Source organism: Pelophylax lessonae, assembly GCF_965119305.1.
Source record: "Pelophylax lessonae genome assembly, chromosome: 2".
Taxonomy (NCBI): Eukaryota; Metazoa; Chordata; class Amphibia; order Anura; family Ranidae; genus Pelophylax; species Pelophylax lessonae.
In genome coordinates, this window is record NC_138769.1 from 717,963,834 (window position 1) to 718,251,572 (window position 287,739).

Consider the following 287,739-nt stretch of genomic DNA (forward strand, 5'->3'; position numbering starts at 1 on the left):
CCTCCAGATCCTCCATTTCCATTGCTCCCCTTTATTTAAATCCTATAGATCCCCTGTTTTCATTGCTCCCTTTTATTTAAATCATCCAGATCTCATATTTAATTGCTCCCTTTTTGGAATACCCCAGATCCCCCATTTTTATTGCTCCCTTTTATTTAAATCCTCCAGATCCGCTGTTAGTATTTATTTAAATCCTATAGATCCCATGTTTTCATTGCTCCTTTTTATTTAAATCCCCCAGATCCCCCATTTTTATTGCTCCCTTTTATTTAAATCCTCCAGATCCGCTGTTAATATTTATTTAAATCCTATAGATCCCATGTTTTCATTGCTCCCTTTTATTTAAATCCTCCAGATCCGCTGTTAATATTTATTTAAATCCTATAGATCCCATGTTTTCATTGCTCCCTTTCATTTAAATCCTCCAGATCCCCTGATTTCATTGCTCCTTTTTATTTAAGTCCATCCACTAGATCCCTCTTTTTCAGGGGTATAACTTTAAAATGTAGTTATGTAAAGAAATAAAACTATGTTATTTTATATAAAACCTTTTGTGTCTGTTCCTTTTTTTTGTTTTTTTGGTGAAGAAAGAGAATTTGTTGGCCTCTCTTTTTTTTTTTAATTTGGGCTGTGCTTGTATTCATCCAGTGCCAAGACAAGGTCATCTAGAACCCATGGTGAACATGTCAAATTTGTCAAATTGCCCCCCCCCCCCCCCCCAAGATGTATAAGCATTATGTGTCAGTAAAATTACCCCCCCGCCAAAAAAAACATTCCCCCTTCCTAAAACAAATCCTCTACCCCTCAAATTTCCCCTCCAAGCACAAATGCCCCCCCCATTCCAAATCCACCTTTCCAGCACAATTCTCCCTCCTCCAATCCCCCATTGGAGCACAAATTCCCCCCCCCCCCCAGCACACATACCCTCCAATCATCCCCCCTAGCACAAACCCCCCCAAATCCCCACCCTAGCACAAATCATCTTCCCCCATTTCCCCTCCTAGAACAATTCTTACCTCCTGCCACACCCCCAAATTCCCCCTCCCAACACAAATCCTCTCCCCTTAATCTCCTTGTGGTACCCCCAAACCTCACATGATACCACAGTGCCCGGGGCAGCCGTCCCTTCGGCCCACCCCATGTCTCGGCCCTGTGTTCATCCGTTCAGTAGGAAGAACTGACATCAGACTTGCTCGAGGAAGGGAGTTTATGTCATACATTTCCAGTGAATTGGCGGGCTGCTTTCTCTCCACCGGGGACTAATTATTTTTTATTTTAATTGAAAGCACATCATCAAAAATATGTAAACTAAGTTGATCCCTACCTCCTTTCCAAAGAAACTTGCTTAGACCCTTGTCATTGCCATACAATCTACTTATACCATATACACCGATCAGCCATGACTTTATGACCACTGACAGGTAAAGTTAATAACATTGATTAGCTTATTATAGCCAGTATTTGAAAGTCAGTGGAATATATTAGGCAGCAAATAAACATGTTGTCCTTGAAGTTGATTTGTTGAAAGCAGAAACAAGGGGGATCATAGTTTGTTGTGTATGGGACTGCGTAGACACAGAACCGTCAGGGTGCACATGCTGACTCGTGGCCACAGCCAAAAGCGCCTACAATGGGCACAGGAACATCAAACCTGGAATCACAGAGCAATGGAAGGTGGCCTGGTCTGATTAGTGGTTTGAGGAACACAATCATGAGTTTGAAGTGTTGATATGGCCTCTTAACCACTTGCTGACCAGCCGCCGCAGTTATACGGCGGCAGGTTCCCGCGAATCGCCGTACCTGTACAGCGGTCCACGGGAGCGATCCTGGGGGCGCACACGCGTGCCCCTCTCGCCAGCGCAGAACTTGATCTATGGGGCTGGCAGCCGCGATTGCACTGGGCACCCCGTGAAGAGAGAACGGCGATCTGCTGTACTCTCAGGAAATTAATACAGAGCGCCTGTGATCCTCCTATTTAGAAACACAGGTCTCTGTATTGATTTCACAAGCCTATCCCACCACAGTTAGAAAACACCCCCTGTGCTCACACTTAACCCTTTGATCGCCCCTGGGCTAACACCTTCCCTACCAGTGTCATTATTACAGTAACAGTGCATATGTTTAGCACTGATTACTGTAGTAATGTCACTGGTCCCTCCAAAAGGGTCAAAAATGTCAGTTAGGGTTCCGATCTGTCCGCCGCAAAGTCAAAGTCCAGCTAGAAATCCCAGATCGCCGCCATTACTAGTAAAAAAAAAAAAAATGACATAAATCTTTCCCTAGTTTGTAGATTCGATAACTTTTGCGCAAACCAATCAAAATACACTTATTGGGGATTTTTTTTTTTTTTTTTACCAGAAATATGTAGCGGAATATAAATTGGCCTAAAACGATGAAAAAAATTAGATTTTTTAATTGTTTTATTTATTGGGAATGTTATATAGCAGAAGGTGAAAAATGTTGTTTCTTTTTTACAATTGTCGCTCTTTTTTTGTTTATAGCGCAAGAAATAAAAATCGCACAGGTGATCAAATACCACCAAAAGAAAGCTCTGTTTGTGGGGAAAAAAATGACGCGCAATTGTCTGTTAAAGTAACTCAGTGCCGAATCGCAAAAAATGGCCTGGTCATTAAGGGGGGAAATCCTTCTGGTCCAGAAGTGGTTAATTCTTCACATCTCAACCTATTTGAGCATCTGTGGGATGTGCTGACAAAACAAGTCCGATCAATAGAGGCCCCACCTCACAACTTACAGGACTTAAAGGATCTCCTACTGACGGCTTGGTGCCAGATTCCACAGCATACTTTCAGAGGTCTAGTGGCATCCATGTCAGTCAAGGGTCCGATCTGTCCGCCGCAATGTCACAGTCCCGCAAAAAATATCGCAGATCGCCGCCATTACTCGTTAAAAAAAACTCCAAAAATGAAAAAAATCGTTCCCTTAGTTAGTAAACGCAATAACTTTTGCGCAAACCAATCAAAATACGCTTATTGCAATTTTTTTTACCAAAAATATGTAGCAAAAAACAAATTGGCCTAAAATGATAAAAAATTTAGATTTTTACATTTTTTTTTGGGGGGGGGGGGGGATTTCATATAAAAAAAATTTGAAAAATATTGTTATTTTTTCAAAATTGTCCCTTTTTTTTGTTTATAGCGCAAAAAGTAAAAATCGCACAGGTGATCAAATACCACCAAAAGAAAGCTCTGTTTGTGGGAAAAAAAGGACATAAATTTTGTTTGGGTACGGTGTTGCATGACCGCGCAATTGTCAGTTAAAGTCGCACAGTGCCGAATCACAAAAAGTGGCCCAGACGTAAGACAGCAAAATCCTCCGGTGGTAAAGTGGTTAACCACTTTACCACCGGAGGATTTTGCTGTCTTCCGTCCAGGCCACTTTTTGCGATTCGGCGCTGTGCGACTTCAACTGACAATTGCGCGGTCGTGCGACGCCGTACCCAAACGAAATTTACGTCCTTTTTTTCCCACAAACAGAGCTTTCTTTTGGTGGTATTTGATCACCTGTGCGATTTTTACTTTTTGCGCTATAAACAAAAAAAGAGCGTTTATTTTGAAAAAATAACAATATTTTTCACATTTTTTTATATGAAATTCCCCCCAAAAAAGATGTAAAAACCAATTTTTTTAAAAGTTTTTGGCCAATTTGTTTTATGCTACATATGTTTGGTAAAAAAAATCGCAATAAGCGTATTTTGATTGGTTTGCGCAAAAGTTATTGCGTTTACTAACAAAGGGAAAGATTTCTGTCATTTTTGGTGTTTTTTTTTTAACGCGTAATGGCGGCGATCTGCGATTTTTTTTGCGGGACTGCGACATTGCGGCGGACAGACCGGACCCCTGACTGACATTTTTGACACTTTTGGGGGTACCAGTGACATTACTGCAGTAATCAGTGCTGTATATATGCACTGTTACTGTAAAAATGACACTGGCAGGGAAGGGGTTAATTTTATTGGAGAGGGAGGGGTTAATGTATGCCTGGTGCTTACTGACGTGTAGGGGGGGAGGTGACTATGTGATTCATGGACAGATCGGATGTCCAGCTATGCTGAACACTCCGATCTGTCACTCCCTGTCACTATGGAGATCCGCCCGCTGTGTTTACACACAGCGGGCGGATCTCCAGACTCGATCCCCGACGATCGGGTAAGAGCAGCGGCGATCGCCGCTGCTCCTCCCCTGGCCCGACTCCCGCTGTGAATGAAAACAGCGGGAGCGAGCCTCCGGCGGCGCGCAAGCGCCGCCCAGAAGGGGAGGAGTCCAGTCACGTTAATACTACGTGACTGGACGGGAACGAGCCACTCTGCCGCAGTAGTATTACTGTGAGCGGTACTAGAGTGGTTAAAGCATGATCCCATCACAAGCAAGAGAGTGCAACGTTTCAGTCAGGCAGGACCCCTTCGTCAGGCATGTGATGATGACATGCCTGACGAGGAGGTCCTGCGTGACTCTGAAACTTTAGACTCTCCTATTTGTGATGTGATTATGCTTTAATAAAAAAACGTTTGGACTGAAAATTCGTGGTGGGTTGGCAAATGTATTATTTGTAACTTTCATTATCTAGTCTCCAGCTGGTGGTTGCTACAGCACTCAGTATGCTAGAGCTTTCCCTAGGAATGTGTGCAATGGGAATATGGACTATTAATGTTGCCCATGCTGACCCGTGTTCACAGCCAAAAGCGACTACAATGGGCATGTGAGCATCAGAACTGGACCAATGGAAGAAGGTGGATGAATTCAAGAATGGTTTCAAGAAGTGAACAATGAGTTTGAAGTGTTGACTTGGCCTCCAAATGCTCCAGATCTCAATCCAATCAAGCATCTGTGTGATGTGCTGGAAAAACAAGTCTGATCCATCTTGCAACTTACAGGACTTAAAGAAAATGCTTCTAATAACTTGGTGGCAGATACCACAGCAGACCTTCAGAGGTCTAGATGGTCATAATGTTATGGCGGATCAGTATATGTTTACGCGCAAAAGAAACCTAGTTAATGTCCTGTGCTTATGTGAAGCCACAAGCTCAATTAATTGCCTAACCCTTATAAACACACTGGCATTCTGGCAGGACCATTCGATAAATGGCTGCACAAATATTGTGTTAAAGAAAAAAAGTTGCAGCAGCCACCATTTTATTCTCCAGGGCTTCTGATTCTAGAAAAAATATAATGTTTGGGAGTTCTAAGTAATCTTCTAGAAAAAAATGCTGGTTTTAACTTAAGTGTGCAAAAAAAATGTATAATTTGATCTGGGCATCAAGTGGTTAAAATGTCCTGCCCCAGATTTTGGGATCTTAGCTCCTAATCCTGCTTCACAGCCAACACCCTTCTAACAACCAATGATGCTGACAGTGGGCGGGGCCTGATAGAGAAGCTGAGACACTAGTTCCCCACTAGGTCCACAATTGTGATTGACAGAAAGTACTGGACTGATTTTAGCAGGCCGTCTCTTGGCCATGGATCCACCCACTGCCTGCTCTCAATTTTAAGGGGGTGGACCTAATGTCTGTGTATCCGCCCCCACCACACATCTGTTCAACCACTATATCCCAACCACACATCTGTTCCATCACTGTACTCCCCTTGATCTACCAGATGCAGCCTTTTACTTGTCTTTATCCGACCCCTGGGGCGCTATTCCACTCACTGACGCAAGGTGCCATTCCTCCCACTGACACCAACAATGGGGTACTATTCCTTCAATTGACACCAATGATGAAGAACTATTCCTCCCACTGACACCAACAATGGGGCACTATTCCTCCCACTGACACCAACAATGGGGCACTAGTCCTCCCACTGACACCAACAATGGGGCACTATTTCTTCCACTGACACCAATAATGAGGAATTATTTCTTCCACAAATACCAAATATGAGGCAATATTCCTCCGACTGTCTATAATGACTATAATGATGGGGCACTCTTCCTTCCGGTGATACCAATCATTGTGGCACTGTTCCTTCCACTACTGATACCAATAATGGGGCAATATTCCCCCCACTGTCACCATTGATGGAGAACTATTCCTTCCACTGGTACCAATGATGAGGTACCATTCCCCACGCTGACACCAATGATGACTTATTATTTCTTACACAGATACCAATCCGAGGCAGTATTCCTCCCACTGACATTAATGATGGGGCACTATTCCTTCCAGGGAAAAAAATGCTGGGGAAGTGTTCCTCCCACTGACACCAATGATGGGAAACTATCGCTTCCAGTGATACCAATGATGGGAAACTGTTTCTTCCACTGATACCAATGATGGGGCACTATTCCTCCCACTGACAGCAATGGTGGGGCACTATTCCTCCCACTGATACCAATGATGGGGCATCTATTCCTTCCACTGACACCAATGATGGAGAACTATTCTCCTCCTACTGACCACAGGCGCACCATATTTTTTTTAAATCCCACTGACCAGCAACCCGGAGACATTGTGTACTCCCACTGATGTTGGAGCATTTTCTACTTCCAATGATCACAATCCAGGTCCCCTTAAAGTCTGAAGTACAGTAAACTGGACTTTTTTTTTTAAAGTTTTGTGACCCCTGAATTAGAAAATGTAAACTCTTTGGATTTCAATATTATGTGAATATGGGGATGAAATTTAAGCTTATCAGAAACAGGGCAGTCTGGACATCATATAGACCACATGTGTCGAACAAGGCCCGTGCACCGAATCCGGCCTGCCAGGCCATTTCATTTGGCCCTCACGCCTCTTGCAGCTGTGGCTCCCTCCTCGTCTCTGCCCCCTCCTTGTCTTAGCAGTCAGCACCAGAGAGGACAGAATCCCTCACTTCTCTGTGCAGTTTCAGAGAGGCTCATCTCTGCCCCCCTTCCCCGTCTCAGTAGTCGGCAGCAGAGAGGAAGACAGAACTCCTCCTCCAGATCCTGCATTTCTCTGCGCAGTCATAGAGAGGCTCAAATCTTCCCTCCCTTCCCTGTCTCAGAAGTCAGCAGCAGAAAGGAGGACATAACTCCTCCTACAGATCCTTCTCCTCTCTGTATAGCCGAAGCACCCCCTTGTCTCTGCGTCCCCTGGTTTCAGTATTCAGCAGACTCCGGCAACTGACTCCAGCCTTCCAATGGTCCTCCTCCACACCCTGCACTTTCTGCTTACCAGCTCCATTTCCAGCTTCTATCTGGCATCAGCACAAGGTAAGGGGGTGCACTGTGATACAACAAAAAAAAGAAAAGGGCGCACCGACCTAGTGCAAGGTGGCTCTGATGAAGAGGGTTCTCCCTTGAAACATGTCAACCCTACCAGTACGGACGCAATCCTGTTCTTCTGCAGTACTGGAAGAATCCATGTCCTGGAGGTCAGCTGACTGTATTAGGTTTTTATATGCATATTTACAGCATGAGTTTGTGAGTATGATGTATGGAACTCTTTTTTACTCTCCAATAAATGTTTTATGATATTGCACTAGGTTGGTGCGCCCTTCTATTGTTTTTGTTGTTTCCCAGTTCATATGGATGCCCATGGTCCTGAGAGGGCAGCAAAAACCTAGACACCATCAACACAGCCTTTCCCTATAGCACAGCACCTAAGCACAGGAGAATTACTTGTTTATCGGGTGCGCTGTGATGTAAGGGGGGGTGGGGGACTATTGACTTCTGATGGTGGGGAAGGGGGCTCTTGACATCTGATGTAAGCGGGGTTGGGTCCTCTGGACATCTAATCTAGTCTTACTGATACAACCATCCCATTGAGGGCAACCATAATGCTAACGAGGCCCCCGATGACATTGAGTTTGACACTCCTTCTATAGACCATGTTTATGTAACCTCCTCTAGAATTTCTAGTATTGCTTTTTCCTCTAGTGTCATGTTGGAATCACATACTGCCTTTGCAAAACCTCTGCATGCAACAATAAGAACATCCCTCATTCAGAAACATTTCTGTTGTCTTGGAAAGCTATGATTATCACAACTGTTGCTCAAATTATTTAAATTACTTTTGGACTGTATATGGCTCATTTGATACCAACCCCTCCTGTGTACAGTAGATGAATTAATTGGAGAACTAATATGGCTTAACTATCAAAGTGTCCCCCCATGCCAAGGTCCTAGGTGTAATCCTGGACTCTCCTTTCGGCCACACATCCAGCTGTCCAAGGCTTGCTGCCTCAACCTCCACAATATCTCCAAGATACGTTCCTTCCTAACCAACGACACCACCAAGCTTCTAATCCACTCCCCGGTCATCTCTCGTCCCGATTACTGCAACTCCCTTCTCATTGGCTTACCTTTAAATAGGCTATCCCCCCTTCAGTCCATCATGAAAGCTGCTGCCAGGCTCATCCACCTTGCAAACCGCTCTGTGTCTGCTACCCCTCTCTGCCAATCCCTCCATTGGCTTCCAATCAACCTACGAATTAAATTCAAGGTACTAACAATAGCTTACAAAGCCATCCATAACTTGGCACCCAGCTACATTACTAACCTGATCTCAAAATACCAACCAACCCGTTCTCTTCATTCCTCGCAGGACCTCCTCCTCTCTAGCTCCCTTGTCACCTTTTCCATGCTTCTCCTGAGCCTCTCCCATCCTCTGGAATGCTCTACCCCAATCCGTCCGACTATCTCCTACTTTGTCCACTTTCAGAAGATCCCTGAAAACACATCTCTTCAGAGAAGCCTATCTGGCAACCACCTAACAACTGTACTTTTATTTTCTCCATCAGCCCATCCACCACAGTTATTACCTCTTGTATCTCTTGACCCTCGTTTATAGATTGTAAGCTCTAATGAGCAGGGCCCTCCAATTCCTACTGTATTAAAGTGTATTTGTACTGTATACCCTCATGTTGTAAAGCACTGCGTAAACTGTCGGCGATATATAAATACTATATAATAATAATACATGGAGTGCAGAATTATTAAGCAAATGAGTATTTTGACCACATCATCCTCTTTATGCATGTTGTTTTACTCCAAGCTGTATAGGCTCGAAAGCCTACTACCAATTAAGCATATTAGGTGATGTGCATCTCTGTAATGAGAAGGGGTGTGGTCTAATGACATCAACACCCTATATCAGGTGTGCATAATTATTAGGCAACTTCCTTTCCTTGGGCAAAATGGGTGAAAAGAAGGACTTGACAGGCTCAGAAAAGTCAAAACTAGTGAGATATCTTGCAGAGGGATGCAGCACTCTTAAAATTGCAAAGCTTCTGAAGCGTGATCATCGAACAATCAAGCATTTCATTCAAAATAGTCAACAGGGTCGCAAGAAGCGTGTGGAAAAACCAAGACGCAAAATAACAGCCCATGAACTGAGAAAAGTCAAGCGTGCAGCTGCCAAGATGCCACTTGCCACCAGTTTGGCCATATTTCAGAGCTGCAACATCACTGGAGTGCCCAAAAGCACAAGGTATGCAATACTCAGAGACATGGCCAAGGTAAGAAAGGCTGAAAGACGACCACCACTGAACAAGACACACAAGCTGAAACGTCAAGACTGGGCCAAGAAATATCTCAAGACTGATTTTTCAAAGGTTTTATGGACTGATGAAATGAGAGTGAGTCTTGATGGGCCAGATGGATGGGCCCGTGGCTGGATTGGTAAAGGGCAGAGAGCTCCAGTCCGACTCAGACGCCAGCAAGGTGGAGGTGGAGTACTGGTTTGGGCTGGTATCATCAAAGATGAGCTTGTGGGGCCTTTTCGGGTTGAGGATGGAGTCAAGCTCAACTCCCAGTCCTACTGCCAGTTTCTGGAAGACACCTTCTTCAAGCAGTGGTACAGGAAGAAGTCTGCATCCTTCAAGAAAAACATGATTTTCATGCAGGACAATGCTCCATCACACGCGTCCAAGTACTCCACAGCGTGGCTGGCAAGAAAGGGTATAAAAGAAGAAAAGCTAATGACATGGCCTCCTTGTTCACCTGATCTGAACCCCATTGAGAACCTGTGGTCCATCATCAAATGTGAGATTTACAAGGAGGGAAAACAGTACACCTCTCTGAACAGTGTCTGGGAGGCTGTGGTTGCTGCTGCACGCAATGTTGATGGTGAACAGATCAAAACACTGACAGAATCCATGGATGGCAGGCTTTTGAGTGTCCTTGCAAAGAAAGGTGGCTATATTGGTCACTGATTTGTTTTTGAATGTCAGAAATGTATATTTGTGAATGTTGAGATGTTATATTGGTTTCACTGGTAAAAATAAATAATTGAAATGGGTATACTGTATATTTGATTTTTGTTAAGTTGCCTAATAATTATGCACAGTAATAGTCACCTGCACACACAGATATCCCCCTAAAATAGCTAAAACTAAAAACAAACTAAAAACTACTTCCAAAAATAGTCAGCTTTGATATTAATGAGTTTTTTGGGTTCATTGAGAACATGGTTGTTGTTCAATAATAAAATTAATCCTCAAAAATACTCATTTGCCTAATAATTCTGCACTCCCTGTAATACCTCTACTTATGGAAATATGACAATTTGTTTTTACATTTGGTACTGTGCACATTATATAGCACCAGGGCTTTTTTTCACAGAGAGTAGGTGCAGGAACTCCTCCCTTCTGAGTCACCCCTTGACTCCGTCCCCTACCCCCACCTCCGAGCATTGTTCCTTGGTTTCACCTCTTACCCACCTCCCAGTACCACCCCATTTAGAGCATTAATGATAATAAGAAAGGCAATATAATAGATCTAGAAACAATGGACACCCCAGCGACAATAGAGCCACCCCTGTAACAATGGACTTCCAACATCCAGCATCAATAGACTCTCCAGCAGCCAGCAGCATTAGACCCATCCCTCAACATTAGATCCCTTCCAGCAATGATTGATTCCCTGCAACATGATACCCCACCAGCAACAACAGACTTCCCCAGCAACAATAGACCCTCTGCGCAAATTGATCCCCTCCAGCAGCAAATAGATCCCCTCCAGCAACACTAGATTAGTAGCCAGCATCAATAGACCCTCCAGCAGCCAGCAACATAGACCTCTACCTTAATAATAAATCCCTCCCAGCAACAACTGATCCACCAGCAACATGAGACCCACCCCAGCATCAATAAATCCCCCATGAGCAACAATAGACCCCCTTCCTCTGCAAAAATAGATTCCCTATTAGCCAGCATCAATAGACCCTCCAGCACACCCCAGCACCCCTAGCCATTACATACATTCAGTTCCGGAGGTGCCGGAACTGCGTTCCCCCGCGTTCCCGCTGAAAAAAAGCCCTGTATAGCACACAGCAAATGCAATGGCATTACATAAGGAGTAGGGGTTAGCAAAGCCACTCTAATATGCCCACCAAAGAGAAGAAACATGTCTGGGCCACAGGAGAATGAACCCACAGAAGGACAATGTTTCTTCATTCCTTAGCTATGTACATACTGTCAGAACCCGTTGGCGAGTTGCAGTGATCTCTTCCACCAAAATTTACCCAACCCATGACAAAACTAACATGGCGATATTGCAAAATGCAGGGCCAGATTTACATCTCAGATGCCCATAGGCATTAAAAATGTTGTGCCTTATGCCTTACTCATAAACAGGCCTCGATCCCTACGTCACACTCAGCAGGCAACCAATGCAGTCGGAATGTATCGTGGTGAAAGCCATGGTCTATGTCGGCGGTCACTAAATGGCGGCCCGCGGTCCATTGGCGGCCCGCGCGATGCTTCTGCCCGGACCGCGAGCCCGCTACCTAGGTTGAGTCCTTCCCCTCCTCGCTGCGACTCCCGGCTCCCGGCTCCCTCGCAGCCGGTGTCCTGTCGGGCCGCCGCGCGAGTAGGGGGCGTGACGTCACGTGCGCGTCCCGCCCCCTGCTCCTGACTGCGGCTCCCTCACACTCGGGCAGCGAGCTAGGGCGTGACACTATGTGCACGCCCCGCCCCCCTGTTCGCGGCTTTTGGCTCCTGGCTGCAGTTCAGGACTTCAGGTATGTGGAGCACATTTTAGGGGCATATTTTGCCATATTTTGTTCTGCTCATTAGAGTGCCCCATAAAAAAAAAAAATGTGCCCAACAGAGTGCTCCCTTGACATAAAATGTGCCCATCAGCGTGCCCCTTATTTTATGCTAAGGGACATGCTGATGGGCATATTTTATGTTAAGGGGCACTTTGATGGGCATATTTTATGTTAAGGGGCACGCTAATGGGCATATTTTATGCTAAGGGGCACACTGATGGGCATGTTTTATGTTAAGGGGCACTCTGATGGGCATATTTTATGTTAAGGGGCACTCTGATGGGCATATTTTATGTTAAGAGCAACACTGATTTAAATGTTTTGTTTTGCCCACCAGAGTGCCCCCTAACATATAATGTGCCCATCACCGTGCCCCCTAACATAAAATGTGCCCATCAGCGTGCCCCCTAACATAAAATATGCCCATCAGCGTGCCTCTTATTTTATGTTAAGGGTCACACTGATGGGTATATTTTATGCTAAGGGGCACGCTGATGGGCATATTTTATGTTAAGGGGCACACTGATGGGCATGTTTTATGTTAAGGGGCACTCTGATGGGCATATTTTATGTTAAGAGCAACGCTGATTTAAATGTTTTGTTTTGCCCACCAGAGTGCCCCCTAACATATAATGTGCCCATCACCGTGCCCCCTAACATAAAATGTGCCCATCAGCGTGCCCCCTAACATAAAATATGCCCATCAGCGTGCCTCTTATTTTATGTTAAGGGTCACACTGATGGGTATATTTTATGCTAAGGGGCACGCTGATGGGCATATTTTATGTTAAGGGGCACACTGATGGGCATGTTTTATGTTAAGGGGCACTCTGATGGGCATATTTTATGTTAAGAGCAACGCTGATTTAAATGTTTTGTTTTGCCCACCAGAGTGCCCCCTAACATAAAATGTGCCCATCAGCGTGCCCCCTAACATAAAATATGCCCATCAGCGTGCCTCTTATTTTATGTTAAGGGTCACACTGATGGGTATATTTTATGCTAAGGGGCACGCTGATGGGCATATTTTATGTTAAGGGGCACTCTAATGGGCATATTTTATGTTAAGAGCAATGCTGATTTACACGTTTTTTTTTGCCCATCAGAGTGCCCCCTTAACATAAAATGTGCCCCTCAGAGTGCCCCCTAACATAAAATGTGCCCATCAGAGTGCCCCCTAACATGAAATATGTCCATCAGAGTGCCCCCCTAACATAAAATATGCCCATCAGCGTGCCCCTTATTTTATGTTAATGGTAACGCTGATGGGAATATTTTATGTTAAGGGGCATGCTGATGTGCATATTTATGCTGTGGTACACACTGATGGGCATATTTTATGTTAAGGGGCACTCTGATCGACATATTTACGCTATGGGGCACACTGATTTGATAAGACATACGGTGACTACAATCTTTCTGAGTCAGCACCGACTTGAGATTCGGACCTCGGCCCAATGAAAATTTTAGCGACCGGACCTCCTTGAATTTTAATTCATTACCCCTGGTCTATGTTAAAGGCAATGTGATACATATGTTTTGGTAAAGATTGGAAATAATGTGTGCAGAATAAACCTGCTGTCCGAAAAAAATTAGGTTTTTCATTACTGTAACTGACTGTATATACAATGCATCTGGAAAGTATTGACAGCGCTTCACTTTTTCCACATTTTGTTATGTTACAGCCTTATTCCAAAATGATTTAAATTAATTTTTTTCTCCAAATTCTACAAGCAATGACAACGTGAAAGAAGTTTGTATGAAATCTTTGCAAATGTATTAAAAATAAAAAATAAAATAAAAAATCCCATGTACATACTGTAAGTATTCACAGCCTTTGCCATGACACTCAAAATTGAGCTCAAGTGCACCCTGTTTCCACTGATCATCCTTGAGGTGTTTCTACAACTTGATTGGAGTCCACCTGTGGTAAACTCAGTCGATCGGACAATATTTGAAAAGGCACACACCTGTCTATTTAAGGTCCCACAATTCACGTCAGAGCACAAACCAAGCCATGAAGTCCAAGGAATTGTCTGTAGACCTCCAAGACAGGATTGAATGGAGACACAGATCTGGGGAAGGGTACAAAAAAATGTCTGCAGCATTGAAGGTCCCAATGAGCACAGTGTCTTCCATCATCCCTAAATAGAAGACGTTTGAAACCACCAGGACTCTTCCTAGAGCGGGCCACCCGACCAAACTGAGCGATCGGAGAGAAGTTCCTTAGACAGGGAGGTGACCAAGAATCCGATGGTCACTCTGACAGAGCTCCAGCGTTTTTCTGTTGAGAGAGGAGAACTTTCCAGAAGAACAACCATCTTTGCAGTACTCCACCAATCAGGCCTGTATGGCAGAGTGGCCAGATGGAAGCCGCTTCCTAGTAAAATGCACATGACAGCCTGCCTGGAATTTGCCAAAAGGCATCTAAAGGACTCTCCGACCATGAGAAACAAAATTCTCTGGTCTGATGAAACAAAGATTGAAATCTTTGGCCTGAATGGCAAGCGTCATGTCTGGAGGAAATCAGGCACCTCTTGTCACGTGGCCAATACCATCCCTACAGTGAGGCATGGTGGTGGCAGCATCATGCTGTTGGGATGTTTTTCAGCGGCAGGGACTGGGAGACTAGTCAGGATTGAGGGAAAGATGAATGCGGCAATGTACGGAGACATCTTTAAAAACCTGCTCCAGAGCACTTCGGATCTTAGAATGGGGCAAAGGTTCATCTTTCAACAGGACAACGACCCTAACCACGCAGCCAAGATAACAAACGAGTGGCTAGAGGACAACTCTGTGAATGTCCTTGAGTGGCCCAGCCACAGCCCAAGCTTGAACTTGACTGAACATCTCTGCAGAGATCTGAAAATGGCTGTGCACCGACGCTCCCCATCCAACCTGGTAGAGCTTGAGAGGTCCTGCAAAGAAGAATGGGAGAAACTGCCCAAAAATATGTGTGCCAAACTTGTAGCATCATTTTCAAAAATACTTGAGGCTGTAATTGGTGCCAAAGGTGCTTCACCAAAGTATTGAGCAAAGACTGTGATACTTTGTAGAGTCTGTAGAATTTTTAAGAAAATAATGAATTTAATCAATTTTGGAATAAGGCTGCAACATAACAAAATGTGGAAACAGTGAATCGCTGCGAATACTTTTAAGATGCACTGTATAGAAAATATATTTTAAGACATAAATCTAGTTAAAACATAGTATATAATCAGCAAATAGACACTGTGACAGATTTCACTCTTAGCCTTGCCCTACGCAGAGATTTTCCAACATACGGGACAACAATCCAAGCACCTGCAGACTGAGAATAAACCGCACTGGGGCAGGTTACCTCCGCAGTTAACCCTTTACACTAGCAAGTGATGGCCTCTACCACATGTGTTAAGTAAAATATGCACCGTACACAGCATCTGCTATAACAATACTGACCTTAAGGAAACGTCTGTGACACTCGCTGTCACACTCCGACAGCAATGTAACAGAGTTTTAAAATTTTGTGACCTTTACAAAAACAAGGATTCTTAAATTTTTGTACTTGAAGCAATAAGAAAGATTCAGCTTAATGATTTAAAATATAATTTTAATGAATAATAAAGAAAAATAAAGATTTACTGAAAAGATATTACAAAACAGACAATAGTGAAAAAAGTAAAGGTGAATAATACTTAAATTAGGGGGGGGGGGTGTAATGTAGGATTTGTGAAATGTTTTTATTATGCTTTAGCAGACACTCCTATAATGCTAATTCTTCTAATTATATCTACATTATGTCACAAAAGTGAGTACTCCCCTCACATTTTTGTAAATATTTTATTATATCTTTTCATGTGACAACACTGAAGAAATTACACTTTGCTACAATGTAAAGTAGTGAGTGTACAGCTTGTATAACAGTGTAAATTTGCTGTACCCTCAAAATAACTCAACACACAGCCATTAATGTCTAAACTACTGGCAACAAAAGTGAGTACACCCCTAAGTGAAAATGTCCAAATTGGGCCCATAGTGTCAAGATTTTGTGTGGCCACCATTATTTTCCAGCACTTCCCTAACCCTCTTGGGCATGGAGTTCACCAGAGCTTTACAGGTTGCCACTGGAGTCCTCTTCCACTCCTCCATGACAACATCTTGTTGCTGGTGGATGTTAGAGACCTTGCGCTCCTCCACCTTCTGTTTGAGGATGCCCCACAGATGCTCAATAAGGTTTAGGTCTGGAGACATGCTTGGCCAGTCCATCCCTTTACCCTCAGCTTGCTTAGCAAGGCAGTGGTCATCTTGGAGGTGTGTTTAGGGTCATTATCTTGTTGGAATACTGCCCTGCGACCCAATCTCCGAAGGGAGGGGATCATGCTCTGCTTTAGTATGTGACAGTACATGTTGGTATTCATGGTTTCCCTAATGAACTGTAGCTCCCCAGTGCTTGCAGCACTCATGCAGCCCCAGACCATAACACTCCCATCACCATGCTAGACTGTAGGCACGACACACTTGTCTTAGTACTCCTCACCTGGTTGCCGCCACAGACACTTGACACCCTTTGAACCAAATAAGCTTATCTTGGTCTCACCAGACCACAGGGAATGGTTCCAGTAATACATGTCTTTAATCTGCTTGTCTTCAGCAAACTGTTTGCTTTCTTGTGCAGCATCTTCCTTCTGGGACGATAGCCATGCAGACCAATTTAATGCAGTGTATGGCGTATGGTCTGAGCACTGACAGGCTGACCCCCCCACCCCTTAAACCTCTGCAGCAATGCTGGCAGCACTCATGCGTCTATTCCCCAAAGACAACCTCTGGATATGATGCTGAGCACGTGCACTCAACTTCAACCATTGTGAGGCCTGTTCTGAATGGAACCTGTCCTGTTAAACCGCTGTATGGTCTTGGCCACCGTACTGCAGCTCAGTTTCAGGGTTTGGCAATCTTCTTATAGCCTAGGCCATCTTTATGTAAGGCAACAATTCTTTTTTTCAGGTCCTCAGAGAGTTTTTTTCCATGAGGTGCCATGTTGAACTTCCAGTGACCAGTATGAGAGAGTGAGAGCAATAACACCAAATTTAACACACCTGCTCCCCATTCACACCTGAGACCTTGTAACACTAAGAAGTCACATGACACCAGAGGGAAAATGATAAGTGGGTCCAATTTGGACATTTTCACTTTGGGGTGTACTCACTTTTGTTGCCAGCGGTTTAGACATTAATGGCTGTGTGTTGAGTTATTTTGAGGGGACAGCAAATTTACACTGTTATACAAGCTGTACACTCACTACTTTACATTGTAGCAAAGTGTCATTTCTTCAGTGTTGTCACATGAAAAGATAGAATAAAATATTTACAAAAATGTAAGGGGTGTACTCACTTTTGTGAGATACTGTATACTTGTAGACAAGAAGGTTTTACAATCTGTGATAGTAATGTTAGGTGATGGCGCCCTTGATGTGCAATAGGTGTGAATAGCTGCCTGTTTAAATAAGGTGATGAATCACCCTAAATGTAAAATCTGTAGTGAATGAAGATGTGGCGCTACACCAAATAATCAATGTATTATCCATCAATTGGCCTGTATGGATTTAAGTCTGCATGACTCATGCATTGGACTAATCCATAAATTAATAAAACAAATAACAGATGATGCGATTCCGTGACACATAAATGCAAATATAAATCCAATGTGACTGTGCCCAACACTAAATGTACAGAGTGATTCTGTGAAGGGGATATCTTCTAGAAGCTTCACCACGGGTGCTCTGGGGATAGATGGCAACTCACCAAAGGTGTTTGACCCCTTTTTACAGGAAGTCAAAAAAATGCTGTATAGAGGACCATAAAATACAGCTTGGAGTTGGACAATATGCATAAAACGTATGATTTGGTCAAAATATACACTTGACTAATAATTGTGTGCACAGTGTAGACATGTGCGGTTCGTTTCATTCCAAAATGAAATTTGGACAAATTTTTCGTTACGAAAATACATACATCTGAATAGATACATCAAAATGTCTGAATTACAATAGTAACAAATTTAAACAAATCCGAAAAAAACAAAACAAAATTGTGGACGAAATTCTAATTTCAATAGTTTCCTATTCAAATCCGAATAGTTTTTGAATCTAATTTGAATTTCCAAAGAGAATAAAATAGAATAGGAAATAAAGGAAAAGAATAGAAAAGAATCTGATAGAATAGAAGAAAATAGAAAATAAAAGAAAACAATATAACAGAGTAAAACAGAACCGGATAGAAAATAGTAGAAAATAATTAAATTAAATTGAATAAAAAATAAAGGGATAGACTAGAAACTAAAAGAACAGAATAGCAAAGAATAGAGTAAAACAGAACAAAATAGAACAGAAAATAAAATAACAGAATAAATTAGAATAGAAAATAAAGGAATAGAAAAAAATCTAATAGAATAGAAAAAAATAGAAAATAAAAGAAAAGAATATAACAGAGTAAAACAGAACCAAATAGAAAATAAAAGAAAATAATTAAATTGAATAGAAAATAAAGGGATAGACTAGAAACTAAAAGAACAGAATAGCAAAGAATAGAGTAAAACAGAACAAAATAGAATAGAAAATAACGGAATAGAATAGAATAAAATAAGATAGAATAGAATAAAAAACTGAATAAAATAATAAGAATGTAACCATCTTCTGAAATTCGAATTTTAAATAGAATAAATTCAAATTCAAATACAATAGAAAAGAATAGAATAGAAAGAAAAAAGAATAGAGTATAAAAGAATAGAGTAGAAAAAAAAGAACAGAACAAAACTTAATAAAATAGATAGAATATGCCCTTCTTCTGAAATTCAAATTTCAAATAGAATAAATTCAAAAAGAATTGAAAAGAATAAAAAATAAAATAATAGAATAGAAAAAAATGGAATAGGTTAAACAATAGAAACTAATAGAATATAATAGAAAAGAAAGAATACAACCATTTTCCGAAGTTTTAATAGAATACATTTAATTTTGAATAGAAAAGAAAAGAATAGAATATATTATAAAAGAAAAGAATAGAACAGAAAATAAAATAATAAAATAGAAAAAAAAAAACAATAAAATAGAACGGAATGATAAGGATATAACCATCTTCCAAGATTCTCATTTTGAATGGATTAAATTTGATTCGAATTCCATTAAATTTCAAATGGAATTCGAATAAACCAAACAAATTTTGAAAATGATTAAACAAATTAAACTAATTTAACTAAAAAAATGTATGTAAATACCAAACTGAAATGAAACAAAACTAATTTTTTCGTTCTGCACAATTCAACAACTTATGATACATTATGTGACATTGTGACTGGAAAGAATGCTCCTTACATTTTCAGTCACTGAGAAAAATCCTTCCTTACAGATAGCTAAAAAAGATCAATGCTCTTAGTAGTTACTTGTGTAGCGCTCACTCCCCCGAGGGGCCGCTGTCTGAGAATGTGCCCAAGTCTCCCATGCTAGTACAGAGGCTAACAGTCACAAGCACAGTTCCATGCTCACCAACAATATAGGCCCAGTCCAGGGGTTGTCTATTTAGAATTTATTGCTGAAGGAAAGTTCAGGATACTCCAAAACAAAAACAAGAGGACAAACTTCCAACACAAATCCCAAACACAGGTCTAACTCCCAATGTCCTAGAAGCTGTCAGCCAATCATAGAAACATAGAAACATAGAATGTGTCGGCAGATAAGAACCATTTGGCCCATCTAGTCTGCCCAATATATCTGAATCCTATGAATAGTCCCTGGCCCTATCTTATATGAAGGATAGCCTTATGCCTATCCCATGCATCCTTAAACTCCTTCACTGTATTTGCAGCTACCACTTCTGCAGGAAGGTTATTCCATGCATCCACTACTCTCTCAGTAAAGTAATACTTCCTCATATTACTTTTAAACCTTTGCCCCTCTAATTTAAAACTGTGTCCTCTTGTGGTAGTTTTTCTTCTTTTAAATATGCTCTCCTCCTTTACCGAGTTGATTCCCTTTATGTATTTAAAAGTTTCTATCATATCCCCTCTGTCTCTTCTTTCTTCCAAGCTATACATGTTAAGGTCCTTTAACCTTTCCTGGTAAGTTATTTCCTGCAAGCCATGTACTAGTTTAGTAGCTCTTCTCTGAACTCTCTCTAGAGTATCTATATCCTTCTGGAGATATGGCCTCCAGTACTGCGCACAATACTCCAAGTGAGGTTTCACCAGTGTTCTGTACAGCGGCATAAACACTTCTCTCTTTCTACTGCTTATACCTCTCCCTATACATCCAAGCATTCTGCTGGCATTTCGTGCTGCTCTATTACATTGTCTTCCCACCTTTAAGTCTTCTGAAATAATTACTCCTAAATCCCTTTCCTCAGATACTGAGGTCAGGACTGTGTCAAATATTCTATATTCTGCCCTTGGGTTTTTACGCCCCAGGTGCATTATCTTGCACTTGTCCACATTAAATTTCAGTTGCCAGAGTTCTGACCATTCTTCTAGTTTTCCTAAATCCTCAGGTAGATCCTCAGTGAGGGAGACAAAACATCCTTCCCGAGACCAGAACTGCAGAACAATGTGCTATAGAGATAATCCATCAGCAATCTTCCCTAGGCAGTCAGCTCAGCACCTGCTGAGGTCCAGACTACAATCCTAGTCTCAGTATAGCTGCCTCTAGGGGCAGCAGCCCTAGGAGAACTGAAGAGGAACGAATCCTCTGGAAAGGCCTCCCAAACATTTATCATCTCCCCAGCCACCTTCTGGACACCTCCTCCCAGTGATTGGCAGGAACATGATAACTATTCATACCAAAAAACACCAGAAAAGCAGTAAATTAAATCTCTAGTGGAAATTGCGAGTAACCGCTGTGAACACTGAAAACAGGTGTGGTGGTGCCAAAGATATTAAAACCAAGAAAAGGTTTATTAAAAACAAATTATAAGAACAATAAGTCATTAATTGCAGGACTTTCCTCAGACAGATGGAAGGGCATGTCAGTGTGAAAACATCACTGTGTAAGATACCTCCAGTGTGCTATTGGTTGTGGCTTAGCCATGCTGGACGGTGCTGCGGTGGTTATAGCGGTGTCCGATGGAGGGAGATGTGGATCAGGTGAGGAGATCCCCGTTGTTGGGTGGAAGAGAGCCCTGAGGGAAGGCTGAAGAACACAGAGTACAAATGGCAGCCCTGGTTTTATTAAATTTGACACCTCCAGACCTGTTTTCAGTGTTCACAGCGGTTACACGCAATTTCCACTAGAGATTCCATTTTTCATTGGCGTTTGCTTTTGGTTTGTTTTCCAGCACCGCTCCTGGTGCTCCTGATGCATGGTTTCCAGCAAGATACCACACACCACCATGGAGGGATTCCATGTCCTGGTCCTTTAGTGCCAGACTTGTGGTCATGTTGATAAATATTGTTGTGAAAATGTTATTATTATTTGTGTGGACATTTTTAAGGAAGTGTTTTATTTAAATTGCCATGTCTCCCAGTGTCATTTTACCGGTAATCACTATGTACAGCGAATATGGCTTTAACTGGCATTAAGACTTAAGACTGTTAGTTGTGGAAACCTTCCATTAAATGGAGACTGCATACCAATCGCCTGATCTCCCAAACGGAGGGCGCTCTGAGCGGCTAGCGAACGCCGGTCCGGATCTACAGCAGTGTGATGTGAACTCTGCCACCCAAATGTATATCAGCCAGCCGGGGCCCCGGTACTCACTGACGGAGATATGTTTGTGATGTGGAATTATTATCGTTTTGATAAGTATCTGCCCTTTAGCGGGAATAATGGCTGGTAACGTTCTGTGGTGCTCGATCCGCATGACTAAAACACTGCTGCTGCTTCCTTTGCAGATATAGTCTCATTTACTAGCACAGTAACATAATCACTATCAAATATGGTTTTAATGAACTATATTATATAGGATTTACTCTAACAGGTTATGACGGGCGTGCATGCGTATGTACTGGCATGGCCGCGTTCATGAGAATCCACGCTAGTTTCATTGTATAGTGTTTGGCAATAGTGCATGGTTCCTTTTGCACAGAACAGCTGGAGACTCCTGCACACGGCTCAGTTGGTCCATTAACATATACTCCCATTTCTATGGTACTTTTGAAAATATACATGTCTGTGATTGGTTGTATAAGTCGCCACCTCCCATTGTTTCCTGACTATATATAAACAAGCGTCCTGTGTTGGAACAGGACTCATTCTGTTGACATCGACCGTGACACAGCTTTTTGCCTGTTTTCTGTCTTTGTCGTCGAGCGTCGAGACGTGTGTCACTGATAGGCACAGACTGGTGTCACTGATAGGCACAGATTGACATCACTGATGGTCACTTATGGGCAATGATAGGTGGCACTGATGGGCAGCACTGATGGGCAGCACTGATGGGCACTAATGGGAATTGAAAGGCAGCAATGATTGGCATAACTGATAGGCACAGATTGGCCTCACCGATGGGCACAGACTGGTGTAATTGATGGGCACAGACTGGTGTCACTGATGTGCAAAGATTGGCATCACTGATGGACACTTATAAGCAATGATAGGTGGCACTGATGGGCAGAACTGATGGACACTGATGTGAACTGATGGGCAGCACTGATGGGCAGTGCTGAAGGGAAACTGATGGGCACTTATGGGCAGCACTGATGGGCACTGAAAGGCCACACTGATTGGCATAACTGATGGGAACAGATTGGCCTCACTGATGGGCACAGACTGGTGTCTCTGATGGGCACAGAGTGGCTTTACTGATGGGCACAGATATGTCTCACTGATGGGCATAGACTTGTGTCACTGGTGGGCACAGATTAGCCTCACTGATGGGCACAGACTGGTGTCACTGATGGGAACACACTGGTGTCACTGATAGGCACAGATTGGCATCACTGATGGTCACTTATGGGCAATGATAGGTGGCACTGATGTGCAGCACTGATGGGCTGTACTGATGGGAACTGACGGGCACTGATGGGCATTGAAAGGCAACACTGATTGGCATAACTGATGGGCACAGATTGGCCTCACTGATGGGCACAGACTGGTGTTACTGATAGGCACAGAGTGTCATCACTGATGGACACTTATAAGCAATGATAGGTGGCACTGATGCGCAGAACTGATGGGCACTGATGTGAACTGATGGACAGCACTGATAGGCAGTGCTGAAGGAAAAATAATGGACACTTATGGGCAGCACTGATGGGCACTGAAAGGCAGCACTGATTGGCATAACTGATGGGAACAGATTGGCCTCACTGATGGGCACAGACTGGTGTCTCTGATGGGCACAGAGTGGCATCACTGATGGGCACAGATAGGCCTCACTGATGGGCATAGAATTGCATCACTGATGGGCACAGATTGGCCTCACTGATGGGCACAGACTGGTGTCACTGATGGGCACAGACTGGTGTCACTGATAGGCACAGATTGGCATCACTGATGGTCACTTATGGGCAATTATAGATGGCACTGATGGGCAGCACTGATGGGCTGTACTGATGGAAACTGATGGGCACTGATGGGCATTGAAAGGCAGCACTGATTGGCATAACATATGGGCACAGATTGGCCTCACTGATGGGCACAGACTGGTGTCACTGATGGGCACAGACTGGTGTTACTGATGGGCACAGAGTGGCATCACTGATGGACACTTATAAGCAAAGATAGGTGGCACTGATGGGCAGAACTGATGGGCACTGATGTGAACTGGTGGGCAGCACTGATGGGCAGTGCTGAAGGGAAACTAATGGGCACTGATAGGCAGCACTAATGGGCACTGAAAGGCAGCACTGATTGGCATAACTGATGGGAACAGATTGGCCTCACTGATGGGCACAGACTGGTGTCTCTGATGGGCACAGAGTGGCATCACTGATGGGCACTGCTGGGGCTACATTGTTTTTAGGGCACTGATGATCACTGCCCTGATTACATTTACACGTATTCCCTGTGAGGAGATGCCACTTATCAGCGCTCCTCACCTCACACTCTGTCAATATGAGAGAGAAAAAGCCAATAAACTTCCTAGTTTACATGTGATCAGCTGTGATTGGTTACAGCCAATCACATGGGTAAAGAGCCGCGGCCAGGGCTCTTTGCTGAGATTGGGGTTGCGCCGTCTCTCAGGAACGCGGCTTAACTGGGCGCTGTCCCAGAACGAGAGCCGCACTATTAGACGGCGGCCAGGCGGGCGACAAGTGGTTAAACATAAATTATCAGCCACCCTGCTGGGATACAGCATGCCAAAGAGAGCAATGGGCATGACCAGATTGCGTCTAATAGTGGGAGTGACCTAAAACAGGATGATTACCCAGAACCGTTCCCTGAGCATCTACCTGTAAATGAACATCGCAGCTGCTTGGGTGAGTACACATTGCCATGGCCTCACTGGTTAGCTTCACAGTGTGGCAATTTTAACTTGAGATGTCAGATTTCACAGGCATCATCCCCTGTCAAACTTGCCCGTTGATCTCAGTGTTGCTGCGCAGCAGCCACAAGCCAAATGCTTGTCTTGAGGCTGTGACACAGTATTTCAATGCAAAATTCCAATTCGGCTAGGGAAAAAAACTTTCAGAAGGCAGCAGTATCACCTCCTTAGCTAACAGTGGGAGGGTCTTAAAGGGACATTAAATACCAGGAGTGTGAGTTAGGTGAGAGTGCAGGGTTCAGGTGTGTGCTATGTAAAGTGTTCAAGTGCACATTACATACAGAGTGCATGGTTCAAGTGTGCACTACACACAGAGTGCAGGGTTCAAGGGTGCATTGTGTTCAGAGTGCAGGGTTCAAGGGTGCATTGCATAGAGAGTGCAGGGTTCAGGGGCGCACTGCATTCAGGGTGCAGGGTTCAAGGGTGCATTGCGTACAGAGTGCAGGGTTCAGGTGTGCGCTGCTTACACAGTGCAGGGTTCAGGGGTGCACTGCATACAGGGTGCAGGGTTCAAGGGTGTGTTGCGTACAGAGTGAAGAGTTCAGGGGTGCACTGTGTACATAGTGCAGTGTTCAGGGGTGCACTGCATACAGAGTTCAGGGTTCAAGGGTGCACTGTGTACAGAGTGCAGAGTTCAGGGGTGCACTGCATACAGAGTGTAGTGTTCAGGGGTGTGCTGCGTAAAGAGTGCATGTTTCAGGGGTGCCTGCAAACAAAATGCAGGGTTCCCCCAAATCATACAGTGCTCTACTCCCACCCCCAAATCCTGCTCCTTGACAGTACCTAATAAAAGCAGCTGCAGAAGAGCAGGATAGGTCACTCAGGAGGAGATTGTAGTTTAGCTGGGGGGCACAGTGGGCCATGGGCACAGGCTTCAGGAGCTGTTGCCACCAAACAAGCACCAAATTCCAACTACCTATCTATGCAGAGAAGCGGTAGATGGAGCACAGTTGAGATCTTTCCACAGCCAGAACTAGAGGAGTAGGATCTGTAAATGCAGCCGACTGCTCCTTCTCCCACCGGCTGCAGCCTGCCTCTATTTAAAAATAATTCCAACTGGCTCCAAACTCTGCCTGGATAAGTGGCTGCTGGTGCCGCATCAAACTGTCAAGGGGTTCTTTCTTACACTTTCTGAGCCAACACTAACCTTCTTGAAAAAAATAACAGATTTTTACTGACATAAAATGTATCTAATTGACATTTACTGACAGCTGTAGAAATCACAGATTTTTACAAACTGTCAGTAAATTTACTGATGGCTGGTAACCCTGCTGCCTGGGTGCAAGCCACCTGGGCTTTCACCATTGCTGCCTCAATTTTTGGTAATGAATCTCTACTGTGTGCTTACATATAACATATGAGTCCATATGGCTTGAAGTAAACTGTTAGCACAGTAGGGTGACAGTTGATCCCAGTCTTTTAGTCATCAGTTCTGGGTCAAGGGCCGTTGCAAAGGGTGGGCAGGAAAGGTGGCTGCCCTGGGTTGTGTGGTATCATGTGAGGTGGGGCGGGTGCCACAAGGAGATTGCGGGGGTTTGTAATATAAGGAGGAATTTGGGGGGGGGCGGCAGGTGCTAAGTATTGTTCTAGTTGGGAAGATTTGGGGAGGGAGGGTGCAAAGAGTGATGATTTAGGGGGATTTGTGTTGGGAGGGGGAGAAAAGATTTGTGCTAGCAAGGGGGATTTGGGGGAACTTTTTGCTAGGAGGTGGGATTTGAAGTGGGGGGGGGGGGGAGAAGATGTGTACTAGGAGGGGAAATTTTAAGGGTAGAGGATTTGTGCTAGGAGGAGTGATATTTCTTTTTTTGGGGGGGGCATTTTGGGGATGGGCAGGCAAACATTTGTGCTCAGAGGGGGGGGGGGTTTCAGCGGGGGGTGGATCTGTACTGGGAGGAGGGGGAATTTAAGCTTAGGGAATAAGCTTGCAGATTAATGCGCAGTGTTATTGTGGGGGGGGGGGGGTTTGCTGATACATAATGCTAATACATCCGGGGGGGGCAGTTTGCCATGTTCACCCTGAGCACTAGATGACCTTGTCCCGGCGCTGTCTGGATGAACTGACATGGTGACCTGTCTCTTTCAGCCTTCTTGACTACCAATCTTCCTATGGCTCTTGGGGCTATGGAGTCTAAAGTGAGTGTGACACTAATGTTAGACTGAAGATTAAGAGGTGTGGCACAAGACTGTTGGCTTAGTTGGACATAAAATATAAATCTGACTGACCCCAACCCATAATACTCCCCCTGTTGTACCCGGTCCTGACTACAGTTGGTTCCCATGTGGGGTAGTCGGAGCCCGGTGTACCTTAATGTTTGATCCTCATAGGGCGGAAGCTCAACACACTCATATGTCACCGGCAAGGTTCACCTGTAGTGCCTTGACTCGACCTGTTATTATGTTCATGTTTCTTGTTTCAAATCTGTGACCATTGTGATCATTTTTCTCTGCCTTATTATGCTAATACAATGTTTGTATCTAACCTTCTAGCAAAAGTTCAATAAAAATTTGGTTATAAAAAAAATATATAAATCTGGCCTTAATATTTATTATTATGGAACAAAATGCATTTCATCTGTATCTCAGAACCCAAGACATGCAGGTCATGATCTAACATCTTTCATGTTGCTAAGCTTGGGACAATTTTGGAAGCACTGCAGACAAAATATTTCTTTATGTAGCCAAAGAACAGTTCATCCCGTGCGCCGTAGATAAATATACTGAGGAATCTTGGAAGGCACATGAAAAAACAAAAATTAATGATGGGTAAAAGAGCTAAATTATCCTTGACGACCACTTCTACGATGGTGTAGCCAAAGGATGACATGCACAGCATAAGCTGAACAGCATGAAGCATCATGGTTTTCGCTGCCTTGGAGGCTGATTCCTTTCTTGAGAAGATCCTCAACGCAAGCAGGGTGATTCTGATGTAGGTAAAGAGGATTGTCAGCCCCGCGAGGGAAAACGTCAAGGCATGGACAAAAATCTTAATTTCTTCCTGTATGGGGCTGAAGGTAAAAGTTGACCGGATGCATTTCACATAAAGTAAAAAAAAACTTTTGTCAACAGAGAAGCACAGAATAATGAAATCAACAACGTTGGGAATCAGACCAATCGCCCATACCAACGCAATGGCAAGGAACGTTCTTCGAACGGTACAAAGCTCTCCGTGTCTTAGGGGGAAGCATATGGCAACATATCTTTCTAAGGACATCACCGCCAGATTGTAAGGAGTGACCTTCAGGGTGGTCGAGGATAGAGTGACGATAAGGTAACAGGCGGGGACAGGCAAAGAAACTTGATAAACATACAAGACAAAAAGAAGAAGAGCCAAGCCTAGGTAGGCCGCATCGTTAATGAGCATGTGGATAAAAAGAATGTATCGAGCTGTTTCTCGGGCAACTGAGTTGGTGAAGAAGATGGTTAACATGGCTCCCATAATGAGGAGGAAAAAGAAGAAGCAGATAAATATGGAAATTGTTATTGTCGTTCTTATGACCTCTATGTTCATGTTACCCACTTTGGTTACATTGGGTAGATTGTTGTTGAAAATCAGCATGCTTTAAAGATGCCGGCAGATTCAAACTGTGCCAAAAACAAAAGGTTTATTATTAGAAGTACAAATAATAGATCAAATTACTGAAGTCTAATTCTCGTAAATGTTCAATGCAAAATATTCCTATTATCAGCCTACATCCCAATGTACCAATATACAATTTTTATTTACTTAAGCCTCGTACACACGCAAAGAATTTCCGCCGACCGGTCGTCCGTCTTTTGTCCAGAGTGGTGTCTGTTGGTTGGAATGTGCTCTAGACTGCACACAAATTTTCCCGCACAACAGAATTCTACTTCAGAAGTGATGTCATGTGTTGGATTGCTTTGTATGTGTTCTTTCATCTCTGAGCATGCCCAGTCTTGCTCATAAGATTTTTCCCCATCGAAATCTGTACTAATGAGACGAAAATCGGCCGTGTTTGACTGTCGACAAAAACTTTATAGCCTGCACACCAGGATTTTTTTGGCCGAAAAGTCGGAGTCGGTTGTCGGAAGCATCATACTAACAAGCCGAAAATCGGCAGATCGGTCGTCGGACGAAAATTCCCGGCCGAATTTCGACTCGTGTGTACGGGGCTTTACAGTTATAGTTATAGATGCAGCAAGACACAGTTACACATGCAAGCGCTTTTCAGAGGCATTTGACATTCGGTGAGGAGACGACCGGTCACCTCCTCACCGCCTGTTTTAACCCTGTAAATGCGGCACCGCAAAAGCATGTTGCAGTTTGGTTGTAGCACAGCCCCATTAAATGGGTTGCATTTGGGAGCAGTAATGCCTGTCAACTGCGACAGTCAAGCTCCTGTGTTCAGAAGGCAGTAAGGTAGCCACTCGGCACCTGACTCAGAAGCAAGTGGAGATTACTGGAGTAGCAGTATCTGCAGGGCCGTCTTTAATATTGATTGGACCCTGGGCAAGTATTTTCTTAGGCCCTCCCAAAACCACTTATTAACTATTTGCAGGCGGTGTGGGCTCAAGGGCCAGCTGCTTTGGGCCTCACAACAATGACTGGACCCAGGGCAGCTGCCCCTTTTGCCCTGTGTTAAAGACGGTTTTAAGTATCTGCTGCAGTGATTTCTGGCTTCTAAAAGGATCCTACAGGTATGATATATACATAGTAACATTGGTCCAGCTGGATCAATGTAACTATGCAAAAGTAGCGATACCTGGAATCCATCTTTAACCACTTAAGGACTGCCCCACGTATATATATACTGCGGCACACTTAAGCACAAAATCCCGTACATATAAGTGATTTTGTTTTAAGGCTCTAGGGGGCGCGTTCCGCCGCCCGAGCTGCAATCCCGTTGTGATTGGACACAGATTTACAGGAGCCAGTCTGTAAATCCGGTGGCCGCGATCGCCGCCGGCCTCCCACAATTGTCAAGGAGACTGACAGAATGGCCATTTGCCTATTTAAACATGTCAGACAGCTGTTCAGACAGGAGGGGAGAGATCTTGTGTTCCTAGTAATCAGAGAGAGCCGCAGTTGGAATCTCTGATTCCTGCCGGTACTATTTGCACCACTGTGAATGTAGCCTAAATCTAAGCCTTCTTTTATCCTCAAAAAGAACCCCCTCAGCAACCCCAACAGTAACTCTTACACCAACCCTCCTTGTAACCCTAGCCTTCCATATTACTCTCACACTAACCCCCCGGTGTAACCCCAACACTAACTTCCACACTAATCCTAACTCTCGCAGTAACCCTCCTTGTAACCAAAAAACGAATCCCCTCAGCAACCCTAACACTAACTCTCACACTAACCCTCCTTGTAACCCTAACACTAACTCTCACACTAACCCTCTTTGTAACCCTAACACTAACTCTCACACTAACCCTCTTTGTAACTCTAACACTAACTTTCACAGTAACCCTCCTAGTAACCCTAACACTAACTCTCACACTAACCCTCTTTGTAACCCTAACACTAACTCTCACACTAACCCTCTTTGTAACCCTAACACTAACTCTCACACTAACCCTCCTTGTAACCCTAACACTAACTCTCACACTAACCCTCTTTGTAACCCAAACTCTCACACTAACCCTTTTTGTAACCCTAACACTAACTCTCACACTAACCCTCTTTGTAACCCTAACACTAACTCTCACACTAGCCCTCTTTGTAACCCTAACAATAACTCTCACACTAACCCTCTTTGTAACCCTAACACTAACTCTCACACTAACCCTCTTTGTAACCCTAGCCTTTGCTATTACTCTCAAACTAACCCTCCCTGTAACCACCAACACTAACCCTCTTTGTAACCCTAACACTAACTCTCACACTAATGTTCCTTGTAGCTCTTACTCTAACCCTCTCTGTAGCCCTTACTCTGACACCAACCTTTTCTTGAACTCTAAAACAAACCCCCACCCCACCCTCCGTAACTCTAACATTAGCCCCCCTTGTAATTCTAATTCAAACTTTCACAGTAACCCTCCTTGTAACCTTAAAACGAACCCACTCAGCAACCCTAACACTAACCCACCTTGTAACCTTAACATTAATCTCCCCTGTAGCTCTAACACTAAACCTTCCTGTAAATCTAACACTAACCCTCCCTGTAACTCTAAAACTAAACCTTCCTATAAATCTAAAACGAACCCAATTTTTAACTAACACCAAACCTTCCTGTAAATCTAACACTAATCCTTCCTGTAACTCTAACACTAAACCTTCTTTTAAACCTAAAACAAACCCCCCATGTATCTCTCCTTGTAACCCTAACACTAACTCTCACACTAACTCTCCTTGTAACCTTAACGTTAACCATCTTTAACCGGTTGCCAACCGACGCACGACTATATACTGCGGCGGTCAGCCCCGGCCAGGCAGAGTGACGTATCGATACGTCACTCGCCTGTCACTGACTTGCGAGCCTATTGCGGGCGGGCGCGCGCCCGCCGAGGCGCGCGCCCGCCGCGGCTCGTTCACAGACAAGTCAGTGCGTGTGACCGGCGGACTCGATGTCCGCCAGTCACACTACGATCGCTCCTGTGAAGGGAGAAAGACAGAGCGGCTTGTGTAAACAAGCTGCCTGTCAGTTCTCCCTGTGTAAAAGTGAAGATCTGACCGTTCTACTATGTAGAACTGTTGATCTTTGCTTTTACACCAATAGCAATGTCCCTGCACAGTTAGAATCATGCCCCTAGGACACACTTAACCCCTCCCTGTCCAATAAAGTTAACCCCTTCCCTGCCAGTGTCATTTTTGCAGTAACAGTGCATATGTATAGCACTGATTACTGCAGTAATGTCACTGGTACCCCCAAAAGTGTCAAAAATGTTAGTCAAGGGTCCGATCTGTCCGCCGCAATGTCGCAGTACCGAAAAAAAATCGCAGATCGCCGCCATTACGCGTTAAAAAAAAAAACACCAAAAATGACAAAAATCTTTCCCTTTGTTAGTAAACGCGATAACTTTTGCGCAAACCAATCAAAATACGCTTTTTGCGATTTTTTTTACCAAACATAGGTATCATAAAACAAATTGGCCGAAAAATGTTAAAAAATTTAGATTTTTACATTTTTTTGGGGAATTTCATATAAAAAAATGTGAAAAATATTGTTATTTTTGCAAAATTTACGCTCTTTTTTTGTTTATAGCGCGTGATCAAAAAATCGCACAGGTGATCAAATACCACCAAAAGAAAGCTCTGTTTGTGGGAAAAAAAGGACGTCGAATTAGTTTAGGTACAGCGTTGCACGACCGCGCAATTGTCCGTTAAATTCACGCAGTAAAAAATCGCAAAAAAAACCCTGGTCCTTTAGCAGCCAAATCCTCCGGGGCTTAAGTGGTTAACTCTAGCACTAAACCTTCCTGCAAATCTAACACTAACCCTCCCTGTAACTTTAACACTAAACCTTCCTGTAAATCTAACACTAATCCTTCCTGTAACTCTAACACTAAACCTTCTTTTAAACCTAAAACGAACCCCCCATGTATCTCTCCTTGTAACCCTAACACTAACTCTCGCAGTACCTCTCCTTGTAACCTTAAAACTAACCCTCCCAGCAATCCTTACACTAACTCTCACACTAACCCTCCTTGTAACCTTAACGTTAACCATCTTTAACTCTAGCACTAATCCTTCCTGTAAATCTAACACTAACCATTCTTGTAACCCTTACACTAACTTTCACACTAATGCTAACCCTAACACTATCCCTCCTTGTAACAACACTGAAGAAATGACACTTTGCTACAATGTAAAGTAGTGAGTGTACAGCTTGTATAACAGTGCAAATTTGCTGTCCCCTCAAAATAACTCAACACACAGCCATTAATGTCTAAACAGCTGGCAACAAAGGTGAGTACAGTTAAAATGTCCAAATTGGGCCCAATTAGCCATTTTCCCTCCTCAGAATCATGTAACTCATTAGTGTTACAAGGTCTCAGGTGTGAATGGGGAGCAGGTGTGTTCAATTTGGTGTTATCGCTCTCACTCTCTCATACTGGTCACTGGAAGTTCAACATGGCACCTCTCTGAGGATCTGAAAAAAAGAATTGTTGCTCCTACATATAGTAGATGGCCTAGGCTATAGGGAGATTGCCAAGACCCTGAAACTGGGCTGCAGCATGGTGGCCAAGACCATACAGCGGTTTAACAGATCAGGTTCCACTCAGAACAGGCCTCACCATGGTCGACCAAAGAAGTTGAGTGCATGTGCTCAGCGTCATATCCAGAGATTGTCTTTGGGAAATAGACGTATGAGTGCTGCCAGCATTGCTGCAGAGGTTGAAGGGGTGGGGGGTCAGCCTGTCAGTGCTCAGACCATACACCGCACACTGCATCAAATTGGTCTGCATGGCTGTCCTCCCATCCTCTTCTAAAGATGATGCACAAGAAAGCCTGCAAACAGTTTGCTGAAGACAAGCAGACTAAGGACATGGATTACTGGAACCATGTCCTGTGGTCTGATGAGACCAAGATAAACGTATTTGGTTCAGATGGTGTCAAGCGTGTGTGGTGGCAACCAGGTGAGGAGTACAAAGACAAGTGGGCCTTGCCTACAGTCAAGCATGGTGGTGGGAGTGTCATGGTCTGGGACTGCATGAGTGCTGCTGGCACTGGGGAGCTACAGTTCATTGAGGGAACCATGAATGCCAACATGTACTGTGACATACTGAAGCACAGCATGATCCCCTCCCTTCAGAGACTGGGCCGCAGGGCAGTATTCCAACATAGTAATGACCCCAAACACACCTCCAGGATGACCACTGCCTTGCTAAAGAAGCTGAGGGTAAAGGTGATGGACTGGCCAACCATGTCTCCAGACCTAAACCCTGTTGAGCATCTGTGGGGAATCCTCAAACGGAAGGTGGAGGAGCGCAAGGTCTCTAACATCCACCAGCTCTGTGATGTCGTCATGGAGGAGTGGAAGAGAACTCCAGTAGCAACCTGTGAAGCTCTGGTGAACTCCATGTCCAACAGGGTTAAGGCAGTGCTGGAAAATAATGGTGGCCACACAAAATATTGACACTTTGGGCCCAATTTGGACATTTTCACTTAGGGGTGTACTCACTTTTGTTGCCAGCAGTTTAGACATTAATGGCTGTGTGTTGAGTTATTTTGAGGGGACAGCAAATTTACACTGTTATACAAGCTGTACACTCACTACTTTACATTGTAGCAAAGTGACATTTCTTCAGTGTTGTCACATGAAAAGATAGAATAAAATATTTACAAAAATGTGAGGGGTGTACTGACTTTTGTGAGATACTGTATATTTTTTCATGATATGTGCAGCATGCAGAGTAATGTGTCAGTGTAACACTTCTACATATTTATTACTTCCCACAGATCACAGTACTCCCCCTGACAATACCTTCATCTGATTGATTCTCCAAAAGGACAACACCATCCTTAATCAGACATCATCAAGGGTCACCGTCTGCTTCCTGGACTGAGATGTTGGCTCAAAAATTATACAATCACGTAAATCTCATGCCTGTTCAGCTCTTCCTGTGTTCACAAATATTTAAAACAGAATGGCCCCTGCTGCAGCCTCTTACCTTGTGACTTGCTACAAAGTTACAATGTACGGTCTGATCCCTGGGGGGGGGGGGGACATGCTTTCATCATCTCAGTGCAGGCAAAGCCATGGATTGAAGCTGGAGAATGGCTTTTCAAGGATAAAGGGGTGTCTTTTCAAGGATAAGCTATTCAGAAAAATTTTACTGAATTTTGTCAGGAATTTAGATATTCGGACTGAGAGGTCCACTTTTAATTTCTCAGTATTAAAGGGAGTTGATGAGGTCTAGTCCCGGCCTTATAATCTGCTTTTGGGGGTTCATTCTTCATATGTGGTATTGCACAGGGATCCAAGCATGCAAGATAACGGTGATGGGAATATTCTTCCAGCTCTCACTTTACTCGGTATTTATACTTTCCTGCCTTGTCCCGGGCTGTAGGCTTTCCTTCCTCTGCTTAGACCTCGTCTCCCCGATGACCCGTTACCGTCTTCAGTCTCTCCAGGGTCATTTAACGAGGTGCACGTGTGATTATAGACTTATTATAGACGTCTTCACTTATCACCATAAACATTACCAGAATATACAGTCAGTAAGAATTGATAACCTTTCCCTTTAAGGCCTCATGCACACAAGGCATTAGAAAAAACGAGCTGCAAAGCCGCTACCAACGCCAGGAAAAAGCTTTTCCCATTGGCGTCAATGCGCATTTAGCTGCGTTAGCTTTAGCACCGTTTCTCTGCCTCTATTCAAAATCAATGCTTCCCTATGAGAGCCGTCTTTGATCCAACTTTCAGCCCATTGATTTGAATAGAAGTCGGATCCAAGTCGGATCATGATAGTTCGACTTGTGGTGCAACTTGTGCTCGGAGGATCTTCAAGGGGAACCCCAAAATATACGTGGGGTCCCCTCCAAAGATCCATACCAGGCTCTTAGAGTCTGGTATGGATCTTGAAAAGGGAACCCCACGCCAAAATGGTAGTTTTTGTTTTAGTAGTTTTTTCCATTGGCGTTAATGCACGCTTAGCCGCGTTAGCTTTTAGCAGCGTTCCTCTGCCTCTATTCAAAATCAATGCTTCCCTATGAGCAGAGGCGTCACTAGGGTTGGTGTCACCTGGTGTGGTAAAACATGGTGTTACCTCTCCCCCCTGGGGGATGACAGCATGTTGTCCTGTCACTACTCTTAGCACAAATCCCCCCAATGCCCTCTCCTAGCACAAATCCCCCCCCCTTTCCCCCAATACCCTCTCCTAGCAGCCTTTCTCTGGCTCTATTCAAAATCAATGCTTCCCTATGAATAGTGGTGTCACTGGGGTTGGTGTCACCTGGTGCGGTAAAACATGGTGTTACCTCTCCCCCCTGGGAGATGACACCATGTTGTTCTGCTGCTACTCCTAGCACAAATCCCCCCAATGCCCTCTCCTAGCACAAATCCCCCCCCCCCCTTTCCCCCAATACCCTCTCCTAGCAGCCTTTCTCTGGCTCTATTCAAAATCAATGCTTCCCTATGAATAGTGGTGTCACTAGGGTTGGTGTCACCTGGTGCAGTAAAACATGGTGTTACCTCTCCCCCCTGGGAGATGACACCATGTTGTTCTGCTGCTACTCCTAGCACAAATCCCCCCTCCAAGCACAAATCCCCCCAATACCCTCTTCTAGCAAAAATCCCCCCTCCTAGCACAAATCCCCCCCCCCCCCATACCCTCTCCTAGCAGCGTTTCTCTGGCACTATTCAAAATCAATGCTTCCCTATAAGCAGTGGCGTCACTAGGGTTGGTGTCACCTGGTGCGGTAAAACATGGTGTTTCCCCTCCCCCCTGGGGGATGACACCATGTTGTCCTGCCGCTACTCCTAGCACAAATACCCCCCCCCCCCCCAATACCCTCTCCTAGTAGCGTTTCTCTGGCTCTATTAAAAATCAATGCTTCCCTATGAGAGCCGTCTTTGTTCCAACTTTTAGCCGAATTATTTGAATAGAAGTCGGATCCAAGTCGGATCATGATGATTCGACTTGTGGTGCAAGTTGTGCTCTGAGGATCTTGAAGGGAAACCCCACGCCCAAATAGAAAAAAAAAAAAGAAAACTGTGTGGGCTCCCCTCCCAAGATCCATACCAGGCTCTTTGAGTCTGGTATGGATCTTAAAAAGGGAACCACACACCAAAATGGTAGTTTTTGTTTTAGTAGCTTTTCCCATTGGCATTAATGCGCGTTTAGCCGCGTTAGCTTTTAGCACTGTTTCTCTGCCTCTATTCAAAATCAATGCTTCCCTATAAGAGCCGTCTTTGATCCAACTTTCAGTCGAATGATTTGAATAGAAGTTGGATCCAAGTCGGATCGTGATGATTTGACTTGTGGTGCAAGTTGTGCTCTGAGGATCTTGAAGGGGAACCCCACGCCAAAATGTAAAAAAAAGAAAAATGTGTGGGGTCCTCTCCCAAGATCCATACCAGGCTCCTTGGTCCTGGTATGGATCTTAAAAAGGGAACCCCACGCCAAAATGGTAGTTTTTGTTTTAGTAGCTTTTCCCATTGGCGTTAATGCGCGTTTAGCTGCGTTAGCTTTTAGCAACGTTTCTCTGCCTCTATTCGATATCAATGCTTCCCTATAAGAGCCGTCTTTGATCCAACTTTCAGCCCATTAATTTGAATAGAAGTTGGATCCAAGTCGGATCATGATGGTCCGACTAGTGGTGCCACTTGTGCTCTGAGGATCTTGAAGGGAAACCCCACGCCAAAATAAAAAAAAAAAAAAGAAAACTGCGTGGGCTCCCCTCCCAAGATCCATACCAGGTTCTTTGAGCCTGGTAGGGATCTTACACAGGGAACCCCATGCCAAAATGGTAGTTTTTGTTTTAGTAGCTTTTCCCATTGGCGTTAATGCGCACTTAGCAGCGTTAGCTTTTAGCACTGTTTCTCTGCCTCTATTCAAAATCAGTGCTTCCCTATAAGAGCCGTCTTTAATCCAACTTTCAGCCGAATGATTTGAATAGAAGTCGGATCCAAGTCGAATCATGATGATTCGACTTGTGGTGCAAGTTGTGCTCTGCCGAAAGCACCTATAGGTGAGCCTTAATATAGGCTTACCTATAGGTAAATGTAAAAAAAGTGGGTTTACAACCTCTTTAAATATAGTCTTTAGAAAAGTGAGGAGAGAGAGTCGGGGAGTAGCCCAGCATCATGTATTCCAAGGCAGGGGATGTGCGTAATCCCAAAAACCCTGCACCTTACCTCCCCTGCCTTCCCTCTTAAGGGGAACTGCACACAGATTGAGCCTTGCAACCTATGGTAGCCTGGTTCTCTGACACTTCCCATAATGAACCCCTGGCAGCGCCCTGCCAAAACTACTTATACTCCAGCCTTCTACCCGGGGCTGCTGTTGGAAATCATGGGGCCACCTACAGCCTACCTGCCCCCCTCAGGCTAAAAGTGACTGAGGACATACATTATCTCACAAAAGTAAGTACACCCTCACATTTTTGTAAATATTTTATTCTATCTTTTCATGTGACAACACTGAAGAAATGACACTTTCCTACAATGTAAAGTAGTGAGTGTACAGCTTGTATAACAGTGTAAATTTGCTGTCCCCTTAAAATAACTCAACACACAGCCATTAATGTCTAAACTGCTGGCAACAAAAGTGAGTACACCCCTAAGTGAAAATGTCCACATTGGGCCCAATTAGCCATTTTCCCTCCCTGGTGTCAAGTGACTCATTAGTGTTACAAGGTCTCAGGTGTTAATGGGGGGCAGGAGTGTTAAATTTGGTGTTATCGCTCTCACTCTCACAAACTGGTCACTGGAAGTTCAACATGGCGCCTCATTACAAAGAACTCTGAAGATGTGAAAAAAAGAATTGTTGCTCTACATAAAAATGGTCTAGGCTCTAAGATGATTTCCAAGACCCTGAAACTGAGCTGCAGCACGGTGGCCAAGAGCATACAGAGGTTTAACAGGACAGGTTCCACTCAGAACAGACCTCGCCATGGTCTTCCAAAGAAGTTGAGTGCACGTGTTCAGCGTCATATCCAGAGGTTGTCTTTGGGAAATAGACGTATGAGTGCTGCCAGCATTGCTGCAGAGGTTGAAGGGGTTGGGGGGGGGTCAGCCTGTCAGTGCTCAGGCCATATGCCGCACTACATAGCTACATATCTACATGGCTCCCCCCCTGGCTGGAAATCGAAAAGAGTATCCTTAAGGTAGACTCCCTAAGCTCCTTACTATATGCAGACACTTGGCAACCCCTTGCGCTATCCAAACTTCTCCCGACAACTATGGCATCAATTATGGCTTGGAGAAAAATAGCTCTACTACCCCCATCCACACAAGACAAGCTTATTGACATTCCCCTGAATACCGTAGAACACATCTTACCTGACATCAAAGTACGCAACTTGGAAAAAAAGGGCTTAACTCTAGTACAACACCTCTGGAATGGGCAGTGTCGGCTGGTGCTCAAAATTTTTGGGGGGGCGCAAAAAGAAAAATTTGTGGAAAAAAACGCGGTAAAAAATTGCATGACTTTGACCAACTTGGGAACCATCTTATACCAGGCCGCTGTGTGCCATTTACTATTAATAAATATATAGTGCCAGCCAAGCCAGCAGCCTGCTTAGCAGTGTATACAATATAAGACAGCGCAGGCCAGGCCAATTACATTGTACAGAGGTAAAGTGCTATGCTAAGTTAGCATAGCACTTTACCTGATTTACAATGTAATTGGCCTGGCCTGCGCTGTCTTATATTGTGTACACTCACTGCTAAGCAGGCTGCTGGCCTGGCACTATATATTTATTAATAGTAAATGGCACACAGCGACCTGGTATAAGATGGCATAAAACTCAGTAAAATTATTAAAACAGAAAGTTAATATTCTGAAGAGGAGTAATTGTCCTATGAAAAGCAATGCCATTTAAAAAGTAAAATAATTTAGAGCCTGCACACTGAATTCTCATAAAATAGTAAAGGTCTGCACATGAAGTAACTCCAACACAGATATATACTGTACACAGGCTGCAGTGACCAGCTTGCATGCCCCCATCAATGCAGTGACCAGCTTGCATGCCCCCAGCAATGCAGTGACCAGCATGCCGTGCCCCCATCAATGCAGTGACCAGCTTGCATGCCCCCATCAATGCAGTGACCAGCATGCCGTGCCCCCATCAATGCAGTGACCAGTTTGCATGCCCCCATCAATACAGTGACCAGCTTGCCTGCCCCCATCAATGCAGTGACCAGCTTGCCATGCCCCAATCAATGCAGTGACCAGCTTGCATGCCCCTATCAATGCAGTGACCAGCTTGCATGCCCCCATCAATGCAGTGACCAGCGTGCCGTGCCCCCATCAATGCAGTGACCAGCTTGAATGCCCACATCAATGCAGTGACCAGCTTGCATGCCCCCATCAATGCAGTGACCAGCTTGCCTGCCCCCATCAATGCAGTGACCAGCTTGCCGTGCCCCCATCAATGCAGTGACCAGCTTGCATGCCCCCATTAATGCAGTGACCAGCTTGCATGCCCCCATCAATGCAGTGACCAGCGTGCCGTGCCCCCATCAATGCAGTGACCAGCTTGCATGCCCTCATCTATGCAGTGACCAGCTTGCATGCCCCAATCAATGCAGTGACCAGCTTGCCTGCCCCCATCAATGCAGTGACCAGCTTGCCGTGCCCCCATCAATGCAGTGACCAGCTTGCCGTGCCCCCATCAATGCAGTGGCCAGCTTGCCGTGCCCCCATCAATGCAGTGACCAGCTTGCCGTGCCCCCATCAATGCAGTGACCAGCTTGCCTGCCCCCATCAATGCAGTGACCAGCGTGCCGTGCCCCCATCAATGCAGGCAGAGACCAGCGTGCGTGCGTGTCCCCTTCAAAGCAGTGTGGGCCCCCCCCTGAGGCATCACTTCACTTACCTCCCACTGGTGCCGTCACCGTGCCTGGCGTGCTGCTGCTGACGGGAGTCGGGACTACTGAGACGAGACGACCTCTTCTGTCTTCTTCCAGTTCCTCTTCGATCACGCGCCGGCCCTCCTCTCTGGTCTGACGGCAGGTGGGAAGGTGATGACGTGACGCCGGGATGGTGAGTGACTGATGCACGCACCACCCCCACGCGTCACGTCACCCGGGATGTCCTCCTCTATGATTGGTCCAGGCTGGAGTCTGGACAAATCACAGCCAGGACAGCACTAAAGTGGGGAGTGTCGGACGCAAACCCCCGCCCCCCATAGCCAGTAGTAGGTCCGGTGCCCCTAGTGGGCTGCAAATGTTAATTTTTTTTTCTTTTTTTTTCTTTGGCACAGATTGGGGGTCGGCGCCCCTGCGCCCCTATAGACCGGCCGCCACTGGGAATGGCGATACCCTACATACCCCCAACTCTCTCATCCAACAATTTGCCCTACCCCACTCATTGCACTTCACCCTACTGCGCATACTACACTTTGAGACATCCACTCCACCCCCCAAGATCACACTCCGCTCTAAGATATGGCAAGTTTTTCTTGGCCATCCAAAAAAGACAAAGGGCACCTCGATTCTCTATAACACACTGCAAGAGAAGAATGTATTCACGAAAACCAAACCAATGCTACAATGGGAGGCAGACCTTAACACATCCTTCTCTGACTCCCAATGGACCCAAGCCATCACTCATTCTCACTCTGCCTCTCACTGTGCAAATCACTGGGAACTAACCATTAAGATCTATCTCTGATGGTACCTCACCCCACATAGGCGGGCGAAAATATATACAGTGCCTTGCGAAAGTATTCGCCCCCCTTGAACTTTTCGACCTTTGGCCACATTTCAGGCTTCAAACATAAAGATATACAGTAGAACTGTAATTTTTGGTGAAGAATCAACAACAAGTGGGACACAATCATGAAGTGGAACGAAATTTATTGGATATTTCAAACTTTTTTAACAAATAAAAAACTGAAAAATTCGGCGTGCAAAATTATTCAGCCCCCTTAAGGTAATACTTTGTAGCGCCACCTTTTGCTGCGATTACAGCTGTGTAAGTTGCTTGGGGTATGTCTCTATCAGTTTTGCACATCGAGAGACTGAAATTTTTGCCCATTCCTCCTTGCAAAACAGCTCGAGCTCAGTGAGGTTGGATGGAGAGCGTTTGTGAACAGCAGTTTTCAGTTCTTTCCACAGATTCTCGATTGGATTCATTTCTGGACTTTGACTTGGCCATTCTAACACCTGGATATGTTTATTTGTGAACCATTCCATTGTAGATTTTGCTTTATGTTTTAGATCATTGTCTTGTTGGAAGACAAATCTGTCCCAGTCTCAGGTCTTTTGCAGACTCCATCAGGTTTTCTTCCATAATGGTTCTGTATTTGGCTCCATCCATCTTCCCATCAATTTTAACCATCTTCCCTGTCCCTGCTGAAGAAAAGCAGGCCCAAACCATGATGCTGCCACCACCATGTTTGACAGTGGGGATGGTGTGTTCAGGATGATAAGCTGTGTTGCTTTTACGCCAAACATAACGTTTTGCATTGTTGCCAAAAAGTTTGATTTTGGTTTCATCTGACCAGAGCACCTTCTTCCACATGTTTGGTGTGTCACCCAGGTGGCTTGTGGTAAACTTTAAACAACACTTTTTATGGATATCTTTAAGAAATGGCTTTCTTCTTGCCACTCTTCCATAAAGGCCAGATTTGTGCAGTATACGACTGATTGTTGTCCTATGGACTTAAAAAAAAAAGTCTGGGTCCGTGTCCCGTACTTTTTCCGAACTTTACCCGGACACCGAACCCCATTGAAGTCGATGGGGACCCGAACTTTCAGGCACTAAAATGGCTCTAAAAAACCAATGGAAAGGGCTAGAGTGCTGCAAATGGCAGCAAAATGGAGTTAAGAGCATGGCAAGTGCTCTGCAAACAAATGTGGATAGGGAAATAACTTAAAACAACAAAAAAAGTAGAAAAATAAAACAATTTTCTTCATCTGTGAAGAACGAGGCCCATATGGAGTAGGAGGGAGGTTGAGGTGGCGGTGGATGTGGCGGTGTAGGTGGAAGCGGCGGTGGAGGGGGACGAGGTAGCCAACACTGCTTTTTTTTAGTCATTTTAAATTAGGGTACACCCCAAAAGAGTGAGAAAGATCAAAAATATAACAATGGCTGGGTAAGGTCGGTATCCATCTCTATTCTGCACAACATAGAAACATAGAAACATAGAATGTGTCGGCAGATAAGAACCATTTGGCCCATCTAGTCTGCCCAATATATCTGAATCCTATGAATAGTCCCTGGCCCTATCTTATATGAAGGATAGCCTTATGGCTATCCCATGCATGCTTAAACTCCTTCACTGTATTTGCAGCTACCACTTCTGCAGGAAGGTTATTCCATGCATCCACTACTCTCTCAGTAAAGTAATACTTCCTCATATTACTTTTAAACCTTTGCCCCTCTAATTTAAAACTGTGTCCTCTTGTGGTAGTTTTTCTCCTTTTAAATATGCTCTCCTCATTTACCGAGTTGATTCCCTTTATGTATTTAAAAGTTTCTATCATATCCCCTCTGTCTTTTCTTTCTTCCAAGCTATACATGTTAAGGTCCTTTAACCTTTCCTGGTAAGTTACGGAAAAGTCCTCTGGGATCCATGCCTGGTTCATTTTAATGAACGTGAGCTTGTCCACATTGTCTCTGGACAGGCGGCTGTGCTTGTCTGTGATAACGCCCCCAGCCGTGCTAAATACACGTTCAGATAATACACTGGCTGCAGGGCACACCAGCACTTCCAAGGCGTAAAGGGCAAGCTCAGGCCATGTGCCCAATTTGGAGACCCAGAAGTTGAAGGGGGCAGACCCGTCATTCACTACATGTAGGCATGTGCCCACATACTGCTCCACCATGTTGGTAAAATGCTGCCTCCTGCTAAGACGTTCCATATGAGCTGCTGGTGCTGCTGTTTGTTGTGGCATGCTGACAAAGCTTTTCCACATTTCGGCCATGCTAACCCTGCCTTCTGAGGTGCTGGCGGTGCCCTGGTTGCGTTGGCGACCTCTTCCTCCTCCTCCTCCTCTGCCTTGGCCTTGTGCTTCCACTGTGGCCCCACTGTCAGGTGGGAATGCCAGCAGCATCGCGTCTACCAGCGTGCGCTTGTACTCGCGCATCTTGCGATCAAACTCCAGTGAGTGAATTAAGGACGGTACGTTGTCCTTGTAACGGGGATCCAGCAGCGTGGCCACCCAGTAATCAGCACAAGTTAGAATGTGGGCAACTCGGCGGTCGTTGTGGAGACACTGCAGCATGTAATCGCTCATGTGTGCCAGGCTGCCCAGAGGCAACGAAAGGCTGTCCTCTGTGGGAGGTGTATCGTCTGTGTCCTCTGTATCCCCCCAGCCACGCACCAGTGATGGCCATGAGCTGGCCTGGGTGCCACCCTGCTGTGAACATGGTTCCATCTCCTCCTCCATCTCCTCATCCTCCTCATCCTCCAGAACTGTGCCCCTGCTGGACAATTGTGTACCTGGCGTTTGGGGGTGCAGGAACCCACCCTCGGAGCCACTTGTGAATGACTGCCCTGAAAGCCTTGGAAATGATCCCTCTTCCTCCTCCTCCTCCTGTGCCACATCCTCTTCCATCATCGCCCGAATCGTTTTTTCAAGGAGGCATAGAAGTGGGATAGTTAAGCTGACAACGGCGTCATCGGCACTGGCCATGTTGGTGGAGTACTCAAAACAGCGCAACAAGGCACACAGGTCTCGCATGGAGGCCCAGTTATTGGTGGTGAAGTGGTGCTGTTCCGCAGAGCGACTCACGTGTGCGTGCTGCAGCTGAAACTCCACTATGGCCTGCTGCTGCTCTCACAGTCTTTCCATTATGTGCAAGGTGGAGTTCCACCTTGTGGGCACGTCACATATAAGGCGGTGAGCGGGAAGGCCGAAGTTACGCTGCAGCACTGACAGGCGAGCAGCAGCAGGGTGAGAACGCTGAAAGTGCGCACAGACGGCCCGCACTTTCTGCAGCAGCTCTGACATATCGGGGTAATTTTTAAGGAACCTCTGCACCACCAAATTCAGCACATGCGCCAGGCAAGGGATGTGCGTCAAACCGGCTAGGTCCAGAGCTGCTATGAGATTTCGCCCGTTATCGCACACCACCAGGCCGGGCTTGAGGCTCGCTGGCAGCAACCACTCATCGGTCTACTGTTCCATGCTCCTCCACAACTCCTGCGCGGTGTGTGTTTTTTTCCCCCAAACAGGCAAGTTTTAAAACTGCCTGCTGTCGTTTACCCCTGGCTGTGCTGAAGTTGGTGGTGAAGGTGTTACGCTGACGGGATGAGGAGGCGGTAGAGGATGAGGAAGTGGAGTAGGAGGAGTTAGGAACAGGAGGCAAACTGAAGCGCCCTGCAATCCTCGGTGGTGGAAGGACATGCGCCAAATTGCTATCCGCCTCAGGCCCATCCGCCACTGCATTTACCCAGTGTGCCGTTAGGGAGATATAACGCCCCTGACCGTGCTTACTGGTCCACGTATCGGTAGTTAGGTGGACCTTGCCACAGATGGCGTTGCGCAGTGCACACCTGATTTTTTCCCCCACTTGGTTGTGCAGGGAAGGGATGGCTTGCCTGGAAAAGTAGTGGCGGCTGGGCACGACGTACTGTGGAACAGCCACCGACATAAGGCTTTTAAAACTGTGCGTCTCCACCAGACAGAATGACAGCATTTCAAAGGCCAAGAATTTTGAAATGCTGGCATTCAGGGCCAGGGATCGCGGGAGGGTAGGGGGATACTTCCTCTTCCTCTGAAGTGTTTGGGAGATGGAAAGCTGAACACTTCCACGGGACATTGTGGCGATGGTTGGTGACCCAGGTGGTGGTGTTGCTGACAGATCCTCTGTTTGCAGGGTGGCAGGTGCCGGTATCACTACAGAGGTGGATGAAGAGGCCGAGACTGCAGCAGAAGAGGAAGCAGGAGGAGCCAGAGACCTTTCTTGGTTTTGAAGGTGTCTACTCCACTGCAGCTCGTGCTTTGCACTTAGATGCCTGATCATGCAGGTTGTGCTCAGGTTGAGAAGGTTTATGCCTCGCTTCAGGCTCTGATTGCACAGGGTGCAAACCACTCGTGTCCTGTCATCAGCACATTTTCTGAAGAACTTTCACGCTAGAGAACTCCTTTGAGCTGGCTTTGGTGCGCTCGGTCCCTTGCTGCGTTGGGCAGTAGCAGGCGTAGTGTCTAGGGCACGGCCGCTCCGCTTCTGTACCCTTCTCCCTATTCTGCTGTGCTGGTGGCTCTGTGCGACCACCGCCTCTTCCTCCAAACTACTCAGGTCACCTGCATGACCTTCATTCCATGTGGGGTCGAGGACCTCATCGTCCTTCACATCATCTTCCACCCAGTCTTCACCCCTGCCCTCCTTGTCGGTCTCCACAATTCTGAGTGCCGCAGCAGTTGGCACCTGCGTTTCGTCATCATCGGAGACGTGCTGCGATGGTCCTTCCATGTACTCATCTTGAGAAATAAGTGGTTGGGCATCGCTGCACTCAATCTCTTCCACTTCAGAGTCATCAAAAAGAAGAAGAGACTGCTGCATGACTTGGGGCTCAGACTGCTTGCCTGATTTGCAAAGGGGGTGAGGTGAAAGACGGTTGGACATCGGCTGCAGGTGCCAACTCTGACCTTTCTGCAGTAGACTGGGTGGGAGACAATGTGAAGGAACTGGAGGCACTGTTAGCAGCAAACCAATCTACTATCGCCTCTACTTGTTCTTGCCTCAACACTTGTAGAGGCGCATGATGCCCTACCAAATACTGCTGCAGGTTCTGTCGCCTACTCACAATTGAGGAAGGTGTTTCACTTGTGCGTGTAGCTGGCACAGATCGACCACGTCCTCTCCTTGCAACAGGAGCTCTACCAGCAGCACCACGACCCAGGCCACAGCCCCTATTTGACGTTCTCCTCATATTTCTGTAATTTATGATCTTGCCCTAGAAAGGTGTTTATTGAATAGCGGAACAAAACAACAACAGTATCGCATGGGTGTATCTCACAGTCAAATATGCAAACTATGCCGCAATTTAATTTTTTTTACCCCAAAAGGGTGTTTATTAAATAACGGAATAGAAAAACAGTATACAAATACAACGGGTGTATCTCACAGTCAAATATGCAAAGTATGCCGCAATTTAATTTTTTTCACCCCAAAAGGGTGTATATTAAATAGCAGAATAGAAAAAAGGATATAAAACGGTGTATCTCACACGTAAAAACACAGACTAGGCCCCGATTACAATTTTTTGTACCCTAAAAGGAGGATGAGGAAGAGGAGTTGGAGGAGTTCGAAACAGGAGGCAAACTGAAGCACCCTGCAATCCTTGGCGGTGGAAGGAGATGCGCCAAACAAATTTAAAAGGTGTATCTCACACGTACCGATACAGACTATGCCGTAATTTAATTTTTTTCACTCCAAAAGGGTGTATATTGAATAGCGGAATAGAAAAAAATTTATAAAACGGTGTATCTCACACGTACAAACACAGACTAGGCCCGATTACAATTTTTTGTACCCTAAAGGCAGGATGAGGATGAGGAGTAGGAGGAGTTCGGAACAGGAGGCAAACTGAAGCAACCTGCAATCCTCGGCGGGGTAAGATGCGCCCAAAAATTTGAAAGGTGTATCTCACACGTACCGATACAGACTATGCCGCAATTTAATTCTTTTTACCCCAAAAGGGTGTAGATTGAATAGCGGAATAGAAAATATGATACAAAAAGGTGTATCTCACACGTACAAACCCAGACTAGGCCCCGATTGCAATTTTTTGTACCCTAAAGGCAGGATGAGGATGAGGAGTAGGAGGAGTTCGGAACAGGAGGCAAACTGAAGCACCCTGCAATCCTTGGCGGTGGAAGGAGATGCGCCAAACAAATTTAAAAGGTGTATCTCACACGTACCGATACAGACTATGCCGTAATTTAATTTTTTTCACTCCAAAAGGGTGTATATTGAATAGCGGAATAGAAAAAATTTTATAAAACGGTGTATCTCACACGTACAAACACAGACTAGGCCCCGATTACAATTTTTTGTACCCTAAAGGCAGGATGAGGATGAGGAGTAGGAGGAGTTCGGAACAGGAGGCAAACTGAAGCACCCTGCAATCCTCGGCGGTGGAAGATGCGCCCCAAACATTTGGAAGGTGTATCTCACACGTACTGATACAGACTATGCCGCAATTTAATTTTTTTTACCCCAAACGGGTGTATATTGAATAGCGGAAAATATGATATAAAAAGGTGTATCTCACACGTACAAACCCAGACTAGGCCCCGATTACAATTTTTTGTACCCTAAAGGCAGGATGAGGATGAGGAGTAGGAGGAGTTCGGAACAGGAGGCAAACTGAAGCACCCTGCAATCCTTGGCGGTGTAAGATGCGCCCAAAAATTTGAAAGGTGTATCTCACACGTACTGATAAAGACTATGCCGCAATTTAATTCTTTTTACCCCAAAAGGGTGTAGATTGAATAGCGGAATAGAAAATATGATATAAAAAGGTGTATCTCACAAGTACAAACCCAGACTAGGCCCCGATTACAATTTTTTGTACCCTAAAGGCAGGATGAGGAGTAGAAGGAGTTCGAAACAGGAGGCAAACTGAAGCACCCTGCAATCCTCGGCGGTGTAAGATGCGCCCAAAAAATTGGAAAGGTGTATCTCACACGCACCAATACAGACTATGCCGCAATTTAATTTTTTTTACCTCAAAAGGGTGTAGATTGAATAGCGGAATAGAAAAAAGTATATAAAATTGGTAATTTTTCAATAGCACATGTGAACACAGCAGTGTCTTATGTTTTATGTCACGGTCAGCAGCAGGCTATGAAGGGAAAAAAATAAAAATCCCCCTTTAAATTTGTAATTTTTAAATAGCAGATTAGTACAGTCTATGCCACAATTTAATTTTTTTTAACCCAAAAGGGTGTATATTGAATAGTGGAATAGAAAAATGTATATAAAATTGGTGATTTTTCAATAGCACATGTGAACACAGCAGTGTCTTATGTTTTATGTCCCCGTCAGCAGCAGGCTATGAAGGGAAAAAAGAAAAAAAATTCCCCTTTAACTTTGTAATTTTTAAATAGCAGATTAGAACAGCAATCTGTAGTAAAATATAGCTTAACACTGCACACAACAGACTGATAAAAATATATTTTTTTTCTCCCTCCTCCTCCTCCTCAGTGGGCTCAAGTGAGGGCAAAAAGAACGTTCACTGCACCACCCCCCACACAGCAAAATCGATGTAGATCGCTAACGGACGATTGTTCTGTCCTGTGTCTCCTATCTGACCCTGCCTAATCTCTCCAGCCTGTCCATAAAATGCTCAAATATCTTTCCCTGCCTACACTCCGACCTGTCCCTGAATTCTTTTCGGGCACAATGTTGTTTTTCCCTGTCTGTCCCTAATCAGCAGCAGCCAGCACGTATGATGTGTGCTCTATCCCTACACTACAGCAGACTGACGCACCGCGCTGTGTCTCTCGAGCTTATAAAGACATGGGTCACATGCTTCAGATGGCCAATCACAGCTACTAATACATTAGTAGGCATGGCTGGGATGGCTTAAGGCACACCAGTTAAACGCTTGTTGATTGGCTGTTGAAAGCCCACCATTAAAAGCGTGCCATTACATACAAAACAGGTAATAAAATTCCGGAACACTGATTTTAAACCCGAACATACATTAAAGTTTTCGCGTCTGTGTCCGGGTAGCAAAAATCCAATTATCCGGTACCCGAATAATACAGTCCGTGTTCGCTCAACACTATTCTCCACAACAGTATCTCGGACCTGCCTGGTGTGTTCCTTGTTCTTCATGATGCTCTCTGCGCTTTAAACGGACCTCTGAGACTATCACAGCGCAGGTGCATTTATACGGAGACTTGATTACACACAGGTGGATTCTATTTATCATCATTAGTCATTTAGGTCAACATTGGATCATTCAGAGATCCTCACTGAACTTCTGGAGAGAGTTTGCTGCACTGAAAGTAAGGGGGCTGAATAATTTTGCACGCCCAATTTTTCAGTTTTTTTATTTGTTAACAAAGTTTGAAATATCCAATAAATTTCGTTCCACTTCATGATTGTGTCCCACTTGTTGATTCTTCACAAAAAAATACAGTTTTATATCTTTATGTTTGAAGCCTGAAATGTGGCAAAAGGTCACAAAGTTCAAGGTGGGCCGAATACTTTCGCAAGGCACTGTAATACATCTTCGCCACTATGCTAGCGAGGAGGATGTGATTCAACTGGAACTCTATTCCACATACTGTGGACATGTAACAGTATCCGCAGTTACTGGCGGAAAATATTCAGTATAATTTCAGAAATAACTGGCATAATCACCTCACCAGACCCCGCTCTTGCCTTGCTCAATATTGACAAATTTCCCACAATATACCGCGGCATAGTAACCAATATTCTTATCTCAGTGAAACTATCAATTACTAGACGCTGGAAACAAACTGCACCCCCCAATCATTTGCAGGTCCTTACAGCTACCAACCAACATTATATATGGGAAAAATCTATAGCACTCCAAACCCGAAATCTACATAAATTTGAAATAATCTGGAAACCATGGTCTGAATGGTACAAGGTATAACTGGATATATGCATTGTTAGACCGCACACTTGACACTTCCTGTCTTTACAAAGTATCCCTGCTTATTTCTATATCACCCCCTTTTTAACCTTCCCCTTCCCTTTCTCTCTCTCTCTTTCTACTTCTTCTCCTTCTCCTTTTCCCCCTCCCCCCCCCATCCTTTCTCTTCCCTTCTATATCTGCCCATCCCCACTTCTTCTTTTCCACACCTCCTTTAACCACTTTACCACCGGAGGATTTTGCTGTCTTCCGTCCAGGCCACTTTTTGCGATTCGGCGCTGTTGCGACTTTAACTGACAATTGCGCGGTCGTGCGACGCTGTACCCAAACAAAATTTACGTCCTTTTTTTCCCACAAACAGAGCTTTCTTTTGGTGGTATTTGATCACCTGTGCGCTTTTTACTTTTTGCGCTATAAACAAAAAAAGAGCGTTTATTTTGAAAAAATAACAATATTTTTCACATTTTTTTATATGAAATTCCCCCCCAAAAAAAATGTAAAAATCAAATTTTTTTAAAATTTTTGGCCAATTTGTTTTCTGCTACCTATGTTTAGTAAAAAAAATCGCAATAAGCGTATTTTGATTGGTTTGCGCAAAAGTTATTGCGTTTACTAACTAAGGGAAAGATTTCTGTCATTTTTGGTGGTTTTTTTTAACGCGTAATGGCGGTGATCTGCGATTTTTTTTGCGGGACTGCGACATTGCGGCAGACAGATCGGACCCTTGACTGACATTTTTGACACTTTTGGGGGTACCAGTGACATTACTACAGTAATCAGTGCTATACATATGCACTGTTACTGTAAAAATGACACTGGCAGGGAAGGGGTTAATTTTATTGGAGAGGGAGGGGTTAATGTATGCCTGGTGCTTACTGACGTGTGGGGGGGGAGGTGACTGTGTGACAGAAGGACAGATCGGATGTCCAGCTATGCTGAACACTCCGATCTGTCAGTCCCTGTCACTATGGAGATCCGCCCGCTGTGTTTACACACAGCGGGCGGATCTCCAGACTCGATCCCCGACGATCGGGGCAGAGCAGCGGCGATCGCCGCTGCTCCTCCCCTGGCCCGACTCCCGCTGTGAATGAACACAGCGGGAGCGAGCGCCCACAAGGGGCGGAGTCCAGCGACGTAGGTCTATGTCGCTGGATGGGAACGTGGCACTTTGCCACAGTAGCCTCCATGTGGTTAATGGAAAGCTACAGAGATAGTACCGTTTATAATACTTATCTTATGCCTAGCTTTGAATTGTTGTACTGTTTATTACTCCACGTATTTAGCGGCTGCGTCCGCATTTCCTTGTTATCTATTTTGTTTTTGAAATACCAATAAAAATTAATTGAAAGAAAAATGTAAAATAAAATAAAAAATTCAGACTATCCAAAAAAAATGGTCTACATGGCTGTCGTCCCAGAAGGAAGCCTCTTCTATATATGATGCACAAGAAAGCCTGAAAACAGTTTGCTGAAGAAAAGCAGACTAAGGAGATGGATTACTGGAACCATGTCCTGTGGTCTGATGAGACCAAGATAAACTTATTTGGTTCAGATGGTGTCAATCGTGTGTGGTGGCAACCAGGTGAGGAGTACAAAGCCAAGTGTGTCTTGTCTACAGTCAAGCATGATGGTGGGAGTGTCATGGTCTGGGGCTGCATGAGTGCTGCCGGCACCGGGGAGCTACAGTTCATTGAGGGAACCATGAATGCCAACATGCGCATGAGCAGAGCATGATCCCCTCCCTTCAGAGACTGGGCCACAGGGCAGTATTCCAACATGATAACGACCCCAAACACCTCCAAGATGACCACTGCCTTGCTAAATAAGCTGAGGGTAAAGGTGATGGACTGGCCAAGCATGTCTCCAGACCTAAACCCTATTGAGCATCTGTGGGGCATCCTCCAACAGAAGGTGGAGGAGCGCAAGGTCTCTAACATCCACCAGCTCTGTGATGTCGTCATGGAGGAGTGGAAGAGGACTCCAGTGGCAACCTGTGAAGCTCTGGTGAACTCCATGCCCAAGAGGGTTAAGGCAGTGCTGGAAAATAATGGTGGCCACACAAAATATTGACACTTTGGGCCCAATTTGGACATTGTCACTTAGGGGTGTACTCACTTTTGTTGCCAGCAGTTTAGACATTAATGGCTGTGTGTTGAGTTATTTTGAGGGGACAGCAAATTTACACTGTTATACAAGCTGTACACTACTTTACATCATAGCAAAGTGTCATTTCTTCAGTGTTGTCATACGAAAAGATATAATAAAATATTTACAAAAATGAGAGGGGTGTACTCACTTTTGTGAGATACTGTAGATTTATCTGTCCCTTTCTCTTCATCAGCTGCACAGATGAAAGAATAGGAAGCGCTCTGAGGCTTCCCGCTCATTCACAAACTGAAGCATAGTAAGTACAATGTTCTATGCTTCTGTGATGAATGGACACAGAAGTGATTGGTACTGATCGCTCACTGTGTTCATTCAGGAAAGGAAGGGGCCAGAAAATGACATTTATGGGCCCCTTCCCCCCACTCTCCATCCTGAAAACATCCATCTGTGTCCCTGCAGCAACTGCTGGCGGGAGAGGAGGGAAGCCAGCAGCGCTGCGGGGGAAAGGGTCACACGGGGCCCGGACAGCAGATGGAAGTGGTTGCATGTACTAGAACCAATCCCCTTGCAGTGCAGCTGGAGGGAGAAAGAGGAGAAGAGGCTGGCAGCGCTGCAGGGGGATAGAAGAGAATCAGTGTCTGCAATAAGATAGTACAGCTGGCCCTCCTTCTCAGCAGATGCCCAGGCCCCCCTTTTAACTGATGGTGCCCGGGCCCAGTACAGGAGGGCTGGCTGTACTGCCTTATCAGCGGCCCTGCTTCTACCCAAGGTTTCCCACTGCTGGCAGGGGCAGTGCTGCCATTAACTCTAAGTGCCCTCTACCTATCACTAGTAATCTTCATACAGTAACCTCTAGTGCAGTGTTTCTCAACTCCGGTCCCCAGGGCACACTAACAGGCCATATTTTAATTATCACCTTGGGGAAATGCCAACTAGAATACTGCAATCACTGAGCAGCGAATGAGATCACCTTTGATGTATTTCAGTTATCTTGCAAACCTGGCCTGTTAGTGGGTACTGAGGACCGGAGTTGAGAACCACTGCTATAGTGGCTCCCATGGTCCGTGCCTATTAGCCCAAGTGATGACTCTAGCACCATCTTGTGGTCAGAAAGGAGAAATACTGTGCTCTTATATACAGTGTGTTTAATGTTATTATTATTATTATTATTATTATTATACAGGATTTAAATAGCGCTAACAGTTTGAGCAGAGAATATATATATATATATATATATATATATATATATATATATACATATACATATATATTTCATATATTTTTGATGAAAATTCTCAATTTACAAGCCTCAAATATTTTTTTATTAGATTTTAAATTTTATATGCACAAAACTTTTAACAGCATTAAGGTATACAATGACATCATTGGGACAGGAGTCCCATTATTTGCTCTTTCTATTTGTTTGTTACAATTAACGTGTGTGACAAATGAAAAAAAAACTCTTGCGGTGAAAGGGTTAACACTGAAGCTTGGCAGTAAACTTCAAAATCCTTTATTGTTAACCACCTCAATACTGGAAACTTTTACCCCCTTCCTGCCCAGGCCAATTTTCAGCTTTCAGTGCTCTCACACTTTAAAAGACAATTACTCAGTCATGCAACACTGTACCCATAGGTCATTTTTTTGCACACAAATGGAGCTTTGTTTTGGTGGTATTTAACCACTTCCCGTCAGCGCACTGCCTATTTACGTCAGCAGTGTGGCAGCTGCAGGCAAAATCACATTAATAGGCCTCATCTCTCCTGGGAGGAGCCAGGGGGGAGTGCGCGCCGCCGGCGGCACGCTCCCGCCCCCGATCTTCAGCGGGGAAGCCAGTGCGGGTGTCAGGCAGCTCTGATCTCTCTCCCCCCTGACAGAGAGGGACGAAAGGCTGATGTAAACACCGCCCGTCCTCCCTGCAATGATCACAGAGACCATGTGATCCTGCTATATAGGATGGCATGTCTCTGTGATCATTTCAAAAGCCCAACCCCCCCACAGTTAGAATCACTCCCCTAGGCTCACATTTAACCCCTTGATCACCAATAGTGTTAGCCCCTTCCCTGCCAGTGTCATTATTACAGTAACAGTGCATATTTTTAGCACTGATTACTGTAGTAATGTCACTGGTCCCCCCAAAAGTGTCAAAAATGTCAGTGAGGGGTCTGATCTGTCGCAGTCCCGCAAAAAATTGCAGACCGCCGCCATTACTAGTAATAAAAAAACCAATAAAAATGACATAAATCTTTCCCGTAGTTTGTAGACGCAATAACCTTTGCGCAAACCAATCAAAATACACTTATTGCGATTTTTTTTTTACCAAAAATATGTAGCAGAAAACAAATTGGCCTAAAAGGATAAAAAATTTTGATTTTTTTTTTTTTTTTTTCTTTTTGGGAATGTTATATAGCAGAATGAGAAAAATATTGTTTTTTTTTTTTAATTGTCGCTCTTTTTTTGTTTATAGCGCAAAAAATAAAAATAGCAGAGGTGATCAAATACCACCACATCAATTGAGGACATCAATTTAATTTGGGTACAGCGTCGCACAACCGTGCAATTGTCCATTAAAGTCACACAGTGCCGAAACGCAAAATAGGGCCTGGTCATTGAGCAGCCAAATCCTCCAGGGCTTAAGTGGTTAAAATGAACAGACACACCAAGAGCAGTTTTTGCTGGTCCAGAAGCGGTTAATCACCACTGGGGTTTTTTTATGCACTATAAAGGAAAAAAAGATCAAAAAAAATTGGGGGAAGAAAAAACACATTTTCTTAGTTTCGATTATAAAATTAATAATTTTTCTTCATAAATTTAGACCAAAATGTATACCGCTACATGATTTCTGGATTGGTAAAAATAACCCAAATCTGTGTATATTATTTGGTCTGCGTGAAAGATAGAGTCTTAAAAATGGATCACAACGGATGTACTCATTTCTTGGGCCCCTAACATGCCAAGACAGTACAAATACAAATCCACCCCACACCCCCCCCCCCCCCCTTCCATGACACCTTTTTGGAAATTAGACAGTTCAAGGTATTTAGTAAGGGGCATGGTGAGTTTTTTGAAGTTGTCATTTTTTCCACAACTATTTGAAAAATAAACAAATTAAATATAATGTGTTTTTTTTTCACATAAATGTCATATTAAGCTATTTCTCACACACAGCATAGGCATACTTGCAAACATGATATATTCTCACAATGTATTTGCGCATCAGTTTTTCTAAAGCAATTCTTTGGGAAAAATACACTTTGATTAATTCTAATGCACACAAACACAACATAATACCCAGTTTTTTGGTAAAAAATAAAACATGGTAAATAGATACCAAACATATCATGCTTTAAAACTGGGCACGCTTGTGGAATGGCGCCACACTACGGTATTTAAAAATCTCCATAGGCAATGCTTTATAAGCCTTTACAGGTTACCAGTTTATAGGAGGTCTCTGGTGCTAGAATTATTGCTCACGCTTTGATGTTTGCAGCAATACCTCACATGTGTGGTGGGATTACTTATGCGTATGGGACAAACATGTGCGTTCACTTTTGCAAATGAGCACAGGGGGGCGCTTTAAATTTATTTATTTTTTTTACACTGTTTCTTCAACCACTTCAATACTGGGCTTTTGGATCCCTTTCCTGCCCAGACCAATTTTCAGCTTTCAGCGCTCTCACACTTTGAATGACAATTAAGGCCGGTACACACGTACCGATTGTCGGCCGTAAATATTCGGCCAACGTCCGATCGGCCGATTGTCGGCTTGTTAGTATGATGCTTCCGACAACCGACTGCGACTTTTCGGCCAAACAAAATCTGGTGTGCAGGCTATAAAATATTTGTAGGCCAACAAAGAACGGCCGATTGTTCATCAGTCAGTACAGATTTCGGCCGACAAAAAGCAGATGAGCAAGACTGGGCATGCTCAGAAAAGAAAAAACACACGGAAAGTTAACCATCACATGACATCACTTCTGCAGTCGGTTGTTGTTGGCCGACAAAATTCATGTGCAGTCTTTAGCACTTTTCAACCAACACGACAGCACTGGACAAAAGATGGCCGAACGTTCGGCTGACAATCGGTGCGTGTGTACGGGGCTTTACACTGTACCCAAACAAAATTTTTATCATTTTTTTTTTCACACAAATAGAGCTTTATTTTGGTGGCATTTAACCACCACTGGGTTTTTATTTTTTGTGATATAAGTGGAAAAAAATGAAAAATTTTGAAAAAAAATACTTTTTTTTAATTTCTATTATAAAAAATGTGCAAATAAGTAACTTTTGTTCATAAATTTGGGCCAAAATTTATACCGCTACATGTCTTTGGTAAAAAATAACCCAAATTAGTGGACATTATTTAGTCTGTGTGAAGGTTATAGAGTCTACACGCTATGGTGCAAATTATTAAAAATTGATCACAGCTGATGTGCTGATCTCATTTCTTGAGACACTATGAAACCCTTTTTGAAAAGTAGACAGTCCAATGTATTTAGTAAGAGCCTTGGTGAAATTCTTGGGAAAATTTTACAAATATATTTTTTTTTTTTTTACTCAAAATTGTTAAATAATAAGTTATTTCTCACACGCAGCATATGCATACTTGCAATTACACCCCAAAACACATTCTGCTGCTCCTCCTGAGTATGGCGATACCACATGTGTAAGGCTTTTACACAACCTGGCCTTAAGTTTTCTTTGGGGATCCTATCATATGGGTTATATCTTTTTCAGTGTGATACAATGTCATATACCAGGGATTCCCAAACTACGGCCTTACAGCTGTTGAAGAACTACACATCCCATGAGGCATCTATACGACTAGGCATGATGGGAATTGTAGTTCCTGAACAACTGGAGGGCCATAGTTTTGGGAATCCCTGTCATATACTGTTCTTATACTTTGTGCTAAGTCTCCATCGTTTGGAGCTTTTTTACTTTTATATAATAAAGTGAGATTTTTTACAAATATATGTGTAATTTTAGTAGTACCTCGGGGGGGGGGGGGGGGGTTCAAAACCTACAAAGTCCTGCTTTCTCTTTTTCTGTTTTTTTATATTCTTTTTGGGATGTGGTGTAATACCATCTTAACAAAAAGGGATTAAAAGGGATTTTGAAGTTTATAGTCCAGCATCTCTAACATTTGTAAGTTTTATAAGGATGAGCAGGAGCCCAGCCGTATAGTTGGACATCCATGGGCTATGTAGAGGTAGAGCTTTGTCTCTTTCTTCTGTGTTTTTTAATGTTTGCCTGGAGTTTAGCTTTGGAATAAAGAGTACACATTCCCTCAAATAAATAATGATCACACATTTTATAGTATATTTATATATTTATGAATTTATGTTATACATTCTATTTTATAATATACTCTGCCACTCTTGAAAAGCCATCTTGACACACCAATTAGGACACACAAGGGACCCGGCAGCTGAATCAGCCTTTAACCTTACAGTAGACATGTTTGTTTCTCACCTAATTGACTGCTAGCACAGTATTCTCATCTCATTAAGGCAATTATATCCAAGCCGATCATCTGCTAATTAATCCTGTAAACAGATCAACAACTCCTTTTGCCAAGCTGTGCAGGGAGCGCTAAGATGCAAGAGAAGTCATGTAGGGGGTCTATAGGGAGATGTCATGTAATTTTCATCACTCACCGAACACTAACATACATATGGCATGTCAAATATTGCTGTTCATTACATGGTGACTTGTGTGTGCAATGAACTGTATGCTATAAGTTTATACTAAAAAAAGAAAAGGCCTTAACAGGGCTTTATATATGTAAAAAAAAAAAAGAATTGCTAATAGAATGTCACAAGCATTTGCCCAGCTGTAACAAATTTTGGCTGTATTTTGATGAATATGTATATTCCTATGATCAGCAACTCCATCTAGTGGCCATAATGTGGTATTTTCCTGATTCAGGAAGATGTTGCATTATGGCCACTAGATGGAGCTAATGATCATAAGAATAATCATATTTGATAAATAAAAATAATATGCAGTGCTTAATAAAGTAAAAATAAATAATAAGTGCAGCGCTGAAAATAATAAGTCAGCCTTAAGCATTCACAGTATTAGTGTATGATGAATGTTCATGACAACATATCATAAAATAAGTGAAAAAAGTCCCATATATCAAAAAAAGGTGTGTCTAGAACACACAAAGTCCCAAAAGTGAAGTATTAAATCCAGCAATGGTGAAATTGGTCAAAGTGGCAATCAGATCCCGTCACCAGATGGAACAAATATTAAAATATGCGCTCACCGAACAGCATGGACCTATACTGCCATATAGCATACAGGTCATAAAGGTTTCACAGATTGGATCCTGGATTCCTCTTAAATAGATGTTAACCTCGGATGTTCCAAAAAGGCCTACAGTAGATGGCGAAGAGGAAAGATGGATTCCTCATTCACCATGTAGCCTGTAGAAATAAGCCAAAGGAAAATACGTAAAACTGCTATAAAAAGTTTATTGTAGAAGGAGAAATTCACTTACAAGCATCCACACAGGTATAAACAGCAATAATGCAGTCAAGACAGGCTTTCTGTAAGTTGATCCTGATGCGTTTCGTCGTACCAGACATCATCTTTTAACGTTCCCCCTGGAACGTTAAATGAGGTGAACACATGAGGCCAATATATATATATATATATATATATATATATATATATATATATATATATATATATATAAGTAAACATGGTTTTTAAATGTTTTAAAGGTAAATAACAATCACCATACAAAAAATGCATGGAAATAAATGCCAAAACGATTTGATAAATACATGATACATTGATGCTTGAAACATTTTGTATAATGTTGGATACAGGATAATACACAGGCATCTTTAAAACGCAACAGGTTTCACAATCTACTGATCGCTTCATCAGGAGTGGATGTGTATACAATGTGTCTATAAGATAAAATACCAGTTTAAGAATATACATCATAATGGTAAATATAATCTAGCAAATAATAGGGGGCCCAGGTATGGGGGCCCCATACTTACAAATCGGCTAAGCCAAAGCACCAAAAGCTGATTTCACCGAAGGTAGAGGCGAAGCACGTCTGGCCCGGGAGCTGAAGGGGCGGAACCGCCAGAGACCCCCGGGAGAAACAAATGGGGGGTAGGAATGATGTGGTTGATAGGGATATGTCCCTCTGTGACCTTTAATGTCTATCAATGTAAGTAATGGCTGTAACAAAAATGAAGGCCCATTGACCCTCTTTTAGGGAAAGGAAGCCTTGACTGCTGGAAGCATGGTATCACCAACACTGTATCTTGGCCTAGGCCAACAAGGCCCAGGCCTAGGGCGACACTTTGCAGGGGGGGGCGACAAAAAAGCCGCCCTGCATGAAAAAAACAGCCTCCTTCTGACTCCTGCATGAAAGAGTCCCCACTGCTTGCGCTACAATTTTAGTGTAGTGCCAATCTTATGGGCCAGACTGGGCCGGGTGGCAGGGCCTACAAGGCAAATCGGTCTGGCATCCCCATAAAGCGGATGCACTGTTGACAGTATGATAATACTGGCCCGGCGGCCAATGACTGGCCTGACGTTTGGAAAGACCAGCGGCCGCATTTAATACAACTGGCAGCCGCCAATACTAGTAAGTGTGGCCTTCCCTCCTCTGCGACTTTTGTAGTCTTCTGGATGAGAAGTAAAGCTGGAACATATACTTTGCAAGCTCAAGGTTTTTGCAAAATGTATTGTAATTAAACATATACAGGTAAAAGATCTTTCAGTCTGTGTGTTGACATATTTTGGGGTCATTTTTGGCCTGATTGAGTCCTAATGCTTTCACTATTAAACGGGTTTGTGAATGTCACATGACCACCTTCAAATGGAACTGTAGTTGGGTAGGTCCCCATCCCCGTGTTCCTCCTTGGATAAGTGGCACTGACAGCCAAGAGCAGTACCTGTGTTTTTAGATCAGCATTGTATGTCCAATAATCTACAAATATGTGTAGCACCCTCCAAGGTAGGTGCTAGGCAACCTATAGGGGAAACCTTGTCTGCTTATCAGCAGGGTATAATTGTTCAGCTAGGCTGTCATGTGTTCTCAGGTGTGCCTGTTGTGTTAGGGAGTCTCCCCACTGCATCCAATGAGGGCTCTCATTGGACAGTGGAAGAAACCTGACCAATAGCACACCAGGGCTTGTATCTATCCCAGTGAGGGCAGAATTCATCCTGGGAGGGGGTATAAGCAGTGGCGGCCGGCCAATAGGGGGCGCAGGGGTGCCGCCCCTTCCAAAAAAAGAAAGAAGAAAAATTTTTAAAAAAATTTACAATTTTCGCCCACTAGGGGCGCCGGACTGTGTCCTGGGTATGGGGGGTGGGGTTTTTGACCCCACCCTCGGCCAGCAGGGGCGCCGATTGGCTCTCTTCAGGGGGGTAATCGGGGCGCAGAGCAATGCGCCCCGATACTCCCCACTTTTCTGATGTCCGGGCTGTGATTGGTCCAGACTCCAGCCTGGACCAATCACAGTAGGACATCATCTGGTGACGTGACGCGTGGGGCGGTGCACCGCCCCGGCGTCACGATCACCGCTTCCACCTTCCGACTTCCGTAACTTCCTTACCGCCCGAGCACAGTGTGTCGCGCAGCAGCAGTGGAGAGAAGACGTTGCGTCCGCACTCCGCACTGTCTGTTCAAGTCTGCCAGCCGACTCGAGTCACCAGGAGGACCAGTCCAGGAGGAGCAGGAGGAGACGGACGGAGACCAGGACTCGGCGAGTCGGATCGGGCGGCGGGCCTTCTTCTTCGTGGACGGACAGGACGCGGCGGCACTGCAGAGAGAACGCATCCGGATCCAGACCAGGCCGCAGGCGCAGCCGCGCAGAAATTCCGCAGGCCGCGCAGCATGAGGTGAGGAGGTCATCTGGAACCAGTCAGTCACGGTCGGGTCTCGGAAGAGAGACGAGACTAGTGAGTCCAGCCCTGTGCAGCAGCAGCAGCCCGGTAAGTGAGTCCTCCTGTCAGTCCTCCTCCTCCTCAGGCCTCCATGACCGTCCACAAAAAAAATGCATGCCAGCAGAGCAGCCATTGCCAAATTCCAATCCAATGCCATTGCCATGCCATCCATGATGATGAAGCACAGCAGCACTAGTCTGGTGGCCTGGGCCCAGCCTGGGTAACTTAATAAATATTGCACCGTGACCTGCCTGTACCTACCTGTTCTGGCCTGGCCTGGATCCATCCATCCATCATGGATGGATGGACCCAGGCCAGGCCAGAACAGGTAGGTACAGGCAGGTCACTGTGCAAGATTTATCAAGTTACCCAGGCCGGGCCCAGACCAGAGTGTGCAGATATCATTATATATATCATCATGGATGGATGGATCATGCATCCATCCATCCATGTTGATATATATAATGATATCTGCACACTCTGGTCTGGGCCCGGCCTGGGTAACTTGATATTATTCTTGCACCGTGACCTGATCTGCCTGTACCTACCTGTTCTCCCCTGGCCTGGGTCCATCCATCCATGATGATAATGATATCTGCACTCTGGTCTGGGCCCGGCTTGGGTAACTTGATAAATCTTGCACCGTGACCTGCCTGTACCTACCTGTTCTGGCCTGGCCTGGGTCCATCCATCCATCATGGATGGATGGACCCAGGCCAGGCTACAACAGGTAGGTACAGGCAGGTCACGGTGCAAGAATAATATCAAGTTACCCAGGCCGGGCCCAGACCAGAGTGTGCAGATATCATTATATATATCATCATGAATGGATGAAAGGGGCATGTACGCTGGTCACTACATTGAAAGGGGGCCTGTACGCTTGTCACTGCATTGAAAGGGGGCCTGTACGCTTGTCACTACATTGAAAGGGGGCATGCACGCTGGTCACTACATTGAAAGGGGGCCTGTATGCTTGTCCCTGCATTTAAAGGGGGCATGTACGCTGGTCACTACATTGAAAAGGGGCCTGTACGCTGGTCACTACATTGTAAGGGGGCCTGTACGCTGGTCACTATATTGAAAGGGGGCCTGTACGCTTGTCACTGCATTAAAAGGGGGCATGTACGCTGGTCACTACATTGAAAAGGGGCCTGTACGCTTATCACTGCATTAAAAGGGGGCCTGTACGCTTGTCACTGCATTGAAAGGGGGCCTGTACGCTTGTCACTGCATTGAAAGGGGGCATGTACGCTGGTCACTACATTGAAAGGGGGCATGTACGCTGGTCAATGCATTGAAAGGGGGCATGTACGCTGGTCACTGCATTGAAAGGGTGCCTGTACTGTGGGATTAGTGCTAGGGGGTCTGTACTGTGGTGTTTGTGCTAGGGGGCCTGTACTGTGGGGTTTGTGCTAGGGGGGTCTGTACTGTGGAGTTTGTGCTAGGGGGTCTGTACTGTGGGGTTTGTGCTAGGGGGTCTGTACTGTGGGGTTTGTGCCACTCTCAGTCAGTGTATCCCATAAAAGGGTGTCTCTCACAGTATATATGGGACTGTTCCTTGTCTCAGTGCTCACACTTGGAGAACAGACTTAAATGTGCCGTTGTTGTTGGCAGTAACCCTGGCAGACCCACTTCCAGCAAAACGGCTGGGAATCCTGCTACATATGGATTTAGCCCAACCCTATCTGCTGGCCCAATGTGATGTCATTTATGGGTATTTTAGCAGGTGAATATGAGCACTTCCACCATAGGAACTGCTTTTGTTATCTCTTAGCACTGGCATTTGTTCTGACATCCGTTTGGGATGTTTCAGTGATCATTCAGAATTCATTGACAGGTGCACTTGACCTCCTTCTGACTTGCATTAACCTGTGCTTAATGCAGATTTTGCATTCCAATAGACTTGCACAGGTATGGAAAACCTACTTGAAGCAAGCAAAAGCCTCTCAACGTAGCTTAGGGTCCATTCACACCAGGTGAAGCCTAAAGAGGAAGGGGTGTGGTTTGCAGATGCCAGGGGGGTCTTAAACAGGAAGGGGTGTGGCCTTGGCAGGAAGGGGTGGGTCATATTCTAATTTGGGGGTGCAGGAGTTTAGTCAGGCCTAGGTCAGTACAAAACCTAAATACACCATTGGGCATCACTGTGAGTCTAGTGTCTGTCTGGCACTGATGGTAAGGACAAGCCTTTTATACTATGCGAGTTTATGCTTTATGGGTGCTCACAGTATAACCTACAGGACCCGTTCTAATAGGAGCGACAACTTAGAAAAAGGGTCCTGTACTACATCGGGCGACCTCGGAGCGACTTGCATAGACATTCATTACATGAAGTCTGTGCAAGTCGCACCGAAGTCACGTGCACAGCGGTGCACGCGACTTCACAGGTCGCCCCCCACAAAGTCGTGCCGCTTCAGTGTGAACCGGCACTAACCGTGACTGCCATTGTTGTTTGACACATTTGGAAAGTTGTTACTTTTGCAAAGTTCAATAAAGCTTTGGCCTTGCCCTATTTCCAACTTAATCAGCTTCCGTGTCTTTTTGGGGGGGGGGGGGGGCAAGGTATTGCTTTATTAGTTAGTCATAAATGAGCCTATGCTTCCCGGCAGTCAGGAAGGCCCCTTGAACCTCCTTTAGGGAAAGGGAGCCTTGACTGCTGGAAGCATGGCGTCACTGTGGGTGTAAACCTAAAAGAGAAGTTAAGTAGCTCCCTTGGGATTGGCTACAAAGACCTGAGGTGACTGGGTAGAGCCTGAACTCTAGGAAAAGACAACGCTGGGGCACATCCAACTGCTCTGAGGACATTCAGCTGTCACAAGAGTTGCCCACCCTCCCATCCGTTGTGATGTTTTGTCACAGCATTATTGGCGGTTTTGGCCTTGCCAGCAATTGATATGGGCTATGCCCTCAAGTTAAATTCTGGGGTAAGGATGAGCTTCGTGTTCGAGTCGAACGTGAGTTCGACTCAAACAGAACAGATGGGCTTCTTTGTGGGAAATTTGAGCGCCCACATCCAATCATCACAGCATTGAGGACGGGATCAGTAGTTCGATATCAGTTTTTGCAGATGACACAAAATTGGCCAGGGCAATAACTGCATGGCATGAAGCAGATATCCTACAGAATGACCTGGACAAAATAACGGAGTGGGCAAAGACTTGGCAAATGAGGTTTAACGTGGAGAAGTGTAAGGTTTTGCACTTGGGGACTAAAAACATAAAAGCACAATACACTTTAGGGGGGGAACCATTGGGGGAATCAAAAATGGAGAAGGATCTGGGAGTCTTGGTTGATGATAGATTAGGCAACAGCTTGCAATGTCAAGCGGCGGCTACCAAGGCTAGCAGAATATTAGCATGCATAAAGAAAGGGATGTTTTCCAGAGATAAAACTATAATCCTTCCACTTTATAAAACTCTGGTCCGACCGCATCTGGAGTATTCTGTCCAGTTCTGGTCGCCAGTCCTCAGGAGGGATGTGTTGGAGCTGGAGAGAGTCCAGAGAAGGGCAACTAAACTAATTAGGGGATTGGAGGACCTTGATTATGAAGAGCGTCTCCAATCACTTAATTTATTCTTCCTGGAGAAGAGACGCCTGAGGGGGGATATGATAGCAATTTTTAAATATCTCAATGGGGATCTCAGCTTAGAAAAAAAGCTGTTCAGTCGAAGGGATTTTATGAGGACTCGAGGGCACACAATGCGATTAGAGGAGAAGCGTTTTAAGCTCAAGCAACAAGGAGGGGTTCTTTACTGTTAGGGCTACAAGACTGTGGAATTCTCTACCACAAGAAGTGGTTTCTGCGGGTAGTATGGTGGCTTTCAAAAGACTATTAGACGTACATCTCAAGGATCAGAACATTCAGGGGTATGTGAGATGATTACAGCCACACACACCTACACAGGTTGAACTGGATGGACTATTGTCTTTATTCAACCTCACCTACTATGTAACTATGTAACTATATAATGCACTGTGTGCTTGCAGTGCATTATGTGATTGGCCAAAGCATGCACCCTGACCTCCATGCTTTGGCCAATCAAATCATTTCTGCCATGATTGGACAAAGGCAAGCTGCCTTTAGCCAATCATGACTCAGGGCCTAAGTACACGCCCCACACTATATAGGGCTGCTCACACACTGTGATGCACTGTGATGCACTGTGATGCTCACACACAGCAGCAGCATATAGATTGTGAGGGCGAGATAGGAAGTGGTTGAGGCAGGGAGAGGAGCGTGATTTACACTCTTATCAGACAGTGCAGTGCAGTCTAGTTAAGACATTGCTAGTTGTCAGTTAGGCAGGGAGAGAGATTTGAGCTTTTTACTATTTAAAAGATCAAATAGTGAAGTATATTCAGCAGGGCTGTATAAACCATAAAGTACTATATATATATATATATATATATATATATATATATATATATATATACTGTGACAGGAAGTCAGCTAAATCTGGGAATGTAGTCACAGGAAGGAGATACATTTCCACCTGATTTAGAAAGTCCATTAATTAATTTAGGGTGTTGGCTACAGAGCTAGCCAGCAGGAAGTTGAAAGGCCTTCACCTGTTCAGAATGAGGGAGTTAAGGCTCTATAATTTGTTCAGAGAAAGTCCTATTGTTTGCTGCCTCCAGAAGCTGCATCCTGAAGCCATGTGGGCTGGGAGCAGGAGGACAGTCAGCGTGTGCCTCCCGACAGGATGTGTGGGCCTGGGAGAAGACCCCCCGGAGTGATGTGTGCCCGGGACGGTAACCAAGGGTGAATACGTCTCAAAGGTGAGAAGACGAACTGTTGATGTGAAAGAAACAAAAGGACTGTGTTGCCCTGTGAAGCTATTATAAAAGGACTATTGAGTGTCCGCTGTAGGACAAGGAAGTCTGCCCGACGGTAGGTTGGAGACAGACACTTAGGCAGGTTCCAGTTGTGAGAAGGTAGCCGCCCACAGAGGCAAGGATTTATTTTCTTATTCCCAGATGCTAGCCAATGAGGTGAAGGCTCTTATGCAGGGAAAAGGAGATTGTGAACATAAGAGGGAAAAAGTAGAGGCACAGCTTCTGGAATCGCAAGTCAAGGTGTCAGAAGGTGACCGATTGTGTGCTAAGCTGTCAGAGAAGGCAAACCGATTGCAGGTTGAGTTGGACAGTGTCACAAATCGGCTTTCTCAAGCAGACAGCAAATCTAGAGAAATTGCGGAAGATTTTTCTATCTTGGAATCGCAGCTGCAAGACACGCAGGAACTCTTACAGGAAGAGAGGTGTCAAAGGCTGAGTTTTAGCACAAAGCTCAAACAAATGGAAGATGAGAAAAATGGCTTCCTGGAACAATTAAAAGAGGAGGCGGAAGCAAAGAAAAACCTATCAGAGCAAGTTGCAACATTGCAAGCTCAGATAGCGGATATGAAAAAACGCATGGAAGAAAGCGTTGGTTCATTACAGTGTGTTGAAGATGTGAAAAAGAAGTTTGATCAGATGCTTGGTGAAGAGAAGACTGTGTCTGCAAAATATGCAGAAGAACGCGACCGCGCAGAAGCGGAGGTGCGTGATAATGAGAGCAAAGCCCTGTTCTTGGCTCGCTCTTTGGAGGAAGCTCTAGAGTGTAAGGTTGAACTAGAAAGAGTTAACCAACAGCTGCGTACAGAAATGGAAGAATTGGTCAGCTCCAAGGATGATGTTGTGAAAAGCGTTCAGGAGCTAGAAAAGTCTAAGCGAGCCTTAGAACAGCAAGTAGAAGAGATGAAGATTCCGTTGCAGGAACTGGAAGAGGAATTCCAGGCAACAGAGGATCTGTCCCAAAGAGGGGATAGTGTGCCTGATGCAGTTTTTAAAAGGATCAGAGTTTTGGGGTCTGTCCTGAGTGAGCCTCAGAAATGTGATGACATGTGGCTTGAATCACCCCTTTGGAATAAACCGTTCCTTCAAAAACTTCAAGCATTGGAAAATGTATCATTAGAACTTCAGCAAACAAAGGAGCTGAGTAAGAAATGTGATGATTTCTCAGTTCAGGCTGAAAACCTAGTGGGGAAAACTAAGGCTGTTGGTGAAAACGTGAAGCAAATGAATAAGTGCCTTTCAGGGAGTGTTTCCAAAATGGAACTGGTGAAAGACGGGTGGCAGAAGTTTGATCGTGATCTTGAGATGCATTCCATGTGGAATTCAGATAGAGAAAAAGAACTAGGTGACCTTGAGCGGTCAAATAGTTCAGCAGAAAGTGCATTGAAGAAACCTGTAAAAGAATGTGTTGCAGTTCCATGCTTCTTCACTGATGCAGAGAGGAGGTCTATAATGGATACCACCCAGATCGCTGGGTTCAACTGTGTTGTTGCCTTTGACCCCTATGTTGGTGGAAGGAAAGTTGATGATGTTCTGGTTGGCTTCTTCTGTGAAGAGTTTGGCAAGAAATATAAACTGAATATCAAATCAAATAGTAGGCCTTTACTGCGACTCGCTCAGGAGGGCGAAAAGTTTAAGAAGTTGATGAGTGCAAATGCTTCAGATCTGCCTATGAATATGAAATGTTTGGTGAATGATATTGATATCTCTGGGAAAAGGAACAGGGGTCACTTTGAAGAAATGTGTGACAGCCTGTTGTCTCAATTGGAAAATCCTCTGCACAGCATCTTAGAGCAAGCAAAGCTCAAGAAGGAAGATCATTCCCTTTTACAACAAAAAGTCAATGATTGTGTACAGATGTATGGAGAGGCGTCTTAAGAATGTTGAAGACATTAAGACTAGCCCAATTGAGTTGCCTATGGATCACGGTCCTCCATGGTGGATTGGACAGACGGTTATGAGGGACAAGCTGTCTGACATTTATGAGAAAGCTGTCAATGAAGATGACAGAAACGAGAAGGAGCAAAATGATGCCAAAAATGCAGTTGAAGAATGTGTATATGAGATGAGAGACAAACTGTGTGGCATTTATGAGAAATCCGTCAATGAAGATGACAAAACAGTTTCATCCGGAAGCTTGAGGATAATAGGAGGCTTATCAGTGAGTCAGCAGTGCCTGACACATGCGTGCCTGGAAATATGTGTCCCAACCCTAGGGTTGAAACAAGAGGGGGGGGTATGTGACAGGAAGTCAGCTAAATCTGGGAATGTAGTCACAGGAAGGAGATACATTTCCACCTGATTTAGAAAGTCCATTAATTAATTTAGGGTGTTGGCTACAGAGCTAGCCAGCAGGAAGTTGAAAGGCCTTCACCTGTTCAGAATGAGGGAGTTAAGGCTCTATAATTTGTTCAGAGAAAGTCCTATTGTTTGCTGCCTCCAGAAGCTGCATCCTGAAGCCATGTGGGCTGGGAGCAGGAGGACAGTCAGCGTGTGCCTCCCGACAGGATGTGTGGGCCTGGGAGAAGACCCCCCGGAGTGATGTGTGCCCGGGACGGTAACCAAGGGTGAATACGTCTCAAAGGTGAGAAGACGAACTGTTGATGTGAAAGAAACAAAAGGACTGTGTTGCCCTGTGAAGCTATTATAAAAGGACTATTGAGTGTCCGCTGTAGGACAAGGAAGTCTGCCCGACGGTAGGTTGGAGACAGACACTTAGGCAGGTTCCAGTTGTGAGAAGGTAGCCGCCCACAGAGGCAAGGATTTATTTTCTGTTTTATTTTATTTTGGATGTTTTGCTGCATACAGCCTGGTGAAGAAAACACCATTTAATAAACCACACTCTTTGTTTGCAAGCACTTGTCGGCTACCTCTCTGGGAAAACGCACCCCCCAAGGGGTCATCCACACCCGCCACCGAGCTAATCCCTCACAATACATATACACTTCAGTTTATATCAGGCAATTCAGTATTTATCGCTAGGTCCGTTCTCACCCGATCCCATCCGATCCGCTGGACGGATGGAAAATAGGGTTTCCATCCGTCCAGATTTGATGGATTGGATTGGATCGGATGTCAGCGGACATGTCTCCGCTGACATCCGATGCCCCATAGGGATGCAACAGTCCCCCCATGCATCCCTGTGCATCCTATGCATCCCCATGCATCCCTATGGGGCATCGGATGTCAGCGGAGACATGTCCGCTGACATCCGATCCGATCCATCAAATCTGGACGGATGGAAACCCTATTTTCCATCCGTCCAGCGGATCGGATGGGATCAGATGAGAACGGAGCGACGGTCCGTTCCCATCCGATTTCCCCATAGAGATGTATGGGGAACTGACAGCTGACAGCGCGTGCGGAGAACAGCTGTCATTCTCCTGCTCAGCGGGGGATCGGCGGATCGATCCCCTGCTGAGATAAACGGAGTCCGTCCGACGGACTCCATGTGTGAAAGAGCTACAAACAATCTTATTGGTTAGGTATCTGTTGAATCAATGATACCTCGTCATTGGAAGTCCACATATATTCCCACAATTAAAGAGTGGCTTTGTACTGTTGAGAATAACACAGAAAAATTCCATAAAATATGGAGAGCATGGTATGTTTTCAGCTACTCAGATCTTTATGATCGCCTGTGTATTGGGTGGAGAATATTGATTAGTAAGTACACAGTCATCTCGGTCATAGATTGGGTAAGTTTTGGAGTTGGGACATCATGCAGTCTACTATCTCGCAATTACCTTTGTTTCTTTTTTTTTTTTTTCTCTATACTTGACTTTCTTCTCTTTTTTATAAGATAATAATATAAACGGAGCACAATAGTTTTCTGTTATAATACTGTTTATTGATGATTCCAGAACATGTAATTTCATAAGAATATATACTTATACATAGAAATAAAATCTTAAATACTAAAGATGTCTTGTAAACTGATTTATTATCTAAACTCTGTTCGTACTTTTTTATGTATACCAACTTTCAGCGCATTCATGTTTCTGTAACCGAACTGTTTTATGACTTTTTGCTATTCTTAAATAAAATTTATATTGGGAAAAAACAGCTGCTTTTCACCACAGCCCATGTCATGATCTGACAGCTAGTACCATACAGCCTGAATACACAGCCTTGGCTTGACTTTCCGTCACGCCTAGCGTGAGGATGTCACCAGCACTCCCATCTGATGAGTTCCATCCCTATTCGAATCTGTAACATACTGCATTATGGCCACTAGATGGCACAGATTAGTATGCTTTTTTCCTATGATAGCCAGCACCATCTTGTGGCTATACTGCATTAAAGCCCAGCTAAGAGCTTTTTTTTTTTTTAGGTTGGTCCCCTAAGAGTTCATAAAAACAAAAACAAAGCTTTTCTGCAATGCTCACCTGCAGTTTTTCTACATAGTACTCTTTTCAACCACAAAATATCCTCAGACCTCCAAATTGAATGACCCCCACCATCATAAAACCCAGAGAACTGGGGAGATATTCTTTAAAGAAATCAGTGATGTGGCATTGGTAACAGTGTCTTTATTGTAAGTGCTATGGTCCCTATTACATATAAGCATACATTATACATACAGTGGGTACGGAAAGTATTCAGACCCCCTTAAATTTTTCACTCTTTGTTATATTGCAGCCATTTGCTAAAATCATTTAAGTTCATTCTTCTTCCTCATGAATGTACACATAGCACCCCATACTGACAGAAAAACACAGAATTGTTGACATTGTTGCAGATTTATTAAAAAAGAAAAACTGAAATATCACATGGTCCTAAGTATTCAGACCCTTTGCTCAGTATTTAGTAGAAGCCCCCTTTTGATCTAATACAGCCAGGAGTCTTTTTGGGAAAGATGCAACAAGTCTTTCACACCTGGATTTGGGGATCCTCTGCCATTCCTCCTTGCAGATCCTCTCCAGTTCTGTCAGGTTGGATGGTAAACGTTGGTGGACAGCCATTTTTAGGTCTCTCCAGAGATGCTCAATTGAGTTTAAGTCAGGGCTCTGGCTGGGCCATTCAAGAACAGTCACGGAGTTGTTGTGAAGCCACTCCTTTGTTATTTTAGCTGTGTGCTTAGGGTCATTGTCTTGTTGGAAGGTAAACCTTCGGCCCAGTCTGAGGTCCAGAGCACTCTGGAGAAGGTTTTTGTCCAGGATATCCCTGTACTTGGCCGCATTCATCTTTCCCTCGATTGCAACCAGTCGTCCTGTCCCTGCAGCTGAAAAACACCCCCACAGCATGATGCTGCCACCACCATGCTTCACTGTTGGGACTGTATTGGACAGGTGATGAGCAGTGCCTGGTTTTCTCCACACATACCGCTTAGAATTAAGGCCAAAAAGTTCTATTTTGGTCTCATCAGACCAGAGAATCTTATTTCTCACCATCTTGGAGTCCTTCAGGTGTTTTTTAGCAAACCCCATGCGGGCTTTCATGTGTCTTACACTGAGGAGAGGCTTCCGTCGGGCCACTCTGCCATAAAGCCCCGACTGGTGGAGGGCTGCAGTGATGGTTGACTTTCTACAACTTTCTCCCATCTCCTGACTGCATCTCTGGAGCTCAGCCACAGTGATCTTTGGGTTCTTCTTTACCTCTCTCTCCAAGGCTCTTCTTCCCCTATAGCTCAGTTTGGCCGGAAGGCCAGCTCTAGGAAGGGTTCTGGTCGCCCCAAACGTCTTCCATTTGAGGATTATGGAGGCCACTGTGCTCTTAGGAACCTTAAGTGCAGCAGAAATCTTTTTGTAACCTTGGCCAGATCTGTGCCTTGCCACAATTCTGTCTCTGAGCTCTTCACGCAGTTCCTTTGACCTCATGATTCTCATTTGCTCTGACATGCATTGTGATCTGGAAGGTCTTATATAGACAGGTGTGTGGCTTTCCTAATCAAGTCCAATCAGTATAATCAAACACAGCTGGACTCAAATGAAGGTGTAGAACCATCTCAAGGATGATCAGAAGAAATGAAAAGCACCTGAGTTAAATATATGAGTGTCACAGCAAAGGGTCTGAATACTTAGGACCATGTGATATTTCAGTTTTTCTTTTTTAATAAATCTGCAACAATGTCAACAATTCTGTGTTTTTCTGTCAGTATGGGGTGCTATGTGTACATTCATGAGGAAGAAGAATGAACTTAAATGATTTTAGCAAATGGCTGCAATATAACAAAGAGTGAAAAATTTAAGGGGGTCTGAATACTTTCCGTACCCACTATATATATATATATATATATATATATATATATATATATATATATATATATATATATATATATATATTTATATTACATATTATAGGCCTGAGAGAGACCCATTGGGGAGGGAGGATTTTGGAGGGGAATTCAGGCAAGCCTCTTGCCTACTGACTATGGGCCCTGGCTTTTAAGGGAAAGCTACTCTTTGTGAGTTGTATGCTGGGGGGGACCCTTGAAGTAATGATACTTTGGATACATGTTTTCCTAACACACACAGACTCTGGGACTCTAGGCCCAGGGTCCCTTTTTAGGACCTAGCTGCCCTATTACCAATAAGGACTGCTCCACACAGTCAGACCCATAGCAGATGTTAATTACATCAGCTCAACCACCTGTCTTCCACACATTGTTAGTTGTGCTAATTAACACACCTATTGTCTCTGATAAAAAATTATTGGGGGATGTGTTTACAATTGTAATCATGTGTATTGTACTTTGTGAGCTTGATGCCAGCAAGTCTGACCTGGAATGAGATCCCTGATTGTCCATGTGGGTAATTGTTTAATTACCTTATTGTTTATAGTGGTAATTATATTTCTGTATACAGTTGGGTTTGCATTTGATAATGTGATCAGCCCCACCTGAGTGTGTAGTGTATAAGAAGCCTGTAATCTTGTTCAATAAAGAGTACCAGTTCTGCATCTAAACTAGTCCCGTCTAGTCCTTGGTTGCAATATGCGGTTATATTATCCGATATCTATGTTCAGACTGGAGGAAACGGTATACTGATGGAAGCACTCAAGTGGAGTGTGGGATGGTTCCATCACAAGGCCTATAAAGTCCCATAGTGGGTTACTTTTTCTTTTTGTATTGTTCAGAATACTTTATTAATCCCAAAGGGAAATTGGGACAATTGTTGTTCGTATATATTGGGATGTTGCCCTATACTCTTCTCACTGGGCCTGATCAACTTTCTTTCTAAGTCTCCTTCATCATATATATGTTCATGGAAAAAAACAAGGTTTTATGTACAGCAAAATAAAATAAAAAAATGTGTATTTAGTAGTACATATTTAAGGTCTTTAATTCACGTGAATAGAAATATATACCTTTTACTATGTATACAGTGATTCCCTTTAACAAAGCACATTTTTTTCACTTGCCGTCTTTCTCTTACTTTCTTCAAGGTGTTGTGATTAGAAAGCACCAGGGACATGACACCAAAATAAATGTTTAACCTTAGAGGGAGAAAAATTAATTCCCCCCAATGGACCGAATTATAATCACAGCCATCTTACTGAGGACAATATTGTCATCTCATTAGGACAATTCGTTTTACATTGATTAGCAACTAATTATTCCTGTTCAACAGATTGCCAGACAGTAAACAACTCTTTGTGGAACTGTACGAGGGACTCTGGCCCTCTGAGGGGCGCTTAGAGAAGAAGATTGGCCCCTGGGATTTCTTCACATTCATTGCTCTGAACACCATGAAACAAACATATGGAGATCAGACTAAATATTGCTAATTATAACAAGGATGCTTTTGTGCAATTAATTGTCATCCATAATTTCACTGTTCATAGTGGAAACAACATAATCACTCATTAGTATAACCAAAAATATATATTTATTATAATATATTATTTTAATGTATTATCTATTTCTATTTATTATTTATATACATATACTGTAAATAAGATATAAAATAATTTAATTTATTTTTTATTTATAATATTATTATTTAATACATATAAATAAACACACACACGCACATATATATATATATATATATATATATATATATATATATATATATATATATATATATTTTTTTTTTTTTTTATCCAGTATATCCATATGCCAAAAGTATTGGAACGCCTGCCTTTTCCCCCAGTTGTTCTCACCTGCTGTCCACAGGACTCACTAACAGGCCAAGTTTGGTTTCAGGTGACATAATTTGCTTCTCAGCGATTTCAGTTTTCTAGTCTGCATCTCCCCAGGGTCATACTTAAAATCTGGCCTGTTAATGGGTCCTGAGGACAGGAGTTGGGAACCACTGCTTTAAATGCACAAGAACTTTATTGGCATCCCGGTCTTAGTCCGTAGGGTTCAATACTGAGTTGGCCCACCCTTTGCAGCTATAACAGCTTCAACTCTTCTGGGAAGGCTGTCCACAAGGTTTAGGAGTGTCTATGGGAATGTTTGGCCATTCTTCCAGAAGCGCATTTGTGAGGTTAGGGACTGATGTTGGATGAGAAGGCCTGGTTCACAGTCTCCACTCTTGAGGGTTGAGGTCAGGACTCTGTGCAGGCCAGTCAAGTTCCTCGCCCCAAACTCACTCATCCATGTCTTTATAGGCCTTGCTTTGTGCACTGGTGTACAGCCATGTTGGAACAGGAAGGGGCCATCACCAAACTGTTCCCACAAAGTTGGAAACATGAAAGTGTCCAAAATGTCTTGGTATTCTGACGCTTTAGGAGTTCCCTTCACTGGAACTAAGGGGCCAAGCCCAACCCCTGAAAAACAACCCCACACCATAATCCCCCCTCCACCAAATGATTTGGACCAGAGCACAAAGCAAGGTCCATAAAGACATGGATGAGAGAGTTTGGGGTGGAGGAACTTGACTGTCCCGACCTCAACCCGATAGAGCACCGATGGGATGAATTAAAGCGGAGACTGCAAGCCAGGCCTTCTCTCCAACTTCAGTGCCTGACCTCAGAAATGCGTTTCTGGAAGAATGGTGAAACATTCCTATAGACACACTCCTAAACCTTGTGGACAGCCTTCCCAGAAGAGTTGAAGCTGTTATAGCAAAGGGTGGGCCAACTCAATATTAAACCCTACGGACTAAGACTGGGATGCCATTAAAGTTTATGTGCGTGTAAAGGCAGGCGTCCCAATACTTTTGGTAATTAATATATTATTGGTATAATATATACTATTGGTAATATATATATATTTATTTATTTATTTACACACACATGCATACATACACACACAGTATATATATATATTTGTGGGGGGGTCTTTTTGTGGATATAGAGCCCACTTGGTATTTTGAGGGGTAGGACGCTGAATCATCAAATCAATTTGCACATGAAAAATTCAGATAATCACAACTTTTTTGTTTTTTTTTTAAGATTAAGCTTAGTTAAAAATGTTATTTAAAAAAATCAGAACGAGGGATGGTACTATATTATAAAGTGTCCTATGTGGTTGTGGTTCCTGTTCTAGTTAAAATCTTCCATCCACTCTTCCAGTGCTGTGGAGGTACTACAAGCTGCTGGACCTGTCACGCAATCGTCGAGTGTTGCATCTATACCTGCCCTTTCCGCCCCCATTCATAGAAGATGTACTATCACTTCCAGCAATAAGAAGTGCTCTGTGAATGGAGGACCTCCTCCATTCATAGAACGCTTTTCATTGCTGGAAGCTATAGTAGAAGAGGGGGGCTGACAGGGAGAGCATCCAGCAGCTACTGTACATTAATCCTTTAACTTTAGATTGAATAAAGGGTTCTTTACTGTTAGCGCAGTAAAAATGTCAAACTCCCTTCCCCACATTTTTGATTATACCAATGAAATTCATTGATATATTTTATCATAATGTGTAAAAAACAAAATTCTGATCACTTCCCCAGAGTAGTACAATGTTTTTATGGTAACACTGTTTTTCTCTGGTCACAGTGTGTTAGAAAATAAAATAGTTAAAAAATAATAAAAAATAAAAAAAATGATATAAAAAAAATAAAAAATAAATGATTAAAAAAATGATTTATTTTATTTACACACTGTCACCAGTCAGTGTCCCTAATCACTGCCATACCAGTTATATGATAATGCTGTACTTCTCTGTGACAGTATATAAAAATAAAAATAATTGTAAAAATGTTTTATAATTTATTTCTTCTTTTTCCAAATAATTGTGACAAAACATTACAAATTCAAAAAACTCACCATGCCACTAAATACCTTGCACTGTCTTCTTTCCAAAAAGGGGTAATTTGGTGGGTATTTGTACTGGCCTCAAGAAATTAGATTTCGTCAGTACATCAGGATCGATCGATTTTCTGATATACAGTATATACACCATAGTTTGTGGACTCTAACTTTCCTACAGACTAAAAAATAAACACTGATTTGGTTTATTTTCACCAAAGAAATGTAGCAGAATACATTTTGACCTAAATATATGAAGAAAGATTATTTATTAGCAAAAAAAAACAGAAACAAATAAAAAAAAAACTTTGTAGCGATTAACCAATTTACCACCGGAGGATTTTGCTGTCTTACGTCCAGGCCACTTTTTGCGATTCGGCACTGTGCAACTTTAACTGACAATTGTGCAGTCGTGCGACGCTGTACCCAAACGAAATTTACATCCTTTTTTTCTCACAAACAGAGCTTTCTTTTGGTGGTATTTGATCACCTGTGCGATTTTTACTTTTTGCGCTATAAACAAAAAAAGCGTAAATTTTGGAAAAATAACAATATTTTTCACATTTTTTATATGAAATAACCCCCCCCCCCCCCCCAAAAAAAATGTGAAAATCAAAATTTATTTTAATTTTTGGCCAATTTGTTTTCTGCTACCTATGTTTGGTAGAAAAAAATCACAGTAAGCGTATTTTGATTGGTTTGCACAAAAGTAATTGCGTTTACTAACTAAGGGAAAGATTTCTGTCATTTTTGGTGTTTTTTTTTAACGAGTAATGGCGGCGATCTGCGATTTTTTTTGCGGGACTGTGACATTACAGCGGACAGATCGGACCCTTGACTGACATTTTTGACACTTTTGGGGTTACCAGTGACATTACTACAGTAATCAGTGCTATACATATGCACTGTTACTGTAAAAATGACACTGGCAGGGAAGGGGTTAATTTTATTGGCGAGGGAGGGGTTATCGTATGCCTGGTGCTTACTGACGTGTGTGGGGGGAGGTGACTGAGTGACACAGGGACAGATCGCATGTTCAGCTATGCTGAACCCTGCAATCTGTCACTGTCTGTCACTTAGGAGATCCGCCCGCTTTGTTTACACAAGCGGGCGGATCTCCAGACTCGATTCCCCGACGATCGGGGAAGAGCGGCGGTGATCACCGCCGCTCCTCCCCTGGCCCGACTCCCGCTGTGACTGAATACAGCGGGAGCGAGCCTCCGGCGGCACACGCGCGCTGCCCACAAGGGGAGGAGTCCAGCAACGTAATTCTACGTCGCTGGACGGGAACGAGCTACTTTGCCGCAGTACAGTCCCAGTGACTGGTCGGCAAGTGGTTAAATACCACCAAAAGAAATCTCTGTTTGTGTGAAAAAATTATAAAAATGTCATATTGGTACAGTGTTGCATGACATTGCAATTGTCATTCAAAGTGTGACATCACTGAATGCTTAAAATTGGCCTGGGCAGGAAGGGGGTGAAAGTGGCCAGTATTTAAGTGGTTAAAGACACCTATCTTCTGATTCTACAGCACGGTCCTTGCAGCAAATGATGGGACTTGTGACTTGTGACTTCTCCAGACCAGATCCCAAAAAGAAGTCTTTCAGTCAGCTCCAGCAAGTTCAGTAGAATGAGCCCCCCAGCTAGCATAGCTAAGACCTTGATGGACAGCAGAAACACCACAGCTGGATCCCCCAGAAATGCAGCAGCCCTTCAGGCTGGGATCTCCTCCTCCTGGACAAGATCCTTCAGGCCAAAAACCATTTATGCTCCCTCCCAGCCACCATCTGGACAGCCTCCCCAAGGGATTGCATAAATATTTAGATGCTGATTTTACTCTCCCAACTCAATGCTTTCCAGAACCCTCCAGAAGGCAGGGGAAGCAGTCAATCCTGCAACCTGTCATCATGCCTTGGCCGGGAATCAATCTGGTGATCAGGTTTGCTCGGGGTCATCTCCCTGCTGCCTGGGCCACTGGGTGATTCCAATTCTAGGCAAGCTTCTCATTATCATCTAACTTATTGGTATGAGACTCTTGCTCCACCTAGTGGTCAGCTGTAGTCAGTTACCTGATCTTATGACCTATAAATACCCTCTTCCACTTCCTGCTGGTGCCTTAGTATAGGTTTTGCTTCCTGTTTGACTGCTGCTAATATTCTATTTTGTTGCTGACCCTGGCTTTCCTTGACCATTCTTCGGATCAACCCATTGCATTGTATCCACACTAGTTATCGAACTCGGCTTGCTCTTGACCATTCTTCGGATCACCCCTTTGCATTGCATTGTCTCCTGTTTTCACCTCAGCTCGCTACTGACCACTCTTCTGGACTTTGTTGTTGTTCCCTGAGTTTGCTTGTTGCACTTTCTTTGTGGTCCCGATATTTCGGCTGCAGGACCCTATCCGCTCCTCCACCTGATACCGGGATAACAAGACTACTGGTCAGGAAACCGGAGGGGCGGTTGGCGTCTCTGGCAGGCCTAACAGTATACTAAGGTCAGATGAACCACAACGAGTTGGTGCAGGCAGTCTCTCTTCAGGGACATCTATTGGATGTGCAGGCTAACCAGGTGAAGTCATTGGAGGAGAAACTAGTGGCCATCATGACTATGTTGTCCTCCATGTCTACTGCGAATGGTCCCAGTCCTGCGGCTCCTATCATTCAAGGGGCTGTGGCTGATATTTTGGCTGCAGGACCCTATCTGCTCCTCCACCTGAAAGTGGGATAACAAGACTACTGGTCAGGAAACCAGAGGGGCGGTTGGCATCTCTGGCAGGCCTAACACCTGTGAGACACAGAACTGCCCAAAATAATCACAAGCAACTCAACTGATTACAGTGAGCCAATTACTACATTCACCTAACCTAGCACTTATCTAGAAGGGTGCTACAAAAGTAAAGGTAAATGCCCTTTTAGACCGGTGTCCGCTTTGGAAGATTTCTCTATTCTTTGTCAGGAGACAACTCAAATAATAGATCTCCCCTCACTTTCTGTCCCAGTTATCATGGCCTCTCAAACAGAGAGGGAGAATCACTATAATGGGGGATGCAGGCAGCAATAAATATCTGACAGGGGTACTAACCCTTCACCACCTTGAAAATTTGAAAAAAGAGGTTTGGCTTAGATCCACTTTAAATGCAAATTTGTAATTTTGTATAAAACTTTTAGGATTAAATCCAAATTTTTTAAACAGCACAAGGGACAGTACTTAAAATTAATGAGAAGTGTCCTTTGTTCTGATGCCACCTGTCCTAGTTTAAATCTTTAGTCTTCTACCCCCTCTAACAATTCCCATTGCCCTGAATGTTCTACTTCCTGTGGCAGACCTCTAGAAGTTGTTGACACTCGGCTAGTAGCCGTACTGCCCCCTGAAGAGAGTGTATTGGTGTAGGAGGCTACGTGAGCATGGAGTTCCCCTTGAAATCTATACCAGACCCTAAGTGCCTGGTATAGATTTGGGTGGGGGCATGACGTTTTTTTTTTTTTTTTTTATTCTGTCATAGGGTTCCCCTTAACCACTTTAATATAGGGCACTTTGACCCCCTTCCTGCCTAGACCAATTTTCAGCACTCATTGCTCATTGACATCTATGGGAAATGTAGGTCAGCTTGGCATGGCCATGCTCTCCATCTTTAACATTGGCGTCTATGGGAAATGTTGGTCGGCTTGGCATGGCACTGCTCACGAACTATAAGTGACAGGGACACAAAACTTGGGGAGCACTGAGAGGGGACCCAGGACTACAACATATCCATACATTATAAAAGTGGGGTAAAACCTGAACACTACACTGACTGCACTAAACTAACTGAACACACTATCCACTAACTATCTGCCTAACCTCTAGTATCATACACTATACACGGCTGCCGTGTAAGCAGCAGGCTTATATAGTGTGGGGCACCCTGCCTTTGGCCAATCATGGCTCTGACAGGACATTGTGCTGCGATTGGCCAAAGCATACAGGTCAGGTGCATGCTTTGGCCAATCATCAGCAATCAATGCACTGCAACAGAGCAGAGCATTATGGGATGTTCATCAGTGGGCGAACTTCCCACCGAGCCCCCCATTTGTTTGTGTGTTTAGCGAACACACGAACAGCTAGTGTTCGAGTCTAACTTAAGTTCGACTCGAACATAGAGCCCATCCATATCCACATGCACCGCTGTCCTGATGTTAATGACTAAGATTACCACCACACTTGAAAGTAAAAGTGTACTTCTCTTCTCTAAGACCTGGAGTTTCTCTTGATTAGGGGTCCACCATGGGATCAAACAGAAACCAACCTCGAGCTGCTGCAACTGGAAGTCATTCATTTATTGGTGGTATCACTGTGGCCATTAAATGACAACTTCCCACCTGCTGGTTGATAGGAGGCTGGCGGTGGGGCTGAACGGTGTCATTGGTTGCTAAGACACAGGTAGCCGGCTGCGCTCTAACAACCAATGACGCTGTGTCCATCTCTAGGTGGACTGTATGCCTAATAAATTTATTTGGTAGTGTGATTTTTGTCGCTAAAGTATAATTCTGAAAAATGTCTAACCTGTAAAGAAAATAGCAAATAATAAAGAAGATAGTAAATACCTCTCCCGCTGCCTGCACCTCCCTGCTTAAGGCCCGTTCAGAAAGTTTAGTTATCTAACCGTGTTCCAGAAAACCACAAGAACTCAGAGAGAGGACCTGGGAGACACATTGGGGTTGATTTACCGAAACTGGAGAGTGAAAAACCTGGTGAAACTCTGCATGGAAATCATTTATCTTCCATTTTTTGTCAAAGCTTATGTCACGGTTCTCACCATGGTTTACAGACAGCCAGACCGTTAAGTACCTGGCCTGGGATTTGAACCTGTGTATTTTGACATTCTGTCCTGTTATCCTACCTCTGAGCCACACTCCAGCGCATATGGATCCAGTCTTGTTAATCTGGTATTGCCTGCAGCACTAGGGGGCTGGACTTCACCTGAGTATGCTCTTGTCTCTCATTGTCCACCTGAAGCTAATTGCTCAATTAAGCAAGCTATGAAACACTGCCTCTCGGTTAGAGCAGTGTCAGTTCATTGATGATCCTTGTTCCTGATCTTTGTTCCTGTGTTCCTGATCATTGTTCCTGTTTCACAGACTTTGTTCCTGTGTTCCTGTTTCCTAAGCGTGTGTTCCAGACTGACCCCGGCTTCCATATTTACCTTCGCTCCTTGTTGTTCCTGCGATCCTTATCCGGACTCCTGTCATCCAGTGACTACAGTTATTCCTGGACTTCCCTTCCCATTGTATTCCTGCCAGTCCTGCTTAATGGAGCACCTTACCTGCCAAGTCCCCGTGCACAGATTCACAGCCCAGGTTGCTTTCTTACCTGGTCACCTTGGACTGTGGATATCTGCAAAGGTGAGCGTACATCTCTGCGTTACAGACACCAACAAAGGTTAGCCCCGTGACAGCTTAGTTGAAGAAGCTTAAGTTAGAAGCTAATTGGCTACCATCCACAGCTGCACCAGATTTTGCACTCTCTAGTTTTAGTAAATGAACCCCATTGTCTTTGAGGAGCTCTGGTCTTCCATCTTGCACTACTTCCTAGAAGCCAAATCTCGATTGAATACATCAAGAACAAGCTTACTCCACCCTTTCTGCTTGAAAGAAAATATACTGTAGGTTTGGAGAACCAAGTCTACTCATTCTTAAAACTTCAGGTAATGGCTTCAGTAGTGGTAATAAAAATTATTCTTTCAAACCCCGACATGTGAGCCTTAAGAGGGGAATCGGAGTATCGGCTTACTTTAATGTACAGGAGAAATGTGGACATGGAAAGTAGAGCGCCCTGTGTTTGTGTTGGGGATAGCTGGCCTCTGTCCTCAATAAAGCGGCCATGTTGACCAACATTTCAACTTGGAGACACAGTATAAGACTAGCGTGTCATCTGATGTGGGCTCCTGGCTCCATCTTGGGGAAATGTTGAGATATCAAGTGCTGATATCCAGCAAATGCAGGTGTGAGATTGGGTAAGGCTGGGTCAAGCAGAAGGAACAAGGAACAGTGGGGGGAGGTAGGTCAAGAAGGGGAGGCAGAGTGGGGATCAGATAGAGGTAGGGGAGCAGGGGAATAGGTTCAAAGCAGAAAATGTCAGGGTAGCAGGTACAGAAGCTGGATCACGGGTTCATGGGCAGCAGGATCAGGATGTTTGGCACATGGGGCAGAACACTAAAGTACTTAAGAAAGAGGAACTACAGTAAATATGCTCCCGGGGGATGACTAACTTCTGGGATCTGCACGCTGCTCAGAGACACCCACTGGTAGATACAGGTACTACACCCTTGAGATCCAGAAACAACAGAGCCACCAGTAAATGGTCCAGTTCCTGACAGGGAACCTGTGCTAAATTTGGACACAGAGCTCCCACTAGATTTTTGGCAGCCATCTCTGGGTGCAGGAGGGATAAATACTGTATACTTTTCATTAAATGACTCCAGAGTTATAAAGTGTAAATAGTGAGAGGAACCAGCCTGGTAGGGACAGGCAAACACTGCAAGCTCGCTAGTTGGCATTGGGTTGAAGTCCAGAAGATTCTGAGAAGTCCAGTTGCTGGGATGTTTTGTCTGTAAAGTGGAAGCCAGAAGAACTGTCCAGTGATTGTTGAGGTTCCACTAATAAGAAACCCAATACCTTACAGAGCTTGAGGAAACATAATTTACTCGATCGTCTTTATGTAATAAGGGAAAACTTTTAATCTGAACTTGTGTCTGCTGGTAATCTTCATTTTTCGTAAGTGGAATTGAAGAACCATAAAGTTTCGCTGTATCTTCTGTTTTTTGGAATAAAAGCTACCTTAAAGGAACAGTTGTGTTTCGTTCTTTCCTTAATACCTTGGAGATGTATTAGCTATAATAAATATTACAAAGTATCTGTGCATATGTAAAACTGCTAAAATAAAAATAAAATTGACGTGATAAATAAAAATCACAAATAAAGCACATAAATAAACTAATAAACAACAAATAAATAATGTATAATATCCCAGTGAAACAAATGCAATATATATATAAGGTGCTGGTGGGAAAAATTCAAATAAAGACTCCGTATTCCAATTGATGTGCAAAAGTGCAAAAGTAACAGTATGTGACAGTATAATATATATTATCCCAGTAAAACAGATGCAATATATAAATCTATGAGGTGGTGGTGGGAAAAAATCAAACATAAAATCCGTAATTCAATTGATGTGCAAAAGTGCAAAAGCAGCAACAAATGACGGTGATAAATAATACGTTAAAAGTCCACATTCCAATTCTTGTGCAAAAACAGCAGCAAGTGGCAGCGATCTGAGTGACGTAATCTGCACTCAATTCCAAAGATATCACCGATGTGAAAAATATCCCGCAGTGAATACAACACTGTGTGAAATGGCCGCTCACCCAGTGGTGTATTTAGGTTTTGTGCTGCCCTAGGCCTGACTAAACTTGTGCACCCCCTAATTTACATATGACCCACCCCTACCTGTAAAGGCCACACCCCTTACTGTTTATGATCCGCCCTGTCATCTGTGAACCACAGACCACAAGTCTATCAGTGCCCATCAGTGTAGCCTTATCGGTGCAGCCTCATCACTGACCTCTTTATGGGATTGCCAGACTGATTTGCCTCCTGGACTCTGCCCTCTGGCCCAATTCACCCCATAAGATTCGCACTATACTAAAAGTGTAGCCCAAGCCGGTGTGGATGCTTTTCATGCGGGACTCGGGAGGAGGCTGTTTTTTTTTTGTGTAGGGTGCTGCTTTTTTGCTGCCCCCCTGCAAAGTGCCGCCCTAGGCCTGGGCCTTGTTGGCCTAGGCCAAGATACAGCACTGAGCTCACCTTAAAACAGTAATATGAAGAGACCAAATCTCCTATAAAACCTCAATCAGGAAAACGAATTGTGAAGATTGGCCAAAGGATCCGCTCGTCACTCTCCCTCACAGGAATAAAACAAGTGTCCCTTGATAAAGTCACGAGGTGGTGTGACGCAATGCATTGGGAGGAGCCGGGTGACGTTACTTCCTGGTCTACAGCCGTGACCGGAAGTTCATCTTTTATCTGTGTCCTGCGATTGCGGAAGAGCTACATCTTTATTGTATATGTGAGTTACTATATTTTTTTCAAATAAATCTTTTAAGTTACTTCACTGTGAGGCCCCTTCTGGTTTTATTCCTGCGAGGGAGAGTGACGAGCGGATCCTTTGGCCAATCTTCACCATTAGTTTTCCTGATTGAGGTTTTATAGGAGATTTGGTCTCCATACAACGCTTCATATTACTGGTTTCAAGGTGAGCGTCCATTTCACACAGTGTTGGATTCACTGCGGGATACTTTTCACATCGGTAATATCTTTGGAATTGAGTGCAGATTACGTCACTCAGATCGCTGCCACTTGCTGCTGTTTTTGCACAAAAATTGGAATGTGGACTTTTTACGTATTATTTATCACCGTCATTTGTTGCTGCTTTTGCACTTTTGCACATCAATTGAATTCAGAGATGTGTAGTAACTAAGTAGAACTACTTCACTACTGTACTTAAGTACGGAAAGGCGGTATCTGTACTTTCCTAGAGTAGAATTTTTTTCTCCTACTTCCACTTTTACTTCACTACATTTTTTCAATGATTTCAATACTTCTACTCCGATATTTTTTTTTGTGCTGCATAGTTACTCGTTACAATTATAAAAATTACCACTGCCAGAACAGTAGATGGCAGGTTTCATGAAGCTCAAAACATTGTGTATTATCAGCGCATACGAAAATAAATGCTACTGTATGTATAAATAAAAGCTTTAGAAATACATGGGTATGCTCTCCCAAATTTTTTGCCTGTTTATTATGTATTCGGTCTGACCAGACTATCGAGGTTGAGCAACCCTCCCCACCCCCCCCCCCCCCCCCACACACACACCTGTACTCAATCAGTGTCCACCATCAAGTGGATATAGGAGGAGTCCCCTGTAGTGCATTTGCACATCCTTCCCAGCAAGGAGTATTATCTCCAAGGGTTAGAAAGGCTGGATTCATCTCTTTTTCATGGATAGTGTAGGACCCACTGATAATGGGGTACTTTGACGCAGTAGTGGGCTTGAGCACGATATGGCCATATGGTGGGACCAGACCCCCATTTTTATTTATGGATTGTCTTCAGATTTGGTAGTTATTTCTTTTGCATTTGCGCGCTATTCTTTTTTAATATACATGTCTTTTGGTTCATAGCTGCAGCAGCTTTAGAAATACATGGGTATGCTCCCCCAAATTTTTTGCCTGTTTATAATGTATTCGGTCTGACCAGACTATCGAGGTTGAGCAACCCCCCCCCCCCACACACCTGTACTCAATCAGTGTCCACCATCAAGTGGATATAGGAGGAGTCCCCTGTAGTGCATTTGCATATCCTTCCCAGCAAGGAGTATTATCTCCATGGGTTAGAAAGGCTGGATTCATCTCTTTTTCATGGATAGTGTAGGACCCACTGATAATGGGGTACTTTGACGCAGTAGTGGGCTTGAGCACGATATGGCCATATGGTGGGACCAAACCCCCATTTTTATTTATGGATTGTCTTCAGATTTGGTAGTTATTTCTTTTGCATTTGCGCGCTATTCTTTTTTAATATACATGTCTTTTGGTTCATAGCTGCAGCAGCTTTAGAAATACATGGGTATGCTCCCCCAAATTTTTTGCCTGTTTATTATGTATTCGGTCTGACCAGACTATCGAGGTTGAGCAACCCTCCCCGCCCCCCCCCCCCCCCACACACACACACCTGTACTCAATCAGTGTCCACCATCAAGTGGATATAGGAGGAGTCCCCTGTAGTGCATTTGCACATCCTTCCCAGCAAGGAGTATTATCTCCAAGGGTTAGAAAGGCTGGATTCATCTCTTTTTCATGGATAGTGTAGTACCCACTGATAATGGGGTACTTTGACGCAGTAGTGGGCTTGAGCACGATATGGCCATATGGTGGGACCAAACCTCCATTTTTATTTATGGATTGTCTTCAGATTTGGTAGTTATTTCTTTTTGCATTTGCGCGCTATTCTTTTTTAATATACATGTCTTTTGGTTCATAGCTGCAGCAGCTTTAGAAATACATGGGTATGCTCCCCCAAATTTTTTGCCTGTTTATTATGTATTCGGTCTGACCAGACTATCGAGGTTGAGCAACCCTCCCCACCCCCCCCCCCCCCCCACACACCTGTACTCAATCAGTGTCCACCATCAAGTGGATATAGGAGGAGTCCCCTGTAGTGCATTTGCACATCCTTCCCAGCAAGGAGTATTATCTCCAAGGGTTAGAAAGGCTGGATTCATCTCTTTTTCATGGATAGTGTAGGACCCACTGATAATGGGGTACTTTGACGCAGTAGTGGGCTTGAGCACAATATGGCCATATGGTGGGACCAAACCCCCATTTTTATTTATGGATTGTCTTCAGATTTGGTAGTTATTTCTTTTGCATTTGCGCGCTATTCTTTTTTAATATAAATAAAAGCTGCATTTGAAATAATAAAAAACAATATGATGTTCAAACTTTTGACTTCATTCTTTAATAACTACATAACACAGTACTTGTACTTTTACTTTCAGTACTTGAGTAGCAAAATTTAAAAAACAACTACTTGCAATACTTAAGTACAAAAAATGTTGAATACTTTAGTACTTCTACTCAAGTCACTTTTTAATTGAGCACTTCCACTTCTACTCAAGTCACTTTTTGATCGAGCACTTCCACTTCTACTCAAGTCACTTTTTGATCGAGCACTTGTACTTTTACTCAAGTATGGGTTTCGAGTACTTTATACAACTCTGATTGAATTAAGTATTTTATGTTTGAATTTTTCCCACCAGCACCTTATAGATTTATATATTGCATCTGTTTTACTGGGATATTATATATTATACTGTCACATACTTTTACTTTTGCACTTTTGCACATTAATTGGAATACGGACTCTTTATTTGAATTTTTTCCCCCCAGCACCTTATAGATATATATTGCATTTGTTTCCCTGGGATATTATACATTATTTATTTATATAACACTTGATGGATGCGCTTTATTTGTGATTTTTATTTATCACGTCATTTTTATTTTTATTTTAGCAATTTTACATATGCGCAGATACTTTGGAATATTTATTATATATTTTATTTTGTGATACGCTCTTCATGAAATATTTTGAATTTAGCGCTGATTAATTTATATTTATTCACATCTATTTATGTACGCGGTGACGCTACTATAATTGGCAGCTTTATTTCCACCATCATTACTTTGGTTTCCTTGTAGATTTTACCCCCTTTTCTAGATACTCCATATCCTCTTTTCAATCATATTCCCGGTATCATTACTTCAGTGGTAGCGCATTGGGCCCATCTTTCTACAAGGTTACAATGCAGCAGCTTCTGAAGAGACAGCCAGCCGATGATGTTTATGGTGTCAGCAATATATTGGGTGAACATTCTGGTGCAGCTGTGCATGGGAGCCAATCAGCTTCTAACTCCAGCTTGTTCAGTTAAACAATAAAACCTGGAAGCTGATTAGTTTCTATGCAGAGCTGCACCAGATTTTGCACTCTCCAGTTTTAGTAAAGCCTAGTACACACGCAACGATTATCGGCCGACCGATCATCCGTCTTTTGTCCAGAGTGGTGTTTTGTTGGTTGGAATGTGCCTAGACTGCACACAAATTTTCTCGCCCGATAAAATTCTACTTCAGAAGTGATGTCATGTGTTGGTTTGCTTTCTTTGTGTTCTTTCTTCTCTGAGCATGCCCAGACTTGCTCATTAGATTTTTCCCTGTCGAAATGTGTACTGACTGCATGAAAATCGGCCGTGTTTTGACGGCGGACAAAAATTTTATAGCCTGCACACCAGATGTTTTCAGCCGAAAAGTCTGAATCGGTTGTCAGAAGCATCATACTAACAAGCCGAAAATCAGCAGATCGGTCATTGAACGAAAATTCCCTGCCAAATTTCGACGTGTGTGTACGAGGCTTTAGTCAACCTTATTGTCTTTCCAAGTAAGTAGCCTATTGCTAAAGGTGATGACCCGGAGGTGTTTTTGACCACTTCTCAACAACTGTTGAAAGAGAAAGTTGACTAAAGAATAGTAATCCAGAATGGTGGTCACTTTATTATCTGGAAAGTCCAAAAAGGCCTACTATGACAAGGAACCTGCAGAAGCAAGGGGCTATCTTTATGTTATGGTAGAAATATTGGCACATCTGGGTGTAATCCTGGATGTCCAGGCTCAGCTTCTTCACAAATGGACTCATAGGCTAGGAAAACCACCCTGATCACATATATACTGCATGACCTCATCCAATACAGGATGCTTATTGTGCCTAATACAAAGTCTACATGTTCCTAGTCAGATAAAACAAATGTATTTATTTACAGACCAAGTAATGTTCTCCTATTTATATAAATATACATTTTTCATTTGTATTCATATTCCAGGCATAAGTAAGTTCTCTATCCCATTAGGTGACAATATCGTATATTAACTTAGGTGACCTTATGGTATATTAATCCTCCACAGAGAACTGTGGACTTGGATGTAGAAGATGATCAACAGCGAAATGAACGACATCAAAGTCAATGGCACATTCTATCCCTCCTCATTCATCCTGGTTGGCATTCCTGGACTAGAAGGAGTTTATAACTGGGTAGGTGCCATTGTTTTCTCATGTTATGTCCTGGCATTGCTGGGAAATGTGATGCTCCTGGCTGTCATCTCAGCCTCTTCTGGCCTTCACAAGCCTATGTTTATTTTCCTTTCTCTGTTGGCCTCCACTGATGCCCTTTTGTCTACAAGCATTGCTCCAAAAATGCTGTCTGTCTGCTGGTTCCAGAAGAGACACATTGGTTTTGAGTCATGTCTCCTCCAGATGTTCTTCCTTCATTCCTTCACCAGCCTGGAGTCGGGACTTTTGCTTGGTATGGCGTTTGACCGTTATATCGCCATCTGCCAACCGCTCAGGTATGGGTCTATAATGACCAACACCATCATTGTCAAACTGGTCATCTTCTTACTGTTCAGAGCGGTCACTTTGATGTGTCCCTGCATAATTTTGATCAAGAGATTTCCTGCTTTTAAAACCAACATTGTGCCACATTCATACTGTGAGCACATGGCGATTGTGAAACTTGCTGCTGCCGACATCAGAATAAACAGTGCTCTGGGGTTGGCTGTGGCATTCACAATCTCAGGACTAGACATGCTTTTTATCCTGGTATCCTACTGCGCCATCTTCCATGTGGTCTTCAGTCTTCCATCCAAAGACGCCCGGCTGAAGACCTTTAACACCTGCATACCCCATCTGTGCATCTTTCTAAGTTTTTATGGTCTGGCCCTCTTCACTTTCCTTTCCCACCGATATGGCAGTAAAAGGATTCCACCTTATGTTCATATAATTCTAGCAGATACGTACACTCTCGTTCCTCCCATGCTAAATCCAATTATTTATGGAGTGAAGACCAAACTGATTCGGGAGCAAGTCTGGAAAGCTTTATCTACATATCAAAGTCTTCATGTGAAGTGACTGAATCTGTAGAGCTGACGTGTTGTCATCCTGCATTCTTCAGATTCCAATAAACAAAAATACAATAAATAAATATTTGCAGGGGTCTGATGGGTTCACCTAAAATTTACTCCAAGTATGTATGACTGTGGAGAGATATTCGAGTGCAAGCTCCTCTGGTGCAGAGACTAATATGACTGGCTTAGTGTTCTCTGTACAGTACTGTGATATGTCAGAGAAAATGGTAATTTATTATACTTTGAGGTGCGTTTCAGAGTGTAAGCTCTTCTGTTGCAGAGACTAATGTCGATTGTTTTTTGTGCAGCACTGTGTTATAGGGGAGCTATATATAAATCCCTCATAATTAAACAGTCATTGCCACAGAGTAACAGAAGCAAAAGAGTGCACAACATAGGGTGAACTTAAAGCGGAGTTCCGGTCTCTAAAACAAAAAAAATCGATTTTGGGCCATCCGCTTGCTGAGGGCCACCTGAAAAAGAAATGGATGCTCCTGGTTTTTTTTTTTGGTCACTTACCTTGATATTGAAGAAAATATACTCACCTTCCTTCCACTTCCTCCCTCTGCGGCCACGGCCCGTGCCGTCTCTTCCGGATTGTGATGGGCATGCACAGAAGCTGTGCAGGGATGCCGCGCCTGCACCGGAAGTGACAAGCGGGGCCGGTGCAGTGCATCGTGGGACTCTGACGTCACCGAAGAGGCCGCAGAAGAGGACGCGCTGGCTTCAGCTGCCCACACCTGAGGTGGCATCGCTGGAGAAGAACTTTTCAAGGTAAATATTTCTTCTTACAGGTAAGTGCGACCCGGGACAGTTCAGAGGCTATCCATTGTGGAATACCGGGGGTATTTTTATCTAAATTTGACCCCCGAGGCCAGAACTCCGCTTTAAGAGAGAAGTATGGCCAGATCTACCTGGTTGCCTGATTGACAGCTAACTCCACCTCTCAGTGTCTAGCTGAGAGTCAGAGCCAGATGCACCTGCCCCTTCTAAAACCTGGCACTCCAGTGAGCCCCAAAGGAACAGACCAGGAACTTAGTGATCAGAGGTCATGTGATCACTTATCAACAAATATCTGTGAAAAAGATGGCCAGCATCCCAATTATGGACAACAACCAAAGCAAAAAAGAAGAAAAGTGGGATTTTGGAGGCCAGTCAAGGAGGGATGATCACAAATAAAACAAAGTAGAATTTTTATAAAAACATATTTATTAAATCATAAAGATAAAAAAGGACGATTACGTATGCATACATATACATATAAAAATACATGTTCCCTCAGGAAACATTGATACAAAATTGGCAACAATAATGTCTCTATAGGGCATAGTCTGTAGGTCCTCAAAGAGCCGACGCGTTTCACCAGAGGCTTCTTCAGGGCCAAAGAGACCTTCAAGACAATTATTCCCATAAAATCTTGAACAGGGCATAACGTTTCCCCGGGCAGGCATCGGGACCATATGAAGTGTGAGGCAGTCACAGTGATATATTACAGACCATATATAGAACAGTCTGGATTATTAGACAACATATAACAGCCCAGATGGAATATACGGATAATACAAATGGTCATATAGTGGGATTACCAAGACCAACCAGTAAATGCGGCATCCATAGGGGGAGACTACCTCCACACAGATACAGGGCATGTGTATGTGACCTAATATTATAGTTGTAATGGGTCAAGTCCTTCCAAAGGACCTACAGTAATCAACCTCACAATATGGACCAGCAATATCCGGTCCCAGAGCACCCTAGCGCAAGATGTTTCCCTGTATGGCCGTACCTCCAGTAGTGGCCGCTCCCCTGTACAGTACAGGGGATACTGTTATACTGTGAGGTGTGTTTGAGACATTAGAGTGTAAGCTCTTCTGTTGCAGAGACTGATGTCGATTGTTGAGTTGTTTTTTGTGCAGCACTGTGGTATACGTGAGCTATATATAAATCCCTCATAATTAAACAGTCCTATTTCATTCCTGTTTTGCCACGGGGTAACAGAAGCAAGGGAGTGCACAACATAGGGTGAACTTAGGAGAGAAGTATGGCCAGATCTACCTGATTGACAGCTGACTCCACCTCTCAGTGTGCAGCTGAGAGTCAGAGCCAGATGCACCTGCCCCCTCCACAATCCAGAACTCCAGTGAGCCCCGGAAGGAACAGACCAGGAACTAAGTAATAAGAGGTCATGTGATCTCAGGCTTAGAGCTAACATGAGACAGCTGCAGGCCTTACACCGAAGGAGCTAAATATATATATATATATTTTTTATTATTTGTTTATCATACTTCTCCTTTATACAGGACGATGCTCAGGAATTAATTGTATCTGAGATTTGAAGAAAGGAGTTCCAGGAACATATAGAAGTAGCGATGGGCCGAACACCCCCCTGTTCGGTTCGCACCAAAACATCTCGAACAGGGAAAAAGTTCCAGCAAACATGAAAACTCTATTAAAGTCTATGGAACACGAACATGGAAAATTAAAGGTTTTTATTTAAAAGGCTTATATGCAATTTATTGCAATAAAAAGTGTATAGGGGTCTGGGTAGTGCCCTGGGGGACATGTATTAATGCAAAAAAATATTTTTTAAACAATCATTTTTACAGGAGCAGTGATTTTAATGATGCTTAAAATGAAACAATAAAAATGAAAAAATCCTTTAAATATTGTGCCTGGAGGGTCCCCTTAATGTGCCTGTAAAGTGAGGCATCTGTACCATGTATTGAGCCTGCTGCAGCAATATTGACATTGCTAAAGCAGAAAATGTAATTTAAACTTGCTTGTGGCTGTAATCTATTGTCAACTCCCGGCAATACAGATGTAAAAACAATGGAAAAAATGGCATGGAGTCCCGGAGTCCCCCCCCCCCCCCCCAGTCCATACCAGGTCCTTCAGGTCTGGTATGGGTTTTAAGGGGAACCAGTAGAAATTAGAGAAAAAACAGCGTGGGGCCCCCCAAAAACCCATGCAAGACCCTTATCCGAGCACGCAGTCTGGCAGGTCAGGAAAGGGGAGGGGACGAGCGAGCAGCCCGCCCCTCCTGAACCATACCAGGCCACATGCCCTCAACATGTGGGTTGGGTGCTTTGGGGCAGGGGGGCTCTGCACCCCCCCACCCCAAAGCACTTTGTCCCCATGTTGATGGGGACAAGGGCCTCTTCCCGACAACCCTGGGCTTTGGTTGTTGGGGGTCTGCGGGTGGGGGGCTTATCAGAATCTGGAAGCCCCCTTCAACCTGTGCATGTGCATTAGGTGCACACGTCATGGGCTGCACTACCCGCAGGAAACACCAAGCCGCATGGTGCTGAAGTAACATGCCGTTTGGTGCACATGAAAATGCACAATGGTACCAACATGATATTTGGACCTCTGCTAGAAGAAAATTTTACTGACCTGACCTCAGTCAATTGTAATTCAATTCCCCCACCCTAGATAATCCTGCACCATATGATGAAGACGCTGCTGATGGTTGCCTAAACCTAACAGCCCTGGGCGCAGAGGACTAAACAATCGTTTAAAGGCATTGGTCAGCCGGCCGCCTTCTCAACCGTTCCTCCTTTGACCTAACGAAGCCTCAGAAACACGTTGCTTTTTGCAGCAACAGAACCTGATGCTGCAAAAAAAAAAAAATTAATGAAAAATGGGATCACACCAACACTTCAGTGGCCCCACTACACTGTTACACCCCATCCCCGTTAATATTTAATTTCCGCACCAATTTTTGCACATCCATATAAGTTTGAAATTTGTTCAAACATTTTTGGGGGGGGGGGGTGAAGTTCAAACCTTTATGAAGAATACGTTTTTCAGAGTCCCTTAAAACCATTCGGCTCAGATTGAAAATACCAACAGCGGTTATGTCTTTTTTCTTGTTAGATTGTATTCTCCTCCCTCTCTTTGGGAAAACCCCACCCAGGGTATGTTTGTTGTTCTGTACCGTGGCTAGTAGGATGCCTATCTTCAATATCGTTATTGATGTAATTGGAACTGTTGCTAGGTCCTGTATTTTCAGAATAATTAGGCCTATACGGACCTTGCCCATAGTTGTCCCTAGGTCCCTCTATATCCCATAACCATACTGTGTATTGCGGCCATGTGAAGGGTACTGTGTGTGGGGGGGTGGTTTCCCTCTACCTCGTCCCTGTCCTCTGAAAGGTGATCTGTAGGACAGATTTCAATACAAGAGATACAATCAGCTTGTCACCCATTCCACCAGACTTCTATAACTGGAAGATTACATTTTTGGGTGGATGTGTTGTAGAAGAACCCAGACCACAGTATTGTGAGGTGAAAATAAAATCCAACTTTATTAATCATATATATGTGACACTTTACCAATAGAAGAAAAGAGATAGATTGTTTACATTTCAAGGATATATTTATACCATTTATATCATCTATGCTAAGAAACTGATTACCATATGACACACCCCTCATTAATACCAGCCCCACCCACTTATGTAACCCTCTAAACATCCAAATCCCTGTAAATTCCCAGAAGACACTTTCATCTTTTATCCATAACAAGCTCATTGGGTACAAGATAACCCCGAGCCCCTCCTGCTCATTCCCACACAACAAGTCCATGTCACCATCTACAAGGTTAGAGGACCTGAAGGAGAACAAGACCATGACCACCAGGACCATCGCCTGACTGAAGCCATGCTCACATTTCTTTCTAATGCTGCTTTTATGGTCTCCTCAGATACAGATTTGGCAGATGTACATTAGTGTAACCCTTTCACTCCGGCCAATGGAAGGTTTACATCAGCAGCAGTACGGGCTTATACTTATAGCACCAGGGAGCTTGTTTATACCAACTGTGGTTTTTTTTTTTTGGTGGAAGTGATTTGACTGCATTGATAATACTCCCCCCCCCCCCCCCCCGCCATGTATACCAGGCTCAGCTGTCCCTCCTGCAAGCCCGAGACAGGCATGGCACGTGTCAGCTGTGAGAGCAGAAGGAGATCAGAAAACATCCAATCTCTGATCTCCCCTTCACCGTATGCATGTGGAAGGGGCAAGATTCTGTCATTTCTGGGTTCCGTGCTGTCAGCGCCCGGTTGCTGTGACCAGGGAAGGAGCTGACCAAGTATGATGTGTGCTTGACCATCTTTTTTGGGGTTCAAATGTGAAGTTAGGGGACTAAGTATACCTCTTATATATCTTTAAAGAGAACATGTGACCAGCAATGTGATATCATATTAGGGCTGAACGATAGTCTATATGATATCGACTATCGTTCTGCGGGCGATATTCATATAGCCGAAGACACGATATTTAGCATTAGGCAAGGGGCGTGGCCGGAAGACGTGTGGGACGGACGCGGCTTGTGAGAGCTACGATACCGCCGTACAGAATCCTCAGCAATCCTCCTAAATCTCCCCTATTCAGGGAGAAAAAACAGCTTGGGGGAGACCCATCAAGGCACCAGAGACCAATACTGCCCGGTAAGACTCCGTTCTGAGGAGCGCAGAGTTGAGGCCTACACAGGCACAGAAGCTGCGGCCTTGCCTTGATCAGAGCGCGATCGCGCGCTCGTGGTTCCCGACAAGGCCTACTTACTCCGCACTCATTCGGGACTTGCCTCCATCCCCTAGGTGCCCCCAAAGCCATACACAAACCTCCTAATCTTCACAAAAAGGACCCCAGTGTACTCATATCCCTCAGCAAGCTGTGTCGACCGCTATCTTGGCTGCACAGGGGGACACAGATCCACAGCAGACTGCAACTCTCTCACCTTGTTCAGCAATCCCCCCTTGCATAGAACTCTTTTAGCAGCTGCTCTACAGCATTAGGCTGGGAGAAGTCGGGACTCGGGGATTCTTCTACCTCCTACCACCACTGTGAGTCCCGACTCTGCCTAATCCACACTGTCAGTGTTTTCTGCATTCCCCCTATTTAAATATTGCGATATATATTGTTAAAAAATGAATATCGCAATGTACTTTTTTTCCCCAATATCGTGCAGCCCTATATCATATGGGGGCCACCAACCCCCTGTGTAATAGAAATAAAGTTAAGTAAAAAAAAAGTTTAAAATAAACAAAGTAACACACTGTAAATAAAAAAAACACAAACAAATTTGTAAACCCCCAGTTCCCGCGTACATCTGCAAAGGCCAGTTTTGGGTGCAGTTTTGTAGGAAAACAACAATCACACGACAGACTTTACATATCGCTGCTCACACCAGAGTGAGAGGAATAACTCTAGGGACATCATTCATGGATAACTATTTAAACTGATGACCTGTAAAGTCTTTTAAAGCGTCACCTATGGGCAGTTTTTGGTACTGAAGTTTGTCACCATTTCATGCAATGTGTAAAGCTTGACATGTTTGGTATCTATATACAAGACAAAAACCTCATATTTTATATTTCACCAAAGAAATTGGGTAATAAATTGTGTTTGTGTGCACTAAAATTATCTGCAGTGTTTTTTTTTACGGAACATTTGCATTTGACAAAAAGCTGCATATAAAAAATAAAACTACCAACATTTTATTCTCCAGGGACTTTACTTTGGGAAAAAAAAATGTTTGGGGTTTTAAAAAATCACCTGGCCTAAAAATGTAAATTTAACCATGTGCATAAAAAAGGAAATGAACTCTGTAGTGAAAGAAAGAACCACAGCAATGTCTAAAATTATTATCACAACTATAGTAACAACTAATGGCTTAGGAAGCAAACCCCCCATATTACTCAACCAAGTTCCAACTAAACCCATCCAAGACAATGGATCCCACTTCCTCCCACCCAGGTGCCTGTTGGAACTCCTTTACTTTGTGTAGATATCCCCTTCTGAGATCCTCATGATATAAAATAAATGTACAACACTCTCTATGTGACACCAGATTGTAGACTCCACCTTGAGCTTCCGAGAGATAGTCAGCAGCCATGCAGTTCTGTGACACCACCTTAAGTGATGGAGACACTTCTGCTGTCAGCTCTGCTATAACATCAATGGTCTCATTGGTTATCTGATCCATGACTCCAGTACACGGGTTCATCCTAATTATCTTAGATTACTTAGATTCCCCATCCCGTCTATGAAGGGATCACTGCATAAAACATTTCCACTCCAGAGAAAATGTTTCTTCTCACTGAAAGGACGGGGGAGTATTGGGAAAAATTGAGGCTTTCCCTTACAGATATGGGGGGGGGGGGAACATCACCTAAAGTACAGCTATGGGTGGAAGTGAAGGGAAGCCATTTTAGGGAGCTCCTTCCACACAAGAAGTAAATGTTATCTGGAAGGACTAGGACTCCATTGGACCAATGGGGATTAAACATTCTGCAATTACATTGAGAAACCCTGAAATTTTACTGGCCTGTGATTGGCTCTCCTATTGTTAGTGAAGCGAGACTCTCCTTGGCGGTTTCAATAATGGAATAAAGAAAAGCATGTAATTTTTTTTCTCCCAGATCCAAAAGGTGAACCCCTTGGGTACCCATCCTAATATTCCTAATAGGAGATTGTAGTCCCGGCTACTACAGGAAAGATGTGGGCAGTCATTTACACCTTTTACAGCAGGATAGTAAATATCAGAACACATTTCATACATAAGACCAATAGCAGGAAGTTTAGTTCTTTTTTTATTAGAGTTTCACATAAACAAAACATGAGAAAAACAGTGGAGCATAGGTGAAAACTCACGGACGCAGCCGTGGAGCAACTTTGATAACAAAGATATGCAGGAGAAGAAAAAAAAAAAACAAGGAATTGCAAACATTAGAACTGCAACATGTGCAAAATGGTCATGCCATACAGGACAACATCAAATGAGGAACTTAGTGAGTCATCAACAGGGATAAGACAACATTAGTATCACTAAGGACGGGAACGGGCGGGATAGCCCAACTCAACTGTCTGAACGATGGGAGGGGGGGATGAGGGGGACAAGGGGGAGGAGGAGGAGTTCTCTGCTTGGGATGTAGAGGGCAGGGAAGTCTGGAGGGGACTGAGGCCAGAAGCCTGTGGAGATACTTTAAGGGGAAGCGGCCGGGCGGCCGAACCCTCATACCATTTACGCCACAGGTCCCAGTTGGATACGAATTTAGTGTAGGAGGTGGATCTCAGGGCCTGTAGTCTCTCATAATGATAGTCCAACTGTACCTGAGAGATCACCTCAGATGGGTTAGGGGGGGAAGGAGTGCGCCAGTGCCTTGCTATAGCCAAGGTGGAAGCCAACAGGACGTGTGAGATCAGGGTGCGTAGAGCTAGCGGGTAGGCGTCAATTCCCAGGAGTAGTAGAGCTAGGGCAGGCCCAGGAGAAATGATCATGCCAGTGATTTGGGAGAGTATAGTGAACATCTGCTTCCAGTAGCTGGTGAGCGATTTGCACGACCAGAAGATATGGAGGATAGTCCCCTTTTGTCCACACTCTCTCCAGCAAAGCGGGGATGCTAAAGGGTTGAATTTAGCGAGTAATTGCGGGGTCCTATACCATCTAGTCAGCAATTTCTGAAACGTCTCCCAGTGGTTTATGCAATGGGAGGAGGAGTACGCGCATGCAAACGAGCGCGCCCATTGGATGAGGGAGAATTCTGTGGCCAAATCGGTTTCCCATGTGAGCATCTGGGGGGTTTTACGTATCTGGGACTTTTGGTGGAGCAATGAGTAGAAAAGGGATATGCCCCTGGTGCGTGCGTTGGGTTTTGTAAAATGGTTCCATCCCTGATAGTCTACGTTTAGGGATGGTGGTGGGTGTTTGAGTAGGAAGGACATGATACGAGTGTAAGAGAAGCGGGCCTTAACTGGGAGGTTAAATGTAGAGGAGAGCACAGCAAATGGGAGCAGTTGTGTGCCTTGGTATAGTTGGTCCACCCAGAGAATGTCCGCTTCTGTAAAGAGTCTGAGGGATAGGTGAGGGATCTGAACCTCTAGTGTCTGTAGAGGGAGTCTAATCTTCGTGGTGTTGGGATTGCGGTGGGAGTGGGAGAGGAGAGATCTCCATGCCAGGATGGTAGTTTTCGTCGGGGGGGAAGGTTAGAAAGGTTAAGTGGTATCCAGGAGTCCGCCAAGAGGAGCAGGGAAAGATTGGGGGTGGAAGAGCAGGCGGCCTCTAGAGAGGTCCAACAAGAGTCTCTGTGTCCCGTAAACCAATGAGGCACTTGGGCAAGAACAGAGGCCGTGTAGTAATCACTGAAATCCGGTAGGCCCAGACCCCCAGCTCTCCTGTGCAAAGTAAGAAATTTTGTAGCACATCTGGCCCTCTTTCCCTGCCACAGGAAGCGTCTCATACAGGTGGACAGTTTATTGATTTGAAGGGCCGAAAGGGGGATAGGGAGGGTACGGAAGAGGTAAAGAATTTTGGGTAGCAGGAGCATTTTAAAGGAGGCCACTCTGCCCATCCACGAAATCTCATGTTTGGACAAAGCAGCCACGTCTTTACTAAGCTGGGACAACAGGGCGGTTAGATTTAAGGAGGACATTTGGGCTATCGATGGGGCGAGGGAAATACCCAAGTACGGTATGCTCTGACTAGTCCAGAGGTAGGGGAGTAAGGTTACGAGGTGTGACTTGGCAGGGGCACTGACTCCAAGGTCAAAGATCATAGATTTAGTAAAGTTCACCTTATAGAAGGAGACATCACTAAATCTTTGGAGGAGTTCGTGGGCGAAAGGGAGGGATACTGTGGGATTCGTAAGGGAAAGGATAATGTCGTCCGCAAAGAGGTTGATGGTATGGGAGCGTCGATTTATCAATAGCAGGAAGTTTAAACCACCAAAATGAATGAAAAACTGACAGTTGTAAGCACCCCCGGCAGTTTTATATTGTGTTTACCAACCCCTCCAACTGCCATTGTTTCCAAATATCCTTCTACAGGAAGAAGAACAAAAAACATCTGCTGGGAGGATCAACAGGTTAAAAAAATGTTACAAAGGAGACTCAGAAAAACAAAAACTTCTATGCTAATGACAGATTGTACCATTTATATAATTATTGATTTTGCCCATAGGTACACTTTAGTGCATTTCCAGAGATAAGAAGTGCTCTTTGCAAACTTTACCTTAAAAAGAGATCTTTCCATTCAGAGTCATTAAAGTGAACCCCAATTGGATGAATTTCTGTCCTCCAGAAGAATGGATATGACCACACACTTAGCACTTGGTAAGTTTTGATATCTTGCAGTTGTGCTGTGTGAATAGTCTATGGAGATAAGTAATAGCTGGACAGAGGAAGAAGATATCAAGGACACCCATTCTTCACCTGATGAGATCCTGAAGATTTTCAGCAGAGCTAAATGGAATACATATAGCCATCTGCCATTGGACCCCATACTAATCTCCACTACTGAGGCATTATTATTAATGTATTAGCTTTGGCAATGAAGAAAACACAGCTCAGTTATTGAATGATGAAAATACATGTTTAGTTAAAGCTCCATAAAAAAAGATAAAGATAAGAATCATGAGGAAAACAGTTCAGTCATTGCTGAGCATCTAAAAAAATTGTGAAAAGGTAAAATATTCACAGGCCTTCTAGGTGTTTTTCTGATGGACATAAGCACTAAACGTAATGCATCTGATCATTACATTCCAGTTTGTTCACAGATTTGAGTTTATTTTTATAAGTAGCATTTTATCTTTTCACTTTTTTCCTAGCTTGTGAAATGACATTGGGCTGATTAAACTGGCTTCTCTCCAGTGTGAACCCTCTGGTGTATGATAAGACTTGACTTCTGCCTAAAAGCTTGGTCACATTCAGAACACTGATACGGCTTCTCTCCAGTGTGAATCCTCTGGTGTATGATAAGATTTGACTTATGCCGAAAAGCTTTGCCACATTCTGAACACTGATATGGCTTCTCCCCAGTGTGAACCCTCTGGTGTATGATAAGCTCTGACTCTTGCCTAAAAGCTTTGCCACATTCAGAACACTGATATGGCTTCTCTTCAGTGTGAACCCTCTGGTGTATGATAAGACTTGACTTCTGCCTAAAAGCTTGGTCACATTCAGAACACTGATACGGCTTCTCTCCAGTGTGAATCCTCTGGTGTGTGATAAGATGTGACTTCTGTGTAAAAACATTGCCACATTCAGAACACTGATATGGCTTCTCTTCAGTGTGAACCCTCTGGTGTATGATAAGACTTGACTTCTGCCTAAAAGCTTGGTCACATTCAGAACACTGACACGGCTTCTCTCCAGTGTGAATCCTCTGGTGTGTGATAAGATGTGACTTCTGTGTAAAAACGTTGTCACATTCAGAACACGGATATGACTTTTCTCCAGTGTGGATCCTCTGGTGTCTGATAAGATGTGACTTCTGTGTAAAAATGTTGTCACATTCAGAACACTGAAATGGCTTCTCTCCAGTGTGAATACTCTGGTGTGTGTTAAGATTTGACTTCTGTGTAAAAACTTTGTCACATACAGAACACTGATATGGCTTCTCTCCAGTGTGAATCCTCTGGTGTATGATAAGATATTTCTTAGTTGTAAAAACTTTATCACATTCAGAACATTGATATGACTTCTCTCCAGTGTGAACCTTCTGATGTGTGATATGTTTTGTCTCCATTGTAAAACCTTTATCACATTCCAAACAAGAAATATCTTTTGAAATGACTCCTCTTAGGTATTCATGGGTTGGACTTTACTGTAAAGCCGTTGTCACTTCCAGAACACTGAAATGACTTCTCTCCTGTTGTCCTCTGAGGCTGGATCAATGTTGAAGAGGATCCAAAACATTTATGTCTTTAGAACACCGATATGTCTTGTGTCCTGTGTGAATCCTCCCATGAATTGTGATAAAGACTTTCAGTCACATAGGACACCCATATAGCTCATTTCTCATGTGACTTTGTTGTATTGATAAAGTCCAAAATGACAGAAAACTTGGTTTATAAATCCACCTGTGCAAAAAAAAAAAAAAAAAACATAAAAGTCAGAGTTCTATTAAAAAGGCTGAATAAATTTGCTTTTTTTAAAATCATTATTAAATGTATCTAATACATAGAATCAATACAGTATATACAATGTTATTTTACTGCAGACACTATATTATTCCCATTGACTGATAAAATTGACAGTTTATTACAATTTCCAGCAGGAGAATCTCATTCTTTGTTCTCATTCACAGAAATGTGCTTCATAGTAATGGGGGAGGTGCTTGAGTTTTATTTGCAGGTGAATTCAGCAAGTGCGTCTAAAATTTCAAAAATTGCAGACATAAATGCAAACCCCATTGAAATCAATAGGAGGCAAATCTTGAAAATCAATTCTCTCCATTTCAAAGCTAATTATTTCTAATTATTTTCCCCGAACTTCAGAGATGTGGTAAGATCTTCCTTTCCTTAGATCTCATTAACCCTAGAAATCCACAGACATGTTGTAGGGGATCCGTGCATCTCCATTTCAGTGGGGTAAAAGGTCTCACCATGTTTATAAGGCGAATGAGCAGTCATTTTTTATATTGGGTCTTAGAAAGGAGGGTCATTTGTAGAAGAAAAGATGAAGGGTCATCCCCAGGGCTATTCTGGTTAGATGTTTGGCAAATCTTTGGATTTCTCTCCAAAATACGTAACAGCAGATGTTCCCAGAATATATGTAATAGAGTTCTCCTGGCATTATTTCATCTCTAACAGGTAGGAGAGGTTGTGGGGAAAATTTTGAGTAAAAGAGTGGGGACTGTATACCATCTGGTCAGAATGTTATATCCGGACTCCTGGACACTGCCGGAAAAGGAGGATTTGTGAGCAAAGAATAGGATATGAGATCTTTCTGTCTGGGTGAATGTATGATCCCAAATCTATTTCGAATTTCAGAAGGAATGGGAGTGTCATGTGTTTGTTTGGATTGGTAAGGAAGTGATGGGATATGTAAAGGGTGTCACATGCTGGCTGACTTCATCTTTGTTCAGGCATCATGCAGGAATGACGGACACTCACCACAGGCCACACCCCCTGACGACGTCAGTAGCTGACGAAACGCGTAGGAGGAGCCTGCGGTGCGTCACGATGTGTCCACGAGGGAGACGCGGCGGCCATTTTCTCGGCAGGAAACAATCTTCAGGGACGCTCCGGTCCATGCAAACCTTATATGCCTGATATTTTACCACTAAACGTGAGTTGCCACTTGTCATGTTGTGTCTAATAAAGCTGATTATACAGTATTACGCTATGGGAGTTGTCCCCTTCCTTTACATGTGATACCATCTATTTGGGAGTGAAGCGGTCAGTGAATGTGTTGACACTGGACTAACAAGTGGATGTTATACAGGCTGAATTTGATCTCTGTCATGGGGGTCAAATTATTGTGGTAAGAGGCCAATATATTCCTTGGTGGTGGTTCTCCTTACACATGGTGATCGGAGTTTTGGAGTATCCTTAGGAGCACCCTGTCCTTTCCTACCTGGAATCTTTATAATATACAGATTTGGACTGTCTGTTTATAAGGACTTTTTAGTTCTCCTATTGTACTCAGTGCTAGCGCTACACCTGTTTGTTTTTAACTTTTTAAGAGGATCTACTGTTCTAATTCATAGATCAAGTGTTGGCAGCTCATCTATTTATTTATTTGATTTGTATTTTAACCCTAATCTCTGATGTGTGCAGCATATTCCACAATTTATCATGCAGGAATACATTGTCACCTGACCTGGCTGTAGATCTCATTAATAAACGTCTCTTCAATAAATGATTGGCTGATGAGAGGCTGCCCAACTGAAGTGGTGAGGGGGGCACCTGGATGTGGAATCTGCATTGAACCATACCAGGCCATGTGCCCTCCACATGAGAAGGGTACCCTGACAGAGGCCCCCTGGTAAGGCACCATGTCCCCATGTGAATAAGGAAAACGTATCTCTCCTACAACTATGTCCCAGTGGTTGGGAGGGTCTGCAGCGGGGAATTATCAGAATCTGGAAGCCCCCTATAAAAAAAAGGTGCCCTCAGATATCTTGTTCCCCTACATGAATGAGAAAGGGGTACATAGTATGTCTGGTTACTCGTTTACAACAAAAACACAATGCAACACAAGTCCAAACAGCAAACCATCTCCCCATAAAAAAAACATAAATCCATAATAATGGCATCAAGATCCCTCCAATAAGCCACAGAAAAACATGAAGACCAACCAGACTATCTGCTCCCCCAGAATCTCACTGCAAATTACATTTCCCAAGCTGGCAGCTGAAAGTAGAGTAAGGGGCTCCCATGTGATGTTATTCACTAAATTGACTAAATTTCATTAATTCATCCCTAAATCACATATTCCTGGCCACCTGTGTCCTAGAACCCAGTGACACTGTGCAGTGCAGTGTTTTCGTTTTCTTGGATGCAGGCATTTACTTTGCAGCCACCTACATCCCAGCAACCAATGAGATAATTGGTTGTTAAAATGCAGGTGGCCAGTCTACACAGCATCATTGGTTACTAGGATGGTGATGGCTGCCAGCATCCTACCCACCAAACTAGAAGCTGTCATTTAGCCACAATAGAGATACCACCACTAAATGACTGAGTTCTGTCTGCAGCAGAGGTTTCATGGGTGGGTGACCAGAATGGACAAACTGCTCAATGCATCAACCTTGTAAAACTTAGAAAATGTAAAAGGAAGACCGGGGCTTACAGATCTGAGACACAGAAATCTGAGGATAAAAAGTCCAAGAAGTGATCACTACTCTGGTGGTGTGGGCTGTAATGGGAAAAGGAGGCATTGTATCACAACACATAAACCTGCAAAATTATTTACTGAATTCACTTAGAACCTTTCATATCTACTTAGTAATAGCGGATCTGGAATATGGAGAACCTCTTCTTAGCCTCTGGAATATCAAACAGGGAATCTATCTGCATAAAAAAGCATTGGCTGAGAGGTGATCCCCGACTGTCCCCACCACATCCAGACAATGGGGAGTGATCTACTCGGGGGGAACTAGTGCCAGACACAGGCAGGGTAATGCAATCTGTCCGTTAAGGTGAAAAGCAGAGAGCAGTTTGGGTAAAAAAGGAGATCCTTGGTCTCAAAACATCCTTGTGACCTTTTAGTCAAAGTGATGGCCACAAGTAAGGTCACCTTATTGGATAACAACGTCATGAATATGTCCCAAATAGGTGCAGAATGCGGGTCTTTGTAACACCAACAATACTAACTCTGAAAATAACACAGAATACGGGAAGAGAGCTGAAACCTTCTCTGAGCCGACCATAAAGAAGACCTTCATTAATGAGAAACTACCACCACTGTGGGGACAACAAACACTCTGGTCTGGACTATGTAATGTACAACACAATATATAGAGTAGAGCGGTCAGCACAATATTATAGTCATAGTGCCCCTTATACTGCTGGTCGGGGAGGGGGACAAATGATTTGTGGTCAGCAGGATGAAAACAATGTTCAGCCATAGGGAAGTGAGGAAAAAATACCCGCTATCTGTTATTAATGACTATGGTATCGGGGTACAGGGATGTGGGAGGTCAGACAACACACGGGGTATCGCCTTCTGTTGCATATCCACAGAAATCACCCAGCATGCTGGCAGATTGTAGTGAGAACCCTAAGTTTCCAGTCCAGACAGGGGTAAGAGCTGTATAACAGCACACACACTCTATTATCCCACCACTGCCACACACATGACAAGGATGGAAGCCCACGGGAACTGGAAAACGAGGAGAGGACCTTGTAGGGTGTAGAAGGGAAGGAGAGGAGATCATTGTTAGCCAATAAAACCAGCTGTGATAGACTTGGCACAGCCTGCAATACCTCTGACCACCACTAGAGGGACACTCCACACAAACCTAGCTGGCTTACCAGTCTCAGGTAGATACAGATATTACATACAATCTGGGAAACTCTAAGGCTGGACATACATTATACAATTGTTTTGTACAACTTTCCTTCAGATTTACCAAAACCATATAATATGAGGTCATACTCAAACACTTTCAGTTTGTATGCAGTCAGGCCGGTCCTTACACCACATAGGTAAAGGTTATCTACAGGAGATTGAACAGGAAAATTGTATAATGTGTGGCCAGTCTAACGGTTGGGGAGCAGTCTAGTAATCAGCACACACTTCTGGGTTTCCTCCATCTACTCTACAAGCTAGAATCCTTGTGTTACTCCCTCTTCCCACTATCCATGTACACCCCCACACCACACACAGGACATGGGGACAGTGAGGGGACAGGGAAGTCGGTGTGGGTGTGTGGGGGGGGGGTTGGCAGTGAGAGGAAAAAAATGCCCGTTATCTGTGGTCAGTGTGGGGGAGGGAAGCCTGCTATTGTTATCAGTTAATGAAAAATAAATTGGTGATCACTGAGGGGAAATGTTGGGCATTAGTGATTAGTAGGAAAAAGGGGGAACAGAGCCTCTGGTTTATAGACCGGATACATCCTAAATATAGAACCATTTATACAACTGTCCATCCAGAGCCTCTGGTTTATAGACCGGATACATCCTAAATATAGAACCATTTATCCAACTGTCTATCCAGAGCCTCTGGTTTATAGACCAGAATGATGTCCCTAGAGTTATTCCTCTCACTCTGGTGTGTGCAGCGATATGTAAGATGTGTCATGTGATTGTTGTTTTTCTACATAACCGCACCCAACACTGGGGTTTCCTATCTGTACACAGGAAGTGGGGGGGGGGGGGGGGTTACATTTTTTTGGGGGTTTTAATTTACAGTGTGATACTTTAACCGCTTGCCGACCGCCAACAGTAATATTACTGCAGCAGGTCGGCTCCCCTGGGTCCAGCGATGTAGACCAACGTCACTGAACTCCTAGTGATCCCGCCAGCGCATGCCGCTGGAGCCGTGCTCCTGCTGTGTTTAGACACAGCGGGAGTCGGGCTGGAGGAGGAGAGGCGGCAATTGCCACCTTCCTCCCCCGATCATTGGGGAAACCTTGAGAAGACCCGCCTGCTTATGTAACAAAGCAGGCGGGTCTTCTCAGTGACAGACAGGAAGAGATCACTAAATCCAGCATAGCTGAACCTGCGATCTCTGTGTCTGTCACAGAACCCCCTCCCCCACACACGTCAGTAAGCATGAGGCATACATTTAACCCTTTGATCACCAACAGTGTTAGCCCCTCTGTGTGTAATTCTGTTGTTATAATACACCTGGTAGGCACAGGTACAGCGTCCACCCTGCAGCCTGTCAAAAGTCTACACTACAGCTGGACTGGGCTAAATGCTGCACTACGTTTACCCCATGTTTAGGGCACTCTGCGTTCAGGGAGAAATGCCCGTCATCCTGATCAGACAAAGCATAAAGCAGATGTAGGCAGGTGCAGTCTTCTTCTTCCACTGTAGGTGGCGCCCAACCAGAGTGGGATCACAGCCTGGAGAGGAAGTCAGGGGAAACGTGGTCTCTCTGTGGCTTCCTGGACTCAGTGTGTAATAAAGGGTCCACTTGTGTCCTGGAGCCATTTTTATTTTTTTTTTATTACTATTATTTTTATTTTTTTTGTTTACATGTTTTAAAAATCATTTTATGGTCTGAAGATTACTTAAGACCCCGTTCACACTGGGGCGACCTGACTTTGCCAGGCGACCTGTGAAATTGCGGTGCGCAGCTCGCACCGCGACCTCGAAGCAGCCGGCACGGACTTCATATCATTGAAGTCAATGCAGGTCGCTCCAGGTCACCCCAAAGAAGCTTCGGACCCTTTTTGTGTCGCTCCTATTAGAACGGGTCCTGTGCTGCTCTATGGCAGGCGACCCACGGCAACTTGTCAGGCGACCAGGTCACCTGACAGGTCGCCCCAGTGTGAACGGGATCTAAAACCCCCAATATATTATATATCTATTGACAGCGACAACCTTGAGAATAAAATGTTGGTAGTTCTAATTTATTTATGTTACATGAATTTAGAGCAATGCTTTATAAAAGGCAAAATTTTAGTAAAAATATACATTAAAGTTATTTCTTGGCACATAAATGCAATTTAACCTCTTAAGCTTCAGAAGGTCCCCCCCCCCTCCACCCCCTTCATGACCAGGGCATTTTTTACTATTCTGCACTGCGCTACTTTAACTGTCAATTGCACGGTCATGCAGCGCTGTACCCAAATTAAGTTTATATAATGCTTTTCACAAACACAAAGATTTCATTTGGTGATATTTGCTAACGTTGGGGTTTCTATTTTTTATTATATAAATGATACATTTGGAGAAAAAAAAAAACATTTTCTACTTTCTATTATAAAAAAAATCCAATAAAATCAAATTTTTTCATTCATTTAAGAATTTTTTTTTTTTTTTTTTTACCAAAGACATGTAGCAGAATACAATACATTCTACAAACTATGGGATATATACTGGAATTTACGCAGCTTTTACTTTCTGACTGCCTATCACATTTCTTGAAGTACTAAAATGCCACGGCAGTACATAAACCCCCAAAATGACCCCTTTTTGGAATGTAGACGCCCCAGAGATATTTGCTGAGAGGCATGGTGAGTGCATGGAAGATTTTATTTATCACAAAAAGGTTTTTGAATATGACAAAAAAAATATTTTTCTTTTTTGTATACAAAGTTGTCAATTTAATGAGATATTTCTCACACAAGCCATGGATATATGTGGCATTACACCCCAAAACACATTCTGCTACTTCTCCTGAGTATGGGGATCCCACATGTGAGAGACTTTTCAGCACCCTAACCACATACAGGTCCCCAAAATCCAATGACCACCTTCAGGCTTTCAAAGGGTGTATTTCTCTTCCTCACTACCTATCACAGTTTTGGAGGTCCTGAAATGCCAGGATAGAACAAACACCCCCCAAATCACCCCTTTTTGGAAAGTAGACACCCCAAAGTATTGGATAAGAGGCATGGTGAGTATTTTGCAGATCTAATTTTTATCACAAGGTTTTTAAAAATGAAAAAAGAAAATAAAAAGTCCATGCGGCGGCCTGCCTGTGTGATATAGCGGCAGCAGCTGCTGCTCTCCCTGTCAGGCTTCACCAGTCCAGCACTGTGCAGAGGGATCATCCCATCCAAAGAGGGATCTCCATCCAGGTGGATGATAAACACTGACATGTGGTTTGGATGAGTCTTTAAGTATCTGATTTTGTGAGTACATAAATGCATGTACATGGGAGTAAACACAACGCAATGTGACTCTGGGGACAAAACACAAGTTTATCTCCTTTGATCCCCTGTCCTTCCCAATGCTAAAAAACGCACTGAGAACGCATGTAAACGCACATGTGGAAATTCATGAGAAACGTGCAGTTCCTGGTGTGACCGGACCCTTACAGGGAAAACTTTTATTTGGGGGTGACGTTTGGTGACAATGCGATCAGTTACACCCACTTATGTTTTATTTCACCATTACTTTTCTTTTATATCAGTGTTTTCACTTCAGTACATGAAATAATCTGATATCTGAGGGAAATCTGAGAGCGATATGAAGACTTTGTGGCGTTATATTGTATGTTCATATGTCTGTGTGTACATCAGACCGAAAAGAGGGACAGAGAAATATGGAGTCCTACAAGGGAGAGTGATGGGAGATATGATAAAATACAATCTCATTACCTCCGCTGATACTTCCAGCAATGTCTCCTCTATATTTCCTCTCACATTTAGCTTCCTGTCTGTACCTCACTTCACTTCCTGTCTGTACCTCACTTCACTTCCTGTCTGTACCTCACTTCCTGTCTTTACCTCACTTCACTTCCTGTCTGTACCTCACATCACTTCCTGTCTGTACCTTACATCACTTCCTGTCTTCCAGAGAAACTTCCTGTCTCTGTATAAGTGAGATCACCACCTTGTGGAGCTCAGAAGAACTGCAGCCATAAGAAGTATTATTATTATTATACAGGATTTATATAGCGCCAACAGTTTGCGCAGCGCTTTACAATGTGAAGGAAGACAATACAGTTACAATACAGTTCAAAACAGGAGGAACTAGAGGGCCCTGCTCGTTAGAGCTTACAATCTAGAAGGGAGGGTCAAGTGAAACAAAAGGCAATAACCGTGGGGGATGGGTTGATGGAGAAAAAGGAGGTACATTTGCTAGGGGTTGGTAGGATAGGCTTCTCTGAAAAGGAGGGTTTTCAGAGATCGCCTAAAAGCTAATAGAGTGGGGGATAATCGGACAGATAAGGGTAAGGAGTTCCATAGGATTGGAGAGGCTCTGGAAAAGTCCTGGAGGCGAGCATGGGAGGAGGTGATGAGTGAGCTAGAGAGCAGGAGGTTTTGAGAGGAACGAAGAGAGCGATTAGGTTGGTATTTTGAGATGAGGCTGGTGATGTAGCTGGGGGCTAGGCTGTGGATTGCTTTGTAAGATGTTGTGAGTATTTTGAATTTAATTCGTTGGGTGAGCGGAAGCCAGTGGAGGGCTTGACAGAGAGGAGCAGCGGACACTGAGCGATTGGTGAGGTGGATGAGTCTGGCGGCAGCATTCATGATGGATTGAAGGGGGGATAGCCTGTGTAAAGGTAAGCCAATGAGAAGGGAATTGCAGTAGTCGAGGCGCGAGATGACCAGGGAGTGAACTAGGAGTTTTGTTGTGTCTTTGGTTAGAAAGGGGCGTATTTTGGAGATGTTGCGGAGGCTGAGGCGGCAAGATTTGGACAGTGATTGGATGTGGGGTTTGAAGGAGAGTTCAGAGTCCAGGACAACACCTAAGACCTTGGCATGAGGGGATGGGCTGATGGTAATGCCATTGATATTGACGGAGAAATCAGGGGAAGGTGCACAAGGTGGAGGAAAAATTATAAGCTCGGTTTTGGATGGATTGAGTTTGAGGAAGTGGTGAGACATCCAGACCGATATATCTGATAGTAAATTAGTGATACGTGAGGAGACTGAGGGAGAGAGCTGAGGAGTGGATAGGTAGATTTGGGTATCGTCAGCGTAGAGGTGGTATTGGAAGCCGTGGGAGGCTATCAACTGACCTAGAGAGGAGGTGTAGATTGAAAATAGGAGGGGTTCAAGAACAGAGCCTTGGGGAACTCCAACAGAGAAGGGAAGAGGGGAGGAGGAAGTAGAATTGTAGGTAACGCTAAAGGTGCGGTTAGATAAGTAGGAAGATAACCAGTTAAGAGTACAGTCACGGAGACCAAAGGCATGGAGTTTTTTGAGGAGGAGGGGATGGTCAACCGTATCAAAGGCAGCAGAAAGGTCCAGAAGTAGGAGTACAGAATATTGTCCATTGGTTTTGGCCGTTAGCAGATCGTTTGTCAGCTTTAGGAGTGCAGTTTCAGTGGAGTGTTGAGGCCGAAATCCAGACTGAAGGGGATCAAGGAGGCTATTCTCGGCAAGGTGGTCGCACAGTCGGTTGTAGACTAGACGTTCGAGGAGTTTGGATGAAAAGGGGAGCAAGGAAATAGGGCGTAGGTTGTTCAGATCGGTTGGGTCCAGTGAGGGCTTTTTAAGTATGGGGCTGACTAGTGCATGTTTTAGAGAGTTGGGGAAGATGCCAGAAGAGAGAGAGAGATTGAAGATGTGGGTTAGAGAGTGTAGAATAGGGCTAGAAGGTGAACGTAGCATTTGCGAGGGAACAGGATCCAGAGGGCAGGTTGTTAAGTGGACGTTAGCAAGTAGTTTAGCAACCTCGTCTGTAGTGGCGGGGTTGAATGAGGGAAGTAATGATCGCACTTGTGGGCGTGAAGCATAAGGCATGGAGGAAGGTATCTGAACAGCAACGATCTCCTTACGAATTGTGTCAATCTTCTGTTTGAAGTGGTTGGCAATCTCCTGGGCAGTGAGTGAGTCGGTGGGAGGGGGTAGTGGAGGACGGAGTATAGAGTTAAAGGTAGCGAAGAGTTGCCGGGGGCGTGATGACAGGCTGTTAATGAGAGTGATAAAATAGGTCTGTTTGGCAGTGTGGAGACTGGAATTGTATTTTTGGAGGGCGGATTTATATTGGTTGAAATCATTCTGAGACCGAGTCTTACGCCATAGGCGCTCAAGAGCACGGCTATGTTTTTTCAGACTTCTAGTGTTATCGGTTTGCCAAGGTTGAAGGGGTCTGGGCCTGATTCGGTGTGTGGTGAGGGGGGCCAATGTGTCCAGGGAGGCTAAGAGTGAAGTGTTGTAGACAGAAGTGGCTAGGTTGGTGCAGGACAGGGGTGCGATTTTGTCATAGAGGTGGTCGGTAGCAGAGTAGAGAAGAGAAGGGTTGAGATGGCGTAGGTTTCTGCAGGTAACTGTACGGTAGCTGGAGGGAGAGGTGGTGGAGTAGAGGGAAAGAGTGAAACTAATAAGGTAGTGATCAGAGAGAGGGAAAGGATTGTTGGAAAAGTTGTGCGGGGTGCATAGGTGGGAGAAAACAAGGTCAAGGATATTGCCTTCAGAGTGAGTAGAAGCATGTATCCATTGCTTCAGGTCAAAGGAGGAGGTTAGATTAAGAAGTTTGGAAGTGGTAGGAGTGTTAGTATTAATAGGGATGTTGAAGTCGCCAAGAATGATTGTGGGGATTTCAGAAGAGAGAAAGTAGGGTAGCCAGGCAGAGAAGTCATCAAGAAAGGTTGATACTGGTCCAGGGGGGCGGTAGATCACAGCTATCCTTAGAGAGACAGGGGAGAAAAGACGAATGCAGTGTACCTCAAATGAGGAGAGTGACAGAGAGGGAGGCGGCTGAAGTACCTGAAAGGAGCTATGTGGGGCTAGAAGGATCCCGACACCCCCTCCCTTGCGTCCGTTGGGTCTAGGGGAGTGAGTCCATAGAAGACCACCTTGGGATAGGGCAGCAGAAGACGCAGTGTCGGATTTGTGAAGCCAGGTTTCGGTGATGGCGAGTAGATTAAATGAATTAGCGATGAAAAGGTCATGGAGAGAGGTGAGTTTGTTACAGACAGAGCGGGCGTTCCAAAGGGCGCAAGTGAAAGGGAGTCCAGTCTTGGGAAGAAGAGAGATAGGAACTAGATTGTGCTGACTGCGACTGCAGCCAGAGGGTGTAGGGTAGGTGGTGTATTGAGCATGGGTAGATGGAGGCCCAGGGTTTGGGGATATGTCTCCAGAGGCCAGGAGAAGCAGAAAGGTGAGGGTGGCAATATGAGAGTGTGATTTATATGAAGGGACATGCCTCAGTGTCCTTGAAGATTTGTGTGCATGTGGATTTAGAAATAGCAGGAGATGGTGAGTGCAGTAATAAGGTGAGGACAGAAGTGAGGATGATATATATAAGCTGTGGGGTGGAGAAGAGGGGTGAAGTAGAGAGAATTTAAGGATGGAGGATAGGGCAGTCAGAAGAAGTGGCAGAGAGTGCATTTTACCAGGATAGAGCTGAAGAGGTGAGAAAAAAAAAAAAAAAAAAAAAATGATGGAGATCACCTGCAGTATATGTGGTATATATCTCAGCCTTTCCTGTGTTCAATCACTTTGTGCATTCTCTGAAGTGCAGAATCAGAAGTGCATGCCACTTGTAGAAATTGCCCCCCCCCCCCACTTAGAGAAGAGAGCCCCCCAAAAGCAAATGTGCCCCCCTGCAAATGTGCTGTCCCCAAGTGATGCTGCACTTATATACTTTTAGACCTGGGGTGGGGGCTTATCCAATTAAGCAATCAGGAATTGATAAATTAGGGCTGGTTAGCTGGCACTGGGTTTCACTTCAGAAAGATCTACAGATAACCGGGGGATACCTCTAAAGGTTAAAGGCTGTAATGGTTATAAATTTAAGGTAAGAAAGCATATAGCAGCACCAGTTTACAGCTGGATAAACAAATAAACATACCCCATTAAAACAAAGCCTAGAAAACGCAGGTACACGCTTTCAATGTTGGATGGTTGCAAGCAAAGTTGGACACATACCACATTAAAAAGTATCACAGGAAACTAAAACCAAACTGTGTATAATTAAAGCAAGATTTATTAACCTCTTGATCTCAGGAAGGTTTTACCCCCTTCATGTCCAGGGCTTGTTTTGCAATTCAGTACTGTGCTACTTTAACCAGTTCAGTACGTGGAACTTTTACCTCCTTTCTGCCCAGGCTAGATTTCAGCTTTCAGTACTGTCACAATTTGAATGACAATTCCGCAGTCATGCAACACTGTACCCATTAGAAATTTTTATCATTTTTCCCACACAAATAGAGCGTTGTTTTGATGGTATTTAATCACCACTGGGTTTTTTATTGTTTGCTAAATAAATGAAAAACTACAGAAAATATTGAAAAAAAAAGTTTTTCTTTTCTGTTACTGTTAAAAAATTTGGAAATTAATAATCTTCCTTCAGAAGTTTAGGCCAAAATGTATTCTGCTACATTTTTGATGAAAATAACCCAAATCAGTGTATATTATTTAGTCTGTAGGATTGCTATAGAGTCCACAAACTACTGTATGAGTAACTATTGAAAATCGATCAATCCTGATGTACTGACGGCCGATCTCAGTTCTTCAGGCCTGAAAATGCCAGGACAGTACAAATACTCCCCTCCCCCCCACCCAAATTATCCCTTTTAGAAAGTCCAAGGTATTTAGTAAGAGGCATGGCAAGTTTTTTGAAGTTGTAATATTTTGTCACAATTTTTGTGAAAATTTAAAAAAAAAAAGTCACATTTTCTTTTAACATACTGTCACCAGTGCAATACAGCATTGTCATATAATGGGTGTGATGGTGATCAGGGACACTAACTGGTGACAGTATGTAAAAAAAGATAATAATATGAAAATAATATTTTTTTTCCATTTTATTACTTTTTTTTACAATTTTTTTTTTTAAACACTGTACTGCTCTGGGTAAGTGATCTTGTTTTTTTTGGGTTTTTTTTTTTTTTACAAATTTTGATTGTTTATACCAGTACATTATACTAACCTGATCAACCATTTATACTGACTGAAACAGATTAATTTGGTCTGTTTTGTTGTGATTAGCCATAATTTGTTACATTGAATCACATGGTATAGATGGGCTTTGATTGGCCCAGTCTGTACTATGTGATCAGTGTGATCAATCACAGCTAGCTACACAATTGTACACAATGGATGACATGAAAGTAAGCCATCCATTGTTTACAAATGTCATGTGATCTGCTGTGATTGGTCACAGTGATCACATGGTACAGGCAACGAGCCGGTAAACTGATCAGTCATGGATGGATGCAGCAGAGAACACGGGCATATGATGATTCGGGTCTCATGATTCAGGTCACATTTCTTGAGGCACTAAAATTTCAAGACAGTACAAACATCCCGCAAAGGACCCCTTTTTGGAAGATGTTTGCTCAGAGACATGCTGAATCCATAGAAGATTTTTTATTTTTTTTTGCCAATAAGTTGTTGGAAAAATATATATTTTTTTTTAACACAAAGTTGTATTTTTAATGAGATATTTCTCACACATGCCATGGGTATATGTGGAATTACACCCCAAAACACATTCTGCTATTTCTCCTGAATATGAGGATACCACATGTGAGAGACTTTTTGGCAGCCTAGCCACATACAGGCCCCCAAAATCCAATGACCACCTTCAGGCTTTCAAGGCACATTGGGTTTCCTGACTACCTATCACATTTTCGGAGGCTCCTAAATGCCAGGTCAGTTAAACACCCCCTAAATGACCCCTTTTTGGAAAGTATACACCCAAGGTATTTGCTGAGAGGCATGTTAAGTCCATGGAAGATCTTTTTTTTGCTGCAAATATATTGTCATTGAAGTACATGAAACACATTATTTTCTCCTATCTATGTCTGGCCATTGCAGCAGAGAACACGGGCATATGATGAATCGGGTCTGTGGACCAATATGACTGCAATTTATTTGTTTTTTGTAATGCCCATATTAAGGGTGAGGTCCAAAAGAGTCTTACAGGAGGGGGCAGGGTGGTGACCAATCTGAATTCCTTATACAGTGCAGAGAAAAGTGAGGTCACAACCTGGCTCTGCTGTCTAGCAGGGGGACATAAATAACATAACTGGCTGAACAGAATAACATTCATACAAATAGGTAGAAAAGTTTACACAGATTTATTTATAAGTAAAATGTCTCCATGGAGTCCGGTCTTGGGAAGAAGAGAGATAGGAACTAGATTGTGCTGACTGCGACTGCAGCCAGAGGGTGTAGGGTAGGTGGTGTATTGAAAGCATATAAGGTGGTTTTTTTTAGGAGTAATTGTGTCAATCTATGTTTGTGCCTGTATGTAATAATGCATGTGCTGACTTAACCAAAAGAAGCATATGAACAAGGTATTTCTGTGTAGACCACAGAGGAAAGGAGGTTAATTAGTCAGCAAAATAACATATCAGGCTCTATGTAAAGTAAACATAGATGTTTTATTAATAAATTTATAGGGTATATTAACAACCGTGCAATAAAATCATTGGATAGATACGATCAGTGCAAATACGAGAAACAAGACAGACAAGACATATATATAAACAAAAAGTGACAAAAAACCGGCCGGCATGAGCTTATTATACTTCAATTAGTATTAATATACGATCAATCGTTTTATCAATAGGATTTCTTGAAGGGACTCCTCACAGTACAATCGTACGCCAATCTGGATTGGTAGCTGTGTGTGGGTAGTTAATGTTATCTGATTTGCTCCAGGGAGGCCACTAACCGTGGTAAATATAAATAAGGCGGTTATGGAAGGTGTGCTGCTGTGGAAGATATGACAAAAATTTGTAATTTCCTTATATGGTGATATATCATTCCATATGGTTATGTGGCTTAGTTGGGGATTTTTTCAGTGATCATGTATTATTGCCTTGATCACTGATGGTTGTAATACCGTTGTTTCACCCCTAGGTGGTCGGATGTTGCTCCACAGATATTAAATGAAAGTTAGTTTATAACCAAACACAGATTTCCTTTAATCTATTAAGAGCAGCAATATATCTACCTCTCCGGGGACTACACAATGGTATGACAATATTGTCTAACTCATTGACGGTTAATCACCGTGTCTTCACCCCTATTTGATAGATTTGCTCTTGTATAAAGGATATTCAGTAGTGCTGGGGACTAGGCAGAGCTTTCTCAATGTTTACCGCTGACCGCGCTTGTGTATCGGTTCAGTACGGTTCGCATGGAGGGTGTTCGCTCTGACGGCGTGAAGCCGTTTCTTCACCCCTATATAATAAGTGTTTGGTTTACCTTTGCTGATAGTCTGTGGAGCAGTGCATCCGCCTCCGTTGTTTGTCGCCACCGTTTTCCATGTGCTGTCCTTAATTTGCGCTCTCCTGGTCGCTCAGGGCGTCTGATGTGTGGTTGGAGTGGTGAAGGGTGTGCCGCCGGGCAATGACGTCGACGCGTTTCGCCTTTCTTGCGTAGCTTCGTCTGGACGTAGTTTGAGCCAGTCAGCTGATCCCTTTTATCACGGTCTTTTCAGCTGTTCTGACTCCGGGTTGATTTATGGTAAGGGAGTTTCTTTGCGTTAGGTTCTCACACCTGTTGTGGTGGGGGCATGGTTAGATGATGTAATTAAGATTGGATTGCCGATTTGCATTGTACATGTATTCTCTTCGGCACAACATCGTTATTATTCTTGGGGTACAGAGATCTGGAATTTTCATTAATTAGGATATGGCAGGCATATTCATTTAAGAATTACATTTATTGTAGTGTCACTCTGCGAGAAAAAACTTTTTTTATAAAAATCTTTTATATATGTTGTTAGATCGAAAGACAAAAGTTAGTTACTACAGATATTGCAATTTTAGTTCCTTCTTTGTTCCAGTGAATTTAGGATAAATGATATCTTAGTTATTGTTCACTAATATTAGTCTGATAATTACTAATATTAGTCTGATAATTATCGATCGGTGATGGGCTGTTTTAATTGGCAGTGCTTAATTTTGCAGGGTTAATTAAATTAAAAATTAAACCATTAGATGCCGCTATATATTATATATACGTTAATTGTATATAGGTATGCAGCTATAGCCCCTTACGAATATTCACTGGTAGAGGTTTCTAAAATTGCATTACTGCATTTTGCACAAATAGTTAACTGAACAGGGTGATGACATACACATGACATTTAAGGTCATTTGGACTGATTGTATTTATCATTGTACTATTGTACATGCTCTGGGTGTTAATTTCATCAGTTGTCGGTGTACTATAATAGTCTTTCTGTTATCATGTGTGGTGGTTGAGGGTTAAGTGTATTTGTGGATGGTGTTTGTTTACTGAAACATGTAGGTCGGGATGTGGGGAAGATTGTATCCCATTGTTCAATTTCGGGAGTCTTGATATCCAGTGGGTTCTTGTTGACAGATGGGAAAAAGGGGGTATATATTGTTTTCCATTCATTTACATTTAATGTTAAAGAAAAACTTGAAGGTTCATTTCGGTGTTTAGTCCCTTGGGTGTCAAGCTATCCAGGTTATAAATCCACCATTTTTCTTTCTGTAACAAAATGCGGTCGAAATCGCCGCGTCTTGCCGATATTTTCAGTTCATATATTCCTTTTATTTTTGTGTTTTTCATACTGCCATTATGGTATTGGGCGAAGTGTCTCGATAGGGGTTTATCTGGGTTCTTGTCCTTTATTTCACGCATGTGTTCCCCTATTCTGATCTTCAGTTGACGTTTTGTTTTCCCTATGTAGTTTTTATTACATGGACATGTTATCATGTAGATGACCTTGGTTGAAGAACAGTTAATGAGGTTGTGTATTCTGAATTCTTTTCCGTTTTTATTTTTGAATGTGTCCGTTCTGTCCACGTATGGGCACATTTGGCATCTTCCACATGAAAACATGCCCTTGCTTCTGGGTGTGTCCATAAGCCAGGTGCTGTCGTGGTCCCTTGTGTATTCTGATTGGGTAAGTATATCTCTAAGGTTTTTGGCACGTCTGGCCACCATGATGGGACTAGGCCCAACTATTTCTTTTAAAGATGGAGTATTATGGAGTATGCCCCAGTGTTTTTGGAGAACGTGTCGTACGGATTCCCATTGGGCTCCATATTGGGTAATTATCCGTGTTACCCCTATCGCATCGGTCTTTGGTTTTGGTTTGCGTTGGAGAAGGTCTTCTCTTGTTCTCATACTGGCTTTTTGTTTAGCCTTTCGTAATTGTCTGTGGGAATAGCCTCTTTCCCTAAATCTGTCATACAGTTCTTTGCTCTCTTGTTGGTAATCTCTTTTTTCTGAGCAGTTCCGTTTGATCCGCATGAATTGTCCTGTAGGTATACCGTCTTTTAGCCATTTTGGATGATAGCTGTCAGCCATTAAAAGGGTGTTTGCTGCTGTTACTTTACGGAATGTTTTCGTCGTAAGTCTGTTGTCACTCATTTTTATCATTATGTCCAGGAAGGATATTTCCTTTTTATCAAACGTGTGGGTTAGGCGTATATTTCTTTCATTTGCATTCAGCTCTCTCATGAATTTTTCAAGTGTTGGCATGTCCCCTTTCCATATCATCAGCACGTCATCTATATACCTAAGCCATGTATGCACATGGTTTCTATATGTTTCACTGGGATAGACTTCCTCCTCTTCCCATAGGCCGAGGTGGAGGCATGCATATGCTGGTGCCCATGCTGCTCCCATGGACGTACCCTGGGTCTGTTGATAGTACTGGGAGAGGAATTGAAAATAGTTGTTATTTAGGATAAATGCCAGTAGGTCTACTATGTACTCATTTTGATGACTTAGATTAGGGTAGTGTCTGTCAAGGAATATTTCAACGGCTTTTAATCCCCAGTTATGGGGTATTGAGGTGTAAAGTGATTCTACGTCGATTCCCACGAGCCATGTCTCGTTTTCTGTATGCATATTGTTTATTTTTTCCAGTACATCCCTTGTGTCTTGTACGTAGGATTTCAATTGAGTTACCATATCTTTCAGGAGGGCATCAATGTATTTTCCTGTTTTCTCAAGGGGGCCATTAATGGCCGACACTATGGGTCGTCCTGGGGGGTCAGTTAGTGACTTGTGTACCTTCGGGATTATGTAGAATGTTGGTGTATTATAATCTTTTACCGTTATATGTTCTGCTTCTTGTTTTGTCATTAGGCCTTCTTCTTTGGCCAGTTTAATTTTCCAGTTTAATTCCTTGATTAGTTTTGGAAATGGATTGTTGTCCAGTTTTATATAAGTTTTGTCGTCATTGAGGAGTCTGTTTACTTCTTTTTCATATTGTGTTGCATTCATCAGGACAACATTGCCCCCCTTGTCACTTCTTTTTATGACAATATTTTTGGTTTCATTCAGCTCTCTGATTGCTTTACGTTCCTCTTTGGTGATATTGTCAATACCTTTGTTTGTCCAATCAATTTGGTGGAGGTCAGTTTGTATCTGGTTTAGGAATACGTTCATCCATTTGTTCTTATTTATCTGTGGCATGTTGAGTGATTTTATTCGTATGCCTGATTTTCTGAAGTTCTCCGGGCTATCAGGGGATGATGGTTCTTCATTTTCCTGTAATAGGGAATTCAGGATTTCTAGTATTTTTTTATCATTTTCATCTTGAACCGTATCTGGTTCCGTACTTTCGGTCTGATTTGCATATAGTGATCTTAGATATATCTTTCTTATAAACAGTACAATGTCTTTGTATACTGTAAATTCATCCATTGTGTTTTTAGGTGAAAATGAGAGTCCTCTTTTGAGCAATTTTGTGTGATGTTCTTGTAATTGAAATTCCGATAGATTAATGACTTTTGAACCTTCAAGTTTTTCTTTAACATTAAATGTAAATGAATGGAAAACAATATATACCCCCTTTTTCCCATCTGTCAACAAGAACCCACTGGATATCAAGACTCCCGAAATTGAACAATGGGATACAATCTTCCCCACATCCCGACCTACATGTTTCAGTAAACAAACACCATCCACAAATACACTTAACCCTCAACCACCACACATGATAACAGAAAGACTATTATAGTACACCGACAACTGATGAAATTAACACCCAGAGCATGTACAATAGTACAATGATAAATACAATCAGTCCAAATGACCTTAAATGTCATGTGTATGTCATCACCCTGTTCAGTTAACTATTTGTGCAAAATGCAGTAATGCAATTTTAGAAACCTCTACCAGTGAATATTCGTAAGGGGCTATAGCTGCATACCTATATACAATTAACGTATATATAATATATAGCGGCATCTAATGGTTTAATTTTTAATTTAATTAACCCTGCAAAATTAAGCACTGCCAATTAAAACAGCCCATCACCGATCGATAATTATCAGACTAATATTAGTAATTATCAGACTAATATTAGTGAACAATAACTAAGATATCATTTATCCTAAATTCACTGGAACAAAGAAGGAACTAAAATTGCAATATCTGTAGTAACTAACTTTTGTCTTTCGATCTAACAACATATATAAAAGATTTTTATAAAAAAAGTTTTTTCTCGCAGAGTGACACTACAATAAATGTAATTCTTAAATGAATATGCCTGCCATATCCTAATTAATGAAAATTCCAGATCTCTGTACCCCAAGAATAATAACGATGTTGTGCCGAAGAGAATACATGTACAATGCAAATCGGCAATCCAATCTTAATTACATCATCTAACCATGCCCCCACCACAACAGGTGTGAGAACCTAACGCAAAGAAACTCCCTTACCATAAATCAACCCGGAGTCAGAACAGCTGAAAAGACCGTGATAAAAGGGATCAGCTGACTGGCTCAAACTACGTCCAGACGAAGCTACGCAAGAAAGGCGAAACGCGTCGACGTCATTGCCCGGCGGCACACCCTTCACCACTCCAACCACACATCAGACGCCCTGAGCGACCAGGAGAGCGCAAATTAAGGACAGCACATGGAAAACGGTGGCGACAAACAACGGAGGCGGATGCACTGCTCCACAGACTATCAGCAAAGGTAAACCAAACACTTATTATATAGGGGTGAAGAAACGGCTTCACGCCGTCAGAGCGAACACCCTCCATGCGAACCGTACTGAACCGATACACAAGCGCGGTCAGCGGTAAACATTGAGAAAGCTCTGCCTAGTCCCCAGCACTACTGAATATCCTTTATACAAGAGCAAATCTATCAAATAGGGGTGAAGACACGGTGATTAACCGTCAATGAGTTAGACAATATTGTCATACCATTGTGTAGTCCCCGGAGAGGTAGATATATTGCTGCTCTTAATAGATTAAAGGAAATCTGTGTTTGGTTATAAACTAACTTTCATTTAATATCTGTGGAGCAACATCCGACCACCTAGGGGTGAAACAACGGTATTACAACCATCAGTGATCAAGGCAATAATACATGATCACTGAAAAAATCCCCAACTAAGCCACATAACCATATGGAATGATATATCACCATATAAGGAAATTACAAATTTTTGTCATATCTTCCACAGCAGCACACCTTCCATAACCGCCTTATTTATATTTACCACGGTTAGTGGCCTCCCTGGAGCAAATCAGATAACATTAACTACCCACACACAGCTACCAATCCAGATTGGCGTACGATTGTACTGTGAGGAGTCCCTTCAAGAAATCCTATTGATAAAACGATTGATCGTATATTAATACTAATTGAAGTATAATAAGCTCATGCCGGCCGGTTTTTTGTCACTTTTTGTTTATATATATGTCTTGTCTGTCTTGTTTCTCGTATTTGCACTGATCGTATCTATCCAATGATTTTATTGCACGGTTGTTAATATACCCTATAAATTTATTAATAAAACATCTATGTTTACTTTACATAGAGCCTGATATGTTATTTTGCTGACTAATTAACCTCCTTTCCTCTGTGGTCTACACAGAAATACCTTGTTCATAGGTGGTGTATTGAGCATGGGTAGATGGAGGCCCAGGGTTTGGGGATATGTCTCCAGAGGCCAGGAGAAGCAGAAAGGTGAGGGTGGCAATATGAGAGTGTGATTTATATGAAGGGACATGCCTCAGTGTCCTTGAAGATTTGTGTGCATGTGGATTTAGAAATAGCAGGAGATGGTGAGTGCAGTAATAAGGTGAGGACAGAAGTGAGGATGATATATATAAGCTGTGGGGTGGAGAAGAGGGGTGAAGTAGAGAGAATTTAAGGATGGAGGATAGGGCAGTCAGAAGAAGTGGCAGAGAGTGCATTTTACCAGGATAGAGCTGAAGAGGTGAGAAAAAAAAAAAAAAAAAAAAAATGATGGAGATCACCTGCAGTATATGTGGTATATATCTCAGCCTTTCCTGTGTTCAATCACTTTGTGCATTCTCTGAAGTGCAGAATCAGAAGTGCATGCCACTTGTAGAAATTGCCCCCCCCCCCCACTTAGAGAAGAGAGCCCCCCAAAAGCAAATGTGCCCCCCTTCAAATGTGCTGTCCCCAAGTGATGCTGCACTTATATACTTTTAGACCTGGGGTGGGGGCTTATCCAATTAAGCAATCAGGAATTGATAAATTAGGGCTGGTTAGCTGGCACTGGGTTTCACTTCAGAAAGATCTACAGATAACCGGGGGATACCTCTAAAGGTTAAAGGCTGTAATGGTTATAAATTTAAGGTAAGAAAGCATATAGCAGCACCAGTTTACAGCTGGATAAACAAATAAACATACCCCATTAAAACAAAGCCTAGAAAACGCAGGTACACGCTTTCAATGTTGGATGGTTGCAAGCAAAGTTGGACACATACCACATTAAAAAGTATCACAGGAAACTAAAACCAAACTGTGTATAATTAAAGCAAGATTTATTAACCTCTTGATCTCAGGAAGGTTTTACCCCCTTCATGTCCAGGGCTTGTTTTGCAATTCAGTACTGTGCTACTTTAACCAGTTCAGTACGTGGAACTTTTACCTCCTTTCTGCCCAGGCTAGATTTCAGCTTTCAGTACTGTCACAATTTGAATGACAATTCCGCAGTCATGCAACACTGTACCCATTAGAAATTTTTATCATTTTTCCCACACAAATAGAGCGTTGTTTTGATGGTATTTAATCACCACTGGGTTTTTTATTGTTTGCTAAATAAATGAAAAACTACAGAAAATATTGAAAAAAAAAGTTTTTCTTTTCTGTTACTGTTAAAAAATTTGGAAATTAATAATCTTCCTTCAGAAGTTTAGGCCAAAATGTATTCTGCTACATTTTTGATGAAAATAACCCAAATCAGTGTATATTATTTAGTCTGTAGGATTGCTATAGAGTCCACAAACTACTGTATGAGTAACTATTGAAAATCGATCAATCCTGATGTACTGACGGCCGATCTCAGTTCTTCAGGCCTGAAAATGCCAGGACAGTACAAATACTCCCCTCCCCCCCACCCAAATTATCCCTTTTAGAAAGTCCAAGGTATTTAGTAAGAGGCATGGCAAGTTTTTTGAAGTTGTAATATTTTGTCACAATTTTTGTGAAAATTTAAAAAAAAAAAGTCACATTTTCTTTTAACATACTGTCACCAGTGCAATACAGCATTGTCATATAATGGGTGTGATGGTGATCAGGGACACTAACTGGTGACAGTATGTAAAAAAAGATAATAATATGAAAATAATATTTTTTTTCCATTTTATTACTTTTTTTTACAATTTTTTTTTTTAAACACTGTACTGCTCTGGGTAAGTGATCTTGTTTTTTTGGGGTTTTTTTTTTTTTACAAATTTTGATTGTTTATACCAGTACATTATACTAACCTGATCAACCATTTATACTGACTGAAACAGATTAATTTGGTCTGTTTTGTTGTGATTAGCCATAATTTGTTACATTGAATCACATGGTATAGATGGGCTTTGATTGGCCCAGTCTGTACTATGTGATCAGTGTGATCAATCACAGCTAGCTACACAATTGTACACAATGGATGACATGAAAGTAAGCCATCCATTGTTTACAAATGTCATGTGATCTGCTGTGATTGGTCACAGTGATCACATGGTACAGGCAACGAGCCGGTAAACTGATCAGTCATGGATGGATGCAGCAGAGAACACGGGCATATGATGATTCGGGTCTCATGATTCAGGTCACATTTCTTGAGGCACTAAAATTTCAAGACAGTACAAACATCCCGCAAAGGACCCCTTTTTGGAAGATGTTTGCTCAGAGACATGCTGAATCCATAGAAGATTTTTTATTTTTTTTTGCCAATAAGTTGTTGGAAAAATATATATTTTTTTTTAACACAAAGTTGTAATTTTAATGAGATTTTTCTCACACATGCCATGGGTATATGTGGAATTACACCCCAAAACACATTCTGCTATTTCTCCTGAATATGAGGATACCACATGTGAGAGACTTTTTGGCAGCCTAGCCACATACAGGCCCCCAAAATCCAATGACCACCTTCAGGCTTTCAAGGCACATTGGGTTTCCTGACTACCTATCACATTTTCGGAGGCTCCTAAATGCCAGGTCAGTTAAACACCCCCTAAATGACCCCTTTTTGGAAAGTATACACCCAAGGTATTTGCTGAGAGGCATGTTAAGTCCATGGAAGATCTTTTTTTTGCTGCAAATATATTGTCATTGAAGTACATGAAACACATTATTTTCTCCTATCTATGTCTGGCCATTGCAGCAGAGAACACGGGCATATGATGAATCGGGTCTGTGGACCAATATGACTGCAATTTATTTGTTTTTTGTAATGCCCATATTAAGGGTGAGGTCCAAAAGAGTCTTACAGGAGGGGGCAGGGTGGTGACCAATCTGAATTCCTTATACAGTGCAGAGAAAAGTGAGGTCACAACCTGGCTCTGCTGTCTAGCAGGGGGACATAAATAACATAACTGGCTGAACAGAATAACATTCATACAAATAGGTAGAAAAGTTTACACAGATTTATTTATAAGTAAAATGTCTCCATGGAGTCTGTCCGCGTCTGCCTTGAGGTTACAAGGTAGGAGGAAATTCAGAACAGGATTAGAATCGGCAACTAGAGCGAAGAAATACTGCCAATGAATTCCTTAAAGTGAACTGAAAAGACGGGTCCTCTTATTTAACCACTTGCTGACCGTATACTGTATATATATATGGCGGCAGAGTGGCTCTCCAAGGCAAAACCACGTATCGGTATGTCCTTTGCCTAGGAGGAGGTAGGGGGCGAGCGTGCACCGGCATCGGCACGCTCCCACCCCCGATCGTCAGCAGGGAAGCTGGTGCGTGTGTCAGGCGGCTCCGATTGTCACCTGACACCGGCGATCGCCCCCCGCTGAGAGAGAAGGACGATCAGATGTTGTAAACACAGCCGCCCGTCCTTCTCCCTGCAATGATCACAGAGCTCATGTGATCCTTCTATATAGGATTGCATGTCTCTGATCATTTCACAAGCCCAACCCCCCCACAGTTAGAATCACTACCCTAGGCTTACTATTTAACCCCTTGATCACCAACAGTGTTAACCCCTCCCCTGCCAATGGCATTATTAAACTAACAGTGCATATTTATAGCACTGATTACTGTAGTAATGTCACTGGTACCCCCAAAAGTGTCAAAAATGTCAGAAAGGGGTCCGATCTGTCCGCTGCAATGTCGCAGTCCCACAAAAAAAAAAAAAATAGCAAATTGCCGCCATTACTAGTAAAAAAAAAAACAATAAAAATGACATAAATCTTTCCCGTAGTTAGTAGACACAATAACTTTTGCGCAAACCAATCAAAATATGCTTATTGTGATTGTTTTTACAAAAAATATGTAGCAGAAAATAAATTGGCCTAAAATGTAAAAAGATTTTGATTTTTACATTTTTTTGGGGAATGTTATATATCAGAATGTCAAAAATATTGTTTTTTTTTTTTTCAAAATGGTCGCTCTTTTTTTTGTAGCGCAAAAAATAAAAAAAAATAAAAATCGCACAGGTGATCAAATACACCAAAAGAAAGCTCTGTTTGTGGGGAAAAAAAGGACGTCAATTTTATTTGGTTACAGTGTCGCACGTGCAATTGTCTGTTAAAATAACGCTGCGCCAAATCACAAAATAGGGTCTGGCCATTAAAGGGGGAAAAATCTTCCAGTCCAGAAGTGGTTAAACAGGGCCCATCCCATCCCTAGGACAAAAAAAAACTGCAATAAAATGTATAAAAACTATGGAAAAAAAAGTACCATAAATCTACTCATCTTATCCCTAGCGGAACCCTATAGCTGGTATCCCCCACCCTGCACAGCCAGACACCCCGAATCTTCCCTATATATAACACTGATATCTGTACACTGAGTGGCACTCCGTATAAAGATGTTAGTGTTATATATGCAGGTAGGTACCAGCACTCAGTGTACACATATCAGTCTTATACAGTATATAGGGAATAGCACTCACTATGTATATAGAAATCAGGGTTATTATATATGGGATAGGGAATAGCACCTGGGGGATGGGCAATGGGCAGGAACACTCAGCCTTGCTGGTATAAATTAAAGCAGAGTGACACTAAACTGCTGGGCTGGCGATCACACACTGACCTGCTGCACACAAGGCGGGTTGCTAGCTCTGAGACGACTCCGCTCTGCAGTGCCTTCTGCCACCTCCAGCTCTCTAAGTTTAGCACTGGCTGTCCCCCATGGTGGGGATGTGGATGGTAGCCCCACCCCTCTGCTGAATTCCACAGAGGGAGAGGTGGCCGGAGTGGCTGCCGCTGCTACCATCCCCATGGCTCCACCATCGCTCTCTCATTCCGGCCAGCACCAGAGTCCTCTCCCAGCACTGCAGAAACCGTCATAAAGAATGCCATGCCTCCTTCAGGCTTAAACCTCTCTTCTGCATATTAAGCTGTGGGCACCTCCAGGAGCGGACTGAGCCTCTTTCAGGGGCCCCCTACTGACCACGGGCCCTCAGACAGTGCCATAGTGCCCAAATGGGCAATCCGCCCCTAGACCTAAGAGATACAATCAGTTTGTCACCCATTCCACCAGACTTCTATAACTGGAAGATTACATTTTTGTGTGGATGTGTTGTAGAAGAACCCAGACCACAGTATTGTGAGGTGAAAATAAAATCCAACTTTATTAATCATATATATGTGACACTTTACCAACAGAAGAAAAGAGATAGATAGTTTACATTTCAAGGATTTATTTATACCATTTATATCATCTATGCTAAGAAACTGATTACCATATGACACACCCCTCATTAATACCAGCCCCGCCCACTTATGTAACCCTCTAACCATCCAAATCCCTGTAAATTCCCAGAAGACACTTTCATCTTTTATCCATAACAAGCTCATTGGGTAGAAGATAACCCCGAGCCCCTCCTGCTCATTCCCACACAACAAGTCCATGTCACCATCTACAAGGTTAGAGGACCTGAAGGAGAACAACTAAACTAAAGTTTCAAAAATTAAAGTAAAACACTGCAAATAAAAACAAACAAACCACAAAACAAATTTTATACCCCCAGTTCCCATATACATATGCAAATGTCAGTGTTGGGTGCGGTTATGTAGGAAAACAACAATCACACGACACATCTTACATATCGCTGCACACACCGCCAACTAATCTTCCATCAGCTCATTCCCTACTGTTACAACCTCTTGTAACACCTGCCCCACCCCATTAGATTGTAAGCTCTTCTGAGCAAGGCCCTCTTAATCCTCTTGTATTTTATTGTATTGTAACTGTATTGTCTCCCTCTAACATTGTAAAGCGCTGCGTAAACTGCTGGCGCTATAGAAATCCTGAACAATAATAGTAATATTTGTGTGCCCTAAAATTACCCTTACTGTATTTTTACAGAAAATATGCATTTGATAAACAGCTGTGCTAATATTGTGTGACATAAAAAATTAAAACTACCCCCATTTTATTCTCCGGGGTCTCTGATTTCAGAAAATATATAATGTTTGGGGTTTTAGCTAATCCTCAGGCCTATAATGTGAATTTAACCATGTGAGTAAAAAAGAAAAATCAAGAAACAACAACAGCAATGTATAAAATTATTATCAAAACTATAATAGTAACTAAAGGCTTAAGAAGCAAACCCCCCATATTACTCAACCAAGTTCCAACTAAACCCATCCAAGACAATGGATTCCACTTCCTCCCATCCAGGTGACAGTTGGATCTCCTTTACCTTGTGTAGATGTCTCCTTCTGAGATCCTCATGATATAAAATAAATGTATAGTGAGATACAGATTGCTGTTAGGAGGGGATAGATAGCAATGCCCACATCCCCTGTAACTGAACTGTATAGAAATAACCCTCTAGGGGGATTTTTAGATCATTAATTACAACATAATTAAAAGTTACTACAAAAGGCTTTATTAGTACGATGCATGTAAAATAAACATTTGTGCTCAGATCAAATACCAAAGCGGACAGAGAAAGACTCTCACACCAGTCCTTAGGACAGATAAATGTGGTTATTTCTCTACATTCATCCATATTACTACTTGCAACCGCTTTGGTATTTTATCTGAGCACAAATGTTTCTTTTACATGCATTGTACTAATAAAGCTTTTTGTAGTAACTTTTAATTATGTTGTAATTAATGATCTAAAAATCCCACTAGAAGTTTGAGGCTATACAGTTAATATAAATGTACAACACTCTCTATGTGACACCAGATTGTAGACTCCACCTTGGGCTTCCCAGAGATAGTCAGCAGCCATGCAGTTCTGTGACACCACCTTAGGTGATGGAGACACTTCTGCTGTCAGCTCTGCTATAACATCAATGGTCTCATTGGTTATCTGATCCATGACTCCAGTACACGGGTTCATCCTAATTATCTTAGATTTTTTTAGATTCCCCAACTCATCTATGAAGGGATCACCGCATAAAACATTTCCACTCCATAGAAAATATTTCTTCTCACTGGAAGGCCAGGGGAGTATTGGGAGAAATTGAGGCTTTCCCTTACAGATATGGGAGGGGCAACATAACCTAAAGTACAGCTATGGATGGAATTGAAGAGAAGACATTTTAGGGTGCTCCTTCCATGCAAGAAGCAAATGTTATCTGCAGGGACAAGAAATCCATTGGATAAATGCATATTAAACATTCTGCAATTACATTGATAAACCATGAAACGTTACTGGCCTGTGATTGGCTCTCCTATTGTTAGTGAAGTGAGACTCCCCTTGGCAGTGTCATTAATGACATTTAAGAAACCATGTAAAAATGTTTCTCCCAAATCCAAAAAAAATGAACCCCTTGGGTAGGTACCCATCCTAACATTTCTAATATGAGTTTGTAGTCCCGGCTACTACAGGAAAGATGTGGGCAATCATTTACACCTTATACAGCAGGACAGTAAATATCAGAACACAATTCACACATAAGACCAACAGCAGGAAGTCTGCTAACTTAATGTGTAATGCAATCTGTCATTATCATTCCCAGAGTTCCCTCTGCAACATAGTTTTATCACCTGTTATGTCTATAGATTTGTTATTTTCAGTCAAAAAAAAAAGATGAAGATGAGAATCATGAGGAAAACAGTTCAATCAATGGTGCTTATTAAAAAAATGTCCAACTGTGAAATATTCACAGGCCTTTTAGGTGTGTTTCTGATGGACATAAGCACTGAACTCAATGCATCCATCCATTACATTCCTGTTTGCTCACAGATGTTAGTTTGTATTTTTTAAAGTAGCATTTTATCTTTTCAATTCTTCCCTAGATTGTTGGAGGAGATCGGGGTTGTGAAACTAATGGGGCATTTGCCAGTCATTTAATATCCCCCCTTTTCCCAAAGTTTCATCTCTGCAACTAAAGCTTGTGAACCCTCTGGTGATAGATTAGCCCAACATTAGCTTTGTCACATTCAGAGCACTAATAGGTCTTTCCCCCCAGTGTGAATCCTCTGATGTGTGATAAGAGTTAACTTCTGTGTAAAAGCTTTGCCACATTCAGAACACTGATATGGCTTCTCCCCAGTGTGAATCCTCTGGTGTTTGATAAGATCACCCTTTGTTGTAAAAGATTTGCCACACTCAGAACAATAATATGGCTTCTCTCCACTGTGAACCCTCTGGTGTGTGATAAGATCTTGCTTGGTTGTAAACGCTTTGCCACATTCAGAACATTGATATGGCTTCTCTCCAGTGTGAACCCTCTGGTGATTGATAAGATGACCCTTTGTTGTAAAAGATTTGCCACATTCAGAACAATAATATGGCTTCTCTCCACTGTGAACCCTCTGGTGTTTGATAAGTTCTTGCTTGGTTGTAAACACTTTGCCACATTCAGAACACTGATATGGCTTCTCTCCAGTGTGAATCCTCTGGTGTATGATAAGATAACCCTTTGTTGTAAAAGATTTGCCACATTCAGAACAATAATATGGCTTCTCTCCACTGTGAACCCTCTGGTGTGTGATAAGATCTTGCTTGATTGTAAACGCTTTGCCACATTCAGAACACTGATATGGCTTCTCTCCAGTGTGAAACCTCTGGTGTATGATAAGATAACCCTTTGTTGTAAAAGATTTTCCACATTCAGAACAATAATATGGCTTCTCTCCACTGTGAACCCTCTGGTGTGTGATAAGATCTTTCTTGGTTGTAAAAGCTTTGCCACATTCAGAACAATGATATGACTTCTCTCCAGTGTGAAACTTCTGGTGTTTGATAAGATGACCCTTTGTTGTAAAAGATTTGCCACATTCAGAACAATAATATGGCTTCTCTCCACTGTGAATCATTTGGTGTGTGATAAGATGTGTCTTCTGTGTAAAAGCTTTGTCACATTCAAAACATTGATATGGCTTCTCTCCAGTGTGAACCCTCTGGTGTGAGATAAGTTCTTGCTTGGTTTTAAACGCTTTGTCACATTCAAAACATTAATATGGCTTCTCTGCAGTGTGATCTCTCTGGTGTGTGATAAGCTTTAACTCTGATTTAAAAATTTTGTCACATTCAGAACATTGATATGACTTCTCTCCATTGTAAACCTCCTGGTGTGTGACATGTTTTGCTTCCATTGTAAAAGTTTTATCACATTCCAAACAAGAAATATCTTCTGAAATGACTCCTCCTATGTATACATGGGTTGGACTCAGGGCCGGACTGGGTATGAAAACCAGCCCTGGAAAAAATGACATACCAGCCCCATAGCATTGCGTCATTATACCAGCGCAACATCATTTTCAGCGCAACGTTCCTCCCCCTAATTCAATGCTGACCCTCCCTCCCCCTAATACAATGCTGACCCTCCCTCCCCCTAATACAATGCTGACCCTCCCTCCCCCTAATACAATGCTGTTCCCCCGGCCCCTCCCCCTTATAAAATGCTGACCCCCCCTCCCCCTAATACAATGCTGTTTCCCCCCTATCCCTAATACAATACAGACCCATCAGCAAGACCCCCCTCCCAGTACAGACCCCCCAGCAAGCCCCCCTCCCAGTACAGACCCCCCAGCAAGCCCCCCTCCCAGTACAGACCCCCCAGTAAGCCCCCTACCAGTAAAGACCCCTCAGTAAGCCTCCCTCCCAGTACAGACCCCTCAGTAAGCCTCCCTCCCAGTACAGACCCCTCAGCAAGTCCCCCTCCCAGTACAGACCCCTCAGTAAGCCCCCCTCCCAGTACAGACCCCTCAGTAAGCCCCCCTCCCAGTAAAGACCCCTCAGTAAGCCCCCCGCCCAGTACAGACCCCCCAGCAAGCCCCCCTCTCAGTACAGACACCCCAGCAAGCCCCCCTCTCAGTACAGACCCCCCAGCAAGCCCCCCTCCCAGTACAGACCCCTCAGAAAGCCCCCCTCCCACTACAAACCCCTCAGTAAACCCCCCTCCCAGTACAGACCCCTCAGTAAACCCCCCTCCCAGTACAGACCCCTCAGTAAACCCCCCTCCCTGTACAGACCCCCCAGTAAGCCCCTTACCAGTACAGACCCCCCAGTAAGCCCCCTACCAGTACAGACCCCTTAGTAAGCCTCCCTCCCAGTATAGACCCCTCAGTAAGCCTCCCTCCCAGTACAGACCCCTCAGTAAACCCCCCTCAAAGTACAGACCCCCCAGTAAGCCCCTTACCAGTACAGACCCCTCAGTAAGCCCCCTACCAGTACAGACCCCTCAGTAAGCCCCCCTCCCACTACAGACCCCTCAGTAAACCCCCCTCCCAGTACAGACCCCCCAGTAAGCCCCTTACCAGTACAGACCCCTCAGTAAGCCCCCTACCAGTACAGACCCCTCAGTAAACCCCCCTCCCAGTACAGACCCCTCAGTAAGCCTCCCTCCCAGTACAGACCCCTCAGCAAGCCCCCCTCCCAGTACAGACCCCTCAGCAAGCCCCCCTCCCAGTAAGCCCCCCTACCAGTACAGACCCCTTAGTAAGCCCCCCTCCCAGTACAGACCCCTTAGTAAGCCCCCCCCCAGTACAGACCCCTTAGTAAGCCCCCCTATCAGTACAGACCCCTCAGTAAGCCCCCCTACCAGTACAGACCCCTTAGTAAGCCCCCCTTCCCAGTACAGACCCCTCAGTAAACCCCCCTCCCTGTACAGACCCCCCAGTAAGCCCCTTACCACTACAGACCCCCCAGTAAGCCCCCTACCAGTACAGACCCCTCAGTAAGCCTCCCTCCCATTATAGACCCCTCAGTAAGCCTCCCTCCCAGTACAGACCCCTCAGTAAACCCCCCTCAAAGTACAGACCCACCAGTAAGCCCCTTACCAGTACAGACCCCTCAGTAAGCCCCCTACCAGTACAGACCCCTCAGTAAGCCCCCCTCCCACTACAGACCCCTCAGTAAACCCCCCTCCCAGTACAGACCCCCCAGTAAGCCCCTTACCAGTACAGACCCCTCAGTAAGCCCCCTACCAGTACAGACCCCTCAGTAAACCCCCCTCCCAGTACAGACCCCTCAGTAAGCCTCCCTCCCAGTACAGACCCCTCAGCAAGCCCCCCTCCCAGTACAGACCCCTCAGCAAGCCCCCCTCCCAGTAAGCCCCCCTACCAGTACAGACCCCTTAGTAAGCCCCCCTCCCAGTACAGACCCCTTAGTAAGCCCCCCCCAGTACAGACCCCTTAGTAAGCCCCCCTATCAGTACAGACCCCTCAGTAAGCCCCCCTACCAGTACAGACCCCTTAGTAAGCCCCCCTTCCCAGTACAGACCCCTCAGTAAACCCCCCTCCCTGTACAGACCCCCCAGTAAGCCCCTTACCAGTACAGACCCCCCAGTAAGCCCCCTACCAGTACAGACCCCTCAGTAAGCCTCCCTCCCAGTATAGACCCCTCAGTAAGCCTCCCTCCCAGTACAGACCCCTCAGTAAACCCCCCTCAAAGTACAGACCCACCAGTAAGCCCCTTACCAGTACAGACCCCTCAGTAAGCCCCCTACCAGTACAGACCCCTCAGTAAGCCCCCCTCCCACTACAGACCCCTCAGTAAACCCCCCTCCCAGTACAGACCCCCCAGTAAGCCCCTTACCAGTACAGACCCCTCAGTAAGCCCCCTACCAGTACAGACCCCTCAGTAAACCCCCCTCCCAGTACAGACCCCTCAGTAAGCCTCCCTCCCAGTACAGACCCCTCAGCAAGCCCCCCTCCTAGTACAGACCCCTCAGCAAGCCCCCCTCCCAGTAAGCCCCCCTACCAGTACAGACCCCTTAGTAAGCCCCCCTCCCAGTACAGACCCCTTAGTAAGCCCCCCCCCCCAGTACAGACCCCTTAGTAAGCCCCCCTATCAGTACAGACCCCTCAGTAAGCCCCCCTACCAGTACAGACCCCTCAGTAAGCCCCCCTTCCCAGTACAGACCCCTCAGTAAGCCCCCCTTCCCACTACAGACCCCTTAGTAAGCCCCTCCCACTACAGACCCCTTAGTAAGCCCCCTTCCACTACAGACAGACCCCTTAGTAAGCCCCCCTCCCAGTACAGACCCCTTAGTAAACCCCCCTCCCAGTACAGACCCCTTAGTAAGCCCCCCTACCAGTACAGACCCCCCAGTAAGCCCCCCTCCACTACAGACCCCTTAGTAAGCCCCTCCACTACAGACCCCTTAGTAAGCCCCCCTACCAGTACAGACCCCCCAGTAAGCCCCCCTCCGCCTACAGACCCCTTAGTAATCCCCTCCACTACAGACCCCTTAGTAAGCCCCTCCACTACAGACCCCTTAGTAAGCCCCCCTCCCAGTACAGACCTCTTAGTAAGCCCCCCTCCCAGTACAGACCCCCCAGTAAGCCCCCCTCCCAGTACAGACCCCCCAGTAAGCCCCCCTCCCACTACAGACCCCTTAGTAAGCCCCTCCCACTACAGACCCCTTAGTAAGCCCCCCTCCCAGTACAGAGTACAGACAGACCCCTCAGTAAGCCCCCTCACCTGCGATCACATCACATGTGGAGCATGACGTCTCGTCTGTGTCACAGGAGGAGGGACCATCCTTGTCGGCGCCGTGACAGACATTCTTCAGCAGCCGCGCCAGCCACAGCTCGCCTCAGCTCATGCACCGCCGCCGATCCGCCGCGCAGGGGCAGCCGCCTCGTGACGTCACGCCGCTCACAGCGGCTGACGTAGGAGAGACGGAGCCCAGCGGGGGGCGGGGCAGTGCAGGCCTGCAGTGGCCAACCATTATCAGCGGCCCCAATCAATGCAGCGGCCGCCAATACTTAAAGCGGCGCTGCGGGCGGCCTGGTCTTAAAGCAGCGCTGCGGGCGGCCTGGTCTTAAAGCGGCGCTGCGGGCGGCCGGGTCTTAATGCGGCCCCAGGGCCGGCGGCCCATCGGGAAATTTCCCGGTATCCCGATAGGCCAGTCCGGCCCTGGTTGGACTTGTTACTGTAAAGCCATTGTAACTTCCAGAACACTGAAATTACTTCTCTCCTGTTGTCCTCTGAGGCTGGATCAATGTTGAAGATCCAAAGCATTTGTTCCTTTAGAACACGGATATGACTTGTGTCCTGTGTGAATCCTCCAGTGAATTATGATTAAGACTTTCAGTCACATAAGACACCCATGTGGCTCATTTCCCATGTGACTCAGCTGAATTGATGAAGTCCAAAATGATCGAAAACTTGGTTCATAAATCCACCTGTACAAAAACAAATAAAAGTCAGAATTATTTACAAAAACGACTGAATAAAGTTTCTTTCTTTATGAACATTCATTATTAAATATATCTAATATATAGAAACAATATGTACAATATTATACAAGTTTAAATATTTGTATTATATTAGACTGCGGACACTATATTATTCCCATTGGCTGATAAAATAGACAGTTTATTACAATTTCCAGCAGGAGAATCTCATTCTTTGTTCTCATTCAGAGAAATGTGCTTCATAGTGATGGGGGAATGTGGTTGGGTTTTATTTGCAGGTGGATTCAGCAAGTGTGTCTAAAAATCCAAAAATTGCAGACTTAAATGCAAACCTCTTTAAAATCAACAGGAGGCGAATCTTGAAAATCAATTCTAGTTTTCAAAGCAAATTATTCCTAATTATCTTCCTTGCACTTCAGGAATGTGGTGAGATCTTACTAACCCTGGAAATCCACAGACACACTGTAGGGGATCCATGCATCTCCATTTCAGTGGGATAGAAGATCTGACCACACCTATAAGGTGAATGAGCAGTCATTCTTTTATATCGGGTCTTAGAAAGGGGGGTCATATTCTGGTTAGATGTTTGTTATCTTTGAATTTCTCTCCAAAATGCGTATCAGAGGACATTCCCAGAATATATGTAATAGAGTTCTCCTGACATTATTTCACCTCTAACAGGTAGGAGAGGTTGTGGGGAAAATTTTGAGTAAAAGAGTGGGGACTGTATACCATCTGGTCAGAATGTTATATCCGGACTCCTGGACACTGCTGGGAAAGGAGGATTTGTGAGTAAAGAATAGGATATGATATCTTTCTGTCTGGGTGAATGTATGACCCAAATCTCTTCCCATTTCAGAAGGAATGGGGTGTGATATCTTTGTATAAATTGGTAAAGAAGTGATGGGATATGTAAAGGGTGTGACATGCTGACCGACTTCATCTTTATTCAGGCATCATGCAGGAATACATTGTCACCAGACCTGGCTGTAGATCTCATTAATAAACGTCTCATCAATAAATGTTTGGCCGATGAGTGGATGTCCAACTGAAGTGGTGGAGGGACACCATGATGTGGAATCTGCACTGGACCATACCAGGCCACAAGCCCTCCACATGAGAAGGGTACCCTGACAGAGGCACCCTAGCAAAGCACCATGTCCTCATGTTAGTAGGGACAGGGCCTCTCCCCCACAACTCTGGCCAAGTGGTTGTGAGTGTCCACAGTGAAAAATTATCAGAATCTGGAAGCCCCCTATAAAAAAGGAGGCCCCCAGATATCCTGCTACTCCTACATGAATGAATAATGGGTATATAGTATGTCTAGTTACTCATTTACAATAAAAACACAACACAGCACAATGACAAAGTCTAAACAGCAACCCCTCCCCCCCCCCAAAAAAAATAAAAAATAAAAAATAAGTCTATAATAATGGCATCCAGGAAAGTAGATTCCTCCAGAAAAACATGAAGACTATCTGCTACCCACAGAATCTCACTGCAAATGACATTTCCCAAGCTGGCAGCTGAAAGTAGAGTAAGGGGCTCCCAGGTGATGTTATTCATTAAATTGACCAAATTTCACTACTTCATCCCTAAATCACATATTCCTGGCCACCTGTGTCCTAAAACCCAGTGACACTGTGCAGTGAAATTTTATTGGTTGCTCAGATGCAGGTGGTCAGTCTGCACAGCGTCATTCATTGCTAGGATGGTGATGGCTTCCAGCATCCCACCCACCAAACTGGAAGCTGTCATTTAGCCGCAGTAGAGATACCGCCACTAAATGACTGAGTTTTGGCTGCAGCAAAGATTTAATGGGTGGGTGACCAGAATGGATGAACTGGGGACACAAACCAATGCAAAACATGCAAACATTTTTTTGAAAAAAAAATAGTTTTTAAAGGAGCCATGATTTTAATGATGCTTAAAGTGAAACATTAAAATTAAAAATTCCTTTAAATATAGTGCCTGGTGTCCTGTTCGCCCTCACGCTGGAACCTATAGCTATAGCGTTGCTCAGCTCCCCGGCCGTCAGTGCAATCAGGGTGGGCTCCATTAAAGAATGCCTTGCCTTATACGCAGACGACATGTTATTATTCCTGGACGATCTGGGCCCCTCTCTTCGAGCGGCCCTGACTGTGTTGGATGACTTTGGCAAGTGCTCTGGCCTTCGGGTCAATTGGGGGAAGTCCGCTATCCTGTCTGTGGATGATGGTGCCCGCTCTGCTGCGGCTGGGGACCTGCCCCTCTGCTGGGTTGATAGCTTTACCTACCTAGGGGTCAAAGTAACAAGTAGCCCTCAGGACTATTACCATCTTAACCTCCTACCCTTATTGTCTAGCCTACAGCAACATGTGCAGACTTGGAGGAAGCTCCCGCTGTTCCTCTTGGGTCATATTAGTGTCTTTAAAATGAAATTTTTACCAGTTGTATTGTACTTCCTCCGTAATTCCCCCTTATGGGTTCCTATGTCATTTTACAAAAAACTGGACAGTATCATCAGTTCCTTCCTCTGGTCACCGGGGGCTCCCAGGATTGGCCTGCGGGCCCTCAGGGAGCCCTGGGGCAGTGGTGGTCTGGCACTTCCTGACTGGCGTAAGTATTACCTGGCGGGTCAGATGGTGTTTGCAAGACGCTGGCTACGGGCGGATGACGGGGATTCGGCCACGATCCTGGAGGCAGCTCATCTGGGCTCCTTTGAGACCCTCCGGTTGGCCCTGTTTAGGGGACTTGGCTCGGATCTCCCGTTAACGTCGACCATGAAAGCCACGGTTAGAGCTTGGGCGCAATCCTTGCGCTTGACCTGTCCTAGCTATGTTGGCTTCTCTCCATCTACCCCCCTGTGGATGAATCCTACCCTCCCCCACTTCCATAAGTTTCCTGATCCGGTGGTATGGGCGGTGAAAGGGGTTAAGACCTTGGGGGACATCACGGCAGCGGGGGATCTTCTTCCTTTTGACCGTTTGAAAGAAAACTTTGACCTGCCCAATAATCATTACTTTCGATATCTCCAACTGCGACATGCTTTCCGAAGCCAGTTTGCCACATTTCACATGGAAATGTGCCGTTCGGATCTTGAGTGTGTGTTGTCTTGTGACACCTCGCTCAAGATCCTTTCGACTGTGTATAAGGATATGTTTAGACTAACCCCCCCCCTAGCATTACTAGATGTAGAGACAGGTGGACGTTGGAGGTGCCCGACCTGCAAGGTGACGACTGGGATGAGGTCTGGACTGAACCCTTTAAATATCTGGTGTCCGCTAGGGACCGGCTCATACAATTCAAATTCCTGCACAGGATCTACTACACTCCGGCCCGCCTGGCCAGGATTTATCCGACCTCGTCCGCTGAGTGCTGGCGTTGTTCTGCTTCTCCGGCTGACGCGACTCACATCTTTTCGGACTGCAGCCAGATCCAGATGTTTTGGAGAACTGTGACTGACTGTCTTAACGAGGTGTTGCTGACCCCGATCCCACTAACCCCGAGGGTATGTCTCTTGGGTTTGGTGGAGGAGGTGGTCCCTTCGGTGGCCCACAGAACGTTGCTAAGTATACTACTGTTTTATGCCAAGAAGGCGATCCTGCTCCATTGGAAGAAGGAGGCTCCTCCCTCGCTTTCTTTCTGGAGGGGCTTGGTCAATGCTGGCCTACCGCACTATAAGGCGACATACATATCTAGGGGTTGTCCCAAAAAAATCGAGAAAGTCTGGAAGGCGTGGGTTGAATCATCCTCAACAGTTGGTTAACTTTGCACCCTTTGGGGGAGGAGGCTTGACGCTGGCCCTGCGTCCTGTTATTATGTTATGCCATTTGAGTGTTGGTTTGCTAGATTTATGTACTTTATTCTGTATTGCTGCCTAGCCTGAACTATATTACATGACAGCTGTGTTTTGGGTATGCACTGAGGGGGGTTTGATTGGGTACTACTGAGGGGTGCTCTTCTCTGTGGGTCAGAGCCGGCCTGCGTTTGTTTCTGGCGTGGGCCGGTGCCGACCCTGCTGGCCTCGGTCATCCGGGATGATGTTGGGGTGCTGGTGTCTGTTTTGGGAGGGAGGGGGGGGGGATTTCTGGGGTTGGGTGGATGTTCTTGTTTGATGTCTGCCTTGTCTTATTGTAACCGTTGTTACTGTTTTCTTTTTGTATGTTTTTGAAAACTGAATAAAAACAATTTTCCAAAAAAAAAATATAGTGCCTGGTGGGACCCCTTAGACTGCCTGTAAAGTAGCACATCCGTACCATGTATAGAACCTGCTGCAGCAAAACTAACATTTCTAAAAAAAAAAAAAAATGACAATTCAATGTACTTTGTGGATGCAAGCTATTGCCGGCACCTGGTAATAAAAAAAAATGATGTGGGGCCAAAATAAAAATAAAAAAACACCCTTTTTGGGGGTCTCTACCAAATCCATACCAGATTCTTTCCTGAGCACGCTGCCTGGCAGGACCCCCTCCCCTGTACCATACCATGCCACATGCGTTCAACACGGGAGGTGGGTGCTTTGGGGCAGGGGGGCTCTGCCCCAGATCCCAGCCCCCCTATGTGAATAAGTATGGGGTACCCCCTACTCATTCACAAAAATAAATAAAATAAATAAATAAAAACAGTACACAGGTTTTTGACAAGTCAGTTTTTTTTCTTAAATAATTCATTTTAAATTGAATTTAATTACAAAAAAACAATGTCCCCTGATGCAGATTCATCGTCAATCATGACGCCTGCAGCACCGCCGGACCCGAAAAAAGAAAAAAACACTCCGCCTGCGAGGAAGGATGACCACCGAATGCCTGCTCCTCCGATTGACAGTTCCTAAATAGGTAAGGAGCGTGTGACCTCACCGACCCAGCATGCCCCAGCAGGCGTTCCGCAGGCAGCCGTTAGTGACGAACCTGAAATCTGTGTACTGTTTTTATTTATTTCTGACACTTTTTTGATAAATTAGCCATTCATTCTGATAAGCCCCCTGCCCAGGTTTGTCAGGAAAAGACCCTTGTCCCCATTAAGGAGGGCAGAACCCCCCCCCTTCCCCAAACAACCCACCCCACCTTTTCAGTGTATGTGGCCTGCTATGGTTCAGGGCAGGGGGGAGGGGCAGGCAGCTGATGACTCATTCGTTGTTAACCACCTCCTGCCCAAGCCTATTCTGACACTTCGCTCCTACATGTAAAAATCTACTTTTTTTGCAAGAAAATTACTTAGAGCCCCCAAACATTATATATATATATATATATATATATATATATATATTTTTTTTTTTTTTTATTTAGCAGAGACCCTAGAGAGTAAAGCCCCGTACACACGTACCGATTGTCGGCCGACCGTTTGGCCGTCTTTTGTCCGGTGCTGTTTTGTTGGTTGAAAAGTGCTCTAGACTGCACACAAATTTTGTCGGCCAACAACAACCAACTGCAGAAGTGATGTCATGTTCTGGTCCACTTTTCGTGTGTTTTTTCTTCACTGAGCATGCCCAGTCTTGATCATCACATTTTTGTCGGCCGAAATCTGTACTGACTGACCAACAATCGGCCGTTCTTTGTTGGCCAACAAAAATTTTAAAGCCTGCACACCAGATTTTGTTCGGCCGAAAAGTCGCAGTCGGTTGTCAGAAGCATCATACTAACAAGCCGACAATCGGCCGATCGGACGTTGGCCAAACATTTACGGCCGACAATCGGTTTGTGTGTATGGGCCATAAAATGGTGTGTCTTGGAATTTTTTTATGTCACACGGTATTTGCAAAGCAGTTTTTCAACTGCAATTTTTTGGGGAAAAAAACACATTCATTAATAAAATAAATAAATAAATAAATCTTTAAAGAAAAAAATGTAAAGTTAGCCCAATTTTTTGTATAATGTGAAAGATGATGTTACGTCAAGTAAATAGATACCTAACATGTCACGCTTTAAAATTGCGTCTGCCTGCGGAATGGCGGCAAACTATGGTGCTTACAATTCTCTATAGGCGATGCTATAAGCCACATTACAGGTTACTAGTTTAGAGTGGCACAGGAGGTCTGGTGATAGAATTATTGCTCTCGCTCTGACATTCGCAAAAATATCTCACATGTGTGGTGAGATCACTGTTTACGTATGCGTGCGGGAGTAAGGCATGCATTCGCATTTGCACGTAAGCATGGTGGGACGGTGGCACTTTGATTTTTTTATTTTTATTTTAAACATTTTTTTGCACAAACTTTATTGCTATCACAAGGGATGAACAACATTCCTTGTGCTAGTATGGGCCATGACAGGTCCTCTTTATGGAGAGATTTGGGGGTTTATTAGACCGCAAATCCTTCATCTAGCCCCAAATGCAGCCAATCAGACTGAGATCGGTTCGATCGGCTGCTGCTCTGGCTGCTGGTGGCCAGGTAAACAAAGGGGGAGAACTGGAAGTGAAGAATACTCGTCACTCCCGGATTCCAGGGTTACAGAAAGAGGGGAACGACGTCAGTTCCTCTCTCTGTCCCAGGAAGCCATCGCTGCTGGCTGCATTGCTCCCGGCCTTCACGATGGGACTGGAGAGCCCTGGAGAGGCACCCGCAGAAGTGATCGAGTGGCCAATTCTTCACTCAGATCACTTCTTCTTTGTAAGGAATCACTGGCTGATAATAATGGTACTGAACCACTGAAACCCGAGGATGTAACGGAACGTCCTTGGGTGGAAAGTGGTTAAGGGCGTGGCAGCCAGCTTCCCAGCCCTGCTCTTTAACAACAAATTGACTGTGTGCTCGGGGGGGGGGCGAACATCCTGCTGAGTGCACAGAAAATTTGGATGTTCACCGGGTGGGCAAACAGGCGCTGTTTGGGCTGAACCTTTGCTCGGCCAGAACCAATCGCCCAACACTAGAGCAGAGACACAGTAACCTGATGATGAAAAGTCCAAGAAGTTCTCCCTACTCTAGTAGAGGGGGCTGTAATGGGAAAAGGAGGCACTTTATCACACAGCTCATAGACCTGCAAAACAATTCATTGAATTCACTTAGAACCTATAAAATACACTTGATTAGGGTATTCCTGAGGCTTACTCCCTGTTAGCCAAACCATATGCTTAACCTAAACAAAATACAAGTGACACCAGTTTTGGAGAAAATTGGCCCGGTGGGCCATTTATTAACAAATAACCAAAATAACCAAAACACATTTTTTTACATAACCATAAATATTCCAGTATACCATGAAATAAGTTGTTGGTCTTGGGAGGCACACGATTCCAATTAACCTGGTATCAGCGTCATCCGTTAAACGGTCCCCAGCCACGTAACACCAGCTCGGGGACAACCCACTTGACCACTGATACCTCCTGTTACCACTTCCCGTTAATATCCACTATTACCGGGATACACCAGAGGGCTCCATACCTAGATGGGTCACCCTAAACACTTTGTTACCAACACTGTTTTTTACCGCCTCCAAAGACCCCCAACCGCCAACACCAAGTATGCAAACAAAAACAAAACCCATCAACCCCAAAGAGTCCCCAAAACATTCACGGCAACCAATCCTAACCAAACAGGGCGGGAGGGTGGGGATCCTTTCTTCTTTGCTGCCATGAGGAATGTGCTGGAAAAACCGTAAGTCCCCCCCACTTACATTACTAAAGACCCCACCTACTTGTAACTGCCCAATCCTTGGCCTTGACCTAACCTAGCCTATTGACATTAACCCCAGACTGCCCGTGGCCCAGTAAACCCCCTCATGAGGCCCTACGCTTATTTATTTATTTTTTGCTTCGGGCCTTACTTGATTACTCCCTGTTAGCCAAACCATATGCTTAACCTAAACAAAATACCAGTGACACCAGTTTTGGAGAAAATTGGCCCGGTGGACCATTTATTAACAAATAACCAAAATAACCAAAACACATTATTTTTTAACATAACCATAAATATTCCAGTATACCATGAAATAAGTTGTTGGTCTTGGGAGGCACACGATTCCAATTAACCTGGTATCAGCGTCATCCGTTAAACGGTCCCCAGCCGCGCAACACCAGCTCGGGGACAACCCACTTGACCACTGATACCTCCTGTTACCACTTCCCGTTAATATCCACTATTACCGGGATACACCAGTAATACGCCTCCAAAAACCCCCAACCGCCACAGCTCGCAGGCGTGAAACCTTACAACTGCGAGCCCCTCCACAAATGCAAGGCCCGCTGAACGCCCTCCTGAATGCCGAGGAACCACAAATCTGTGCCCACCGCATTCAGGTGAACCCCATCACCACGCAGATACCGCCAGGTGTCCACCTCCAACTCCGATGCCTGACCACCAACCCCCCGTTCCTAATGACAAAACGGCTAACCGCCGAATTGACCTTAATGCGGGCCTTGTTCAATTTGGCGACCGACCTGGCAAAACGCCAAGACGTGCGGCCGACGATCTCCGACCAGATCACCACCGTGCCAGGAAAGGCCATGCGCAACCGGAGAAAATCATATTTAATGTCCCGGATAAGGTGGCGCATGGACCGGACCCCCAAGTCATTGCCCCCGCATGCAACACCAAGATACCCGGGGCTCTATCCAAATGTACAAAATGATTGATCTCCGGCAGGACCCTGCACCAAAGCAACCCTGGGATGCCAATCCACCAGCCTCCTCCTTAGTAAAACCCAACTGCCGCCCGTCATGCCTCACTTCTGCCCTCCTGGCCCCCCAATACACATACGAGTGTCCTAAGATCCACACGAGGCATGCAGCTCCCCCTGTAAAGAAAAAACAGCACCACGGCAATGAAGACATCAAAACAACCAGCCACCCCCCGAACCACACAAGCATCTAAACCAAATGAGGACGAACATACAAACGAAAACGAGAAGATTCCCACCTGCCTATCCGCCTCAACGTCGCTTCATCCACACCCCACCTGGCCGCCTCTGTAGCCGCCCCGATGCGGAAGGAGTGAGAAGCGTAACTACCTGCATCATAACCCAGCTCGGACAAGCACCTCCGGAACACAGCCACAAATTGAAACTTAGACAGGGCCGAACCATCCCTGTGCATCAGAAAGGAGCCCGCCAACGACGGATGCACCCGCCTAAACCCCTCCACCACAGCAACTGGGCAAAGAGAGGAACCCCCCACCCGGTACAGGCGCACATACACACCTCTGCCTTCCCGATCCGTCTTGGATCGTCTCAGAAAGATCACCACAGCCGAGTCAGAACAACTCACCTCCCCGTCTTGTATTCCGCCATGCACATTCCTGGAAGGGCTGACCAATTCCCCAATGCAAAACGCCCCATAGAAGGCCAAAACGAAAGCTGCTGTAAACAAAAGCGACTCATACACCGATGAGCAGGTGCACCTCAATCTACCCACCAACTCCTCCAGCAGGTGAATGGAGACCGGCCTACGCCCATCCGGGCGCCTCACACCGCTCCTGTACCCCTTCAAAGCCTGCCGTACCACGAAATCCTTGGTAAAATCCTCCAACCCGGACATTTTGAACAAGAACGCCAAGCCAGCCAACTTCCGAGCGATGGGCACCGCCGACACCCCTTGTTCAAAATTCAAGCAGACGAAGTATAATAAAAGAGAACGAGAGCCCATACTCACCCCGTCCACACCAGTTCGAGTCAACAAGGCCCGCCATTCCCCCCATACCTTTGAATACGCCGCCCAAGTGCCGGCGCTCAATGACCGTCTGATCAAGTCGGTGGCGATCCCAAAGCAATCGTCCAGAGCTCCGATGGACAAGGCTCCCCCCGTTGCTCCGCAGCCGGCGCCAACTCCCGAAACCTGTCCATCTGAAAACGAGACAAAGAATCCGCCACCGAGTTGGTCACACCTGGCACATGTACGGCATACAAGTAAACATTTAACTGCAAACAACCTAAAACCAAATGGCGCAACAGCCGAATCACCGGCGGAGACGCACCCGACAACTTGTTGATGACCTGCACCACCCCCATATTATCGCAGTGCAAACGCACCTTTCTGTCGCTGAAGACCACCCCCCACAATTCCACTGCGACTATCACGGGGAACAGCTCCAACAGAACCAAGTTCCGCAAGAAACCTTCCGCCCGCCATGTCGACGGCCAGCGCTCGGCGCTCCAACGGCCCCCCAAGTAAGCACCATACCCTGTGGAACCCGCAGCATCCGTGAACAAGTCAATGTCCCAATTGCTGACCGGACCCCGCAGCCAAAGCGAACAACCGTTGTAGGCTGACAGAAATATACGTGCCAGACCCGCAAGTCGTCAATCAGGTCTGCCGACAGCGTGACAAAATGATGCGGAGAGTGGATCCCCGCCGTAGCAGCCGACAAGCGGCGGCTGAAAACCCGACCCATCGGCATGATCCGACATGCAAACGCCAACTTGCCAAGAAGCGACTGCAACCACAAAAGTTGCACCTTGCGTTTACCCACCAACAGGCAGATCTCAGCTTTCATGTCCCGCAACTTGTCATCCGGCAAGCGACATTCCATCGCTTCCGAGTCAATGACTATGCCCAAAAAACTGATCGTGGTCTTCGGACCTTCCGTTTTATCAGCCGCCAAGGGAATATTTGAAACGCTCCACCACATATTGCATGGAAGCCAGCAAGACACCACACAAGGGAGAAGACGAGGGGCCAATAAACGGAAAATCATCCAGGTAATGGATTACCGAATTGACCCCCGACACCTCCCGGACCACCCACTCCACGAACGAGCTGAAGGTCTCAAAAAACGCACAGGAGATGGAGCAGCCCATGGGCAGGCAGCGATCGACATAGAAAGCATCCAACCACTTACAACCCAACAATCGAAAGCTGCTCGGATGCACCGGCAACAAACGAAACGCGGCTTCCACATCCGTTTTGGCCAGCAACGCACCCTGCCCATAATGGCGAACCCAACAAATGGCAGCATCAAAAGACGTGTACGACACCGCACAGGCACCCGGATCAATGCCGTCATTGACCGAACCCCCCTTTGGAAAGGACAGATGGTGGATCATGCGAAACTTGTTCGGCTCCTTCTTCGGAACCAAACCCAACGGGGAAACCACCAAATCAGCCAAGGGTGGTGCATCAAAAGGACCCACCATGCGGCCCAACGCCACCTCCTTCGCCAATTTGTCGGACACCACCCCGGGGTTCAGCCTCGTTGAACGCAAATTATCCGCCAAAGGGGGGACACAATCAAGAGAACAGGGAATGCGGAAACCGACCGAGAACCCCTCCTCCAACAAGCGGGCCGCTGCCCGATCCGGATACCTACTTAGGAAAGGCTGCATCCTTTCCACCATCACTGGCGTCGTCCCTCTTGTGCTGAGCGTCCCCGGCACGGGGCTTACCCTGCTTGAAAAAACGGGAGAAGGGGTGAGAGCCCCCACAACCGGAGCACTCATGCTTGAACTTGCAGGCAGTCCCGAAGCGGCACGTCCCTTCGTTGAACTGCCAACAGAAACCCAGACGCTTCGCGGCCGGCTGTCCTGGGGTAGAGGGACCGCCGACCCTGCTCGGAAAGGAAGACGGTGCCGCCCGGGCCGACGTCATGAGGCTGTAATGTTCTGGTACCTCTGGTACCCTTGTTTCCATATTTCTCCTCTGCTAACTGCGTCCCATCTTGTGTAACAAGAGACGCATATACCTTTAAGACCGGATTGACATCATTGCCGAGCGCCGCTATGAGCGGCTATTTCAATCGCCGGCTTGCTCTCACTCATCGCTCGTTCAAACCACATGTTCACCGCACCTACTCCTGTGAAGTCGGAGCTGCTGACATTTCCCTTGCTGAACTGAAGCCGGAACCTCGCTGGTGATCCGTATCTCGCTACGGGATCACCTCTCTCTAATGGACACTGTTACTACTAACCTATCTAAGTGATAAGTACCCCACAGGGGATTCTTACTAACCAATCTCCTACTGTCATCTACTGCAATTACCAAGACTATCTGTATCTATCTATTCACTATCATCTGCATAGACTGTTAGCTCTTGGGACTACCTTCTACTATCCTTGCACTAGGTTACTCTGTCTAAGTATACTCCATCTGTGTCCTCTTACCATCTGCACTATACTTGACATCAGAACCTATCTGCTTTACCATCACCTGCAACTCTCCTAATACTATTTCTAGTGCTCACCATACAATAGCCTGTCTCTCATCTATACATCCTCATATATTCTATCCCTCCATTAAACATCTAATTAAGTATATATATGGTACATAACAGGCTGTACACGGTGATGAAGTCCTGAGAGTTGGATATGTTTGTTCAACAGATTCTCTACAAGGCTACTGAGTGTAATAATTCTGCAGCTGTAAATCCATCCACTAACAAAAACGCATGAACGTTACAGATTGAACGAGCCATTAAAAAAAAATATGGATTCAGCAGAATTATCCACTCATGTACTACAATTAAAACAGCAAGTAGATGCATTGATCCTTGCGCTTACAGAGGTACAAAATGAAAATCAGACCTTGAGACAGCAGCTTGGCCGTCTCACACAGCCTCCTGCTGCTCAGCCCCGTGAGCCTAAGATAAACCCTCCTATAGTGTTTTCTGGTGATCGGAGCAAATTTCGAGAATTTAAAAACGCATGTCGATTGTTTTTTTTGTTAAAACCTCTAACCTACACCACTGACCAAATTAAGGTTTGTACCGTCATCTCCTATTTAACGGGTGAACCCCGGGCCTGGGCAGACGCTCTCTTTGAAAAGGATGATCCACTCCTTAATTCTTATCCCTTATTCCTAGCACAACTCGCTAGTTTATATGAAGACCCCAACAAACAGAGTACCGCTGATACCCAATTACGGGCCTTAAAACAAGGAATGAGACCTGTTGAAGATTTCGTGGCGAATTTTAAAAGATGGTCCCCTAAATCAGGGTGGAACGACACATCTTTGCGAACGCAGTTTAGACTCGGCCTATCTGAGGCCGTTAAAGACGAGCTCGCCCGAGCGGATTTACCTGGCACTCTAGAGGGACTGATACAGACCAGTATCAATATTGACAGACGATTACGAGAAAGAAAGGCTGAGAAGATGGGCTCACCATTTTCCAGTCCTTCTCGGATGTTGCCTGCTGACCCTACTCCTATGGAAGTAGGAATGATACGCCCACCTCTGACCCTTTCTGAAAGTGCCAGGAGGAAAACCGAACATCTTTGCATGTACTGCGCATCCCCGAATCATTTGATAAACGGCTGTCCCCTTGTCCGCAGAAAAGAGGGTGAGTGTTCAAATGTCTCGCTAGGGGGACTCACAACTTCCTTTTCTAATCCTTATCTTTTTGTTCATTTAACATTGCAGTGGGACCAAACTAGGATCACCACCAAGGCTATGATTGACACAGGATCTTGTGGAAACTACATTGACATTTGTTTTGTCTCCCTTAATAAAATACCTATTGTTTCAAAACCCAAACCTGTCTCCGTTAGTTTTATTAACGGTACCCCTTTATCCTCTGGTCCTATCACCAGTCAGACACAGGCACTCCTTGTAACTGCTGACGAGTCTCATGTGGAGACCACCACCTTTGATGTATTAACTTCACCACATTTTCCAATCATTTTGGGACTTCCCTGGTTACACATACATCAACCAATCATCGATTGGAAAACAAGAACGTTAGCCTTCTCTTCTCACTATTGTGAGACGACGTGTAATCTCCCCACACATGATAGGATCCTGTCTGTAGTTCCGGATGACATTATTCCCAAGTGTTATCAGGATTTATCGGAGGTTTTCCTTGAGAAAAACGCTCAAATGCTACCTCCCCATAGGGACTATGATTGTTGTATCGATCTACTCCCTAATAGCAAGTTGCCTTTCGGACATGTTTATCCTCTCTCACAGGATGAACTCTCTCATCTTAAGGAGTATCTGGATGAGAACTTGGCAAAAGGATTCATTCGACCTTCTACTTCCTCCACTGCTGCTGGACTCTTCTTTGTCCGCAATAAGGATTCTAGCCTTAGGCCTATCATTGATTTCAGACAATTAAATGCCATTACAATAAAGGATCGTTATCCTTTACCTCTTATTCCTGAACTTATCGAACAGGTGCGTGGGGCTTCTTTCTTTTCAAAATTGGACCTAAAAGGGGCATACAATTTAATTTGAATCCGTAAAGGGGATGAATGGAAGACGGCATTCAGAACCAGATACGGACTGTTTGAGTACCTTGTAATGCCATTTGGGCTATGTAATGCTCCCGCAGCCTTCCAACGGTTTATAAATGAGATATTCAGAGACTTGCTTGATGTTTGTGTTGTAGTATATTTGGACGATATACTTATCTATTCTCATTCCTTACCTGAGCACATAAAACATGTGAGACTTGTGTTGTCAAGACTACTTGCACATAACTTATATGTTAAATCAAAAAAATGTTTGTTTCATAAAGAGGAAGTACTATTCCTAGGATATATTATATCTAAAAATGGAATCAAAATGGACATGAGCAAAATATCCTGCATTCTGGATTGGCCTGTGCCAACCACTCGCAAAGCATTACAAAGGTTCCTAGGATTCTCTAACTACTATAGGAAATTCATTAAGAACTTCTCTGTGATTGTGAACCCTCTCACACAACTTACAAGCACGAAGAAACCATTTAATTGGTCAAAAGAAGCAAATGGAGCATTCTGTCTGCTGAAATCAAGCTTTACTACTGCCCCCATACTATGCCATCCAGACCCATCCCTTCAATACATCTTGGAGGTAGATGCGTCAAATATGGCAGTAGGAGCAGTTCTCTCACAACGACCAACAAACACCTCACCTCTTCACCCAGTTGCTTTCTTCTCAAAGTCATTAAGCAGCCCCGAGGTGAACTACCCAGTAGGTGAGAAGGAGTTATTAGCCATAAAACTGGCGTTAGAGAATTGGCGACATCTACTTGAGGGCACTCAATTGCCAATTCTGATATATACTGATCACAAAAACCTTCAATACCTTCAAACTAATAGAACTCTTTCCCACCGGCAGGTACGGTGGTCGTTATTCTTTCTGAGATTTAATTTTTTAGTGACTTACACGCCCGCAGACAAAAATAAAAAAGCGGATGCACTTTCACGACTAGCCGAGAAAGATTCTACCGAGGTTCCCTCAGTTCCTATAATACCACTTGAACGTATTATCGGTGTCGTTCGCTCCCTGAAGGAGGAGATTTTGCACAGCATAGGATTGGACTCACCTCCACCACAACTAACTACTGACGCAGAAGGCTTCCTCTACTACAACGATAAATTATACATACCCCCTACTATGCGAACCAAGATCTTAGAATTGTCGCATGATGTACCTATGGCAGGACATATGGGTATGACTAAAACTCTCAATCTACTCACTAGGCAGTTTTGGTGGCCAGACATGAAGACAACCGTAAAAAAGTTCGTTTCATCTTGTGATATCTGTGCAAGGTCTAAAATTGACAACACGAAACCATCGGGGTTACTTTGTAGTTTACCGATACCCCAGGTTCCGTGGGAAGTGGTATCCTTAGACTTCATAGTGGAACTACCACCTTCCAAAGGATTCAACACCATCTTGGTGTCAGTGGACCATCTGACCAAGATGGCACATTTCACTCCTATCCGAAAACTACCTTCCAAACAAACAGCGGAATTACTTGTGAAACATGTCTTTAAGTTACATGGTATTCCAAAAACACTGCTGTCTGACCGTGGTTCACAATTCATCTCAAAGTTTTGGCTAGCTCTATGTCAGATACTGCGAATAGAGCGTAACCTTACTTCTCCCTACCACCCTCAGACCAACGGACAGACAGAGAGAGTTAACCAGTGCATTGAACAGTATCTGCGTTGCTATACTTCGTATCTACAGGACGATTGGGCGGATCTCCTCCCGCTAGCGGAGTTCGCCTATAACAACGCGACTCATAGCACTACTAAACAAAGTCCGTTTTACCTAAATTATGGGTTTCATCCCACACTCCTTCCTCCACGTATCTTACCATCAAGTAATCCAGTGGCATCTGATTATCTTGCCCAGATAAAGGATTCTCTGGGATTACTCAACAATACCATATCCCATGCTCATAGCCAACAAAAGAAGTACTACGACCTCCGTAGGAAACCCTCTCCCCAATATGCCATTGGGGATCTTGTTTGGCTTTCTACAAAAAATCTGAGACTAAAAATCCCTAGTAAAAAACTTGGACCTCTATTTCTGGGACCTTTTCCAATAGAGAAGCTTATTGGAAAAGCTGCAGTACAACTCACTTTGCCAGCAGACCTCAAGATACATCCTGTCTTCCATGTGTCTCTACTGAAGCCCCATGTTCCTAACCAAGGAATAAGACCTACTATCTCACCTCCACCTCCTGTACAAGTGGAAGGTGGAGAAGAATTTGAGATAAAAGAAATTTTGGATTCCCGTTTCAATAGAAGAAGACTCCAGTATCTTGTACGATGGAAGAACTATGGGCCCCAAGATGACACCTGGCTGGATACCTCCGATATACATGCCCCTAGACTGATTCGCAATTTCCACTCGAAATATCCAGAAAAAACAGTTCTAGAGGCCTTCCGGAGCCGGCCTTAAGGGGGGGGTACTGTAATGTTCTGGTATCTCTGGTACCCTTGTTTCCATATTTCTCCTCTGCTAACTGCGTCCCATCTTGTGTAACAAGAGACGCATATACCTTTAAGACCGGATGACATCATTGCCGAGCGCCGCTATGAGTGGCTATTTCAATCGCCGGCTTGCTCTCACTCATCGCTCGTTCAAACCACATGTTCACCGCACCTACTCCTGTGAAGTCGGAGCTGCTGACATTTCCCTTGCTGAACTGAAGCCGGAACCTCGCTGGTGATCCGTATCTCGCTACGGGATCACATCTCTCTAATGGACACTGTTACTACTAACCTATCTAAGTGATAAGTACCCCACAGGGGATTCTTACTAACCAATCTCCTACTGTCATCTACTGCAATTACCAAGACTATCTGTATCTATCTATTCACTATCATCTGCATAGACTGTTAGCTCTTGGGACTACCTTCTACTATCCTTGCACTAGGTTACTCTGTCTAAGTATACTCCATCTGTGTCCTCTTACCATCTGCACTATACTTGACATCAGAACCTATCTGCTTTACCATCACCTGCAACTCTCCTAATACTATTTCTAGTGCTCACCATACAATAGCCTGTCTCTCATCTATACATTCTCATATATTCTATCCCTCCATTAAACATCTAATTAAGTATATATATGGTACATAACAGGCTGTACACGGTGATGAAGTCCTGAGAGTTGGATATGTTTGTTCAACAGATTCTCTACAAGGCTACTGAGTGTAATAATTCTGCAGCTGTAAATCCATCCACTAACAAAAACGCATGAACGTTACAGAGGCGCATCCACAAGCTGATGTCCTTATGATCCCACCTCAAAGACGGGCGAACCGCCTTGCGCTGACGGAATTGCTCGTCGTAACGGCACCCCCCCATATACCCTGTGGGCCTCCCCGATCGCATCCAGATAACAAAACAAAGCGGAGCAATGCTCAGGATGCTTCTCCCCCACCACACTCGCAAAGATAGCAAAAGCTTGGAGCCAATTGCTAAACGTGCGCGGAATCAAACGGAAACGCCGCCGTTCCTCATCCTCCTTCTTCGATTCTTCCGGCTTCACTCTACTCAGGTTAAACTTCTCCAACGGAAGTAAAGTAAATATCTAAACGTACTCGTCCTTCCAGATCTTCTCCCGGACTTCCGCCTTGAGGTGCGCTCCTAAGGGGCCCTCAAAACAGACGTACACCTCACACTTCGCGGAATCCGCCAAACGAATCGCATCACCCTTACCTGTTGCCTTGGGCTCCGCAACCTTGTCCACCGCAGGCGCCGCAGGAGGCGATTTCATCGGCGTCACCACCATGTCCCCCGAAGTAGCCGGGGCCGATCCAATCCCCGCAGGCACCGTGCCAGATGCCGCCGCGGCTGGAACCCCCACCGGACCCACCACACTCCCATCAAAACGCTGGACCAAGGACCGCAGGCCCGCCAGCAAGTCCCCCAGGCCCTGGGACCCTCCCCTCCGCGACCTGCGGAGAGCCCATCTCCCCCGGAGCCCCCACCACCACAGCGGGCCCCCCCCCCGGTTCTGCTCCACCCCCAACGCCCCCACCAACGCAGACAAAGCAGACCGGACAGACAAAGGGTGCAAAGACAAAGGCTCACCTGACTGAGACCCCGCGGCCGCGGGTCCTGCAGCCACAGCAGACGATGGTCCCGGAGCACTCCCCTCCTCGGAACTGGACAGCTCCCCCTCCGACCGGACCTCCGAATCTTCGTCCACACCGACCGACCTGGAACCAGGAAGCACAGGGGGGCACTCCGCTCCGCCTCCCCCCCCCCGCCGATGACCGGAACTGGTGTCCCCAACCGACTTCCGCTGACGCTTCCTGCCGTGCCCGGCCTCCTCATCCTCTTCCGGGGCCACCGCCGCACCGGACATGCGCGGGCAGCCGCCATTCTTCTGCCATCCTGACGAGCGGGCGGGGCTGGAGGCCCAGCACGAGTATGGCCCCGCCCACTGGAGCTCCGCCGACGCCGAGGATTCCTCCCAGAGGCCCCGCAGGCGAACGCTGGGACGGCGGCCCTGGAGGGTCCCCACCGGGGCTCCCATCGTGGCGCTGAGCTCCGGGGGATAAATCAGGGCTATAACGCTCCGGCGGCCGTGATCGCCGAGTGCGGGAATGCCGCTCCCCCGTCTCCGAAACATCCTCCGCCATGGCCGCCTCCAGGTGCTGTTCCAGCCACAGGGTCCCACGAGAAGCAGCTGCCTCCCGCAGACGAGAGATGACAGCCTCCAGATCCCCCATCACAGAATCGATCCCAGCAGCGGAGCACAGGGAGAAAACACGGAGGATCCTTTCTTCTTTGCTGCCACGAGGAATGTGCTGGAAAAACCGTAAGTCCCCCCCACTTACATTACTAAAGACCCCACCTACTTGTAACTGCCCAATCCTTGACCTTGACCTTGACCTTGACCTAACCTAGCCTATTGACATTAACCCCAGACTGCCCGTGGCCCAGTAAACCCCCTCATGAGGCCCTACGCTTATTTTTTTTTTTTTTGCTTCGGGCCTTACTTAGTAATAGAGGATCTGGAATATGGAGAAACTCTTTTAGGACCTTCTGGAATAACAAACAGGGAATCTATCTGCATAAAAAAGCATTTTCCAAGAGGTGAATCCCCGACCGTCCCCACCACATCCAGACAATGGGGAGAGATCTACTGGGGGTGAACTAGTGCCAGACACAGGGAGGGTAATGCAATCTGTCCATTAAGGTGAAAAGCAGAGAGCAGTTCGGGTAAAAAAGGAGATCCTTGGTCTCAAAACATCCTTGTGACCTTTTAGTCAAAGTGATGGCCAAACATAAGTTCACCTTATTGGATAATAACACCATGAATATGTCCTAAATAGGTGCAGAATGCTTTGTAACACCAACAATACTAACTCTGAAAATAACACAGAATACGGGAATATGTCATACCCTCCACACTCCTCTCCTGTACATACCGCTCACTGTCATACCCTCCACACTCCTCTCCTGTACATACCGCTCACTGTCATATCCTCCACACTCCTCTCCTGTACATACCGCTCACTGTCATACCCTCCACACTCCTCTCCTGTTCATACCGCTTACTGTCATACCCTCCACACTCCTCTCCTGTACATACCGCTCACTGTCATATCCTCCACACTCCTCTCCTGTACATACCGCCCACTGTCATATCCTCCACACTCCTCTCCTGTACTTACCGCTCACTGTCATACCCTCCACACTCCTCTCCTTTAAATACTGCCCACTGTCATACCCTCCACACTCCTCTCCTGTACATACCACCCACTGTCATACCCTCCACACTCCTCTCCTGTACATACTGCCCACTGTCATACCCTCGACACTCCTCTCCTGTACATACTGCCCACTGTCATACCCTCTACACTCCTCTCCTGTACATACCACCCACTGTCATACCCTTCACACTCCTCTCCTGTACATACTGCCCACTGTCATACCCTCCACACTCCTCTCCTGTACATACTGCTCACTGTCATACCCTCCACACTCCTCTCCTGTACATACCGCCCACTGTCAAACCCTCCACACTCCTCTCCTGTACATACCGCTCACTGTCATACCCTCCACACTCCTCTCCTGTACATACCGCTCACTGTCATACCCTCCACACTCCTCTCCTGTACATACCGTTCACTGTCATATCCTCCACACTCCTCTCCTGTACATACCGCCCACTGTCATACCCTCCACACTCCTCTCCTGTACATACCGCTCACTGTCATACCCTCCACACTCCTCTCCTGTACATACCACCCACTGTCATACCCTCCACACTCCTCTCCTGTACATACTGCCCACTGTCATACCCTCCACACTCCTCTCCTGTACATACCGCTCACTGTCATACCCTCCACACTCCTCTCCTGTACATACCGCCCACTGTTATACCCTCCACACTCCTCTCCTGTACATACCGCTCACTGTCATACCCTCCACACTCCTCTCCTGTACATACCGCCCACTGTTATACCCTCCACACTCCTCTCCTGTACATACCGCCCACTGTCATACCCTCCACACTCCTCTCCTGTACATACTGCTCACTGTCATATCCTCCACACTCCTCTCCTGTACATACCGCCCACTGTTATACCCTCCACACTCCTCTCCTGTACATACCACCCACTGTCATACCCTCCACACTCCTCTCCTGTACATACCGCCCACTGTCAAACCCTCCACACTCCTCTCCTGTACATACCGCTCACTGTCATACCCTCCACACTCCTCTCCTGTACATACCGCTCACTGTCATACCCTCCACACTCCTCTCCTGTACATACCGTTCACTGTCATATCCTCCACACTCCTCTCCTGTACATACCGCCCACTGTCATACCCTCCACACTCCTCTCCTGTACATACCGCTCACTGTCATACCCTCCACACTCCTCTCCTGTACATACCACCCACTGTCATACCCTCCACACTCCTCTCCTGTACATACTGCCCACTGTCATACCCTCCACACTCCTCTCCTGTACATACCGCTCACTGTCATACCCTCCACACTCCTCTCCTGTACATACCGCCCACTGTTATACCCTCCACACTCCTCTCCTGTACATACCGCTCACTGTCATACCCTCCACACTCCTCTCCTGTACATACCGCCCACTGTTATACCCTCCACACTCCTCTCCTGTACATACCGCCCACTGTCATACCCTCCACACTCCTCTCCTGTACATACTGCTCACTGTCATATCCTCCACACTCCTCTCCTGTACATACCGCCCACTGTCATACCCTCCACACTCCTCTCCTGTACATACCGCCCACTGTCATATCCTCCACACTCCTCTCCTGTACATACTGCCCACTGTCATACCCTCCACACTCCTCTCCTGTACATATCTCCCACTGTCATACCCTCCACACTCCTCTCCTGTACATACTGCTCACTGTCATACCCCCCACACTCCTCTCCTGTACATACTGCCCACTGTCATACCATACTGCCCACTGTCATACCCTCCACACTCCTCTCCTGTACATACCGCTCGCTGTCATACCCTCCACACTCCTCTCCTGTACATACCGCTCACTGTCATACCCTACACACTCCTCTCCTGTACATACCGCCCACTGTCATACCCTCCATACTCTTCTCCTGTACATACCGCCCACTGTCATACCCTCCACACTCCTCTCCTGTACATACCGCTCACTGTCATACCCTCCACACTCCTCTCCTGTACTTACCGCCCACTGTCATATCCTCCACACTCCTCTCCTGTACATACTGCCCACTGTTATACCCTCCACACTCCTCTCCTGTACATACTGCTCACTGTCATACCCTCCACACTCCTCTCCTGTACATACCGCTCACTGTCATACCCTCCACACTCCTCTCCTGTACATACCGCTCACTGTCATATCCTCCACACTCCTCTCCTGTACATACCGCCCACTGTCATACCCTCCACACTCCTCTCCTGTACATACCGCTCACTGTCATACCCTCCACACTCCTCTCCTGTACATACCACCCACTGTCATACCCTCCACACTCCTCTCCTGTACATACTGCCCACTGTCATACCCTCCACACTCCTCTCCTGTACATACCGCTCACTGTCATACCCTCCACACTCCTCTCCTGTACATACCGCCCACTGTTATACCCTCCACACTCCTCTCCTGTACATACCGCTCACTGTCATACCCTCCACACTCCTCTCCTGTACATACCGCCCACTGTTATACCCTCCACACTCCTCTCCTGTACATACCGCCCACTGTCATACCCTCCACACTCCTCTCCTGTACATACTGCTCACTGTCATATCCTCCACACTCCTCTCCTGTACATACCGCCCACTGTCATACCCTCCACACTCCTCTCCTGTACATACCGCCCACTGTCATATCCTCCACACTCCTCTCCTGTACATACTGCCCACTGTCATACCCTCCACACTCCTCTCCTGTACATATCTCCCACTGTCATACCCTCCACACTCCTCTCCTGTACATACTGCTCACTGTCATACCCCCCACACTCCTCTCCTGTACATACTGCCCACTGTCATACCATACTGCCCACTGTCATACCCTCCACACTCCTCTCCTGTACATACCGCTCGCTGTCATACCCTCCACACTCCTCTCCTGTACATACCGCTCACTGTCATACCCTCCACACTCCTCTCCTGTACATACCGCCCACTGTCATACCCTCCATACTCTTCTCCTGTACATACCGCCCACTGTCATACCCTCCACACTCCTCTCCTGTACATACCGCTCACTTTCATACCCTCCACACTCCTCTCCTGTACTTACCGCCCACTGTCATATCCTCCACACTCCTCTCCTGTACATACTGCCCACTGTTATACCCTCCACACTCCTCTCCTGTACATACTGCTCACTGTCATACCCTCCACACTCCTCTCCTGTACATACCGCTCACTGTCATACACTCCACACTCCTCTCCTGTACATACCGCTCACTGTCATATCCTCCACACTCCTCTCATGTACATACTGCCCACTGTCATACCCTCCACACTCCTCTCCTGTACATGCCGCTCACTGTCATACCCTCCACACTCCTCTCCTGTACATACCGCTCACTGTCATAACCTCCACACTCCTCTCCTGTACATACCGCCCACTGTCATACCCTCCACACTCCTCTCCTGTACATACCGCTCACTGTCATATCCTCCACACTCCTCTCCTGTACATACCGCTCACTGTCATATCCCCCACACTCCTCTCCTGTACATACCGCTCACTGTCATATCCCCCACACTCCTCTCCTGTACATACCGCTCACTGTCATATCCTCCACACTCCTCTCCTGTACATACCGCCCACTGTCATATCCCCCACACTCCTCTCCTGTACATACCGCTCACTGTCATACCGTCCACACTCCTCTCCTGTACATACCACCCACTGTCATACCCTCCACACTCCTCTCCTGTACATACCGCTCACTGTCATATCCTCCACACTCCTCTCCTGTACATACCGCCCACTGTCATACCCTCCACACTCCTCTCCTGTACATACCTCCCACTGTCATACCCTCCACACTCCTCTCCTGTACATACTGCTCACTGTCATACCCTCCACACTCCTCTCCTGTACCACCTCCATACACTCCACACTATGCATTCCCTATTTAACATTACCACATTCTGCACTATTTATGTAATCTCAGACTGTATTTATCCACACCCCCTTTACTGACTAACGCACTTCAATATACTGCCATAAAAGTGCACTAATGCAATTCATTATACTGCAGTAAAACTGCACTAACGCACTTCAATATACTGAAGTAAATGTGCACTAACCCAGTTCATTGTACTGCAGCAAACGTGCACTAACGCACGCTAATATACTGCCCCAACACACTTCAATATACTGCAGTAAACGTGCACTAACGCACGCTAATATACTGCGGTAAATGTGCACTAACCCAGTTCAATATACAGCAGCAAACATGCACTAATGCATGCCAATATATTGCCGTAAAAGTGCACCAAGGCACTTCAATATACTGCAGTAAACGTGCACTAACGCAGTTCAATATACTGCAGTAAACGTCACGAACACTAGGCAATATACAGCAGTAAAAGTGCACTAACGCACCTCAATATTCTGCAGTAAATGTGCACTAAAGCAGTTCAATATCCTGCAGTAAACGTGCACCAACGCACATTAATATGTTGCAGTAAACCTGCTCTGAAACGCTAAACTGATACTAAAGTAAAAATGAATGGTCGCCCTACACTCACGCTGCACTATCACTACACCTACACTCTACACTGACAAAATAATCAGAATCGCACACTATAGCACACTCACTCTCTATATCCAAACAACTTAGCACCCAATCGCTCACTCCAATGGGAATTACAGGCGTGCTGCTCTCCTCCTGTGGTGTCATTCCATGCGATATATGTTCTTCTTGTCTGTGAGTATGTTTTTGGCTTTTTAATAAAAGTTTTAAGGTGTTCAAGGGTAATACACTAACTCTCTAGCAGCACTGAACAGAGCCCTGTTCTATCTCTCTCCACTGATATCACACTACAAATGGCACCTCTGGGAAGGATCCTTTTTACAGTGTGGGGTGGGTCTATGAGCAATGAGCCATGATTGGGCACAGTCATCATTGCTATCTCAAATCATGGCTCTGACAGTGCTCTGTGCCCTGATTGGGCAAATCCTTCATTGCTTCAGCCAATCAGGGCTTCCAATGCACTGTGTGGCAGCCCAGTGCATTGTGGGGCGCTTGGTTGGCCAAACAAATGGTTGAATGCCCTGTGGAACACGCAAACAGCCAATGTTCGGCCCAAATTCATGCTAGGGCTGAACTGTTTGCCCAACACTAGTGTACACGTGTTGCACCTGCAACAGGAGTTATACGCCCTTTCATGGTTGGTGGGTGTGGCACCTGCCAAGCATGACCCATTCAAGTGAATGAGGCCACTCTGCAAATGTCCTTATACCTTGTGAGAACAGAAAACAAGGGGTTAAAGCAGGCAGCGTTGTTTTACTTTCTTACCGCCGGCTTTAACCCCTTGGACCCCACAGAAGCATGTAGTTATGGGGCACTTGCAGAGTGGCCCCATTTACTTAAATGGGTTGCGATTGGCAGTTGGTAGCACCCACCAAATCATCAGGAAGAGTCCCCAAGCCTGGGCTGGACTATTTTTTTTTTTAAAGCTGAACTCCAGGTATGATTTAATTGCAGTTACATTTGTCCAGCTTGGCACGATATTGCCATGTATTTCTCATATCTGAGGCCCAGCAGTGAAATTTCTCATGATCCAGTAACCCAGTGAATCGTCATCTGGAAAGCTCTCCATCTCTGCTTTCGTCCCTAGATTATCTTCCACCATATGATGCAGATGCTGCCGATGGGATGTTGAAGGTGACAGCCCTGGGATAAAAAAAAACTGTGAAATGGATCACTTATGCCTCGTACACACGCATCGATAGTTGGCCGTGAATTTTCGGCCAACGTCCGATCAGCCGCTTTTCGGCTGGTTAGTATGATGCTTTCGACAACCGACCCCGACTTTTCGGCCGAACAAAATCTGGTGTCCAGGCTATAAAATTTTTGTTGGCCGCCAACAGAACGGCCGATTTTCCGTCAGTCAGTACAGATTTCGGCAGACAAAAATCTGATGAGCAAGACTGGGCATGCTCAGAGAAGAAAAAACACACGGAAAGTAAACTAGCACATGACATCACTTCTGAAGTTGGTTTTTGTTGGCTGAGCAAATTCGTGTGCAGTCTAGAGCACATTTCAACCAACACTGGACAAAAGACGGCCGATCGGTCGGCCGATAATCGTTGCGTGTGTACGAGGCATTCGACGGCCCCCTTCTCTACTGCTCCTCTCTTGACCAACAGAAACCTCAAAAATACGTTTTCCACAAGACTCTAACCTACCAGAGTCGGTAAACGCATTATAAAAACTCCTCTTTAAGGTGTCCTCAAGAGATTTCCTCCTCTGCTCCCTCTGTAGGGATGGGATGAGTTCTGAGACTTCCCCCCTTGTAACGGTGGCCAAGAAAGGTTGCCAACCAATAGTGATACTTCTCCTTGATGCCACATATTCTTGGATCCTTTAACGTTTAACGTTTAACAGCTGCTTTTTCCCGGCGTCAGAACTAGCTTTGCAGCACGTTTTTTCTAACATCCCGTGTACATGGAGCCTAAGCTGTGACATAAGCATAGCATACGATAAAGAATGAGTAAAGGAGATCCAGCAGGCCCATATCTTGTAAGCTTTGTCAGATTGATTCCTGTATTCTAGAGTCATATCCTCCATGTGGTATAAATGGTCAACAGTTTGGAGCCATAGTTGTATCGAGGGGATGACCGGGCTCTTCCAGTATCGGGGGGGATGAGGGATTTGGCTGCGTTCAATAAATGTGGAGTGATGGATCGGTGATATGGGCCTGTTGGTTTCTCTGTACAGTGAAATAATACTTCCCATGATCTCTCTTAATTGGATAACCCTGAATTTCCTCAATCAACTGTAAAACAGCAGACCAGTATGGACTGATAAGTGGGTACGACCACCAGATGTGGGCATGAGTAGCTACACCCCCACAACCTCTCCAGCAGGGAGCGGAGCAGCTGGGGAACATCTTATGCAACTTGGCAGGGGTATGATGCCACCTGGTCAACAGTTTGTAGTTTGTTTCAGCCGCTTTGGAGGAGACAGAAGAGGTGTGAGCTAGTTGCAGTATTTTTGAGATCTGGAAAGTTCATCAGAAAGTTGTTTATGCAAATCCTGTTCCCACTGGCGTATAAAAGGAGGGGTAGTAGTTGCGTCCATAGATTGCAGCGCTTTGTAGAACAAAGATATAAGCCTCTTAGGGGGTTGATCCGATTTCAAAGTGTCCTCTATCGGTGCACGTAAAGGGTGGGGTAAGGATATCACAAACTGCTTTATCTGAGCATAGCACTAAAGGTCCATAAAGGTTGGTGGGAGGGTGCAAATGAGTTTGTCCAGTGGTAAAACGCCGTGAGACGAGATGACATGGTGCAGACGAGTAGAAGGAGAGAAGAACCACGTGTTGAAGGAACAGTCTTGTTGGCCAGGTGGAAAATAGGAGTGCCCTAGCAGTGGTAGAAGAGGTGAGTTGTATTTCCATCTGTATTTCTTATGCAGGTAGTCCCAGATGTTAAGAGTTGATTTGGTCAAAGGGGATGCTGTTTGCGAGAGTGGACGAAGCTTGGGTGGAATCCATATCTGAGTAAAAAGATCCAGCGCACTCAGTGCATACTCTAGCTGAACACAAGATTTAGAAGAAGAGTGGTATTTCCATGCAGAATAAACCATGATAGTACTTCTTAAAGTCTGCGAAGGCAAGGCCACCCACCAATTTAGCTCTGGTGAGAGTGGAAAGGGTCGTGAGCGAGACCAAACATATCTGAGAGTTAGGGATCTAAGGGTGAACATTAAAGGGAACCATTTGGAAAAGGAAGAGCACCCTGGGCAAAATGTTCATCTTAAGAACATTGATCCTGTCTAACCCTGAAGTAGCAAGGTAGGTCCATTTGTTCAGGTCCTGTCTGATGGATGTAAGTAGCGGAAGATAGTCATGCCGAAAGAGTTTAGACGGGTCTGCTGATAACCGTATACCCAAGTACTTCAGGGTAGTTGGTTGCCAAGAGAACGGGAGAGGGATCGTAGGTTATTAACCGCATGTTGGGGCACCGAAAAGAATTTCAGATTTAGAATAATTAATCTTAAAGTTGGAGATTTTGCCATATGCTTCAAAGGCGGATAGTAGATTGGGCAGGGTGATTAGGGGCTGTTGGACACAGAAAAGAATATCATCCACGTAGGCGGTCTATTTGTGTTCAATGCCACCAAAGCGGACACCATGTATGTTAGGGTTTGAGCGGACGTGTGCCTAAAAAGGTTTGAGGGAGAGGGCGAAGAGTTGAGGGGGCACCCTTGTCTGATGCCATTATGCAAAGTGAAAGGATCACTCAAGGTGCCATTGATGCGTAATTTTGCAGTGGGGGTGTCGTAAAGGGCAGCTATCATGCTCATCATTTTAGGTCCTATACCCAAGTGGGAGAGAGTTGACATTAGGAACTCCCAGTCCACTCTGTCAAAAGCTTTTTCAGCATCAGTAGATAATAAGAGAGTGAACTGGGAGGATTTCCTGGCGTGGGAGATAAGTGAGATTGTACGACTGGCATTCTCCTTTGCCTCTCTGCCAGGGATAAATCCCTTGTGGAAGCAGAGGTAGTAATCTGGTTGCAACACTTTGGCATACAACTTAGCATTGATATTGAGTAGGGAAATTGGCTTGTAACTGCCACACAGGCTGGGATCCTTACCCGGCTTGGGGAGGATCGTAATGTGAGCATGCATGGTTTCTGGTCTAAGCTTGCCCCCTGAAGAGAGTGTATTGGTGTAAGTGGCTACGTGAGAGAGTACTTCACAGGTGGGCTGTGATTGGCCTGTGAGTACCATGTGATCACTGTGACCAATCACAGCTAGCAACACAAATGTATACAATGGATGGCATGAAATGAAGCCATCCATCGTTTACAATTGTTGTCATGTGATCTGCTGTGATTGGTCACAGAGATCACATGATACTGGCATCAGGCCAGTGCAGTAATCAGCCATCGGCTGTGTCTGGTGGAAACAGCTGGTGACAGATCGCGCGGCCGTGCGACAGGCGCATTCTAGCATGATGTCATATCCCAGAACAACAGTGCTCCCGTCTGGCCCTCATTTTACTATAGGCCAGGCGGGAAAGTGTTAAAGTAGAACTATGGGCAAAACTTTTTTTTTCATTTTTAATAGAGTAAGGGAGGGATATAACCCCTGTTGGTTTTTTTTTTGCCATCTGTATCCCATTATGGAGATTTCCCTTTACTTCCTCTCCCATAGCCAAACAGGAAGTGAGAGGAAATCCCTCCAAATTAAGGAAATTCCTTAGGGACCCCTGGATCCCCAGAACTAGTGTCCACATTTGAAGATTTCCACTCTATTACTTTTCTGGGGGCAACACAAAATTTTTGATTTTCTATTACTTTCAATGATCATAGCAAACAGGACAAATAGAGAGGATGAATCTCCCTAACAGGGGCACAGACAGCAATGAAAACTGAAAGGGGTTCCAATCCATCTCTATTCTATCCAAAACTAAAAGAAAAAAAAAAAAAATTATGTCTTTAGTTATACTTTAAGTTACTACTTGGACCAAAAAATAACCCTATGCGTGTTGGGATTTTATAGGCAATATAAAGTAGGACTGTGTGAATGTATAAAATAAAATACTTTATTGAACAAAATTCAATAAAAATATTCTTTTAAAAGGAAAATGAATTTAGCATTGCACAATCGAAATACATCACAGTACAAGGATAACAAGTTGTGTAGAACCCAAAGTCCTCTTTGTATCCTCCAACCAATGATATGCCGCTGGTGGAGTAACTAACGCGTTTCAGAAAATGTATTTCTTTCTACAGGGGTGCAAATTAAGAGAGGTATGATCCAAAATCTACAATAAGGCCATGTATGTCAGAAAACATGATCATTTCCCATAACAATTTAACCAGCCTAATTAAATTTTCACTTATTTGACTTCTTTGATGCAAATAATAGGCATTAGGCTCGTCCCCCACTACTTCTTCACTGCATTTGATTGACAGCAGCAAGAGGAAGTAAAGGGAGAATATGGAAGAAAAATATATTTCCAATATATTTAGGGAAATTTTTTTTAGAAATATATTGAATATGGCCAAAATTGTAGCATTTTAAATATATTTCCAATATATTTGGGAAAAAAATTAGAAATATATTGTATATGGCCAAAATTGTAGCATTTCAAATATATTTCCAATATATTTCGGAAAAATAAAAATGTTTTTTTAAATATATTTTAAATATATTTTTCTTCCATGTGGGTAGATGCAGCCATGTACAGCGCTGATCTCTTCTCCCTTCTCCTCCTCATACAGGGGAAGGGGGGCACTGGGAAATTGAAAACTTTTTTACCTTAAAACAAACAATGCATTAAGGTAAAAAAACATTTTTAGGTTTAGTAACATGTATTTATGTACACTAAATAGTTACAATGTAGCACAGTATTACTCAGGTATATTTTCTTAAAGTGTAAGTATATATATTTATACAGTATATAGTGTTATCATGTACAAGGCTCTATAGCTCTCCTGAGGAAGCCAGAGTTGTGGTGAAACATGTTGAGCGGAAACCTCTGTACAATGACCGGGTGAATCTGTCATGTTGGTTTTTTAATGCTTGTTTTTTAACTTTGGATATTTGAAATAAAAAGCTGTTTTTAGCTATAATGTTTTATTCTTTGTTGATGAGAACCTTAACCACTTTACCACCGGAGGATTTTGCTGTCTTACGTCCAGGCCACTTTTTGCGCGGTCGTGCGACGCTGTACCCAAACGAAATTTACGTAATTTTTTTCCCACAAACAGAGCTTTCTTATGGTGGTATTTGATCACCTGTGCGATTTTTACTTTTTGCGCTATAAACAAAAAAAGAGCGTACATTTTGAAAAAATAACAATATTTTTCACATTTTTTTATATGAAATTCCCCCCAAAAAAATGTAAAAATCAAAATTTTTTAAAATTATTGGCCAATTTGTTTTCTGCTACCTATGTTTGGTAAAAAAAAATCACAATAAGCGTATGTTGATTGGTTTGCGCAAAAGTTATTGCGTTTACTAACTAAGGGAAAGATTTCTGTCATTTTTGGTAGTTTTTTTTTTTAACGAGTAATGGCGGCGATCTGCAATTTTTTTTGCGGGACTGCGACATTGCGGCGGACAGATCGGACCCTTGACTGACATTTTTGACACTTTTGGGGGTACCAGTGACATTTCTATAGTAATCAGTGCTATAAATATGCACTGTTACTGTAAAAATGACACTGGCAGGGAAGGGGTTAATTTTATTGGAGAGGGAGGGGTTAATGTATGCCTGGTGCTTACTAACGTGTGGGGGGGGGAGGGGACTGAGTGACACAGGGACAGATCGCAAGGAACACCTCCTAATCAGAGTGTACACAAGCGGGCGCATCTCCAGACTCGATTCCCCGAAGATCGCGGCTGCTCCTCCCCTGGCCCGACTCCCGCTGTGACTGAACACAGCGGGAGAGAGCCTCCGGCAGCGCGCGAGCGCCGCCCAGAAAGGGAGGAGTCCAGCGACGTAGGTCTACGTCGCTGGACGGAATCGAGCCACTTTGCCGCAGTACAGTCCCAGTGACTGGTCGGCAAGTGGTTAAAAATCCCATTATGTATTCTTCAAAAAAAAAGTTTAGTAACATGTATTTATGTGCACTAAATAGTTACAAAGTAGCACAGTATTACTCAGGTATATTTTCTTAAAGCGTAAGTATATATATTTATACAGTATATATAATGTTATCATGTACAAGGCTCCATAAGTCTACTGAGGAAGCCAGAGTTGTGGTGAAACATGTTGAGCCGAAACCTCTTTACAATGACCGTATGAATCTGTTATGTTGGTATTTTATGGCTTGTTTTTTTAACTTTGGATATTTGAAATAAAAAGCTGTTTTTAGCTATATGTTTTATTCTTTGTTGATGAGCACCTCAAAATCCCATTATGTATTCTTCAAAAAAAAAAATGTTTAGTAACATGTGTTTATGTGCACTAAATAGTTACAAAGTAGCACAGTGTTACTCAGGTAGAGTTTCTTACAGCATAAGAATATATATATATATATATATACACACACACAGTATATATACACTACTCAAAAAAAATTAAAGGAACACCTCCTAATCAGAGTGTAGCATCAAGTCAATTAAACTCCTGGCGTATTGGTCTGGTCAGTTAAGTGCCGGAGGGGGTTGTCATTCAGCTTCAGCTGTTTGGCATTAATGAAATTAACAGGTGCACTAGATGGGCAACAATGAGACGACCTCCAAAACAGGAATGGATTTACAGGTGGAGGCCACTGACATTTTTTTCCCTACTCATCTTTACTGACTGTTTTTTACTAGTTTTGCATCTGGCTAGGGTCAGTGTCACTACTGGTAGGATGAGACCATACCTGAACCCTATAGAGGCTGCACAGGCAGTCCAACTCTTCCAGGACGGCACATGAATGGGTGTCACTGCTGTAAGGTTTGCTGTGTCTCCCAGCACAGTCTCAGGAGCATGGAGGAGATTCCAGGAGACAGGCAGTTACTCTAGGAGAGCTGGACAGGGTGCACTGATGGGCACTGTCAGGCAATAATAGGCTGGACTGGTGGGTACTGATAGGCGGCACTGATGGGCAGTGATAGGCTGCACTGATGGGAATGTCGGACACTAATGGACGGTACTGATGGGTACTGATCGGGTGCACTGATGGGCACTGTCGGGTAATAATAGGCTGGAATGGTGGGTACTGATAGGCGGCACTGATGGGCAGTGATGGGCCGCACTGATGGGAATGTCGGACACTAATGGACGGTACTGATGGATACTGATCGGGTGCACTGATGGGCACTGTCGGGCAATCATAGGCTGGACTGGTGGGTACTGATAGGCGGCACTGATGGACAGTGATAGGCCGCACTGATGGGAATGTCGGACACTAATGGGTGGTACTGATGGGTACTGATCGGGTGCACTGATGGGCACTGTCGGGCAATAATAGGCTGGACTGGTGGGTACTGATAGACGGCACTGATGGGCAGTGATAGGCCGCACTGATGGGAATGTCGGGCACTAATGGACGGTACTGATGGGTACTGATCGGGTGCACTGATAGGCACTGTCGGGCAATAATAGGCTGGACTGGTGGGTACTGATAGGCAGCACTGATGGGCAGTGATAGGCCGCACTTATGGGAATGTCGGACACTAATGGACGGTACTGATGGGTACTGATCGGGTGCACTGATGGGCACTGTCGGGCAATAATAGGCTGGACTGGTGGGTACTGATAGGCGGCACTGATGGGCAGTGATAGGCCGCACTGATGGGAATGTTGGACACTAATGGGTGGTACTGATGGGTACTGATTGGGTGCACTGATGGGCACTGTCAGGCAATAATAGGCTGGACTGGTGGGTACTGATAGGCGGCACTGATGGGCAGTGATAGGCCGCACTGATGGGAATGTCGGACACTAATGGGTGGTACTGATGGGTACTGATTGGGTGCACTGATGGGCACTGTCAGGCAATAATAGGCTGGACTGGTGGGTACTGATAGGCGGCACTGATGGGCAGTGATAGGCCGCACTGATGGGAATGTCGGGCACTAATGGACGGTACTGATGGGTACTGATCGGGTGCACTGATGGGCACTGCCGGGCACTAATAGGCGGCACTGGTGGGTACTGATAGGCAGCACTGATGGGCAGTGATAGGCCGCACTGATGGGAATGTCGGACACTAATGGACGGTACTGATGGGTATTGATCGGGTGCACTGATAGGCACTGTCGGGCAATAATAGGCTGGACTGGTGGGTACTGATAGGCGGCACTGATGGACAGTGATAGGCTGCACTGATGGGAATGTCGGACACTAATGGACAGTACCGATGGGTACTGATCGGGTGCACTGATGGGCACTGTCGGGCAATAATAGGCTGGACTGGTGGGTACTGATAGGCGGCACTGATGGGCAGTGATAGGACGCACTGATGGGAATGTTGGACACTAATGGGTGGTACTGATGGGTACTGATTGGGTGCACTGATGGGCACTGTCGGGCAATAATAGACTGGACTGGTGGGTACTGATAGGCGGCACTGATGGGCAGTGATAGGCCGCACTGATGGGAATGTCGGACACTAATGGGTGGTACTGATGGGTACTGATTGGGTGCACTGATGGGCACTGTCGGGCAATAATAGGCTGGACTGGTGGGTACTGATAGGCGGCACTGATGGACAGTGAACTGGCTAGGCACACATTTAACCCTCTGATCACCCTAGATGTTTAACCCCTTCCCAGCCAGTGTCATTAGAACAGCGACAGTGCATTTTTTTTTAGCACTGATCATTGTGTTAGGGTCACTGGTTCCCATAAAGCATCAAAAGTGTCAGTTAGTGTCCGATTGTCCCTTGCAATATCACAGTTCCGCTATAAGCTGCTGATCTCAACCATTACTAGTATAAAAATAAATAAATACAAATTCCAGTATATATTCCCTAGTTTGTAGACGTTATAACTTTTGCACAAACCAATCAATATACACTTATTGGGATTTTTTTTTTTCAAACAAAAATATGTAGCACAATACATATTGGCCTAAATTTATGAAATTAGATTTTTTTTATTTCTTTTTTATTGTTATTGGATGTATTTTATAGCAGAAAGCAAAAAAAAATATATATTTTTTTTTTTCAAAATTGTTAGTCATTTTTGTTTAAAGTTAAAAAAAAATAAAAAATAAAACGCCGAGGTGATAAAATACCACCTAAGCAAAGCTCTATTTGTGGGGGGGGAAACTACATACATTTTTATTTATATACAGCGTTGCATGACCACGCAATTTTCAGTTAAAGAAATGCAGTGCTGTATCACAAAAAATGACCTGGTCATGGAGGGGGGGTAAATCTTTTAGAGGTCAAGTGGTTAAAATAATATAAATCTTACTATAAGGAGATTTTACGGTCATGGCATAGAAAGCATTATAAAAAAAATGTGACTTTTCATTTCAAACTAAAATCCAGATCATTGACAGAAATAAAAGAAGTCCCTCTAGTGAATAATGTTGTTAATTACCCTTAAAATACTTCTCCCTGGGAGGAGAGAAAAATGTAGGCACTCTACTGAGAGGAAATACACTGGGGAACATCTAAGAACTTAGCCGAGCAAAGGTCACCCAATGGGATACATTAAACAGGTTGTTTAAAATATTGTAATCTCGCAGGTCATTCAACTAACAGGTAGAGTGATTACCGGGATGTAACCAGATGGAACGAACAGATTTCTCAATGGAGCATGTCAGGTACAATTAGCTACACCACTTCGAGATCACAACCTACAGAGACCAAACTGTTCTGTGTAATGACTTGTCTTCTCATATAGACGGAAATTATCAAGTATTAACAGCAAATGTGGAACTAATAGGCAAGAAACAGTTTTTTATATTCAATATAATTTTTAATGCTTTTTGTGGGGTTACAAGCTAATTTCTGTATATTAATAAATATATATATATATATATATATGTGTAATCTGTATTTTACCAGCAAACATGTGTTACGTCACTGAGTCTGCAAAGCTCAAGCAGTGCTGTTTAGGAATAGGGATGATCGAACTTTTGAAAAGTTCGGTTCGACCAGAACACCCGAACTTCACGAAAGTTCGGTTCGGATTTCAGAACCCCATTGAAATCAATGGGACCCGAACTTCTGTAATCAAAAAACACCATTTTTAAGCCCTAAAACCCAATAAATGCCCCTAAAAAGTGCCTAGGGTTCTGGGTCATGCCCCATTAACTATTAATCACACAAAAAAAAGTTCTTAAAAATTGTCATTTTTGATAAAAAAGCCAATTATTGAAAAATTAAAAAAAAAAAAAAGAGCTTTTTTGATTTTTACTTTGGATTTAGTATCTGGGGGGTCTAAAAGGTGTGCATGTGAAGTTTCAGCTCTGTAGCATGTCCAGAACCATGAAAAAAAAAAGATAATTTTTCAGTAGAACAGGGATGTGGGTCGGGACCCTCCTTTAACTTTAACACCTATATGATCTTTTTTTCTGGTTCTGGACATGCTACAGAGCTGAAACTTCACAGGTACACCTTTTAGACCCCCCAGACACAAAATCACACAAAAAAAAGTTCTTAAAAATTGTCATTTTTGATAAAAAAGCCAATGATTGAAAAATTATTAAAAAAAAAAGAGATTTTTTTATTTTTACTTTGAATTTAGTATCTGGGGGGTCTAAAAAGTGTACATGTGAAGTTTCAGCTCTGTAGCATGTCCAGAACCCCCCAAAAATTAGCATTTTCTTATAATTTTTATTAGAACAGGTATACGGCTTCTCTACGGCGCTTTTTCTTGCATTTATCGGGCATTTTTGGAGGCAGGCATGACTTTTTTTGGATTTAGTGTCTGGGGGGTCTAAAAAGTGTACCTGTGAAGTTTCAGCTCTGTAGCATGTCCAGAACCAGAAAAAAGATCATTTTTCAGTAGAGCAGGGATGGTGGGACCCCTCTTTTACACTTATATGATCTTTTTTTGGGGTTCTGGACATGCTACAGAGCTGAAACTTCACAGGTACACCTTTTAGCCCCCCAGACACAAAATCACACAAAAAAAGTTCTTAAAAATTGTCATTTTTGATAAAAAAGCCAATGATTTAAAAATTATAAAAAAAAAAAAAAAAAAAGAGATTTTTTTATTTTTACTTTGGATTTCAGATCTGGGGGGTCTAAAAAGTGTACATGTGAAGTTTCAGGTCTGTAGCATGTCCAGAACCATAAAAAAAAAGATAGTTTGTATTAGAAAACTTTAAGCACAGGAATATGGCTTCTCTGCTGTAACACCTTGCCGGTTTAATAGCAGGCATTTTTTTGGGTTCTTTGCAGTCAGGAAAAACATCTGAACTTGTGTATAGTGGTACTGTGCACAAGTTCTGATGTTTTGCCTGCCTCCAAAACCCCCCAAAAAATGCCAGCAAAAACACACCTGGGCATTTTTTTTTTGACGCTAGCGTTTTTTTTGGCATTTTTTGGGGTTCTTTTGAGGCAGGCAAAACATCTGAACTTGTGTATAGTGGTACTGTGCACAAGTTCTGATGTTTTGCCTGCCTCCAAAACCCCCCAAAAAATGCCAGCAAAAACACACCTGGGCATTTTTTTTTTTTGACGCTAGCGTTTTTTTGGCATTTTTTGGGGTTCTTTTGAGGCAGGCAAAACATCTGAACATGTGTATAGGGGGTATATATAGGCATATATGTCTGAATATATACCCCTAGACATATATAGGTGTGATAGTAGCAGAAATATATTACTGTAAATGATTTCATTAGCGCAAGCATTTATTTCTGCTACTATCACACCTATATATGTCTAGGGGTATATATTCAGACATATATGTCTATATATACCCCCTATACACATGTTCAGATGTCATGTCTGACATCAAACATGTCCTCAAAAAAGCACTGGCAGTGGCAACCCCTGCAGCATAAAAAATGCTTGCTGGTGAGAAGCCACATACCTGTCCCGAAGCAACTCAGAGAAATGATCATTTCTCTATAGCGGTCACCCTGCTATGGAAGGGTTTTGTCACCCTGCCATAGCAGTCACTGTCAGTTAACCCTACACTACACTACGGTCCCCTGACACTTAACACTTTCCCTACAGAAACTAAATTTTTGAAGCTAACTTAAGTGTAAAGGAGCACTCTAACTACACTAGATATCCCTTTCCTCACACTAAAAATAGCTAAATGACACTTTTAAAGTAAAATTAACAGAACTGCTTCCACTCTCTTCCATGTCCAGTATAACAATGCTGGGAATATGGCGGGGGCGATCTTATATACTGGGGGGCGTATTCACTAATGATTGGTCTAGGGACCCCCTAGTCACTCCAATCACATTCCTAGCATTCTCCTGCCCCCTCAATTGGCTTTTGCTAATGGTTCTGGTCCAATCACGGGCTTTTAAAGCCCATTTCCTGAAGCATTGCATTTTGGGCGGTTCTGGTTGCCGAATTCCGAACTTTTTGGGCAAAAAGTTCTAAATTCGGCCGAACCTCGAACACCCAATGTTCGGGCCTAACCGATGGTGGACCCGAACCGTTCGATCATCCCTATTTAGGAAAGCCCAGCTTGAAAAGCCCAGCAGTGCTGGGTAGGAAAGCCTAGCACTACCAGCATAAATTTGAAAGACTTCAGTGCTCAGGTGGGGCACTTCATCCTAAGCCAAGGCTCTATATATGGTCTTAAAGTGTAACTCCGCTTTTGTTACAGTTACAGCTATGTCACTGAGTCTGCAAAGCCCAGCAGTGCTTGGTTGGAAAGCCAAGTTTGCAAAGCTCAGCAGTGCTGGGTAGGAAAGCCCAGCTTGAAAAGTCTGGCAGTGTTGGGTAGGAAAGCCCAGTTTGCAAAGCCCAGCAGTGCTGGGTAGGAAAGCCTAGCATTACCAGCATAAATTTGAAAGACTTCAGTGCTCAGGTGGGGCACTTCATCCTAAGCCAAGGCTCTATATAGGCCCTCAAAGTGTAACTCCACTTTTGTTACAGTTATGTCATTGAGTCTGCAAAGCCCAGCAGTGCTGGGTAGGAAAGCCCATCTTGCAAAGCCCAACAGTGCTGGGAAGGAAAGTCCAGTTTGCAAAGCCCAGCAGTGCTGGGTAGGAAAGCCCAGTTTGCAAAGCCCAGCAGCACTGGGTAGGAAAGCCCAGCTTGCAAAGTCTAGCAGTGCTAGGTTTGGAAAGCCTAGCACTACCAGCATAAATTTGAAAGACTTCAGTCCTCAGGTAGAGCACTTCATCCTAAGCCACGGCTCTATATAGGGCCCTAAAGTGTAACTCTACTTTTGTTACAGCTACTGTAAAGTTTGCAAAGGCTAGCAGTGTTGGGTAGGAAAGCCCAGTTTGCAAAGCCCATCGATGCTGGGTAGGAAAGCCCAGTTTGCACTTTTGTTACAGTTACAGCTATGTTACTGAGTCTGCAAAGCCCAGCAGTACTGGGTAGGAAAGCCCAGTTTTCAAAGCCCAGCAGCACTAGGTAGGAAAGCCCAGCTTGCAAAGTCTAGCAGTGCTAGGTAGGAAAGCCTAGTACTACCAGCATGAATGTGAAAGACTTCAGTGCTCAGGTAGGGCACTTCATCTTAAGCCAAGGCTCTATACAGGGCCCTAAAGTGTAACTCCATTTTTGTTACAATTAAAGCTATGTCACGGGGAGTAGAATTTATAAACACTGCAGCTTCAGACTCCTTTGGCTTGTTTAAGTCTCGACGCTTTCAAATCAATTAACTAGCGCACTGGCGAATTGCACAGCAACAATGAATTCCGCCGTCAGCGGTATTCAGTTACGATCGCGGCTTCGCAAATTCTCATACTTATGTCTTTGTGCACAGAGTAGTTTCACATAGCAATGTGGTCTAGTGGGTTCGTGCACACATCGTCTGTAATTCATCTCCCTCTGATGTAGGTTCGAGGCTCACCATCTCCACCTAACTTCTTTTCTTATTTATTTTTTATTTTTAAAAAATATCACGGATTGGATCATATATATTGCTAAATAATGTTACACCCAGAAGCGCTTACAAACTTACATCATCTTAAGTGATTTGATGATGTCGTCTGTTTGTAGAATTGATCTTATGATTCCACGTTGCAAAGCCAAGTCATCAAACCACTACACCACTTCAGGTCAACATTAAACCTCACAATTTTTCTATGGTCTTCTTCCTAGATTCCATACAATGTTTAGTACTTTAGCTATATGTTCTTTTTAGCTTTAACACACTCCTTTATTTTCACCAAACAGCTCTATTCTGCACAAAAGCTAAGTGTTTTGCAACTTCACTGCAGTTAACAACGTCATGGTTTCAAATCCCAACAATCACTACACTTGGGATCTCTTTTCACTCTCATTTATTTTATGTATACAGTGCAGCAGTCAGGCCTCTATAGTGTACACAGTGCAGTGGTCAGGCCTCTATAGTGTATACAGTACAGCGGTCAGGCCTCTATAATGTATACAGTGAAGTGGTCAGGCCTCTATAATGTATACAGTGAAGTGGTCAGGCCTCTATAGTGTATACAGTGCAGTAGTCCGGCCTCTATAGTGTATACAGTGCAGTGGTCAGACCTCTATAGTGTATACAGTACAGCGGTCAGGCCTCTATAGTGTATACAGTGCAGTGGTCAGACCTCTATAGTGTATACAGTACAGCGGTCAGGCCTCTATAGTGTATACAGTGCAGTGGTCAGGCCTCTATAGTGTATACAGTGCAGCGGTCAGGCCTCTATAGTGTATACAGTGCAGTGGTCAGGCCTCTATAGTGTATACAGTACAGCGGTCAGGCCTCTATAGTGTATACAGTGCAGTGGTCAGACCTCTATAGTGTATACAGTACAGCGGTCAGGCCTCTATAGTGTATACAGTGCAGTGGTCAGGCCTCTATAGTGTATACAGTGCAGCGGTCAGGCCTCTATAGTGTATACAGTGCAGCAGTCAGGCCTCTAAAGTGTACACAGTACAGCAGTCAGGCCTCTATAGTGTATACAGTGCAGTGGTCAGGCCTCTATAGTGTATACAGTGCAGTGGTCAGGCCTCTATAGTGTACACAGTGCAGCAGTCAGGCCTCTAAAGTGTACACAGTACAGCAGTCAGGCCTCTATAGTGTATACAGTACAGTGGTCAGGCCTCTATAGTGTATACAGTACAGTGGTCAGGCCTCTATAGTGTATACAGTACAGTGGTAAGGTCTCTATAATGTATACAGTGAAGTGGTCAGGCCTCTATAGTGTATACAGTACAGCGGTCAGGCCTCTATAGTGTATACAGTGCAGTAGTCCGGCCTCTATAGTGTATACAGTGCAGTGGTCAGACCTCTATAGTGTATACAGTACAGCGGTCAGGCCTCTATAGTGTATACAGTGCAGTGGTCAGACCTCTATAGTGTATACAGTACAGCGGTCAGGCCTCTATAGTGTATACAGTGCAGTGGTCAGACCTCTATAGTGTATATAGTACAGCGGTCAGGCCTCTATAGTGTATACAGTACAGCAGTTAGGCCTCTATAGTGTATATAGTACAGCGGTCAGGCCTCTATAGTGTATACAGTGCAGTGGTCAGACCTCTATAGTGTATACAGTACAGCGGTCAGGCCTCTATAGTGTATACAGTGCAGTGGTCAGGCCTCTATAGTGTATACAGTGCAGCGGTCAGGCCTCTATAGTGTATACAGTGCAGCAGTCAGGCCTCTAAAGTGTACACAGTACAGCAGTCAGGCCTCTATAGTGTATACAGTGCAGTGGTCAGGCCTCTATAGTGTATACAGTGCAGTGGTCAGGCCTCTATAGTGTACACAGTGCAGCAGTCAGGCCTCTAAAGTGTACACAGTACAGCAGTCAGGCCTCTATAGTGTATACAGTACAGTGGTCAGGCCTCTATAGTGTATACAGTACAGTGGTCAGGCCTCTATAGTGTATACAGTACAGTGGTAAGGTCTCTATAATGTATACAGTGAAGTGGTCAGGCCTCTATAGTGTATACAGTACAGCGGTCAGGCCTCTATAGTGTATACAGTGCAGTAGTCCGGCCTCTATAGTGTATACAGTGCAGTGGTCAGACCTCTATAGTGTATACAGTACAGCGGTCAGGCCTCTATAGTGTATACAGTGCAGTGGTCAGACCTCTATAGTGTATATAGTACAGCGGTCAGGCCTCTATAGTGTATACAGTACAGCAGTTAGGCCTCTATAGTGTATATAGTACAGCGGTCAGGCCTCTATAGTGTATACAGTGCAGTGGTCAGACCTCTATAGTGTATACAGTACAGCGGTCAGGCCTCTATAGTGTATACAGTGCAGTGGTCAGACCTCTATAGTGTATACAGTACAGCGGTCAGGCCTCTATAGTGTATACAGTGCAGTGGTCAGGCCTCTATAGTGTATACAGTGCAGCGGTCAGGCCTCTATAGTGTATACAGTGCAGTGGTCAGGCCTCTATAGTGTATACAGTACAGCGGTCAGGCCTCTATAGTGTATACAGTGCAGTGGTCAGACCTCTATAGTGTATACAGTACAGCGGTCAGGCCTCTGTAGTGTATACAGTGCAGTGGTCAGGCCTCTATAGTGTATACAGTGCAGTGGTCAGGCCTCTATAGTGTATACAGTACAGCGGTCAGGCCTCTATAGTGTATACAGTACAGTGGTCAGACCTCTATAGTGTATACAGTACAGCGGTCAGGCCTCTGTAGTGTATACAGTGCAGTGGTCAGGCCTCTATAGTGTATACAGTGCAGTGGTCAGGCCTCTATAGTGTACACAGTGCAGCAGTCAGGCCTCTAAAGTGTACACAGTACAGCAGTCAGGCCTCTATAGTGTATACAGTACAGTGGTCAGGCCTCTATAGTGTATACAGTACAGTGGTCAGGCCTCTATAGTGTATACAGTACAGTGGTAAGGTCTCTATAATGTATACAGTGAAGTGGTCAGGCCTCTATAGTGTATACAGTACAGTGGTCAGGCCTCTATAGTGTATACAGTACAGTGGTAAGGTCTCTATAATGTATACAGTGAAGTGGCCAGGCCTCTATAGTGTATACAGTACAGTGGTCAGGCCTCTATAGTGTATACAGTACAGCGGTCAGGCCTCTATAGTGTATACAGTGCAGTGGTCAGACCTCTATAGTGTATACAGAGCAGCGGTAAGGCCTCTATAGTGTATACAGTGCAGTGGTCAGACCTCTGTAGTGTATACCCGGGGTCCTCAATAGGCGGACTCCGGGCCGCCTCCGGACCCACACGGACTTAAATCTGGACCGCCGAAGCTGTCTGCTTCCTTCTGTCATCAGCGGGGGGCAGAATTGAGAGGATCGGGAGTATCGGAGTGGCTGTGTCTTACACTTACAGCGCTGCATGATTACAAAAAGCCGAGTTCTTCTGCGGCGGAGAGGATGTCCTACAAAGTCCCGCCTCCTGGGCCGGCTCTTACCTATGATAGACAGAACACTGGTGACATCTATCATAGGAGCCGGTGTCCAGGAGGCGGGACTTTGTAGGACATCCTCTCCGCCAGGTAAGCAGAAGAACTCGGCTTTTTGTAATCATGCAGCGCTGCCAGTGTAAAACAGCCACTCCGATCCTCTGAATTCTAACCCCCCCGCTGATGACAGAAGGAAGCAGACCGCTTCGGCAGTCCAGATTAATGGGGGCACGCACACTGGTCACTCTGCATTATTGGGGGCACGCACATGGTCAATCTGCATTAATGGGGGCATGCACATGGTTGCTCTGCATTAATGGGGGCACGCACATGGTCGCTCTGCATTAATGGGGGCACGCACACTGGTCACTCTGCATTATTGGGGGCACACACACTGGTCAATCTGCATTAATGGGGGCACGCACATGGTCGCTCTGCATTAATGGGGGCACGCACAATGGTCGCTCTGCATTAATGGGGGCACGCACACTGGTCAATCTGCATTAATGGGGGCACGCACATGGTCGCTCTGCATTAATGGGGGCACGCACAATGGTCGCTCTGCATTAATGGGGGCACACACACTGGTCAATCTGCATTAATGGGGGCACGCACATGGTCGCTCTGCATTAATGGGGGCACGCACACTGGTCAATCTGCATTAATGGGGGCACGAACATGGTCGCTCTGCATTAATGGGGACACGCTCTGCATTAATAGGGGCACGCACATGGTCACTCTGCATTAATGGGGGCACGCACACTGGTCGCTCTGCATTAATGGGGGCACGCACATGGTCACTCTGCATTAATGGGGGCATGCACATGGTCACTCTTCATTAATGTGGGCACGCACATGGTCACTCTGCATTAATGGGGCACGCACACTGGTCGCTCTGCATTAATGGGGGCACGCACATGGTCACTCTGCATTAATGTGGGCACGCACAATGGTCGCTCTGCATTGGATGGGGGCAAGTTTTGGGGAATGCCTTTTTTTGTTGTTGGCGTTCTGTATTTGAAATTTGACTGTCACTTTTCTGGACCTCGGACTGAATGGAAAATTTGTAAGTGGACCTTTCAAGTTTACATTTGAGTACCCCTGGTGTATACAGTGCAGTGGTCAGGCCTCTATAGTGTATACAGTGCAGTGGTCAGCCCTCTGTAGTGTATAAAGCTCTCTGTTCTGGCCTCCATATTGTATACATAGCAATTATATGAAAACTTTTTTTTACATTAGAATTCATTGATTTTCTGTAGCACTTGTGTAAAAGGTAAAGCAGTACAATTTGTTCATTTTTTAAATTTTTTTATTACGTTTCAACATGCCAATTAAATGTGAAGTTTATCTTTATCAGGTAGCGTTTCTGGGCTCTTTCAATCTTGCTTTCGATACACCGGTGTTGGGATGATGGATTCTCATGCCTTGAATGGAGATTTGGATGGATTTCTCCCTCTCCTTTTCTGTGGCAAATTATTTTTGCCGGTCCAGTAAGTAAAAGTAGTTGGAGGGTTTTGCAGCAGGACGGCTGATGTTCTTATGGTGCTCCCCTCATACGGAGATGATTAGCCGCGGGCACTGAACATAGAAGCGCTGCCGTTCAGTTTAGCTCTCATGTGAGAGTTGAGATCACCCAACCTTAAAAGACAAGTGGAGATTTCTTCTTGAATGACCAGAGATGTATAGTAACTAAGTAGAACTACTTCACTACTGTACCTAAGTACCGAAAGGCGGTATCTGTACTTTCCTGGAGTAGAATTTTTTTCTCCTACTTCCACTTTTACTTCACTACATTTTTTCGATGATTTCAATTCTTCTACTCCAATATTTTTTTTTTGTGCTGCATAGTTACTCGTTACTATTATAAAAATTACCACTGCCAGAACAGTAGATGGCAGGTTTCATGAAGCTCAAAACATGTGTATTATCAGCACATACGAAAATAAATGCTACTGTATGTAGAAATAAAAACTGCATTTGAAATAATAAAAAACAATATGATGTTCAAACTTTTGACTTCTTTCTTTAATAACTACATAACACAGTACTTGTACTTTTACTTTCAGTACTTGAGTAGCAACATTTTTTTTAAAAACTACTCGCAATACTTAAGCACAAAAAATGTTGAATACTTTAGTACTTCTACTCAAGTCACTTTTTGATCGAGCACTTGTAATTTTACTCAAGTATGGGTTTCGAGTACTTTATACAACTCTGTGAATGACACATCTGTACTTCTTTCTCCTCACCAGGTTCCCCAGCTGGTTGAAGTGATCTGAAAAGGTTTTTGAAAGAAGGTGCTTGTCATCTCCTTGTTTGCAACGTTTGAGAGACTGACATCCTTCATGCAGAAGTCCCATCATCTTCCTCCACTTCTCCCGTTTATTGCGGGGCTGTCAGTGGTACAGGGGAAGATACTTGTAATAATGGTGAAGAAATGTGTGGACTTGGTTGGAAATTTCAAATGCAGCAACAGCCAACTCAGAGTCGTTCATATATCAGACAGAGTTCTTTGCTGCCCTCTGCTGTTGTCGTGCAGTCATTGCGGCTCACACATGGACTTATTAGCAACGTTGAGCATGCTGCGACTACGATCCAAGAGAGGCAGAGTTTGTTCATATCTTATGTCAGAGCAGCAGCACCAAACGATACCCAGGCTGAACACATCCATGTTAATAGTCCTTTTTAGTTCGGTGCTGCCAGCAGAGAAGGGATCCATACCCAAGAAGTTCCCGGTAAAGTTTTGCACCATCCGCGGCATCGCTGGGAGGTGAACTCGCAACTTCACACATGGAAGCTTGCAGCTCTAACCATTGTGCTATGGAGGACGCCATATCAGATCTGCTCAGAGTTCATCCCCGGCAGATAAAACTGAACACTACAACCGCACTCCATTCACACCTAGGCCTGCACCCCTCTCCTCCAATGAACGTAAAGGGGAACTCTAGACTTTTCTCCTGGGATAGATTTTTTCACTGAATTTGGACACATTTTTTATCTTTCCTGCAAAAACATATTTTATAATTCAGTCATTTTTGCTTTTTAATATGTTTTTATTTTTTTTCATTTGTAAATATTTTCATCAAGTTTTCCATCATAAATATTATTTTAGTGTCATGATGATCTGGACCAGAGGTCTCCAAAGTACATCCCACAGGACACGTGTGAGAGCCTTGGTGGGGACAAGTGTGGGGGGGCCCTGATGGGGACAGGTGTGGTGGGGCCCTAATAGGGACACATGTAGGGGGCTCTGATGGCGACACAGGTGGGGGAGGCCTGATAGGGACACGTGTGGGGGGGCCCCTAATGGGGACACATGTGGGGAGCCTTGATAGGGACACAGGTTGGGGAGGGCTGACAGGGACAAATGTGGGGGGGTGCCCTGATGAGGACACATGTGGGGGGGCCCTGATGGGGACACTGGGAGGGCCCTGATGGGGACACTTGGGGGGCCCTGATGGGGAGGAGACACGTGGGGGGGCCCTAATGGGGACACGTGTGGGTGCTTTGATGGGGACACATGTTTGTGGTGGCCTTGATGGGGACACGTGTGGGGGTACCTTGATGGGGATACGTGTGTGGGGTAGGGTGCCTGATGGGGACAAGTGTGGGGGACCTGATAGGGACACGTGTGTTGGGGCTGTGATGGGGACACATGTGTGAGCGCCCTGATGGGCACAGATGTGTGTGGGGGCCTTGATGGGGATACGTGTAGTGGGGCCCTTATTTGTATGCATGTGTAGGGGCCCTGATGGAGATATATGTGTGGGGAGCCCTGATGGGGACACATGTAGTGGGGCCCTGATGGTGACACATGTGGGGGAGCAATGATGGGGACACGTGTGGATACTTTGATGAGGACAAATGTTTGTGGTGGCCCTGATGGAGACACATGTGTGGGGGTACCTTGATGGGGATACGTGTGTGGGGGAGGGTGCCTGATGGGGACGAATGTGGGGGACCTGATAGGGACACGTGTGTTGGGGCTGTTATGGGGACACATGTGTGAGCGCCCTGATAGGGACACATGTGTGTGGGGGCCCTGATGGGGATATATGTGTGGGGAGCCCTGCTGGGGACACGTGTAGTGGGGCCCTGCTGGGGACACGTGTAGTGGGGCCCTGCTGGGGACACGTGTAGTGGGGTCCTGATGGGGATACATGTGGGGAGGCCCTGATGGAGATACATGTGGGGGGGCACTGATGGGGACACATGTGTGGGTGGCCCGGATGGGGACACATGTTGGGGGGCCCTGAGGGGGATACATGTGTGATGAGCCCTGATGGGGATACATGTGTGGGTGGCCCATGTGTGAGATATCCCCCTGAACGTTGGAGCAGGAGCAATAAGTCTACTGCTAGATCTCCTCTGTAACTCTAAACAAGTAACCTGTAAGACCCCGTTCACACTGGGGCGATCCGACTTGCCAGAGCGACCTCACAGGTCGTGGCGCGCAGCTCGCACAGCGACCTCGGAGCGGCCGGCACGCACTTCATAACATTGAAGTCAATGCAGGTCGCTCCAGGTCACCCCAAAGAAGCTCCGGACCCTTTTTCTAAGTCGGAGCGACTTGTGTCGCTCCTATTAGAACGGGTCCACAGCTTCTCTATGGCAGGCGACCTACGGCGACCTGTCAGGCGACCAGGTCGCCCCAGTGTGAACGGGGTCTGAAAGCATTTAAAATGTTGGCTATGGAGATTTTTAAGTACCGTAGTTTGTCACCATTCCACGAGTGAGCGCAGTTTTAAAGTGTGACATGCTAGGTACCTATTTACTTGGCATAACATCTTTTTTATATTATACAAAAAAAAGGTATATATTTTATTTGTTTTGTTTTTTCAATTCAATAAAATTTATTTTTGTCCCACAAAATTGCATTTGAAAAACCGCTGTGCAATTACTAAGTAGTGAGATGATTGCAATTTTATTCCCTAGAGTCTCTGCTAAAAATATGTATAATGTGTGGGGGTTCTGAGTACTTTTATAGCAAAAAATACTGATTTAAACTTGTGGGCAAAAAGTGCCAGAAAAAGCCTTGTCGACAAATGGTTAAAATAAGATTGTTTGCCATTTCCATTCAGTAAACAGGAAGGGACAAGGACACTGGATCTCTGGCAGGATCAAAAGGAATTTTTCTATGCAGAAAATGTTCTTAGTCTTAAAAAACAGCGAATGCAACCGTCACATCTAAGAGTTTGTAGGCTGTAATATATTACATTTTTGTTCTTAGGTTTAGATATATCTAATTGATGTGATGCAAAACATTCTTGCGCTACTGGAGTCCTGGAATTACCAATCCACCCTGGAAAGAACCTCCCATGGACTGACAGCAGCCCACATTGTCACAGACAAGCTTTCCAGTCTTTAAGAGTTTGTTGAATAAGAGGCCTGGTGGAGTGCTTATCCTACACTGCAGCACTCATCACCACTGTAGGCCAGTCACGTTCCTCCACCCCAAACTCACTCATCCACGTCTTCATGGACCTTGTTTTGTTCACTGGTCCAAATATTTTGGTGGAGGGGGGATTATGGTGTGGGGTTGTTTCTCAGGGGTTGGGCTTGGCCCCTTAGTTCCAGTGAAGGGAACTCTTAAGGCGTCAGCATACCAAGACATTTTGGACAATTTCACGCTCCCAACTTTGTGGGAACAGTTTGGGGATGGCCCCTTCCTGTTCCAACATGACCGCGCACCAGAGCACAAAGCAAGGTCCATAAAGACATGGATGAGCGAGTTTGGGGTGGAGGATCTTCACTGCCTGGCAAGTAAACAAAAAAGAAAAACCGTAACTATCCATTTATTTTTCAGGTGACTAAAAGCAAGCGGAACTCCGCTTTAACCACTTCTGGACCGGAAGGATTTGCCCCCTTAATGACCAGGTCATATTTTGCGATTCGGCACTGCGTTACTTTAACAGACAATTGCGCGGACGTGCGAAGCTGTACCCAAATAAAATTGATGTCCTTTGTTTCCCACAAACAGAGCTTTCTTTTGGTGGTATTTGATCACCTGTGCGATTTTTTTTATTTTTTGCGCTATAAACACAAAAATTGCGACAATTCTGAAAAAAAAAACATATTTTTCACATTCCGGCTATATAAAATTTCCAAAAAAAAAAATTTAAAATCTAATTTTTTTTACATTTTAGGCCAATTTGTTTTCTGCTACATTTGTTTGGTTAAAAAAAAAAGAAATTCTCAATTAGCGTATTTTAATTGGTTTGCCCCAAAAGTTATTGCGTCTACTAACTACGGGAAAGGTTTTTGTCATTTTTATTGCTTGTTTTTTTTTCTACTAGTAATGGCGGCGATCTGCGATTTTTTTTTTTTTTTTTTTTGTGGGACTGCAACATTGCTTGCGGTGGACAGATCGGACCCCTAACTGACATTTTTGACACTTTTGAGGGGACCAGTGACATTACTACAGTAATCAGTGCTAAAAATATGCCCTGTTACTGTAATAATGCCATTGGCAGGGAAGGGGTTAACACTGTGGGTGATCAAGGGTTAAATGTGTACCTAGGGGACTGATTCTAATTGTGCGGGGGGCTTGTGAAATGACTATAGAGACATACGATCCTATATAGAAGGATCACAGGCGCTCTGTGATTATTCCAGGGAGAAGAACGGTCAGCTGTGTTTACAACAGCCAACTGTCCTTCTATCTCACCGGGGGAGCGATCGCGGGTGTCAGACGACAATCGGAGCCGCCTGCCCCGTGCATCGGAGTCCCCGCTGCCGAGTGGGGGTGGGAGCACGTCGCCGGTGGCGCGTGCTCGCCCCCTAGCTGCAGGCGCACGACCGACGTATACCTATGGCGGTTCGTGCAGGAGCGGCCGCCTGCCGCAGTATAACTGCGGCGCACGGTCGTAAATAGGTTAAAGGGTAATTCCACTTTCGTGGGGGGGGGGGGAATAACAGATAAAGAAAGTACAATAAAGCGTATACAATTGCGAAGCAAATGTTATTAATAATGACCTTTTCTTTTCAATCTGCAGCAGCTGTAACTTTCTGAAAATGCAATGCAATATGGCCGCCTGGAGGTGTTCTGTACACAGAATGTATACTGACCACACCCCCAGAAACATAATTTCCTGCTTGTGTGATTGGCTCACCAATTTTCCCAGAAGTCTGCACTAAGATACAAGTCAGATTTCTGGCATCCCCTGCAACCAAAATGTCATTTGGTGAGATACTCCCAATAGGAACACGTCTAAAGGGATGCAGACCCAGGAGCTTTTCTCATAAGTGCTCTGCAGCTGCCACAGCTGATAGATAATTATGAAGCCACTCCCATTAGACCCACTCAGCACAGAGGAACAGACAACGATTTCTTCAGAAAAAAACAAAAAGGAAGGAATCTGCAACAAAGTTTGTTATAATCCTTGTAATGTACAGAGATCACCCAGAGGGGAATGATTATTTCTCAACAAAAGTGGAGTTACGCTTTAAAAGAGAAGTATGGGATTTACTACACTGGTGGTCGCTCGGTTCTCAGAGCTCCCTGAGCAGAGAGCTGGGACTGTCAGTCACCTCTCTCTGCAGTGCTATGCCCCCCCTCCATGCTCACTGGAGTGCGGGGCTGTGGAGGGTTCGGGAGCGGCTGGCTCAGGCTTTTAGCATCATCGCTGACCCGGGTACCAGTCCAGACATGTGGGCGGCTCCCGACAATATGATTGCGATCTTTTCCGATCTTGGACCGGCTCTGTGGTGTCAGCTGACAGCGGGCTGTTGAAAACGGGTCACAGGAGTGCAGAACTAACTGCTTCTCCTTTAACCACTTAAGCCCCGGAAGATTTTACCCCCTTTCTGACCAGGGCCTATTTTGCGATTCGGCACTGCGTGACTTTAACGGACAATTGCGCGGTCGTGCGACGCTGTACCTAAATAAATTTGACGTCATTTTTTCCCACAAACAGAGCTTTCTTTTGGTGGTATTTGATCACCTGTGCAATTTTTTTGATCATGCGCTATAATCAAAAAAAGAGCGACAATTTTGCAAAATTAACAATATTTTTCACATTTTTTATATGAAATTCCCCCCCCCCCCCCCCCCCCCCAAAAAAATGTAAAAATCTAAATTTTTTAAAATTTTTGGCCAATTTGTTTTCTGCTACATATGTTTGGTAAAAAAAAAAAATCACAATAAGCGTATTTTGATTGGTTTGCGCAAAGGTTATTGCGTTTACTAGCTAAGGGAAAGATTTTTGTGATTTTTTTTTTTTTTTGCGGTACTGCGACATTGCGGTGGACAGATCGGACCCTTGACTGACATTTTTGACACTTTTGGGGGTACCAGTGACATTACTACAGTAATCAGTGCTATACATATGCACTGTTACTGTAAAAATGACACTGGCAGGGAAGAGGTTAACTTTATTAGAGATGCAGTGACTATGTGTGTCCCTAGGGGGCGTGCTTCTTACTGTGATTGGATGTGGCTGTGTGTGTAACAGCACAGATCAACGGTCCTACATAGCAGGACCGTTAGATCAGTGCTTTTACACAGGGAAGAATGACAGGCGGCTTTGTTTACATTAGCCGCCTGCCTTTCTCCCTTCACAGCGGACGATCGCGAGTGACCGGCAGACATCGGGTCCGCCGTTCACACGCACGGAGGTGTCCGTGAACGAGCCGAGGCGGGAGCGTGCCTCCGGCGGGGCGCGCCCGCCCGCTATTGGCTCCCAGGCTAGTGACGTACCGGTACGTCACTTTGCCTGGCCGGGGCTGACCGCCGCAGTATATTTACTTGCGGCGGTCGGCAACCGGTTAACTGCAGAAAAAATCCGGACTCCTTTCCGACCAGATAGGGATGTGCTGTGTGGCAGAGCTGTGTAATTCTCAGGACTGGGTGGGCAGAAATAGAAATCCTTTTGCAGGTACCCTATAGCAGCTCCGTATACAGCACATATTATAATACTGATCCTAATGGAGCTGACCCCTTTTCAGCAGACAACACAACTGTCACCCTAAGAGGTCTGAACATCACATCTCAATTCCACTGATCACCTCCCTCCTTTCTGCCCACCACATACCTTACCCTTCCCCCACCTTCTACCCCTCTTTCCTGAAAGTGATTGTAAACAATCACCTTGTAAAACAGTTCATTCAGTTTAAAATAGTAATTAAAGTCAAAACATTTTTGTATAGAGGTATAAAAAAACATTCTAAATACCCTTTTTCCCTTTTTTATAAGTGATCACATTCCCTCTTTTCTCAGCTACATAAAAGCTGGGGGAGGAGGAGAAGCAGCAGCACACTGAGCTTCCCAGTAACAGGCTGTGTGTGCAGGGGGGGGGTGTCAGGACATGTCTGATCATTGGAGGAGAGCAGGCTGAGTTCCCAGCATAGCTAGAGAACTGACCACACTGTGCTCCTCGCTTTAAAGTGTGGTCAGTTTTTTTTAAAAGGAAAGCAGAGGGACTGGCACGAACACCAGGGATTTTACATAAAGGAAGCAATACAAGGAGAACAGGATACTTTCTCAAAATAGGGCTTTCATCCGAAAACGGATGTAAATGAATGATCATCCAGTTACATCTGTTTTTCATAGGAATGCATGGATGAAACCGATGAATAAAACAACAGATGGATGAAAAAGGGACAAACAGACAGCCTAAGGCCCCTTTCACACACTCCGTCCGTCGGACAGAGTCCATTTTTCTCAGAGGGGGATCGATCCGCCGATCCCCCGCTGAGCAGGAGGATGACAGCTGTGTCTTCGTACTGTGTGCGGAGATACAGCTGTCAGTTCCCAATGCATCTCTATGGGGGAATTGGATGGGAACGGACCCGATCCGATCGGCTGGACAGATGGAAAATAGGGTTTCCATCCGTCCAGATTTGACGGATCGGATGTCAGCGGACATGTCTCCGCTGACATCCGATGGCCCATAGGGATGCATGGGGGGACCTTTCAGATCCACCAAAAAAACTGACAGGCGGATCTGAATGGTCCGCCTGTGTGAAAGGGGCCTTAAGGTGAAGAATCGAATTCCGGATCTCTGTTGATTTCTGTTGATTGTGTATCTGCAGACGAGCTGTGCTTGCACTTTCACCTAAACCCTGACTACGCTGTGGATGGATGCCTAATGTGCTTTCTCTTCAGTGATGGTTGTCCAGATCAATACGACTGTTCCATATCCATGTTGAAATAAATAAGGAATGCATTTCATCTGTATAGTTTAGCAGTTTGCCCGGACTTCAGCTTTTTTTTTTTTTTTTTTTTATCAGAAACAAAGTTTATTAAATAAAACAAGAACTTACAGGCTTCACAAAACATACTCCCTTGCAAAGAGAGAATAGACAATCAAATAGTATAAGTAAGGCATTCCCAAAAGAACACATCCCCAGCAAAATACATTCAGTCACCTTGTTATATCCCCATGGCATACCATCTAATCCCCCTCCCCCGCACCAACAAAGGCAGGCTAACAGACGGTCGAGAATCAAGTCTACGGGGGCCAAGCCCGGCTGTGCCAGCCACCCACCCCATATTTTTTCATATCTTATCGGTACACCTCTATGTTGATATATCATGCGTTCACAGCGTAGAGTAACCCCCATGGGGTGCACCCACATCTTCAGTGTGGGAGGGGACGGGGACGTCCAGTGCTGCAGGATAAGCTTCCGGGCCTTAAACAGTGCCCTAGACATTGCCAACCGAACGTTGACGTCTGGCGAATATTCCTCCACCATACCAAGAAGGCATGACTTTGTATCTACCGGTACGAACAGGAGAAATGCAGCATTAACAGTCCGGACCACCGCCGTCCAGTACCTGTGGAGTTTGGGGCAACGCCATAGGAGGTGAATGAGGTCCCCGCAAATCCCTTCTACACCTGGTATACATGGAGTCCGTCCTGAGACCCATCCTATGAAGTCGGAGCCGTGAGGAGTATGTACAGTTGCGAGATGCGTTGCGCAATGCTTAAAGAGCAGTGTCGCACCGACTCTAGCGCTTCATCCCACTGATCCTCGGTAAGGACCCCAACATCCATCTCCCAGTGATGTTTAGCCGGGCCAGGAAATTTATCTAAATAGTCACTTAGTAGCATGGAATAGCACTCCGAAATGAACCCTTTAGTCGAATCATAGCATTTCATCATGGCGAAGACCGGAGTCGGGGACAGTACCGGGCACAGGAAAGAGGGCTGGGCCCGAACTGCATGTCTCCACTGCATATAGTAAAATAACATGCCCGGGGGTAGGTTATACCTGGCACAGAGCTGGTCGAAGTCCAGCAGGTGGCAACGGTCAAACACCTAAGGTGAGTAACCCCCCTCACCTTCCACCGAGCCGCACATTGCAAATTAGCCAACTCTGGATACGTTAAATTATCCCAGAGCGGACTGTAGTCTGTAAAGCCAGTAACCCCCTGTAGCTGCTTCACCTTAGCCCAAATTTTATGTATTAATCTATAAGTGGGAAACATTTTGTTGGATTTCAGAAACAACTGCGACTCCAAGGCCCCAGGGACAGTGTCCGCGGCAACCTCATGAAGCATGACCCCAAGCGTAGAATCCCCGGTCCCTTACCCTGAGGGCCCCTAGTAGGTGCTGCATCTGTGCCGCCAAATAGTAGATCCAAGGATTAGGAAAGGCAAGCCCTCCCCTATCCTTGGGCCTATACGCCCGGACTTCAGCTTTAATGTAATTTTATTTGTACATAATATGATGATCCAGCTGAACCACTTATCTCCGTTGTCTCTATAGGATTACATTGTGGTGAAGAAGACTGATGGTGAATCCAGAGGCAGACCCCTGATGTCTCAAACCCCCGATCCTCTGCCTTTCTCTCTGTCACACAATAGAAATGACAAGAAGATTTTACAAATCGCCAACCAGATCACTGAGCTGCTGTGTGGGGAGGTGAGTAGAATCGGGAATTGCGGCGTGTTCTCCAATAAGGGTGTCGGTTGAGGTGTTTGGGATGATGACCAAAAACACACCAGAGACAGGAACATCCCCCGAAAAAATATATACAGTATCTGCACCATAAAAGAAATAAAAACAGAAACAAATTTATTCTAAATAGTCACAAAATGCCATACAGTTGTACAACATCCCACAGCTATAACCCAAAGAATAAAAAAAAAAAAAAAAAAAATGACCCCCCTCCCGAGCAATCCATGAAAAACAGTAATATTAATTTGTATGAAAAAGTTCTACATTACCCAACCCAGGAACCCATAAATACTATTTCAAGTACATGAAGAGTTCTACATAACCCAACCCAGGAACCCATTACTACTATTTCAAGTACATAAAGAGTTCTACATAACCCAACCCAGGAACCCATTACTACTATTTCAAGTACATGAAGAGTTCTATATAACCCAACCCAGGAACCCATTCAGTGGCGGCCTGTGCATAGGGGGCGCCAGGGCGCCGCCCCCCCCCCCCCCCCTAAAAGAAAGAAAAGGAAAAAAAAATTACAAAAAGAGCAATAAAGTTAAAAAAAAAAAATTGCGTTCGCCGGCCTATGTGGTGGCTATGAGGGGGTGGGGTTTACGACCCAGAAGAGGAGCCGATTGGCTGCCTTCTGGGGGCGTAACCTGGGCGCAGGTCATGGCGCTAGGACACCCCCCTTTCGAGATATCCTGTCTGTGATTGGTCCAGTCTCCAGCCTGGACCAATCATCATCCAGGACATCCAATGCTGATGTCGCATGCGTCAGTCACGCAACGTCACCGGTAACGACTGCAGTGGATGGTGGACGGACGGGAGTGACGGCGGCACTGCAGAGCGGAGAGGAGAGTGAGTCACCGGAATTGGTCCTGGATCCTGTCACCAGGCCGCGCAGAGTCTCGAGCGGAGGGTCATCATCTCACACAGTGGAAGGAAGTAGGCACGAGTACCAGTCAGTCGGGGCCGGGGTCACCACCGGTAAGTGAGTCATCCTCAGTCCTCTCCTGTCAGTCCTCCTCTCCTCCAGTCTTCTCCTCAGGCCTCCGGCGTGACCGTAAAAAAATGCTGGGCAGTGGGCAGCACTGTGGGCACTGGGCACTGCAGCCATTGCCATGCCAAATTTGATTGCCATGCCTAAGCCTTGCCAATTTGCCATCACCAATGCCATCCATGCCTGTACCTACCTGTTCTGCCATGGGCTGGGTCCATCCATCATGGATGGTTGGATGGACCCAGGCCAGGCCAGAACAGGTAGGTACAGGCAGGTCACGGTGCATTGGGGGACATGTACACTGTCAATGCATTGAAGGGGGCACGCACGCTAAACTCTGCATTGGGGACATGTACACTGATCAATGCATTGAAGGGGGCACGCAGGCTAAACTCTGCATGGGGGGACATGTACACTGATCAATGCATTGAAGGGGGCACGCACGCTAAACTCTGCATTGGGGACATGTACACTGATCAATGCATTGAAGGGGGCACGCACGCTAAACTCTGCATTGGGGACATGTACACTGATCAATGTATTGAAGGGGGCACGCACGCTAAACTCTGCATTGGGGACATGTACACTGATCAATGCATTGAAGGGGGCACGCACGCTAAACTCTGCATTGGGGACATGTACACTGATCAATGCATTGAAGGGGGCACGCACGCTAAACTCTGCATTGGGGACATGTACACTGATCAATGCATTGAAGGGGGCACGCAGGCTAAACTCTGCATGGGGGGACATGTACACTGATCAATGCATTGAAGGGGGCATGCATGCTAAACTCTGCATTGGGGACATGTACACTGATCAATGCATTGAAGGGGGCACGCACGCTAAACTCTGCATTGGGGACATGTACACTGATCAATGCATTGAAGGGGGCATGAAAGCTAAACTCTGCATTGGGGACATATACACTGATCAATGCATTGAAGGGGGCACGCACGCTGGTCACTACATTGGGGACATGTACGCTGGTCACTGCATTGGGGGCATGTACGCTGGTCACTGCATTGGGGGCATGGTGTGCTGGTCACTGCATTGGGAGCATGGTATGCTGGTCACTGCATTGGGGGCATGTACGCTGGTCACTGCATTGGGGGCATGTACGCTGGCCACTGCATTGGGGGCATGTACGCTGGTCACTGCATTGAAAGGGGCATGTATACTGGTCACTACATTGAAAGTGGTCATGTATGCTGGTCACTACATTGAAAAGGGGTCATGTATGCTGGTCACTACATTGAAAAGGGGTCATGTATGCTGGTCACTACATTGAAAAGGGGTCATGTATGCTGGTCACTACATTGAAAGGGGACATTTATACTGGTCACTACATTGAAAGGGGCATGTATACTGGTCACTACATTGAAAGGGGCATGTATACTGGTCACTACATTGAAAGGGGGCATGTACGCTGGTCACTGCACTGCAAGGGGGCCTGTACTGTGGGGTTTGTGCTAGGGGGCCTGTACTGTGGGGTTTGTGCTAGGGGGTTTGTGCTTGAGCGGTTTGTGCTGGGGGGGTTCTGTACTGTGGGGTTTGTGCCACTCTCAGTCAGTGTATCCCATAATAGGGTGTCTCTCACAGTATGTCCCATAATAGGGCCCCTGCTCCCTATTATAGGATATACTAGTACTGAGAGACCCCTTAATATGTGATATATTGGGAGAATTTGTTCACGCAAGCAAAATACAGGGGACAAAATGTGTGGAGTCTATAAGGGGTGGGGCTTCTGAGAAATGGGAGGGGTCAAAATAGAAGGGCGGGGTCTTGCGCCCCCCCAACTTAAAACTTCACCAGCCGCCACTGAACCCATTACTACTATTTCAAGTACACAAAGAGTTCTACATAACCCAACCCAGGAACCCATTACTACTATTTCAAGTACATGAAGAGTTCTACATAACCCAACCCAGGAACCCATTACTACTATTTCAAGTACATGAAGAGTTCTACATAACCCAACCCAGGAACCCATTACTACTATTTCAAGTACATGAAGAGTTCTACATAACCCAACCCAGGAACCCATTACTACTATTTCAAGTACATGAAGAGTTCTACGTAACCCAACCCAGGAACCCATTACTACTATTTCAAGTACATGAAGAGTTCTACATAACCCAACCCAGGAACAGTCTACTACTATTTCAAGTACATGAAGAGTGGATGCAAAGAAAAAGTATACAAAAATAGAACACTGTTCCTCAAAAATATTGAACCTATAAAATCCAGAGAGGGGTGATGTATCCCAGTCTGTGCTGATTGATGGAAGGTAACATGGGGGCTGATGACAGATGATGTTGTACATGTATTGTGCTTCATCAGGAGAAGGTGCGGATGATAGTGAATGGTGACAGTACTGTTGTGCTTGGCAGGTTCCTGCAAAGTATCAGGATATTGAGGTATTTTTCTCCTTTCAGGAAATGGAGTATTTACAAGGGCACAATGATCTCTACAAGGACGCCATGATGGACAGCCAACAGCTTATTGGCTCGGAAGGTGAGAAGATGTCTTTTTTTTTTTTTTAAAGAGTAAGGCTTCTTTCACACGGTCCGCTGTCCGGTGCGGACCGTTCTCTGCTCAGCGGGGATCGATCCGCTGAACAGGTGGATGACAACTCCGTCTCTGCATTGTGTGCAGAGAGGGAGGTGTCAGAGCCCCACTGCTCTCTATGGGGGAATCACATGAGAACAGACCGCCTGTCCGCTCTCATCCGATCCGTTCCCCTGGACGGATGGAAAATAGGGTTTCCATCTGTCCAGATTGCACGGACACAATCGGATGCGGATGGCAGCAGGTGTCAGTGGAGATGTCACCGCTGACATCCGCTGCCCCATAGGGATGCATGGAGGGATCCGATCAGGTCCGCCTAAAAAACTGACAGGCGGATCTGATCGGATTGTTCGTGTGAAAGGACCCTAACTCCACTTTTGTTGAGAGAAAAAAGCATTCCCCTCTGGGAGATCTCTGTACATTGCAAGGATTATAACAAACTTTGTTGCAGATTTCTACCTTTTTGTTATTCTGAAGAAATCCCCCTGTGTTTGTCTGTGCCCATGTTCTGAGTGAGTCTAATGGGAGTGGTTTCATAATTATCAACCAGCTGCTGAACCTGCAGGGCTCTAATGAGGAAAATTGCAGGGTCTGCATCTTTTTAGACGTAATTTCCTAATGGGAGTATCTCACTAGATCAGGGGTGTCAAACTCCATTTCATCGCGGGCCACATCAGCATATAGTTTCCCTCAAAGGGCCAGTTATATCTGTAGGATTAGATGTCCAGAGCATCCCCCAGGCCCTCTTACACCCTTACGTCTGATGTCAAGAGCCCCCCCCCCCCCACCATCAGAATTCAAGAGTCACCCACCCTTCCTTACATCACAATGCACCCCCTTACCTTGTGCTGCTGCCAGGAAGATGATATGGGTGGATCTGGGAAGAAGTGCAGGGTCTGAAGGAGAACCAGAGGAGGGCTGGAGTCAGCTTCCAGAGTCTGCTGAATGCTGAGACCAGGAGAGGCATAGGCAAGGTGGTGTTGCGGCTGCACAGAGAGGTGCAGGATCTGTGGGAGGTGTTCTGCCCTTCTCTCAGCTGCGGACTGCTGTGAAGGGGGGGGGGGGGTGCAAAGGCAAGCCTTTCTGCAGCTGCACAGAGGAGTGCAGGATCTGGCAAAGGAGTTCTGTCCGCTCTGCTGCTGACTACAAAGACAAGGTGGGGGCAGAGACAAGGGGGGTGCCGCAGCTGCAGGAGAGGTGCTAGGGCTAAATTAAATGGCTTGGGAGGGGGGGGGGGGGGCTGAATTCGGCCCACGGGCCTTGTGTCTGACACCTGTGCACTAGGTGACATTTTGGTTGCAGGGGATGCCTGAAATCTGACTTGTATCTTAGGGTAGACTTCTGGTATGTTTCTGGGGTGTGGTCAGTACATATTCTGTGTACAATACACCTCCAGGCAGCCATATTGTATTGCATGTTACAGAAAATTACAGCACTGCAGATTGAAAAGGAGAGGACATTTTTAATAACATTCAATTACAATATGACTTGTGTGGCAATTGTATACGCTATATACACTATATTATTGTTATTGTTATTATTATTTTATATATATATATAATTATATATTCTATATTTTTTTTTTTTCCTCACTTAAGTGGAGTTACCCTTTCAAGTAGCACCACTGCAAAATGTTATAGTTTTAAGGCGGGATCACTGTACTTGGCTGCATTTTAGCTGAGAGTTGCTTCATATTCCAAGAGATACAAGGCAACCAATCAGACAGCGAATGTCTTTTTGCTAAAGCAGGTAAGGAAATAACAACGAACACTGAGAGGTTGATTTACTAAAACTGGAGCATGCAAAATCCAGTGCAGCTGTGCATGGTAGCCAATCTGCTTCCAACTTCAGCTTATTCAATACATTTTGACAAAAAAAAATGAAAGCTGATTGGTTTCTATGCAGAGCTGCACCAGGATTTTGCACTCTTATTTTAGTAATTCAACCCTGACTGCTTACTATGGGCAACACAATCTTCATTTATTTAGTAGCTTTTATGAAGGACTTTATGTCCTGGTGACACCAGGAAAAAAATGAGCGGATGTCACCGAAACAGGAAGACATTCATAAAAGCTACTAGAAAATTAAAGGTTGAGAAAAGCAATGAAAAATAAATGCGATTTTTTTTTTTTATTTTTGTCTCTATTCCCAACACAGAGACGTCCCCTCTCTTCCTGTCTTTGTGACCCCTTGTCACTTGGACAGAAAGTAAGAGTTAGGCCTTATGCACACAGGGAGTTTATACAGCTGCTTTTAGGAGCGTCAGGTGTTTTTTTTTCGCAGCTTAACCTCTTCTGGACCGGAAGGATTTGCCCCCTTAATGACCAGGCCATTTTTTTTGCGATTTGGCACCGCGTTGATTTGACAGACAATTGCGTGGTCGTGTGACGCTGTACCCAAATAAAATTGATGTCATTTTGTTCCCCACAAATAGAGCTTTCTTTTGGTGGTATTTGATCACCTCTGTGGTTTTTATTTTTTGCGATATAAACAAAGAAATTGCGACAATTCTGAAAAAAATATATATATATTTTTACATTTTGCTATATAACATTCCCCAAAAAAAAAAAAAAAATCACACTTTTTTAACAATTTGTTTTCTGCTACATATTTTTGGTAAAAAAAATCTCAATAAGCATATTTTGATTGGTTTGCACAAAAGTTATCGGGTCTACTAACTACGGGAAACTTTTTTATGTCATTTTTTTATTGTGTGTGTGTGTGTGTGTGTTTTTTTTTAACTAGTAATGGCGGTGATCTGTGATTTTTAGCGGGACTGCAACATTACGGCGGACAGATCGGACCCCTAGCTGACATTTCTGACACTTTTGGGGGGACCAGTGACGTTACTACAGTAATCAGTGCTAAAAATATGCCCTGTTACTGTAATAATGACACTGGCAGGGAAGGGGCTAACACAGTGGGTGATCAAGGGGTTAAATGTGAGTCTAGGGGAGTGATTCTAACTGTATAGGGGCGTGGCTTTTGAAAAAATCATAGAGACCTGTGATCCTATATAGAAGGATCACAGGCACTCTATGATCATTCCAGGGAGAAGAACGGTCAGCTGTGTTTGCAACAGCCGACCGTTCTTCTCTCTCAGCGGGGAGCGATCGCGGGTGTCAGACGGCAATCGGATCTTCCTGACACCCGCATCGACTTATAAAATTGTTGAATATCCGCGCTCTCACAAATTAGCAGCCATCATTAACCACGATGTGATACAAGAAATAAAAGACAAAGTGCAGCACTTATAACTTAAAAAATTGCATATAATATAAAAAAAAAAAAAAAAAAATAATATATATGAGTCCACTCCAAGATGGCATGTAGGGTTGTATAATCCACCAGCAACACCCTTAATATGTGGCAATCCGTCTATTCAGTGACAAGGACAGTGAAGACCTCCACCACACACAGAGTAGCCGATTGGCCTCTTACCAGATAGTTATGACCACCGCTCTCACAATGGTCATACAACGCTTGATGTTACAAAGCTGGACAAACGACCCAGGAAGCCTCCAATAGGTACTCCCAAGAAATCCAGATATCGAATCCCAGATCAGGAACAATCAAGCACCGTCACTCCCCAAGGTTGAAAAAAAAACGAGGGGAAGACCATGGTGAAGTACGTTTAAACAAGTGTGTATTTATTGAAGATAAAATGCACTCACCAAATATATCATCATAAAACAGCCTTAAAATGCAAAAACCGCTGTGTAGCAGTAAGATCCTTCCAGCTTGTGATGTCGACCCGCGCTGAAACTCCGCCTACATGTTTCGCAGGCAACTGCGTCATCAGGGGGGGGAGTGGTCAGCGTCAGGAGACGTCAATAAATAGTAACTTGGACCGGAAGAGGAAGCAGAACCCCGGACATGCCCGCTAGCGTCACACAGGAACCGGAAGGACCCTCTGAAACACACAAGATGAACAGAAGGAACTCGTGGACCCGCATCGACTTCCCCGCTGACAATCGGTGGCGCGCGCGTGCCCCCTAGCGGCCTTCAGGAGAGCGACGTCGCTTTGCCTGTCAGTGCCACCCTGCCACAGTAAAGAGGCGGAGGGTGGTCCGAGACTGGTTAAAGTGTCATTAAACCCAGACTATAAAAAACAATTATTAGATTGTGGGTGTCAGGCGGCAATCGGAGCCACCTGCCCCGTGCATCGGAGTCCCCGCTGCCGAGTGGGGTCGCTGCCGGCCCGTGACCGACGTAGACCTACGTCGGTTTGCGCAGGACTGCCTCAGTAAAAAGGTGGCGGGCGGTCAGCAACCAGTTAATAAAGCCTGATATTGAGGATAATGCACTAGACAGGTGTGCCCAATACAGCCAAGATAACAAAGAAGTGGCTATGGGACAACTCTGTGAATGTACTTGAGTGGCCCAGCCAGAGCCCAGAGTTGAACCCGATTTGAATATCACTGGAGGGATCTGAAAATGGCTGTGCACCGACTCTCCCTATCCAACCTGATGGAGCTTGAGAGGTCCTGCAAAGTAGAATGGGAGAAACTGCCCAAAAATAGGTGTGCCAAGCTTGTAGCATCATACTCAACAAGACTTGAGGCTGTAATTGATGCCAAAGGTGCTTCACCAAAGTATTGAGCAAAGGCTGTGATAGATATGTATATGGGATTTTTTTTATTTTTGATAAATTTGCAAAGATTTAAATCAAACTTCTTTCACATTGTCGTTATGGAGGATTGTTTGTAGAATTTAGAGGAAAATAAGGAATTGAATCCATTTTGGAATAAGGCTGTAACATAAAAAAATGTGGAAAAAGTGAAGCAATGTGAATACTTTCCAGAAGCGCTGTACATTCCATAAAACAATGGGGTTGTTTTACTAAAACAAACTGGAGAGTATGTAAAATCTAGTGCAGCTCTGCATAGTAACCAATCAGCTTCCAGGCTTTATTTTTAAAGCTTAATTGAACAAGCTGAAGTTAGAAGCTGATTGGTTATCATGCACAGCTGCACCTGATTTTGCACTCTCCAGTTTTTGTAAATTAACACCTATGTGTGTGTAAAAATGCATCATGAGTTAAATGACATATATGATCAAAAGTTTGTGGACACCTCACCATCACACCCGTAGGAACTTGTAGGACATCCTATTCCAATTCCATGGTCAATGTTATGGAGTCCACTTTTGCAGCTATACCATCCGCCCCCCCCCACTGTTCTGGGAAGCCTTTCCATAAATTTGTAGGGTATCTGTGAGAATTTGTGGCTATTAACCACGTCTGGACTGTAAGGATTTGCCCACTTAATGACCAGGCCATTTTTTGTGATTCGGCATTGCGTTAATCTAACGGGAAATTGCGCATTCGTGCGACGCTGTACCCAAATAAAATTGATGTTCTTTTTTTCCCCACAAACAGAGCTTTCTTTTGGTAGTATTTGATCACCTGTGCGATTTTTTTTTTTTTTTTTTTAATTTTTGCGCTATAAACAAAAAAATGGCGACAATTCTGAAAAAACAAAAAACATATTTTTCACTTTCTGCTATATAACATTACAAAAACAAAATGTAAAAATCAAAAGTTTTCATCATTTTAGACCAATTTTGTATTCTGCCACATATTTTTGCTTAAAAAAAAAAAAAAATCACAATAAGCGCATTTTGATGATTGGTTTGCGCAAAATAAGGGAAAGATTTATGTCATTTTTTTTTATTTTACTAGTAATGGCAGCGATCTGCGATTTTTAACGGGACTGCAACATTGCGGCGAACAGATCGGACCCTTGACTGACATTTTTACACTTTTGGGGGGACCAGTAACATTACCACAGTAATCAGTGCTATAAATATGCACTGTTACTGTAATAATGACACTGGCAGGGAAGGGGTTAACCTAGGGGTGATCAAACGGTTAAATGTGAGCCATGGGGGTGTTTTCTAACTGTGGGTGGAGGGGGCTTGTGAAATGATTATAGAGACCTGTGATCCTATATAGAAGGATCACAGGCGCTCTGTGATAATTTCAGAGAGAATGGTCAGCTGTGTTTACAACAGCTGACCATTCTTCTCTCTCAGCGGGGAGCAATCGCGGCCGCCAGCCCCATGCATTGGCATTCCCCACTGCCTAGTGGGGGCTGAAGCGTGCTGCCAGCGGCGTGCGATTGCCCCCTCAACACCAAGTAAATGTGCGGCGGGCGGTCCGGAAGCAGTTAAGTTAAAAGAACTTTCTCTTACGTCCTCCGACAGTCGCCGCCTCTTCATATTCGTCACATATGGGGTATTAGACTTTGCTCCGAAGGAGTAGCTAGGCAACAGAATATGTTAACAATAAAGCTTTAACATATCCCACCCTCAAGGGGTGGTCCCCTCAGTCAATACCCTCCTACTTCCTGCAACCATATCTCAGTTTTAATGTCTAGCTTGTCAGGAGTGGCTGGCTCTCTCTGTGCTGGGACTTTTTGTCCCAGACTCTTTCTTCTTTTTAATATTTTGTTTGAGTTTTCTCTCTACCTTTACTTAGCTGTTATTTTTGTCAGCATTAGTTAGTTCTTCGGACGAAGAGGATCATGCGGACTGGGTCTCGGGCTGATCCCCCTGATCGCAGGTCGTGGGTCAGTGGCTTCCCAGTCTGCCATCGAGCGTTCAGCCAGGTAACGCTCCTGGCACAGTGAACGACCCATCCCTGTTCGGTGCAGGGATGATTGGTGAGGTGGCTACCTCACCGGACGCTGTGCGGTTTCTTAACCGCCATTGTGTGCGTCTTGAATTGCGACTCTCCCTGCCTCATGTGCAGCGGCTTGTTCGCCTGTGCGGGTTCCCCACGCCATGTGAGGTAAGTGTATTTATGTGGGGACCTGTCTGTCTGGGGGGGTCTCAGTCTGGGACTGTGTAACCTGCCTTTAATCACACTGCTTGTCTCCCTATCTCTCGGCTGCATGCTGTGGGCTGCAAGGGGGGGGGGAGCTGTATGACACTGTGTGTGTCAGGCTGGGCAGTGTGGGAAGCTGTGTGCTGTGGGGCATGTTTTTTATTGGCATGTTTGGGCATATACAGCGATCGCTGCGGCGATCTAACATGTATCCATATATTGGGATGAAAATGTGTGTGTTTTTATGCACTGTGGAGCGGCGTTTTCGGCGCCAAACGACGCCATTTTACCGGCGCCCGCTCCGGCCGCATGGTTTACATGCACGGCGGCCATTTTCTTGTAGCCTCCATAGGCTTGCATAGAGCGCCCTGGCAGCATCACTTCCTCTTTCCTGGAACACCGATCGAGGCAGCAGCAGCAGCGGGGTCTCCTCAGGTTTTATCCTTCTATTCTTGCTATCCATTGCCTGTATTCAGTCTGTATATTCCCTGTGGGGGTCTCATTGTGCCTGAGTGTGGTGCGGTGGGCTGCGCTTGCCGCGCTTGCTAAAAGGGGGCAGTTAACCCTTGGTTGTCTGGCATTACAGGGGCAATGGATTCTCAGGAGGGCAAGTTTCCCACAGTATTGGTGGAAAGCCAGGGGACCGCTGTTTCCCCCCCAGGGGGGGATTTGGCCACTATTGTGGCTGGCCTTGCTGCCCAGGTGCAAATGCTGGTGGCTGCTCAATCTACTAAACGGCCCAGAGTTGCTCTGTCCTCTGATTCTGAGGGTGAAGGTGATGGGGCTGTTCTGGCAGGGACCCCCCTATCGGGGTCCCGCTCCTCTCTTGATCTAGTGGGGTCTGAGGTAGAGGCTGAAGTTGAGGGGGTTGATAATTCTCCCCCTGGCTCGCCTGAAGAGCTTGCAATCATGGATGAGTTGATTGCTTCCATTAAGCAGACGCTACGTTTGCAGGACGAAGTGTGTCCCCCCCGCTGCCTTGGCGGCTTATGGGACGCAGAGAAAACGCAGGACGCCGCAGGTTTTTCCCTGCAATGCTGATTTTCAGCGCGCTGTTAAGGATCAATGGCGCGATCTGCGCAAGCCTTTTGCGGTACCAAGTAAATTCAAGCTGCGTTATCCTTTCTCGCCTGCCACTGATGAACGGTGGTGTGTGCCTCCGCCAGTGGATCATGCAATTGCGGTTTTGAACAAAGCCACTGCGATTCCTGCAGAGGGTTCCCCTGTTTTCCGTGATGCCACGGATAGGAGACTGGAGTCTCTTGCCCGTCATACTTATTCTGTTACGGGTTCTATGCTTAAGGCTCTGTTTGCTTCTCTCATGGCGGCCCAGGCGATCGCAAGTTGGACGCAGATGCTTAGGCGCGTCCTAGTGGCCGATTCGGCCTCGGCGGCGACCCTGGATATGGTGGATCAGATCCACCAGGGTGTCATGTATCTGTGTGATGCGGACCTGGACCTGATTCCGTTGGCTGCATGTGTGCACAGCGTGGCGGTGTTGTCTCGCCGCCTGGTTTGGTTGAAATGTTGGTCGGTGGACCAATCTTCACGTAAGACCTTAGCCAATCTGCCTTATGATGGGTCTCGCCTTTTTGGGGAGTCCCTGGATGTGTTGATTAAGGGGATCACCGGGGGTAAGAGCACTCTCTTGCCCCATTTCCCCAAGGCTAAGGGGGCTTCTGGGAAGAAGCATGCAAATTTTCGGCCCCCTCAGGGGTCCTTTCGTGCCTTTCGGCCGCACTACAAGGGCAAACCGTTCAAGGGCCAAGGCTCTCAGAAGAAGCCCTGGTCTGGGAAACAGAAGTCCGGCCAATCCGGACCTGCGGCCCATAACAGTTCGGCCTGAATGGGCGCCCTCACCCAGTTTTGGGGTGGGGGGACGCTTGCTCGGTTTTCTTCAGCCCTGGTTGGCCCGTGTGCGGGACAGATGGGTTCTGGAAATCGTTCGATCTGGTTACAAGATCGAGTTTCTCTCTCGGCCGGAGAGCAGATTTTTTCCCTCAAATCTCCAACTGTCTCCAGAGCGCCTGCGGGATCTGCACCTGGCGGTGCGGGACCTGAGGGCTCAGGGAGTGGTGGTTCCGGTGCCTCATCGGGACAGATTTCGGGGGTTTTATTCCAATCTGTTCACCGTGCCCAGGAAGGAGGGCAAGGTTCGTCCGATTCTGGACTTGAAAGCTCTGAACCGCTCTGTGCGGGTTCGCAAGTTCCGCATGGAATCCCTGCGCTCGGTGGTGGCTGCCCTGGTTCCGGGGGAATTCATGGCCTCCATCGATTTGAAGGATGCGTACCTTCACATCCCCATATTCGAGGGTCATCAGAGATACCTTCGATTTGCCATTGCGGAGGATCACTACCAGTTCGTGGCGTTGCCCTTTGGGCTCGCCTCGGCTCCGCGGGTCTTCACCAAGGTGCTTGCACCGGTTCTGGCATTATTGAGGGCCCAGGGCATTTCTGTCCTGGGGTATCTGGACGACATTCTGGTTCGGTCTGCGACCAGACAGGGTCTGGAGAAGGACCTGTCTGTCACAATGCAAACTCTGCAGGAGTTTGGTTGGACGATAAATGTTCCAAAGTCGACACTGAGTCCGTCGGTTCGTCTCCCCTATCTGGGAATGATACTGGACTCGGTGCAGGCGAAGGTCTTCCTGCCGGAAGACAAACTCAGGACTCTTCAGGAGGAAGTCAGGTCCCTCAGGGACGTTCCACACTCGTCTCTGCGGACGTGTATGAGATGTCTGGGATTGATGGTCTCGGCCTTCGAGGCGATTCCTTTCGCACAGTTTCACACGCGGGGTCTCCAAGCGGAGATCCTGTCCAAGTGGGACGGGCGACCTCAATCTCTGGATCTTAAGATCTTGTTGAGTCATCGCACCAGGGAGAACCTTCTGTGGTGGCTCCAGTCCCCGTTGGTGTCCGGGGGCAAGTCGTTTCGTCCGATCTCGTGGACGATAATCACCACGGATGCCAGCCTGTCGGGCTGGGGTGGTGTTCTGGGCGTTCTGTCCGCCCAGGGGACCTGGTCGGAGGGCGAGTCTTCCCTCCCGATCAACATTCTGGAATTGCGTGCGATAAGGCTCTGTCTTCATCGCTGGACGGACCGGCTGCAGGGCTGCCCGGTTCGGGTGCAGACGGACAATGCCACGGCGGTGGCCTACATCAACCACCAAGGGGGCACCAGGAGTGCCCGAGCGGCTCGAGAAGTGGCCGACATTCTGTCTTGGGCCGAGACTCATGTCCCGGCGATAACGGCGGTTCACATTCCGGGAGTGGAGAACTGGCAGGCGGACTATCTGAGTCGCCAGACCCTGGATCAGGGGGAATGGTCTCTCCACCCGGCTGTCTTCCAGATGTTGTGCGCGAAGTGGGGTCTTCCAGATGTGGACCTGTTCGCGTCTCGCCTCAACTACAAGGTGAAGAGGTTCGTGGCAAGGACGCGCGACCCTGGGGCAGACGCGTCGGACGCGTTAGTGGCCCCGTGGCATCAGTACAGGCTGATGTACGCGTTTCCACCGATTCAGTTGCTGTCCAGGTTCCTTCGCAGGTTACACTCGGAACGCAGCACGGTGATTCTTGTGGCACCGGACTGGCCTCGCCGGTCCTGGTACGCAGACCTCGTGAATCTGGCGGTCGACGCCCCTTGGCGTCTGCCTCTTCGAGACGATCTACTGTCTCAAGGACCGATTTACCATCCTGCTTTACAGTCGCTGGCTTTGACGGCCTGGCTGTTGAGACCGAGGTCCTGAAGGAGAAGGGTCTCTCTCCAGAGGTCGTTCATACTTTGATCAACGCGAGGAAGTCTTCCTCGGGAAAGGTTTATTACCGTACTTGGAAGGCCTATTTTGCCTGGTGTGAGTCCAGGGGGTTTTCACCCCGCACGTACTCGGTTTCCCGTGTGCTGTCTTTCCTTCAGACGGGTGTCGATCAGCGTTTGGCGCTGGCTACGATAAAGGGTCAGGTGTCTGCGCTGGCCGTTCTGTTTCAACGTCCCGTGGCTTCCAACTCCTTGGTTGGCACTTTTATTCAGGGTGTGCGGCATCTGGTTCCTCCTAGGAGGGATCCTTTGCCCCCTTGGGACTTGAATCTCGTTCTATCTGTGTTACAACGTGCTCCTTTTGAACAGATCAGGGAGATCTCGTTGTCTATGTTGTCCAAAAAGGTCGCCTTTTTGGTGGCGATCACTTCGGCTCGCAGAGTGTCGGAACTGGCGGCTTTGTCCTGCAAGTCTCCGTACCTGGTTGTTCATTTGGATAAGGTGGTCTTGCGACCTAATCCTTCTTTTCTGCCGAAACGAGTTTCGGAATTCCATCTTAACGAGGATATTGTTTTGCCTTCGTTGTGCACGAAGCCTAAACATCCGAAGGAGGTGAGATTGCACTCTCTGGATGTTGTTCGGGCGATAAGGGGTTACCTTAAATCGACTGAGTCTTTTCGTAGGACGGACTCCTTGTTTGTTCTTCCGGAGGGTCCTCGGAAGGGCATGGCGGCTTCGGCCTCTACCATCGCCAAATGGATCAGGCAGACCATTGAACAGGCCTATGCTTTGCAGGGGAAGGTTCCCCCTGTACCTGTGAAGGCGCACTCTACTAGATCTCTGAGTACGTCTTGGGCCTGCCGTCATGGGGCTTCTGTAGCCCAGGTGTGTAAGGCGGCGACTTGGTCGACCGTGCACACTTTCACAAAATTCTACAAAGTAGATGTTCAGGCATCGGCGGATGCTTCCTTTGGCCGCAAGGTTCTTAGTGCGGCTGTTCCATAGGGTCCCTTGTTGGGGACTCCTGGCTGTTGGGATAGTTTTTTTGTATCCCCTGTTTTTTTTGTTTTTTCCTGGGTTGTTGCTCCTGTTGAGCACTTAATTTTGCTGTTGCCCAGCTGGTTTCCTTCCTTTGGTAAGGTTCCTTTCTTTGATGTGGAGACTGCGTTGCCTTTCGGCGCGGATGCGTTTCCCACCCCTCATGTTTGCACTGCTTTGGGACGTCCCCATATGTGACGAATATGAAGAGGCGGCGACTGTCGGAGGACGTAAGAGAAAACGGAATTTTTGTAAAATCTTACCTGTAAAATTCCTTTCTCTGAGTCCTCCGACAGTCGCCGCCCCCGCCCCTCTTTTGGGGTTTGAATGTATACTCTACTGCTATTCCACTAAAACTGAGATATGGTTGCAGGAAGTAGGAGGGTATTGACTGAGGGGACCACCCCTTGAGGGTGGGATATGTTAAAGCTTTATTGTTAACATATTCTGTTGCCTAGCTACTCCTTCGGAGCAAAGTCTAATACCCCATATGTGACGAATATGAAGAGGCGGCGACTGTCGGAGGACTCAGAGAAAGGAATTTTACAGGTAAGATTTTACAAAAATTCCGTTTTTGTGAAGTCAGGTACGAATGTTGGATGAGAAGATCTGGTTCAGAATCCAAGTAATCCTAAAGGTGCTCCAATAGGGTGGAGGTCAGGGCTCTGTTCAGACCACTCAAGTCCCTCCACACCAAACTCCACAAACCATGTCTTTATGGAGCTGGCTTTGTACATGGGGCACAATCATTCTGGAACAGAAAAGGGTCTTCACCAAATTGTTAGCACAGGTTGGAAGAGCACAATTATCTGAATGTCTTGGTATGGTGGAGTATTAACAGTACCCTTCAATTGGACACATCTGAGCTCAATCATCTGGAAGGGTACATTTGTACACATACATTTGACCATTTAGTGTAATTGGCTATAGCTAGTTGGTTCCTAACTCCCATCCTCCATAATTGTTCTGGCTCAATACCTCACGAAGAAGCAAGGATCAAAATGACACCAACACCTTGAAAATAAACAAATGGTCAATGGCAGTTTCCATTTCTTACCCCCACGAGCAGCTTAAGGGAGGTTCCTCACCTCACCATCCCTCCTTCCTATCCAACTATTTCCCTCCATCCCTCCTTCCTATCCAACTATTTCCCTCCATCCCTCCTTCCTATCCAACTATTTCCCTCCATCCCTCCATCCTATCCAACTATTTCCCTCCATCCCTCCTTCCTATCCCAACTATTTCCCTCCTTCCTATCCAACTATTTCCCTCCATTCTATCCAACTATTTCCCTCCATCCCTCCTTCCTATCCAACTATTTCCCTCCATCCCTCCTTCCTATCCAACTATTTCCCTCCATCCTATCCAACTATTTCCCTCCATCCCTCCATCCTATCCAACTATTTCCCTCCATCCTATCCAACTATTTCCCTCCATCCCTCCATCCTATCCAACTATTGCCCTCCATCCCTCCATCCTATCCAACTATTGCCCTCCATCCCTCCATCCTATCCAACTATTGCCCTCCATCCTATCCAACTATTGCCCTCCATCCCTCCATCCTAACCAACTATTTCCCTCCATCCTATCCAACTATTTCCCTCTATCCTATCCAACTATTTCCCTCCATCCCTCCTTCCTATCCAACTATTTCCCTCCATCCTATCCAACTATTTCCCTCCATCCCTCCATCCTATCCAACTATTTCCCTCCATCCTATCTAACTATTTCCCTCCATCCTATCCAACTATTTCCCTCCATCCTTCCGTCCTATCCAACTATTTCCCTCCATCCTATCCAACTATTTCCCTCCATCCTATCCAACTATTTCCCTCCATCCCTCCTTCCTATCCAACTATTTCCCTCCATCCCTCCTTCCTATCCAACTATTTCCTTCCATCCTTCCATCCTATCCAACTATTTCCCTCCATCCATCCATCCTATCCAACTATTTCCCTCCATCCATCCATCCTATCCAACTATTTCCCTCCATCCTTCTATCCTATCCAACTATTTCCCTCCATCCCTCCATCCCATCCAACTATTTCCCTCCATCCTATCCAACTATTTCCCTCCATCCTTCCATCCTATCCAACTATTTCCCTCCATCCTATCCAACTATTTCCCTCCATCCTTTCCAACTATTTCCCTCCATCCTTCCATCCTATCCAACTATTTCCCTCCATCCCTCCTTCCTATCCAACTATTTCCCTCCATCCTTCCATCCTATCCAACTATTTCCCTCCATCCCTCCATCCTATCCAACTATTTCCCTCCATCCTATCCAACTATTTCCCTCCATCCTGTCCAACTATTTCCCTCCATCCCTCCATCCTATCCAACTATTTCCCTCCATCCTTCCATCCTATCCAACTATTTCCCTCCATCCCTCCTTCCTATCCAACTATTTCCCTCCATCCTATCCAACTATTTCCCTCCATCCTATCCAACTATTTCCCTCCATCCCTCCATCCTATCCAACTATTGCCCTCCATCCTATCCAACTATTTCCCTCCATCCTATCTAACTATTTCCCTCCATCCTATCCAACTATTTCCCTCCATCCTTCCATCCTATCCAACTATTTCCCTCCATCCTATCCAACTATTTCCCTCCATCCTTCCATCCTATCCAACTATTTCCTTCCATCCTATCCAACTATTTCCCTCCATCCTATCAAACTATTTCCCTCCATCCTATCCAACTATTTCCCTCCATCCTTCCTTCCTATCCAACTATTTCCCTCCATCCTTCCATCCTATCCAACTATTTCCCTCCATCCTATCCAACTATTTCCCTCCATCCCTCCATCCTATCCAACTATTTCCCTCCATCCTATCCAACTATTTCCCTCCATCCTTCCTTCCTATCCAACTATTTCCCTCCATCCTATCCAACTATTTGTTCTTTATTGCACAATGAATATAAATTGTCACAAAACCCCCCAATAAGCAAGAAACCAGTAAGGGAACCAGGTTCTGTGTGCAATATTGACACAAGCCCTCTGTGTCATAATTGAGGTGATGTTCCGTAAATATCTGAATTGCCTTCATGTCAGAGTAGCTTTGTGTGTTTCCTACAGGTGACAATGGTGGAAGGAATCCAGCAGAATGCTGTGAGAGAATCCTCTGCTCTCAAGACTGTACAGAGGAAAAGGACAGGCCAGATACACAGGATTATCGGGTAAAATACATCAACTAACCTTCCCCATCTATTTCTGCAGACTGTACACGGCACCAATGTGTGACTGCACAAGTCTCTTTTTCCTGTCCCTGTAATCCCTGGTCCCATACCTGTCTGATTTTCTTTTTTTTTTTTTTTAAATATAATCTTTTATTCAGGAATTACAAATAAACATAATTACGTTTTTAAAAATAAACATAAAAGTGAAGTCAGCGCCTTAAAATAAAATACTTAATCAGCAGCTTGCAAACAATGTGAATATACAAACATAAAAAACATGTGAAAAAATAGGTTGCAGCGCTAAAACATAAAATTAGTGAACATATAGTGCATATGATCAAAAATAATGAACTCAGTCCATAAAACTACAAAAAAAGTCCATATGGATATTCAGTCAGTGTAAACAAGGTCAATCCTTCACCCAAAAACAGAAATGCGCACTCACCAGACCATGTTGCTGTCTTATTAGGACAGCTAATGCGTTTTTGTATCTTATACAGCAGGTCTTGAGCCAGAAAGCAAATCAGAAGAGAGGATGACACCGGAAAAAATTCCTTCAAGTACTCCAACCAGCAGGAAGTTATATCAATAGATATGCAAGAGAGAAAATGCTTTCCATAGTGTCGTATTTATTAAAAACAACTAAAAACAAGAAAAAGCCAAATACAAAGGTCCAATCTTCAGAACATCACTTACATGAAAAGCCACCAGAACCCACAATAGCACTGGTGGCTAGGACCTCTGGCATGTAATACTGCTCTACGGCCGTTTCGCGTGAAAACGCTTCCTCCTTCCTCCGCAAAACGGCCGTAGAGCAGTATTACATGCCAGAGGTCCTAGCCACCAGTGCTATTGTGGGTTCTGGTGGCTTTTCATGTAAGTGATGTTCTGAAGATTGGACCTTTGTATTTGGCTTTTTCTTGTTTTTAGTTGTTTTTAATAAATACGACACTATGGAAAGCATTTTCTCTCTTGCATATCTATTGATATAACTTCCTGCTGGTTGGAGTACTTGAAGGAATTTTTTCCGGTGTCATCATCTCTTCTGATTTGCTTTCTGGCTCAAGACCTGCTGTATAAGATACAAAAACGCATTAGCTGTCCTAATAAGACAGCAACATGGTCTGGTTACATAGTTACATAGTAGATGAGGTTGAATAAAGACAATAGTCCATCCAGTTCAACCTGTGTAGGTGTGTGTGGCTGTAATCATCTAACATAGCCCTTAATGTCCTGATCCTTGAGATGTAAGTCTAAGAGTCTTTTGAAAGTCTCCATACTACCCGCAGAAACCACCTCTTGTGGTAGACAATTCCACAATCTTGTAGCCCTAACAGTAAAGAACCCTCCTCGTTGCCTGAGGTTAAAACGCTTCTCCTCTAATCGCATTGTATGTCCTCGAGTCCTCATGCAATTCCTTCAAATGAACAGCTTTTTTTCTAAGCTGAGATCCCCATTAAGATATTTATAAATTGCTATCATGTCCCCTCTCAGACGTCTCTTCTCCAGGGAAAATAAATCGAGCGATTGCAGCCGCTCTTCATAGTTAAGGTCCTCCAACCCCCTAATCAGTTTAGTTGCCCTTCTCTGGACTCTCTCCAGCTCCAACACATCCCTCCTGAGGACTGGCGACCAGAACTGGACAGAATACTCCAGATGCGGTCGGACCAGAGTTTTATAAAGTGGAAGGATTATAGTCTTATCTCTGGAATACATCCCTTTCTTTATGCATGCTAATATTCTGTTGGCTTTGACATTGCCGTTTGACATTGCATGCTTTGCCTAATCTATCATCAACCAAGACTCCCAGATCTTTCTCCATTTTTGATTCCCCCAAGGGTTCCCCTCCTAACGTGTATTGTGTTTTTATGTTTTTAGTCCCCAAGTGCAAAACCTTATACTTCTCCACGTTAAACCTCATTTGCCAAGTCGTTGCCCACTCCGTAATTTTGTCCAGGTCATTCTGTAGGATATCTGCTTCATGCTGTGCAGTTATTGCCCTGGCCAATTTTGTGTCATCTGCAAAAACTGATAACGAACTACTGATCCCGTCCTCAATGCTGTTTATGAATAAATTGAACAAGGTTGGTCCCAGGACTGAGCCCTGGGGCACCCCGCTTACTACCTCTGACCAGTCTGAGTATGCGCTGTTTATTATCACCCTTTGGACACGGCCTTTTAGCCAGTTCCGTATCCAAGAGCAAACCCTGCTGTCGATACCTGCAGACCTTATTTTATAAATTAAGCGCTTGTGGGGAACTGTATCAAACGCCTTAGCGAAATCCAAGTACACCACATCCACTGGTCTGCCCCTATCTAGCTCACAGCTCACCTCCTCGTAGAATGCTAAGAGATTGGTTTGACAAGAACGCCCATTTGTAAACCCGTGCTGGTTACTGCTGATGATGTTGTTGTCTGTTTTTGGATGAAGGACCACTGGTGGAGGATTGACCTTGTTTACACTGACACTGATTATCCATATGGACTTTTTTTTGTAGTTTTATGGACTGAGTTCATTATTTTTGATCATATGCACTATATGTTCACTAATTTTATGTTTTAGCGCAGCAACCTATTTTTTCACATAATTACGTTTTTGATACAAAATACATCTCCATCTTAACATACAATATAACAACTCTTTTACACTTTCCGTACATTCCTTCCTTTTTTTTTTTCCCCTTTTTCCCCTCCCTTTCCCTCCCCCCCAAGAAAAAAAAATAAACATTTTTTATTACAATAATAATTTAAAATAATAATTTGCGGCCAGCAATGGAAAGGACATATCACTCCCTATATCTTATTTTCCTCACTTTATCCTACTATAAATTGTTTCCCTTCATCAGAGGTAATAAATTGATTCCATAAATCCCATGTTTTTTTTTTATATGTTTCCTGTCTGTTTTGTGATGCAGCAATTAATTCTTCCATTCTCCTATTATTATTATTATCCTCTATCCTATGTATCCAGTCAGCTACCGAGGGGGATTGTGTTTTTTTCCAATAGCCTGGAATGCATGCCTTTGCCGCATTTACCAAATGAGGAATAGCAGATCTTTCATAACTACCTACTGGTATATCCGACACATGCATCAAGAGAAAGATCGGGTTCTCTTCTAGTTTATAATCAGTGAATTTCTGAATTATAGACTTCACTCCTGCCCAGAATGGTTTTATATTAGCACAAGTCCAGAAGATATGGTACAGTGTACCTACTTCTTTTCTACATCTCCAACATAGATCTGTTTCACGCGGGTACCAGCTATGTATTTTCTTAGGCGTAGTATACCATCTTGTTATAAGCTTATGATTCGTCTCCTGGATTTTTGTACAGCTGGCTGGTTTAAAGGTAAACCTCAATATTCTCTGGATCTGTTAATTTGTTAAGTCACAATTCAAGTCCCTTCCCCACTTTCTCACCCAAGGTAATTCTGGTTGATCTTCCGGGTTCGTCAGTAGACCATATACAATTGATAGAGTACGTAATAAATTCCCTGGTTTTACACAATATTGTTCAAATCTCGTTAGTGTTCTACCGAAACCCTCCGAATTCGGTATTCAGGCCAGATAGTGGTGTAGTTGAATTGCTTGCCAAAAAGGCATATTATATGGTCCGTCTCTATCAATCAATTTGGTAACTGAGGGCCACTTCTTTTGTATCATGACGAATGACGAAGCCTGTTCCTGTTCTTTTTCCCTTAGTGTTGTGAACTGTCTACCATCTAGTCCCGGTAGGAACTGGGGGTTACCCAATATTGGGAACAAAGGAGATCTATTCATTGTCAATTTAGAATATATATTTAATTGTGTACAGATGCGTAATGTATTTCCTATTATTAAGTGATGTTTCAGGTCCTTAGGTATGGACTGATAGCACCATATAGCTCTCATCAAATTTACTTCCGTTTGCGCTTGTTCAATTTGTACCCAAAGTTTAGATTCAGAATGGTGCCCCCAGTCCAGAATTCTACTTACATGGGTAGCTTGGTAATATGCCCGTATATCCGGAAATGCTAGACCTCCCTTTTTTTTTTTTTTTTGGTAAAGTTAAGATTCCCCGTGATATACGTGGTCTTTTATGGGACCAGATATATTTCACAAATAAAGAATGTACCGCCTTAAAGAAAATGCTCGGAATCCTTACTGGTAACGCTCGCAAAAGATACAAGAATTTTGGCAGTACTGTCATTTTCGATAGATTGCATTTGCCAAACCATGACTGCATCCCTCCATGCCACTGTTCTAGAAGTCTCCTAGTCGTTGCTATCAAGGGCAAAAATTTGAGATCGTAAACCTGCATCAACTTCGCCGGTATATATGTCCCCAGGTATCTAACTGCCGCATAGTTCCACCTGAAACCAAAGCTGTTTTTCAATACATTTACTTGGGCTGTAGGTATCCCTACTCCCATTGCCTCTGACTTTCCAAAGTTAATTTTTAAATTAGACATAGCACCGTATCTTTTAAATTCTTGTATCAAATTCGGCAGTGAGATACCTGGGTTAGTCAGGGAAAACAATAAGTCATCCGCGTAAGCAGCGATCTTATATTGCTTTTCCTTTTATCCTTATACCCCCTCAATATCTTGATTCAGATGAATCCTACATAAAAATGGCTCTAATGTCAAGGCAAACAAGAGGGGTGACAATGGACATCCTTGCCTTGTGTCGTTTCTTATTGGGAATGCGTCTGATAATAATCCGTTAGCTTTCACTCTGGCTATTGGCTCTGTATACACTCTAGTTATTTTATCTAACATCGAGTTCCCCAATCCGATGTACTTGAGCACAGAAAACAGAAATGGCCACCCCACCCGATCAAACGCCTTCTCGGCGTCCATGCTCAGCACCACGCAAGGGGTCTTCTTTTCATTTACTATTTGTATCAGATTAAGAATTCTCGTGGTGTTATCTCTTGCTTCTCTTGATGCCATAAAACCCACCTGATCTAGATGTACTAAACTTGGTAGTAGTCTTGCCAGTCTATTTGCTAAGATTTTAGTGAATATCTTTAAATCTACATTTAATAAAGATATTGGTCTATAGCTGCTACATGAAGATGGATCCCTACCCTCCTTTAATATTAGTGAGATATGGGCAGTGAGTGTATCTCTAGTTAATGTCCCATCTAGGTCTGTTGCATTATACAACCTCACCAGATATGGACCTAGAATATGGAATAATGACTGATAATATTGTGTTGTTAAACCATCCGGTCCTGGTGCTTTCCCCCGGCTTCATTGACTTTAATGCTTGCTGTATCTTCTCTATGTTAATCCCAACCTCTAAAGATTCCCGATCTTCCTCTGATAATTTGGGTAGTTGTGATTGGATTAGATACCTTTCAATATCTTGTTGGGAGGGCGGTATATCTTTTAAATTATATAATGCGGTATAGTATTTCTCAAATTCCTCCGTTATTTGTGTTGGTAGGGTTTTCTTAATCCCTTCTGCCGATATAATATGAGGTATATACGATCTCAATTTCTGCCCCTGTACAGACCTAGCAAGTAGTTTCCCGCATTTGTTTCCTGCTTCATAATTTATTTTACGGCACATTTGTATGGCGGTTTTGGCCTTGTATTGCAACAAATCCGTTATCTGCCTTCTAATCATAGTAACATAGTAACATAGTAACATAGTTGGTGAAGTGGAATAAAGACAATAGTCCATCTAGTTCAACCTGTGTAGGTGTGTGTGGCTGTAATCATCTCACATACCCCTGAATGTTCTGATCCTTGAGATGTAAGTCTAAGAGTCTTTTGAAAGCCACCATACTACCCGCAGAAACCACCTCTTGTGGTAGAGAATTCCACAATCTTGTTGCCCTAACAGTAAAGAACCCCCCGTGTTGCCTGAGGTTAAAACGCTTCTCCTCTAATCGCATTGTATGCCCTCGAGTCCTCATGCAATCCCTTCGAATTAACAGCTTTTTTTCTAAGCTGGGATCCCCATTAAGATATTTATAAATTGCTATCATGTCCCCCCTCAGACGTCTCTTCTCCAGGGAGAATAAATCGAGCGATTGTAGACGCTCTTCATAGTCAAGGTCCTCCAATCCCCTAATTAGTTTAGTTGCCCTTCTCTGGACTCTCTCCAGCTCCAACACATCCCTCCTGAGGACTGGCGACCAGAACTGGACGGAATACTCCAGATGCGGTCGGACCAGAGTTTTATAAAGTGGAAGGATTATAGTCTTATCTCTGGAATGCATCCCTTTCTTTATGCATGCTAATGTTCTGCTGGCTTTGGCAGCTGCCGCTTGACATTGCATGCTGTTTCCTAATCTATCATCAACCAAGACTCCCAGATCCTTCTCCATTTTTGATTCCCCCAAGGGCTCCCCTCCTAAAGTGTATTGTGCTTTTATGTTTTTAGTCCCCAAGTGCAAAACCTTACACTTCTCCACGTTAAACCTCATTTGCCATGTCGTTGCCCACTCCGTTATTTTGTCCAGGTCATTCTGTAGGATATCTGCTTCATGTTGTGAAGTTATTGCCCTGCCCAATTTTGTGTCATCTGCAAAAACTGATATGGAACTACTGATCCCGACCTCAATGTTGTTTATGAATAAATTGAACAAGGTTGGTCCCAAGACTGAGCCTTGGGGGACCCCGCTTACCACCTCAGACCAGTCTGAGTATGCGCTGTTTATTACTACCCTTTGGACAAGCCTTTTTTGCCAGTTCCGTATCCAAGAGCAAACCCTGCTATCGATACCTGCAGACCTTATTTTATAAATTAAGCGCTTGTGGGGAACTGTATCAAACGCCTTAGCGAAATCCAAGTACACCACATCCACTGGTCTCCCCCTATCTAGCTCACAGCTCACCTCCTCGTAGAATGTTAGGAGATTGGTTTGACAAGAACGCCCATTTGTAAACCCGTGCTGATTATGTTGTTGTCTTTAGCAAACTCTACGATATAGTCCCTTATCATCCCCTCCAGAAGTTTACATACTACTGATGTCAAACTGACAGGCCTATAATTTCCCGGGATATGCCTCTGGCCCTTTTTGAATATTGGAATCACGTTAGCTTTCTTCCAATCCCCTGGTACATCTCCTGTCCTAATACTGTCAGCAAAGATCAGGAACAGTGGTCTCGATATAACTTTACTGAGTTCCTTGAGTACTCTCGGATGTACGCCATCCGGTCCTGGTGATTTGTTTGTGTTAAGTTTATCCAGCCTTTCCCTGATTTCCCCCTCTGTTAGCCATAGTGGCAAGTCCTGTGTATTACTACTAACCAAACAGTCATGGTCAGTGTACCCCTCCTTTTCCTGAGTAAAGACTGACGAGAAAAAAGCATTCAGCACGGTTGCTTTTTCAGTGTCCTCTGTAACCATCCTCCCATCATTGTTAATTATGTGTGCAATATGCTCTGCCTTAGTTTTTTTGCTGTTGATATATTTAAAGAATTTCTTTAGGTTTTTTTTATTATCCTCTGCTATTTGTCTCTCAAAGTTGATTTTAGCCATCTTGATTTCTTGTTTACTTTTCTTATTTGCCTCCTTGTATTGCTCGAAAGCCGATACTGTGCCCTCTGATTTATACTTCTTGAAGGCCAATTTTTTCCCCCTAATAAGTTTTTTGACGCTACAGTTTAGCCAGCCAGGTTTGGCTTTGTCTCTTCTAAACTTATTTCCCATAGGAATGCACTGCAAGATGCCTTTGCCTAATATGTTCCTAAAGCATTCCCATTTTTCCTCTGTGGTCAGGGATCCCAGGGTTTGGTCCCAGTTTACCCTTTCCATCAATGAGTACAATTTTGGAAAGTTTGCCCTTCTGAAGTTTAGGGTTCTTATGTTCCCCACTTGCCTTGTTATATTGTTATTTATACTAAATGTGATCATCCTGTGATCGCTAGAGCCCAGGTTGTCCTGGACTCCTACCTCCGAGATTATGTCTGGGTCATTAGTGAGCAATAGATCCAGGACTGCTTTTTCTCTGGTAGGGGAATCCACCAACTGTGACATGTAATTATCCAGTAAGGTTTCCGTGAATAGACGGGCCTTCTGTGAGTGTGCAGTCCCCTCGTCCCAGTCAATGTCGGGATAATTGAAGTCCCCCAATACGATGACTGATCCCAATTTTGCCACTTTACCCATTAGTGCTAAAAATTCCAGCTCTACCTCCTCCCCTTGGTTAGGTGGCCTATAGCAAACCCCCACAATTACTTTCCCCTTTTCTCCTTCCCTATGGAGTTCAACCCACACAGATTCTAAATCCATGCTCATCCCATCCGTAATGTCACTCCTTTCTATCACCTTTATATTGTTCTTGACATAGAGACATACCCCTCCCCCTCTTTTTCCTACCCTGTCCTTCCGGTACACCGAATACCCTTGGATATTGGCCAGCCAGTCATGTGAGGGGTCGAACCAAGTCTCCGTTATTCCCACAAGGTCTATGTCCTCCTCATGTACTAACATTTCCAACTCATCCATTTTATTAGCTAGGCTCCTGGCATTAGCATATACCCCTCTTAGTTTTACGGAAGTTAAGCGCAATTGGCGGTTATGTTTATTCCTGTTTGGTCTGAGATTTTCCCGCACAGACCTGCCAATTGACATTGTGAACCTACTGTCGCTGCTGACACTACAGCTGCCTTCTGTCCTCTGCTCCCTCCTGACTGACTCTACTTCTGAGCCCTCCCCCCGTCTCCTAGTTTAAAAGCCCCTCCAACTTGGTGGCCATCTTTCTCCCCAAAAGAGCTGTACCGTCCCCATTAAGGTGCAGCCCATCCTTACTAAAGAGCTGGTAGCCGACTGAGAAGTCAGCCCAGTTCTCCAGGAACCCAAACCCCTCCTTCCTACACCAATTCCTCATCCACTTGTTAAGTTCCCTAATCTCCTTCTTCCTCTCTTGTGTGGCTCGAGGTACAGGCAGTATTTCAGAGAAAACCACCTTGGAGGTCCTATTCCTCAATCTATTACCTAAGTCCCTGAAATCGTTCTTAAGGATCCTCCACCTACCTTTAACTTTGTCATTAGTGCCCACATGCACCATGACCGCTGGGTCATCCCCAGCCCCCCACATCAATCTGTCTGCCAGATCTGCGATGTGCCGAACTCGGGCGCCCGGTAAACAACAAACTGTTCGGTTCACGAGATCTTTTTTACAGATTGCCCTCTCTGTCCTCTTGATAATTGAGTCCCCCACTACCACAACCTTTCTAACCTTTCCTGAGTTACAGCCCCCCTTCTTCCTGGAGCCGTCCCTCCCCTGGCAGCTGGGGGAGGGTGCATGCTCCAGCTCTGCCACCCCTGAGCTGATATCCCCCTCAACCTGCAACTCGGCAGATTTGTTAGGGTGTACCAACTCAGGATTGGCCTCCCTGGCACTCCTCCCTCTACCCTTCCTAACAGTCACCCAGCTGCGTACCTCTGCTGCTTGCGTCTCCTCTGTTCCTCCCTCCTCTATGCTGGCCCCTACCAGCGCCTGATAGGTAATGTCCAAGCTCCTTTCCAGGTTGTTGATGCCACGCAGTGTTGCCACTGTGTTCTGTAGGTCCAGGATCTGGTCTACCAGAGCAACAAGTCGCTCACATCTTGCACAGCAGTATTCGCCCTCGAATGGTTCATCAAGGAACGCATACATGCAGCAAGAAGTGCACTGAGTGGCATCCCCAATCCTGTCGGACATTATTACCCACTACTCTATGGGGATATATTAACGAACTGCTCTTCCTAACCTACACTACCTCTAACTTCCCTGGTACTAACCTGGGGTCCTCACCAGTCGCTAATATACTAACCAGTCACTAAGATACTCACCAGTCGCAAAGATCCAACAGACGCAAAGATACTCACCAGTTGCAAGATACTCACCAGTCGCAACGATCCAACAGACGCAAAGATACTCACCAGTCGCAAAGATACTCTCCAGTCGCAAGGATACTCACCAGTCGCAAGGATACTCACCAGTCGCAAGGATACTCACCAGTCGCAAAGATACTCACCAGTCGCAAAGATACTCACCAGTCGCAAAGAATCTCATCAGTCGCAAGATACTCACCCGATACACACCAGTTACAAATATACTCACCAGTCGCAAGATGCTAACCCTCGCAAGATGCTAACCAGTCGCAAAATGCTCACTAGTCGCTAAGATACCAGTCTCTAAAATACTCACGGTCGATCAGTCAAGAGCGCCGTTGGTCGGTCGCAGAACAGTCTTGTCAGTCGCAGAGCAGTCTTGTCAGTCGCAGAGCAGTCTTGTCAGTCGCAGAACAGTCTGTTAGTCGCAGAACAGTCTTGTCAGTCGCAGAGCAGTCTGTTAGTTGCAGAGCAGTCAGTCAGTCGCAGAGCAGTCTGTCAGTCGTTGACGGTCGCAAGCAAGGTCAGTCAGTCACAGGTCCCTATGGTCAGTCAGTCACAGGTTGGTCTGTCAGTCCGTCAGTCACAGGTCCCAAAGCACCGTCACACAGCTGCAGAGAGATACTCACCAGTCGCCGCTGCTCCTCCTCCCCTGCTTCCGTGAACCTCCCTCCTCAATACTGTGTGGTGTCCGTTCACCGCCGCAGCCGCCGCTCCGCCGTCTACCGCCGCGGCTTACAGTCCCGGTCCTTCACGTCCCGGTCCCGCTGCTCTTAGTCCCGGTCCCGCCGCTCTCTGTTCCGGTCTCTCTGTCCCGGTCCCCTGCACTCGCGCCGGCTTCTGGTGACCTAGTGCGGCTCCCCCGCACGTGTCAGCCGGCTCTCCTCCACGCTCTCCTCTACACACACTCCTCCAGTTGCTCGCTCGCTGCTGCTTGCTCCTCCCACTTCCGGCTAGTATTTTGAACCGAGCCGGCTCCATCATTACTCTCCCTGATGATGTTTGTTTATGTTCTGTTTCTAACGATCTGAGTCTTTCTAGAAGTTGTGACAATTGTTCATTCCTTTCCCTTTTAATACGTGCTCCATGCTTAATAAAAACTCCTCTCATTACTGTCTTATGAGCTTCCCAGAGGGTCCCCACGCGGTAGCCAGTTTGATCATTTATCTCAAAGAAGACTTTCATCTCCTCCGATACTTCCTTTAATATCTCTTCTTTTTGTAATAAACTCTCATTCGACCTCCAGAAACACCTTCTCTGTGAAGGATTTGATGTCAAGCTATACGTTATTGATATGAGTGCGTGATCTGACCAAGTGATGCTATATCCGTTTTTTTCACTTCCTGTAGCTGAGCATGTGGTATAACAAAAAAATCTATTCTAGAACAATTCTTATGTGGTATTGAATAGAATGTGTATTCTTTTTCAGAAGGGTATTGTAGACGCCAAACTTCAATCAATTGAGCCTTGTATAATGTTTTTAATATCCGTCTACTCATACCGGGTGTAAGTGTCATGGTCCCGGAGGAAGTATCTACTGCAGGTACTAGTGGCGCATTAAAGTCCCCTCCCAATATTAGCTGGCCCACTGAGAAGGCCCTCCTGTATTAATGCTATGCTAGTTTTTAAACGTTCCAACTCAGCTAATAGCATATGTCTCTTTTCTGGCACATTTAATCCTTTAACGTTATAGGAAATAATTTTTAAGTTCTCCATCGCTGGTCGCAAAAAAAAAAAAAAAAAAGAACCCCACTAACTGACAGAGAGAGACCGGCTCCTATAAGGTTCCAGCTCCCTTTCCCGTCACTTCGGATAGCGTTCTTATCCTTATCTCACACGGCACTTTTGGGTGCCACTTGTGTGTGATTTTAAATAGGGGAGTGCCCCGGAGTGGCCCTCTGCGTACTCCCCAACACCTCATCCCTTCTCATCTTGCTCTAAGTATATTCCAACATTGCAATATCTTAAGACGCCATCATCCCTACCCAGCCCCTCTAGGGGGGCCTCGACTTGCTTTTTACCCTCCTCTCTCATCAACATGGGGGGCTAAACAAGGCTCTAGATCCAAGATCAAAAAAATAGAAGAGAGAAAGAAAAGGGGAAACGGAAGAAGAAACCCTGATTTCATAGGTGATTGTTTCAGTGTGATTCCTACATACAGTAGTTATTCCTGGCAGGGGCATAACTACAAAACATTGGGCCCCTTTTTATGTTTAATGTCGGCTCTTGGAAAAGTCACGGGTGGTATGGGGTAAATGTCCGCCCCATAAACCCTAAAATTGTAATAATTACAGCAGCTTACATGGGTACTCAACCTTGTCTGCTGCTTCTTTAAAAACGTATCTTTCCTCTTTATTGAGCTGGCGCTGCCACAGGTTTTCTGTTCGTGGGTGGCTACATTACCTTGAGGGGTCCTATGGAGCCACCCTTATGTGTAGGATTCCATGTGACAAGCGGGCCTTAGAAGCTGTCTGTGCATGTTGGCCTCATCATAAGAAGCACACATGCGCAGTAGTGTTTGGAATGGTGGAACATATCACCCCAAGGAGGTGAACAGGGTATATCATTGCGCACTTCCGGACCGGTAGATCGGCATTGCAGGACAGGTCGGAGGCTGTGCAAGTAAACACAGCTGATTTGATAAAGTTAAAGCATTTGCCTCTGCCTCTGCTGGTCTATCTAGAGCCAATCGTTAGAAAGCATGTGAGGCTTTAGGACTACAATAATGGATCTTTATTATCTTCACATGTACACACATATTCTATATTTAAATTGCCTCAACAGCTCCCCGTTTGGGGTCCTCTTCCACCCCCAGGCCCCATAGCAGCCACATGGGCTGCTGTGGCCATGTTACACCACCTGTTCCATGTAACCTGCACCTGTGTCATTCCACGGTCTGTGTGTAAGCTATGTGGACCACCTGTGAACTCTACCAACGTGCCTTTTATGGAATAATCCGCATTTACGTGAATTTTTCCAAAGGGCTGATGGAGCGTTCTGGTCCAAACGAGGATTGAAATTGAATTCTAACCTGTTCTCGGAAGGTGCCTTCTGCTCCTTTGCTGAGTTTCGTAGAGGCTTTCACCTTCCCTCTACAGCCTTCTTTAGATATCTTCAATTACGACATACAGCTGCAACTCAACGTGGCCTGAGTAACATTTCTATACAACCCTCCCCATTGGAATGACTATTAAGTGACCCAGCTCACTCTAAATCTATGTCTACATATTACTCCTCTTTATTGCATTCTATAACTACCAGACTTAGTCTTACTAAATCTAGATGGCGGGCAGATATACCGGAACTCAAGGAGGAGGTGTGGCAGGAGATTCTCCCTTTACAAGTCCCTACAGCAGGGTTTCTCAACCAGGGTTCCGTGGAACACTAGGGTTCCTCCTGAGGTTGCTAGGGGTTCCTTTAGCAATGGGCAATTTCTGCCCCTCAGATAAGTTACCAATGACACCATTGTTCCTTTTAGCTATCTGTAAGGGGGTAATTCTTCCCAATGATGACAAGAGTAAGGAGCATTCTTCCCACTCACTGTCACACTAATGTGTCATGAGTTGTAGATTTTTAATTTTTAGCAGGGGTTCCCCAAGACCTGAAATTTGATTTCAAGAGTTCCTCTGTGTTGAAAAGGTTGAGAAAGGCTGCCCTACAGTTATTTCTTCTAGGGATAAGGGTATTCAAACCAAACCAATTTTTTTTAAAGGGCTTATTATACCCCATGTCTCCTTTTTCCTACTAAATAGGGTACCTTCTGCTGCATGCTTTAAATGTTCTGTAGTGGATGGTACTTTTTATGACCCAGTATGGGAATTAGGGATTGACCGATTTATTGGCAAAGCCGATATATCGGGGGCCGATATATCAATATTGCCGATATTTCGGGAAAGTGGAGCTAGAGGCATCACCGACCATAGCCGACGGTCGGATGTCTTGTAATGACAACCGATGCAGCTGAGAAGCCGCTTGGCTGTCATTACAAGGAGTTTTGAATGCTTTTAAGTGCAGAGGAAGGGTTTGGGGTCTTTTAGACCCCCAGATCCCTCCACAAAATTACCTGTCAAAAAAAATAAAATAAATAAATGTACAAAAATATCGGCTGATACCGATATGCATTGGCCAAAATATCGGTGTCGGCATCATGGGGATCATTGCTTCCACAATTATCAAAAATGCATTTGGTGATTTTTGGGAAGATCACACATACTTAGATGTCCAGTACACAGTGTATCCAATACAGTGGATTGATATCCAGAAAGGGTATATGGAATCCAAAAATATCAAATAGAAAAACTCATGGTGTAGTAATTCGAAACAAGCATTTTCTTAAAAGTACAAGTTGCACTCACCATATAATAAGAAAAGACGTCCCCCTGATGACGTTCCAGTGACGAAATGCGTAGGGAGGAGCTGGCTCTGCGTGCAATCTGTCCAAACCCGGAAGGTCGGCCATCATATTGGAGTGTCTTGCTGCATGTTTTTTATATATCAGCGCGTCTTTTCTTATTATGTGGTGAGTGCAACTTGTACTTTTAATAAAATGCTTGTTCTGAATTAACTACACCATGAGTTTTTTCTGTTTGATATTTTTGGATTCCATATACCCTTTCTGGATATCGATCCACTGTATTGGATACACTGTGTACTGGACATCTGAGGCTGTGTGATCCTCTGAGGCTGTGTGATACTCTGAGGCTGTGTGATCCTCCCAAAAATCACTGAATGTGTTTTTTTGATCATTGTGGAAGCAATGATCCCCATGATGCGGTAAGAGGCACATTGATCGATTCACATTGTCTCCATTTTCTCACTGAGGTGGATGAATCTTATCTCTGGATCACAAACTTATGGGACTTTTTACATGCTCAACTATTTATGCTTCATGATATCTATTCATACTCAACTATTTATTTATGCTTCATGATTATTATTATTATTATTTATTATTATATTTATTTATAGGATTTATATAGCGCCAAGTCCGCCAACAGTTTGCGCAGCGCGCTTCATGATATTTATTCCAGCGCTGTATCTATGTTTCCATTTATATCATTACATACCATTAATTTGTGCTAGCGGCTGTATTTCATCTCTCTCAGGAAGCGCAGGTTTTTGTATTTTCATATTTATAACATGCTTGTAGGAAAGTATAAGCGATATATTTGGTTCACTTGTTACAGTTTGCTTTATTTATTCTGTAACCAGAAACTGATATGTACAAATCTTTGATGCATGTACAATAAAAATTACCTTAAAAAAAAAAAGAGATATATAATAAGTGTAATGTGTTCTTACTGACAGGCGGAGGTTGAAGACAGGACACTGCAACATAAGGCGGATGAACCTGAATTAGATCTCATCAGTGCAGGTGATTATCTGAAAATGTGTTAATTTTTATAAGAATAGTGTTTTTTTTTTTTTTAGGTTTTTCACAATTATTATTTTTAAAAGTACAGTAAACCCCCCTCCATTGCGGGGGTTACGTTCCGGACCCAGCCGCGAAAAGTGAAATTCCGCGAAATAGAAAAACCCTATTAAAATGCATTGTAGGCATGTTTATTTTACTGTCACTGTACGTGTAAAAGCATTTTAAAGTCTTTAAACACACTTTTAAAACAATTGAAACTCATTTAAACACATAAAAGATACTTAGAGACAGAGCAAGAGCTATGGAAAACACAAAAATCTTTCATTTTTAATGATTTATATAGTAAAATAACATTACAAAAAAAACCGCGAATTACCGGGACCGCAAAAACTGAACCGCGATGTAGCGGGGGATTACTGTACTTGTATAGCGCTGTCAATTTATTTATGCAGAGCTTTACATATATATAATATATATATATATATATATATATATATATATATATATATATATATATATATATATATGGCAAACAAACAGCAATGTAACATTTAAAGTTTATTTAAATGCAGTCCTTAGAATCCCATAATAGTGTTAACATATTACCCACTTAGGGACCGGGCCTATTTCTGACACTTGTTTACAAGTTAAAATCCGTTTTTTTTTTTTGCTAGAAGATTACTTAGAACCCCCCAAACATTTCTTGCAGCAAGCAGCTAATTTAAGTGAATACATCACATTGATTGTATTTTATTCATCGATTTATTTATATATTTACACACCATAAGCGCGAGGTTGCACAGTCCTACATTTTATATATATATATTTTTTTTTTTTTAGCAGAGACCCTTGAGAATAAAATGGAGATCGTTGTAATCACACTGCAATATTACAAACGCAATTTTTTGGAAAAAAATACACTTTTTTAAATTAAAAAATAAGAAAACAGTAAAGTTAGCCCAATTTTTTTCTATAATGTGAAAGATAATGTTACGCTGAGTAAATAGATATCCAAAATGTCATGCTTCAAAATTGCACACGCTCATGGAATGGTAACAAACATTGGTACTTAAAAATCTCCATAGGCGACATTTTAAAAATGTCTCCAGGTTACCAGTTTAGAGTTACAGAGGAGGTCTAGGGCTAGAATTATTGCTCTCACTCGAACGATCGCGGCAATACCTCACATATGTGGTTGGAACACCGTTTGCATATGTGGGCGCGACTTGCGTATGCGTTCGCTTCTGCGCGGAAGCTAACAGGGACGGGGCACTTACATTCTTTTTGCTTTCCTATTTATTTTATCTTTTATTTTTACACTGTCCCTTTTTAAAAAAAAAATTTGATCACATTTTATTCCTACTACAAAGAATGTAAACATCCCATGTAATAGAAATAAGCAGCACAGGTCCTCTTTAATGTGAGATCTGGGGTCAACATCACATCTCGCATCTACTCTAAAAAGCAAAAAAAAAAAGGGTAATTTTTTTTTCATGATGAAAAAAATGGGCCCTTTAGGGCCGTTGGGAGGAAGCGATGTATGACGTCGCTCTGGTCCTCCAAGCTCATAGAGTTGAGTGGGGGCCAGCTTGCCCTCACTCGACTTCCTGCCTAGGAGGAGAAAGGACCGCATCATTTTCCCGGCTACCAACGGCTCCAGTAATCGGGGAAAATGACTGGGAAGCGGTGGCAGGGGCACCTCTCCTGCCGCCCATTAAAAGGGATCCCGCGGCGAATTTGCCACTGGGATCACGGTAAAGCGGACCGCCGCTGTTTAAAAAAAATACCGGGGTTATGGCAGCCTGGTATTTAACTTCAAAGTACTGATGGGTATATATGCAGTGGGCGGTCAGGAAGTGGTTAATGACATTTTAATGCTTCTGCATTGTCACCCTGACACTCAGGTTTCTGATGGGGTCACAAGTGGCCTTTTTAACACACATCATGCAGGCATGGTCCACTGTTGTCAACATCAGAACAGAGCAACCCCATGCAACCATTGCTGGAGTGCAAGTCTTTTGCTGAGGCAGTTTGGCTTCCACGCAGATTTGAAAAACTAAAACTAACACCTCTTATAACACATTGAGGGGCGAGTTACTAAAACTGGAGAGTGCAATATCTAAGACCAGAAGGATTTGCCCCCTTAATGACCAGGCCCTATTTTGCGATTCGGCACTGCGTTACTTTAATGCAGGCCCGAATTGGCTAATCGGGAGCATCGGGAGAATTCCCGGTGGGCTGGTCCAGTGCAGGGCCGGTACAAGAGGTGGAACAATTTATTGTAGGAAAGGGGGGGGTGCAGCGGAGGTGAAGTGCTTAGGGCTCGGGTTTACTCTCCACATCTTCTGTCTGCTTCTGTCCCGACCGTAAGCCCGCCCACCACCTGCATTGCTTTAGAATTCTTAGTTCTGTGTCCAGGTTGAGTCCCGGCATTTTCTGCATCTTCTGTCCCCGCCCACCTCCTATCAGACCTGTAGTTAATGGTCTAGGGAAGTGGTGGGCGGGCCAGTGGGCGGGGATAGAGGCCGGCAGAAGATGAAGAAAATGTCGGGACTACATCCCTGGCACGCAGAGCTAAGAATACTAAAGCAATTCAGGTGGTGGGCGGGCTGACAGACGGGGACAGAAGCAGACAGAAGATTCCCAGATTAAACACAAGAACACTGAAGAATTACAGGTAGGTACAATGCAGTGATCTACTAATATTAAGAAGCTATGCTTCAATTAGGCCCCGCATATGTTGTCTTCCAAAATTGTGCTTAAATGTATGTATTATACTATAGTGACATGGACTTTTAAATAATGCCAATCCTTATAAATAATTATTAAAGTGCATAAATGTCAAAAATTAATAAAATATACATAAAGTGCTCTGTGACATTCATGTAAACATCCGTATCCGTGTCAAAAATTAATAAAATATACATAAAGTGCTCTGTGACATTCATGTAAACATCCGTATCCAAAAGAATATAACTGTGTGTATATAACACTGCAATCAAAGTGCTTAGTGCTCATGAAATACCCAATTAAATACAATTTTATATATATATATATATATATATATATATATATATATATATATATATATATTGTGAGGGATTAGCTCGGTGGTAGGCGTGGATGACTCCTTGGGGGGTGCGTTTTCACAGAGAAATAGCCCAAAAGTGCTTGCAAACAACAGGTTTATTCTTCACACAAGTGCATGCAGCAAAAACATCAAAATAAAATAAAACAAAATAAATCCTTGCCTCTGTGGGCGGCTACCTTCTCACGCTGGAACCTACCTAAGAAGTCTTCCCAACCTACTGTTGGGCCGACACTGCTGATCCTACAGCAGACACTCAAATGTCCATTTGTTTGCTTTTCACACAGCACAAACATTGTCCATTGAACATGTCCCTTTGTTTTCTTTCACATCAACAACACTTCGTCTTCTCACCTTTGAGACGTCTTCACTCTTGGTTACCGTCCCGGGCACACATCACTCCGGGGGGTCTTCTCCCAGGACCACACATCCTGTCGGGAGGCACACGCTGACTGTCCTCCTGCTCCCAGCCCACATGGCTTCAGGACACAGCTTCTGGAGGCAGCAAACAACAGGAATTTCTCTGAACAAATTATAGAGCCTTAACTCCCTCATTCTGAACAGGTGAAGGCCTTTCAACTTCCTGCTGGCTAGCTCTGTAGCCAACACCCTAAATTAATTAATGGACTTCTCAATCAGGTGGAAATGTATCTCCTTCTTGTGACTACATTCCCAGATTTAGCTGACTTCCTGTCACATACCCCCCCCTCTTGTTTCAACCCTAGGGTTGGGACACATATTTCCAGGCACGCATGTGTCAGGCACTGCTGACTCACTGATAAGCCTCCTATTATCCTCAAGCTTCCGGATGAAACTGTTTTGTCATCTTCATTGACGGATTTCTCATAAATGCCACACAGTTTGTCTCTCATCTCATATACACATTCTTCAACTGCATTTTTGGCATCATTTCGCTCCTTCTCGTTTCTGTCATCTTCATTGACAGCTTTCTCATAAATGTCAGACAGCTTGTCCCTCATAACCGTCTGTCCAATCCACCATGGAGGACCGTGATCCATAGGCAACTCAATTGGGCTAGTCTTAATGTCTTCAACATTCTTAAGACGCCTCTCTCTGCAATCCATAAATGTTTTCCACAAAACTTTGAGAACCTTTGCTTCACTAAGCTTTGTTCCAAGTAGGGACTCTTGACATCCCTCTGTGACTTGAGTTACCTCTCCATACATCTGTACACAATCATTGACTTTTTGTTGTAAAAGGGAATGATCTTCCTTCTTGAGCTTTGCTTGCTCTAAGATGCTGTGCAGAGGATTTTCCAATTGAGACAACAGGCTGTCACACATTTCTTCAAAGTGACCCCTGTTCCTTTTCCCAGAGATATCAATATCATTCAAACATTTCATATTCATAGGCAGATCTGAAGCATTTGCACTCATCAACTTCTTAAACTTTTCGCCCTCCTGAGCGAGTCGCAGTAAAGGCCTACTATTTGATTTGATATTCAGTTTATATTTCTTGCCAAACTCTTCACAGAAGTAGCCAACCAGAACATCATCAACTTTCCTTCCACCAACATCGGGGTTAAAGGCAACAACACAGTTGAACCCAGCGATCTGGGTGGTATCCATTATAGACCTCCTCTCTGCATCAGTGAAGAAGCATGGAACTGCAACACATTCTTTTACAGGTTTCTTCAATGCACTTTCTGCTGAACTATTTGACCGCTCAAGGTCACCTAGTTCCTTTTCTCTATCTGAATTCCACATGGAATGCATCTCAAGATCACGATCAAACTTCTGCCACCCGTCTTTCACCAGTTCCATTTTGGAAACACTCCCTGAAAGGCACTTATTCATTTGCTTCACGTTTTCACCAACAGCCTTAGTTTTCTCCACTAGGTTTTCAGCCTGAACTGAGAAATCACCACATTTCTTACTCAGCTCCTTTGTTTGCTGAAGTTCTAATGATACATTTTCCAATGCTTGAAGTTTTTGAAGGAACGGTTTATTCCAAAAGGGTGATTCAAGCCACATGTCGTCACATTTCTGAGGCTCACTCAGGACAGACCCCAAAACACTGATCCTTTTAAAAACTGCATCAGGCACACTATCCCCTCTTTGGGACAGATCCTCTGTTGCCTGGAATTCCTCTTCCAGTTCCTGCAACGGAATCTTCATCTCTTCTACTTGCTGTTCTAAGGCTCGCTTAGACTTTTCTAGCTCCTGAACGCTTTTCACAACATCATCCTTGGAGCTGACTAATTCTTCCATTTCTGTACGCAGCTGTTTGTTAACACTTTCTAGTTCAGCCTTACACTCTAGAACTTCCTCCAAAGAGCGAGCCAAGAACAGGGCTTTGCTCTAGTTATCACGCGCCTCCGTTTTTGCACGGTCGCGTTCTTCTGCATATTTTGCAGACACAGTCTTCTCTTCACCAAGCATCTGATCAAACTTCTTTTTCACATCTTCAACACACTGTAATGAACCAACGCTTTCTTCCATGCGTTTTTTCATATCCGCTATCTGAGCTTGCAATGTTGCGACTTGCTCTGATAGGTTTTTCTTTGCTTCCGCCTCCTCTTTTAATTGTTCCAGGAAGCCATTTTTCTCATCTTCCATTTGTTTGAGCTTTGTGCTAAAACTCAGCCTTTGACACCTCTCTTCCTGTAAGAGTTCCTGCGTGTCTTGCAGCTGCGATTCCAAGATAGAAAAATCTTCCGCAATTTCTCTAGATTTGCTGTCTGCTTGAGAAAGCTGATTTGTAACATTGTCCAACTCAACCTGCAGTCGGTTTGCCTTCTCTGACAGCTTAGCACACAATCGGTCACCTTCTGACACCTTGACTTGCGATTCCAGAAGCTGTGCCTCTACTTTTTCCCTCTTATGTTCACAATCTCCTTTTCCCTGCATAAGAGCCTTCACCTCATTGGCTAGCATCTGGGAATAAGAATGTAATTCTGCCACACAGGCTTCTTTCTCCTTTAACTGCTGCTGGACACGTTGGGCTTCATCTTTCCAACTTTCACAGTCCGCACGCCATTCATCTACCACATTGCTCAAAGTAGTGAGCTCATACACAGTACTCAGTAATTTAGCCTCTCTTTCACTTTTCTCGTTGTCGCTGAGAGACAATGTCGTTTTCAGAGCGACATTCTGTTCCTGCGACTCCTGCAGGTCTATTTTTGTAGCTCCCAAAGACTGAAGACTTTTTTCCAGCTGATTACGCAACTCCAACATATCAGCCATACTTTGCTTCTGCAAAGTCTGAATTTCACTTTCCTTTTCCATGAGGATGGTATCTTTCTCCATTATAGTCTCTCTGCGTTTTTGCAACTCGACCAAAAGAAGAGCAGTGGATTCTTCCCACTGTAACACATGAGACTTGAGTAGTTCATTCATTTCCTGCAAGTTTCTATGCTCCATTTTAAGCAATTCCAAGGCTTGTTCCTTTTCTTCCATTTTCCGTTGCAAGGCATCCAACTCAGCCCTGCACACATACTCGGTTTCCTCCAAACCGATGGCCTCCATTGGCTGCTGGCGTCTCTGTTTCCAGCCTGCCATGCTCTCTTGGTGATCCTTTTGTTGAGCTGCAAAGCTCCGCTGTTTCAGCATCTCCCCCATTTTGGGTTTACTTTTCATCTGAGAACCCTGCGTCTCCAAAGCAGTTTCATTTGCCCCAGTGTTGCTAGGGACAACAACTTTTCTCTTTAGCCGATTCCGTTCAGGCATGGATGGGGCTGGTTCAGACGGTAACATCCCCTCCATCCATAGAATCCGGTCTCTCATTTCATCTATCTTTGCATTCTTCAGGCGTTTTGAACGCCCCATCTTCAATAACTCCACAAACAAATTTTTCACAGTCCAGCAAAAATTTTTCAGACCACTGTCTCTTTAACACATGTAGTTTTTCTCTCTCTCTTGCAAGATCTCTTTTCCTGCACACACAGTTTGTGCAGTCACTTGCACCAGACACAACAAAGTTCATCAAATAATTTTGAGACCGCTGTCTCTTTAAAACACTTTTTTTTTCTGTCAGGATCTTCTCTCCTGCACACATAGATTGTGCAATCTCATGCACCAGACAAAGTTCATCAAACATATGCACTCCATTGCAGGGATCTTGCTGCTTCTGCCCACTGCATACCTCCACCATATGTGAGGGATTAGCTCGGTGGTAGGCGTGGATGACTCCTTGGGGGGTGCGTTTTCACAGAGAAATAGCCCAAAAGTGCTTGCAAACAACAGGTTTATTCTTCACACAAGTGCATGCAGCAAAAACATCAAAATAAAATAAAACAAAATAAATCCTTGCCTCTGTGGGCGGCTACCTTCTCACGCTGGAACCTACCTAAGAAGTCTTCCCAACCTACTGTTGGGCCGACACTGCTGATCCTACAGCAGACACTCAAATGTCCATTTGTTTGCTTTTCACACAGCACAAACATTGTCCATTGAACATGTCCCTTTGTTTTCTTTCACATCAACAACACTTCGTCTTCTCACCTTTGAGACGTCTTCACTCTTGGTTACCGTCCCGGGCACACATCACTCCGGGGGGTCTTCTCCCAGGACCACACATCCTGTCGGGAGGCACACGCTGACTGTCCTCCTGCTCCCAGCCCACATGGCTTCAGGACACAGCTTCTGGAGGCAGCAAACAACAGGAATTTCTCTGAACAAATTATAGAGCCTTAACTCCCTCATTCTGAACAGGTGAAGGCCTTTCAACTTCCTGCTGGCTAGCTCTGTAGCCAACACCCTAAATTAATTAATGGACTTCTCAATCAGGTGGAAATGTATCTCCTTCTTGTGACTACATTCCCAGATTTAGCTGACTTCCTGTCACAATATATATATATATATATATATATATATATATATATATAACACTTCAAACAAATAAAAGTGCTTTTGTGCTCAGTGCTACTATAATTTGATCACTCAAAGTTCAGTGCAAAAAAATTGTCCAATATTCTCCCAGTGAAGTATTGGTGACCATGCAGGGGAACAGTGGTGGTGGGCAGAGATGTATAGTAACGAAGTAGAACTACTTAAGTACTGTACTTAAGTACCGAAATGTGGTATCTGTACTTTTCTAGAGTAGAATTTTTTTCTCCTACTTCAACTTTTACTTCACTACATTTTTTCGATGATTTCGATACTTCTACTCAAGTATTTTTTTTTTGTGCTGCATAGTTACTCGTTACTTTTAAAAAAATTACCACTGCCAGAACAGTAGATGGCAGGTTGCATAAAGCTCAAAAAAATGTGTATAATGTCATTTGTAAATCAGCGCATAGGAAAATAAAGGCTGTGTATAATAAAAGCTGCTATACCAAATCTTTCCAATAAAAAGAAAATATGAAACAAACAAATAAATGGTGCTACAGCGCTTAAAGTGCATCAAGAAAATACTAACAAACACAGGTTAATCATTTGAATAAATCATTTGAAATAATAAAAAACAATATGATGTTCAAACTTTTGACTTATTTCTTTAATAACTACATAACACAGTACTTGTACTTCTACTTTTAGTACTTGAGTAGAATTTTTTTTTCAAAACTACTGGTACTTTTTACTTTTAGTACTTAAGTAGCAAATTTTTTGAAAAAACTACTTGCAATACTTAAGTAAAAAAAATGTTGAATACTTTAGTACTTCTACTTAAGTAACTTTTTCTGCGAGCACTTCCACTTCTACTCAAGTAATTTTTTGATCGAGCACTTGTACTTTTACTCAAGTAGAAATTTTGAGTACTTTATACAAGTCTGGTGGTGGGTATCTCCTATTCACCCGTGCGGTATTATCTGGGGTGTGCGCTTACCAGTGGGATATGATCCCTGTTACCTTATGGCAACCAGGATCCGCCTCACTGCAGAGTTTAGCTGGAACGCACGCCGGATGCCGGACTAGTAGCCGGGAAGGAGCGACGTGATTTGCACATGAGGGCTTGCTATTCTCCTTGATCCGGTAATTAGTATATACAGCTATTCAGCATAATGCTACATAGGCATTAATTGATTTTATATTTTGTATGAGTTTTAATGAACCCGTAATAAAGGATACGATTATTGAACATACGACACCATGAGAAGTCCCTTGTCTCTCTCCTATTACTTACCCTGAGACATATAGGTGATCCCAAACACAGGAAAAGTGGACGAGAGGACCATTCAACAGCTAAATATTAGCTAAAAAGCGTTCAGGATCCTGGTTGCCATAAGGTAACAGGGATCATATCCCTCTGGTAAGCGCACACCCCAGATAATACTGCACGGGTGAATAGGAGATACCCACCACCACTGTTCCCCTGCATGGTCGCCAATACTTCACTGGGAGAATATTGGACAATTTTTTTGCACTGAACTTTGAGTGATCAAATTATAGTAGCACTGAGCACAAAAGCACTTTTATTTGTTTGAAGTGTTATATATATATATATATATATAAAAAATTGTATTTAATTGGGTATTTCATGAGCACTAAGCACTTTGATTGCAGTGTTATATACACACAGTTATATTCTTTTGGATACGGATGTTTACATGAATGTCACAGAGCACTTTATGTATATTTTATTAATTTTTGACATTTATGCACTTTAATAATTATTTATAAGGACTGGTATTATTTAACCGCTTGCCGACCGCCGCAAGTAGGTTTACTGCGGCGGTCAGCCCCTGCCAGGCAGAGTGACGTTAATTAACGTCACTAGCCTGGGAGGGTCTGGGGAGCGAGCGCGCGCCGCCGGAGGCGCGCTCCCGGACCCCCCCGCGCGTGTGACCGGCGGACCCGATGTCCGCCGGCCACTCTGCGATCGTCGGGGGAGAGGGAGAAAGTCAGGCGGCTTGTGTAAACAAGCCACCTGTCATTCTCCTCGGTGTAAAGACACTGATCACATGGATCTACTATGTAGATCCGTTGATCAGTGTCCTTACAGCTCAAGCCACAGCCAATCACAGTAGAAAGCACGCCCCTAGGGACACACACAGCCCCTCCCTCCCAAATAAAGTTAACCCCTTCACTACCAGTGTATTTTTTGCAGTAACAGTGCATATGTATAGCACTGATTACTGTAGAAATGTCACTGGTAACCCCAAAAGTGTCAAAAATGTCAGTCAAGGGTCCGATCTGTCCGCCCCAATGTCGCAGTACCGCAAAAAAAATCGCAGATCGCCGCCATTACGCGTTAAAAAAAAACAAATGACAAAAATCTTTCCCTTTGTTTGTAAACGCGATAACTTTTGCGCAAACCAATCAAAATACGCTTTTTGCGATTTTTTTTTTTTTACCAAACATATGTAGCATAAAACAAATTAGCCGAAAATGTTAAAAAATTTTGATTTTTACATTTTTTTGGGGGGGAATTTCATATAAAAAAATGTGAAAAATATTGCTATTTTTGCAAAATTTACGCTCTTTTTTTGTTTATAGCGCGTGATCAAAAAATCGCACAGGTGATCAAATACCACCAAAAGAAAGCTCTGTTTGTGGGAAAAAAAGGACGTCAAATTCGTTAAGGTACAGCATCGCACGGCCGCGCAATTGTCCGTTAAAGTCACGCAGTGCCGAATCGCAAAATACCCCCTGGTCTTTTAGCAGGAAAATCCTCCGGGGCTTAAGTGGTTAAAAGTCCATGTCACTATAGTATAATACATAGATTAAAGCACAATTTTGGAAGACAACATATGCGGGGCCTAATTGAAGCATAGCTTCTTAATATTAGTAGAGTACTCTTTCCCTATTGGTGATTGTAATGTAGCTGCAGTCTTGTTCACCGCTATATATAATTTAATCAATTTAGTAATCATTTGGCACGAATATCTATAGCACTTGCACAATGCAGTGATGTTCTGCTCTTTTCAGCTGAGCACTGTGGATATGATTGATAAATAGGGGAGTACTCAGCAGAAATTTTTTTTTAAAGTGACTTTGTGCTATTAAGTAAAATATGTTGGAGGCACCTTGCTGTGTGTATTTTCCTTTTAGGTGACTATTATATCAGGTTCACACTAATGCGTTTTCTGTGACTCACATTTGCGCAGGCACAGCAGCCGATTCATTTAAATGGGCTACTGTACCTGGAGGAAACACAGGAAAAAGGCCCCTGCACCTTTATGAAAACGCAGCCGCAGCAAAATCGCATGGTGCAAAAGTACCATGTAATTTCCCGCACCAAAAAATGTGCTGCATTTTCAGATGCGCGGGAGTGCCAAAAGGAATAAATGGCAGCCTTGCGCATCTGTAAAAGAGCAGGGAATTTTTCCTGCAGGTGGTTGTGGGAATAGGTGCCATTTACACGCTGTCCCGCACATGCAACCACCTGTAAAAGTGTGAACCTAGCCATGGGCTCATTTACACTTGCGGTTGGCGGGCAATAAAACATGCTGCTGAGCCTCATTTTACAGCTCCCTATCACTCCCGCCGTTTAAGCTGTAGAGGCAGCAGCTAGAGGTTTACAGATGCCACTGCTGCAAGGTTGGGGGGGGGGGGGCAGTGTAAGTGTCAGTGAAGGGGTCAGTGTAGGGGGGTCAGTGAAGGGGGTCAATGTAGGGGGGTCGGTGTAAAGGTTCAGTGTAGGGGGGTCAATGTAGGGGGTATCAGTGAAGGGGTCAGTGTAGGGGGGTCAGTGTAAGGGTTCAGTGAAGGGAAGTGTCAGTGTAGGGGGGTCAGTGTAGGGGGAGCAGTGTAGGGTGGGTCAGTCTTTCCCTCTTTCTTTCCACCCCTCTCTCTATCTCTCTCTTTCGCTCCCTGCCTCTCCTTCCCTCTTTCTTTCACTCCTCCCTCTCTCTCTCACTGAATGAATTACAAGGCTGTAGAGAACAGTGCACCATTGCAAAAACTTATTCAGAGGTTTTAATTACATTATTTTAATATAGGGAGTCGTGAACTAAAGTGGGCCAGTCTAAGGCATGAAACTCCAGGGCTGAAAATGAGTCCCACTCCGGCCCTGCTTTAATGGACAATTGCGCGGTCGTGCAATGCTGTACCCAAATAAAATTGATGTCCTTTTTTTTTCCACAAATAGAGCTTTGTTTTGGTGGTATTTTATCACCTGTGTCCTTTTTTTTTTTTTTTTGCGCTATAAACAAAAAAAGAGCGACAATTTTGAAAAAAATAAAACAATATTTCCTGTCTGTCTCCATGGCAGCCTACGTGTGGGTTAACCCCGCCTCCACTCCAAGGGTATAGGACCCCCCTCCCATAAATTTCAGCTCTCAGGTACAGCAGGTGTTCATTTTTTGTCCTCCTCCAAGGACCTACACTTCTGATGTCTTACTACGTCCAGCTTACCTTAGGATACTTTGGATGGTGTCTGCATGTCCAGAGCCCAGCCACGGGCGGGTGAGTGACATTTAAAATCCCCTGCTCTCTGCGGTTGACTGAAGCTTGATTGGCATTCTCTGACATGGGTCTGAAGATTCGCATTGCTTCCCTTCATGGCAGCGGTATTTGTTATTTATGTACACTTTGTTTGTCTCTTTTCCTATCACTGTACAATTTGTTTGTTTGGCCCAATGGCGCTGGAACGCTTCCTGCGTTCCAGCAAACCCTTCCTGCGTTCCAACAAACCCTTCCTCTTCCTCCTCTGCTTCTAGCGTCCAATCGGTAGACGCTTCGTGGTCCCGCGCATGCGCAGTGCGCCGCGAGCGAAGTCGAGGCTTGGTTCGCACATGCGCATTAGCGATCGCGGCCGCATCACCGCTGTCGTCATTCCGGCGGGAGATTTAAACAGCTGACGATTCCCCTGTACTTTGGGAATGTACTGTGGGCGTTGCGGCAGCTTCCCAGTGTCTCTGGATTCCTTGCTACAGGTATGTGCAATGGAGACTTGACTGCAGAGGGGGGGGGGGGGGCGGAGGGTTGTCACCTCACAATGTATCACTGACATGGTGTCTGATATGTATTACCTTTCTTTATCAGTCTGGTTGTTTGGCCTGAAGTATGGATCCTGCGTCACCGCCCTCCTGTGGCCAGCCCTCTCACAACAGGTGGGTGCTGGCATTTTTCAGAGGGGGGGGGCGGGGAGGGCTTGCTGGTCCCTAGGTCATGGCTAAATCCAGTGTCTCCCCGATTTTCTCTTTTTTCCATCAGCTCTCCCAGGCCTGATTTACCACAAGAAAGAGACCCTGTCAGACCTCGTGGGAGTTCATCCTCCAGATCTAAACGCCGTGAATCTCCATCAGGGAGTAGGCAGCAAGGGAGACGCTCTAATTCCTCCCCCAGACACCATACACGATACCAGAGTCACCGCACACACCAGAGAGCCTGTTGGGGTTGTGGGGCGCATGTCCCGGAGGACAAGTCCCTATGTGAGCCATGTTTTGCTCATGCAGCCGGTGAGAGGGGGCAAAAGGATCAAAGATTGGAATCTCTAGTGAAGAGAATAGTACAACAGTCCCTGAAAGAATGGGGTACAGTCCCACCACTTGGTCCCACCACATCCAGTTCTCCAGGGGAAGTGCAGGAAGATCAAGGCCCCTCTCAACCGAGTATTACTTCTGCAAAGTCATCTGACAGTGATTCGGAAGAAGAAGGGGCTGTAGGCGGCTTTGAGTTCGCCCTAGTTTCACCCCTGATCAGAGCCATTAAAGAAGCTCTCAGATGGGAGGATCCTGTGTCTCCTCAGAAAAAGCAGCGGAAGTTCTTCAAGCACCTTGGTAAGGAGCGTATCAACTTCCCTTCCCTCTCTGAATTACAAGAGGTGATTACTGAAGAATGGAGTAAAGGGGATAGTAAGTCTTCCTTATCCTCCAAACTTGGGAAATTATATCCCTTTAAACCTGAAGATGTCGCCCGTCTGGAATCTGCTCCTCTTGTGGATGCGGCAGTTACAAGATTAGCAAAGCATGTCACTTTGCCACTAGATGACGCGGTCTCTTTCAAAGACCCTTTGGATAGGAAGATAGATCTGGACCTAAAGAGGATCTTTGTGACGGCCGGCGCGGCCTGCAAACCTGTGATGGCATTAGCAACAATGTCTAAAGCCATGGAAGTCTGGGTTTCCGATATAGAATCCAAACTTGGAAGTCTCTCGGAAGAAGCCGTAGAAAGTTCCCCTATTCACGAACTCAAGCTGGCTTCAGTGTTTTTAGGAGAAGCATCTATTGATGTTCTGCGTCTTCTGTCCAGATCGATGCTATCCTCAGTAACAGCAAAGAGGGCCTTGTGGCTTCACCCGTGGATTGCAGATCCAGCTTCTAAACAGGCATGGTGTAAGATCCCTTTTGAGGGTACTTCCCTTTTTGGAAACAAACTAGACAGCGCCATTGCCAAGGCTACTGGCGGAAAGTCAGGTTTCCTCCCGCAAGACAGACGACTATTTGGTCAGAAGAAGCCTCAACCTAGGAGGCAATACACGGAGAGATCAAGAGATGCACGCTCTTACAAGCCTAATAGAGATTTCCGAAGAAACTGGAGAGGTGGTCAATCCTCTACTCGGAGGTCATCAAAAAATCCAGCGCCTGCTGGACAAGATTCCACTAAATCTTTTTGAGATTGGGCCCGTCCAGGCATGTCAGGTGGGGGCACGTCTTCTCCATTTTCAGCATGTCTGGGCGGCCTCAATCACGGACTTTTGGACCGTCAGGACGGTCTCTACAGGCCACAAATGGTCATTTCTGGCAGATCCAGTTCCAAGATTCATCTCAACTCATTTACCCTGTCTAGAAGAGAGAAGAGAAGTCTTGCTCGCCTATGTAGACGCTTTGGTGGCTCAAGGAGCGGTAGCTCCGGTTCCGGAACAAGAAAAATTTCAAGGGGTTTACTCACCCCTCTTCTTAGTCCAGAAGAAGAACGGGGCCTGGAGACCTGTTATAGATCTCACATACCTGAACAAGTTCATAAAGAACGAAAAATTCAAGATGGAAACACTCTCAACTATTCAAAGGGCAGTACTGCCGGGAGATTGGCTCGCCTCAATAGATTTAAAGGATGCGTATTTTCATGTACCTGTGACAACCGACTTCCACAAATATCTTCGCTTCTGTGTTCGGAATCAGCATCTGCAATTCATTTGCCTACCCTTCGGCCTGTCTACCTCACCCAGAGTATTCACCAAAGTTCTTCTAGCAGTGGTAGCCTTCATAAGATTGAAAGGTATACGTCTACATCATTACTTAGACGATCTTCTGCTTCTGTCTCAAGAAAAGGATCAGTTATTGGCACACAGAGATCAGGTCATATCGACCCTCAGAGAGTTTGGCTGGCTGCTAAACCTACAAAAGAGTCAGCTGGAGCCCACTCAGCGCCTAGTCTATCTTGGGGCGCAATTCGACACCGTCGAGAATTCAATCTCTCTCCCATTAGAGAAGATACCGGTAGTGAGGGAGAGAATCCTTCCGGCTCTTTCCTCTCCTCGGCTGAAAGCCTCTCAGTGCCTCAAAATCATTGGCACCATGGTGTCCACGGCTCCAATGGTCAAATGGGCTCTCTGGCATATGAGGCCCTTCCAAAAAGGGTTCCTACAACAATGGAACACAGAAGAGAAAGATCAGTACATTCATATCTCCTCCAGCATGAGATACAGTCTTCTTTGGTGGCTGCAACGCAGGAATCTGCTCAACTGTCATTCTCTGGTTCCAGTCTCATGGACTATAATCACAACAGACGCCAGCAACTCAGGTTGGGGGGCTCATTGTCTGACAGAGATGACACAGGGGAGATGGTCTTTTCAGAGACACACTCCAGTCTCCAATATACTGGAACTCCGAGCAGCCTACCAGGGTCTTCGATCTTTCCAACACCTGCTAGAGGGGAAATCTGTAATGATTCGGATGGACAACACCACGGCAGTGTCTTATGTGAAGAGACAAGGTGGGACACGGAGTCTCTCTCTGCTACGAGAATTAGACCCGATCATGTCCTGGGCCCAGACTCACCTAGTAAACATCTCGGCAGTTTACATCCCAGGTTCACAGAATGTTCAAGCGGATTTTCTGTCCAGGGTCCAGTTGAACCACAACGAATGGTCGCTCCATGTGGAGTCGTTCAAATGGATTCTGTCGTTGGGAGTATCTCCCGAAGTCGATCTGTTCGCCTCCCCTTGCAACCACAAGTTGGAGAAGTATGTCACGAGAGGCAAGTGTCCTCAAGCTTACGGGACAGATGCACTAACCGACAGGTGGGAGTTCAGCAGGGCTTACGCCTTTCCTCCAGTACCCATCATTCTCAAATTCCTGCAAAGACTTCAAGCGGAAGATGTGGAGATAGTGATGGTGGCGCCTTTCTGGCCGAACAGGCCATGGTTTCCGCTACTCCTACAACTGAGTTACCGGGACCCGGTCCCTCTTCCCCTCAGACCAGACTTGCTTCTTCAGGGAACATCAGTGCACCCCTGTCCTGCAATTCTCCGGTTGACGGTCTGGTTCTTGAGAGGGAAAGGTTGGAATCGCTCGGCTGCCCATCTACAGCCATTTCCACCTTGATGAATGCTAGACGACCAAGTACTAATAAAGTATACTGTAGAATCTGGGCAAGATTCATGGAGTCTGCATATCCTGAAGGTATGTCTTCCTCAGTCCCTGGGATTCAAGAAATACTAAGTTTTCTTCAGGCTGGTCTGGATATGCCCCTTTCAGTGGCAACTCTTAGAGTTCAAGTTTCGGCCTTATCGGCCTTCTCCGGGGTCATGTGGGCCCAACACCCACTAATTCAACAATTTTTCAAAGGAGCAATCAGGCTCAATCCTCAGAGAAGACCTAGGTTCCCGAAATGGGATCTACCTCTTGTCCTAAATGCCCTCTCCAAATCGGGCATAGATTCCTCTTCTTCTATCAAGGACCTGACCATCCGAACTGTCTTCCTGGTAGCCATTACTTCGGCTAAAAGGGTCTCTGAATTAAGTTCTCTCGGATGTAAAGAACCATTCTTGACTTTTTTTCCGGATCGGGTAGTACTGATACCCAGGCTGAATTCAAATCCGAAAGTCACCTCAGTGTTTCACCAGAATCAGGAGATTGTCCTGCCTACTTTCCGTTCATCTAATGAGTCCAATCCTCATCCGTTGGATGTAGGAGAATCCTTAAAAGCCTATCTTCAAGCAACTGCACCATTCAGGCAGTCTGACAACCTCTTTGTCCTGTTCTGGGGAAAGAACAGAGGTAAACCTGCTTCATCTAGGACTATCGCTTCATGGATAGTGGCAGCTATCCAACAGGCCTATAGAGCTGAGGGGCTGGCTCCTCCGGAGGCGGTGACGGCGCACTCTACAAGGAGTATCTCTACTTCCTGGGCGGCATCGCGGCACGTGGCTCCAGATGTGATTTGCAGAGCGGCTTCGTGGTCATCAGTCAATACTTTTATGACCCACTATTGTGTAGAGCCTGCTTCTCTGTCCTCAGTTAATTTTGGTTTGACTGTTTTGTCTGCAAATAGCATGAATTAAAATTTTCTTTGCTAAAGCATTCCCACCCGTGTGGAGTGAGCTAGTTATTTCCCACACGTAGGCTGCCATGGAGACAGACAGGAAAACGGAAAATTCCTATCATACTTACCGTAATTTTCCTTTCCTGATAGTCTCCATGGCAGCCGGAGTACCCACCCTCTCGTCTTGGATTCGGCTAAGATATGGAACACCTGCTGTACCTGAGAGCTGAAATTTATGGGAGGGGGGTCCTATACCCTTGGAGTGGAGGCGGGGTTAACCCACACGTAGGCTGCCATGGAGACTATCAGGAAAGGAAAATTACGGTAAGTATGATAGGAATTTTCCGTTTTTTCACATTCTGCTATATATAACATTCCCAAAAAAAAAAAATCTAAATTTTTTAACATTTTAGGCCAATTTGTTTTCTGCTACATATTTTTGGTAAAAAAAAAATTGCAATAAGGGTATTTTGATTGGTTTGCGCAAAAGTTATTGCGTCTACAAACTACGGGAAAGATTTATGTCATTTTTATTGTGTGTTTGTTTTTTTTTTTTTGTTTTGTTTATTTGCAGGACTGCAACATTGCAGCGGACAGATCGGACCCCTGACTGACATTTTTTACACTTTTTTGGAGGACCAGTGACATTATACAGTAATCGGTGCTAAAAATATGCACGGTTACTGGAATAATGACACTGGCAGGGAAGAGGTTAAAAATGGGTGATCAAGGGGTTAAATGTGTACCTAGGGGCGTGTTTCTAACTGGGGGGGCGTGGCTTGTGGAATGACCATAGAGACCTGTGATCCTATATAGAAGGATCACAGGCGCTCTGTGATCATTCCAGAGAGAAGAACGGTCAGCTGTGTTTACAACTTCTTCTCTCTCAGCGGGGAACGATCACGGGTGTCAGGCAGCAATCAGAGCCGCCTGCCCGCTGCATCGGCTTCCCCGCTGACGAGCGGGAGCGTGGTCCTGGCGGCCCGCGCTCGTCCCTTAGCCTCGTGCACGCGACCGCCATACATTTACGAAGATTTGCCTGGGAGCGGCTACCTGCCGTCTTATAACTGCGGCAGGCGGTCGGGAACAGGTTAAAGGAGAAGTCTGGCTGTATTTCTCCTGTGGATCACAGGAGTGCAGTTCCTTCTAAAGCCCGCTATCGGCTGACGTCATAGAGCTGCTCCACGCTCAGGAAAGATCGCAGCCATATGGTTGAGATCCACCCACATGCCTGGACCGACGCCCAGCTCAGCCTCTCAGAGGGCTGCTAAGTGCCAGAGTCGGCTGCTCCCGCCCCCTCCACAGCCCAGCTCTCCTATGAGCGCGTAGGGGCAGAGCAGAGAGCCCGTCACTGATAGTCACCAGCTCTCTTCTCACGGTGCTGTGAGAAAATAGCAATCAGTTCTTAGTGCTATAGCCGGCGGGAGACAGATGCAGCATCGGACCGAGATGGATCGAATCTTGGCCGATCCCTGCAGAACTGACCAAAATTCGATCCAACTATGGCCAGCTTTAGTCATTCTTCTGCTTTTATAGCTAAATCTAAATGTACAAATATACAATGTCCTTTTTCCATTAGTTTTGTCTATCAGCTGTGATGAAAATCCCCCAAATCTATCTCCTTCTTCTGACTGTACTGGAAGTTCCACCAAATTTGAATGCTATTCTGCAGACAGACCACCCAGTCCAAATTCCTCTCTTTTGAGCACAAGATCTGTGGCTGTCCAGGATAAAGAGCGGCCTTCTCAAAGACAACCAAAAGTGGTGGAGTCTGTGACAGAATGACTGAGGGCGCAGTACTCCTATATTCCTCCCAGCAAGCGTCGGAAAGGCAATCCGGTCCCACTCAGGAAAGAGGCGAAAAGTTGTGTTCCTGCCAACCCCTGGGAGACAGAACTTACCAAAGATCTGGATGTCATTATGAACCAGGAAGGTGTGGCTCAGACTGCCTACCAGTGTTCCCAATGCCAAGAGTGTTTAGACAACGCAGAGGATTTTATTACACACCAGGCACTGCACAAGTCTGAGTCCTTGTTTTTGCCATTCTACCCTCCAACGTCTTTTGTGAGCATGGACTTTAGCGGCAAGCAGAAACTGTTTGTTTGATTGTAGGAAATGTTTTATGTATAGGTCTGCGTTCACGAGACACCAGCGAATTCATACAGGAGAGAGACCCTTCATCTGTTCTGATTGTGGGAAAAGCTTTTCCCAAAATACGCACTTGGTGAAACACCGCAAGAACCACAAATGTATTGCCTGAGTTAGGGCTGTGTTAGGAAATAGGTGTCATCGAGGAGAGCCTCTTATGGTTGGCTCTACCCCCAACTCTCAAACAGTGTTAGATTACACCCACATCGGTCCCACTATTCGTAACTGTAATTGCTGCCACAAGACCCTCAAGGTCTGCCACCATCTCTACTCACCCAGACATTCAGACTCTGCTTATGTCACTACCCATCCAGACCTTCAAGCCCTGTCTACATCACTATTCATACATACCCTCCAGCTTTATCTACATCACTACATACTAAGGCCCTCAAGCTTTGTCTAAATGACTATTCATCCAGACCCTCAAGCTTCATCTATATCACTACATACCAAGACCCTCAAGCCTCGTCTATATCACTATTCATCCAGACCCTCAAGCTTCATCTATATCACTACATACCAAGACCCTCAAGCCTCGTCTATATCACTATTCATCCAGACCCTCAAGCTTCATCTATATCACTACATACCAAGACCCTCAAGCCTCGTCTATATCACTATTCATCCAGACTCTCAAGATTCTTCTACATTACAACACACTAAGTCCCTAAAGCTTTGTCTAGATCAATATTCATCCAGACCCTCAAGCTTCATCTATAATACTACATACCAAGACCCTCAAGCCCTGTCTACATCACTATTCATCCAGACCCTCAAGCTCTGCTTCCATAACTACTCATCCAGACCCTCAAGCTCTGCCTACATCACTACTTATTCAGACCCCCAAGCTCTGCCTATATCACTAATTTTTCAGACCCCCAAGCTCTGCCTACATCACTACTTATTCAGACCCCCAAGCTCTGCCTACATCACTACTTATTCAGACCCTCAAGCTTTGGCTACATCACTACTTATTCAGACCCTCAAGCTTTGGCTACATCACTACTTATTCAGACCCTCAAGCTCTGCCTCCATACCTATTCATCCAAACCCTCAAGCTTTGGCTACATCACTATTTACCCAGACCCTGAAACTCTGTCCAAAATCACTACTCACCTAGACCTTCAGATTCTGCCTTCATCACTACTCTTCTAGAACCTCAAGCTCTGCCACCATCACTAATCACCCAGACATTCAGACTCTGCTTATGTCACTACTCCTCTGGACCCACAAGTGTCTACATCACTGTTCATACATACTCTCAAGCTTCATCTACATTACTTTATACCAAGACCCTCATGCTTTGTCCACATCACTATTCATCCAGACCCTCAAGCTTTATCTATTTCACTACATACCAAGACCCTCAAGCCCTGTCTACTAAGGCCCTCAAGCTTTGTCTATATCACTATTCACACAGACCCTCAAGCTTCATCTATATCAGTGGTTCTCAAATCCGGTCCTCGGGACCCACTAACAGGCCAGATTTTAAGTATTACCTTGGGGGATGCAGACTAGAATACTGCAATCACTGAGAAGCAAATGAGATCACCTGTGATGTAATTTAGTTATCTTGCAAACCTGGCCTGTTGGTGGGTCCCGAGGACCGGATTTGAGAACCACTGATCTATATCTATGAGAATGTTTGACCATTCTTCCAGAAGCGCATTTGTGAGGTCAGGCGCTGATGATGGACTAGAAGGCCTGGCTCGCAGTCTCTGCTCTAATTCATCCCAAAGGTGTTCTGTCGGATTGAGGTCAGGACTCTGTGCAGGCCAGTCATGTTCCTCCACCCCAAACTCGCTCATCCATGTCTTTTTGGACCTTGCTTTGTACACTGGTCCAAATCATTTGGTGGAGGGGGATTATGGTGTGGGGTTGTTTTTCAGGGGTTGGGCTGGGCCCCTTAGTTCCAGTGAAGGGAACTCTTAAGGCATCAGCATACCAAGACATTTTGGACCGTTTCATGCTCCCAGTTTTGTGGGAACAGTTTGGGGATGGCCCGTTGCGGTTCCAACATGATTGCGCACCAGTGCACAAAACAAGGTCCATAAAGACATGGGTAAGCGAGTTTGGGGTGGAGGAACTTGACTGGTCTGCACAGAGTCCAGAATCCCCTGTGTGCTCCCCTGGTCACCCCCCCCTCCCCCCCACTGTGCTCCCTCCCCACTGCTGCAGGGGATGTGTCACAATAGAGAACCAGGAAGGGGTCGGTAAATTGTAATTTACCAGCTCCTTCCTTTTCTGAATGGACAGAGTCCGAGTCAGTGACATTGTAAAAAAAATAAAATAAAATGATAAAAAATAATACAATTAAAATACCAAAAAAATAAAAACTCCTGACACCAGTGGGGAACTTCCAGGATCGCAAAGGTCACACTTGCGACTGGGCCCCTGGCATTCCACCACCGTGGGGAGGCCCCAATATGGCAGGAAGGGGGCCCACTGCAGAACTTGTGAAAGGGTCCCGCAATGTGAGTAAAGGGCCCCAGGATCAGTGGGAAGAGCCTCAGGCTTGAAGGGAAGGGCCCTGGCCAGGGGTCCGGGGGGCCCTTCTTGGTTTCTTGCACCGGGGCCCTGAAAGTTCGAGTTACGCCTCTGTGATATACAAAACAGATCAAAATGGCTATAAGAATACAGCCTGTATATTTACCATTGAGCCGATGGGTATCTTTTTACCAGAGATTTTTTCCATTTATCCAGGATCCAGAATCATGATTCTGGATCAATGGAAAAAATCTCTGGTAAAAAGATACCCATCGGCTTAATGGTAAATACACAGGCTGTATTCTTCTAGGCATTTTGATATGTTTTGTATATCATATTCCTAACTCTATAATGTATTTTGTAGATATCGTATACCCCCTGAAAAAGAACTATACGGAATAGGTTTAAGCGTGCCGGTGTACCAACTTGTTGGTTGTGATTGTCCCTTATTCGTGTGTATTTCTCATTATTTTTATGTGATTATATTTGATGGAATAATATTTTCTCTTATGTCCTCCGACAGTCGCCGCCTCCTCTAAGTCATCACTGTTGGGTATGCAGGAGTAGCTAGGCATATAGACTTAGTCAAAAAACAAAAGGCATTTGCATATATGCACCCACAGGGGCTGTCCCATCTGGTCAATACCCCCCTGCAGAGATCACTCCCAACTCAGTTTTAATCTGCCTAGCGTCAGGAGTAGTTAGGCTTCCCTGTGCTGGGGCTACAGTCTCAGCCTATCTAATCTTTTCTTTGATTTTCTTTGAAAATGTCAGTTTTTTCTTACTTTACTAGCTGTTTATTTTGTCAGCTTTAGTTTTAGTCGACTCTTCGGAAGAAGATGGATTCATGCGGTGCTGGGATTCGGACTGGCCGCCCTGGGTCTCCAGGGCAGAGGGTCAGATGGACCCCCAGCCCGCCATCGAGCGTTCAGCTATGGTTCGCCCTGGCATTATGAATGACCCATCCCTGTTCGCAGCAGGGATGCAGCCGTGAGGTGGCTACGTCACTGGACACATCTGCGATACTGCAGTGCAATGTCCCTGGCTAACGGCATTCCCTGTGAGATGAGGACTAGGGATGATTGAACGGTTCGGGTCGACCATCGGTTCGACCCGAACATTGGCTGTTCGAGGTTCGGCCAAATTTAGAACTTTTTGCCCAAAAATTCGGCAACCAGAACCGACCAAAATGCAATGGGACAGGAAATGGGCTTTAAAAGCCCATGATTGGACCAGAACCATTAGCAAAAGCAAATTGAGGGGGCAGGAGGATGCTAGGAATGTGATTGGAGTGACTAGGGGGTCCTGCTATGTATATATACCACTATACACAAGTTCAGATGTTTTGCCTGCCTCCAAAAACACACCTGTGCGTTTTTTTTTTTTTGACGCTAGCGTTTTCTTGGGCATTTTTTGGGTTTCTTTGGAGGCAGGCAAAACATCTGAACTTCTGTATACGGGTATATATACACACATATATGTATATACACACCTAGACATATATAGGTGTGAAAGGAGCAGAAAAAACTACTTGCGCTAATGAAATAATTAACACCAATATAGTTACGCTCCTATCACACCTATATATGTCTAAGTGTAATATACATATAAGTATGTGTGTATATATACCACTATACACAAGTTCAGATGTTTTGCCTGCCTCCAAAAACCCCAAAAAAATGCCTGCAACAACACACCTGGGCGTTTTTTTTTTTTTTTTGACGCTAGCGTTTTTTTGGGCATTTTTTGGGGTTCTTTGGAGGCAGGCAAAACATCTGAACTTGTGTATAGTGGTATATATACCACTATACACAAGTTCAGATGTTTTTCCTGCCTCCAAAGAACCCAAAAAATGCCCAAAAAAATGCTTGCTACTAAACCGGCAATGTGTGAAAAGCGAGAAGCCACTAACCTGTTTTATAAGTGACAAAATACAAACAATCTTTTTTTTTTTATGCTTCTGGACATGCTACAGAGCTGAAACTTCAGAGGTACACTTTTTAGACCCCCCAGATACTAAATCCAAAGACATTTTTTTTTTAATTGTTTTTTTTTTTCAATAATTGGCTCTCTATCAAAAATGACAATTTTTAAGAACTTTTTTTTTGTGTGATTTTGTGTCTGGGGGGTCTAAAAGGTGTACCTGTGAAGTTTCAGCTCTGTCGCATGTCCAGAACCATTAAAAAAAAAGGATTGTTTGTATTAGGTCAGTTATAGAATAGAACAGGTTAGTGGCTTCTCGCTTTTCACACCTTGCCGGTTTAGTAGCAGGCGTTTTTTTGGGTTCTTTGGAGGCAGGCAAAACATCTGAACTTGTGTATAGTGGTATATATACCCGTATACACAAGTTCAGATGTTTTGCCTGCCTGAAAAGACCCCAAAAAATGCCCAAAAAAACGCTTGCTACTAAACCGGCAAGGTGTGAAAAGAGAAGCCACTAACCTGTTCTATAAGTAACAAAATACAAACAATCTTTTTTTTATGGTTCTGGACATGTTACAGAGCTGAAACTTGACAGGTACACTTTTTAGACCCCCCAGATACTAAATCCAAAGAATTTTTTTTTTTTTTTTTTTTATTTATTTATTTTTTTTCAATAATTGGCTCTCTATCAAAAATGACACTTTTAAGAACTTTTTTTGTGTGATTAATAGTCCCTGGGGTATGACCCAGAACCCTAGGCACTTTTTAGGGGCATTTATTGGGTTTTAGGGCTTCAAAACTGTGTTTTTTGATTACCAAAGTTCGGGTCCCATTGATTTCAATGGGGTTCTGAAATCCGGGCCGAACTTTCGGGAAGTTCGGATGTTCTGGCCGAACCGAACTTTTGAAAAGTTCGATCATCCCTAATGAGGACAGCGGCTTTCCGTTTCTGAGAGGCTCCCCACGCCGCTGGGGTCTGAGGGGGAGGCAGAGGTGGAGGATGTTGATACCTCCTCACCGGGGTCGCCTGAAGAGCGGGCGACCATGGATGAGTTAATTGTTTCTGTTAAGGAAACACTACATTTGGAGGATGAGCCCAGTCCTCCGGGCATTGTGTCCTCATTTGGGACGCACAGGACCCGCAAGTCGGCGCAGGTTTTTCCCTGCCCCGCTGAGTTTCATTACACTGTTAATGAAATGTGGCGCACTTTAAAACGTCCATTCCTGGTGCCTAGTCGGTTCAAATTGCTTTATCCCTTTGCACCGGCTACGGAATCACGATGATGTGTGCCCCCACAGGTGGATCACACTGTGGCCCTGTTAAACAAGGCTACCTTGATTCGTATGGAGGATTCCCCGGTTTTCCGGGATCCCACGGACCGGCGGTTGGAGTCTATAGCCCGTCATTCCTATACGATGGCGGGTTCATTGCTCAAACCCATTTTCGCGTCCGTTTTGGTGGCACAGGCGGTGGCTGATTGGACTAAGGTGCTCAGGAGCAACCTCGTGTCTGATGATGTTCCGCCTGCCCGGCTGGAAATGGTGGATCAAATCCACCAAGGAATCATGTATCTGTGTGATGCGGCCTTAAATGAGGCCCCCTTAGTAGCACGCCTGTCTAGTGTCTCGGTACTTAACCGACGTCTGATATGGCTGAAAAGCTGGTCGGCTGACCAGTCCTCGCGGAAAACAGTTGCTGATTTTCCTTATGCTGGTTCTCGCCTTTTTGGCGAGGCGTTGGATACCCTGGTGAAAGGCGTCACGGGGGGCAAGAGCAACATGCTGCCCCAGAACCCGAAGAACAAGTCCTTTCGAGGCAAGCGGGGTTCTGCGCCTAGATCCAATCAGGGTTCCTTTCGTGCCTTTCGGAACCAATCCAAGGGCAAGCCCTTCAAGACCCAGGGCGGCCAGAAGAAGCCCTGGGGGGGTAAGCAGAAGTCAGGCAATGCCGGCTCGGCGGGTCAGTCCGCCTCTGCCTGAAGGGGCGCCCTCACCCGTTTCAGGGGTGGGGGGACGTTTGCGCGGTTTCCTCCAACCTTGGCTGCTCCGGATATCGGACAGGTGGGTTCAGGAAATCATTCGATCAGGGTACAAGATCGAATTCCTTTCCCGGCCGGCGGACAGATTCTTTCCCTCAAATCTTCATTTGCCTCCGGGGCGTCTGCAGGACCTGCACCGAGCGGTTCAGGTCCTTCTTGCCCAGGGGGTGATTGTCCAGGTGCCTCATCGGGACAGGTTTTGGGGGTTTTATTCCAATCTGTTCACTGTGCCCAGAAAGGAGGGCAAAGTGCGTCCTATTCTGGACCTGAAAGCGCTGAACCGCTTTGTGCGCATTCGGAAATTCCGTATGGAGTCTCTCCGCTCGGTGGTGCCCTCCCTGAGCCCAGGGGAATTCCTGGCCTCGATAGATCTCAAGGATGCGTACCTGCACATCCCCATTTTCGAGGGTCATCAGCGGTACCTTCGGTTTGCTATCGCAGAGGACCACTACCAATTTGTGGTGTTACCTTTGGGTCTTGCTTCGGCTCCAAGGGTTTTTACCAAAGTGTTGGCGCCGGTTCTGGGCCTGCTAAGGGCACAGGGCATTGCGGTCTTGGGTTACCTGGACGATCTACATCTGAGATCACGTGTCAACCAGGACCTAGTGCGCGATCTGTCCACCATGGTACAGATGCTCCAGGAGTTCGGATGGACCATCAACGTTCAGAAATCGACGTTGTCCCCATGGGTTCGTCTTCCCTATCTGGGAATGATTCTGGACTCTGCTCAGGCGAAGGTGTTCTTGCCGGAGGAAAAGCTCCGGACCTTGCAGGACGAACTCAGGTCCCTCAGGGACAATCCGTCCTCGTCACTCAGGACCTGTATGCGGGGCCTGAGGTTAATGGTGTCAGCCTTCGAGGCGATACCTTTTGCTCAGTTTCACACGCGGCCTCTCCAGGCGGAGATCCTGGCCAGGTGGGACAGACTGCCTCAGTCTCTGGCTCTGAGTGTCTCATTGAGCCGCCAGACCAGATTGGCTCTTCTGTGGTGGCTCCAGTCCCCGTCGGTGGAGGAGGGCAAGTCCTTCCGTCCATTGGTGTGGACGGTGATTACCACGGATGCCAGCCTGTCGGGCTGGGGTGGGGTCCTGGGCAACCTGTCTGCACAGGGCACTTGGTCGGAGGAGGAATCCTCCCTCCCGATAAATGTGCTGGAATGGCGAGCGATAAAACTGTCTCTTCCAGTGCTCGAACCATCTTCGGAGTCGTCCTGTCCGGGTACAGACGGACAATGCTACCCCGGTGGCTTACATCAATCACCAAGGGGGCACCAGGAGTGCTCGGGCGGCCCGGGAGGTGACCGACGTTCTGTCTTGGGCCGAGACTCATGTCCCGGCGATTTCAGCAGTTCACATTCCGGGTGTGGAGAATTGACAGGCTGACTATCTGAGCCGCCAGACCCTGGACCAGGGGGAATGGTCCCTACACCCAGAGGTCTTCCAAATGCTGTGTGCGAAGTGGGGATCCCCGGACGTGGATCTGTTTGCATTTCGGGTAAACCGAAAGGTGGAAAGGTTCGTGGCAAGAACACGCGATCCGCTGGCGGACGCCTCATATGCGTTAGTGGCTCCTTGGCATCAGTATCGTCTGATGTATGCCTTTCCTCCGATTCAGGTGTTGTCCAGGTTCCTCCACAGGTTATCCTCGGAACCGCACCTAGTGATCCTGGTGGCGCCGGACTGGCCTCGCCGGTCTTGGTACGCCGACGTTGTTCACCTGGCAGTGGCGCCTCCGTGGCGTCTGCCAATGCAGGACAATCTATTGTCTCAGGGACCGATCTTCCATCCTGCTTTACAGTCGCTGGCTTTGACGGCCTGGCTGTTGAGACCCAGGTCCTGAGGGACAGGGATCTTTCCCCTGAGGTTATCCCTACTCTAATCAAGGCTAGGAAAATCTCCTCTGGTAAGATCTATTACCGTACCTGGAAAGCCTATTTCGCCTGGTGTGAGTCCAGGGGGTTCTCTCCTCGCTCGTACTAGGTGTCAAGAGTGTTGGCTTTCCTCCAGTCTGGAGTGGACCAGCGCCTGTCGCTGGCCACGATAAAGGGCCAGGTATCTGCACTGGCTATACTTTTCCAACGCCCTGTGGCGTCTCATTCCTTGATTCGCACCTTCATGCAAGGTGTGCGACATTTGGCTCCTCCCAGGAAGGAGCCTTTACCTCCATGGGACTTGAACTTGGTTCTGTCCGTGTTACAGCGTGCTCCCTTTGAAAACATCCGGGAGATAACGTTGCCTCTGCTGTCTAAGAAGGTTGCATTTTTAGTGGCGATCACTTCGGTTCGCAGAGTGTCAGAGCTGGCGGCGTTGTCTTGCCGCTCTCCTTTCTTGATAATTCACAAGGATAAGGTGGTTTTGCTACCACCCCCGTCCTTTCTTCCTAAGGTGATCTCTGAGTTCCACCTTAATGAGGACATTGTCCTGCCTTCGCTTTGTACGAAGCCTAAGCATCCTAAGGAGATTGCCTTGCATTCCTTGGATGTTGTCAGGGCGATCAGGGTTTACATGTCGTCTACGGAATCCTTTCGGAAGACGGATTCCCTCTTTGTCCTTCCTGAGGGATCTCGGAAGGGCATGGCTGCATCTGCAGCAACTATTGATTGCCAAATGGATCAGACAGACCATTGAGCAGGCTTATGCTTTGAAGGAACGGGTTCCACCCTTCCCTGTTAAGGCGCACTCTACCAGATCGTTGAGTACGTCCTGGGCTTATTGGCATCGAGCCTCGGTGGCCTAGGTGTGCAGGGCTGCGACTTGGTCATCGGTGCACACCTTTTCAAAATTCTACAAAGTAGATGTTCTGGCATCAGCTGATGCTTCCTTTTGGCCGCAAGGTTCTCAGTGCGGCAGTGCCATGAAGGACCCTTGAGTTTTTCTGGGTCCCTGGCTGTTGGTATGAGGCCTGTGCTACTTACTGGAAGTCTGGAAAACATGACCTGCAGCTTAACCTGAGTACAGTTTGAAATATATGTAGATATGCAGAGTTTAGATTATTCTATACATGATATATATAATGTATTACTCCGTATCCTGAAAACCACTTTAGACTCGGGAGAGATTGTTTGTTTATTTTTTTGTTGCTTGAAATATCTAGGTTACTGTTAAGTATTAGTGGTAATATAATAAAGAAAAAAAGGCCATTGCAGCAAAAGAACAGCTTGATTATGTGAAAGTTGCGACTAATCTACAGATCTGTGTGAAATATCTTTTTTTAGGATGAGATGGCAGCAATGGCACCTTCCATGTTTGACTCAGAAAAGGTTTTGCTTGAAGAAGAAGTCTCATGAGGACTAAATGCTTCCCTGGTGGTCTATTCATGTTTAAATAATTATCTTCACTTAAGAAAAGAAACACTGGATAATTCTTTTGAAAATCACATCTTTCTATATGTTAATATTGCCTGTGAGCTCCACCCCTGCATGAAGCCCAATTTGTGGGAATTCCCATTGTAGAACTCAAGCAGAACTTATTTGCTACCACCCCTCTCCTGTGAGGCTGCCTGTCTGCTGTGCTGTGATTAGTTCTATGTATGTAATCCATTGGGATCAGGAAAGCCACGTTGACGTGCCCCTTGCATGAGTAGTGTGGGTGCAGGCCTCAGGTGTGCACCTGCTGTTGAAAACAAGCACTGTCAGTCGCAACTAATTATGAAGTTGTCCCCTGCTGAGCAGCATGGTTAAATAGAATAGCGGTGGGGATAGAGAACATGCATGGTCGACCACGCTACTGTATGTCACATACCTGGTGAAGAAGGAGCTGAAGAGGGGGATTCTCTTGCACCTTTTGTCCAACACCCCTGGTAGTGGTGACAGGGGATGTAAGGACTCAGAAGGCATGAGGGCCAATGTTGACCGCAGTACCAGCTATTGGGTGTGAGGGACAAATGACCATGGACCACCAGGTAAGGACCAGAGGCAGAAGCACAGTAGCACCTAAATGGCAGACAGGAAGAAAACCAGAGTGAAAGAATGTCACCAGCACACCACAGATTTCCAAAATGGATCCAAAGCTTTAATCAGCGACCACATCATTACAGCAGTAGCAACGTTTTGGAGCCTAGCAGGACCCCGTTGCTTCTGCTGTAATAATGTGATCTCTGATTAAAACTTTGGATCCATTTTGGAGATCCATGGTGGGCTGGTGGCATTCTTTCACTCTGATTGTCTTCAGTACTGGCTGATAGTCGCTGCAGAACCCGTCTACATACACAGACATTTCTACAGGAATGTGTGCATTGTAAATAATATGCTAGAATCTAGGAACAAAGCCAGGACACAAGCCTAAGGTTGTTAACAGCCTGGCAGCATAGTACTTAATCAGAAAGCAGGGACAGGATCAAGATACAGGCTGAGGTTCAGCAACAGCTGGACAATGAGGTACGGGGAAATGAGCCAGTGTCAGGATAGAGGCTGAGGTCAGCAACAGCCGGGAAGTGAGGTACGCGGACGTGAAGCAGTGCCAGGATACAGGCTGAGGTCAGAAATAGCCAGAAAGTGAGGTAGGGGGACCAGAGGCAGTGTCAGGCTACAGGCTGAGGTCAGCAACAGCCAGACAGCGAGGTACATGGACATGAAGCAGTGCCAGAATACAGGCTGAGATCAGCAACAGCCAGGAAGTGTGTTAGGGGGACCAGAGGCAGTGTCAGGATACAGGCTGAGGTCAGCAACAGCCAGACAGCGAGGTACGGGGACCAGTGGCAGTGCCAGGATACAGGCTGAGGTCAGCAACAGCCAGACACTGAGGTAGGGGGACATGAGGCAGTGCCAGAATACAGGCTGAGGTCAACAACAGCCAGACAGCGAGGTACAGGGACATAAGGCAGTGCCAGGATACAGGCTGAGGACAGCAACAGCCAGAAAGTGAGGTACGAGGATCAGAGGCAGTGTCAGGATACAGGCTGAGGTCAACAACAGCCGGAAAGAGGATACAGGCTGAGGTCAGCAACAGCCAGAAAGTGAGGTGCGGGGACCAGAAGCAGTGCCAGGATATAGGCTGAGGTCAGCAACAGCCGGACAGTGAGGTAGGGGGGACATGAGGCAGTACCAGGATACAGGCTGAGGTCAGCAATAGCTGGACAACGAGGTACAGGGACATAAGGCAGTGTCAGGATACAGGCTGAGGTCAGCAACAGCCAGAAAGTGAGGTACGGGGACCAGAGGCAGTGTCAGGATACAGGCTGAGGTCAGTTGACAACCACGGCAATGGGGTAAAGAATCAGAAAGCTGGATGCAGAGTCCAAAACAGGCTGAGGTCCCAATGGGCGGATAGAATCCAGAGATGGGTAAAAGGCCAGCCAGGTCCTACACAGAAGGGCAAACATAAAAGGTCAGGTCACAGAGAAATCATAAAGTAACTAAAGAACACTCAGCAATCTGTCCATGTCACATTCCATCCTAAACAGACATTTGGTGCCATCTATGCACGTGCTGCTTAGCTTGCATGCTATGTCTGTGTATGCGTCAGTATTGTATAGAACACACTGGACCCTCTTTACACGCTAGCTCAATACCAAAGCACCAATCAAAATGGGACAAGGCCTTTAGACACTTTGTCCCTTGAGGGACTTTAGCAAGCTATGATGTGTATGGTAGGACTTCTTCTTTAAAGTGAACCAGTATCCCCATCGCACATCAATAACCCTTGGTGGGAAAATATATCTCCTACTGCTTATCATCAATTGTACCTTCCTAACTGTGAACAGAGCTCCCAACTAACTGGAGAAAATCCAGGGGATGCTATAGGGGCCTACTTGTAAAACCTGGAGAAAAGTGGGGATGTGACTAATCACCTTCTCTAAATTTGTGGAGAAACCCATTGGGGGAGATTTACTAAAACTGGTGCACACGAAGGCGTGGCCTGGCGCAGCATGCGGTAAGACGTGAGTAGCTGGAGCTCCGTCAACCGAATATCCTATCCCTACCATCCTGCACCCACACAGCCCGCTACGAATCGCCACTCTCTCCGGTACCTACCTCGCTCCCCGTGGGTCATGTCGCCGCCGAAGAAGAACTCGGAAGCAGCGGCTAAACTGGACAAATTCCGCCGGCAGACTGGCGTGGCCTCGACCCAAGATGGCGCCGAGCCGGACATGGCCGCGGGAGCGACTGGAGGAGCAGACACAGCGACTGTGCTGGAGACGATCTCTGCTTGCCAGGCCACCTTGACCTCCAAAATTGACGAGGTCAAGGTGGATATATCCCTAATCCGCCAGGACATGAAGCAGCTGCGGGAGAGGGTTGCTGAGGCAGAACACCGGATCGGCGGGGTTGAGGACTCCCTGCCCCCGCTGCAGCACTCTACGGCTCAACTTCAGGACCAGGTATCCCAGATTCTCTCAAAGCAGGACGATATGGAGAACCGCCTGAGACTCTGCAACCTCAGATTTATAGGTCTCCCTGAGGGCACCGAGGGAAAGGACCCCTCCACCTATCTGGAAAATCTCCTGATACAAGCCTATGGTCGGGAGTCGTTCTCTGTCACGTTTGTGGTCGAGAGGGCCCACCGCCTGTCGGGACGCCCTCCACCTCAGGGAGCACCCCCCCGCACCTTTATTGCCAAGTTTTTAAATTATCGGGACCGCGACACTATACTGCGACTGACAAGGGAGAAGGGGAATATCCCTATGGGCAACAGCAGAGTGGCCATATTCCCGGATTTTTCAGCTGAAGTCCAGAGGAAGAGGAAGAACTTCATGGAGGCTAAACGATGACTCAGGATCAAGCATCTCAAATATGCAATGCTGTACCCTGGCAGACTCTGGGTTGAAGGCGAGGACCGGGTCCACTTTTTTGACGATCTGGAAGCGGCCATAGCGTGGCTGGAACACCTCGAGACCCGCGCCTGACCCGGAGACTTTCTATTCTCAAGAGAATGCTGTTTATTCCCTCTCCTTTCCAATGCCATCCATTCACCTTGACTGAGATTGCTGCCTAGGCTGCGACTGCTTTTTTTTCTTTCAACTGATGCTGGTTTCATTGCCTCAGCCGCGGCTCGATGACCCTGTGGACGTGAACTCACTGCCTGCTACTGAACTGTTGCATTTCACCTCACCTGGCTGTGTGGGCTCGTTTCCTTGGAGATGTTGATGGGGCACATGGGCCCAGCTGCGACCTACCATGCCTCAGGACCTAGGAACGGTCTACGGCATGCTGACCAGCGTTGTTCCGCCCCCGGCACCTGCTGGGGCCAGGTGCGTGGCCCCTGTTTGGCCAGTTCCTCTTTGTTTTGTGGTTCTGCTGGCCTCCCTTTTTCTTCCCCCCGTTTGGCACTTGGATCTCTATGCTGTGCTGCACTCCGCAACGCCATGGGAGGCACCGATGGACACCATACAATTGAACTACCTTCCCCCTTCTTTTCAGTTGGCTGCAACAGGGGCCTTGTTTTTGGGGACTTCATGCCCGCACAAGTTGGGGAGGGTGCAGGGCGGGGTGGGGGGGTTAGAGTTTTTATTGTTTTACCTTTTATTGCAGAAGTTTATTGGACTGTACATGCATGTTGTCTAATCACTGTGTTTTCTCTTGAATGTGCCCCCGGTGAGAACCTGGGTGCTGCATGGTGTGATTCCCCCTTGTGGTCTGTTTTGCTACCGTGCTCGCACCCTGGGTTGCCACGGGATAGAGCTTACCCCGAGATCCCTGTGCATACCCAGCTGCTTATTTGGTATATTTACGTATGGCTACCATAAAATTGCTGACGTGGAACGTCAGGGGCCTGAGAGATAAGGTTAAACGCTCGGCGGCCTTTGCCACTATTTTGATTTTGGTGGAGACTCACCTGGAGGGCCATCTGCATTTGTCGCTCAAACGCCCCTGGATAGGCTGGGTCTACCACTCCGCCCATACCTCCCACTCCCGGGGGGTAGTGATACTGGTATCCAAGTATGTTAATTTCCAGCTCTGGGGATCTCGGGTGGACTCTCAGGGTCGGTTCATTTTTTTATCTGTGCTAATTTCTTGAGAACCCTGGTTGATTTTGGCTTTTTATGTGCCCCCCCCCCCCCCACCCCGTTTGCAATGTCTGTGGTCACGGAGGGCTTGTCTTATTTGGCTCAATACCCAGGGACTCCTGCTGTCTGGCTTGGGGATTTCAACACCGTGATGAACCCAAGCCTGGACAGGTTGCAGACGGGTCCTCACACGGGCGGGACCCCTACCTCCACTCGGTTCGCTCGCCTGATGGAGAGTGTGGGCTTGGTGGACACGTGGAGGGCCAAATTTCCCCTACGACAGGAGTTTTCCTGTTTCTCAACCACTCATCATTCCATGTCTCGCATTGATTTGATTTTGCTTTCCAAAACTTTGCTTCCTAGGCTGGTATCCGCGGGGCTCCTCCCCAGATCCTTGTCAGACCACAGTCCCTACTGGGTGTCGATCGGGCTCCCGCACGCCAAGTCGTCCCCGGCTTGTCGACTACAGCCTATTTGGCTGTCATTACTGCCGGCGGAGGCCTCGCTGGACACCCAGTGGGAACGGTTCTTCAGCGAGAATGTGGGTACAGCTTCTCCCCTGGCGGTGTGGGAAGCTTTTAAGCTCCATGCTTGCGCCACCCTGATTTCACAGATTAAAACCTGCAAGATGAGATCCGCGGCGGCTTACGACCGAGCGGTGACCGATCTCCAGGAGGCGGAGGCTGCTTTTTTTTTTTTCCAGTGCTGGGGCTTCCCATCTTCAGTCAATGACGGGGGTGGTCGCCCAGATGGAGTTCGAGCAGGCCAACACTAAGTTGTTCTTTCAACGCCAGAGGATTTTTGAACACGGGGAGAGGGCTGGGAAACTACTAGCATATCTAGTGCACTGTGAAGACAGACCCCCAGTTGTCATTTCCCTACAGACTGGCGCAGGGGACCTTGTGACTGACCCTACGGAGGTGACGGACAGGTTCCGCTCCTTCTTTGCAGACCTCTACACCACTAGGGCCTCTAGTGACCTTACTGACATGCAGCTTCTATTGGACGGGTGGAGTTCCCTAGACTCACGGAGGAACAGGTGACTGGGTTGGAAGCTCCGATAACGGAGGATGAGATTGCTGAGGCCGTGTCCAGGTTTCCCAGATCCAAGTCCCCGGGCACGGATGGGCTCCACATCGAGTTCTACGCCCATTTTTCTGAGTTTCTCCTGCCGCAGCTTCTGACGTTGTTCAGTGCCATTTTCGAGGAGGGTGTGTTACCTGCATCCATGAAGGAGGCACTGATCGTGTTAATTCCTAAACCGGGCAAGGACCCTCGATTTCCGGAGTCCTACCGCCCGATCTCGCTTCTACAAGTAGACGTCAAAATACTCGCAAAAATTCTCTCTATCCGTTTGAACCGGGTTATCCTGTCCCTGATTCATGAAGATCAGACAGGCTTTATGCCTGGCAAGAACACATCCTTTAACCTTTGCAGACTGTTCCTAAACATACAAGCTCAGCACGAGAACTCGGGACATAGGGTGGTGGTGACACTGGACACGGCCAAGGCTTTCGACTCCGTGGAGTGGAGTTTTCTCTGGACGTGCCTGGAGAGGTTTGGGTTTGGACCACGATTCATTAAGTGGGTTCGTCTGTTGTACAGTGCTCCGGTTGCCAAAATCTTGGCGAATGGCAGGACCTCCGAACCGTTCCCGCTTACCAGGGGGACGAGACAGGGGTGTCCACTTTCTCCCTTATTATATGCCTTGGAAGCCGAACCACTGGCCATCGCTATCCGAAATCACCCTGGTATTAGTGGATTGCGAGAGGGGCCTCTAACTGAAAAACTTAGCATGTACGCGAACGACACGCTGCTGTATCTGGCAGACTCGGACGCCTCCCTCACTACGGCCTTATCCCTAATAGAACGCTTTGGCAGGTATTCCGGTCTCCAAATGAACTGGGATAAGTCCCAAATTCTGCCTCTTGACCACTCCCCCCACCACAGCTGCCCTCGCCCCTGCCCCTACAGCGGATGACGCGGATAAAATATCTGGGGGTCTTGGTCACGTCAAGCCCCCGGGATTATATCCAGGACAATGTCCAACCATTGTACGACCTAATCAAGGCCAAGACCCAAATTTGGGCGAAGCTGCCCCAGGGCGTCATGGGTAGAGTAAAGCTTATAAAAATGGTTCTGCTCCCAAAGATACTGTATGTATTGTGGCACTCCCCGATATACCTGCCCTTAAAATTCTTTAAACAAATGGAATCCCTTCTTAAAGCCTTTGTGTGGGGCCGGAGTAGGCATAAGCTCTCCTGGCGTAAACTTAAAAACCCCTCCAACTTGGGCGGAGTGGCCCTACCCGATTTTAATCTTTACTATCTAGCTGCCCAGTTATCGCACCTGTTCCATATAGACAAAACCGATAGATCCCGCTTTCTATTGCTCATGCGCCCTAGATGGTCCCAATTGACTGATGACTCTTTGACTGTCGTACTTCGGGGGGTGCGGGGTTCCGAGATTTCAGGAGGGACCGACTCCATGCTCTACCACTATAGTAGGATCTGGGAGGTTGTGATGACCACAATGCGGTACCCTACTCTGCATACTCACACCCCCTTGTGGCATAACGCGGCCCTGGTGGAGTTCAGGTCCATGCCGGACTCTGAGCTCTGGAGTGGTAAGGGAATTTACTACCTTTCACATTTGCTGCAAGGGACGACTCTACGCACGTTCGCAGACCTGAGCTCTACTAACTCTCTCCCGACTTCTATGCTATTTCGTTACTACCAGATCAGACATGCATTTAGGGCTCAGTTCCCGGCCCCTCCTCCCCCCCCCTGGAGACCCCCTCCATGATTGAATTTATCAAAAGTACTGATCTCCAGCACATGATCTCTATTCTCTACGCAGAGCTCCACACTCCCTGCTCTACAGTTATTGCCTATGCTGCTAAGACCCCCTGGGAGACAGACGTGGGTACCATTGATGATGATGAATGGGACGACGCCCTGGGGACATGCAAGGATGTGTCCCCTAGGCCAGTGGTTCTTAACCTGGGTTCGATCGAACCCCAGGGGTTCGGTGAGTCACTCTCTGGGGTTCGGCAGGGGGGGAACAAAGGGGCAATTGCTCCCCCCGAGAAAATATTACTGATTGTGAGGCCGAGCGCACCCCGGGAAATCAGAGCTGCAGTCGGGACAACTCACAGCCATTACACATAGACACTTGACACTCCGCCCCCTGTACCTCCCCCAGCAGGTTTCCAGCCTATCTCCTGCAGGCTGCTTGCTGCGTGAGTGGGCGGGATGGGGATGTACCTGACCACAGAGATTGCGCCCGCCTGGAAGAGGGAAGTGTGAGCAGATGAGCAGAGGGAGCCGAGTGAATGTTCCTGGAGGTAGGCTCAGCTAGCTGTACATGGTGGATTCGTTTACAAGGACCTCTATGCTACGTCTGCTGAGTTACTGCAGCTTAGCATAGAGGTGCTGTTAGCTGACAGATGGAAATGCATGTCCTTTTCATTTAGCTCAATAAAGCATTGTGAATACCCCCTGGTGTGTGCCCTCCTGATACCCCATGGAATGCTCTCCCAACACCTCCCCCCAATGTGTGCCCTCCTAACACCCCATGGTATGCCCTCCAAACACCTCCCCAAAGTGTGTTCCCTCTTGACACCCCATGCTATGTCCTCCCAACCCCCCCCCCCCCAGTGTGTGCCCTCCTGATACCCCATAGTATGCCCTCCCAACACCTCCCCCCTCAGTGTGTTCTCTCCTGACACCCCATGTTTTAATGGTTTTGTTCTTTGTTCTTAATGGTTTCGTTTTTTGAGATACAGTCGCCAACACTTGCAGGGATGCCCCAGCGAGATTTGAACTCGCGACCCCTGGTTTACAAGACCAGTGCTCTAACCCCTGAGCTATGGAGCCTTTTTTTTTTTTATGGTTTTGTTCATTTTGTGCACCTATGTATAAATATATACCTAAATATATACCTATGTTTTGAATTTGAAAAAATCATATTTTATTTTTTCAATTAAGAAGGGTTCGGTGAATGCGCATATGAAACTGGTGGGGTTCAGTACCTCCAACAAGGTTAAGAACCACTGTGATAGAGACATACCCCAAGCGACTTACAGCTGTAATCGCAGCAAAAGGTGGCGCTACAAAGTATTAACTAATATCCAATAAATTTCGTTGCACTTCATGATTGTGTCCCATTTGTTGTTGATTCTTCACAAAAAATTGCAGTTTTATATCTTTATGTTTGAAGCCTGAAATGTGGCAAAAGGTCAAAAAGTTCAAGGGGGCCGAATACTTTTGCAAAGCACTGTAACATCTCCTTGCTGCCTGTCAAATGCTCACTGAAGAAAGATCCAAATGCCAATTGCTCTTGGGAGACCAAAGCATGTGTGAACAAACCCTTTTTTTCTTTTTTTTGCAATGTTTGCAAATTTTTTTTTGGGAGGACTTGGGTGAAATATCAGGGACCTAAACAGACCCCTGATGTCTCACTTTTGAAACTGAGAAAGAGACAGAAGTCACAGATGCCTCAGTCCCTTTCCCTGCAGGCTCAGCTGTGCTGCACAGTGAATGAACAGAAAGTGTTCTGGCTTCCAGTTCATTCACAGCGATCACTGTTTTTATTTAGGAAAGAGCAGTAACTATGAGATAATTACTGCCCCCCGCTCTCTATCCTAAGAAGATCCCACTGTGTGCCCTGCAGCAGCCAGTGGAAGAGCACAGGAGGGAAGCCGGAAGCACTGTGCAGGGGGGGGGGGCACACAGGGGGAATCTCAGCTGAAGTCTGCACAGAGGGGCAGAGTCAAAAATTGAAGGGGGGTGGTACACCTGGAACCGATTGCCCAATGTGGTTTTCCCTGCTGCAGCCAGCAGAGCAGAGAGGATAGCTGGCAGCTGTGTGAGGGGGGAGGGCATACAGGGAATAGGAGCAGTGGGGAAGGGGGGCGGTAATCAGAAAGGCAGTGGGGGGTGCTGGGTGCAGATAATTTAATCCCTGCTCTGCAGACAGTGGAAGGGAGAGGAGGAGAAGCCAGCTGTGCTGCAGGGTGATTGGTTCTTAGGATCGGAGCAGGGGGATTCGTGGAGGCAGGTGCTGAAACTGGCAATGGGCTCCGGGATTTAGTCTGGATTGGTGGGACGCTAAGTTTTCAATGAAATCCCAGGACAGTCCACCCCATTCTGGAACAGTTGGGAGGTAGAAGAAAGATTAGCAGTGTTATGCAGGCTAGGGGATAATTGTAGGCTGGAATTTGGGCAGGACAGAGACTACTCTTTCTGTTTAGGCTTAGAGAAGCAGGAAGCAGAGGTCAGTTCACAGAGTCAAAAGGGACAGGCACAGAAGCAGAGGGGCATGCAGAGGGACAGGCACAGAAGCAGAGGGGCATGCAGAGGGACAGGCACAGAAGCAAAGGGACAGGCACAGAGGCAGAGGGGCATGCAGAGGGACAGACACAGAGGCATGCAGAGGGACAGGCACAGAGGCAAAGGAGCATGCAGAGGGACAGGAACAGAAAGCAAAGGGGCATGCAGAGGGACAGGAACAGAAAGCAAAGGGGCATGCAGAGGGACAGGCACAGAAAGCAAAGGGGCATGCAGAGGGACAGGCAGAGGGGCATGCAGAGGGACAGGCACAGAGGCAGAGGGACAGGCACAGAGGCAGAGGGGCATGCAGAGGGACAGACACAGAGGCAAAGGAGCATGCAGAGGGACAGGAACAGAAAGCAAAGGGGCATGCAGCAGAGGGACAGGCACAGAAAGCAAAGGGGCATGCAGAGGGACAGGCACAGAGGCAGAGGGGCATGCAGAGGGACAGGCACAGAGGCATGCAGAGGGACAGGCACAGAGGCAAAGGGGCATGCAGAGGGACAGCCACAGAGGCAGAAGGGCATTCAGAGGGACAGGCACAGAGGCAGAGGGGCATGCCTAGGGACAGGCAATGTTATGTAAATCTTGGGATACAGCCTTGCAATGCCTCTCAGGCTGCTGACACCCACATCATGCCCCTGGGCTAAGAGTACAGCATATTTCTGGAGAGCACAGTACTGTGCAGTATGAAGCAGGGGCACGTCTGCTGTGTGTAATCCTGCCCAGCATGCAGGAGTTCAGCTTCTACCGGTCTCCTATATGAACTCACCCTGTGGTGTCCGGTGTTGGTAGTGGAGGTGGCGGCAAGCAAAGCAGGCCAGGTTCCCCTACCTCTCCTGATAGTAACATGCATGGACCTCCCTCCACCTGTCTGAATGCTGTAAATCCCCCTCACCTCCGAGGAGGAACCGCTGGGAGTCAGAAAACAGGGATGGAGTTGAGAGGCAGAGCTGTGCCCACTGCAAAGCATCATTGGTTGCTAGGACACCTAGCAACCAATGACTGCAAAGAAGGGGGGGGGGGGAAGAGGCAAGGAGCTCAAGCATGCCCTGATGACAGGAATCTTCACTGGCTGCAATATGTAAAAACATACATTGCTTCTGAATGGAGCCTGTGCTGGAACGGATAACCTAAATTGGATCATCTTGCAGCGCTGCCGGAGGAAGAGGACAAGAACCGGCAGTGCTGCAGGAATAGCCACAAGAGTACTACATCCACCCTCCTGCTCGGCAGGTGCCCTGGCTCCACTTTTACATGGGTTGTGTGACAAAGGGGTGGAGCTTCTTATATCAGCCCCGCCTACCCCCGACATCAAAGCTTTGATTTGACAGCTCCACTCACTGTCACTGCAGCCGTACGCTCCCCTTGCCCACCAATCCCTTCCTGTGCTGGATAATTGTTCACACGGCTCAATGTCCTGCTAAGGGGCTGTCAGCAATAGGTATGAGCGCTGCCCCTGAATCCGGGGACAAAACTGGGGGCAGTGTCCTCAGTCCAGGGACTGTCCCCGGAAACCGGGGACCAGAGGCGGCTCTCTAATTAGGCGATTTAGGCGGCCTCGTGCTAAAATGGGTCGTCGGACGAAAATTCCCTGCCGATTTTCAACGCATGTGTACGAGGCTTAAGCCTATAAATGGTCAGATCATGTCCGACTTGGAACCTTGAATTGCAGGCCCTCTCGATTAGGGAGTCTTTTTCTTATGATTTTTGATTATAGAGTAGTGTTAAAAATCAATCCAGGGTTTTTGCCTAAGTTAGCCACTTCCTTTCACAGATCACAGGATATTGTACTACCTACCTTTTGTAGTTCTCCAAAGAATGACAAAGATAAGAATTTTAGTTTTTTGGACGTCAGAAGAGTTCTTCTGGATTACCTAGAGGTGACCAAAACCTTTAGGATATGTGAAACCTTATTTGTACTTTTTTCTGGCACACACAAGGGTAATAGAGCATCTAAAGCCACCATAGCTAGGTGGATAAAGCAGGCTATTACAGAAGCCTATAACGCAAAAAATGTTGCTCCACCTTTTGTCAACGCATATTCAACAAGGGACTTGTCCGTGTCCGTGTCCTGGGCTGAAAGGGCTGGTGCCTCACCAGAACAAATCTGTAAGGCAGCTACCTGGTTTAACTTTTCGACCTTTCTTAGACATTATCCCCTGGACCTCCTCTCTTCTCAGGAGCAGGCATTTGGTCGAAAGGTGCTCCAGGCAGTAGTCCCTCCCTAGACTGGTAAGTTCTGGCTCATCGTCTCATGGGCTGTCCTGGAAGACGACTTGAGAAAAGCTGAGTTAGACTTATCGGTAACTCCTTTTCTGAGAGTCTTCCAGGACAGCCGGATTCCCACCCGGTGATGCCTTGTTATATATGTTTTACAGGAATGTCCTACAGTTCTCGAGAATACTGAAGTGTGAGGACTAGAGGGCTGCCTTTTATCTGATTGGATTTAAACGTGTTTCCTGTCCTGGTAGGAGGAGCCCTAGGTCTCATGAGCTGTCCTGGAAGACTCTCAGAAAAGGAGTTACCGGTGAGTCTAACTCAGTTTAATTCATTTTAGGCCAGTTTGTATTCTGCTACATATTTTTTTGGTAAAACAAATCCCAATAAGAGTATATTGATTCGTTTGCGGAAAAGTTATCACATCTACAAACTAGGGGAAAGATTTATGTCATTTTTATTTAGTTATTTTTTTACTAGTAATGGCAGCGATCTGTGATTTTTTGCGGGACTGCAACATTGCGGCAGCCAGATCGGACCCCTAACTGACATTTTTGACACTTTTGGGGGGACCAGTGACATTAATACAGTAATCAGTGCTAAAAATATGCACTGTTACTGTACTAATGACACTGGCAAGGAAGGGGTTAACACCAGGGGCAATCAAAGGGTTAAATATGTCCCTAGTGGGTGCTTTCTAACTGTGTGGGGAATGGGCTTATGGAATGAACACAGAGACCAGTGTTCCTAAATAAGAGGAACACAGGAGCCTTGTGTTCATTGTTGACAGAACAGTGGTCTGCTGTGTTTAGAAGGGCAGACCGCCCTTCTCTCTCCAGGGGGTACAATCACAGGTACCCGGCGGCAATCGCAGCCGCTGGACCCGAAGATCAGCTTACCCTCTGGCGAATGGGCGCGCCCGCCCCCACGAACTCTCCCGCAAAGCTAAGTACAGATATGTCATTTCGCAGGAACCTGCCGACCTGCTGCAGTATATGTACGGCGGCTGGTCGGCAAGTGGTACACACACACACACACACACACACACACACACACACACACACACTTTGTACAAAAATTTGGATACATTCCATGATTTGCAGGTGTCAAAGTGACGGCATGTTTTTCCGTTGAAAGCAGAAGTGATGTAACATGGGACGTTAGGGGACATATACTCCAAATATACAAAGAACATTGGACACACAAAACTGGATTAATAACGTCCGCAGCCTTTTTTATTGTTTTTTACAAATATAAACAATTAACAATTCACTAACTCTTAACCACTTCAGCTCCGGAAAATGTTACCCCCTTTATGATCAGGCCATTTTTTTGCTATTCGGCACTGCGCTACTTTAACTGGCTTTTGCAGCGCTATACTCAAATACAATTTTTATCAAGTTTTTTCACACAAACAGAGCTTTTCTTTTGGTGGTAATAAATATTTTTTACTTTCTGCTATAAAACATTATCTAATTTAAAAAACAAATCAAAGGTCTTCATTCATTTTGGCCAAAATGTATTCTGCTACATGTTTTTGATAAAAAAAAATCCCAATAAGTGTAGATTGATTGGTTTGTGTGAAAGTTATAGCGTCTACAAACTATGATATGCTGTATACCCTGCTCCAAAAAATTAAAGGAACACTTTTTAATCAGAGTATAGCATCAAGTCAATTTAACTCCTGGGATATTGATCTGGTCAGTTTAGTAGTAGAGGGGGTTGTTAATTGTATTAACACCAAAGCAGCTGAAACTGATTAACAACAGGGGCACTAGATGGGCAACAATGAGACAAACTCGAAAAACAGGAATCGTTTTACAGGTGGAGGACATTGAATTTTTTTCCCCTACTCATCTTTTCTGACTGTTTTTCACTAGTTTTGCATTTGGCTAGGGTCAAGGTAACTACTGGTAGCATGAGGAGATACCTGGACCCTATAGAGGTTGGGTTGCACAGGCAGTCCAACTCCTCCAGGATGGCACATCAATACATGCCATTGCCAGAAGGTTTGCTGTGTCTCCTCCCAGCACAGTCTCAAGAGCATGGAGGAGATTCCAGGAGACAGGCAGTTACTCTAGGATAGCTGGACAGGGCCGTAGAAGGTCCTTAACCCATCAGCAGGACCAATATCTGCTCCTTTGTGCAAGGAGGAACAGGATGAGCCCTGCCAGAGCCCTACAAAATGACCTCCAGCAGGCCACTGGTGTGAATGTCTCTGACCAAACAATCAGAAACAGACTTCATGAGGGTGGCCTGAGGGCCCAACGTCCTCTAGTGGGCCCTGTGCTCACTGCCCGGCACTGTGGAGCTTGATTGGCATTTTCCATTGAACACCAGAATTGGTAGGTCCACCACTGGCACCCTGTGCTTTTCACAGATGTTCACCCTGACCACATGTGACAGACGTGAAAGGATCTGGAGAAGCCATGGAGAACGTTATTTTACCTGTAACATCGTTCAGCATGGTCTGGGGAAGCAAATCCTTGGAGGGACGCACAGACCTCTACAGGCTAGGCAATGGCACCCTGACTGCCATTCAGTATTAGGATGAAATCCTTGGACCCATTGTCAGACTGTACGCTGGTGCAGTGGGTCCTGGGTTCCTCTTGGTGCGCAACAATGCCCGGCCTCATGTGGTGAGAGTATGCAGCCAGTTCCTGGAGGATGAAGGAATTGATACCATTGGATGGCCCCCACACTCGCGTCACCTAAATTCTATAGAACACCTCTGGGACATTATGTTTTGGTCCATCTGATGCCACCAAGTTGCAACTCAGTCAGTTCAGGAGCTCAGTGATGCCCTGGTCCAAATCTAGGAGGAAATACTCCAGAACACCATCCGTCGTCTAATTAGGAGCATACCCTGACGTTGTCAGACATGCATACAAGCACGAGGGGGCCAAAAAAACTACCATTTTGAGTTGCTGCAATGAAATTTCAGATAAATGGACTAGCCTGCTGCATTATTTTTTCACTTTGATTTTCGGGGTGTCTTTGAATTCAGTCCTGGTGGTATAATATTATGTACAATATTACAAAATAGTATTAATATTAATAATTATTATTAAATATAATTATATATTTATTAGTATATTATATAATATATTAATTGTTAATACAGTAAAACCTTGGATTGCGAGCATAATTTGTTCCGGAAACATGCTTGTAATCCAAAGCACTCTTATATCAAAGCGAATTTCCCCATAAGAAATAATGGAAACTCGGATGATTCGTTCCACAACCATTTATTCATAAGCCCTTCAGTTTATAGTCCATATAAAAAGATTATAGCATTGCGATAGGTTGTGTAACCATAAAATGTCCATCCACAAATAGCCGCTTCCATAAGGGGATTAGAAGCAAAATCCAGCAGGAGCTACAGAGTATAAAAGAGAAGAGAGGCATCTCTAAGTGTAGCAATATGGTTCCATTTAATGAAGGTTCAATATTTAGCAACTCACATGGTTGATGAATAAAACAGGCATATCTTAGTATGCAGGCATCCGGAGTAAAGCTGTCCACATAGACTATCTTCTGCACCGCCGGCTGCCAGTCTGTAATCCTGACCGGGAAGACCACCCTGCAGTAAAGCGATCTGAAAGCGAGGGGCAGCATGGAAAGGATGACGTAGATTAGCGGTGCGGAGGACGGTCTATGTGGACAGCTTTACCCCACATGCCTGCATACTTAGATGTGCCTGTTCCAATCATCAACCATGTGAGTTGCTAAATGTTGTACCTTCATTAAATTTAACCATATTGCTACACTTAGAGGCGCCTCTCTTCTCTTTTATACTCAGCTGTGACTTGAGGCTACTTGTATATCAAGACATCGCTTGTATATCAAGTCAAAATTTATTTGAAAATTTTGCTTGTCTTGCAAAGCGCTCTTAAACCAAGTTACTCTCAAACCAAGGTTTTACTGTATATGTATTATATTATAATTACAGTCTAGTATTACAACATTTTTTTTCTAAAATTCTTTTTTTATTATTTTGCAGAAAGAAGCCTGTAAAGGGTGAAGGCAGCTGTCCTGAGACTGTGGACAAGCGAGCCATCTCAGTTTCCTTTCAATCTTCTCAGGGCTGCATTGACACTGGGCACCAAATCGTGTGACCCCTCTCATTTCATCTCTCTCAGGTAAAGAAAAAAAGTTTTTTTCCACTACTTCCACGGTAGTCTAATACACTGTTATTTCACTTTTAGGCCCCTTTCACCCTTGCGGACCGTTCAGATTGGCCTGTCAGTTTTTCAGGTGGATCTGAACGCATGCCCCATGAATCTCTATGGGGAATCGGATGTCAGCGGAGTCATGTCAAATCCGGACGGATGGAAACCCTATTTTCCATCCGTCTGGCGGATCGGATTGTATGGGATCGGATGAGAATGGACCGGCGGCCCAGTTTCATCCGATTCCCCCATAGAGAACAGCGGGGACCTGACAGCTCTGTCTCCACACACAGTGCAGAGACAGAGCTGCCATCTGCCTGCTCAGCGGGGGATCGGCGGATCGATCCCCCGCTGAGATAAACGGAGTCCGCCGACAGTGCGGCAAGTGTGAAAGGGGCCTTAGGAGACACCAAAAAGAATAACTGGAGTAGTCAGCCACAAACTTTTTTATCTATACCCAATGTTTGTGTAAAGATATTTTGTAGAATCATTTAACTACAAAAATAAGATTCTAAGAGCTGTGAATACCGAGGTTACGAGATGTATTAATGTTTGCCTTAACCACTTCCCCCTGGGTGGATGTCATATGACGTCCTAAACTTTGCGGGGGTATACCGGGATGATGCCTCTAGCTAGAGGCATCATCCCGGTACCGTTGTTTGAAGCCGACGGTCGGCTTTCCGTCGGTACCGATCGATGCGGCTCGGGAGCCACTCGATCGTTACCCGGGGGGGCGGGAGGGGACATCCCCCCTCCTGCCGCCTTCCGCGGCTTTTACCGGGGCTCCCGTCCCACCGGGAGCCCTGAGCACCCAGCCGGCGCGTCCGCCGGCTGGATGGAGTCCCGATGAATGCCGGAAACGGCATCGATCGGGTCTCCAATGACGTAACCCGGAGGCGGCGTCCATGACATTACTTCCGGGTTAGTGTGCTGCAAAACGGCGGCAAATTTGAAAAACGGCTGTATGCAAAAATGCTGTTTTCGGCATTTTGCATACAGGGAAGTGTAGTGGGGGGGTCTAGGGTCTTTTAGACCCTCGATCCCTCCATAAAGTGTACCTGTCACCGCATATTGCTGTCACAAGGGATGTTTACATTGCTTGTGACAGCAATAAAAGTGATCAGATTTTTTTTTTTTTTTTAAAAACTGTAATAAAGTTAAAAAAATAAATAAAATAAATGGGAATCACCGTTAGCTCGCGCACAAAAGAAAACGTATACGGAAGTCGAGCCGCAAATGAAATCGCTGTTCAAACCACACATGTGAGGTATCGCCGCGATCGCCAGAGCGTGAGCAATGATTTAAAAAAAAGAGCTACACTCTAACTCTAAACTGGTAACCGTTAAATAAATTTAAAGTGTCGCCTATTGAGATCTCTATTGACCGTAGTTTGTCGCCATCCCACGGGGGGGGGGGCGCAATTTTAAACCGTAACATGTTGGGTATCTATTTACTCGGCGTGACATCATCTTTCACAATATACAAAAAAAATGGGCTAACTTTACTGTTTAGTATTTTTTAAATGCAGTTAAATGTAATTTTTCCCAAAAAAATGGCGTTTTAAAGACCGCTGCGCAAATACCGCGTGACAAAAAATATTGCAATGACCGCCATTTTATTCTCCACAGTCTTTGCTAAAAATATATATATAATGTTTGGGGGTTCTAAGTAGTTTTCTAGGAAAAAATACTGATTTTACCTTGTAAACAAAAAGTGTCCGAAATAGGCCTGGTGGGGAAGTGGTTAAAATATGCAATTTATACAGTTAATTTTAATATCACCTGATTATTATTTTTTTTTTTCTTTATGGCGCGTGGCGGGGCCTCATATTTGAATTTTGCCTAAGTCCTCAAAGTCTAGAGCCGCCTCTGCCGGGGACGTCTGATCACCCTACAGTAGAGCCATCAGCATATCTCCCAACTTTTTGAGATGGGAACGAGGGACACAGCAAAGTATGTAGGCATAGAACACAACCCCCACCATGCCCTCTTAAAGGAGAATGATACAAAAAAAAGTATTAGTTAAACCCATAAATGCTTTTTTTTTTTTTATTACTACTATTCCTTTATATTGGCTTTTAAATCTAAAAATTGGATGAAATTGGATGAAAGGTTTAGCACTGGGAAACACTTTTTGAAAGATGAAAAGTGTATTTTATATACAACTATATAGATCAGAATGTGGGACGAATGAGGAGGAAAAAGGGACGGAGGGACTTTGTTCCAAATCGCGGACAGTCCCTCAAAATCAGGGACAGTTGGGAGCTATGCCATCTGGCCTATGTAATGTGTACAGTACAGCTATTAGGCCCCCATGGGATATACAGTGCTGCCTGCAATCAATCTTGTACACAGTACAGTGGTCAGGCCTCTATAGAGTATACAGTGCAGTGGTCAGGCCTCTTTAGTGTATACAGTGTAGTGATCAGGCCTCTATAGAGTATACAGTGCAGTGGTCAGGCCAGGGTCAGTGCTAGACTGTTTTACGCCCTAGGCAGGCAAGATCTGCTACTTGCGCCACCCCCCCCCCCCCAAAAAAAAAAGAAAAAAGGAAGGGGTTAAAAACTGCTCTATGTCATATACAGTGACCCTGATCTGATGGTTCCTCCATGTCACACCTGGGGACCGTGATGTCCCCCTATGTCACAACCAGGGACCCTGATGTTTTTTTCAATTTCACATCCTGGGACCCCAATATTCCTCCATGTACTGCTGTCATACCCACTGACCCTGATGTTCCTCAATGTCATACCCAGGGACCCCTGTGTTCCTCCATGTCATGCTGTCATACCCAGTGACCCCAATAGTCCTTTATGTCACACCTGGGGTCCCCAATGTTCCTCCATGTCACACCTGGGGACCCTGATGTTCCTCCATGTCACACCTGGGGACCCTGATGTTCCTCCATGTCACACCTGGGGACCCTGATGTTCCTCCATGTCACACCTGGGGACCCTGATGTTCCTCCATGTCACACCTGGGGACCCTGATGTTCCCCCATGTCACACCCAGGGATCCCCATTCCTCATGGCACACCTGGTGACCCCTCTCCCCCATGTCACACCTGGTGACACCGATTCCCCATGGCACACCTGGTGACCCCAAACCCCTGTTACACTTGTGACCCCTCTCCCCCATGTCACACCTGGGGACTCCGATTTCCCCTGGCACACCTGGTGACCCCAATTCTCTTTCACACCAGGGATCCTCTATGTCACACCCAGGGACCAGGATCCCCTGTCCTGGGGACACTCACTGGGAGGTATGAAGAGAGTGGCCCGCACTCTGCCCTCCTTCACCGTCATCCTGCTTATTCCTTCTCACAGGACGCTCCTCTCCTGGACCACAGTGCTCACCACAGCTCCAACCGGCTCCTGGTGGAGGGAGAGCTCCATACCTCCTTCACCACCAACATCCTCAGACCATACAGTTGCCTCGTTGCTTCTGCTCCAGTAAAGGTTCCACCCTCCAGTGCTGAGCTCCGGCTCAGGTTCAGCTCTCCTCCATTCCCTGCTTAATACTGACCCAGGGAATTGAATGGCTGCCCACCAGCTCAGTGTAGAGAGTCAGCTCCAGACAAAGAGGATCATCATGCAGGTAGCACTCCAGTGGGCTCCTTTCCTGCCCCTTGGGGCTCCCCCCAACAATGGTGGAAAGCCAGGGCCTGGTAGTTCTGCCACTGCCCCAGCCACCTGGCATCTTCCTCTGTCCCTTCTTCCTCCCCCCACTGCCGCCCCTCCCCTCAGCTCACAAGGATCATTCATGATGAAGAGTGAGTGCTGACTCATGGCTGCGCCCCTAGTTGGCAATGCGCCCTAGGCAGCTGCCTAGTTTGCACCAGCCCTGGGTCAGGCCTCTATAGTGTATACAGTGCAGTGGTCAGGCCTCTATAGTGTATACAGTACAGCGGTCAGGCCTCTTATACAGTGCAGTGGTTAGGACCCTATAGTAGGGATAAACCTATTATCGGCAAGGCCAATATATCAGAGGCCAATATACACTTTCCCAGATATATCGGTATCGGCCCCGGAACTTGCAGATATTTTTGTGACGTCATTCTGCCTTCTTAGGCCGCCTCCCTCGCCTTGGACAGCCTCCTCTGGAGACGGGACTAGTCTCGCGGGAGTGTATCACAGCCATACACCCACCACAGCAGCCCAGCACCAGCCAGCCACCCACCCACATCCACAGACCCTGTACCAGCGAGCCAGACAGCCACAGACAGGGTGCCAGACAGCCAGCCACCCACCCACAGAAAGGGTGCCAAACAGCCAGCCACCCACAGAAATGGAGGGGTGCCAGACAGCCAGCCACCGACAGGCCCTGTACCAGCCAGCTGCCCACAGCCCCTGTGCCAGCCAGCCAGTGGCATAGCATGGGGGGGGGCAGCTGCACCAGGCGCAAAATCGGGGGGGGGGGGGCATCCCGCGGGCCGCGCCAGTGTCACTTAATCATTGCGAGTCATAAAAGAAATATGTCCCCGGCCGAGCTTTCCTGAGCGGCGGCGCATGCGCAATGACGTGTTGGCACCAAGCGGCACCATTTTTAAATCTATAGCGCCTCAGGTACAGGTAAGTGAGACTCCTCCACAGCCGCACTACTTTCCATTATGTGGGGCTGCGGGCATACTACAAGAGATGCAATGCTGCGGGGATGGTACAGGTGTACCATCCCCGCATCTCCTGTACCATGCCCACAGCCCTGATTTCTCCTGTACCTTTACTATGCCCGCAGCCCTACATTCTCCTGTACCATTACCATGCCGGCAGCCCTGCATTCTCCTGTACAATGCCCACAGCCCTGCATTCTCCTGTTCCATGCCCGCAGCCCTGCATTCTCCTGTACCATGCCCAAAGCCCGCAGGGAGGGGTCAGTGTGGGGGGGGGGGCAGTGTAGGGGGGTCAGTGTAGGTCAGTGCAGGAATCAGGAATGTCAGTGTAGGGGTCAGTGTAGTAAAGTAGGTCAGTGTAGTGATCAGGTTGGTTAGTGCAGGAATCAGGTAGGTCAGTGAAGTGGTGAGGTAGGTGTCAGTATAGTAATCAGGTAGGTTAGTGTAGGAATCAGGTAGGTCTCTGTAGTGGTCAGTCTATTGGTCAGGTAGGTTTGTGTAATTAAAAAAGAATAGCGCGCAAATGCAAAAGAAATTACTACCAAATCTAAAGAGAGTCCATAAATAAAAATGGGGGTTTGGTCCCACCATATGGCCATATCGTGCTCAAGCCCACTACTGCGTCAAAGTACCCCATTATCAGTGGGTCCTACACTATCCATGAAAAAGAGATGAATCCAGCCTTTCTAACCCTTGGAGATAATACTCCTTGCTGGGAGAGATGTGCAAATGCACTACAGGGGACTCCTCCTATATCCACTTGATGGTGGACACTGATTGAGTACAGGTGTGTGTGGGGGGTGGGGAGGGCTGCTCAACCCCGATAGTCTGGTCAGACCGAATACATAATAAACAGGCAAAAAATTTGGGGGAGCATACCCATGTATTTCCAATGCAGCTATGAACCAAAATTTTTTAATATACATGTCTTTTGGTTCATAGCTGCAGCGGCTTTGGAAATACATGGGTATGCTCCCCCAAATTTTTTGCCTGTTTATTATGTATTCGGTCTGACCAGACTATCGAGGTTGAGCAGCCCTCCCCACCCCCCACACACACCTGTGCTATATCTTTTCAGACTGGTTTGAGTTACGGTTTTCTTAAAAATTAATATTAAAAATCATAAAAATGCCCATAGACTTTCATTGACAGGATGTTCAGATGACCCAAGCTCCAAATCCCATTAGTCTCAATCAACATGCTAGTAACTTTGATAATCATGCTAGCGACATGGCTAGTCACTTGCTAATTATGCTAGCGACAGGCTAATCATGCTAGCAACATGTTAGCCGCATGATAATCATGTTAGAAACATGCTAGAGAAATGCTAGTAACTTGCTAATCATGCTAGCGACATGGCTAGTCCCTTGCTAATTATGCTAGTGACATGCTAGATACCTTGCTAATCATGCTAAGTACATGCTAGTCACTTGCTAATCATGCTAGCAACATGCTAGCAACTTTGCTAATCATACTAATGATGGTAGTCACTTGCTTGTAATGCTAGCAATATGTTTTAAACTTCTTAAACTTAAATCTTTTTAAACTTTTCACATTTTCAAACTTTTCAAACTTTCTAAACTTTTCAAACTTTCTGGTCAGGCTTTCTCAAGCCAACTTAAAGTTTGTCTCGACAAACTTTTTTTTCTAGTTTCATTTTAAAATGCCATTTACACACAGAATTTCTTTAGCAGGAAGTGGGTTTAGACTCTAGCAAGCTCACTTTCCAAGCCCCAGTGTTGGGATAAAAGATTCTCATACAGGGCTGCTGATAGAAATCCCGGGGCCCCATACAGACTACCCGACAGGGCCCTCCCAAGAAAATATTAAAGATATATTTCGATAAAAATACAATAAAATTATTATTAGCAGACACAAATACAACATAACTCACAGAATTCCCGGTAAATCTGAAAGATGAAACTGAGTTGATAAATAAATCTGTGTGTGGGGGAGGTGTTGGGGCTCATGCACATGGGGTGCTGTGGTCTGTACAGTGTGAATCAGTGGTTCATTTGTGTGGTTTGAGCAACCTAGAGCTATACAAAGACAGCCGCCGGTCCTAATTTCACAGGCGCGGGGGTGCAGGTGTACAGCCTGAACACAGACAGTGTGCATGTAGGGACCGCTCACCTGCACACCTGTCCAATTAGGGCCTTCAGCTGTGTTCATACAGGCGCTGTTTTCCCAAAAAATGACAGGCGGCTCCAGCCCAAACCCATCCTTCACACAGCCAGAGTACCGGTGTGAATGAGCCCTTAATTATATTTCTCTAACCTAACAGATCTCTCCAGCGATGCGCTGTCACTAGCAAGAGGGATTCCATCTTTGTCTGGTCTTCTTGGGAAGCGTTCGTTTGGTCAAACTGCGATGATGTAATGCCCCCGTACACACGTACCGATTGTCGGCCGTAAATATTCGGCCGACGATCGATTGTAGGCTTGTTAGTATGATGCTTCCGACAGCGCATTTTCGGCCGAACAGAATCTGTCGTGCAAGCATTAAAATTTTTGTTGGCCAACACCAGAACGGCCGGTTGTTCGCCAGTCAGTACAGATTTCGGCTGACAGACAGCAGATTAGCAAGACTGGGCATGCTCAGAAAATAAAAAAGTCAAGGAAAGTTAACCATCACATAACATTACTTCTGCAGTCGGCTGTTGTTGGCCGACAAAATTCGTGTGCAGTCTTTTGCAGTTTTCAACAGACACGACAGCCCTGGACAAAAGACGGCCGATCGTTCGGCTGACGATCGGTACGTGTGTACGAGGCTTTACTCACATGCATGCGTGCGGGTGTCATGGTCACAGCACAGCTCTCTCAGTGGATGGTATGTCATCCATTGAGAGTGCAGTGCACATGCGCTGGTGCTATCACCGGCTGCTACCTTTATAAGCTATTCACTGAACCTACATGTAAGCCCTATTATAGGCTGTAGATACAAGATAAAAAAAAATGGAGTTTACTCCTGTCAGATCAGTTAGTAAATGGGTAAAAAGAAGCAGTTGATACATGGATGCAGAGGGAACTGACAGTGAAGGGGAGAAGAAAAAAAAGTTGCTTTTAAGAAGTAGTCTGGGGTCCCTTTCACACTTGTGCGACCTAAAAGTCCATGCGATTTTACCACAATTTTGACTGGACTTGAAGCAATACCTATGTCTTTGGACCTGAAAATGCATTAAAATCGACCCAAACTAGTGCAGGGACTACTTTTGAAGTTGTTGCGACTTGAAGTCGTACAGACATGACCGGTACTCATTGGAAATCATGGAGTACGACTTGTCATGCGACTTTGCAGTCCCAAATCAAAGGACAGGTTGCACAAGTGTGAAAGGGGGGAGAGAAGTGGGAAGCCCAGCTACATAATGCACACTAAACTGCACTGGGACAAGATATCAGGCAGCTATGGAACCGGTGTAACAAATTCTTCACCCCATGGGAATGCAGCTGATCAGCTGTGACTGTCAGGGGGACAGAGCAGTGGGGGAGAGAGATGAAAAAATATACAGGATGGGACAAGGAGTATAGGAAGAACTGCTGGGAAAGAAGCAAAGTTTTCAGAGATAAACTCCTGAGCAGAGCTAACATTAGAGCCAGGGCAGGGAGGGGGGGGGGGTTAGTGAGGGACAACTGTCTCTTATCAGCAGATAAAAAAAGAGGAGAGATCAGCTTCATAGCTGCCCAGTGGCGGCCTGTCCATAGGGGGCGCTGCCCCCCCTAAAAAAGAAACAAATGAAAAAAAATTTTTTTAGCCCACTAGGGGCGCCGGACCTAGTGGTGGGTATGGGGGGGGTTTCCACCCCACGTGCAGCGGACAGAGGCACCGATTGGCGGCCTTCTGGGGGTCATCGGGGCACAGAGCGATCTGCCCCGACACTCCCCCCCCCCCCACTAGTCCTGTTCTGGCAGTGATTGGTCCAGACTCCAGCCTGGACCAATCATGCAGGACATCCTGGATGACGTCGCGGTGCATGCGTCGGGTCACTCTCACCAAGTCACCGTCCGTCACCTTCCCGCCCACCGTCAGAGCGAAGAGGAGCAGCGGCGTGGTCAGTTGCTTCAGCAGCACACAGCAGCAGTCGGTCCGGTCGAGGAGTGAGTCAGCCTGAGAGCAGGTAAGTGAAGAATGAATGAAGCAGCTGCCTCTGCTCGTAAATGGTGTTTAACATTTGATGTAATCCAGGCATGGAGGCGGGTGAGTGAAGGGCTGTCAGCGCTCCGTGCCCTGGCTGTGCACACACTCTGCTCTCTCCTCTACACCCAGCCGCCGGCCATGTCACTCAGAGAGCACCATGCGATCCCTGCTCACACCCACACAAACAGAGTACGGGCTGTCCCTCCCGGCCGGGCTCTGCTCTCTTCTCTCCCTTCTGAGCTTCAGAGTGTCTCAGCATCATCAAGGGAAGCAAGGACTAAAGGCAGTCCGGATCTGTCATCCCTGTCCTGTGTCAGTCTCTGTGCGATCAGATGTGTGCTTTGTTAAAGTACCTTGCTATATAGGATGAGTCCAGAGTCAGAGAGTACGGCGATCAGTCCTCACTTAACCTTTCCCAGGACTAGTCTGTCTATCTGGCAGCCTGGATGGATCGGATCGTTGTGAGAAGTTAGGGTAGAAGCACATGCGGAGTGATGAGAGAAGAAGCTGCTTACCTTTCAGGCAGGATGCGCTTTCATAGAGGCAGGCAGAAGAGGGCAGTGCTCATCCCTGCTGCCACCCATCCCAATTCAGCTACCTTGCTGAATTGCGTGCATTATATCTAGCTGGGTGTCTTTGTACAGTATATGCCGATCAACAGTATCTGCTCACCTGTCTCTCTTTAGCACTAATGCAGACCAATCCATCTGTAATTTCTGTGTTCCTGTCATTTCACTGTCAAAAGGTGACTACCTAAACTTATGGACCTCCCCAGCATCTGTCCTCCTATCTACGGTACAGTGCTCCTATCTAAAATGCCTGTCTTCAGTACATGTCTTATCTACCTATCCTTAATATCTTTCCTCCTATGTAAAGTACCTGTCCTGTCTATAATACCCATCCTCAGTATCTGTCCTTCTATTTAAAATACCTGTCCTCAGCATCTGTCGTAACGAAAGTACAGTGCTCCTATCAAAAATACTTGTCTTCAGTACATGTCTTATCTACAATGCCTGTCCTCAGTATCTGTCCTCTTATGTAGAGTACCTGCCCTGTCTATATTACCAATCACCTCCAGTTATCTGTCCTCCTATGCAGAGTACCTGTCCTGAGTAAAATACCCATCACCAGTATCTGTCCTTCTATGTAGAGCACCTGTCCTGTCTAGAATACGCATCATCAGTATTTGTCCTTCTATGAAGTGTATCTGCCCCCCCCCTGTGTGCACCCTTCTGGGGAGATCACAAGTCTAAGGTTATAGCGGAACCTGCAGAGAGAACCACACTGGTCTCTGTGCATTGAAGGGGGGCACGTGGGCATCTCTGCATTGATAGGGGGCACGCTATACCTTAATTACTGAAGGCCCCTTTCACACTTTTGTGACCTCAAAGACACGCAATTTTTGCAGCAAAGCAATGCCTATTACATTTTTCTGTTTGCACCCCCCCCCCGCCACTGTAGCTGCCAACTGTCGTTTTTGCTGGGTAGGTCCCGGCAAAAAGGACCCTGTCCTGGGTAATTTACTCTGCTGGGACTAGTCCCGGCAGATCAGTGGTGCCTGTAAAAAAAAAATGGTCCTGGGCCGACATCGTAACAGCGCATGCGCAGTTCTAATGCCTGCCGGGCTTGGGAAAGCTTGTACAAGCTCGGCCAGGCGGACGCATACGCAGTTCCATAATGGCGGCTCCTGGCGCCATTTCTTACAGCAAAGGCACTCGTTCTCGGCAGCGCCTTGTCTACGCCGGCCGCCACACTGCAGAAAAGGTCCCCTGGAGACCGAAAGTGAAGACAGACACATTCAAAGACATGTCATGAAGGTATGTAGGAAAAAAAAAAATGGAGAAACAGGGGCAAATAGGAGGAAGGGATTTTTATGGTACCTGGACAGATAGTCAGACCTACTAATGTATATAAAAATATCAACTTTTTTTATTGTATATAGAGTAACAAACATTTAACAGAAAGAAAAAAATGAATCATCAAATACATCAAAGAAATCAAAAAAATGAATCAAATACATCAAAAAGATCAAAGATATTAAGATTTTATGATCAAAGATATGATTTTTTTTTTAATGTATTTGAGGATTAATTTTTTGATTTCTTTGATGTATTTGATTCCTTTTTTCTTTCCGTTAAATGTTTATTTTACTTAAAAAAAATATTGATATTTTTATATACATTAGTAGGTCTGACTATCTGTCCAGGTACTGTACCATATAAAATTCCTTCCTCCTAATTGCCCGTTTCTCCATTTTTTTCCCTATACATAATTGGGATGTAGGTACTTTAATAAATTTTTGTATAATATAGCCTGTAGCTTTGTCTATTAGTTATGAAGGTAGGTAGGATGAAAGCAACAATTTTATGTGTAAAAACTGCTCAGTTGTGACTGTAACCATAAAAAAATGTAATATGTAAATATAAAGAAAGTGCAAGGTATAAATAAGACAGTATGATAAAACCAAATTATACCAGATAGTATAATAAATCATCGTACTTCTTTACACTTTATTTATATTTACATATTAAATTTTTTGTATGGTCACACCTGAGCACATTTGACACTTTACAATTGCAGGAAATTGTGATGAGAATTTTAAACTTTAGGCAGAAGTAGTGCAGCTGAATGGGAGAATTATTCCAACTCTGCTACTTTGGCATTAAAATTGAAATCCCCTTTTCAATTTCCTGTAATTCTCTTTATTGAGTAGACCCTATAATCTGATAAGTAGGTGGATATTACTTATGCAGAATGGGCGGAGCTTCATGGAAGTGGGTGTGGTAAGTAATTGATAGCTGTGCTGCAAAGTGTCCCTGGAATTTTTTCCAGTTGCTAGAGGAAGATTTCTATCAATGTCATTCATCACGAATCCCCCTCCCTGTGTGCTCGGACCCTCTACAAGAGGACCGGTGGTCCCCCCCTATCAGTGGCCCTGCTCTCATGCCATTACAGGCAATATTCTTCCAGGGAAAAACTTCTCCTCGAGCTCCCAAAACTATATAATAGTAGACAGAGGTGGCTCTAGGCTTTGTGAGGCCTTAGGCAAAATTGAGACGAGGCCCTACTCACCCCCTTTGCAGGGGTTAAGGAAGAACCCTTAGGCCAAGCATCTTATTACTGCTGCTTGTGTGGGTGGATGTGTACTGTAGCAATCACATGGGATGAATAGGAGAGGGATGGGACTGGGAACCATGGGGTAGGGGGAAGTGGGTAGAGGAGAACTGGAGTGAAACTGGGGGATCCTGGTCTGTATAGCAATAAAAAAGAGGAGAAGGATTTGTGCTCGCATGAGGGAAAGAAGGGGGGAGGGAGCCAGAAAGAAAAGGAATTGAGAGAGAAAGAAAGAACGAAATGGAGAGGGGAGGGAGAACAAAAGAGAAAATAACGCGGTGCCCCAGACAGAAAATAGAGGGTCCAACACACCAAAAATAAAATACTGGCCTCCAACCTCCCCTATAGCCAGTCCAACACACACCTAATAAAAAGTACAAACCTTCAACCTCCATATAGAGGGTCCAACACACCTAAAAAACAAAAAAACAAACAAACCAAAAACAAACAAACCAAAAAAACAAACCAAAAAAACAAACCAAAAAAACAAACCAAAAAAACAAACCAAAAAAACAAACCAAAAACAAACAAACAAACAAACCAAAAAACAAACCAAAAACAAACAAACCAAAAACAAACAAACCAAAAACAAACAAACCAAAAACAAACAAACCAAAAAACAAACAAACCAAAAAACAAACAAACCAAAAAACAAACAAACCAAAAACAAACAAACAAACCAAAAACAAACAAACAAACCAAAAACAAACAAACCAAAAACAAACAAACCAAAAACAAACAAACCAAAAACAAACAAACCAAAAACAAACAAACCAAAAACAAACAAACAAATTACTGGCCTCCAACCTCCCCTATAGCCAGTCCAACACACACCTAAGTACAAACCTTCAACCTCCATCTCTAAAGGGTCCAACACCACACTAAAAAAAATACTGGCCTCCAACCTCCCCTATAGCCAGTCCAACACACACCTCCCCCTCTCCCTGCTTCCCCTCTCTCTCTCTCACCCCCTTCTCTATCCCCCTCTCCATCTCTCTGTCTCACAATCTCCCCTCTTTCTCCCCCTCACCCCCTCTCTCTCACCTTAGACTCTCTTACCTCCTTCTCGCTCTCTCTCACCCCCTCCCAGTCTCACCCCTTCTCCCTCTCTCTCACCCCCTCCCAGTCTCACCCCACAATGTCCCTTTCACCCCCTCCCTCTCTCTCTCTCTCATCACTCCCACCCCCCCTCTCACTACCCCCCTCTCTCTCATCCTCTCCATTTCCACCCCTCTTTTTCTCTCCCCCCCCCTCTTTCTCGCTCTCCATCACTCCCACTGCTCTGTCTTCCCTACCCCTCTCTCTCCCCCTCACCACCCTTCTCTCTTTGCCCTCTATCTCACCCCTCTCTCCCCCTTTCTCTACCCCTCACTCACCCCACTCTCTCCCCCTATTTTTCTTTCTGCCACTTCTCTCTTTCATCCTCTCTCTCTCTCTCTCTGTCCCACCCCCTTCCCTCTCTCCCTGTTTCTCTATTACCCCCTCTCTTGCCACCCTTCTCTCACCCACAAGAGAGAGAAAGAGAAAGCGAGAAAAAAAGAAAGCCAAGAGGAGTCAGTGATATGAGATTATATGACACTGACTCTTACCAGGCCTAAAGTAGTGATCAGGGAGCCCTGTTAAAGGGATCTGGGTACATTACAGGCATCTGAACTGTAGAACTATAAACCGGTTTAATTTGTTTTTTTTTGGGGGGGGGGTGCCTCTCTCTCCTCCCCCCTCTCTCTCTTCTCCCCTTCTCCCTCCTTCCCCTCTCCCTCTCACCTCACTCTGTCTCACCCCTTCTCCCTCTTTCTCTATCCCCCTCTCTGTCTCACAATCTCCCCTCTCTCTCACCCCCTTCTCCCTCTTTCTCTCACCCCCTCCCAGTCTCACCCCACAATGTCCCTTTCACCCCCTCTCTCTCCCCCCCCCCCTCTTTCTCGCTCTCTATCACTCCCATTGCTCTGTCTCCCCTACCCCTCTCTCTTTGCCCTCTATCTCACCCCTCTCTCTCTACCCCTCACTCACCCCACTCTCTCTCCCCCTATTTTTCTCGAAAGAAAGAAAGCTAAGAGGAGTCAGTGATATGAGATTATATGACACTGACTCTTACCAGGCCTAAAGTAGTGATCAGGGAGCCCTGTTAAACGGATCTGGGTACATTACAGCAGTGTTTTTCAACCTTTTTTGGGCAAAGGCACACTTGTTTCATGAAAAAAATCCCGAGGCACATCACCATTAGAAAATGTGTGCGGAGAGGGAGATGTCAGAGCCCTGCTGCTCTCTATGGGGAATCGGATGAGAGCGGACCGCCTGTCCTCTCTCATTCGATCCTCACCCAGGACAGATGGAAAATAGGGTTTCCATCCATCCGGATTTCACGGACAGGATCGGATGCGGATGGCAGCGGGTGTCAGCAGACATGTCACCGCTGACGCTGACATCCGCTGCTCCATAGGGCATCCAATCAGATCTGACAGGCGGATCTGATCGGAACGCCTGTGTGCAAGAGGCGAGCCCTTACTTTTATTCGATGAATAATAAGTACTGAATAATAAACTTTCCAAACTACTGTATAATAAAAATCATAGTAATAGTCAGAAAAAAATCACAATGGTTTGTAAAGTGTTATTGCCATTTTGAATTTTTTTTTTTTTTTTTTTTTAATCTTAAATTGTCTCACGATATTATATGGGGACAAGGTGCCTTCCAAAGGGGAGGCTGCGCAGAGAGCATTGGTGGCCGCATACCCCCTCCTTCTGAATCATACCCAGGCCACATCCCTTTTAACACTGCAAGGGTACCTTTCAAAATGAAGCCCCCCCCTCTTTGGATGATGGTGATGGAATAGGCACGGCACTGATGGTGGTACAGGCACGGCACAGATGGTGGTACAGGCACGGCACAGATGGTGGTACAGGCACGGCACAGATGGTGGAACAGGCACGGCACAGATGGTGGAACAGGCACGGCACAGATGGTGGAACAGGCACGGCACAGATGGTGGAACAGGCACGGCACAGATGGTGGAACAGGCACGGCACAGATGGTGGAACAGGCACGGCACAGATGGTGGAACAGGCACGGCACAGATGGTGGAACAGGCACGGCACAGATGGTGGAACAGGCACGGCACAGATGGTGGAACAGGCACGGCACAGATGGTGGAACAGGCACGGCACAGATGGTGGAACAGGCACGGCACAGATGGTGGAACAGGCACGGCACAGATGGTGGAACAGGCACGGCACAGATGGTGGAACAGGCACGGCACAGATGGTGGAACAGGCACGGCACAGATGGTGGAACAGGCACGGCACAGATGGTGGAACAGGCACGGCACAGATGGTGGAACAGGCACGGCACAGATGGTGGAACAGGCACGGCACAGATGGTGGAACAGGCACGGCACAGATGGTGGAACAGGCACGGCACAGATGGTGGAACAGGCACGGCACAGATGGTGGAACAGGCACGGCACAGATGGTGGAACAGGCACGGCACAGATGGTGGAACAGGCACGGCACAGATGGTGGAGCAGGCACGGCACAGATGGTGGTGCAGGCACGGCACAGATGGTGGTGCAGGCACGGCACAGATGGTGGTGCAGGCACGGCACAGATGGTGGTGCAGGCACGGCACAGATGGTGGTGCAGGCACAGCACAGATGGTGGTGCAGGCACGGCACAGATGGTGGTGCAGGCATGGCACAGATGGTGCAGGCATCTTATGAATTCTTCAATTGTTCCCACGGCACACCAGGCAACATCCCGCGGCACACTAGTGCTTTGCCTCACTGTGGTCTGTTTACTATTACTCGTATCCGCATTTGCAGTTCCAGTTCACAAAGCAGAATTTCTGTGGAAAGAAAAGGATTTATTAGTATATTAGTTGATATAACACAGGACTATCACCTTTCACTTACATCAGACAGCCTGTCACTTCTGCAATATTTTTCAGTATAGGACTTGGCCATTTATGATATATAGGTTTCTCAAAAAATGCCAGTTTTTATCAGGTAGTTTTCTCCACAGAGGAGGTCGGCCTAAAACGTGGCGGAGAATTGGGAAGAGGTCTTTGTTCTTCCTTCCTCTAGTCCTAAACTGCTACAGTTTGTGAGAGACTACCTAAGCAGTATAATAAATACACGGTACTTACTTTTTTCATTTCTACCATGCATGCCCACAGTGGTCCTAACAAGCAATACATCATTATGTTGAAGCAACGGTCTTTCTTGATTCGTTTTTGGGGATTCCAGGAGAATTTGAAGTTACCTACATATTTTCTCCATTTCTTTTTCCAAGTCTTGTCTTTTTCAGACTCTTCACTTCCTTCTCCTGTGTCTTCTTCCCTTGTGCTTTCTTCACTTCCTTCTCCTGTGTCTTCTTCCCTTGTGCTTTCCTCAAAGTCACTTGGCCAGGCTTCCGTTTGGGTTTCCACCTCCCACCTCTCCGGCTCCGGTTGGGGTTCCACCTCCCGCCTCTCTGGCTCAGTTTGGGTTTCCACCTCCCGCCTCTCCGGATCCGGTTGGGGTTCCACCTCCCGCCTCTCCGGCTTTGTCTGGGACTCTTCGTCACTCTGACTCTTCTCCGTATGAGCCTAGAAAGGAAAAAGTAAGAAGGTAAGTGGAAGTACAGATTTGCCAATCTACTCTTTCTTTAAGATTTGGATGGAGTGGAGAAAGGGTTCAAATTTTTTCCAAGGTTTTGTTATTGGTTTTCAATGTCCTGGGAAAGCTTCCCTTTACTTCATCTCATCTCAGGAGGAGAAGTAGTAAGTGGAAGCCTCCCATCAGGATTGTAGACTGCTATAAAAAAAAAAAAACTTTCCCATTCCATTTCAAATCCATGAACTGTCTCACTTCATGTTCTGCTTTGTACTTAGATTTTTAGTTTTTAAAAAGTTTCTAAACAGTTTGTGACTAAAGGATTTAAAAAAGTAAAGCTCTGAATGTTCAAAACACAGGCTTGTGGGGAGGGGGGGGGTGTAGATAATTCAGGGCCATTTTCAGCTGCATAAGGACCCCTGGGACTTAGGGCCCCATCTACACAATCTATGCATAGTAAAAAAAAAAAAAAAAAAAAAAAAAAAAAAAGGAATGTTTGTGCTTGGGAAGTAGGTAATTGGGGCCCATGTCCTAATCACTATTTATCCCCCTGGAAAAAGTGCTAGGAACAGATTCTGCCATCACCGCCCACTCCCCAATTCTCTAGGAAAGGAACATTTATTAACTATCTGTAAATTAAAGGAGTTGTAAAGTCAGAAGGATTTTTTATCTTAATGCATTTAATGCCTTCTGGGTGGAGCAGCCACCCTAGCACCCCTAATACTTACCTGAGCCCCATCTCTGTCCAGCGATGTCCATGAGTCCCCTGGCTGTCCGGGACTCACCCTCCTGATTGGCTTAGACACAGCCACAGCCGCAGCGCCACTGGCTCCCACGGCTGTCAAAGTCAGTTAGCCAATCAGTAGAAAGTGGGGGGGGCAAACAGGACACACGGAGCTGCAGCTCAGGTGCCCCCATAGAAAGCTGCTTGCTGTGGGGGCACTCGACAGGAGAGAGGGGCAAGGAGCAGCAAAGAAGGACCCGAGAAGAGGAGTATCTGGGCTGCTCTGTGCAAAACCAACTGCACAGAGGAGGGGGGAATTATAACATTTGTTATTTAAAAAAAAAAAAAAAAAAGACTTTACAATCACTTTAACACTGGACAATTTCCTATGGTCAGTTTGCCAAATGAGGGAATATGGCCGCCAGCTATACAGAGGGTTTTATTCTTCCTCCCTCTGCTGCAGTTTATGAAAGACTATAAATTTATAGACGAGGGTCTTTCTTCAACCAGGATTGTGATTGTAAAGAATGAAATGGACATTTTTTTTCCCCAAACATGTTACACAATGGTTTTGCACAGAGCAGCCCCCATCTTCCTCTTCTTGGGCCCCCTGCCGGCGCTCCTGGCTCCTCCCCTCTGCTGAGTGCCCCATAGCAAGCCGCTTGCTATGGGGACATTCAGGAGCAAGCACATGTCCATTGACACACAGAGTGCGGTATTGCCACACCCCCCCTCCCCCCTCGCTGGCTGTCTGAGCCAATGAGGAGGGAGAGAGCCTCTGCTCTAGTGTACAGCGATGGTTCAAGATCGGGGCTGGGGAGGCACATAGAAAGTTTTTGCATAGAATGCATTAAGGTAAAAAAAACTTCAGCTTTTAGAATAGTGATGGGTAACCTTGGCACCCCAGATGTTTTAGAACTATATTTCCCATGATGCTCATGCATTCTGCAGTAGTTGAGCATCATGGGAAATGTAGTTCCAAATCATCTGGGGTGCCAAGGTTCCCCATCACTGCTTTAGAAGTACTTTATCTCTAACTACCTAAGCAGTATAATATTACGGAATACTTACTATACTGGCCGGGCTGTATGGAACCTCTTCCTCTCTTCCGCCCTCTGCTCCTCCTTGTTTCATCTCGGATCTTTCCCTCTCTTTTCTTCTTTCTTCTTCTTCCTCTCTTGCTTTCCATTGTGAAAATTCATATTCATGTTGGAACATGATCAGCTCTCTGAATTTCACATCAGAAGCTCTTCTCATCTCCTGTCCTTTTTTTCTGAGATCATCTTCTTTCTTTTCCTCCTCCTGTCTCCTTTTCTTGTCTCTGGCGAGAGCATCGGTCCTCAACCGTTCTTCTCTCTCCCACCTCATCTCGATCTCCCTGATCTTTCTCCTTAGCTCTTCCTCCATCGCTTTCTGCCCCTGTTTTCTCCTGCCCCTTTCTTTCGCCACTTTTTCTTGCTTGGCTAGGAGCTCCATCAGGCGCAGTCTCTCTACCTCTTCCTCCCTCCTCCTTGCCCTTTCCTTGGCCTCATGTGCGTCTCTTTTTTTCTTCTCTTCTCTCCTCCTTTTTGTTTCCTGCATTCTTGCTTGATCTGCCTTAACGGCATCCACTATTGCTTTCCGGTCTCGGAAAGCCTTCTCCATCGGATCATGGATCACACGGTAAGTCATTTTTACCTATAAAGAAAAAAAAAAAAAAAAAAAAAAGGTGAGTTGATGTTAAGCAGAAATGTTAAAGTGGAACTCTGCCAAAATGTTTTTGTATACATTTTAGATGGGGGGAGG

The 287,739-nt window shown here is 45.3% G+C and overlaps 3 protein-coding genes and 1 pseudogene across 4 annotated transcripts; 2 read left to right on the top strand and 2 right to left on the bottom strand.

The window, feature by feature from the left end:
• Positions 1–27,034: 27,034 nt before the first annotated feature.
• Positions 27,035–27,925, bottom strand: LOC309548274 (odorant receptor 131-2-like; the record flags this gene model as incomplete). The annotated part of the gene is made up of 1 exon (XM_082248221.1): positions 27,035–27,925. One exon carries the CDS (start codon positions 27,923–27,925, stop codon positions 27,035–27,037), a length of 891 nt encoding a protein of 296 aa, XP_082104347.1.
• Positions 27,926–88,161: 60,236 nt separating this feature from the next.
• LOC309545202 (olfactory receptor 52A1-like) lies at positions 88,162–89,139 on the top strand (the record flags this gene model as incomplete). Its single annotated transcript, XM_082244340.1, has 1 exon — positions 88,162–89,139. One exon carries the CDS (start codon positions 88,162–88,164, stop codon positions 89,137–89,139), a length of 978 nt encoding a protein of 325 aa, XP_082100466.1.
• Positions 89,140–99,765: 10,626 nt separating this feature from the next.
• LOC309548275 (uncharacterized protein) lies at positions 99,766–144,971 on the bottom strand (the record flags this gene model as incomplete). The annotated part of the gene is made up of 3 exons (XM_082248222.1): positions 99,766–100,632; positions 130,095–130,468; positions 144,872–144,971. The coding sequence occupies 3 exons, from the start codon at positions 144,969–144,971 to the stop codon at positions 99,766–99,768; spliced, it is 1,341 nt and encodes a 446-aa protein (XP_082104348.1).
• Positions 144,972–145,237: 266 nt separating this feature from the next.
• LOC309548276 lies at positions 145,238–242,780 on the top strand (annotated as a pseudogene). Its single transcript has 4 exons — positions 145,238–145,540; positions 189,350–189,505; positions 223,036–223,102; positions 242,100–242,780. The product of its transcript is annotated as an uncharacterized misc_RNA (transcript).
• The last annotated feature ends 44,959 nt before the right edge of the window (positions 242,781–287,739 follow it).